Source organism: Cyclopterus lumpus, chromosome 14 (genome assembly GCF_009769545.1).
Source record: "Cyclopterus lumpus isolate fCycLum1 chromosome 14, fCycLum1.pri, whole genome shotgun sequence".
NCBI lineage: Eukaryota > Metazoa > Chordata > Actinopteri > Perciformes > Cyclopteridae > Cyclopterus > Cyclopterus lumpus.
Window position 1 is genome coordinate 14,971,118 of NC_046979.1, and position 209,172 is coordinate 15,180,289.

Here is a 209,172-nt window from a genome sequence, read left to right on the forward strand (position 1 = left end):
CAAAACAATCACCCTGTTCATTTTCTGAATGTTCACTTTTATTAGCATACATTACTGTGTTTGATGATCATGTCTGTTCTCCCTGTACATGTGGAGTGCTGAGTCAGGCAATGCAAACATATCAAACATCCCCTCCCAAAGAGCAGGTAAATGAATTGAAAGTGATGCTGTCAGGCACACAGGATGTTGCAATCCTCTGACAGCCTTATTGCACATGCATACATTGAGACATGTCAGCCACCTTGTGCACATGTTGCGCTCTGCTGGCCACAAATCCCTTTCAAGCAACATCTATTGCTTTGTGAGCTTTTACACACACTAGTTAGGGAGGGTTAGATTGATTTTGTCCTTACAACAATACAGTCACCTGAGGTAAAACCTGCTCCATAGATTTGTTTGTAATTGTTACTACAGGAGCCTTGTTTCTTGTTTTCCTCACTATCGCCTGCTCTGTGCTGCACCTCCAATCTCCTAAAAAGTGTTCATATGCTGGATATCCTCATCTGCTCAGCAGGCACAAAGGCATCGTGTGAATTAAAAATACGCAAAGAAACCAGGGAGCGGATTTTTTTGGGCACTTTGATCCTAATTAATATGTATTTCTGAAATGTGTCTGTGTTATAAGAAAATGAGATTATTCAAATAAATCCCTCATTATGCATCACTAAACCAGAAGTCACTTTTTTCATCCGTTGGGTTATGTGGGGCTCTTTACTGCTAGAGCGTTGCCTCAACTTGTCTTCATGTGCTGCTGTTGTGTGCTGAACGCTCTACAATATTGCATTGTGCAGGGAAATGCCTGTGGCTGATGAGAATGGACAGGAGGAGGAGGAGGAGGAGGAGGAGGAGGAGGAGGAGGATGTAGTAGAAACTAATGTATCTCTTCAGGGCAGAGATGGAAGGCACATGAGAGAGTTAAAGGAGTTTTGCAGAATGACTTGACCTCTTTCTGATGTTTTGGTCATGAAATTAAAAAAAGAAATAACCTCTGTATGGTCACGTGGAATAAATCAAACCTTAACGGCATGTTACACAATGTTTTGGGTATCAAAAGCCCAAATAGACTCACTTAAATATACATGCCCAAGACACTTTGCACGCATTGGATTCCTCCTCCTTAGCGTTGTACAACCTGAGTGACCGCTAAATGTTTCATGGACTGCGACCAAAAATACCGACAAAAAAGCTTTCCCTGGTTCCCCCTGCCCTGTGCTACCAAGACCCAGCCTTGAGCCACGCGCAGCGTTTGTCTCAACTTTGCACCTTTCCTGCCAACAAACAAATCTATTATTGTCGGCGTGCGTGTGCATGAGTAAACATCTGTATAATGTGTGGATCGCGAACAGTTAAAAATGTGAAAAGCTGCAATCCGCTACCAATTACATACAAAAAGATTGCAACACTCATCATTAGCTCTCTGGTCAAAAACAGACGGTTAGTGAATGACCTCTGATCCCCATTTTCCACCTCAGCTTGCCCTTGCCTTCATAGTCTTCTGCTAGAATCTGCAGTAACCAAGGTGACCCACTGCACTTAGCATACATGAACACGGCTTACAGATCCGGACGCCCTTATACACCACTGGACACGTTTTCATTGAATCTACGTCGCTTACTTTTTTTCTTTTGCACACGCATATAGGGTTCAAAACTTTGTGGAAGTACCGCAACACATCACAGAAGAAATAAGCGCCATTTGGAGAGAAACGAAAAGAAGAAATGAAGATTGATGAATTCAGAAGAAAGCCAAGCTCAGGATGTGTGCAGCATGAGCGCTCTCACTATACGCGGTGTCACTATAGAGTGCAACATCACTGTGTTCAAATGTTTCCTCAGGGTTCCTTCAAGATAATCTGCTTTTCAGAGACATTATCCAGCACTGTACAGAAGGAAACTCTCTTGTCCATCACAATACGAGAGAGGGAGAGAGAGAGAGAGAGAGAGAAGAAAGTCTTTATTTTGTTTGCTTTCTGTATTCGACTGCTGTAACCCAGTCTGTGAGGTATAGCGCTGCAGGGAAAAGAGTAAGAACTGAAAAAAACCTCCATGCTCGCGCTCGTGCACGAGGGGAAGAGCTTCACTCTGCAGCTGCACACGCTTCACTGAGCCAGCATCCCTCTCCTACCAAGATCTGACTGATTTTAGATGTGGATTACCCAGCAATATTGCCCGCATGTTTGTTTGTTTGAAGGTTTTATACATATATTGATATATTTATTAATAATACTCAGATTTAAGTAACGGTGCATGTTTAGCACAACATATTTGGTCAGTAGAGATATTCTTATCTCTTAAGGAAGTAAGAAGTGTCTTGTCCGCTCTGATGCTCTACACAACAACATGGATGATCTCTCCAAGCCAAAACAAACCTGCTTGAACCAAAGCTGAAGCTGTTTTATGATCCAGAGCAGCCAGACTTCACTACATGTGCTCCCCGACTGCTGGTTCAAACTGTTTTGAAAAGAAAGAAGCTAAAAACACCATAGACCTCAACGCTTCAGGCTGTACCTGCCCCAACAAGACAAACCTCATAAACTATTCAGCAACAATTAAGCAAAGCCCACAAGCCCAAAGCAAAACATGGATCAGCTGAACATCACCATAAACCAGACATATGATTTGCCTCCAAGCAGCTTGTAGTGGGCTTGACTCCTATCTCAAAAGATCTAGCACTTTGTAAATTGCCTTATTTTAGTCTTGTTTGTGCAGCAATATTTAAGGAGAGGCTGAGGAATAACAAATGGACAAGGAGTCTCTGGCAATTGCTATTTAAAAATCGAATCAAATAACACCGAACCTGTCCCAATAAATTATGTAGATTATAATAAACCTGCTGAACTGATTTTCTTCTGAGCAAAAGATGGAGCAGCAGCAGTAAGAACAGCGTTGGTGTGATTAGCAAAGCCTGGTATAGGCCACAAGTGGTCTTCCAACATTTGAATCATCCTACTCCTTGTGCTCACAATCCCCCGATAAGCGAGTCGTAGGTTGCGCATACACACACACACACACACACACATGCACGCCCACACAGACAGTTCTCCCACTCATTTATCTCATTACATACAAATCATGTCTCTTGTGGCCCAGTTGTTTGCACCCCACAGTGTTTACCAACATGACAGTAAGTCAGAAGAATAGATTTCGATGCACTTGTTTGAGAAGAGTTGGAGTGACTATTCGCTGGTGAAGCATACACATCTTCTTCTTTTTTTTACGTGTGAATAAAATCCCATCAGTCCCTTTTCAAAAGTTGTTGAAAATCAATAAGTCAGATATGTCTGAGAGCATTTGGAGGGTCTGCACTCAAAAGCTGAGAAGCAAGAAAGTGGTAAAAATGTACAGGCTTGTTGGCCTTACAGGTGTGATTGGCAGGTTTTCAGCTCAGGGCCTCACTTGAGCAATGCTTATTCCTGTCATTCCTGCTGTTCGCGGCACTGACAGTGATAGAATGAAAAGGCACTAACTGGGACAAATGGCAGGTGATGGTAGATGTCTGATTCAGGTGGTGTTTTCTTATATGTTCAACTCCTCAAAATAGAAAAATATCCCTGACTTTAAACTTGATTGAGTGGCGGTTGGAGAGACTTTCTTTGGCCCAAGTGGCTTCCATCCAGAAATGAGAACATAACACTTGTACAGTTTCACCTAACGACTAAAACCACGTGATTGTTTTTGCTGAACCAATGTTCTAGGCACACTGCTCTGAAACAGAAATGGTCATTTGTCTGTAATTGTGAATAAAAATGGCCATTTTGAAACAAATTTCCACTTAATTTACCCAATAATGAAACGTAATACAGAGCTTTTTTTTTTTTTTAAATTGCAATACAAATACTTGCAAAACAGAAATTGAGTAGATTGGCCATATATATAAGTATACTATACAGATGAAAGACTGATAAATCTCCCACAAATATGTTGGAGTTCCTTTTGCTGCCACCGAGCCAATCTTTTCGGGGATTCTTTTCAGTAAAAATGAAGATTGCTCTGACATTTACAACACATACTTAAGTCACCCTGCATTCAGATTTACATTTCTGAAGTCACTGTGTACGCTCACCTATTTCACACACGGGTGTAGAAACCAGAGTTTTTCTCTGGTGACCTTTACGAATGTCTCAGACAATGAATTACCGCTGTGAGATACTTCGACCATTATGCTCCACATCATGTTCACATCCATGTGTGCAGTGACATGTTAGGACAACAATGTTTGTGGAACATACATCTTTGTTGTTTGCAACACCCAACTGCCAGAAAGATGGCATGTAACTGCCACCTAATGATCGAGTGAGCATTAGTCAAGGTCTTTTGAAGGTCTTTGGCATAAATGCAGCACATTAATGAGAAAAGGGACATTCACACAAGAAACCACTTTGGATCCGCTATGAATGCTGAAAATAGAACCACAATGTGCTCCGCTAGTAATTCCATATCTTGCCAATTACTGTTTCACATAATGATGGTGAAATTACTTTGCTCAGGGCTTCTTGATAAAAAAAATATATACAAGTGGCACACAAACATATATTAACATATTGACTTTCTGTCCCAAATACTTGTGTGTATCCATGTGGAAGAAACTGGGTAGACACAGATAAATAGGTGGTGATTAACATGGCTTGAGACTGCCACCCCTGTGCCAACAAGAGAGGAGTAATCGTTGGCTTCTAACTTTATTTATTTTGCATGGTACCATGCAAATGGCTTTGAAAGGTTTAATGGGAGGAAAACGGAGGGGAAATGAACAAAGATGAGTTGCCTCAAGGAAATCATTACCACACATCGTTACTCTTGACTACACATTGCAATGAAGACTGGATGCTGTACGATGCCTACAATCCAGAAAGAAAGCATTTGGAAGGGAGCGACCACATACATCGCAGACATCCTCCGGTCAGATAAGGGACACACGCATGTAGGAGCGCCCAGCGAGCCAACAACATCCATCCCAAATAAAGAACCAAGAAGTCAGTGGGCATTTGTAGTGAGTGCAGGGGATGTCAATTTAAAAATATTGCTATGATTATTTTTCTTCAGCCCCTGTATTGAGTGCATCACGTAAACAATAGAAAGCTATCAGACAAAGAAATTACAAAAATATTTCCCAAGGAGAGCAGGCAATCCGTATGCCTTCATGATATCGGTTTAGAGAGGAGTTGAGAGAGGGAGATGTGAAGTGTAGCATCCAGTTTAACACGTGACTAAATAAGAGATATCTGCTGTTTTGAATTGCAGTCTTTTACAACCTCGTAGGTCTCATAGCTCCACTTTGACACTTTTCCACCTTTGAATGCAATATTGTCAGCTCTGTGAAATAAAAACATACCTCAGCTTTGCTAACACCCTTTCTAATTAGAAATGGTATATGTGTTGTATACAAGGACATTTAATAGCAAGATAAAATACCCCAGGAAGAAGTCTAGCACTTCATCAATAGATTAACTATAGCCTTCTGATTTAAAATAAACAACATGTTATGGCACTCAACCAACGTCTCCATAATATAGAAATCTAAGATAGAAGCCCACTTCTACACACACAAAAGGAATAATACAAACGTCACGCAGAGTCTCATCTGAACAGTTTCCCATCATCTCTGAGCAGACACAGATGTAAACAGACATGTGGAGTTACAACAATGCCAGTACACATTTCAAACACAAACCAGTCATGTTGTCAAAAAGAGGGTGCACTGGCTGGAGGGCTGAAGCTAATGACTTCAGACTTTCATTTTTTTTTATTGATTGTGTGGTTGGTCTATTCAATTTTCAAAGAAATAGAGGAAAATATGCCAGTCACAACTACACTGAGTAACCAAAGTTACGTCTTCAAATTTCTTCTAAAATGGTTGTAGATCATTTTTCTGTCAATAAACAATTCAATCAATTGACTAATCCTTTCTGCTCTACTGGGCTAGTCAATCACATTTACTGGAGTGTTATTTACTCAGCATCTCACACCGGCCAGGCTACACCGAGGGCTGAGGGCTCTGTACACAGGGCAAGTGAAGCAGAGTGATGGGACAGAACACAGGGGGCAGGATTCAATCCAAAACCACGTTATGAAGTCATCTCATAGTAAACCAAATTAATGACTTCTCAAACCGAATAACCTGAAATGTCTCCATTGACGATCATGGAAAACTGCATACGCACAAAGCCAGATCCACAGTTTATGAATCCTTCATTTTTTAAGTAATAGCGGTCACTCACAATGCTCACGTGCTGCCGTGGTAACGGTCTTCCTCCGTCATTTCTATTGCCATCCCCCTCTGACGGAGCTGAGAGAATTTAAGATGGTGAAACCACAGATGGAAGAAGCACCTGCTCACCCTTTACTGTGTATTGATTTTGAAATACCTGCACGAGTGGCCAGTAGTAGCCATTTATATTACTTTTACCAACCTATTGAGCTGCTCTGGCTCAAACGCTAGGAAAACAATCTGTTTGGGTGCTCCAAGAATCCACAGCAACAACAACATCAAAATCCATTACTGCTCATCCAGAGAGGGGTATCCACTCGACTCGAGAAACGGGCTTAAAATGTCAGCATCTGCCTCGTCTGTCATATGTCCATCAGTCCCTCTCCTCTCTGACCTCTCTGGCCTTCCTTCGCCCTCTCTGGGTCCAGTATATTTGTGTATTCAACTCCAAACTGAATTACTCATCCTTTTTGGAATCAGACATGATGTACACTGCCGATCAGAGCAACTGAATCACCCACTTTATGGGGGAAAGTTCAAATGTAGTCAGGATCCTTTCTCCTTTATTGCAAACACAGGTTTGCAGTTTTTATTCGTTCTATAAATACTTCACAAGCTCTCCCCTAAATTAATTAACTCTTAGCTAAAGTTTGTGGTGTTCTTTTTGTACACATTTTAAAAGCTCTACATTCAGATTTAGCCGGATAAATCCTCTAGGACTAAAGATTTGAAAGAAACATATTCATTTGTTCCCACACTGAGCTGCAGATAACAGTTGCTGTTTCATGATGTATGCTGGACTGAATTAGGGATCACCAAGCGAGCAACGACAGTTTAGCGAGCCCCGGTTCTCTCTCTGCATTCAAGACACACTGCACAGTATGTGTGGCTCACAGCCTGCACTCACTGACCCTGAATACACAGCTGCTCTGAAGCATCCCCGCTCTCCTCTATTCGTACCAAGACGTGCATAAACCAAACAGCACAAGAAACAGTCACATATCCCATCCTGTGTTTCTTCATCTGTTAGCCTATAAGCAAGACTTAAAGCCGTTCATCTCCAAGGTCAAGCAAGACTGAATTTTATATTTCAGCTCAATTTCAGGCAGGTGGGCAAGTAACCAACATGCCGGAGCATCCTCACTAATGAAAAAACCATCACACAATTTCGAATTTACACAGAAATGTTGGTAATATTCAGTCGGACTTGGGTTTTGGGATATTTGCACCCAATCCTTTTACAGTTTCAAAATAAAATGTAAATTCAAAATATTACATTCCAAACAACCTTCTCTGGTTCTTCCAATTAACATTGTAAGAGAGATTAAAGCCTGTAAGGTAGATAAATAACTATAATACACGTTTTCATATTAGCAGCCTAACAACTACTCTTTATTGGTATTTTTCCAAGGGGTGGAGAAGGAGAGGAAAATGCTGGTTTTGAGTGGCAGTCACGCCCTGAAAAAAAGGGGGTAAACAGTGTTGACTTAATTCCACGTTTAATTCACGACCCCCTCGACCCTTTTGGATCACAGAGCATCTTAAGGTTGGATACTGCGGCAGTTTATCGGGTACCGGTTGATGTTTTTTTTCTCCTTTAAACCACATGTGATGATCTCCGGCTCCCCTCACCCAGACGCCTGCTTCCGCACCTCAAAGACCCGCCTACACATCCTCACCTGGCTTGCGCACCAACAAACACACACACCACACACACACACACACACACACACACACACACACACACACACACATCACCAGTGGATTCACAATCACAGTGACTGCTGCCCATTCACACACGCATCACCCCACGCCGCTATACCCATATGATCCTTAAACATGCAGATGTTTTCCACCACGGCCTTGCAGGATGAGGGCTCTGTTGTGGTGCTTGATGAATACCTCCGTGCATGCTCCAGCATCACCAGTCAGCTGATGGCTTGTTTTTTTTGTGAAATATTTATAAGGTCTTGTCACGACCGAACTTAAAACGCGGGCTGTGGGTTGCGCTGCACGGAGGTGTTGTCGGTCTAGTCGTATCGTTCCACCTCTTTTGTATTTGGGGCTCAAATACAGGCCTTAATATCCACCGTCATGGGCTGTGAGCCTTCAAGGTTGAATAATGTGGCTTGTGAGGACGCAGCGGCTCGCTGTCAACCTTGTATTTGTAAAAAAAAATTTAAAAAAATAATCCACCGTAAAATGCCATCAGGCCCCGTGCGTCCCTTCCGCAATACAGCATCGTATTCCCTCCTGCTAATAATAGGCAGACAGTGCACTTAGTCTATGACAGCTGGTGATATAGGCTGAATGATGGAAGCAACTGAGTTCGGTGATTTATGGAGTAAAAGCCCACATGAACGAAGGTGTGATACCTACCTTAGTACCGGGGTATAGCCTATGGCTGGCGCAGAGGCAGACTGTGGCGATATCCAGTGGCACGGGCTCGTAAAAATCAGACAACAACAACACCACGCCGGTTGTTGATGACACAGCTGTCTTGGTAGACGGGAGGGGAGGGAAAAAAATCCTTTCCCAGATGTGTCAATTGACGTGGAAAGGAACAATCAGTTATTCAGACGCATTTCATCGGATTGACGCCGTTTCTTAAAGGTCTTCCATGTTTGTGGCAAACCCGCGCGCTGTAGCCGCTACTACCGAGGCTCGGTGTAGCCCGGCCGGTGTGAGATCTGATTGAAATCCATGATGCACTTCAATGCGACGTTACAAAATGATCCTCTGCAAACACGCAGGTGACACGCCATCTCTGTGCGCTTCAACAAGAGGCTCCAGCGTGACCTCCGAAAAAACTAACATGCTTTCAGTTGAAGGCATGAACGGCAAAAGAAGAAGAAGAAAAAACACGCCAAAACAAAAAAATGCGCAGAGATCAGCGTGCTGTGTTGGTTCACGCGCTGGGCATCCTCACTGAGTATTTGCATCCATATTAATATTCATACAGTACTTCCTGAAAGCAGACCAGTGGTTGTTTATAGAAAGAAGAAGAAGAAGAAAAAAAGCAGCATCCGAAGTGGCTTTGAGTCCAACTGCGACGAGAAGCTGTTATCTTCTGGCTGTTATCAGAGGACCGACAATTAAATGTTCCCTTCACGACTCATATTTAGCAGAAGGATTCAGCAGCAGGCTCATTAAATGTCCTGATGGATTCTTGATCAAGTATAAAGCGGACTACAATAACACTAGACTATGTTGTCGGGATGCAAAAAATAAACAATATATGTAATGTAACATATGGTAATATTATAGAAAGCGTTTTAGTCGTGTAATGGGAGATAAAATAGTGTATAGATAAAAAAGTGTAAAATAAGCTCGCCAGACATATAAAGAGACACCGACAGACATATAAAGTAGGCTAAGCTGTTGTATTAACATTGGTGTTACATTTTGTTTGGACTGCATCTATGAACAGTTTAATTAAAGCCTGGGGAGAGATAAACTAAAGGAAAAACTACTCTTAATTATGTATTTTAATCTATATTCCTTGACTTTTGGGATAGGGGAAATTGTAAATATAGACATATAAATCTGGTGTTTTTGGGGATAGGGGTGTCACATGACCAACTTGCCAACACATGGCCTGTGTGAGGCTGACACGCCCCCTGAAGTCCATGGGAGATGGTAAAGGTGAAGCACAGGCCTCTAATCGTGGAGGTTGTATATAAATAATCTTTGGACTGTCCCTGTCACAAACAAAGCTGCACAGCAATGTGCATGGGTCAAAGTTTGTCAGTGAGGGGTCGTCTCAACGAGACACTGGAGAGGGTTCACACCGAAACATTTCAGCTTGATTGATTCAACAGTCTTCAGACAGTCATTTCGAGCATATAACTAAAACCAAAGCAGTGGTGGAACAAGTACTCAGTGTGTTAGTGGGAGCAGCAACACCACCAATGTAGAAATACTGTGTTAAAGTTAAGGCCTTTCTACAAGTACAAAAAGGCATCAAAATACACTTAGATCATCAAAAAGCAACAGTACTCATTATGCAGCACGGGCCATTTCATAAAATATGTGTACTATTTTATTGAATTATAATGATGGATAAAAAACTCAAACATCGTCCTCGAATTACATGCATACATGTATAATAAGATGGTCTAAATGTATATTCTAAAAGGCATCATATTTTACTACTGTACCAGCAGATACCATTTCATTTCAAAGTTGAATTTCTTTGTTCGCATTATGCACACACGTCACACGAGGCTTTGACAGGTGGGATTAAATGTTTCAACCCCTACACATCCATAGTTCACCCACACAGGTGCTTTCACTTATCTTGCCTGATTAAGCCTCTCATAAGGGCTGTGTGGGTGTGTACAGACTCTACTTGATTGACATCTCCCTTACCCTGCTGGTGCATTTGTTGCACCTGTTAGGGCGGGACCATTTACACTGTCGCCATTCTCATTGGCTCACAAAGTGTGGCACGTCACATAACTCAGCTCCACTAACAGTAGCTTAAAGGGGACATTTAATGCTGATTTTCAGGCTCAGTTGTATTTTTGGATTTTACATGAATTAATGTAAAAAATAAAAATGAAAGTATTTATCTCATGCTGTCTGTCTGAAACACACGTTTTCAGTCTGTGAGTTGGTAGGATCTCCATATACCCAAATGTATGCCCAAAAGAACTGGGAAAAAACATAGGGAAAGCTCAAAGATTTGATATAAATGAGAAATAGCAATATCTTTGAAAAATATAAAGATGTGTTAGTTCATAAAAAGATAAATAGCTAAGTCTACTTTCATATTTGCACTTTTCTTTGTATTATTAAGTAAATAACACCATCAGAAGACATATCCTTTTTGGCCACTAGAGTGAGCAACAACAAGAGAGACACACACCACTGACATAATCATGAAATTATTACATGTCCAGGAAATGCCGTGCAGTAGCAAAAAACAGAGTATCCAACGATAAAACGCTGTCATGTTTATTTCCCACATTGCTTGCTTGTGTCAACGCATCGGGGAGTGGATTTGTTATCAGCAGCTTTACATGGTCTGGTCAAAGTACATCCTGCATGTGGAGCTTTTCCTCAACGGTTGAATCTGCATCTATTCAAATAAACTTGGGAATAAACTCGAATAAGGTAAAGTATTAAGTGTGTACGCTGAGCTGTATGGTAATAAAAGTAGTTTTATGCTGTCTTGATTAACTTTATGCTAAGTGTTTTGTGGTCTTACAAGCTTGGCTGATATGTTTTATTTGTGAACAAATTAAAACGGTACAGGTTCATCTGTCAGCTTATTCATAAGTAAGTTATTTTATTTAAGTTTTCAAACCTTTGAGTTCTCTAAAAGAAGATTAAGAGTAACATTACTGCTCATTACTGATGCAAACTGCTCTCTCCAACAACAGTGACTTTCATAAATGTCAATAGGATCTCAAATAAAGCAAAGATAAAGTATATGATTTATATTCACATGACCTTTATTGAATGAAAGCACAGTTTAAGAGTTATCGAATGCTGAACATTGATGGTATGGCCTCCAGGTTGCAGGAATGACTAAAGAGAAAACTCAGTGGAAGCAATTCTTAGAGACCGTGAGTACTCTGCAATGGGTACTGTGCTTTCTCATCTTAGGTAAGATCAACTACACTTACTCTTTTTGAGTTTGCATAACATGACACCAGAACGTATGTAAAATGATCATTTTTGCAATAGTTACATTAGCTCACCTATTAATTCACAAATGTGCAACTGGATCTGTAAAACAACACTGTATAAACATTTTTCCGTCTCTTTTCCCTTCAACATGTGGACTCTGTCCAACTGGGCACAACAAGGAGTGTCCTGTATTATCCTCATGGTGTGCCTTATGTTTACCTCGTTGTGGCCGCTCTCCACTCTGTACTTCATGTGGCTGGTTGATGGACTGGCAAAACCCCTGAGCGAGGTAAAATAAAATACGTCATTCAAGCATGATGCATTACACAAGGAAATGGAGGAGTTATTCACAGCTGGAAATCATCAAAACAGTCATGGATGATGGTAAAACAGATATTGTGAAACCCCCCCAAAAAAGAATATCGCAGATTGTATAATTTCCTGTTCATATAAAAGTTACATATTGCTGTGTCCCAATGTTATACTACATATTTATTCTATACAGTGCACAGTATATATACTATTTATAGTATACTGTTTTTGTAATATTACATGAATTACAGGAAATAATACAACACTTCAAACTACAGAATTCCTCTGCCAAATAATCTTCAACAGAAAACATAGTGCTTTTTCCAAATATTTGATATACACTGTTGACAGTTAAGTGTGTCGTATGAATGATTTCTAATGTCTCCATCAGGGGGCAGGAAAGCCACATTTGTGAGGAGGTGGAGGGTCTGGAAGCACTTCAGAGATTTCTTCCCAATCAAAGTAAGTTTGTCTTTGTATCAGTCAGATTTGCTGTTCTCATCATCCGATGTTAACACATTTGGTTGGAACACCAGGGGATAGTGATTCAATGTGGCTGGCCAGTAGCATGACTATTTTAGAAGCCTTGAAACACTTAAAATTACTCTTGCCATGATTCTTTATGAAGGTAGAATTACCTAGCAAACATCTATAAAGATTTTAAAAAACCTTTGTAAAGAGTGTGTGTTTTTAAAATCTCTCAATCAAGGACAATTCAGTGAAAATAGTTTTGGTTTCATGGTTAACAGCAGAAATTGACTGTGTTCAACTCTGTTAATCCTTAACTTTCTTGCTCAGCTGGTGAAGACGGCCGAACTGAATCCAAACCAAAACTACATCTTGGGCTGTCATCCGCATGGTATCATGAGTGCTGGAGCCTTCGCCTGCTTCAGCACAGAAAGCTGTGGCTTCGCCGAGGTGTTTCCTGGGATGCGGAACACCCTGGTGGTACTGGCAGGGCTTTTCAGGATACCAATCTTGAGAGACTACTTAATGTGTGGAGGTATTTATAGCAATGTTCAACTAAAGGATTGAACTGTTGACATCCGCCATATCAAACCTTTTTGAAATACAATTGAGACTGCAAATGGAAGACAAACAATATCTCCATGTGATTGTTACCGTCTTAATTTGTGTGATCAGGTCTTTGTCCAGTCAGCAAACCAAGCCTTGTCCACCTCCTCTCAAAGAGAGGCAAGGGAAATGCAGTGGTGATTGTGATAGGGGGCGCTGCCGAGTCTCTGGCGTCCTCTCCTGGAGTCAACGTGGTGGTAATGAGGCAGAGAAAGGGATTCGTCAGGTGGCTCTTGAGTTTGGGTGAGAGCACTCTTAAAAAACCCACAGGAAATACCAGTTATAAGTGGATGTCGTTATACTCACTGGACACACTGGTATGACCTGTGATGGTATTCCACAGGGCTGATCTGGTGCCGGTTTACTCATTCGGGGAGAATGAGCTCTTTCAGCAGGTGGTTTTCTCAGAAGGCAGTCTAGGTCGGAGGTTACAGGACCTGTTTAAAAAGATTATGGGTTTTGCCCCGTGTCTATTTGTTGGAGAGCGCTTGGCCTTCCTGCCCTACAAGACTCCAATCACCACCGTTGGTGAGTGTTTCATTATTCTGTAGCTGAGGCTTACTTCCTGCCCTCTGCCTGTTTTATTCTAACGCTCTGCTTCTTCCAGTGGGAAGTCCAATCTCAGTGCCAAAGCGCATCACACCTACTGAGGAGGAGGTCGACCGCTATCACAGGCTTTACATGGAGGGCCTGTCCAAGTTATTCCATGAACACAAGGCCAGCTGTGGGCTTTCTGAAAGTCACAAGCTTCAGATCATTTAGACATTTCCCTTCCAAATGAACTGTGTAGCTGTCTTTGTTGGCTGCTTATGAGGGAGCTCACCCAGAATGGGAATGTGGATCTGAAGGAATGATCTTCACCTTCAACAATAGATCGGTCTTGCAGGTTTCCTTGTTCATACTGTACCATCTTTCACAATATTTAACATGAACATGTGCCTTAAATAGTTAAGACATGACTCCCATTATGTGCGATTGTGTTTTCACAAGGCACTGAACATTGGTGTCTCGTTATGCTATCTTCTCATGAATTTCACAACATATTTACAAGTGTAGTGCTTTTCTAATTTGATTTCACAATCGCTGCAGATTTGTGATCAAAAGTCATGCATGAAATAAAAATCATTGCTTATGTTCAATTGGATTAGCATGTTTACTCCAAGTGGTTACCTATTAAATTGTGTAAATGAGATCCTAACAAAAAGTGAGACCGTTAGATAATATTTTCAGATAGTATGACGACAGGGCCAACTTCAGAATGAGAACTTTACCATTTCATATTATTATTGTTTTCCTCCTTAAAAAGGAATATTGAATATTCCTTGTACCACTGCAAAGCTTCTGCGTTGTTTTAGTTGGCAGCTGTCAAATGAGATGGCCAGCACACATGCACGTGTAATTCATTGGTGACCCAGTAGAGGGCGACCATTCTTTACATCTGCCAACCAGAATGGTCGAGCAAATCATGAACAAAGAAAGCACATTGTCAGAAATAAAACTAATTTACTATAAATTATATAAATACATTTTTTAAAATGAATGCATTTTCTTTCATAGAACAAAACATTATCAGCCCCTCTCAGTAAGCATTGTGTTCAATGTTGACCTGGATCGGAAGTTCTTAAAAGGCCGCCACACATTGCATCAGTATCGTGTCCTTTAAAGTGTGACTGGCTGCTTTTCTGAATCATTGTGTTGCTCTAATCCCACAGTCAACATTGTATTTGATACATCATTAAATGCAGTTTGATCACAACTTTATTGAGGAAACAATTTACAACGGAAGTTTGCACCAATATCACAAAATAAAGTATTTAAGAAAAGAGAAATTCTAACCACTACAAAAAACAAAAAAAGAACACAACACAGAAAAGATACGACGGAAAGGGCCAAGAGAACCTTCTAAAAGAAGTCCATGTCATCTGGAGCATCCAGGTCACGGTATTCAACGATGTTGCGTGGATCACCGCGCGACATTCTGAGGTGGTTGAGGGAACAAGAGGAAAAACAAAGACCAGAGAAAGAAGAAAAGAAATAATCATAAAAAAGGTTGAAAATTCTCCAAAGGCAAAGAATAGACACAGCTCTATAGCAAAATAAAGATCACACGTACAATGGTCTCACCTGAGGTTGCGTGGCTTTCCTAGGTAGCCACCTTGTCCGCGGAAGTTGTCATAGTTGCCTCTGCCTCCTCCATATTGGTTGGGAGGGTAAGGAGGTACAACTGTTGAAAAGAAGGACTCAATCAACTCAAAACTAGTGGGCTGATTGACAACACATTTCCACTGCAGTAAAACAAGACCAGGAAGAGAACATACCACCATAGCCCATCAGTGGTGGACGAGGCTGTCCAAAGCCCATTGGACCCTGAGGACCTTGAGGAGGAAATGGCATGCTGGGAGAAAGCAGACCTGCAGGAGAAAACCAGAAAAAAATAGAGTTAATATTGTTGTGGACAAAATTTACAGATTTATTTATTGAGTCAGTCTTTGTTAAAGTACTAAAGTCCTTGATGTGTTTGGATAGAAACGTTGTGTTGACCATGACCTGGGCCTGGAAGAGGAGGAAGTTTCATCTCAGGCAGCGACGGTCTCTTGGCATCCATTAGGAAATTATTGAAGAACACCACTTCCTTTTTCACTTCATCAATTTTGTCCCCGTGTTTGTTCAGGATGTGCTTTCGTACAAACTCGGGGCCCTTGAAATTAATTGAAAATGCAAAAGGTCTTAGCATCACATTAAGAATGAAGCAGCAAAACAGTAGATGACAAAGCAGTATTACAGCTAATGTAAGAAAAGAACTTCTGCAGTGATTTAGTCAGAATCAGATAACATGTTGCGCTGTCCTGAATACTTTGTTTAAAAATCACTCACCTTAAATTTCTTGCCACTTAGTGGGCAGAGCCATTTGTCCTTCCCCAGCTCTTGAGTGTTGGCATTCACAAACTTCTCAACCTCCTCCTCAGGATCCTTGCGGCCCATCTTACCGGCCTCGTCCTCAGACAGGATTTCTTTTAAACTAAACAAAGGACTCAGCTTCTCCTCCATCATCTTCTGCCATTGTTGCACTGTCGAAAGAAAGAAAAATTACAATAAAAAAAATTATGCAATGATTTCAACTCCAGCACATTAAACAGGAACGCACATTTTTGGTTTATTATTTACTTTCACTCTTCCCACACAAACAAGGGAAACACGCTGACCTTCTCCATGTGTGATGCGGTTCGGTGGGATGGGTCCACGTACATGGATCATGCCACAGCGATTGGGCATTTCGTCTTCACTGGGGTATTCACAGGTGTTGTAGTAGTCGATTGAATGCACAACACGCAGATACAAGATTAGACGATCCAAAACCTAGAACAAAGCAGATGCCAGAGAAACTTTGCTAAGACTGCATTTATAGATTTTATTCCGTAATTAGCCAGTCATCTGAATGGCTGACATACAATGCATTGTTTTGATGGAGAATTGCGCTGCATGTAAATTCATAACTGCAGTCAAACCTTGGCTAGTTTGTCATCCCTCTCCACAGTCGTCTCTGCCGGGTTTCCTTCCTTCGTGCTCTCCTCAGAACTCATCCCGCTTCCTGAGCCGAGGAGCTCCTCCTCCTCAGCGCTCACCTCCTCGATCAGGTAATCTGTGATGTTCTTCAAGATGGGGTTCTGAGCCGGCAGCTGTTTAACCACACAGAAATGTATGATTCAGTTACAGCGAGATCATTCGTGAACAATCAATTTAAAGTGTAATTGCCAATTAGTGGCGTACCTCGGTGCGCTCTCTGTGTCTCTCTTCCTGGGACTTGATGCTCCACAGGTCTCCCTTCTCATCCAAGGCATGAATGAGTTTGGCAGCCAGCTTGATGTCGTTGCGGAGCACCTGCTTGTGCTGAGTGATGCCATTAATATTACGCACCCTCCGGGCCAGGTCCCTGTTCACCCCTGGTGCCAGTTCACAGTCACGCAGCTGTTAAGGTAAGAGAGCAAAACAGAGTTTTAACAGCCTAAACTGCTTTTTAGGAGATCAGTAATACAAACAGGTGCAAAGGACTATCCAAGGCTCCATTAATGCCATCATTCTGAGATGAGTTTAGATTATTTGCTTTTAATACAACAGACAAAAATGGTCAACTTATTTTTCATCATGATAATAACGAAAAAGAGGGAAAACAACATTGCAGTCTACATTAGTGTTAACAGAAGGCCAACAACACATTCTGTTTACATATATCCAAAACCAGTAATTCACCAAAACAGGAAACGACTCGATACAACACATATATTAGTCTCTTGAAAACAGTAGCGTCAATAATTGAGCCTGGCACACTTACTCGAATATTCTGAAGGTTCCAGCAAACCTCTTTGATGTTGACGCTACGGTCAAACGTCACCCAGCAACGTCTGAAAAACCTGCAACAGCACAGGGTTCATTTGGCTATTATTGTGCACTTGTGTGTAGTCTCTCGCTACACGCACACAATGTGTGACTAAATGAATGCAAACAAACGCAATTTTCAGATCTTAAAAGAATGTGTTTTGATTTTATTTTTTAAACCAACCTGCGCTCCGGATGGGGGTCAGACAAGCACACGCGCAGAAAGCCAGGGTAACGCCGGCAAAGCTGAGCGAGAAAAAGATCAAAGCATATTGTGTTTAAACAAAGACACCAATTATTGAGTGACCTCAGTGATTCTACACGTCCCAGTCCATTAAAACCAACCATCTGCCATCTGTGTTCAACTCACCGCAATAATCTCAGCCTTTGAAATAGTGGGAGCGATGCTCCTCATGAACAGAGAGCAGGTCCTGTGGAGAGGCCGCGGTCTGGGAGAGTCATCTTTGGGTTTCTTTTCTTCTTTGTTGTCGGCTTCAGCATTCTCCTTTGGTTTCTCCTCTTCATCGTTAGATGGGAAAGAGCAAATTGGGAGGATAACATTTATTATAAATACTGGGAAAATAGACACTGTACAGTCTTCCTGGGGAGAGAACTCAGACACTATGAATTTGACTCCTCACCTTCACCCTCCTCTTCCTCTTCGTCATCCTTGTCTTGCACCTCTTCCTTCTTCACAGGTTTATCAGAGCAGTTGGAATTTGAGTCTGAATCTGACTCAGAGTCACTCTCTGAGGCACTGGCTTCATCATCGCTGTCTCCACTGCGCTTTCTCTTTCTTCTCGGCTGATGAATGAAAATGAGAACAATTAGGGCTATTTGGTTCATTTCTCGTTAGCAAATTGTTTTAAGAAATGGAAGCAACACTCACTTTCTTGGGTTCAGGCATTTCTTCTTTGGCAGCTTCTTTCTCTGCCTCCTCTTTCACACCCTCTCCTTCTACTGCAGCAGCAGCAGCAGCAGCTCTTTCTGTGCTGGCAGAGTCGCTCTCCTCCTGTTGCACAGTTTACCGTCATTACACAGAAATCTCTACTGCCTGGCGAAGACTCAGAGAACAAAACATACCTTCTCATTTTTGTCTTTCTCTACTAAAGGTTTGCGATCCCCGTCTAAGGATTTGAGGTCTTCTCTCTTGGGCGGTTCGGCTGCCCCTGCTACAGACGCCAACTTCTCCCTTTCTTCCTCCTCTTCAGATGGCAGGTCCAAGATGCGAAGATCATGATCCGTCCCTCCCTCCATCTTTATCACAGCTGAAGGCAAGCAAGAGGGTATACAGTTCAGGATAAAACTGATGATGGTGGCTTTTCATTCGATATTAGCCAGTTATTATAGTCTCACCTGCATCCATAACCTTGATGATGACCGGGGTTTGTTCAATGTCCAGGGAGACATTATCAAACCAGCTGTTTTCCATCAGGAACGTGAAGACATTCAGGCGGTTGTGCAAGGCACCCAGGGCCTCTGCCTTCAGTCGGCTGGCTTCATCTGGGTGATACTTGGACCTGAACCTGTGTCCAGAGTCAGGGTCCAAAAAAAAGTTGGGAGGGGAAGACGGGGTTGGGATGAACGGGATGCAAAAGTTAGAGAACAAAAATGCACATTATATATCTATATTGAACTGTGTCATAAGATTTCAGCAATACAATCCTTAAATATGATTTATATGCACATTACAATTGTGTTTCTTTTACCATATGTTCAACAAAAAAAGCATTTCTAACTTCAGATGGTTGTTTGATGGGAATTTAAGTATCTATACAGACCATTAAGATTATGATTTCTGTATTTTGTATAGCCTAGTGTTGGGTCATTCAGTGTATGCATGTTTGGACTTTGTGATTATAATAGCTAATTATTGTACATTTGAAGAGATTAACTCACCAAAAAATAAGGAAAAACCACAACAGAGAGATTATGAAATGAAGCATTCACATTCAGCATTTTACATTAAAATGTTGATCATTGAGTGGACCACAGTTACCTTTTTCTCTGCCAGTTTATTAACAAATAAATACTGAGAGGGGGTCTCTTCTGTGAAAATGCGCTCCACTTCACCCAATGGTGTGTCTGTATACACACAAATTCGGTTTTGGGATTCGATTTGATCCGAACAGAAAAAGAAAGTAGCGTGGAAAAAGCATAAAAGAAAAAAAATCTCGATGCGCGAAAGACTACTTGACTGTCTATCTAAAGTGCCTGGTACTGTGTGTCTAAGAGCAACTGCATTGTGCGCAGTGCGTGTCCTTGCTGTCTAAAACCGATTCTTGCGGATGAGTTCCACTTTTTCTCATCTTCAAAAAACGCCGTCAACGTAGTAGTAGGAAGGGAAGAAAAATGGGTTATGGCAAAACAGAACAATTTTGCATAATACCTGTGAAATAAGTATTAACATGCATTTTACAACTGAATTTTGAAAAGGTTAAAACACTAATAAGGAAAAAGAAAATCCACCCAAACAATGATGACTTTTAGGTCAAAGTTACATGTAACTGAACAAAATGTAGTTAAATATGTCAGTTACATGACTGAATAGCATTTAGAGAAAAGCGCCTTTATAGATTTACTGCCCAACATAATGAAGGCAGGGCTGTTACACTGCTAGATATACTTTATGCATGACGTTGTCAGCCAAAGGTTCTCTCAACAACCTTGAAACCCTGTTCAAACAATCTTACAATGCATTTATAATCAAACTAAACAATTATATGTTCACCAAGGATGCATTTGGGTTGATTTTCTTTCTTTATAAACTACAAGTGTGACAAAAGTCATCGGTAACAATCTAATGTTAGCCTGGTCCAACTATATGGGCGGAACTGTCCTTGAGTTATTTGGCAAGCAACTGAAACATGCCAAAAGGGTAATATTCTCTTGTCAGGATTGTTACATCAACAATTTGACTTGTGTCTTCAAAGGAATATAAGTACCTCAATTCCACATGATACACAAAACCCTTTGACCAGGCCCATACTATTAGATTATTATCAAAAAACAATTATATCTAATGTAACAATGACGTAAAAGCCAAAGGAGAAACTGTAAAACTTTGATTGATGATCACAAAATAAATGACTACAGGGTTGTTCATTGATAATAATGATAGTAATGCAACTACATGAAAAGCTACTAATATTCAAGATAAGTAAAGGCAACTGATTTCGTACCACTCTTCATCTTTATGAGCCAAAAAGAAGTCCTGCATCTGCTGCCGGCGGAAGTCGATCTTGTACTCATTATAGCGTTTCACTGCCTCAGTCTCCTCTACTGAATCATCCAAGGACAACAGGAACTCTTTAAAGCTCTTCATTAGGGGAGGAGGTGGACCCAAATCCATGTCATGGATGTTACCGAGCCTAATTGAAATGAGACAAAAGTCGGATGTTTTGGGCAAATAAACAAAAGTATCAGCTTTTATATTCAATGCATTGACTTTTGTGATGAGAACAAAAAACACATTGTGATTGTGCTGAATGCATGTTCTCTCTCATGTCTTTCCTTGCTTTTCATTATACCATCTGTAAAAACCATATCTTTGCATAATTCATATAGTTTGAGGAGAAAAACTTAATTTTTACTGTCAAATGTCCATTTTCCTGAGGCCATTGTGTTATGTTAAACAAATGTACATTAACATTCACGAACAGACATACATAACAGGTTGCAGGAATTATCAGAAAGTTGCTATTGAATCCCTAAAGACGTGAACACAACATTTAACTTCAAAACTCACGCTCACTCAATCCTGATTCCATTACTCACCTCGCCTGAATAGGGATGCCATGATGAGGCTGCATGAGGTGCAAGTCAGGATGACCCCAGTGCTGTGGCGGGCCATAGCTTGGCCCTCCTCCGCCACCACCGCCTCCTCCGCCGCCGCCGCCACCACCACCGCCTCCTCCTCCTCCTCCTCCTCCTCCACCTCCACCTCCTCCTACTCCTACTCCGCCACCACCTCCTCCATAACCCAAGTCGTACCCCCCACGGTAAGGCTCTCCGCCATGGTCGTCCCTACCAGAGACAGATAATAGGGCATAAGAACAGCAGATATCAATTGGAAAGATAGTTTAAAAATGGTGTTGCAGGGGATCTCACCAGTCTCTTCTCATGCGTTTCTGCTGTGGACTCATGTCGTGTCTGGGTGGAGTGAATCTCTCCCTACGACCTCTGTCATAATCCCGGTACTCTCCGCGGCTACGTCGTTCCCTACCTCTATCCCACTCTCTGGAAAATTCATTTCAGGAAAGAAACATTCAAGTTAAACAAATATTTCAAACTCGGCTTCACTCAGTGTGAGATGGCGCCAGAGAGCCACCATTTAGTGGCTTTCTGCAAGTTAGTTGGAGTTTGAGATGTCTGCATGGGCTTAATAGCTGAATCCCGCTGGACTGATCGTCCTCCGAGCATCTCTCCGTCTTACCTGTCGTTCCAGTCATCTCTGCGTCTGTCTTCTCGCTCTCTTGAACGGTCATAGTCACTTCTCTCCCGTCTGAATTTGTCCCGTCTCCTGCGATCGTACTCATCGTCACTGTCTCCCATCTCCAGGGAGAGAGGGGGGAAAAGTTAATTTAAGTTTCGGTTTGGTAGGATTGTTGTTTACATTGACTGTGAGCTTAGTCGCAAAACAAAAGCGAACACTACTTTCGACCATTCAGGGTTTGAAACAAGGATCCTGATTGTAGCCAGGAACTAGGACGCCAAGGATACTGGCCCACACAGCTAGGGTTTAAAACAAGGAGCCTGCTTGTAACCAGGCGCAAGGACACCAAGGATACTGGCCCACACAGCTAGCGTTTGTTTTAAGTCGGTGTCTTGCACAACCACATTTACTAAGAGGTTAACATCCAAATTACCAACGATTGTGAGATAGAATAAAAAATACAAAGTAGCAAAAACATAAATAAAAGGAGATAAAGTGGATTCTCAAGTCGAAACAAAGGGATAAGTTATTGTAGGCCGGGCTAGCTAACGTTAGCTAACAGGCTACGTTAGCTAGCTAGAAAACAAACATGCTCGTCTGTTTTAGAGACCATTCATTTTTCATATCTGAATAAGAGAACGATACTCTTGTGTTAGTTTATACCAACCTTGAAACAACACAAACGAGTACAGTTATACCTTACAATTACTATTGGATGATGTGCGTGTTCTTGCTCCTCTCTTCCTTGTCTTCTTCTAGACGTAAGCAAACCATCTAATGGCTCATTACACCCACCTGCTGGTATGAAGCGGAATGATATTATTTCCACCTTAAAGTAACGTTATTCCACGCTGTCTGCAAGTATTTCATCATAATTCACTGTTTTAATATGTTTACACATTTTGAACCCAATAAACACATTTTAATGGCTGCACCATTTCATCTATTGCAAATAGTATATTCATTTTAGTATTTTAGGGAAGGCCTACAGATTGTTATCAAAATTCAGCCTGACATTTGTTATTTTTGTGAAAAATATTATGTTGCACAGCGAGAGTTTCTAATATGTGACTGTGCGGTTCCCTGTTCAGCAGAAGGTCTGGGTGATAGTAGCAGGGGAACACGTACTAGGTTGAAGGCTTTCTAACAGGTCACTAGGACCTGAGGCAGAAAACGAAGGAACACTGTTGGGCAGGCAACCGGTAATTACCAAGAGGCCAACGCGAAGATGTAAAGTGATGTGCATTTCTATTGTGACGCATTGATCCTGGGAACACTCTGTGTGCTTGTACTCTGTGTGATGCAAATAAACCGACGGGGAGTGAAGACAATCCAGTCGCTCCTGAGTTCTGACCAGGGGCGTTTGTAGGATTCAAAGACAGGGGGAGACTAAGCCCCAAGGGGAGCGTCACTACACAGATTATGTTTACAATAAAAACTTTAGACGAAGTGGAGAAGAGTTTCCTTTGACTAGAATCAAGGCTGGCATTGATTGATGAGGTATTGCTCTACAGAACTAAAACATCACATCTGTCAAGCACTCAAGTAGTCGTACATGAGACTTTCAGCATTAGGCCAAAAGATGTAAAGCATTTTGATGTAAGATAAACAATTATAGCTATGACTGTAAACATGCAGGGCACATATTATGGGACCTAACATTAGTTATGTTGATGCCAACAATCTCTACATAAAGCCAAATTGTTCTGTTTTTAATAATGCATAAACATATGGAGGATATGATCCTGAATATTGGTCTTGACCAAAAGTTGAATTTGAATGGATTTATTTTTATTAAATGTATTTGACCATTCTTTTCTAGTTGCAGTGTTTTTGTGAATGTTTAATGTAATATAAAAATGTTAACAAAAAAACAAAGGGTTTGATATTTGAACAATATATTTATTAGATTAAATTCGTATACTATTTTATTTTACTTTCATAATCCAATAAACACATCCTTTTTTGTGCTTTTCTTTGTCCTCCCTCTGAACTTTAACTGATGCCTCATATAATCCAGGATTAGTTGTGCCCACGCTTGATTATCCTCCATGATAAATTCTGACTCCACTTGTTGTGAGAAGGTATGGCCATCCCTGGATCCAAATGCAAAGTCTCCTCCGGTTCCACCATTGTCTCCCAAAGGACTGGAGATAAGCTGTGGTTGATAAGAACTATCCAAAAAATCCTATGAACATGTAAACAATTATTACTTGCTCTTGTGTTTGCGCAACATATTGAAGATACATTTTAGGAATAACAAAGGGCAATACATGACCATTTAAACTGGGCACTGAGAATGTGCTTTGTCATTTGACATTAGAAAGCCAGGCCATTTTTCTAACCTTTTAATAAAGACAAATTATATCTCAGATGTTTGTCAGAAAAATTATTATGATTCAGCATTTTAAAATGATTACAAACAAGAAAAGGTCGTTGTCAAAATGGTACATTTAATAAATCACAATGATTGCATTGTCAGTGATGAGAGTCAGCTGGCAAAGGCAAATGGAAGGGATGGATCAAACTAAAAGTGCGTACCTCACCTCGTCGTGGTCTTGAGGAGCTCGTCTGGAATCAAGCAGTACGAATGAAGAGATAGTCAAGAAGAGCAAGAAAGACAATCTCAGCACCGAGTATGACGCCAGACATCCAGGCATGTTTTCTTATGACTGCATTTATCAGAGAGAGAAGTCCAAATAGTTCTAATGCTTTAAACCCAAACACGTAACACGGCAAAAGCAAACGTAAGGTTCTGTACAAATAACTCTTTATAGGTTATTTTACTTCAGTCTATTGCAATACATGTCCACATGACTGGCATCTCAGTATTAATTGCTCAGCTTACATGGAACACATTTAAAGAAATATACAAGCCTACATGCCATACTCCAGCCAATGCCTAACATATTCACATATCTGGAGAAGGTTTATTCAGCTCAAATATGAATTGTCTTTTCTTCAAAGCAGCAGGTGACATGATTAGAGGCCCATTAAAGGGGGGACATGAAAAGGCATGGAGCTTGTTAGGAGGGATTAAAAGGATTAAATTCATCAACTGTGGGAAGTCTTAATCACTGTTACAACTAAAGGCAGGCAGTACTTATAGAGCACGTCAGATGAACAGCTCTGAAAAGACAAGCGTACTCATGATATGAGCTCTTCTTTGTATTGATTGAAGACATTCTGACTTTAAACAAAAAACGTGTGAAAATGAGGAACAATGTGAAGATTTTACTGTAAACTTTAATGCCGCCATTATAAAAATCACATTTAAATGTATTCTATTAACTCAAAGCAGATATGTGGCCCATGACTCACCACCCATGGTATTACCATATTGGTTCATTTAGGAATAGGGTTAATTGTATTCACTAATCAGGGTAAAATAACCTGAAAGACTCTAAATACAGCAGGGTGCTTAAGGCTTATTAGACACATGCCAGTACGATCAAAGACTTGCAATTATTTATCAGAACATTTTCTTAGGTGAGCCATGCTTTTACAAAAGCTTAATCTTTTCATTATTACGAATAAAACCTGCTGCAACTTACATATTAGCACACTTGTGTCAGAAGGTGAATACGATAATGAAACTACATCTAAAACCAGATATTTATTTCTCTTAATCATATTTAATTCTCTAATCATAACAATTGTTATTGGAATTATACTTTATTCATTTCAACGTTTATATCTATCGATTAATATTTTAAAAAGGTAGAACATGTTCAACCAACATAGCCATTTAGAAAAATGGGCTTTACAATAAACCTAAATGATCATGTAGGCCAAGGAAAGTGTTACTTATTTTTTATTTCCCTCAACTCAACAAAAAAGTGACAACACTTCCCGTTTCAATATCATTTATTCCACAAATCACACAATAAATGCTGTTTGATTGTGTTCAGACATCCTACCCACTCTCAAACCTGCTTTATACATGAAAATCATAGTTGACTGTACATGTATTATTTAAGTGTGATACACTAGGCACATTCTAAAAGAAGAATGGAATAATAATAACTTGGGGATTATATTTTTTCATTTGTTTCAGTTCTCTCTAAAATTGAGAGAGAGGAAAAAAGAAATGCACAGTACACATCCTGCAATAAGGAGAAACAAACCTGCTCTATTTTATAACAGAGTATTGCTAACAAGTCCCAATCTAATGTTGTTTAATCAATCCTCAGAAGAATATAAAGTTGGAATGTTATGATTTCAGAGTCCTACTGATTCATCTATGGCACTAAATGCAGTTTACTGAAACAAGCAACAGAACATTTATGCAGCAGCGTTTCCTCAGTGATGCAGTTGTGATGTTCGGTCCAATGTCGTATAGATCAAGTTGAGGTTATAAATTTTTGAATTGCTAAAACAATTCCTACAAAAAAACCTTTATTTCCACTCATAGCTGCGGGTTACTCTAAATTAAAATGACTGATTTCAGATTTTGTCTGACTGATGGAGCAAAAACCCTAAAAACAAATGAACACGGAGGAAACACTGAGTGTGGGTTAATCTGTACTGTGCTTAACAATGTTCACACCCTTTAAGGTAATCAACAGTAACACAAATTACAGTTATGAATTAACAATGTTAAATCAAGGTATCAAAACTGTGCATTTATTTGCAGCAGCGAAACAGTTTGGCTTTAACATTTCTTACGGTTTCCATTTGTACTGCTCTTGATATAATTCAGCAGTTTGGACTCCATCCAGGTCATTTGATCAAATAGAGGAACAAAAAATGTCTTGGTTGACAGTCGCTGAGCTTATTCAAATATTTATGTGCAAATCAAACATGTCTGAGTTGGCTATCTGGATTATTACTGACACTAAACATCTGGAAACACAGGCTGTCTGTGTCGTCACTACAAAAAGAAAAAAGTGGAGCACATTTACAGACCAGGGAATAAAATCATAGCCTTCTAACCAGCAGTATTACATACTAGCAAGACAAGAGGAAAACAAAGGAGTGCGAAATCTTTCCCTTCAATTTCCAAACATTTAACATACACATGTACAAGGCCAATGTAAGGCAATGCTCTTTTGTCCTAAAAACACATCCAGGGTCCCCCGATTCAAAATGTTATGATTCGGTCTAAAAAAATGGAAAAATGCTGTTGAGTATTAATCAATATAACATCAATCAATTTAAAAGACCAAACTCTGTTAATTATCATGTTGTTATTAATTTACAATACGGACTGACCTTCAATTTGTTACTAAAAACCTGAGTTTGTTCAACTTGACAAACTGGATAAAGCTAAACATATTTTCCATAAACCGATCACACATAATTATTAATAACAATTTAAAAGCAGCAGAAATGTATAACATCTTTGCAATATTCTATTATAGCGTCAACTATGGAATCTGAGATAACTGACATTTCAAAGAACTGAAATATGTCAAAAGCGAGTTATGGGTTTTAAAAGATAAAATAAAGACAAACATGTTCCCTCCACGTGCACATCCTTGTCAGGAAAAGATGCAACGCTGATCAAAAGGGCTGTCCGATATAAAACTATTATGATTAAGACAAGAGTCTTCAAACTGCACTAACCTCACCGTAACCGTACATAGAGTATTTAGAAGATCCGCTTTAAGCGTGAGCACAGAATTCCTACGGTTTAGCAACACAGGCTTAACCTCACACTCGCATTTCTACAAAACTTAGATTCAAGTGGCCCACTCTTTTTGTGCAGCACTAGTGTTCAGGTCATGTGGTCAAGTTAAGGATTAAAACATGCATAAGAAAAAAAAAAGGAGGTCTACAGTCAAATATAGGAGTCCAGGAGTGTGTGTGTGTGTGTGTGTGTGTGTGTGTGTGCGTGTGTAGAAGGGAGTTGCTCAATGCTGGATTTAGGTCAAACTCATCAATGCAAGTTTTGACAGTAACAAGCAGACCCCCTCTGGTTACTGGATAAAAGATTCAGTGACAATAAATGTCTAGCTAACCACAAATATGCAAACTATTTCAAAGCATGGTGTGATACCATGCCCCCCATGACACAAAGACCCCCCCAATCATGTAAATCTAAGTAATCTCATTGCGGCTATGTTCCGGCCGTCAGATCTCCACTCCATCCCTACCAATGAGCTGAGTGGTGTCATCATCAGTGTGGAGCCTGTACTCTCCCGCGACATCACTTTCTGAGTCCGTGTCCTCCGGAGGGGAGTGGTAGCCTTCATAACCCAGGATGGGTGAGTCGCAGAGTGCAGGGGAGGCGAGGCACTGGGCAGTAGTGGTGGCTGAATAGGCCCCTGGGCTCCCTGAGGGAGACCCTGGGTTGGAGGGTCGAAGCAGAGGAGTGCGCTCCGTGTCGCCCTCCGCTCCTTCTCCTCGGCCTCGTCCTCCAATTTCCTCCTCAGACTCAGATTCGGAGTGCTCTGTGTTGTTCCGAGTGACGCGCTGTTTGCACACAGGACACGTCTTCTTGGTTTGTGTGAGCCACGGGTCCACACACTTGCAGTGGTAGGCTGACAAAGCAAAAAGAGTGGCAGTGAGAAACAAGGTCTGCAGTGCAGGAGGAAATTAGCCATTTTTAAGTTATGAGGAAAAAAGCTAAAGTTGCTTTATGAATATTTTAATTTGGGGCGCTTCACAGCAGCCCACTGCTCCTTAATTACTAAGGATGGGTCAAATGCTGAGAGGAATTTCCCCAATAAAGGGATCAATAAAGGATAGATGTTAATATTTTGATCCCTTGGCATACAATATTATACTTTTAAAAGATAAACTAGGTCGGGAACAAATGTTGACCTGCAAGAAAGGGCACATTCATGTACATTGTGTTCAAATAGTACAAAAGCTTGCAGCTGCAAGTGTGGCAGATGTACAGTACACATTGTGGGAATCAGTCGAGGTATTTTGCACTGTAACATAGTAATTTCCTAATAACATAAGACCACATCAAATATTTACCATGTGAACAAGGTAAAACTCGCAGCTTGTCTCCTTCTTCATAATCATCCAGACAGATTGCACACACATCATAGTCATCCCCTTCAATAGAGGAGAACAGGTATTAATAACTTTAATAATTCAAATTCACGGGACATATTATCTATTTTGATGAGAACGGGTTCTGTAACTAAAAAGTTCCAGATAGAGTTCCCAAAAAAAGATTTGATTGTTGCAGTTGGATCTTAATATTCCTAAAAAAATAGTAACAGTGAAAGCGCGTTACCTTTACAGAACCTGTGGGTTGGAATCCGCTTCAGTTGTTCCTTGGACAAACGATTTTTCCTTATCCTTTTTCTGTACTGGACACATCGTATAATCTGAACAAAACAAAAGGTTACTGATGACATGAGAACATCCAAGGATGATTTTTTTTTAGCTCCTGTAAGACATTACATGTCATTTAGCTGAGGCTTTTATCCAAAGCAACTTACAATAAGTGCATTAAACCATGAGTACAAAATATAAAATCACATCATGCATACTTACCAAGACGACACACATCACAAGAATGATCATGCCAACTACTCCAGTGAAGGGAATTAGGTAGTACGAGAGTGGAAAAGAAAACTCTGGCTTGAGGATCACGTAGGCCCTGCAGATACCAACATTATCATAAGGAAATTACAGTATGCATTGGTCCATGCACATTTAATGCAAAACAATAAATAAATAAGAAAATGAATTAGTTCTGAAAACGTTGAAATGGTTTTACTTACCCTTGTTCGGGAATTATGAAATTCCTGAGAATTTGAGAGGCATAGTAGCTGGTGAATACAGAGGGGATGTCAATTTCCTCTGCAATAGTGTCTGGAAAATAAAGAAAAAAACAATTTATTAGTAAGACGGTTTATGTAAGGTTTTAAAATGTGTACATTTAATAAAAAGAGAATTACCATTGCTGTAGTTCATATTGAGCAGCTTGTCTGAATACATGTTGTGAACAATCGCAGCACTGTATCCAGCTCTCTGTGCATGCAAGACCTGAAAATCAGTTCCTCACATTAGACCAGTTTGCGTTACGGACACTAAAACATACGCAAATGTCACTCAAACATTACTTGCCTTTATATCAAAATTGCATTCATAGCGTCTAATAAGAGCGATGAATTTGGTGGTGTTGGCATCAAAAGATGGTGGGAATGGAGGAGGAGGGTCTATTGGTGTGCAGCCATTCAGTGGACGGGACACCATTAAAACTCCCTTCACAAACACACACAAACAAGTCGTGTTAAGGACTATGACCTGTGTTTTCATGTATGCAATCTTTCTCCAATACTCTGTGCTCACCATTAGTCCATCTTTAGGAAGAGGGGCGCCAAACAAGGCAGGCAGGTCCTCAAACAACATGGAGGTCATATTGCTATAATGCTGCAAAAACAACATATGCATAAGGACTGACAAACTCTACGGAATCATATTTATACTTAAAGCTTGGAGATTACTTACAGCATAGATATAGGCCTGTGTGGGTGAGGGAACCAGTATGCTGCAGAAAACCACAACAAGGACACTCAATCGAGCTCCTGCGTCCCACACACCATGGTGAGCCATCCTTGGTCGCTTACAGTTGCTCTAAACTGTGACAAAGATATGAGAGAAACACATCGCAACCTGGAGTGAGTAATCCGTCATAACCAGGGGAGAATGCTTCAGGTGGAAGCTGATCTAGCAGTTTGGTTTCCGCCTAGCATTAACATACTGATGCAAATAGACAATTCATGTGGTAAAAAAAAAGGTTATGTTAAAAAGAACTATAAACTGTCTCAGTGGCACACATTAACATGTACTCTATTGTCATGGAGGAGCAGAGTAAACCTAAGCCAAGTACTTTTGGAAGTGATTGTAATTCTGTTACTTTGTGAGAATGCAAATGGTCTCTCGAGACTGATGCATTAGAATGACTTTAAACTGCCCAGGTTTGCTGACAAATTGGATTGATTATGTGCCAAGCTATACCTTTAATGTAGTTATATGCAGTTTAACAAATCACTATAGTGGTTGGTATCATGTAGAAAAGTTATTAAAGATTGTTTATCTTGGAGCTAACCTGATAAGGTTTGCTGTTAAAAAATTAAGTCTTTAACCAATCAAAGTCTCTAGATCTTTGTTGTTAACCTTGATTATTCTGTTTAGAACCAGACACAAAATAATAGTGTGTTATTAGAGTCTTAAGAAACTATTCTGTTGAGTAACACAGGACCACTCTCCTGCCGTTGAACAGATATAAGGAAAACCAGATCCAGAGATTGTCAACATAACCGAATGCTCAAAAAACTAAATAGTCGGTATCCTTGTCTGCTTTTACAATTTGATTTTGAATAAATGCAAACGATGATCAACACAATGGAGTGCAAAAAACAAAAATATTTGACTTCAGCTCTTGTTATTAATGATACGTTTGGATGTATGCAACAGTTACTTATTACAGAAAATGGGCTAAGAAGCAAACTACATTGGGATACAATACGCGCAATGGTCAGGTGACTTGCGCTGGTAAACAAGACCGTAACACAACGATGTGTTCACGTGCTCCGAGGCCTAAGAATGTAACGTTAGGCTACTTCATGACTCTAGATAGCAATCGACCCAGAGCCCTGTCTCTTGTTTGTAGTGTTACCAAGATAACACGCAGGAATCTACGGTGCGTATGTTTACCAACGCATCCGTGTTGTTGTAACCGCCTAAAGGGAGTTAGTGGAGGAACAATCTGCTGCGTTGCTTTCCCCCAAAAGCTAGTTATGTAGCATGAGCTAGCTAATGTCTCCTCTCGCTTACACGTCTTGAGAAACATCACCGGGGCTGCTGCTGGCAGAATATTACTTTACGTTAAAGTAGACTGAAGTGCTGCCATTCACATTCAGGTTAGTTAGCTATGCCCTCGAGTGTTGTAAACGTCTCATGCACAATAATAAATGACAGAAATGCAGGCCAGCGTCACAGAAGTTATCGCAGTCGTGTTATTGTGAGCTAGCTAACGTTACATACCTCAGTATCCTGATAATATCTGCTTCGTGGAGATTGTAATGCGACGTCAAACCCAGTCGTCTCACCTGCGTTTCTCACTAGTCATTGCGGGGGAAACGATTAACGTTAAATGTATTATTTAAAGCATCTCGATAACCTTATCGATCCACTCACAAACAACAAAGACGAAAGGGATTACCGGTGACGTTTTGCTCGTACAAGCAAAGAGCAGCTCCGTAACGGATTACTGCAGGTCTTCTTTGTAGTACATCATATCATACACACTTAGTGGCGACTGGCAATATGTGTATCCACCGCAATGGAAGACACTTCGCCTTTGTGATCGGTTCTTAGCTTGCTGCTAGGTTTGTTTGTTATTGCTTCTTGCTCCCTGGTCTTCTTCGTGTTGTGACGGCAGATTGACTCACCAGCATACTGACCCACTGCGCCACCAGCGGTCACAAGGCGGAACAGCAACCTTTCAGCTTTCGGGTGCATTACCGCCACCCACGAATCTGGAGTGTGCATTTAAGGAAAGTAAATATCTTATACGAAAAACAAACAAACAAAAATAAAAATAAAATGAATTCTTATATTGTATTCATTATTCTTGTTGACTCTAAATATTCTTATCACTAGACCTTTTCTTGCATTAATTATATTTCCCTCTCCCACCCATCTTATTTTTTAATGTGTCTCTCTACATGGTCCACAGTTTCTTCTTCTACTTCACATAATTCACTCTTTCCAAAGTTTCCATTATTATTTTTTCTAATAACATAGACCACTTTAGCTAATGGAACACTTATATTTAAATTAACGATATCTCTCCCACTCTTCAAAGCCCTTTTGCTGCTTTAACCGCCTTCTCATTGCCATCGACTCCAACATGGGCCGGGACCCTGTTTGCAGAGTTTAACAGGATATCCACCACTGACATGCAGAATGACTTTTTTAATGCTGTGGACCGCTACACATCACGCTTTGTCACAATCTTCAAGTCCAAGAAAGAAACACAACCATCCTTTTACAAATTAAAAGTTGAATTCATAATCGAGGAAACGCACTTTTGCTCAATTTAACACTCTCCGGTATGGTGGACATAAACTGTGGCAGGACTCTTGTCTACTTATACTGTTATACTGTTACATTGGGTTTTAGTATTTAGTATTCAACTTTCCACTTGTAGCCGCAGTTAAGGTTAGATCGTCTTGCTTTGATTTAAATGACTCCATGAAAGAAACACCTGGCCCCAGTTGGACTCCTGTGGCTTCAATGGGCCAGAACCACCGCTGAGCAGCACCAAGTCTGCAGTTGCACTTTCATGAGGAACATGTTGCAGCTTAGTCTAGTCGGTTTACACCTGGCTGCTGAGAGCAGTTCACTCGGTTCTCCAATAGAGTGTGCTACAGCTCAGTGTGTAGTTATTTTATGATTCATAGTTTCCTTTCACATTTTTTATTCAGATGGCATTGCATGTGTGTAAACTAGAGGGTGCATAGTATTCAGACGGCATGCATCAGATTACAATAGTCTGAAAGAAGCTCTCAAAACATTGGAAGATTTCTCACTTTCATCAGGGTCAAAAATAAATCAAAGCAAAACTTTATATATTTTTTTGGGAGCATTGTTTGTATTTGACAGACCCTCAGCTATCACAAAGCTGACATAACACTGGAGCAGGATGGACAGTGGGAATCTCTGTCGTGTCCATGATCACTACATGCACAACCTGGCCTCACTCCCAACTCGTCAAATAGAGACGCTCAGAGCAGCTGACGTAGAATAAAAAGAAGAGTGGTTGGTAGTGTAGGGTGGGTGGATGGGCCAAACACAAACTCAGGGCTTCCATCCAAGAGAGCACTGTTCATGTCCTGTGCAAAGTTAAAAGTCAAAGCGACATATTGTCACAAGAATCGGTAGCCACGTGAGTTGTAAAATATTCAATACAATGACGCTCTTTTCCAAACCTAACTGAGTTCTTTTGTTGCCTAAATATAACTTATTAACCAGCTACTTGGCTTCAGGAGTTATAAACCTCCTCTGAAAGTCAGTCCACTACAGCAGTTGCTGCAGACTCTTGCTTCCAAAGCTAAGTTAGTAGACCCTGGCCCATTGGGTCCCGCTGCACCTTCTCATAATCATGACGCAAGAATGAAAATGCATTGATGCAATGGAATTATGCCAAATGAATACTGATGGAACACAAACAGAAATGTCATGTGAACTTATAAAACTCATACACAATTCTTCTTCCTCCTCCTTTTTTGGACTTTTCTGCTATTCTTTTCCTTCAGCTGCCATCTTTTGCAATATGACTCAGACATGGTGGGTTTGGTTGCTTTCGTCAAACTCGCTTATCACAAATTAATTAGAGTAGCAAGTGAGTTATAATCCTAAGATTATGAACTGATGGTGATTCATAAAGATCAATCATCGGCCTGTAAAGAATGCAGCTCTAACTAGTCTCTTATTGTCTATTGTACATTCTTGAGTTCTTCTTCCAAAACAAACATGCAGCTTATTAAATTAGAGAAACAGATTACATTTGCCATACAAGTGGCAGTCTTTCTGCCCAACAATATATTAAGTGTTTAAATCACATTTATTTTCTAATATTCAGACCAAAGTTACATGTAAAAAAGACAAAACAAGCATGGACATTTTATGGACATTTTTACTCCACGTCAGCAATTTTAACTGCATTAAACGCAGCACAAACATTACAAGCAGTTAATTTAATATTCCAAAGTCCACCCTGTTACATCAGTAAAAGGCCAAATATGATCCTCGAATAAACGTCATCCGTCTGACTCATCTTGGTCCTTTACCAGTCTGCTAGGAGGGACCAGATATGCATTCCCATCTCAAGGCATTCAGCTCTCATAGAAAATGAGACACACAGCACCTGAAAATAAACAAGTAACAACTTATAACAATCAGCATTCGAAAATAAATATATTCACATTTTGCATCTAACCATCCAAACTTACAAGAAGCCTTTTCCGCAGCCCAGAGGTCCAAAGAACAGTTCTGTTGGGAGGCAAACCTTTCTGCACGCTCCACTTAGACTGGGGCAAGACCAAGGAAAGGATGCAGCCTCATTCTCCACAACTGTAATGATGGAAAACATCGTAGCTATGTTTAATATCAAATCATTTTGCAGTAAAATGATCTATAATCTCTGGAAGCGTTAACATGCGGATCAGAGCAACAAAAACGTGCAAAGATGTTTCATTAAGACTTACCGTTAAGCAGCAACACAACCAAGAGCGCCAACACAACCACGCGATAACAAGACATCCTTGCGTCTGATACTGTTGCTCCGAAATGAGGGTCAGGCCCAGGTCTGTTTGTATGTTGGTCAGTAGGGAGGAGTGAAGATAATTTGAAGCAGCATACTGGTCACTTGGTTTTATATTACTAAATTACAAGAATCCTAAAGAGAGCATGCTTTTCTTAATCACATTTTAGAAACTTGCAGCACTGTGTTAAACCTGTGACCACATGTTTGTCATGAGACAAGAGAAACAACAACCCCGAGAAGCTCATTTAAAACCTGTGCACATGTTTAACACTCATTGCTTTCTGAGATTAAAGAGGTTCCACATAAAACTTCAGTGAAGTAGAATCGATTTTTAAATTCCAGGTTTAACATTGTGAAAGAATCCCAGAAAGAATCACCATAATCAAATATGGTCAGTTTCCGTCTGTGTGTACATGTTAACACAAACATGTTAATTCAGCCTTTAATTCAGCCAATGGTTAGTTGGGCCCTCCTTTGAGGGTCATACATTTACCATAAACTAGTGACGCATTTAGTAGATTTAGTCCATTAAGTTATGATGAAGTCTGATTTTGAGCAGCAGTCACTTCTCAGTGTTGAAACCAACCAAACGCAACAAAACCACTAGAAAATGCTGGCATTTAATCGGATTATCAAACAAAATCCAGACTACCACTGATTGTAGTAATATTGTTGCTGTTTAGGGTCACCAGTGAAGTAGAGGAGCTGCATCTGAATGGAGTTGTATATCACAAGTAAAATACTAGTCAATTTACAATAATTGCCGGTACCAGGTTTGGCTACCATGTGGGTCTGCAAAAAACTGCTCATCAGGGTGTTTACAAACACACACACACACACACACACACACACACACACACACACACACACACACACTCTGGGAGCAATCGTAGGTTCAGTATTGGGTACAATATAATGCCCAAAGACAATTTGTTATGCGTCTGGAAGAACATGGGGATGCAACCGACATTTTTCCCATAAATTGACAACCCGCTCTTCCTCCTGAACCAAAGCTACCAGCATATGAAATAAATTTGTCAACACAAAATTTCATCTGTAAGTACGATCCGGTACTGATCAGATTTGAAAAGATACACAGAAATAATACACAACTATAATAAATTATTGTTGCGATTTAGATGAGCTCCAAGGTCACGACCCCTCGGACAGTTGCATCACTGTTGCATCAGTGTTCCCCCACGGGAAGCCATTAGTGTTTTTCTCTCATCCCTTGTCTTTGTTCTCAAGGTGCTGTACGAAGAGGTCTCACCTGACGGGTGGCAAAACAGTGTTATCTAATTGCTTTCTAGAGCAATGGACACAAAGTGGACTAATGATCTCTCACGAGTGTGTTTATCCTCTTATGGCTTACATCATCCCTGCTGAAAAATATATTCTGAAGGCATTTGTGGTACTTGAATTAGGCGTCCATTATTTACATATTTATTTCATTGGTAGAGATCACACAGAAAAGTTTAGAATTTTAGGGATTCTTTTTAGGGGTGGTGGGGGGGTAACTCCCACAATCCTCTGTGCGGTTCTAACCACCCGGGCCAGGTCCCTCCTGTTCTCTGCTGTGCAGCTGGAGTACCACACAGTAAAGCACTGACAGAGGATGCTTTCTATCACACTTCTGTAAAAGTTAACCAGAAGTTCAGGGGGCAGGCCAGCTTGTTTTAGCTTCCTCAGGAAGAAGAGCCTCTGCTGGGCTTTCTTCACCAGGTGCGATGTGTTCAGGGACCAAGTAAGGTCTTTAGTAATGTGGAGTCCCAGGAATTTGATGCTGTCCACCCAGGGTGTGGTCTTCCTGGATCTCCTGAAGTCCACTATGACTTCCTTGGTATTGGTCTTGGTGGCATTCAGGACCAGGTTGTTGTCCGAGCACCAGATGTTGGACCTCCTGTCTGTAGTGCGTCTCATCGTTGTTTGAGATGAGTCCCATCACAGTGGTGTCGTCGGCAAACTTCACTATTTTGTTAGCGGAATAGATGGGTGAGCAGTCCTGGGTGAAGAGGGTGAAGAGGGTGAAGAGGGCTGGCCTGAGCACACAGCCCTGAGGTGCACCAGTGTTCAGGATGGTGGTTGTCAATGTTAGGTTCCCTATCCTCACATTCTGTGGTCTATTTTGATAAAAAGTCCAGAATCCATGAACAGAGTAATGTGGAAAGTCCAAGGTTTTTGAGTTTAAGCACAAGTTTATGGGCGATGATAGTATTGAAGGCAAACCTGAAGTCAATGAAGAGCATCCTGACATATGTGTTAGGGTGCTCCAGGTGAGACAGGGCTGTATGAAGGGTGATGGAGACCACGTCCTCCGTAGACCTGTTTGCTTGGTAGGCAAACTGGTGGCTGTCTAGATCTGCTGGGAGGAAGTTCTTGATGTGTGATAGGATCATTCTCTCGAAGCACTTGGTGATGACTGGGGTCAGGGCGACTGGGCGGTAGTCGTTGAGGCAGGTGACTGCGGTCTTTTCGGGACAGGGACAATGCTGGTGGCTTTAAGGCAGGTGGGGACTGCAGCTTGTTGCAGCGAGAGGTTGAAGATGTTAGTGAACACCCCTGTCAGCTGGTCGGCACGGGTCTTCAGTGTGCGGAAGAGTGTCTGCTCCTCCTCCTCGAGCTGGGTCTTCTTAGCTGTTGCTCCGCTGTGCTGTCTATCAAAGCGGGCAAAATAGCGGTTCAGGGTGTCGGGGAGGTCACTATCCTGACTGATCCGTGTGGTGCTGCTCTTGTAGTCAGTCAAGGTTATAATTCCTCTCCACATGCTTTGGGGGTCGTTATTCTCAAAGTGTCTCTCAATGCGTTGTTTGTATCTTCGCTTGGCCTCCCTGATGCCTTTCTTCAGGTCCCTCCGGGCACTTTTGTAGGCCGGTATGTCACCAGACCTGAAAGCGGCGTCTCTTGCTCCAAGCAGTAGCCGCATGTTTCTGTCCAACCAGGGTTTTTGATTTGGAAACACTTTGAAGGTTTTGGTGGTCATCACCGTCTCAGTGCAGAAGTGTAGGTAGGCCAGGATAGCCGAGGAGTACTCCTCCAGATCAGCTCCCTGTGCAAACACTTCCCAGTCCGTGCTTTCAAAGCAGTCCTGTAGAAGTGAAGCAGCATCCTTGCTCCATACTTGAATGGTTTTGACGGCTGGTCTTGTTTTTGAATTATTGGTTTATATGATGGAGTCATTATCAGAGAGAGGTGGTCTGATAAGCCAAAGTGTGGAGATGGTGCAGCTTTGTAAGCTCCCGAGATGTTGGTATACACCTGGTAAACCAAAGTACGAGGTGCTGATATTCAGGTCTGTAATGTGCTGTTACATATAAAAGAACATATCACTTGGACACCACACTTTCACACACTGAGGCATGAATGTCCAGCAGTCATTTTTTAAACTTCTAATCTAAATCTAAAACACATTGTGACATGCTGTGTCGTGCACATCCTCACAACTGCCTTGCTCAGTCCTCTAGTTTTGGGAGGCCTTGTCTCTCCTGAATGGACAGGAAGGCCAGATGTTAGTTCTAGTGAAGCTCCTCCTAAGTGGTAGTGGAGGAATTCAGTTGTCCTGTTTAATCTTTCTGACTTCCCTCTCACAGGTGAAAATACTTGCATTGACTGTGTCTAGTAGTGTGTGTTTTGACATGTTTTGCAGAAAGCCAAGCTTTCTCACTTGGAATATGAGTGCCGCGGCCGCCATCTTTGAGTCTGCGCTGTGCCCTCATGTTTGCCTCTCGTTTTATTTACCCTTTTGGTCAGTTGACCATTTTAGGCACTGCTACTTTAGGAGACCTCAATGCCACACTCTGATTGTCTGGTAGAGATTCAGTTGTGTTTTTTAAAATGTTTCTTCAATTAAACATGGACATTGATCATTTGCCTGATGGCTGGTTAAAACATACACAAACACAGGTGACGTGGACTGCTGTACACTTTGGTAACTGTGGTAACAAACTCTGATGAATAGCACGCAACTGGTCTACCGTGAGCAATGTTTTAAGGGAGGTGCAAACCTTGAGCTGCACGCTGCACATGTTGCGTGGAGACGGTGGTCATGCAGGTAGAGAGAAGACTAACTGTGTTTCTGTACTACCAGAACCAGTTGATAATTACTAAGCAAGTACTAATTACAGTTTCCAATTAAATTGGTTTTGAAATATTTGCCTGCCCGGGTGACTTAAGGCTCAAAGTTGGTGTAAATTTGATGTTTGCTACCAACAACTTATTAATATCATGTTCAAAATATTTTCCTTTTCTATAAAATGTATGTGATACTGCATTAATGTTCTGGCAATTGAAATTGTGTTAAGATTGAATACGTCTTTCTTTTCAGGCTTGAAACATGGACAATACAACAACACTAACATTCACAATGACTGCATACACGGCCATGGAAAACTACAAACATGGGCTCTTCACTCTGTTCCTCCTGCTGTACTGTATTATTATCATTTTGAATTCTCTGCTCATTACTGTCATGCATCAAAACAAAGCGTTGCATCAACCTATGAACGTGTTTGTGTGTATGTTATCCATGAATGAAATGTATGGCAGTACTTCGTTGTTTCCTGCAATTATGTTTGTGCTCATGTCCGAGACGCATGAAATAGTTGTGAAGTGGTGTATGGCTCAAGTGTATTTCCTACACACATACGCAGCTGCAGAGTTTTTAATTTTAGCTGTTATGGGTTACGACAGATATGCTGCCATCTGTTTCCCACTACATTACCACAGCATCATGTCTAATTCAAAGATAGGCATGCTTGTTGCATTCGCAGGTCTATGTCCACTCATTGTGTTTGCATGTTTTTACTCGCTAACCTTGCAGCTAAGCTTCTGTGGAAAAGTCATGCCAAAACTATACTGTGTGAACATGGAGCTGGTCAAAAATTCATGTTCAAATAGTAGCATATTGTACATAAGTACCGTGGGACTTGTACATTTTCCTTTGTTTATTATGCCTCAGGTAGTGACGATTGCTTTCTCTTATGTGAAAATCTTAAGAGTGTGTAGGAATCTATCAAGTGAGTCCCAGAGAAATGCTCTTAAAACATGTGTGCCACATTTGTTGTCTTTGCTAAACTACACCATAGGTTCCTTTTTTGAAATTATGCAAACTAGATTTGACATGACTTATATTTCTATTGAGACAAGAATCTTCCTGTCCTTGTACTTTCTCATCATTCCACCGATTGCCAACCCGATGCTTTATGGACTCGGTAGTCAAATAGTCAGAGTTCATATCCTGAATCTGTTAGTTCGATACAAGATCCTGCCAACAAACTTAGTAAAGGTGGTGACTGTAGCTTAAATACAGACTATTATACATTGTAGTGTCATTTATCATTATTAGTGCTATAGACACTACACTGAGGGCAAAAGTCTTTCATATTCAAATGTGTATAACACAATTTCTTAGTCATGCTTTTAATGAAGTGGTTATTCTCACATGCCATATGGGTTCTCATAACCCTTTGTCTTGCCTTTGAGTCTTTACCTTTATTTGTGATGGCGCTAAAGATAAATAAAATTAAACAATAGTCGTGGTTCAAATTCGGAAGTAATAAAAAGCCATATTTTAACCACTTGAATAGATGATATACTATTGTGTTAACTCATATTTATGGTAGTAAACAGTGCTCTGTCTCAGAAATACATGAATTATGTGTTCATATAATATTTTATTGTACAGGATTGCATTTGCTTTGTCACAATTATAATGCACATTATTGACCCTCTCTTTAGTTCTAGAAAAAATGATATTGTCGAATGTTTGTTTTTTAGACCTTTAATAAGAAGAGGCAGAACATTGTCATGTCTCACAACATTTGCTTATAATTTGTTGCACCGCATTTGTGTGTTCATTTTAATTGTGCACTTTACAGGTTTATTTGATCATTAATGTCAACAGGAATAAATCTGAATATATGAACGTGTGTGTGTGTGTGTGTGTGTTTCAAGAGTAAAGACATGATCAAAACTATGTTTAGTTTGAGCATCCAGTTGTTCAACAATTAAAATGTAAGATGTCCTGTAGCAGCAGTTGAGTTAAATGAGATCTTTATTTGCCAAACAACTATTTTAATCACTGGTTTGCAGGTTTAGTGCAAAAACATTTTCACCACAAGGCTTTCATTTATTCTGTACTCGTATTTTAGTAAAATTGGACCCGTCCTAAAGTTAGAGTCTAATTTAAAATGGCATGAATCATTATGGATCAGGAAGTTTAACATATCCCTGTTGGTTTCCCAGAATGCTGCATGTTTGCCACTAAACAGTCTCCAGTATCCTTTGCAGCAGCTGTCTCAGAAAACATATCACACTGACAAACTGAAGCTCTTGTACATTTCCTGACCATTTAACTTCATTCACATAATAAAATAATGAATGAAGCAAGGATAAAATGCACAAATCCCAAACGTAATTCAGAGCGTGGAATGGCAACTGAAAATCCGACAGTATTCAATATTGTCCATCCTTATGGTTACTTTTGTATTATAAAAATAAAAGTTAGACCAGAGCATGAAGGTAAAGTAGGGGCAGTGAGTGAGTAAATTAATCCAAGATCAAGTGTAGATGAAGATTTCAGGTTTTTGGATGACTTTCTGTGCAGTATTACAGAAACAAATGGCCTTATTGACCTGTGATCAGAACCCCTGAAGAGGATTTGACCTCTCTGCGTCCAGCCTGACCCGCAGAGTCAAAGGGCATCGTTCCAAGGCTTTAATTTGAAGTGACATTACTAGCTGGGTGTGCTAGTGTGTTAACCTTTGAATGCAGGGCTCATCGCAAGTCAATAAGATAACACTGATGTTTAATCACAATAATATTGGCTGCTTCCACGCAACAACATTTTTCTTTGTACTTGTAGTACAAACTGCGGCTGCCCTTACAAAGCACATACTGCACTCCATTGGGACATAATACTTTGTCATAACATTGAACTTTGACCCTTTTCCTCATATCTGCACAGAGGACTTGAGGTCAGAATGGCCAGATGAGCGTGCTGGCTGGCATACTGCAAAATGCAACCGGATGCAATAGGACATCCTGGTATTTTTCACATACTTTATTTGACAAATTTGACACATTTTGACAAAATAATTTGAGACATACTGAATCGTTTTCTTGCATACTAAAACATTTGGTGGTAAGGGTATTAAAACACACAGATATTTATACTGCTAGATTAACAGTTTTCTTCTTTTTTTTTAGGGTTGCACTGTTTGTTTGCAAAACGATCTGATCAGTCATCATCTATGTTCCCATTTGTGTTCAGTTTGGTGGTCAGATTTGTCTGTTTACGTTTGTTCAGTTTCTGTTAAGTTGCTGTTAAAGGTGTCATGTGTTTTGTAAATTGTTTGCTTTATTTTTGAGGAAACAAAAACCCTCTTTCTGATGCGACTCCTCATGCCAGCCAGCTTGGCCATTCACAATCATCATATTTTAGTTTCATTTAAATGATCCTATCTAAATTTAGCTTGTGTTTAACCTACATTTTACAGTACATGTTACATGTCAAGATGTGTTCAGTTCAGCAATTCTTTATCTACACTTGTTTTTTACCGTTGTCTATATCATATATATCATATATCATATATATATAAGTGGAATTCTCTGTCACTGTTTTGAGAATTTGCCGGGGAACCCGGGAGGGAGCTCAACGGACTAACACACTCATTAACGGACAGTGTTACATCCCCGTGGAAGCAATTAGGAAGTGCTTTATCATGAGAGATCATCCTTGACCTGTACACAACAGAATGTGTGACGTAACTTTGGTAAAACAGGTGTAAACAAATTATCAATATCACTGACTGACACTGGCTGAAAAAAGGACAAGGACATTACAAAAGCTGCTCAGTGCAGAGAAATGAGTCCCAGGTGGAACGCATCTCATCTCATCTCAACGTAGGCCTGGAGCACAGGTTGATTTGATTCTGTTATGTTATTGTTTTTTATGAATTGTAACTTTGAACTTTTTAATTTCAAGTAAAACGCTTTAGCATTATTGTATTTGTTACACTCGTGCCAATCACGCATATTACATTGAATTGTGCAACATTGCACTGTATAGTCTGGATTACTCAGATGCTGTATGATACATCTTTTGTCAGCATGAAGAACTTCTCTGCCGTGACATACATTCATCTATCAGATTACTATGGAATGGAGGACCAGAAGCCAGTGTACTTCTGCATGTTCCTGATTATATACATAACCATAGTTGCTGAAAATATTGTGTTAATCGGAGTGGTGTATTTTGAAAAAACTCTGCATGATCCAATGTTTCTTTTGCTGTCGAACTTGGCTGTGAACGGTCTGTATGGAAGCACTGCCTTACTGCCAGCACTGCTGAGCAACTTGGTGTCCGACTCATATGAGATATCTCTAGCGTTTTGTCAGATACAGATCTATGTTGTACACACATATGCCGTCACCGAATTCACAATTCTAGCAGCTATGAGTTATGATAGGTATGTGGCTATTTGTTATCCGCTGCTTTATCATACAATCATGTCACAGAGAGTTGTTAAAATCATTGTCTTTACGTGGATTTACCCAATGCTGGCATTTCTCATTGTTTTTATTTTCACTCTTCGGCTGCGGCTTTGTGAGAGAACCATAGACAAGGTGTACTGTATGAACTACTTACTGGTCAAACTTGCCTGTACAGACACAGCTATTGTTAACATAGTTGGCCTAGTATCTGCAGCTTTATTTGTAATTCCACAACTTATCATGATCTTTTATTCATATGCACACATCCTGAGGATATGTGTATTGTCATTCAGAGAATCCAAGCTCAAGGCCCTCCGGACTTGTACCCCCCACCTGTTCGCAGTAACTAACTACTCCATCGGATGCCTTTTTGAAATAGCACAAAGTCGATTCAAAATGAGTCACCTGTCTTACCAAAGCAAGTTGTTTTTATCTCTGTACTTTTTGATATTCCCACCCATTCTGAATCCCACAATCTACGGTCTGAGTATTCAAGTCATAAGGGCAAAACTTGTTAAGCTTTTCAGCAGAAAAAGCTGGCATGTCACTCATAATGTAGCCGAGAGGTCTGTTGTTATGGTGCATTCAAAGTGTGTTCTGCATGTTGCTGTGAAGACTGAGGCCTCGGGAAACAAATTACATACAAATATCCTGTCTTTCCATGTAGCTTAATCACATTTGCTATGTTTAGATCATAAATAATACATTTGTCATCCCAACAAATACTATAGTCTTTTTGTTATATCTAAAGTTTGTAAATCTAATTTGATAGAGCAAACTAATTCTAGTGTTCTATTTGTTTATTATTTATTTTGTTCTATTTGGACTTAATTAATATAGCCCAAATATTCCACTCACCAGTCAGTGATATCCTATTATTCCATTCATTTGCCTCCTCCTGTTATTGAAAATATTTATTGGCATGATTTTCTTTTTTTTTAAATAACGGGTTGAATGTTTTTTGACATGAATCATACATTTGAATTGTGCATCGCATGTTGTCTATTTATGGGATACTGTGCACAGAGATAATAATTCAACATAATAACAATAAACTCTAGGCCAGCTTGCAATAATCAGGATACTCATATGTATGCACCTATTTTATGGGATTTCCTGTCATGCTTTGTGCAAGTCAGCTATTGTTTGTCAACAAAGGCATGTGTAAAAACATAAAAACATAAGTAACTGGAGCCCAGAGCCCTTCTTCTCCACCCACATACTCCTTTTAGCTTAGAGGCAGAGGCCATACATCATACAGGCCACGACTAGGTAGAAATGTGTCTTCTATACGTGTGTGAGACCTGTACAGTTACTATCGTGTCTGGAGTGAACCTTGCATTAAGTCACCTTTCTGCATCCTAAACCAGTTGAAGTGGAACAATTTATTCCTGTTTCACTCCAACCGGTTTATTTTTTTGGAAATATGAGATTCCATAATTGATATTTGTGTACACACTTACACGGTTTCCTCTGCTGATCCTTTTATGTTAGTCTTTGTGAATCATCATCATATCAGAATAGGAAAGCTCTGGGCTTCATATACACTGAGTGCATGTGTATTGCATTTGCATACTATTATCATCCTCTGAGTCAACCATAGTCTAAAAATAGTCATCTAAAATGTGAATATGAGACAAAACATTTAACAATGGGACTTACTTAAGTGTGCCCTTGCCATACTTTATTCAATAAAAAAGTAACGTAGCTACAATATGACACACTTGTGCAATGTCAGTCAATTTCCAATGGCATGGTAATGTGTTTTAGTTATACAAAGCATGCTTGTACATGAAACACTTAATAAATACAGTTATTCCTCTTAACACTTAAAAAAAAATCAACTTCTTGCCATTTTCAGGGGCAAATTGTAAAATAAGTCTCAAAAACACAATGCGGTGGAGGAGGGGGTCGACGCCAGTATTCTCCGGACCGAACGCACTGAGAAATACAAAACTGTTTTACAAACAATTAGGTAGACGGCATGCATACAAAAATAGACAACTATTCTGATCATTCCTTTGTAATTTACAATACTAGTCCATTATTGCCAAGCATGTATTTGTGCTCCTGTTTTGAGGAATAGCTTGCTCTCTACATCGTCTCTCGTCTCTCTTGGAAAAGTACAATGTACAATCACAATCACTGAGGCACAGCACTTGATTTACAATTTGTTTAAGTACCCCAAAACATTGTGTAGTCACTGTTGTTGCAGTAATGTAATATTAAATATGTATATATGCTTAACACCCTGTACACTCATAGAACAAACATACCCTTAAATCATACACACATGCATAACAAAATGTTGTGTACATCCAAAATAGCTTTGCATTTAATTCCTCCGTCAGGCGTTACACAGCGGCTGTACACAACTCCAGCATAGAGCTCAAAACGACTCAACAGAAGCGAGGAGAGGCAGCCATGCATGTGAGCGATGAATTACAACGCTCTCTCCGACACGTCTTTGACACAGACACAAAGTGCTAAGTCATAAACCCTGTTATTTTATCAAGCCAGACCTCTTTTTTTGCCTTTTGTAAGACTTCATCTTTGAAATTGGAGAGGGACACCAAGTCTTTGTGCTCCTGCACGGTGCACGAGGTTGAAGGAGCTGTAAAAGGAAAGGAGGTGCAGAGCCGAGCAGGTAAAGGGAGGTTTTTGGTGCCTTTTAGCTCCAGCAAAGGGATGCCAGCGGTGTGAGGCACAGGCAAAGGCGATTGGTTTGAGGTTTAATTAACACACTGATCCTCACAGTTTACCCTAAAAAACCCAATGACCGGTTTGTGTCTTGAAGAGGGACATTCTGTAATAAGGTGAAGGTATCAATTAGAAATTAGTCAATAAATCACACATGTAGGCACAAATGCTCAAAACACATTACCTTCAGGGAGCTGTGGAGGATCCGGAGGCGATGAAGTTTGTCATTGAGCAGCGGGTCATTTACTCGACGGACAAATGAGCGCTTGTACTCCAGGCGGTTGGCTGATCTGTGGTCAGCCGATGTGGACAGACTGCTCTGCTCCAGAGCCCTGTACAAGTCTCCCAGAGAGTCGGCCTGCATCCTGCAGTCCCGTCCATGGCCTGGCATCAACAAAGATAATAAACTGAAGTCAAGGGTGAGATTTAAATTTTCAAAATAAAAGTAGACCATAGAGAGAATTCTTCTGTATCATCTCCTTTTTTAAGCCAAACAATCACACTTCAGAGATACAACCTTGAACAAAATAATCTGGCACGGCCCCCACAATGTAAAGATTAACAAAAGTTATTTTTATTCATTCTATTAAAGATCCTTCTAAAATGAACAACTTTCTTTTGCATGCACTGTAGGGAATGTACATATACATACTGTATATGTCTTCTTCACAGGCTCATGGGAAGCACTGTTAAGCTCTTTTTAATAAAGCATTCTGGGAAAGTGCACAGCGTGTATATCATTCTAATAAACTATAAGGGCCCCGCTTGTGTCTGGTTTCCATACACTGTCCTCTGCTGGCATGATACAATCACTACACTAGTGTTTTGAATCAGGTAGTCATCGCTCTATTCTGTGTTGGGGAAGCAGGCTGCTGCATTCTGAAGCTTTGGGGCTGTGCTTTGAAATGCATCATGCTTTATTTTCCGCCTGTTTTGTGTTTCTTTCTTGTCTTTACAGGCAGTGGTGGAGAGAGCGAACGTTAGAGCAATAGATAAATGAGGACAGGAAGAAAGGACCCTGAGGCGCGTTTCTTTATCCTTTTCAGAATTCAACATTAACATGGGCTGAAAGGATTCCTCCTCGCTTTACCATTCAAACATTGCCGAGAGGCACAATGACATCTCGATCGAGCAAGAGAGAGAGAGAGAGAGAGAAAAAGAGCGTGTGAGAGAGGAGTGAACTGCCAAGATAAATCTCAATCAAATAGGACGATAAAATTCATCTCACTTAGACAACTGCCCTGGAGGTCTTCGAGGGACAGTGAATGGGCTGACTTCTAATCCAATCCGATAAAGTAATAATAGCGAGTATTGAACCTCTGACATTTCCCGGCTCTGACTGCCTGTTAGCTGCTTTCATAGAATAACTGACGCTTGCTCAACACTGTGCAGAAGGAAAGACTGATCTGCATGTAACAGTGAGCAGGACAGGTCCCTACAGTTCAGGGTGATCCCGGTTATATTGACACCTTGATGTCCTCTAATGGTCTACTGCAGTGGTTGCAACCTTATCTGTGAGACTGTCGGGTTAGCTCTAGCACCCCTTGATCCTGTCCCAAATGTACTGATTTTAACGTATTTTAAACTGGTTGGTATTGAACACTGTTGTTGATATAAAAAATGATATTGCTACTTATGTTTCCATGCAAGACATAGTGAAATTGTCCTTTTCAGTCAAATGTGTATTGTCCTCAGCACCTCTTGGAGTGGCTGGACATTTCAACAGTTTATCCATTACGTCTCTCGACCTCTCTGCTCACTTGCAGCGTACTCGTTTGTGCTAGAAAGTGGCTTAGCTTGGTGTCCTGCGCAGTTGGTTTATAATAAATGTCATCCAAAATATAATCCTATTTGTGTGATAAAACAATGACATGGATACATGTTTTTGCCAAATCATAATTTCAAATTGTTCTAAACAGCTGAGCACATTATTTCTATCCTTCACTACTACCCTGTGCCAACTGCAGGAGTAGTAACCCCTGAGTTACACGTACGCACAAACAAATGGTCATCGTTATCATCGTGATGTAGGTTTGCGACTAATCATTGTTTTTCTATTATTTGTCTGCTGGTTATTTTTGGCAATTAATCAATGTATCCTGATTGCAATTGCTGAAGCATTTTCATCACAGTTTCCCAAAATGTAAATGTTGGGGGGGGGGGGGGGTACATGACTTAAATGTATAATTGATGATCAAAATGCTCCATGGATCAACTAACTGGATTATTATTATTATTATAGATTAATGTAATGTATTATATTCTTAAAGGTCGATGCTTGTGGTTTATGTGAAAAGATGTAAAACAGAGATGCTGTGTGTCTGACCACTGCCTCTGGCCCGGTCCAGCTGGTAGTGAAGGGGCTCTCTCTGATCCGATGCAGCTGCGCTGGCGGCCAAGATAGCGTGGAGCCCGCTGTCCCTGGGTAGCGTGAAGCTGCGGGGTTTCCCTCCGGCATCGGAATCGAAGCTGGACCGGAGGGGCGGAGGCAGGGCTCTGTACTGTTCCTGCATCAGGCTGCGCTGTGCGGGCAGGGTGGACTGCCTGCGGTACTCCATCGCCAGTTGGTCTCTGTCCTCAGATAGCAGCGTCTCCTCCACCGGAAACGTCTGGAGGTAGTGCATCCTTGCGTTGTTTTCCATCTGGTCCTGCCATGAGTTTCGGTGGCTGCTCGTCTTCTGCCCGGAGGAGACGCCATTGTTGTTGCTGCTACCCTCCTGAGACTTAGAGTGAAAGTCGTCATGAGAGGAGCGGGACTGGAACGTGTCGGAGGAGGAGAGGTGGCCACGTTTCGGTTCCAAGTAGGGACTCACCTGGAAAAAGACAGACGGTTAGCAAGTAAAAAAAGAGCAGTTTGCCACAAAAACTACAGGCTGCCAGACTCACTGAGGATGCTCTGGGATAGGTGTCATAAGGTGGTGGCGGACTGTCCTGTTTGGGCATCGAGGGCATCTCCATATCCTCATGATCACTCTCACTCCAGTAATCTGTCATGAACAAAGATTGTGTCATGTATTTGTATCTCTATTGCAGAAACGAAAGCAAGTTCTTTAAATGCAGCGCAATGCAAATACACCTTTGTCAAAAACAAAGCGGTTACACTCACACCTGTATCAGAATCTTCACACCTGGACTTCACGAGCTAGTAGTTTAGAGAGACTGAGGTTCGCCGTGGCTTATGAGACTTTAGTACATGTTTGTAGTCGATAAAAATGATGCATAGAGTATGTACAATTTATAATGGTTTTATAAACTGCTGCGTAAGTTCATGACCCATGATTCCGTGTAGCTGCAGTGTAGGTGTTCAGGTCTAACTGTTGAGGCTGAATATATAGACGGATGAATCAAGGGCACTTCCTGTTGAGTCCTCTGGAGGTGTTGAGCGTCAAATTTAGCAACTTGTCTGGGAAGGAAGAAGCCCCCTCTTCATATAACCACCCACAAAAGCTGATCTCACCCGCCCACCGAGGCAACGCTTCTACGTAGGCTCCTCTGAATAGCACAAAGGTTGGTTACATCATTTCCTGTCCATTTCTGAGAAATAACAAATAACAGCAGAATATGGAAATAACAAGAACGCCTTCAGCTCCTAAAATTAGCATTTATATTCAGCACAAATCAGAGCTGCTTGAATCGGACATGAAGTTGAAGTGAAACCGGGCAGAGGTGTTAAAAACCCTCTGGCGATAATGTAAAAATACTACTTATATATTTAATTCTCATGTTTGCAGCATGTATTAGATGAGGCCGAAGGAGCAGATAGATACAGTATGATGGAAAATGACTGCTGTGAACATCGGATGTGGAATAAAAACCTCTCCAAGTGAAGACTGGGCAAAATGATTATCCGTGCGTGCGTCATTACTTATATAAAAACACTGTGATTGAGGAATCGCATTTCATAAGCGATGACGAGCATCCTGTAACAGCTGCACAATCACAGCAAACAGTCTGTGACTCATCTCACCTTGGTCCTGACGAACTTTCTCCTGCTCCGAGTAGCCTGCCACTGCCATACTGAGACGACTCAGCCACCTACGGGGGAGAATAACGGTTGCATGTGTCTCCCTGTTTGACCAATCGCACTTATAAAACTGCCCTGTTCAAGGAGAGCGGGCCGTCCTGGAGGGGGATTCAATTTCCGGCCAGCAGGGGTACAAATGTGGTTGCAGATGTGGGACTGGCAGAGTTTACAGCATGACTATCACAACCTCGTCAACTCACCGGGACATGTCGTCTACATTTTCCGCTGCAAAGTAGAAGGTCTTTATCTTTGGATGGCAAGCCTTGAAAGCACTGAAAGGGAACCAAGGCTATTTTTAATCATATGTAAGCACAGGACATATAGCATACATTAACATATGAATACAAAAGACAGACGCGGTAAACAGACATCAGGTCACACACACACCCACACACACACAGTCATTTAGTATGACACCAAAACGACAAGACTTTGCATCATTAGATAAACTGCTCTGCGTATTTTTGTGAGCTGTGTGTAAGTCTGAGGCCGTGTCAAATAGCGTGCATGCATGTGCATGCAAAACCATCCAGAAACTGAGTTGCATGATTAAGATAGATATACAAAAGGTAAGCCTTCTCTATAAAACATAATGTCTTTATGGTGATTTTCAAAACCTCTGAATTTTACCCATTACAAATGCATTAAATGTGTTCCCAGTTACAATATTTGTCACAAAATATACTATATAAAGAAGCACATTCATTACCTGAACTGTCTATGTGGCATTTGTAAAGAAATCTTTTGGGAGTCTTTGGAATTGTATCTTTAAAAGCAAGGTTTGGCTTCCTTAAACCAGATAGGAGTTTTTATATTTGTATTTAGTATCTCTATTAGTGCTACTCAATAGGGCATCTTTAACTCGTCTCTCTTTCTCATAGCAAATGAATTTAGGTCAAATTAACTCTTCTGCATGCACTATTATAAGCATTGTTACTGCTTAATCTATTTCAGCTTTTTATTCATGATCTCAGATTTAAATTAATATCCAATACAATATTATAATAACACCATAAATGTGTGCATACAAAAATGGTATGCAATGTGCTAGTGCACAGTCTTTGTGATTCAGGCGTCCCCTGTAAATTGTTCGTTTTGCATGGTCAATTTGCTAAATTATTCCATATATATGCCAATGTTGTTCCTGCCAAGCACCAATTTGCACAAGGTGCACTCTGCACTGATAATACATTTGTAGGATTGTATCTTAATATGCAACATGAAGCCTCTGCTGTCAGCTATGTGAGTTGTATTCAACAAATGTGGATCTAGTTTTATCCAATTTTGGGGCAAAATGGAAAAGCAATGCAAATCTAAGAAGCTTGATCTTTGGTGTCCAGGTGACAATCAGGACTCACTACTTCCGTCTGCATTCAGTGGCGCGATCAATCTTGAACTCCGGGAGGCTGACAAAGCCCTCTGCCTTCTCATCCTGTGAGGACCAAACAGAGCTAAATCAACATCACGAATAAGGGTGAAATGCTGGGAATTTATTTTTGGGGGAAATTCATCATATTCACCTCCTCGTTCATGTACCAGTACAGACATGTGTCTTTCAGGATAAACCAGTACTTCTTCCACTTCTGTGAGAAATAGGTTTTGGCGTCTTTCTTTTTCCACAGCCAGCCCTCACAGTCGCCCTGACCCAGGTCTCTGCAGGAGATCCGCCGCTTGCTGATTGAAGACATAGGACTTCCAGCTGCCGGCGCCAACACCCAGCAGAACACATGAGGGGGTCAGAAAACACTCAAGGAGAAACACCTGCTCATGCTTGGGTTTGAGTACATATGAGCACTCAAGTAAAACCCCTCGCTCTTACCTTTACTCTTCTTCTTTGACCTTGACATCAGCGAGGATCGCTCAAACACCTGCAAAGTAAACAGGAATGATGACATGCAGATCCCACGGTTGCTCAAAGCTCCCACTTCCACACTAGCTCACATCATTCAAATACATTTTCACAGACAAAAGGGACTGACATGGTAGAGGGAGGCAGAGTCAGAGCTGGATGTGGACAGGGAGACTTCCATCTGGAGGGCGGGGACGAGCGTGTACTGGGTGGGGCTGGCTCCGCGCTCAGTCTTCCTCCTGTTCTGACTCAGGCTGCGTCCCAGCAGGAAGTCCTCCCCCGGGGTTTTATCTTCACTCGCAAAACGCAGCAGGGAATTCTCTGCAAGGACACAACAGAGGCAAATTCAGTGCGGCACACAATTTATGCCATTTTACTTGCACTAAATTAACACTAAATGTCTGTAAACGTCCACTGAATGTGTCTAAATTACAAGATGCTGCACCATTTTAGAAAGTAATCTAACATTGACTATGAACTTCTGCTCAAAGACCCGTCAGTTTCCCTGTCAGCTAGATCTCTCTCTTTGAGATCAGCTAACACTGACGTTTCAAAAGGCTTTTTAAAGAGGAAGGCTGTTGTCAGGCAGGAAGGCCTCAACACTTCCAAATCATTGTCTCATGTAGATAAATATAGCATCATCTCTTCTTTTGAAAAGTCCAAAGGAGCAACATTCTGTATCGACAACGTCCCTAGAGGAAACAAACACATCGCTCAAGTCTTTCTTTGGGACTGAAATAAAGCAATTCAGTCTCCTCCCACTCCATTTACCACCTAACTCGACAGTCACCAACAAAATGTGAAAATCTCAGGATATATCTCTTCAGTTGCCAAAGCAACGGTGTACTTTTTTATATCCAAACAGAGACTAGCAGCAAAGCTGAGAGCGAGAAAGAGAGGGATGATTGGAAAAAAGGAGCAGTGATAGATCGTGAACACATGGAGGAGATCGAGGCTCAAACTGAAATCCAGCATGTTATCGGTTTTGATGGGCAAGTTCATCCTTCTACTTTTTGGCTCAGAGATCTGAGAGGGTGAGGATATTATGAGACATCCACCCACTCGGCTCAGCTCCCTGTGTCCCTCTCTGTCTCCCTCCTTTCACTGCCCCCTCTTTCTTTTTCTTTCTCCCACTGCCTCCCACTCACCTCTCCTGCTCTCTTTCTTCAGCTTGGCCAAGTCTTCGTTGTCTCCCACCCAGTTGTACTCCACCGGCATTGAGATGGGCCTAAGCCTGCCTGGAGCAAGGAGGCGCAGGGAACGTCAATATTACACAGCTGCCCACACACACACACACACACATCAAACAGCTGTGGACGTCTCAAAAACATCATACAGACGTCACATTCGCAGGGCTTTGAGCTCTTGGCTCTCACGATTACAGCAGAGTCTTCAGATGAGATCGAGGTCTTACCATAAGTGGGAGTGCTCCCCCTGCGAACTGATGACACCTCTTGGTTCTGGTCGTACTCGTAACAGTACAGTATAGCATCTTCCTCCACCAGAGGAAATTGCCGCCGACACTCCTGGTCCAGGTAGGAGTTTGGTGACTCAGAGCCCTCTGCGATATTAACGTCCAATTGAGGATCGTCACCCGACAGGCTGCTCTTGTCATCTCTGTGGTGACGGAAAGCAGGAAGTCATTTTAATGTCAGTGAGGATCTGGACTAACATTAGAGAAAAGATAAAGCAATGCCACCATCAGAATGGACTGTAGGGGGGAAAGCATGTAAAGCAACAATGTGTTAGTCCATCCCTCAATACTTTCTCACTTCTCCGGCCTGTCTGTGGCTCTCAGCCCCAAGCCCATTCGTTTCTATGTATATTTTTAAAACAAGATCACAGAAATATAATAAATGATACAAGAGAAATAAATTACATGACAACAAGACTAGAAAGGAGTCTACAGGTAGGCATTAAAACAGTGTCTCCATGTTAACAGGTGGTGCTTTGAGATAAAAACTAGCGTCAGCATGCTAACATGCTCACAGTGACAGGTACCCCATGTGGTTTTTCTCAGTTAGTTATGTTTACATTCAGTGTTTCTGGCTCACTGTGGACTGTGTGTCCATGAGACGTGACAACATGTTGAATGCATTTTCCTCCTTAAAACCACTTGCAGAGCCTTTTGTCTTTTTTTTTTTTTTTAACTCATCCGTTGTTTACATCCATGTTTTCTCGGTACAGTAGCATCGTCTTCAATGCATTTGTGAGTGCAAGGCTAGACTTCTTTGTGTGTTACCTCCACCAAGTGTCAAAAGAGTAACATGAAACCGATGGCAGGGATGTGTATGGGCTGTGCTCGTTCAGGTGCCTATAATTCCTTGTACCGGACACTAAAACAGGGTCCCACTTTTAATACCATTGATCCACAGCTCTACTAGTAGTCAAAAAAGTACTTGGATTTGGTAAAACAAGCGCTACTGGTGAACTGTGTGTGTTTTATGTGTGTTCACCTGGGGGTGTAGGGCTCTGCTGGAGGAGGAGGGATGAAGAGGTCCTGCAGAGCACAGCTGCTCCTCCTGGATGGAGTACTTAAAGTGCTGGTGGGCGTGGCGACGCTGCTGCTGGGGCTCTGAGGGAAGGTTGGCTGTGTGTGAGTGAACGTGTGTGTGTGTGTGTGTGTGTGTGTGTTTTGTGTGTGTGCAAAAGAGAGAGAGACAGGAAGACAGCGAGAGAGAGAGAGAGAGAGACAGTTACATGGATTGACACATCGAACATTTGGAGTTGACAGCAGTCCAGACAGTTAGTCAGTCAGGGACCGTTTGTTGGGTTCAGACTGTGGTGCTGAGCATCTCAACCGTGAAATGAGCAGCCGACTGTACGTTTCTGAGGCTCCAGTTCTAACTAGTGCACACAAGACGACGGGTTGGTGTGCAGTCTAGTTGTCCCTCTCATTCAGGTCAAGGAAAATCTGGTCATAGCCAACGTTGTCTGTTAAACAGTATACGTGGAGTATAGATTGCTCCTCATTTATTCATGAAGCCTGCATAACAAAATATGTAACTAATATCCTTTAAATCACCCTCTTGCCATCAACTTAACGTGAATAGTCAGAGAGAAGTAATCCAATCACAAGATGCCTTTTATGCAGTGATAAAACATGGGCTTCCAAAAAACACACTTATTAAATGAGTGAAATGATTGTCAAATGACTAACTCAAACTATGCTAATATGTTGCGTAACTCACAGCTGACAAATGGCTCTGACAGAGATGTGCTCCATCATAAGAGCATTATGTGTGTCAGTGCTACTGCAGGCCTCCACAGCACTGTGTTCTTTTCAATGACTTAACAGACCACCTTGACATTGTTCATTTTAGTCGAGACTCGGAGCAGAAAAGATTAGTTTCTAGGTTCTTTTTTTATTCCTCCTTTCTGTCCTCAAAAATGCCGGCAGGAAAGCAAATTCGATTTAGGTGGAGAAGAAGAATGAGGATGTGATGTGAAGGGGGAGGAGGCGGAGCAGGACTGTGCTTCAGGGCCTCAGGGGGAAGAAAACATTTTCTCTGGCCTCGGACTCAAAGAAAGGCTGGGCTACATTAATACACGTCCCTCTCATTTCCACCCATTCTGGCTCAGGCGCACCATCCTAAAATACGAGCTTGGTTTGGCCGAAGTACGACAACAGATGCCACTGAGGTCTGAAATGTCAACTTGTGATTGAATGATGCTGGAATCCCCAACCAATCAGTAGCAAGTTGTGGTAGATAGAGGAGGAGGACGCAATAAAAGCAATACCTGTGCAATACGTTGCAAACCCCATAGCAATAACATCTCTCTGAAAAAGAAAAGTTTTATAAAGCTTTTCAGGAATGTTTTATTAGATTGCTCCCTATTGTAAAAGCGCTAATTTAATTTAACCCCATCCTCACTGTACATGTATTTTGGTGGTTAATCTAGTGTCTAGAGTCTGAGCAGTCTTATTGTTAACAGACACACAGAGATATACACATACAAAGACATATCTACACACTAACACATCTGCAGAGGATGAACTCAGTCATCATACTTGCAGAGCCAACGGTTTCCATCTCATGTTCTTAAGCAGTGCAGGGGTTGACGTGAGCGTGCTCTGTGGGCGTTTCTTCAGCGTCAGGGTGACACCTGCAGGGTCCCCACGCAGCAAGTTCACCAAGTTCTTCAGCTGCCATCCCACCTAGCAAACAACAGTAGCATGATGAGGGTTACCTCGACACACAGGCATCCCCATGACTCAAGGCTACAGAAATAACAAGCTGATATTTCAACATGAACATCTAGTTAGTCACTAGAACAGGGATTTAAGGAACATCCAGTCAGTCCAGTTGCTCTTTTTTTATACTAAAAGTTTCTTTTCTCGCACAATTTGGAAACGCCTCGCCCACTCCTGTGCTGTCGTGGTCGTTATTTTAATAATACACGTGTGTCCTGATGGTGTGCCTCTGAGACTCATGTTGATGAAGATTTCAAAATGCAAAGTTGGATACCAAAGGGCATTTTGTACACCTCCCGTGATATTAATCCGCAGGCGCTGTCATGATGCGGTAAGCCCCGATGTTATGAACAGCTGCAAGCCTTGTAAATAGTCTTTAACCAAGTTTTGATGACATTTGGCACAAGAGAAGAGAAGCACAGTCTGCAGCTGAACCAAATATGCCAGGTCCAGTTTGAGGAGGAAATGTCCTCTCTTGCTTGGCTGACTGCACTGATTTTCTGTACATCTTGTGTTTTCCAAGCAGCCTGAGAAACCAGGCACTGACCTAGCAATCACTTTGTTCCTTTCAAGTAATGTTTCACCTTGACAGCCACTACACATAAATCCTTCATAGAAAGTGCATTAAAGAGACAGACAAGCTGAAACGGACACTTGTATACTCCAAAGCCTGCTTTATTCTATGATAAGAAGATTGTCTTGCTGTGTCTGGCCCAACAATGTTTAAAGGGTATAGTTAAAAGAATAAAACCCATGATTTTGTACTATCTTTGCTTTGCCTTGGTATAGAAATGTTCTGCTTTAAGGTGTTTTCTCATAAATTGTCTTGTCATTGGTTCCTTCTTTTTGTTTTATATCCTTGAGGAGATTTTTGTGACACTTCCCTGTGTTCAAATTTACTGTCCATTTTTATGTGTCTGAAGCCTTCCCCATTTATTTACCTGCACCAGAAATTCAATCTATTCTTGCTGCCTGTGGTTATTTATGTCTGACATGCTGCCATTATCTTTTTTACAGCTTTCAAAACTAGTGCTCGATAGCACCAAATAATTTGCCATTTCTTTCAACGTTTCACTTTCAAAGACTTCTCCCTCATTACTTTCTTTTTGTTGGTGTAACTCCTTTGCTTTTGCAGCCATGGTAAGGTCTGCTTCTCATGGAAAAGGATACTAAAATCCAGTGAACTTCGTCCTCTGTCTTTCTTCTGAACATCTCCCAGCTGCTTTAATTATAGATCCCTGAACTGTTTCAAGCATCTCTTCTCTTTATATGTTTTTTTTTTTTTTTTTAAACCTTGATGTTGGTTCTACCGCCTCTCAATCCTGAATATATATTTTTTACTGTAAAAACCTTTCCAGTACTTTTCTCTGGTTTCTCAAGTTTTTGTATAAAGAAATGGAGCAAGGAATCCTCCCACCACAGGCACATCTAGTTCAATGCGGTTTGGTTTCAGCGTGGCAAATGCCTCCTCTAATGGGATGTTCATAAACCACCGACCGCCATGGCTTTGTTCTTAACTATGGTCCACACTCAATTAAATGTATTAGCAATGTTTAAGATGGTGATGGCAGTCATTATGAGTAACAGCGCAGTTTGTTATCAGCAGACACGTCAACTGAGTTTACATATTGCCATCACCCACTTAAGCTGTCAAACTCACTCAGCTGCTGCTCACTTATGCAACAGCCGCACCAAGACATCGTTCCTCCACCAACACCTCCCCAGCATCATCCATTTTGTCCCAGTTCCATACCACATATTAATAATATACAGTAAATACAACACAATAATCTTCACTTTCTGTTTTTTTCCCAACCTTATAAATGAGAAAATAACAAACATGAATAAACATTAGATGGTACAAGACATGCCAACTGATGTCAATCACGCCGCAAATTTGAAATGCTGCTGCCAATCAATCAATCGAAGAAAGAAAATTGCTTCATGAAAATTGCTTCACGAAATGCACATGTGTAATTATTATTATTATTAGACCTTTATTTAACCAGGTAAAATCAATTGAGAACCAATTCTCATTTACAATGATGACCTGGCCAAGAGGCGGTAGCACAGTCCAGACAAGTGACCACAAACAGCACAGATACAATACAGTATGACAAACACGTGAAAAAAAGCTAAACACAACATAGGTAAATTAATAAACACTATGTACAAAAAAAAAGGCGGATTACTGGATATTCTTTGTAAAAAATGGAAGAGAGAGAGAGAAAGTACAGCAGTCAACTATGACTTGTTGCAGCTGTTAGTTTGAACATGTTGAGAGAGGTGAGAGCTGTTAGTTTGAACATGTTGAGAGCTGTTAGTTTGAGTGTGTTTTGTAGTGAGTTCCAGTCACTTGAAAGGCGTTATGACCAAACACAGTACGGACTTTTGGAATGATGAGCCTAATGAAGTCACTGGATCTTAAACAGCGATTGCTGTCAGAAATGTAATAAATAACATTAATAACGTTCTTCCTGGAATTGTGCATACATGGCCTCCTGACTCATCATTTATGTTATTAATTACACCTGCGCTCTTCCTGCTATGACAGGTTCAATTGACTGCTTATAAAAAAAGATATTTTTAGCCTTAAAGCTTTGCAGTGAGATGAAAGAGTCTTGACACCAAATTCTACTCTGTATTTGCACTTATTCTTTATTAAAAAAATGGCTGCATTCACTGAGTGAGTTGACTGACTGAAATGAACCTGACTTGAGCCGTGTAATTATCATACGTCTTGCTGTTGCATACAAAAGTAGCAATTATTGTAGACAAAGGGTGCTATATTTAAATTGTGCACCACCGGAAGTTTTTCCTTTCATTTCCACTGAATTTATACAATGCTATGTACAAAAGCAACAGATGGTTTGTGCAGTTTTATCTCTCCGGAAAAAACAGTGGAAGGCCAATTATATTGGCTGGTTAGTAGTGCTCTGATCAGGTTGAAGTTGGGTATAGCTGAGAATAATGTAAGGTCCCCAAACCCCTTCATCGAAATAAGGATAAACTCTGGGTGCCCGTTAGCGCAGGGATTTAAGGCGACAACCATGAATGGCAACATCACCAGCCAAGGACCTTTGTTGCACGTTCTTCCCCATCCTGTTATCTTTCCACGCATAAAAAAATCCCCCTCAAAACTTGGACCACACAGTTTGTAAGCTGTCCTTCTCCAACAGCTGCAACACAACTACTTGATTTGTGAAGAGGATCAGTCAAGCGCAGTCTTGTCCCGAGGAGAGGTCGAATCAATAAATAAAACACCTGTGTGGATGCATCTGGGGTGTTTAGGAGTGTAAACGCTACTAACAGAAATCACTGTGAAAATGATGTGAACAGTTTGTTAAGGGCCCTAAGCAGGAACCTCCTGATTGAGTGAAGGGCTCTTGTGAGCACGGGCTCGACAATTTCAACTGACCATACAAGTGACCCTGTGACGGGAAAAGAAGCATATCCAGTCAGAGTGAAATATCCACGTCCTGAAAAACAACCTACAAGAGGCCCTACACCCAGCCACTTAAACAAGAACAGTTCCAGCTGCGGCGGCTCACTGAGGATGTCAACACAGATATGAATGTGTAAAAAGCAACCACATACACAATCACCTGGAGAAGGTATGTACAAAACAAGCATATGAATTGAACAGACATTTGCATGAACAAAAATGCAAAATGCACATAAAAATTATTTGCAAACGGCAAATGTGAGAAAAGTGATCTCACCACTGTCTGATGATTGACCTGAATGACTTCATCGCCAGCATGGATTTTCTTACAGCGGTCCGCCAGTGACTGATGGATAGACCGAGAAGCAGAGTCAGTAACTGGAGCTGAGATACAAGTGGCACACCTCACCCTGCATATTACACCACGAGCAAATGAGCAAAGACGCCAAGCTCAACAACAGATGTCAACACAAAGAGGCTTGTACTTACTCCTTCTGTTGTCCCGGTGATTACGTGCAGACCATCATATGTTGATTTGATATACATGCCCTGTGGGGAGATAGCAGGAATGTTACATCACAAAGCGAACTTTAACATGAGGCTCTTTTAACCGAATGCATCTTGACGCATCCATACGGCCAATTGCCAAACAGACCAGGGTCATTGCATTATTGCAAATCTATGCATTTGTTTTAATCTGCTCGTAGTGCAAAATGGAGTCTGGATTTATCTCAAGACATGAAGGTTTTTAATATTGAGCTCAGATTTGCCTAATCAGACACATGTTAAAATGACAGCAGCAAGGTCCTTACATACCAAATACATGGCACGCTCTGAATTGCCGAACGTCTCTCTCAAATGCTTCTTCAAGCAGATTGAATAAAACACGGGGGAATATGTATCTACAAATACTGTTCATATGTTGCAGAAAAGCTCAAACTCAAAGTTTTCACTAAAAGTGGCCTAAAGGGCCTTACAAATATACATACACACAAACACACACCCCGACACACATTGACACACATGTGTGCATGAGTACATATGTGTACTCACACACAGATACACAGAAGCAGCATGCCAGTTTTCAAGATGAGTGTAAGAGGTTTATTTTTAGGCCACTTGGCCCACTGTTGTGTTCAGGTTTTACTGAACGGATGAGAGAACTTCCATGCCCCCTGCTAGCATTTATGTGGGGGTGGGGCTTTTATTGTGGCCCCAAGCAGGGCGCTCGTGCCTGAGTGTAGGTCAGCGCGAAGATGGAGTCCGACCGAGTGCTGATGGTTATACAGTGGCGGTAAGAATAAGGGTCTCCTTTTCACAGTATCGGTCTACCTATAGTTTGTCCCCAATGTAAGTGCATAGACAGCCATTTGTTGCATATAATCTGCAAGTTAAGCATTTTGTATTTTGTTAATTTCAACATGGACATTGTCATCTTTTTATGTTGCTTTTAATAAGCTGACTCATATACCCACAAGCTCAGCTAAACCCAGTTTTGGGGCAGCTACAATGAGCTCCATATTATACTGGACCGTACAGCAGCACACAGTGTTCGTGCTATAATATTCAAATTATTTAGAAATGTGAAATGATGCTACGACTCATGTATAAAGCCACTTGTCTTATCGGACACTGTCCCGCATATTCTGGGTAGCCAGATCTCAACCCAGAGTCAACAACACGGTCTTTGTATGAATCCCAGTTTTTACTGCAACTTTTTAATGGTGTGAGCGCCACTAATGAAATTCACCTACAATGCAATGGGGTTAAGACTTCTTATGTATCTAGATATTTTGGGTACCTCCAAATATGGGCATTAAATCCCAAACTATTTGCCTGGCTCTGGAGGTAAATATTTGTAATTTGGGTCAACCGGCCCTTTAAATAAATAGCCTGTGTGCTTGGTCCCTTTATGGTCCCAAAATACCTACAGAAGAAAGAGTTGAAAATAACTGTGATATAACTGGAAGAAACAAATCAGGCATGGTTAGTATTAGTGATTGAGCAACTGAAATAACATTATTTGCATTAAGTGAGATACATGCTGCAAGATAATTTGCACATGCTATATTTGGATCAAACAGGCGTTAATGCTGTCAGAAGTCATGCTGTTGTGATTTCGTGATTGGTTTCACCATCATCCAGCATTATTGGTAGTTTTGTACTTTACTTCCTTCGTAGATTGTTCCTGTGTTCATTTCATCAAACCTGAAAAACAATTCAACATCCTGATTTTTTCAGTATATTAAACCATACTCAAGTGTGATGTAAAAATATATTGAAAGTTAGTTTATGTGAAGAACCACATGTGCAGTGAGGTTTGGGGCTTTTGTACATATTGTTGCGTTTACGATGAGTGTGTGTGTGTCGCGTGATTCCACTGAGTCAGTTCATTATAGCTAACCTTTTAATTCATAGGCTGCTAAGTCACATCCATGATGCAAGGCCTTAAGAGGCAATATGCAATGACATTTTCTTCATAGTCTAAATTTGTTTTATAAAGACTAACAGTATATTTCAAGGAAACAAAGCACGCTACATTTTACAAGCCATGCAAAAGTGACACTGAAGTGAAATTGTTTAGCATTAACTATTTCTTAATTGTCTATGTAGAAAATACCAGTGTATTTATACAGAAAGTGGCCACTACAAATAACTGGGCATTGGAGATATTTACAATTACATTTCTTATTAGCGATTTTTTTTTCATGTGGAAACTTTAAAGTACAAATTCAGGTGAAAGTATAAATTATTCAGTAACTACCAGATTACATTAACTTCAAGTCATAACCAAGTACGTATATACAGGATATATATCACCTCAATACAGTTTCTAGCAAAACGTATTTCTTAATCCTAATTATTGACTAATTGCTCAGTTATTGCATTTCCTATTATCTCAATATTGTCGGGGGATCGATTCGTTTTTTAATTTGTAGTTGAACAGAGCATTCTGGGTAGGATGACCAATGATAAACTCACAAAAGACGAGTGTGATTCTTAAGGTGTGACAGCAGACACAGCCTTACCAGTCCTTCAGTGGATTTTATGTTGGCCAGCTGCACGACCTCCAAATGTGCAGCCTGGGACACCATGGGATCGGAGGACAGAGAGATAATGTGGTCGCACACGTCCGACAGAGTTTTACACTGGGGAGGACATATTGGGGATGAGTGCAACCTTACAGTGAGCTCATTAGAGCTTCATTTACATTGGATCCAGTGTGACAAAGTCAGCAACTCACCACATGCAGGATTTTGTTTTCTGTTTCGTACACAGAGCAGTCCTGGGGAACATTCAGAGAGAGCACGGTTACCTCAAGAGAATGTGTCAAAATGAAGTTATTATTGGCATTTCTGCTGTAGGTGGATATAAGCAAAACCGAGCAGCTTGGCACCTATAACCCCCAACACTCCCACACAGGCATGCACAAACACAAAACAAATGAATCACCAATGCGGAGGCATGTCTCTCTCTCTCTCTCTATGCCAGTCTTCCTCTCTCTGCACTCAACTCTCTCCCAATCGCCCTCTTTCACTCCCACCTTCAATTTTTCCCACTTACATTTTTCTATAAACATTATTCTCCTAAGAGACAGTCCTAAAACCTATTAAGCACCACTTCTTTCATTATTCAGTGATCTTTCAGGGTCGTAACAGGGCTGTATGCGTATGTCATTATGTACAGGCCAAACATGAATACACTGATATTAATATCTAATATGTGATACGTTTCCAACATTTCATCTGATCTGCTGTGTCTTTAGTTTTGAAAATATCTGAACATGCATTTCAACTTTAGCTGTATGAGGCGATGATTTATAAGACAGCATATATGACGGGTGAAAGAAAACAAGTATGTATTATGTATTCTTATAAGCGGTGACAGTAATTTATAAAACTAGAACTTATAATGAAGTTCTAGTTTTATATGTATATTATATATATATATATATATATATATAATATATATATATATATTATATATATAAATATATAATTTATATCTGATGTAGTTTAAACCTTTAATATATAATTGTGTTTGAGATGCTGCTTCAGTTCTTTTTTTGTATCAAGCATAACACACATTCTTACTAAAAAAAAGAATCTGGGAAATCAGGTTACTCTTGTCTATTGGAGGTATTTTAAACCAGAATTGGAGTTGGGCTAAAATACACAAATGATATACCTGTTGCACAATTGTAGTGAGCTCAAGACACAGCTGGATCACGTTGTTTCGTGTCACGGAGTAATCTGCCACTGCAGCAAATGGGGACCTGAAAAAGAAGGAGCACCTGGAATGAACCATTAGATCATTCTTCCTTTGAGACTAAGTCTTTGGTAAATCTGGGGGAACATTTACAAACACACCCGCATGTACACCAGCACCCATTAGGATTTATATGTTCTAGTTTTTGGATGTAAGGTCAGGGAATAATATTAATGTTATTTGTGTGTACAGTATAGAATTTGCGTATAAAAACATTTAAGTGAATAAACAAGGCCATCGTGAGCTGATCAGTCATTTTGCTCAATGTGAATCATTGTACTGTACAGAACCTAAACAATTTATGGTTTATTTTCTCTGTACTCCAGAAAACATGAAACCAACCGCAACCAGTAATGTTGTCAACAACGATGCATTCAAACATGAAAATTAAACATTGGATATTGAATTTTAATTTGAATAGATGCTGTGGACTATGAAAAAGAAACAGCAATTTACTTAGTTATTTCTGTTGAATGCTGTCTGCTTTGAACTTCTAAATTCTTCAAACAAACACGCACAAACAGATGGAAACACACAGACTGGCACAATCCCAGAGAGAAGCAAAGGGATAAAGCAACTTATAAATAGACTTGCTCAGTGCCTGTATTGCCACCCTGTCAAAGTCTACTTATATAAGGCCTTTACTCATCTTTTCTTGTCAGCTGATTGGTCACGGACATAACATTACAAACAAAACTGGTCTGTATGTGTTAAAAGCACACTGCATGATCAAATGCTTGAAGCCAGATACATAAAAGGGTCTCATTCCTTTTCAAAGTCAGTATTCATAGATTCTCCTGCAAGTTATTTTGTACGATGTAGAGAAAACCTAAAATTAAAATAGTCCATCATATCTAATTGAAAATGCACAAGTGGTGCACAATTTGAGACTATATTAGTCACAACTAGTGCTGCTACCGTAACCCCCCAACTCCAAGACCTCCAGGGAAAAGTTGTGCGTGAATGTGTGCACATGACCATTGCATTAACATGTGGGTTTAACTTGATTAGATGTATAATACGGGGATCTTTTTGCAAATCTCACCTGTCCAGCCACGCCAGAAGGCTTTTGGCTGCAGCGATCAGGTCCACCACGGAGGTAAGAAAGTCGTTGGGCAGCTTGTGGGTGGCTCGGCCATCGTATTGGCCGCTGCGCCGCCGGCCTGTGATGAAGTTCTGCAGGTTCTTGGCAGATGCGTTCAGCTTATGAGAAAGAGTCTTCAGATTCTCCGTCTCCAGCCCATAATTCTAGAGTAGAAAGCAAAGTAAACTCACTTTGTTTGACCAGTTTGTCAGTGTTTGTTTTAACACAAGAATTTCTCCAGTGTGGAGGCTGAAACCGAGTGTTGTCATGACATTGCTCTGTGAATAAAAAAAGACCACTGTCAGAGGAGCCCACCTTGTCAAACAAGTCAGAGGATGCTCCAAACGCAGAGTGGAATGAAACCACTGACCCCTCCGCCCTGCTCCCCTCCATCTGTCACGTTGCAAGTCGAGGGATAGCAGAACTCTCATTGCCTAATGCACGTGGAGGCCGCTGGGTGTCTGTCACGTCAGAGTTTCTCGGGAGGGGAGAGCGCGGCAGGAGGGACGCTAATCATACTCAATACAGCAGGGCCTGAGAGACTGTAAACTAAATCCCAGTTGCATAAGGAGCTTTGGGGCTGAAGCAAGGCAGGGATGCAGGATGAAGGGACTTTAGATTCAGATTGCATCTGTGACCTCAGTCCACTAAATCTCCATCCAGTCTCTCGATGTGTCTCTAGAGCCAACAAGTACTCATATTCATCTCTATTCCACCCGCTCTTCTTCATTCCTACTTCTCGTACATTCTTTACCATCTTCTCCTTTTCCAGCTCCTCTGTCTAGCTTTCCACTGTGGATGTGCATGCTGATAGAGTAGCAAATGGGTTATTAATTGTTGGTATTCACATCCATGTTTACTCTCCAATTGTACGCTCAGTGTGCAAATAAATATAAATAATATATAACAAAATATAATATAATAAAATAAGAGTCTGAATAGATTAAAATTACAGCCACTTCAGAAATGATTCAGCCGGGTACCACAGGTGGATGACACACCTACAAAATACAAAAGAGAGCTTTGCATTTGCATTTATTTTTAATTAAATTGCACTGTGTTTTTGTTCTACATTGTTCTATCAGAAACTACTGGGTTTCACTGGAGGAGGAGACTCTCCTGAACAGGAAGTTACATCGTCATTGGTTTATTTTATGTCATTGTGATACTGCTGACCTGAATCACAAGTTAACACAGGACTGCGGTCGCTGCATTGACACATGGAGAGATTGTACAAGCTGTATCAACAGCACATTACCCGATGATTACAGCAGCGGTTTATCATCAAGACAGAAATCACATCAGGAGGCTGTAATCCATGTCAGATCTTATGACAGATGTAAGGTTTGCCTGTAGGATATTTTGACCAGATTATTATCTGATGTTTGAAAATTGAGGCCTAAAGCATCTTCCCCAAACCAAATTCACCTATTCACCCATTTCTTTTGTGAACTGATAAACAGACTTTAGGGAAGATAATGTTATTCATAAATAACTATCAGCTGAAATGTTGCAGATCCAAAATGACAAACAACCTTATTCTCTATCTTGAAAACACCACATGTTTGGGGTAATTCCAGTGAATTGTAAAGTATTTGAACAGCTGAGGCACCAAATGCGCCACAGAAACTTCATCCAACATCAGAGGTCTGAAACTCTTTGAGGAGGCAGTACAGAGTAGTAGGAAGACAGCGTGGGAAGCTTGGACTCACCAGAGCACAAAGTAAGTCCACAGCTTCCAGTATGAGCTCCTGGTGGCCAATTCTGGACACTCCCAGATCCTCCAGCTCCTGGTGGGTGATACGCAGCAGCTGGTCCCCCCCTACTTTCTCTCTCTCGAAGGTCTTGATGTATTGCTGCAGGCAGTCGTCCAGACCTGAGGGATGGCAGGAAAAAATGTTCTCTACAGCTCGACAACATGAAAAAAGTATGTTTTCTGGCGGTATCAGACTTTCTGATATTATGAAACATTTATTTACCTTACGCGTTCTAATAAGGCTTGATATCGCTTTTCTTGCCAGAATATGTGCTGCAAATCCATCAAAATTGAGCACAGGTTGTATTTTGTGTCTTAAGTGTGAAACCGTTTGCGTCAAGCCAGAAATCTGACAGATTCCTCCTCCTCAACAGTCCTCAGGTGCCATTGCAGCTTTAAACTAGAAAAGGCGTTCAACTTAAAAGGGGCTTTGTGTCTGTGCTCAGCTTGTGTTGCATCTTTCACTGCTGCAGCAGGTGTGAAGTCTTTGAGTGACGCAGTCGATGAAATGCAGGAGACTAAAACAAATTGATTCTTCAGCTCCATCGACGAATTTCTTTTTATCAACAGAGGTTTAAACTGCATCAATACAGTAGGGCGTAGACATACTTTTATGAAAATAATTCAATCCAAATCAACAGCGTCACAAAACAAACTCAAGTTTTACCATAAATCCTCATCCCCATCCTCATAAATTGCACGTAATCGGCACACACGGTTATTTGGGAAGAATTGCATTGAAGAGAGTTTTGGTGGTAATGATATTGTGTCCACCCTCTTTCTTCCTACAACGAAGCTAATGATAACAAATGTATGTTGAAACCTTGTAGATTGTGTGCTGCTCCAGATAATTTAACAGCAAGAAAAATGTTGCTGTTAAATATATTTCTCTTTTATATCAAGCACACACACTATGCAGCTGAAAGAATAACTTAAGGCCAGCTTATTTTTTATTATCGATAGTTTGCTGATTATTATGAAATTAATTGATGAATTGCTTGGTCTAATATCAGAAATTAGTGAAAGATGTCCGTCCATAATTTCGTAGAGCTCAAGGTCTCCAAATTGCTTGTTTTATCCATCAGTCCAACACCCCAAAGATATTAATGTTACTACTAAGAAAAACCCAAGAGGCTGGCATTTTCACTGAAAATAAATAGTTGCCGAGTCATTGCCAAAGCAATGAATTGTGTAATAATTTCATCTGTAACTCATTTATAGACGTACATACTGTGTGTCGGCTGGATGTCAACAGAAAGTGCTCTGAATGCTAACTGGCTGTCCTTTTACCAATGGAGACAGAGAGAGTAGCCTTTGTGAGGCTTTTTCTATACACCCGGTCTGTTTCCATCTTCTCAGTGAGAGAGACACACACACACACAGACACACACACACACACAACTCTTTGCTCATCTGGTGTTTTCATCGCTGCGGACCAATCACATACATGTGTCTCAGCACTGTGCCTAAACCTGATCAAGCATTCCGATCGGGTTCAGCTGGCAGCTGAACGGTGGAGAGGAAACATAGGGAGTTTCATGGTTATGCATACAATTGAAAGGCTTAACTAATCAGCCTCGTTACCAAGTTAATTGAGACTCATTATGTCAATGAAGTATGCCCCGCATTGCCATAGAAACCATGAAGCAGGGTTTTGGCAGGGATTCCCCCTGACCGCAGGACCAAATAAAGAAATACGAAGAGGGGAGAGGACATGATGCTTTCCCAAAAAAATGATGGTAGCATGAGACAAAGCTGTCTGCTGAGTTCATTAGCAATACACTATTCTAATATGTTACATGATATTGTAAAGCATTATGTAGCACTATTTTTATGCGTATTAAAAAAAAAGGTTATTACTATAATTCAAGACACAAAAAGACTAACATGCTATTTATGGATGCTAAAGTTTCAATCTGAAATGCCGTCTTGTTTCATACGTGTCCTCTTATGACAGCAGCATCATGTAATAAAGGGAGTACACTTTGCTGATTGCACTAAGTAATCTCCGCGACATCCATTTTCCTGTCCGGGTCATCTACGGGTCAGATTATGAGGCACGCTGAGGATAAATTAAAAGCGCAGCACTGACACATCGTGATCTCCATTTGAGATAATCCACTGGTAATGTGAGGCGGGAGAAATGTTTAGGGCTGTCGGCGTTGTTAAAATGGATTTCTGTTCATCTGACTCTTCAATGATCGCTGACAGCCGCTGTCACTGTGTGCAAGACCGACTGAAAGAGAACAAATGTAAAGCTGATGTACTTCACAAAATATGAATCATGATAATGCATACTGCCAGGAAGAGTAAAGAGATTATACTAAGCCTGCTTTACAGCTGTGCCTCAAAACACACACAATCCATAAAAACAATACCGAAGATGTTCACTTGTGTTTGCACAGCATACCACGCACTCGCTTCAGAACAAATTTTCAGTCAACGCTGGATTTCTTTTCTCTTTTGTGAAGGAAATCTCTTCTTCAAAGCGGCTTTGTCACAGCTGGGAATAGGGCGTCTTGCTCACACAAAACACTACTGGGGTTGGGGGGTAGGGGGTGGAGATGGGGATTGTGGGAAGGTCACAGGGCGCCCCTATTTGGCCTCCAGTGACATCAGGGAGCGGTATGCTAATAATGGAACCTGTGAACGGCAAACGCTGCCGGTCGTCAGGAGCTGAGAATGGATGTGAAACCCCCTCTCCGTTTCCTCTCCCTCAGTGCCGCTCTGTCCCTCACTTTAAATTACCATTACTGGGCTCTGGGCACACAATCGTCTCTGCTCCACTTGTCAGATGTGGGACACTGAAGAGCCCTCTCTCATATCCAATCACTGCTTCTCGCTCCCTATATTTCTCACTCAGCTTATTTGCAGATCATCTTAGATCTCCTTTGAACTGTTGTGGTCATTCTGTCTTCGCCTTTCTCCACATCCTATCGCCGCTATGTCTGTATGAATCCTCCCTGAAGCTATACACTGTCTCTACTGAGCTCACAATAACAGCCTGTTTAAAAGGCAGCATCAGATTCAGGTATTTGTACCACACAACTCATACCAAGAGAGGCTTGATCATAATATGTCTGAGCCAGCAGAAAAAGGCTGACAGCCTTAGAATTATGACTAGGAGTGTGTGTGTGTGTGTGTGTGTGTGTGTGTGTGTATGTGTGTGTGTGTGTGTGTGTGTTAAGGCAGTAAAGATGTATGTGTATGTTTCATCTGGAGCATCTCTGTAGGCTGTGGCCTGACACGTGAGCATGTGGCTCTGCAAAACAACAAATATTACTGAAACAATTAATGCATTGAAAAACAAAACACACACGCTTGGAGAGCCTCCTCTCCCTGAGTTTACCAACTCCTCCACCTACATCTTGCACATATTAGCTACAGGCCACCAGTGGCAATTACAGTTATAGTGTAAACAGACAAAAATATGCAAATGTTGACTTAGCTGCACCCTGACACTGTGCTGGTCGTTCTTGAGCAGACAAGTGTTCTCTGGGGAACTTTTTTTATTCAACACAGCTACCAAATCGTATTTATTATGTTTTTGACAACTACATATTAAGATGTCCAACTTAGAGTGTCCAGCCCAAGCGTTCCTTATTTGAAGTTCAGTTTCTCTCTCTCTCTCTCTCTCTCGCTCTCTCTCTGGGATGACATTTGGCCTTAAGGGCTTTATTAACAAACTGGCTCCTATCTGTGCGTCATGCGTATTTGCACCTCATTTGTCAGCAGGATGTTTCCCACATTTCTAGATATTTTCGGATGTACTATAAAATGCTCTTATGCCTGAATAAATGCACAACGTGGAGTCGGAGCTAAATGGAGCATCGCCCTGAGTTTCACGGCACTATTTTAAAACTATTTCAGCTCGTCGTCCGCCGTGACTTCTTCATGAGAACATCTGTGGATCAGCATGTGGCACAGATGGCTACAAGCTCTGACTCCTTTGACTCATTGCACGTATAGGCTCAAGCTCGGCCGATAACTCGAACAGACAGCCTGACCCCAGATCCGGGGAGACGGGTTGCATTCGGGTGTAATGATGAGGATCTCCGCTATGTTTCCCAACCTCCTGCGCGAGCCCAGCAGCCCCGCGGTAATAATATCCCCCCCCCCCCCCCCCCCCCCCCTCGCCCCGACGTGACACAATAGAGGGTTTAATCCGTTTAGAGCTATGTGAACGCGTTAGGCTCTGGAGAACATGTTGGCCTGAAAGGACCAGTCGTCTCCACGTTGCGGCGGGATGGAGGAAACAAATCGATGGAATGATTCAAGGCTGTAATTAAAAGCCTCCAGCCGCCGCGTGCCGATGAGGCAACAACCCCCGAGGCTCAGCAGGTGTTTGGGTCTCCTTTGGCGGCTCGTGTGGTTTATACACGCAGCGCGACACCATCGCGGTTTTGGGGGACATCAGTCTTACCTTTCATCCAGTCAACCACTTGACTGGAGCTCCACTTGCTCACAGGCTCCATCACCAGTGCCATGGTAGAAGTTTGTTCTTGTTCACGCTTGACAAAAGAAAAACACCCACAACAAACCCACCCCCACACCCACCCTCCCGCCTCAAAAAAGAAAAATTCAAAAAAGAAAGAAAGAAAAAACAATAGAAATGAACATAAAATAAAAAGAGAGTCTGAACGCTTGGCGGCTGAGTTGTGGGTGTTTATAAACAAAACGAGGTAGGTCCAAAAGGTCCAAAATATCGCGTAGACAATGCTGAGTGCAGTCCGGCAGACCTGCACATTCCTGAGCTGTGCGCTCGCTTGAAAAGAGCTATTTTACTTGTAATTCATGTCAGGCTCAGAGGAGGTAAATGCCGCCGGGTCGCTGCTGCCCGACCCCCCCTTCCAAAAGATATCCCGGTACCATCCAGAGCAGAGGAGAACAACGCACACACTATCACTTCATACTGGTGTCTGGAAAGGTTGGGTTCGCTCTGAGCATCCTCCCTCATACACAGACATGGAGTCACATCCCTCACCGTGCGGAGTGTGTATGACGGGTGATTAGTGCCGCAGAAAAGCAGGAGAAGCCTATGCAGGAGTTGGGAAATATTAGTGACAGGCATTATAATGGATTTTGGTCAGAATAAGAGTGGAGAGTTTATGTAAAGCTGGGCTTCAAAGCTTCAGCGAGGGCTATTCGAATATGTTTGCAATGTATGCGTTACATAAATTTCATAACCAAAAGAGGCTGGCTAACGGTATCAATCTCCCTCACACAGTCAGCTCTCACCCGTCACTGCCAGTCAGGAAGAGATACAGTTAGGTCAGATATCCAGATATTTCGTGTCAGGTTGTGTCTGCTTTCTTTGCATCTTTATATATCCTTACATGTCATTACATATGCTGCTGTAATCCTGTAATTTCCCCACTGAGGGACTAATAAAGGATTATCTTATCTTATCTTATCTTATCTTATCTTATATCATTACATGTCCTGTTCTTGTTCAGTCTGGAGTGCCAAACAAAACTTTATTTAATTTGTTTCTGCCCGAGTCTCCTGAGCCCTTTAGTCATCGTGCCATCGGGCTTGAACCCGGGTAAATACATGCATATGAATGCCCGCGGGAGGAGGGCGATGATGACTATCCATATTTAATGGCCTATTCTGGATTTTTGGAGTAATGCACAGGCTATATTTGAAAAGATTAAAGGTGAGTAGACTATTTTGGCCAATTTCAGACTTGGAGCTTAACACTCTGTATCACAATCTTGTGTTCATTAAAACCCTGTGATAGTTTAGTTTGAAACCTCACTCCCATTTATACTCAAAACGCAACATTTTCATAAAAAGGAGAAAAAAAATAAACAAAAACAACTGATGCTCTGACAGCTTCAAACTGGCTTTGGCCCACTAATAAACCCCAAACAATGGCTATCCCGAGAAGGATTGCTTTCCTTCTCCTAAAATCCGTTGGGCACTAATCACCCCTCATACCCTCCTGCCGTCTTTGTCGCTGCTCAGCCTCCGTCACACAAAGCGCAGTGTAGCGGTCACTAACGAGACAAGGAAGCCGACATGCGTCTCGCTTTTTTCATGTATTGGTAACCAGCCTCAGGATCTAAGGCTATTTTCACTGCATAGACACTCGTTCAGCAGATAGTAGACCTACATTTCAACTGATTCTCGTACCAGATACAAAATAAATAGGCCTACACTGATGTGCATGCACACTTAGAGCATAGCAATACAATTCTTACACGGCACAAATACATGATGAAAAGTGGCAGAAGTAGTAAAGGCTGCATTACAATTTTAAACTATCAGAGACCAACGAAATAGCATTACGGGATCAAATTATGAAAAGACTTGCCTGTAACCAAACACCCCAACAGTGCTAGAACTGACATTCAACATAATCAATAATCATATGTTCAAGTCAATACAAGCAAATATGCAGCTCTCATAAAACACCGGCTGCTGCTTTTTGTTTTACTTTTATGAATCATATTTATGCATTTGACAGACACACAGTACCAGCCTTGCATCACAGCAGTGCCATATTAAGATGAAAATATTTGTCTTGTTGAGGGATGCAATACACATGCAATGGCTTGCATTAAAAACAAGAAACTAAAACACACCTTCTCCTCATTAGCTAATGTTGTAAAGATTTTGAGTGGTTTGATGAATTGCCACAAAGACCACCACTTCAATTATAATGAAAGTTGAAGGATAACTCCACCGGTGTTACACATTTCAGTCTGTTTACATGGGAGTGTTACTGGATATGTAATTTTGAAAAAGTGGTAAAAAGCATTTTCGTGTTGCGGGCGTTGGTTTAAGTTGAGTCAGCATTGGTGGGGGCTGAAGACTCCAAGTTTGAAAATAAAAAACATCTGGGGTGTAGAGTTAGAAAGAGGTGACCTTACCAGACCTCATGTAGCTCCTCATCTCTGCGTAAGTCTTGTGACTTGAGGATGTATAATAAACTAAAAACACATCGGCTACTGTTCTGATTATTTTACATATTTCAATTTGACAATAATTTAAAAAATGTTCTTCGTGTGTATTAGTATTACTATTAGCACATCTGGACGGGGACTTCCACTGCAAACGGTGACTTTGCCATCACAAACATAAAAGGTATCAGCCACAAGCTTTTTTCCCATAACAACTTCTACAATTATTGTATTAGATGAAACTTTCAATTCGTGGGATGTTGAACGGAAAGTGAGAAAAATAAATAAACACACATTTACACTGTTCAGCTGTGTCATTATAGACTGTATTAAGAAGATTGCATGTGTTCCCACTTCCGGCCTGTAGGTGGCAGATAGTCTGCTTTGTGATGTGTTGCTACTCACATGTCGATAGAAGAAGAAGAAGACGACTTCCTGAAACGAACTTTTACGATGGTAAGTTAAACCAGAAAGTAGCAATAATGGCTATATGTAAATACCTTTGCGTTCAGTTTAAAATGTTTGTTTATGAAAGTAATGTTATACGTTTGCGTTAAACAGTCACGTGCCGTATTCCCGAGTTGAGCCCTCCTGTTGCTTCAGTCTGACGCCGGTCTGTCGTCTTAGTTTGTTATTCCTAAATTCAAAATTAACGTTTGCCTAAAATCCTAAGTGCATCATAGAATTGACATTATTGGCGTTAATGGCGTGTAGAGGTATCACTAGTATAGTAGTCCGACACTGACGTGTCAGGTTGAAATATCCAGCTTTGACTAAAGGTCCAACTAGGCCACTTAAAGGCATAACGCGGAGACCGTTGATACTGTTAACACCAGTCAGACTGAGCAATATACAACCTCAGTTTATAACATGTTAATAATACATGAGAAATGTACTTAATCTCCAGAGCAAGCTAGAGACCTACAACAGACTGACTTTTCCTTTCAGCTTCTCAATACAGCACCTTAAGGTTCAAACGAAGAAGCACAATGATGATGTCACGTTAACTTAGGGGGAATAAATACCAGTCCAACTCTACGTAAGCCCTTCAGACCTAAAGCTAGGTTATTACAGGGTTTACCAACCTGGGGGGTAACATAATGCAGTATTATAACGTAGCGTTTGTAGGATTCAAAGAAGGGGGGGGCTAAGCCCCAAAGGGAGCCCCCCCTAAAATAGGCCTAACGACGCCCCTGTAGTGCATAAACAGACTGAAAATCTGGTTTGGTGTAAAGTTCCTGATTATACTCCAATAGAGAATTTGAGAACTGATATATTGTATTTCCCATGTGCTTCTGCAGGTACAGACAGGTTACTTCCCTGAGACCGTCCCTGGCAAGCAAATAGGGATCCCTGTATGTGCTCGTCCTGTTTTCTGATCCTTCCTATGACATGATGGACTACAGTGAATTGGAGATGATGGTCACGGCATCACGCAGCTCTTCCCTCGGGGATGCCGTGTCTGGCAGACAACAGGGTTCGTTTAATGAAGGTGACGAGCTCTACATCCCTGAGCGAAGACCTTCTCTGGACCTGGGGCCGAGTCCAATGGACACCAGCGACTGGTAGTGAGAGTTTTACAAGCCCTAAGGGCCCTGTCTTTCTCACTGTAGGGTAGTAATTTGTGGTAGTAGGTTTTATGTAGAGTAGTGAAACAACTACCCATATACTGTCATTTGCTTTCTGCAGATGGTGAAGTACAAAGTGAAAGAAATATGACTTACACCTTATGTGTAACAACACGGGTGGTGTGGCAGCTCAGCAGTTAAATATAGGGCTAATACTTTGTATTATACCTGAATTGAATGTCTTTTTTAAATCTTGTTTTAGGCATTATGCGGACCAGGTCCTTTCTCCAGCTCAGAGCTACAGATCAATGACAAGTGATGACAACTCAATCAACATAAGTCACGAAGATGGATCCCCCACAAGGTACAAACAAGTCAAAGTATTCAAAGCTTGAATCAGTCTATAGTAGTAGTATGAACTTTCTATTATACCGCACCTTGCTGTTACTTTCATTCTAAAGTTGGAAAACTGCAATTGGATCTTGTAGTTAAATTGAATATAGTTTAAGCCCTCTTGTCATCCTTCCTGGTTTTAGGGTTCAGCGAAACAGAGCAGACTCATACTCTAGCTGCTACTCATTGGACAGTGACGATTGTGAAAAGAGAATCCCCAAGTAAGAAATAAACCTATGTCATGACACCTTCACATGTTAATGTGGTTGATTACATACTGAACTGACTAAAAAGTGTTTTGATCTCTCCATTGCACAACAGGCTTGAACACAAAGATGATGCCGTTTCAGAGCTTTCTGAAACACCTGAATTAAACCAAGACCCAAATGAGATTAGGCATCCTTCCCTGACAGTGGCGTTCACTTTCAAGGTTAGTTTGCTTTTCCCTTTTGTCTTCATCAGTTTTAAAGAAACAATAAAGAAAATATTCTCTTGTTGGAATCAGGCTATTTGTAAAACCCTTGGGAGGCTGTCCGAGGAACACATTAGGGGATTCAAGATGATGCTGTGGAAGCGTTACCCAAAGTCATTCAACACTCCTCCCCAAGGCTTGGACATGGTGGACCTTGTGGACCGCATGCTTGAGTGTTTCAACTTGGAGGTTTCCTTGCAGATCACCAAAAACCTTCTTAAGGAAATCGGCCATAATAGGATCATTGATCATCTCCAGACTTTGTGCATCAGAAGTAAGTAGGCTGTTAATTATCATACTCAACAAAAGGGATTGATATATTTACACAAAGCAAAGGTAATAGTAGTCAAAGTGCAATTTAATTTAAAGGCCACCCAGTTCACTATCAGTTTGGAAGAAAAGAGATAATCTTACATATTGAGATGAACATTTTTCTTTTTTCCAGATGAAGTACGTTATAATTTGAACGAGACTCTGAAGAGGAAATACGGCGAAGTATGTGAGGAGTCTGCCATGCAGGGAGGGAGGAGACCCTTTGACGATGTCTTTACCGATCTCAACATAACCTCAACCTGTGATAATGGCCCAAATATTGAACATGAGGTCATGACCATAGAAAAGCTGGACAGCAACAAGAAAGCAGGGAAACTGCTTTCTACCAAGGATATTTTTAGCGCTGAAAGGCTGGAGCACTCACACTTAAGGTTTATGCTGATCACAGGAGTGGCAGGGTCAGGGAAGTCTATGGCAGTCAGAAGGTTAATCCTCGATTGGATTGAAGAGAGGTCTCACCAACACGTGTCCTTCTTGTTTCCGTTGCCGTTCAGAGAACTCAAAAGGTTTGAGAATTCTAAGGTCTCCCTGTTGGAAATAATACAAACACTCTACCCAGAAACCAAGAAACTACGGGATGAGGATTATAGATGCAACGACTGCATAATAATGTTTGTCTTTGACGGTCTGGACGAGTACAACGGGACGCTGGACTTTCAAAACACGTCAATTCTCAGTGACATCAAAGACCCCACCACCCTGAACGTCATCGTGGTCAACCTCCTCAGAGAGAGGCTGCTCTACCGCAGCCTCTCTCTGGTCTTTTCTCGACCGCAAGTCAATCACTGCATTCCTTGGGATACGTGTTATGACGAGGTGGATGTGCGTGGTTTCGGTGACCCTCAAAAGGACGAGTACTTCCAGAAGAGCTTTAAGGACCCAGATCAAGCAGCTCGAGTTATTGCGTACATCAACTCCTCCCAAACCCTCCGCATCATGTGCCACCTGCCCTTGTTCTGCTCACTGGTGGCCGATGAGTACAAGCACATTTTTAGGGGACAGGCAACGTGGGCAGAGCCGCCCAGAAGCATCACTTACATGTACACAAAGCTGGTGCTTGCACTCCGACAGCATCGCATATTTAGAGCTCCAGATCGTAGCCTGGAGAAAGAGAGAGACTTCCTCACACAAGTTGGAAAGTTGGCCTTCAACATGCTGGAACAAGGCCAGTATAAGATCGCAAAGCATGACTGGAAAGAGGTTGGAATCAACGACGTGGAGTTGGTGATTAACAGTGGCCTGTGCACACAATACATCACAAAGCCACATGTTTTGCATCAGGTGAAAGTCATCAGCTTTATCCACCCCACCATGCAAGAGTACCTGGCTGCCCTTTATGTGTTTCTCACCTTTACAAACCAGGGGAAGAACATTTATGAGCAGCAGCTGAAAGACAGGTTCAAGGGGATATTCAAGGCGCACACGCCGATGGATCTGTACAAGAGCGCTCTGGACAGTAGCCTGCAGTGTGTCGATGGCAAACTGGACATTTTCTTGCGTTTCCTCCTTGGAATGGCTCTTAAGATCAACTTGGAACTCCTCCAGCCATTCTGCACATGTCCTGTAAAGTGGCCAACACTCACGGAAGATGCTGCTGCCCTCATCAGGAAGAAGATCAGAGAAAACCAGCATCCCGGCAGGAATAGCAACTTGCAGCGCTGCCTAGAAGAGCTTAGTTTGTGAGCCTCATAGACGGCATCCATTTGAGCCGACTCTTTTAAACAATGATCAATGTGCAATGTTCATTTTGGTACAAAATAGCTATCAAGGCTGCCACGGAAAACTGTTTGACATGCGCCTGACGGAGACACACGTTTCTCTCCTCTTCAACCAACATATGCACTAATGGAGCTAATTACTTATAAAGTTACACCGATGGACCAAAGATGTTCAAAAATGCAGATATAATTTGTGTTAAAATGGATTTAGATAAGGGGCCTTATTTTGGGAGTTCATTTTGTTCCTGTTTTTATGCAATCAAATATTTGTTGTGGGCATTAATATTTCCTTGTGTGGCCAGCTTGTGCTTGATATGACTATTGTTTTTTAGACACTAACGTTTTGGTATGTAATGTAAATGCAGTATTCCCATCGAAGAGCTGTTAATCCTAAATTGCTAAAAAAAGTAACAATACTCAAATTACTCTGATCACTGAAAGTACTGTTTGGTAATAACCATTGAAAAAAAAGTAGTACATCGAACAATAAATCTCAAGTGAAACAACCACAGGATTCCCACATACTGTCTCATTATGGAGTATATTTATACATGTTTCAAAAGTGTACACATTTAACACAGACACTGGAATGATACACAAACATAGAAAATAGCAGAGAAATTAAATGTTACAATATTCTATATGTATTCTGCGGTCAGTAGCACTGTGTGGTAGAGTCATCTAAAAGACAGTAATTTAGGGGTCTTTCAGTTCCACATTAAATGTTTCCTCGGAAGCTGCATCAAATATATATTAGGGGACATAACAATATACTCCAGTTTGTGTTTGCGTTCACCTCAAAGTTCTTCCTTCCCAGAGGATCCCAATGAGTCACTTTTTACACTTCTGGTATCATTGATGGGAAACCATCAGAGAAACATTTTGTACTACTCTGGAACCAAATGGATCTCAAGTGTTGTACATTTCTTCATCCAACATCGCTCTCCCATCACACAATATAACAGAATATTAAATTTGAAGATACATTTGACTCTTAAGTAAATATGAGTTTGTGGGCAAGTGAAACGTGGCTCATATCATTCCACTTTTTACTGCCGTGACATGAAATGTTTTCTCCTTTTTCCTCTTGCCACCAGCAGTATGTTCTTTTGGGTCATTCCAGCGGCGTTCGTCACAACGCAGGTGAAGTTGGATTTTAAGTCCTCTGACGTGACATTTTTCAACATCAAACTCCTCTGTAGGATCGTACCATTATCTAAAGTCGATCTAAAACAAACAAACGTCATTAGAGCTCAGCTGCAGGTTGGTTTGGGGATGTTACATCAATCACTTTCTCACAGCAGAACGTTGAAGAAAATACATAAGAAAGTAATAATACTCACTCCTCTGATTCTACTATTCTGCCACTGCACAGCAGGTCTTCGGGGAAAGAGCCATTGACGAGCCAGTAGATGAGCGTCGCATCTTTAGAGTTCGCAAACGCTTCACAGTAAAGAAACAGTTGCTCGCCTGTAAGTCACAACACATCCAGACCCATCACACACACAAAAAGCTTCACAAAGCAATACCCAATAACGGATTATGTGAGCTGTAAATACCAAACACTTGGTGGTCATGTGCACAAAGTGTTACCTGGATGAGCTTTTATTTTGACGTAACGTGGCCCAAATATCTTTGGAGATTCATCCTGAGAAACTAAAGAACAACATTTAGGTTAGCACAACAGGATTACATCAAATGAAATCGTCACCCACAAAATATACTGTACCTGGAAATCCATCTGCAAGCAGCAGACACAGACATCCCAAAGCTGATGCAGAGATACAATATATTCACAATCAATCCCACAATACAGTGAAAATGACTGATGTTGGCATTACCAAATATTATTACCTTCGACAACAGAAGACGGCTTCATATCGACTCCTCCAGTGAGATCTTTCTGCCGTTGACTGCTGTCTAGTACTACTATATATATATATACACACAAACATAATTCACTTCCCTATACCCACTCAAACATGATGCATGGCCATTTGGTACGAGGGGATTTCCTCAAAACTAGTCCACACACATGTTTGGCAGTTTGTTGATACACACTGGTTACTTAAACCAAACATGCTGACTAATTCTCAGCTCTCGGTCTTGTGATTCCAATTGTCTGTATCTATATATGTATTGATAAATAGATACATCTATCTCGACATATATAAATCAATATCTCTCTCTATATATATTCAGTGGACAATAACTTAGTTTTAAGTGTTTGAAAAATAAACCTCAAGGATGCAAAGACGTCTCCAGACAATCTAAACCATGTGACATTTATTAACTGAACTTAATCAAAACATTAACAAAACAAAATGATCACGTTAGTCTCTTCTCTGTTGGAGTTGGTGGTCAAAGTGAAAGTGTTGCAAATAAAAACCACCGGCATCTTTGGACTAGAAAATACACACAAAGGAAGCTTGGCTTGAACTGATCACATGAAAATAAGACTCACTGAGTTAAAGGATCATTCTACAATAACTTGGTTTGCTGTCCTCTTCTAATCATCGGTTTGAACAGTCAAAAGTTGTAGTCACGTTACGCACTGGGATCATCGCTTTGGTTTGTGCTTCCTGGTTCACCCCAATTTCAGAACAGTTTATGTTCACCAGTATTTAATAACAAAATCTATATATTTTTTTACACTTACCTCTAGTGGTATTTGGCCAATGCAGATAGTTTGGGTTTTAGTAGGCCGAGCTTTGGGACATCTGAGATTTCTGCCCCCCAATATAAGGGGACTTAAATTTAGCTAGCATTTTACAGGAATCATTTCTTTTGTAGAAAGTAGCTTTAAAGGAAATAGCTGGCACCAAAAACCCACAACTATCTAAAAGGCAAGATACAACCACAGGTGAGATTTCTTTGTGGACATAAAATGTAAGTTCAAATAGTGAATTTTGTGAATGAAAACAGAAGAGGTTGTTTTGGTAGAGTGACATTCCCCCACTCATAGAAACGTAGTGACTGAGATATTGTACAAGAGTCAACGGTCAAAGTAAGTACGTTTTTCCTGTTGGTACAGATGAGTGTCCACGAAGACTGTGAGGACATTTTGAAATCCTGTAACATCTCATCAGCTACTGGATGAGGAATCCTGTTTAACTACAAGTAACACTTTTTTTCCCCACGATGACAATGCCTCCTGTCACATGACGCACGACTGACTGCGCTAAGAGGAACTCTCAATGATGCTACTTGAGTTCGTATGAGTGAATACATCAAATACAGCAGCAGCCAAAGCTCCCTGGGCTTGGGAGGCCCAGGGAGCAATGACTTGTGTTGATTTCCATTGAACCTTTATTACCCATATGCGAGTCATCAGACATGAAGATAAAAAACTCCAGCGTCATCCTGGAACTAAGAATAAACAAACACTTAAGACATCATTCAGTAAAAAGCACCTCTAATGATTTTTAGAACCGCTTTACTAGGCCATAAGTTGCACAAACCAATCATCAAGGTGTAACGCTGTGTGAAGCAAATCCTGGGAAATTGATAAGACATCCAAATTGAGGTTACCAATAAAATTCAAATAAACTGTAAATACAGACAGTATGTGCCTATAAATATATACAAAAAGTATAGACACTTCTAATTTGTGTTTTAGTTCAATGTTAGGCCCTCAGTCTTTAGAGCCAGTGCATATCATCTCCATATGGGGTGCGTGTCCATTTCTGAGTCGCAGGTCACTCCAGACCCAGGACGTAGTTGATGCCTTGCACAAATCCAATAATAACCGGCTGCCAGGCCACCAGGTACCGAAGCCAGTCTAAAAGTTGTCCATACATGACATGTGGCCTCTCCCAACTAAAACAAAATGGGTTAAGGAATAAAAAACAGCAATCAATACTGGTTAATAAATGTGCCAACATAATAATAATAATAGCAAGCAACTGATGGCACATTAACAAGGAGGTAGAAAGCACTTTCAGTGGTTGCACAGTTGCCTGAAGTGTAAACTCTGAGCCAAAAAAGGAACAGGAACTCAGTACACAACCTATAAACGCTTCACATCTTGTTCCAAATAGCCTACAATGATCCGCCCAAAACTCCACCTAAACTTTGTGAAACGGGTGAAAATTCCCCACTGTTACCAGAAACATCTCGTTGTCCTGTAACTTGGCATTAGTGGGTTTCCTGAACACTGGCTGGCAGTCATCTGTAAAAATACCCAATTAGAATGTGGACCTACTCTCACCCCATCCAGTCTATACGTGCACATGTATGCAATTTCTAAAAACAAGCAAACAGTGAAATAATGCAGAAACAACAAAGATGAAAAAGGATACGGGTTGCTGAACATCCTCTTCAGATCCACCTTCTCTTTGCAGTACGGGCACATCTGCTTCTTTCCCACAATACACCATCCTCTTATGCAAAACTCATGGAACCTGGATGGCGAGTTAAGGCTCGGCACTGAATTGTAGAGCATCAGTTCAAACACTGTTAAATGTCATCGTTTTGAAAAGCTTACTTTAAGCAGCATTTGAAATATGGAAATGAAATAGTGTAGCCATTGTACATCAACCTGTTTGATCAATGTAAATAATAAAGAAAGAAAACAATCACATGTATGTCCATATTTCAGGGATATAAAAAATACTAAACGTACTGTTTATCCAATAATTGTTTTTAACATTATTACAATGTTTGAGGTGACAGTAACAGTACATATCAAACAGCAAGTTGTGAACAGTTAATATGGGAAGCCCATTTATAATTAAGAATAACTACAAAAAATATCAAACCTTAAATATGAAGATTAGCTGCCAAATAACCAAACTACAATAATCGACTGAGATGTTTGTTCCCTATCGGCAACATATATCAACCTGCTGATATGATTTAGGCTCTATAATTATCTCGCAGTATGAATTTCTCTATGCTAATCTGTAAACAGTTGCATGATATTTACAGTGGACGAGCCCAGCAGAAGACTACAATGGAGGAAGTATCTAAATTCAGATGAACAGGCCCTCATAACATCAACAGTCTGACATAAAGGTCAAATTAGATAACTCTGCCAATTCCCCTTTAAGCAGCTAATTGAGTACACAATATAGTTCCGACATAAACCCGACTATGATGACTACGCATGTTGTAGACGTGACATGCAGCTCAACTTCTCCTTGGAAAAAAGATAGTATCATAAAAACATGTCTATATGTCACAGGAAAGGATACACATGGTTGCAGGATAATCTGTACGTGTTCTCAATGATCCCCTCCTCACTGACATCTACGAGGATGGGCTGCCCGCACACAGCACAGATATTGTCAGAGAGGTGCTTGGTTGGCATGCCAGATGCACTGTAGTACTAAAAAAAAAAAAGAAGAGATACAAGTCTAAATTACATTTGATCTTTTAGCCGTTACCTCCAAAGAAACATACAGTGTCTGCAATCTGTCGACTTACCCCGACCGTTGAAGCCATGAAGTCTGCACACATCTCTGCAAAGTCCCGCCCCAGGACCCCGTAGTACAGACCGTAGAATAGTAGTGAAACACCAAAGTCCATTGCATCTTCTGGTTTTATCCTGGAAAGAAAAGGCACTGTATGAAGGAATCCTGCCTCAGGTGGTGTTCAATAACAACAACAACAACAACAACGTTTACTTTGTACATAAAACAGATATGTCTGACTTATATTAGCAGGGTACAGTGAAAATTACATTTTTGGAAGACAACAATAATTTGCTTTACATTTCAGCATGTTGTCACAAAACTAAAATGTTTTGTTAACAAAAAACACCTTTTTACATATTTGTCTGTGCATACAAAAGCTACAAAAAGCAGCTGTAGTGCAAGGAAGTATTCAGGATAGGTGGCATTTCTAGGTAAATTGTTGGACGAGTTTAGGTACTTTCCTGTTGTTCTATTTCGGATTATGATCAGGAAAAGTCCTCATTTTTAATTAGCTGTGAACAATTGTGCATATGTCGCTCTTCATTTAGTTTGAAAACTGTCAATATAGAATCAGGTTGTAAACAGTGAGAAGGTGCAGCTTCACTAAGCTAATGTAACTGGAATAGCTTTTGTTGAAGGTTCTGATGACTGCCCAGTAGCTACATAACCTGTAAAAACAGAGGCTTTAGAGAGGACTACCATATTAGGAATTAGACTTGTTTTCACACTTCCTGTGTCAGCAGAAAACATAAAGCCCTTTCTAATTCCTCTGACCATTAGGAACAGAGAAAAGAGACATTTGTCATTTCCTTGTCTAAAGGGAAGTTTCTGTGATAACTACGCGTGGTTGCATGTCATTGAGAATGATAACATTTTAAAGTGACAATGCATTTACACCAGTCAGCTATGTATACTGTACACCATGAAGCCAGTCAGTCAGAGTGTCCTTTGTTCTTTGGAGTCGAATTCTATGATCCTGTTGGTTGCTGGATCATAGTAGTGCTTTCGTGCATAAAAAGATAATACTTCAAATAAAGAACGAAACGAATAGGACCTATTAATTAGGGATTCAGATAACTGGTGGGTGTTGCAGGAGCAGTGGTCATCATCAAAAAGGATATTAAAAAAGGCAAAGGACAATCTATTGGCAAATAAGTAATACATGTGGGACATAGACCAGGAAGAAACTGAACTTTGTACATCCTAAAACGGCAAGATGGAAAATATGACTACTCTCGTCGTAAACAGCTGCCTGCAGTTTTGAAGGGTTATATTTCCAATGGTGTAAGTCAATATCCACCGGAATGTTTGGTTACGGTTCATTTAGCACCACTGAAATACAATGGAACGAACGATACATACCTGAATATTAGGTTTATACCAAAAAGTGTAAACATGACGACAGTATAGCCAACTATTCCTGTGGCATAGCTGATCTTGTAGAGAAGGAGGAACCACTTATACACCAACCTGGGGGCCACCAAAGAGAAGGAAAGTGTTGCATGTCAGAATATGTCATGGGCAGTTCAATCCACAGTAATGGAGAGGCAGACCTCTTCATTTACAGCAATTGGATTGTGTGTAAACGATGGCTATACCTCGGTGTGGTGCAGGATAGTGGCTTGCGAGTGGCACGGAAAGAGATGTACGCTGTGATGACAGAGAAGATAAACCATGTGGTCAGGAACCTCCACCAGTGCAGTTTGGTAGTAAAGTAGAGAGGAACTACCCACATCTGGAACAGAGTCACCAGCTACAAGACAGCAGAGCAGACATGTTAGAACAGCAATTCGCAACCACAACATTGGTGGGCTTCAGAGCACCATCTTGTGGGTTGCGGTGGTACTGCCAAACATTTAGATTAAATTAAAACAATATATTTGGGCTAATTAACAAGGTTTAAAACTCTGTAATTGACACAACGCATTATTTAAATTAACAGTACATTTGAATATCACCATGCTAAGCAGACAAAAGTGTTTTGCCATTTATTGCTAGTCAACACTGCCTCGGCTGCAGTGCGACTAAAAGGATCAGTTTTTGAAATACAAAAAGGGACGTGGGAGACAAACTGCTCCTTATGTTATAAAATGCATGTACAGCAGGGGAAAAGTTACTTGCGTCAGACATTATGTAATCATAAAAACAGGCATTAATGATAACATTTCATATTTGGATAGCTCATCAGCCTGAAAGACAAAACACAAAGCAAACAGGACACAGACCCCTAAGGGAAGGGAGGAGTTGTCACAATTGGGACAAGGAGGAAAATAGCAGCCTTACATGAGGAAATTAGTATTGCTATCCATCCATACGATACACTGTATGTTGACTCGTAGACGGGGAATTTAAAAATGCAGACTTGTGAGGGACAAAACTGGGCTAGTGAATTTGATCTTAATTAAGTGTCTTCCCAAGTTTGCATTTCCAAACAAATCTCAAACAAGTGGAGAGTGTGTCTTACATTGTATGACTTTGGATGTCTCTGTTTCCATTGCACGAGGACTAGCTGGGCGACGACAAGTGTGACGATGAGGATCAGCACCATCTCTGCGTGCATGGCCTCATGACCTTTGTGTTTGGCATGCATTTTTGCATGCTCCACCCTGCAGAGAAAGAAGAAAATACTCAATTAATGTTATGTATCTAGGTGCAGTCTGTTTGTTTGCAGGATGGGTGTGCCCTTAAAACAGGTGTACTGAAAAGCGCGCACACACACACACACACACACACACACACACCTTGTGTAGTAATAAATGAAAATGCTTGCAAAAGTTACTAGAGTGCAAAAACTGGTGTGTGTTTTTTTTTCTCTCTATTTGAGTGGATCAATAATCATATTATAATATGTTACATTATTATATACAATAAATCCATTAACAGTGTGGATACTAACCTCCACTTCTCTTCTGGTGAAAGCTTGGACACATCAAACTAAAGAAAGGAAATAGACAACATAAGAAGCATTACTGTTGACAGAGCACACAAAACCTCATTTCAAGACAGAAACAATAATATAATAACACCAAACCACTGTGTCAAGCATCACCTCTCACCCAATGTTCTTTAAACCCCTATTTATTAAAATGCATTCCAATTACACAGCATATGAAATAACTATTTGATTTGAAACATTTAAGTTTTGAGCAGCAATACAAGATGGATAGAGAAAGTAGTGCTGTAGTAGCACTTTAGTAGCACTTAAATGGCTATTACTGATAGTACTTTGTAGTTTAACTTTATTGAAGAAATTGTACTTTCTTGATTCTTGTTGTTCCGAGTTTGGACTCATGGTTTAATGCACTTATTATAAGTCACTTTGGATAAAAGCGTCAGCTAAATGACATGTAATGTAATGTCAAAGCTGGGTGCACACAACCCTCTCAATTATCTCTATTTACCGACCGTTAAGTTATCAAATCTCGCCATGTGCCTTTAGCAGTTCGGTCCAAGTCGTTGGGCTTGTTTAGCAACTTTAACTTGAATGGAATAAATAGCTGCCAGCAATAGCTCATGCAATGTTCTCTTGGTATTACAGCTTCTAACAGGTATTCAGCTACAGGTTCACGACATCCTGCTGCTAAGTATGATGCATTTTCCTGTTGGTCATAATTTGCCCTATTTTTTTTAAATGTCAACCAAAGAAGAGTATTAGGAATAGATAGATGCACTACACTTGATTACAAAAACATGCACTACACTTGATTCAAAAATATATATATAATTTATTCACCGGATGAACACATTTTGGAGTACTTGTAGGCCCGCTAACCCCTTTACACAATAAGAGAAAATACATCAGGCCATCAAGGTTCACCAGCTACAGATGTCCATTCAAACCCATACACTTAAGTTACAAGTGATCCAAACATTAGGATCAGATGTGTAATTTGTCAGCCTATTGTGACGCCAGCCCTGCAGTTATTCTGCCTCTGTTGTTAAGTAGCTACACCTACACATGGCCAACTCGTTTCAGTTCACTTGGAGGCGTCTCTTGTCCCGTGAGCTCCTGCCTCAGTTTAACATCCAGGTTCGGTTTGACCAGAAGATTGAAGTCCCTCAGGAAGTGGTTTGATTGCTTCGCGTGGCTCGAAACCAATACACTTATTGTCTTACTGTCCAATGTTACCATCCGCCAAGACAAATTTCTTGTATGCCCAACAAATACTTGGGAATACATAGTTCTGATTCTGATACACCTCTTGGCCCTTAGCGCAGACATGGCACCGTGTGACCTTTGACCCGGGCAGCCACATCGACTATATTTGTAGGGTTCACTTCTAAGCGTAGCGGTAGATACACGGGTGTGGAAAATATTATAAATAAATACATGCTATCTGTCTTTTCAAAACTGCCTGCGCTAATTTGACCTGATTAAAGCAACGACGCTAAATTGCATGATGTTAACGTTAGCCGGCTAGCTAGCTGAGGACAGCTGACGCTCTCCGGGCGTTTCTCGCTTTCGCTGCTATTGAGTCGAACAACGCGCTATCAGTTCGCTACAATGGACCACACATTCATATCTCGACTCCACACAGCAGCTAAACAGAAGCTAGCTGCTTACGTTGGGCTAACCCCGGGACTAACGTCAGGTAGCAAACGAAGAGTCCCGGGTTGACAGCTGGAGCTCCAGTATTAAGTCACCGCTATCTCTTGTTTCGGTCGTAGTACCTCGCTGTCGCCCATTGCTCTTACCTGGTGCGGCTCATCGTGATGCTGTATCCCATGGTCGTGATGCTGTAGCCCATGGTCGTGCTCTACACCATCAACCTCCACCTCAAACACCCCGGCCATCTTCGGAGTGCTGCTTTACCATTCCGGGCCATTAGCATTAGCAAGCGAACCTAAGTGGGTCACTTCCGGTTTGCTTTGGGTTATGTTTCTTCAAAATAAAATTCAGAAATAATTGAGTAATAGTAAAGCTGTGACTTTCTGTATTTGTTAGTCTATGTGTCTAGTCAAGCTATAACTTGCAAGTTGCACTTAATGTTGGATAGTCATACAAATATAACACAGATGTGTATGTTTTTTTATATTTAGACAGAACTTTACTTTCTCAAACTGTATATACTCGCGAGGGTTTATTAGTACAACATCAGTACAATATACTACTCATTTGCTGTTTATTGTTTCATGTCATTTTCATTTCATTTGTACGTTTCTTGAATGGTGCAGGAAGTGCTACATACATTGACGATTAGAGCTGTAATGGCTGTAACACCAAGTGTACTGCTTTCATACCTTCATGGAACATTACACATGAAGTATAGTCTTGCCATTTTGCTTATATTGCAGAGTATTGATATCATCTTAAAATATATTAGTGTAGTAATTATGTAAAGGGTGAAATACACACACAGACTGTGAGTCACATCTTGTTCATAACTTGACAATCATATGACAATCATCTGTGGTTATTGTAGATTGGTATATTGCAACGCACAGCACATGAAGCACACTTAATTACAAGGTATCAATGTTTTGAAATATCCAATAACCCGCCAAATCTGCCGGGAAACTGTTACCGTAACATGTAAATATCCCTGGTTGTGACGTGATTGGTTGGAAAGCCTGAGTCTACTCTGATTGGCTGAGCCGCTGACACAATGCGGTGTAACTGGCTTGTGGGTCGTTGGCGCCCTCGGTTTAAGATTCAACCGTGTGAGCAGATCGTCCTCCGTGTGATAACCTGCTGTAATAACTCTATTACAGTCGTTGTATTTGTTTGGAGGCTGAGAATCTAACATTACAAACTGCTGTGTGAGGAAAACAGCTGCTTTGTTGACAACATGCATGTCATTAAGCGAGGTACAGTAGCTTGGCTTTAACTTTCTTGCAAATAATGTCGAGTATGCATTGTTCCAGTGCCGGGGATGTCAAGGTCCTGGAAACAATCTTTAAATGTATTTAAGATGCGATACATGTTAATACTCCAAAGAAACACTGCACAGTAGTCTTCAGCTCAGTTTCTGTCATGTTAAAGGGTGTTTGTATGTTTCTTTGTGTGGTGGGTTTCTGTCCAGACACCAATCAAAGACTTGAGTTATGAGAAGACAAAAGATGACAATTCAACTTGCTTACTTTGCAGGTTGTTTGCCTGCCTTTATTTTTAATAATAATAATAAAAACATTTTTTTAATAGAATCGAAACCGTCACATCCGAGACTTTAAACATCACAATGTGCTCTCTAGCTTTTGATGTTTGACCCCCCCTTTTTTCTAGTAAAGGCTTTGCCAACTTTCCTCTTTAATGAATGTGTTAGTAGAGCGTTATTATAATCTTGTTGGCATCTCTGGTATCGGTTTTGTTGTTATAATAACTGGTTAGACAGGTGTTGAGTGCATGCTTCATCTTAGATAATTGACCAGGGGAGGGAATCCATATATCACGGATATTTCTTGAGGGTATAACACATTTATATTTATCTATCCTAAGAAATTGCCTCAGAAATGGCCTGAATAAGTTTACATTACAACAAATAACATTGGTTTTTTTTTTGTATTTCAGATGGACGCCTGGAGGGAGTTAATTTTGATAAAATCACATCTCGCATTCAGAAGCTTTGCTATGGACTCAACTCTGACTTTGTGGACCCTGTGAGTTCAAACCACTATAAGTTACCCATCAATGTTTAAAAAAATGTATTACAAAAAAAACATCAAGTCAAGTAAATGACTCACTGTTGATACTCCAATTCAGTGATATTCTACCACATGCACTTGCCTCTTCTCTGCTTCTGTAGGCCCAGATAACCATGAAGGTGATCCAGGGTCTGTACAGCGGAGTCACCACTGTGGAGCTGGACACTCTGGCAGCAGAGACGGCCGCCACCCTCACCACCAAACATCCTGACTATGCACTCCTGGCTGCACGTATTGCAGTTTCTAATCTCCACAAAGAAACCAAGAAAGTATTCAGTGGTGAGGACAAGTTTTAAGTTTCCATAGAAAATACACTGCTCTATTGCAAGAGGTGGGATTTGTGTGTATTCATCATTTAGCCATCTTACTATAAATGATGATGCTGCTAATTGTGGTATGGCGTTTCCCGCTTTCCGAAAACCCTGACATGATTGATTGTACTTTGTAAGAGTGTTTACATTATTTATGGGTACTGATATTCTGATATTGGGTACTCTCTTTCCTTTTGCAGATGTGATGGAAGACCTCTTCAACTATGTGAACCCGTTAAATAAACGCCACTCGCCGATGATCTCCAAGGAGATGTGTGACGCTGTACTGGAAAACAAGGGTGTAAGTCGCATTTGCTGTGGTATTTTGTTCATGTCTTTTTCATTTTAAATTCATTGTAACATAAGATATCATCTGCAGCGCTTCAACTCAGCCATCATTTACGACAGAGACTTCTCCTACAACTTTTTTGGCTTTAAGGTAATTTATTTAATTTTGCTTTCAACATCTCGAGCCGATTCTTGAATCATAAATCTAATTTGTCCCTTTTGCTCTAATAGACTCTCGAGCGGTCGTATTTGTTGAAAATTAACGGCAAAGGTGAGAGTTTATTTTCCTATCGCTTCATGAGAAGCGTGTTTATGTGTCCAGAGACGTGTGTCGAGAAATGTGTTCTTTTCTGTAGTTGCTGAGAGGCCTCAGCACATGCTGATGAGAGTGGCTGTCGGGATTCATCAAGAAGACACTGAAGCAGCCATTGAAACCTACAACCTGCTGTCAGAGAAGTGGTTCACCCACGCCTCACCTACTCTGTTCAATGCTGGCACCAACAGGCCACAGCTGTCAAGGTAACTTAAGCCAAGTTGACCAAATTTGTGATGCGTTCTTTTTTCCCCTCCTTAATCTGATGCGTTTTTGCAGTTGTTTCTTGCTAACCATGAAAGAGGACAGCATCCATGGTATTTATGACACACTGAAGCAGTGTGCCCTCATCTCCAAGACCGCTGGAGGTATTGGATTGGCCGTTAGCTGTATCAGAGCAACAGGCAGCTATATTGCTGGGGTGAGTTAAATGCACACCACAGGGATTCAAATCAAGCAGAAATAGAGGAGCTTTTTTTTTTTTTTTTTTGTATTATAGTGATTCCGCTTTTTTCAGACTAATGCAATTCCAATGGGCTGGTTCCGATGCTTCGAGTCCTACAACAATACAGCACGCTATGTTGACCAGGGTGGAAACAAGGTAGAGATGTGCAGCACACACTGTAATGGAGCTTAGCGTTGCTCTGGAGAAACCTCTGGTGGTACGTTTAATCACCTCGCTCTCTGTTTGCTTGTGCAGAGACCCGGGGCCTTCGCTGTGTACCTGGAGCCCTGGCATTTCGATGTGTTTGACTTCTTAGAGTTGAAGAAGAACACTGGTAAAGAGGAGCAGAGAGCCAGAGACCTGTTCTTCGGCATGTGGATCCCTGACCTGTTTATGAAACGAGTGGAGAGCAATCAGGTGAATAGCTGAGGAAATAGCCTCCCTGACTCACATCGGTTACAGTTTGAACCAAGCTATATCTTCTGTAATCCATTGTATGTCTCATTGTTCCTCTCCTGCTCTTGAAGGACTGGTCTCTAATGTGTCCCAGTGAATGTCCTGGGTTAGAGGAATGCTGGGGAGAGGAGTTTGAGCAGCTTTACACTCAGTAAGACCAGCACTCTAAACTCTGTTTTTAACCAACGGCTCACTTCTTAGGGCTAACTAAGCTGCCCCATGTGTCTGGTGTGTCCTCAGGTATGAGAAGGAGGGCAGGGTTAAGCGAGTGGTGAAGGCTCAGCAGGTGTGGCACGTCATCATTGAGTCTCAGACAGAAACCGGGACACCATACATGCTCTACAAGGACGCCTGCAACAGGAAGAGCAACCAGCAGAATCTGGGCACCATCAAATCCAGCAATCTGTGCACAGAGATCGTAGAATACACAAGCAAAGATGAGGTGAGCAGCGGTTTCTGCAATATTCACATTAGCTGTGACGTTATTTTCTTAGTGCTCATTTGTTTTGTTCTTCCTTCAACTCAGGTTGCCGTGTGTAATCTGGCATCTATTGCCCTCAACATGTATGTCACCCCAAAAAGGACCTTTGACTTCAAAAAGCTTGCATCTGTCACCAAAGTCATCGTCAAGAACCTCAACAAGATTATTGACATCAACTATTACCCAGTGATTGAGGTATGCTCTCAATTGTTGCTTCTCTACCATGCAAACAGGTCTTATGCGTTAACAAGTGGCTCCTCTGTCCTGCTTCACAGGCTGAGAGGTCTAACAAGCGACACAGGCCGATTGGAATCGGTGTGCAGGGTCTGGCTGATGCCTTCATCCTCATGCGTTATCCCTTTGAAAGCCCAGATGCCCAGTTGCTAAACATTCAGATCTTTGAGACCATTTACTACGCTGCCCTGGAGGCCAGCTGCGTGCTGGCAGCGGAGCTCGGCCCTTACCAAACCTACGCTGGCTCTCCTGTCAGCAAGGGAGTGAGTGGTTTTCACAATGTCTCAAATCCATCCTGGGATACGGTTGAGTAGTTTGGGCTCAGTTTCTAACTCATTTTGTTTTCCAGATCCTTCAGTACGACATGTGGGATAAAACCCCAACAGATCTCTGTGACTGGAAAGCATTGAAGGCGAAAATTGCCATGTAGGTCTTCCTGAATGTCCTCCTTATTTGTAGATCTACGGTGCCGTGTGTGGAGATTGTGGATCATCTGTGCTTCCCTCTGTGTGTCCTAAGGCATGGTGTGAGGAACAGTCTGCTCTTAGCCCCAATGCCCACAGCTTCCACCGCCCAGATCCTGGGAAACAACGAGTCCATTGAGGCCTACACTAGCAACATCTACACCCGCAGGGTGCTCTCGGGAGAGTTTCAGGTCAGTACTTAATGCACTCTCTTCTTTACACGTTGTGTGTCCATAGAGGGAAATGTTGTTCAGTGTCTTCTCTGCGTCTTTGATAGATTGTGAATCCTCACCTGCTGAAGGACCTCACAGAAAGAGGACTGTGGAGTGACGAAATGAAGAACCAGCTGATTGCTCAGAACGGGTCTATCCAGGTGAGGGATCACACTTCAAGAAACTAAGTACTAAGCAAGTAAAAATTAGTGGCATCTGGTGGCGAGTTGCTGATTGCAACAACCTCAATCCCCCTCAGTTTACTTCTCCTTCTCCAAGTGTGTTTTCAGATGGACGCCTGGAGCAATGGAGCAGTTGTAAACAGCAATGTTTACAATGTTGTAAACAGCAATGTTTACAACTGCAAAGTATAAAAATATAAAGTATATTAATATCTCACTGGAAACAAATTTAAAATGTCAATAAAATATGTGACATTCCTGGATAAGTTGATAAAGCTTTGAGAACACACATATTTCATTGCACTGAAGTTGCTGTCAACTCCAGTATTCTTTACTTCACTGTAACCACGGCAGCATCTTTGCTCGTTGATGCTTTGTGTGTGTGTGTGTACTTGTGTCTATATGTGTGTGTAGTTGAAGGAGCTTAGCCCGACAGAGAGAGTAGAGGAGAAGAGTGCTGCACCTGATAAGAAATGACACCAGAACATTCAAAATAACTAATAAAAAACAGCAGTAATGTTGTTAATACTCAAATGAAGTAACTAGAATTAAGTTTGTCTGTTTTGGGCTTCTGTAGAAAGTTAACGGGCGTGAGATGGCAAAAACACGATTCTTAGTTTCAGGTGATTATACACAAACATAGTTATGAATATTATATTATATTCCACACATCTGACTTGTCCACACTCCACAGGATATTGAAGAGATCCCCGATGATCTGAAGCAGCTGTATAAAACTGTGTGGGAAATCTCCCAGAAGACTGTCCTCAAGATGGCAGCAGACCGTGGGGCCTACATTGACCAGAGCCAGTCCCTAAACATCCATATTGCCGAGCCAAGCTATGGAAAACTGACCAGCATGCACTTCTATGGTTGGAAGCTGGTAAGTTAGGACTGAGGGACTCTTGGTAGATGCTGTTTCAAAGTGACAAGAAACTATGTCCTAATGCCGGCCTTCTTTTCTCTGCAGGGCCTGAAAACCGGCATGTACTACCTGCGGACGAAGCCGGCTGCCAACCCCATCCAGTTCACCGTCAATAAGGAGACATTAAAGGACGCCCAGTCCACCAAGACCGAGGAGGAGGCCAAAGAGAGGAACACTGCTGCCATGGTGTGTTCCTTAGCGAACAAAGACGATTGCCTAATGTGTGGTTCCTAAGTGACGTGTGGCTCCCTCAGATAAGCTCACTTCCCCTTATCCACTAGCCTACCAGTCCAAGATATATATTTTAGGAAGCACCATGTTCTTTTTATTTGTATATGATGTTGTAACAACGGTTTTACATATGCCACTGTTAAGTCACACATCTTTGCTGTTTCTATTTAATGTTTTCAGGCAGTTCTGCGCTCCGCTGACTGTAGCTCAGGTCGTCCCTTAATCAAAGGTTCGGTGGTTCGATCCCCGGTTCCACTACCCCATGTCGATGTGTCCTTGGGCAAGACACTTTACCCCAAAATTGCTCTCGTAGCTGTGCATACGGTGTGTGAACGTTAGTTACTTCTGAGGGGCAGGTGGCACCTTGCATGGTAGCTCCTCCTATCAGTGTATGACTGGGTGTGAATGGGTGAATGATGTCATGTAGTGAAAAGCACTGCTAGAAAAGCGCTGTACAAGTACAGGTCCATTTACCATCATGAATTGTGCATTCTTGTATAGAATTAATAGGCTACAAAGAATGAATATTTTCCCTTTTGTGTTTTTTATCAATACGTTTTTATAATATGTGCGTCATATTAATGAACTTTATGTTTGTATTTTAGGTGTGTGGGAAATTAAACTTGTTGTATAATGGTCATAATCTCATTATTTATTATTGCTCTTATCAAAAATATGTGAAGCTTTCGTTAAAGTTCAGAACCTGAGCATATACGTTTATTATACATATTGATCCTACATTTATTGAGGCAAGAACAGTAATTCATTGTTACATTTACAAGGGTTAAATATTTGCATTCAGATAGAAAATAGTGAAGTAGTCAGCATACTGTTCTTTCTAAATGTCTTGTTTATTAGGAAATGAGGGTTTTCGGCCACCAGGGATGCTGCGATCGTGATTGGCTAGCGAGGCGACATGCCTGTGCATGTCTGTTCAACATGGATTTAAAGATCTTGGAGGCTTTTCTGTCAAATGACATAAGGTGTGTTTTAGATATATGTGGTGAAGCAGGCAGATCAAGACTCATGCACTTTTGCATGAGTGAAGTCATCACCACTTACAAAAAATGTAAATGGTGATGGCAAAAGTGCAACAAAGGGCTTCACACCGAGGTGTTTTTCTGGATGTTTCCTGGGACAGGTGATGCTGCAGGTGAGGAACTAATGAACTGGTGTGTTCATGCATGACCTCATGGGAGCAGTCTGTGTGAAGCAAGCTGACACCTGAACTGTCGCAGGTTGTTGGTCTCCTGCCGCCAACTGAAAAGAAACACTAAAGCAGCACTACTGTATAACCTCACACAGTTAATGTTCCTCTACACAACATAACATACAGAAATAAGGAAATAAATGTGATTTCTAGTGTTTTATTTGTGTTTCAAAGTAACTGTTATGCAACACGTTGATAGAACACAAGGCTACTTTCTCATGATATTTGAATGTTAAGAGAAACCAGAATGAATGTTTACCATGAAACAGTGAAGTTTGTGAGGAGGGACAAAAACACAAAACACAATGGCCCGACAAAGTTGCTAAACTCAAGCCCTACAGTGAACCTACATATATGAAAATTGCTATGCAAATGCAACACGAAGAGACACACACAAAAAAAGCCTCTTAGAGGTATATCCAAAGCCCAAAAGGAAATCAGCCATTTTATTTATTGTGCCAATTTAGCCCATTTTGCCGTTTACAGGCACTCTATTTTATTTTCAAATGTTACCATGTGATGAGAAGATTAGTAACATCATGATATTGGTCTCAGGAAATAGTAAATATGAGAATATTCATTCTGAAAATTGAGAAAACCTAATGTGTAGCCGAATAGAAATTGTTCAAGATTTTGGAAAATATAATTTGTTTGCGTTGTGGCATTAAGCTTGACGAGAAGATTGATGAACGGCTCCTCTCGTGTGTTCAGTAAATATGAAGCTACAGCTAGCAGCTGAGTCGGTTAGCTTCGCACAACTTTGATCAGGGAAAAAGCTAAACTGTCTCTGTCCAACAAAATGCACCTCTAAAGTTAGATAATTAGCACAACATGTCTTGTTTGTTTAATCCAAAGTATAACAATTAAAATGTGATGTTTTACAGGCTGGTTATGTGCAAGACTATATTTACAAAATTGTGAAAAAGTCCCTCTCCTCATATATTGAATAATGTCACTAAATGGGACATCACCAAGGCTACGGCCTCACTGAGGTCCCGTCAAGCGACCCCTGCCCTTCTTGGGACCCAAAGCCGGTGTCCTGGGAGCTGCCGCTGCCTGTTGGCGAGGGAATCGTTTTCTTGGCTCCAGGTTTCGCATCGCTCTCCCTGAAACCAGACTTCTCTGCTCCATCATGCTCACATGTTCTACCCTTCATCCATTTCGCCTCCACTTTTTTTTCTTGCAGCTCAATGTCTTTGAACTTGTTCACTACCCTCTTTGTGTCTGTCTTTCCATCGTTGACTTTGATGCGCTCAGCTTGCTGGGAGGTCGTCTCCGTTTGTTTTTCACACACCTTCCCCACTGTGAGTGTCTCTCCCTCTCTTCTTTTTTCTGCTTCATCCTGTGGGGCCTCTGTTTTTTGCTTTTCTCCTCCGTGATTAAAACTCGTTCCTGCCACCACTCCCTCTTTCACTTCATTTTTGTCTGCTTCCACCTGCTCTTTTTTCTCAGTTTCCTTCTCATCTCCTGGCTCTATTTGAGCTCTGCCTTCCTCCATTTTCAGCACATCACAGTCTGTTACCGGCTTTGATCCCCCTGCGCTACATTCGCTCGCCTCATTCTGTTGCGCGTCTGACTCTTGTTTTGTATCCGAGTCAAGCTTTTCTTTATCAACACCTTCTTCTCCATGGTGCACTGTCACTTTAAGTGATGTATTTGTGTCATCATGTCTGCTGTTAAAACCTATGAAGTTGTTCTTGGCACCAGTGATGTATTTCCCCAGAAAGGAGGAGCCATCCTTGGTCAATGCGTCGCTTGCAGGGTGTCCATCTATCAAAACCTGGTGGACCACTTTCATATCACTGTGCATCCTTGTTACCACTTTGGTCAACAAAGTGATCCGATTACCGATATCTGAGGGAAGAGAATACTCCGATCACAATACAGCATCCATTGACAAATAATGCGCAAGCAATTCACGTTTGAATATTAAATATGTTGTGGTACCATAGATCACAGTCCTAATATATTATTCCAGACTGCTGGTAAGCATAACTTTTGTATAATTTATAATGTTAAACTTCTTAATCTGAAGCCAGTAATATTGAAGTGCTGTATTTTAAATGCTACCATTCGGCAGATTAATTCCCAATCATAAGATCTCAGTACATCGTTCAGTGTCTATAAAAAAACCTGGATCCACCAATAGACTGACTTCTTTAAACAAAACTGTCTAAAGGGTATTAAATGCTAGATGTCAAATCAGCTCCTCCAAATCAATGAAGAAAAATAAAAAATATTATTATTTATGTGAGTAGATATCTTTAGACTTTAGACTTAGTCTTCTTTAAAGATTAATGCTAAAAAGTTAGGAGTTATCTTTTTTGATTTTTGATCATGTCAAGGAGGTAGTTCAGTCCTGTTTTTAACAAAATTTAAATTGTATAATTTCTATTATCTCAGACTTGGTAAAAGTAAATGTATATTTTCTCTGAGTGTTCCAGTTAACTTAAGGTTTCATTTGAAGGTGTTACTAAGGTAATTAAGGTAGTATCACTATTTTTAAAGCGCTACACCAGCCATCTGTGAACCTTTATGCCCCATCTCAGAATGTACAACAAAACAGTCCCCCCAACCTACAAAAATAAGTTAAAGGAGATTGTGTTTTGCTGTCTTTCCTTTCAGATAAAGTTGGTTAATTTCTTCTAAATCAGCAACTAAAACCAATTGTCATGCAACACGCCATGTTTGTGCGCAAACAAGACTTTCGATGCATTACTGGCTGACTGTTAAGCTGTCAAAGTCCTGGTTACCTTTCCTCTTGGTCTCCTCGAACTCCCTGCGTGCTGATTCAATGTAGCGTTGCACCAGAGCTCTGATCACCTGCTGGCGGTAAGGCAACGGGCTGTCTTCAGATCCCTTATCGTTGGTCTTAAAACACAGAACATCACACATTTCAGTACAAAGTGTGTAGAAGATTATTTATTATTTTACTAAAGTTACACTAACTCCTGCTTGTGACTGTTGAGTTGTAGTGGATTTTATATATATTTGCACATGTAGATAAGAGAAGTTTATGTTTTAAAGTAATACATAAAGAAAGATATGATAATTAATTTGGGATATTATGAGGAATATTCTGGAGGAATGTATTATGAAGCATAAGAGAGGATCACTGTTTTATTATTCTGTTTGTTAATGACAAATGTAATGATTAATTGTATGATGCATGAGAATGAATGGATGTTTTATTGTTTAGACAATAGTTAAAGGGATGCCGATTGAAACCTGAGATGTTGCTTTTATTCTGAAGGCAGGATAATAGGGTTTAATTCTGAAGAGGAACTTCCTGTCCTTGACCGGAAGTGTGAGCTTTGACCCCGCTAGCTTATTGATTGGAGGCATTCTTTGAAGTGGCCAATGGAACTAACCCTCAGGTGTGAACCTTATGTTTTATTCGCTGGTCAGCAGCATGCTGTGTCTCTGAAAGGTATTTGCATGAATACCTCCACTAACCAATGGGAGCTTAGCTCAGCGAATGGACTGCGAATAAAACTAATTGTAAGACGTGAATTTGGTCTCTTACGTGGTGACGCCAGACAGAAACTGCTGGCTACGTCAGGAGACTGTGGAAGCGAAGCCATGTGAGCGCGTCCGGGCCGGGACCATGTATGTATACAGATGACTCTTGTTTGTTATGATTAAATAATGATTATTATATATCTCTCGCTTCGGAGCTTCTTCTTCCAAGCACCAGGCAGCTCGAGATTCTCTGAACTTTTACATGACCATTCACACTTACCATAGAGGCTAGAGCGGGATATCTGTCCTCAGAATTAGAAGTGCAGCAGCAGCAGATTTTTCTAAAGATGGCCCTGGAACACAATTATTATAAATGAATAAATAAAGATATGGATACACAATGTTTATCCATATGTTTTTAGAGCTTACTTTAGGATGTAAAAAACAGCTTTGGGTGAGGGGATGATGTTGAAGGGTACAGGAATGGTGAGGCCCTCTCTGAAGTAACTGAGGTACAGCTTCGATCTGGCAAATTTCCACTCGACATCTGCATCGTCCTGAAATACACGTTGAGATGTCAGTTCCAGTCTTTGGTTTCTGTTTTTTTTGTTGTCGTTGTTGTTGCAGTCGTGACATACTAATATCTCTTTACCTCAATTTTCTGAAAGGTGTTGGTGATCATGGCAATAAGCATGTTGAGCAGGACGATGACGATGACGAGCGTGAAGATGCCATACAGAACCCTTCCGACAAACTCGGCCAACACATACTGCTGCATGTCCACGTATTCCTGGTTGGCGACGCCAAACATGGTCCAGAATAAGAAGTGGAACGTCTCATTAAACCTGCAGCAGAGCACCATGAGACTTTATCCATACCTTCTTTTTTTCCCCACCAACAACCGTTTCGTACACTGTATATTCTTATTTTCAGCAGATTCCATAATCTTACCTGCCAAGATGTGGAGAGATGACATAAGGAACATAGACATTGTTGATGCCACAGAGGAAGGCTGTTCCGATGATCATCAATATAAACATAAATCTGAAAAAGAAAAAGTAATTTGCTCCAACATGTGCTCTGAATTCTTTCCCAGGGAATGATAATACAGGAGGCCAGATGAAAAGTGCTCTTACCTCATCATGTCATCAATCATCTTCCCGATGGAGATCTGCAGAGTTCCCAGAGACTCGTGTGCTGGCAGGATGTACGCTAGCCGTGTAAAGCTCAACATACTGGTCACTGCAAACAGCACCTCCGCAATCAACTGGGGGTCCTCCTGATGCCAATCCTGGCGCTCTGTTGCACAATTTCACCCAACCAAACAGGCCCGTTCAGCATCGAGTACTTTGAGTACCACAGACAACTATTTAGTTTGAATGATCTGACCATTTTCTCACCAGTCTTAGTGAAGTAGATGCAGTCCGCCGTGCCGTTATAATCATGGCAGAGGAAGTAGCCTTTGAGCACTATAAGCACGCGTAACGCGAAGGACGCCAGGTACATGCTGAGCACCATCACATCCAAGCAGTTCCACCAGTCCAGGAAGTAACTCCGCAACCCCTCGATCCACACTTCCTTACACTCGTACCAGAAGAATCCTACATGACACAGCAGTGTTCAAACCTTGAGTTTTCGATTTGAACAATATGGAGGGGAGTCAGAAAAGAGAGGGAACCCACCGACCACCCACACCATGTGGAAGGAGCTGTGCAGGATGTCCTGCGTGCGGGAAGCGAATTTTGCCTTGATACATCTCCATTGTTATTGATTCTCCAAGTAACGTGATGAGAAACCACAGATAGGAGGCAGAGTGGAGGAGAAACTTGATCACAGGAGTCTTGAGTATCTTCCCAACCTGGTAAAAAAACACAAAAGACGAGGACCTGTCAGGGCCAGGACACAAGTGTGTGTTTATCCTATGTTCTTAATTGAATGTCTCACATGACCCCTCTCTACGTCTAGAACGGTTTCGTTTGATGTGACCTTTGACTTTGGTGCGATCCAGTAGATGAGGCAGAGGAAGGGCATGGTGAAAAAGATCCCCACAGAGATAAACAGCTTCCAGGCCGTCCTGCTGCCTCTCCAACCTGACAGATTCCCACACCAGATAGATGACAGCACCTGCTGGCAGATTGGGTGGGCCACAAACTGCACAAGAACACACACAGGAGGAAACACAAATTATCCATCAAGTGTATGTCTCCTTTTGCTTGGCAGGAGATCCTGCATCCAGCCACCTGCTTTTGGTTGTAGTTGACAGCAAGCCGCAGACGTGACAGGTTGGGGATCCCCTCCTCAAAGGCCTGCTCCTCTAAGGAGTCCTGGCTCTCGTCTCCACAGCTGTTCAGGATGGTGGTCACCTCGCTCTGGTTGCGACACATGCCCAGCAACTCAACAGCAAACTCCTGACAGAGCTCCTCCAGGCCCAGATACTGAGGCTGCAGGAAGAGAGGCACCACAGCACAGTCAACAAGGAACAACACAGAACATGAACAGTAAGTGGGCATATGGACAGATCTCACCAGACCTTGAACTCTGGCTCTTTTTTGGAGAGCTTACGGAGCTCTCTGCTGAGAGTGAAAGCTCTGAGCATGGCGTCGTCAGAGGTGACGGACAGGTAGGCGCGGCTGGCGATGCCACGATAGGTGTTGATACGAGACAAGGAGAACTTCAGAAGGTCGTACTGTCGGCCGTTACGACACTCCAGACAGGAACAGGATATCTTATGTGGCCACGGGATGATGTGACCTTTTTGGGTGAGCATGGCCACTATGTCATACAGGTCTTTCTGGCAGGCTAACGTCAAAGGAGTCACACCAGGGGCAAACTGGGAGTTGTCAATAGAGTGGTCAAAGATGGCCTGAGAGAAGGAGCGCACGTCCATCTTGTTGCCTTTCTCCTGGTCCAGGCGGTCCAGCAGGCGCTTCACCACTCTAGGCTGATTGGTGTCTACAGCGACTAGCAGGGCCTCGTGAATCTGCCGGAAGTCAAACTTAACCCCCTGCAGGAGGGCGTCCATGCAGCTCTCGTTGCCCAGGCGGATGGACAGGTTCAGGGCCTCCCTCCACTGGCGATCCTCGGACTCATCCAGCTGGCGGAGGATGCCGTCGCCGGTCTTCAACAGTCCAGACAGCAGCTCTATTTTCCCCTCCTGAATGGCACCGATGAGCTCCGGAGGGAACCGCATCTTCTTGTTCATGATCTCGCGCCATTGTTCAGGCTGAGGGACAGGGCAGGACCATCAACAGCAGTATTAGGGGTCCATTCACACTTACGGTTAAAGGTCAAAAAGGTTATTTGGCAATTTCATTCCATAATGTAAAGGGCGTACAAAAAATAAAAAGCGTGGAACATTCTTCACAAGAGTGCACGACTGGAGGCATTTTGAAGTAAAACAAATTTCATTCATAAGATATACAACTGCGTGATTAAATTAAGCAGTTAAGACAATGCCTGGAGCACAGGATCTTCAGATTGAACCTCATTACAACATTTCTTATAAAACTCAAATCTACAGAATGACAAATTCGACAAACCCCGTCTGAATAAAACGTTGCTTACCGTGAGCTTTTCCATTCCCGATAAGCAGCAGTGATCCTAAAGCCCAATCACATTCTCTGGAGACATAGATGATATTTTTGGCAGCTACTTTGAGCTTCAGAGATGAAGGTGAAATCAGTAGATTGCACTAGCAGCTCCACTAAGAGAGAACTGAGGACTTTGGTGTCCCGCAATCATGTGCTACAGGCCGACTGCTTGGAATCAGCACCCACAAACTCAATAACACACTTCCACCCCCCATGGGGCCAGGCCAATTAAAACGTAGCCACTTCAAAGTGTTTCATGCCTGGCTGCGCCCACACCAAACTGTTTCTGTGTTCAAACAGGAATTAACTCGAGTCTCCGCGTTGGAAACAGTGCCATCGCACAATTAAGGGAGCCGTTACTGAGCAGGCAGCAGCTGTCATCGTTTCCCCCAGAGGAGCTGGAGGGAGTTCACAGCTGAGGGGAAAAACAAGGAGCTGCAGGTAAAAGATAAACTGATTAGTTGCACTACTCTCTCTCTTTCTCTCTCAATTCAATTCTCTTTAAGGAAGTCCACTGTTAAAATAGTATTATTATTGAAACAGCTGCAAGGTTTGCTTTCACCTTGTTTGGGACATTTCAATATCTCACTATTCTCTCTGCTTTCGTTATCATTTTTGTTTTTGAGAAGTTTCTCTGCTTATGTTTATTGTTTCTTTGTCAGTAGATTAACTGAACTGTATGCGGTGGTGGAATGTAAAAAACTACACAAATGAGGTACTTGTACTTGGCTGATGAATCAAATAATGAATTGCAACTATAGTAGTGCCATTTTTTATGGAAAAGAGTTTCATGGTTCCAGCTTCTAAAATGTGAGGATTTGATGCTTCTCCTTTTAATTACTTGAATTTCTTTAAAATATAGTTGTAGTACTCATTGGACACAGCAGGCGTTGTAAAATTACATTTTCCATGGCGCAATCTCGGAAACAAATGTACATTTTTAGTCAACCACCATCAAAGACAGTCATGTAACTCGAGATTTAATCAAACTGTGACACAATTTTTAATCATCTGTAATCGTGTACGCAAGTGAAGCCCGGATTCTGCACAGCAGAGGGAGGAAAATGACCATTGAAGCTCTTTGTTGTGACTGCAAATCTTTTGGGAGGTACAGGAAGTGATAAAGCACAAAATCACAGCTAAAATATACAGTGATCAAACAAATAATTGTTTAGACCAACAATGAGTTGGTCTAAACTGTCCATGATCATACTTGTCATTTATAAACTGTAAAATAAATAATCTTGAAGGTTAAGATTATTTAAAAGTCAGAAGTTAATGTTATTAAGATAATCGTAACCTTTAGATGGAAAACAGCTTGACCACAAGAAATGACAAATGTGGCCCTTGAATCTTGAGAAAAGAGAACTCAACTTTGTCATGTTTCTGTTTCATAACAAACACTCAAATTGTATTTTCCTCCAAAAAAAACCTGACATCCTAACATAGTATATAAAAGCTGGAATAAAATATGACAGCTCTCTCTAAAAGCAAAACAAACAAAAAAGGAGCATAACTCCACATGATGACATCACTTTGGTCATTCAGCTGGATACTGGCATCGAAGGAAAGAGAGACAACTGATTAACATAGAAGATAATGCCCACATGTAGTTATTTCTATGCAAAGGAATACAAAAACAAAAAAATTTTCAAAAGAAATATTTACTACATTTTCAAGGAACTACTTCAATAAAGTACAATATAAACACATTTTAATTTAAAAACTCTGGTAATTGACATTTCTACCAATATATTTGACCTTGGTATACTTTTCTGGAGTGAAGTCCACATATTAATGCTCCATGTGGTGCACATTATTCTTATTCTTTTCCCCCTCTTTCTCAGCAACCTCCAGGCTCCAAAGAGAAACCAACTTATCCGTAGAAAATGTGAGAATATGAAAAATAGTCTTCTAATTGAAACACGTTAGGAAGTGTTTGCATTTGATGAACATTTTCAACCCTCAAAAGTATAACAAAAGTTACTATAAAACTATACACAAAGAGAAAATTACCCGTCAACCAAATCCTAACTACAAGAAATTGGGTTGAGTGCAAATGATATGCTATATAATTTTCCTTGATATTTCTTTTTCTTTTCTAATTCTCACTTTATGAAAAAAAACTAAACTTTTCCAAGACATTTCAAGCAAGTTCCCAAGTAAAATATCACCTTAAAAGTAAAACTGCTGCGTGGAAAGACGATTTCCCTTCTGAAGCCGACATGTAATCCAACTGAAATGTTCCATCATGATTGAAACATTGTTTTTAAATGTCACAAAAGAAAAAGGTCAACATAAGAAGGTCCAGATGGATTACTTAACAAGGGAACCAGCAATGCATCTCAAGTTGAGAACATCCGTGAGAGCAAAAAAATTATATTTCTTTAAATACCCACAAACTAATAGCACTCTTAAAACCAAACATACTAAATCTTCAATGACATCAATCATTATTCTGTTAAAACACACAGTTAAAGCATCAACAAAAAGAGAGGAGAAAGTCCTCTGTATTCACATATTACTCCTCAAAGTTAAATACAAACTAAAATCCAACACTAAATGTAAAGAGAAACTCGTGTTTCCCTTTGTGTGTGAACAAAAGCGTAGAGTTCACGGTGTGATAAACAGTGCAGGTCAGTTCAGTAGGTTTTAGAGTTACTCCTTCTTTGATTCCGCATCCTCCTTCATCTTCTGCTCCTGCATGCGACTCCGAGTGGAGCCTTCATGAAACAAATCATCAATATGTCAGAACAACATATACGTCCACAAGCCGTAGGATTGACATCAAGCAAACATGAAGAAGAAGAATTGGGAATATCGAAAGATAAAACTGGAATGTAGCATATTAAGCAGTTTTCACTTACTCATCTCTGCAAGCTTCTGTATCAGTGTAGAATCTCCTCCAGATTTGCTGTAAATAAAAACATATAAAAAGTGTGTCTAATTGAAATATAGGTATAAATGTGTAATAAATCAGAGAGAGGGCTAGTACGCTACGACAAATATAACACCGTATTTATGACCAACCTGCCATCGCCTTCATCTTGCCCGTCCACATCGAACCGTAACCTCTTCAAAGGCTTCGGAGCCGAGCCGAGATCCAGAGTCCTCTTAAAGGAGCGCTCGCTGCTGTTGACCATCTGGTTGATCTTCTGGAACCGATTGGACAACTGCAGATGAAAACAAAAGGGAAACGAGCGAGTGAATGGGGGTCATTGTAATTGTAGAGTATCCTTCAATATGCATCAAAGCAAATGCAAGAAGCTCGTACCCCGAAAGATTCACCGATGGATACCAGCATTCTGTAAAGGCAAAGAACACAAATGAGAAACAGAAATGTGCAAATATGCTTTTTCACGCATCAAAAACAATGTAAAGAATCATGCCACTTGACAGGTGAAGTTTCCGCAGAACTCACCGGGAGCGAGGAGTCATGATACCCGGGGACATGCGTGAGTTTTTCAGGGGGGGAGATGTACACGTTGTTGCTCCCGGGCACACGCAGAGGTGAATTGGGGAACTTGTAGGGGCTTCGAGGTATTTGTGGGATTGGAGAGAGGGTGGGTGGCTACAAAAACAACACAGCAGCAATGAGAGGGTTTAGTCACGCGCTCATTGATCTGATTGCGGATGTTTTAAAAAGTCAAACTGTGTCTCACCCGAGTCGACGCATACTGCAGAATGTTGGTTTTCAGCTTCTGCATGAACACTTGGTTGTAGAAGACGATGATGGAGTCATAGTGGCCCTCAGTGATCAACACGTGCTTAAAGGTCTGCAACACAAAGTGAGATACAAAGACATGTTCAAAATAATTAAACATGCAGTGCGATTACAACAGCCTGAAGGATGATGTTATAAGTCTTAAAGGGCGTCACCTCCTGGTTGGTGTTGGGCATGTTCTTGTACGCTGTGACAATGGTCTTGAAGCGCAGATCGACACTCTTTACTTTACAGATGGCGTACATGGCCGACATCATCAACTACAGGAACAATGAGAAGCATTTTGAGATTAAAAAAAACAAAAACAAACACGAGGAAAGAGATGCAGAGAGAACACGGGAGCGAGACACAAATCGAGTCAAAACAAAGAGCGAGGGAATAGGACAGCATGACAGAGCAGTGTGTTGTCAGGTTACCTGGTCGAGGTGACGGTCTCTCATCAGCTCGTGCTCATGCTGCAGCGTGTGCTGGAACAGGGTCCATATGATTGGCTCTAGTTCTGGGTGGGAGGAGAGCAGGTAGGAGCAGAGTATCTGCAGCCTGCTGTAGGCCAGGCGGTACACTACAGAGAGGGACACCACAGAAAAAACCCTGAAGGACTTCTGATCTGAAGAGAGCGAACACCATAAATACTGGTTGTCATCTATTAATACTTTCTTCAAGCCATTTCCAGTTTCCAGTCATGAAGTCAAAAAGGTGAACATTTTGTTTTGTTTAAAATATTACTTCCATTTGCAAAATGGAGCTGGCAGTGTTTAATTCACTCAAGTCGATGTTAGTGTATGCAAGTAATCCAGAGAAACCTATTGTTTTATATGTCTTCAGGAGAACTTAAATAAACCGAAATAAACAATGTGATCGGCATCTTACATTTTTTGTAGAAGAGGCTCAGCGAGTTGGACTTTGGGAGCCGTGGAGTCTGGCCGGCAGGCTGGGTCAAAGGCTGAGAGGGAGCTTGAGAGCCGGGCGTGGCCGGGGACTCAGGAGGCAAGACACGAAGACCTGGACGCATGGGGGACAGGTATCTGGAAGATACAGAGAAACCCATTGGGCCCCGTCAGTTACACCATCAACATTAACGTGAACACGCAACTGTCCATTAAATGTACAGATAATTCATTTAGAACAGGGTGGATGAACAGGTTCAAAGCTACAGAAGGGAAGACTCTTAAAGGGCCGAAGTCATGGAAATTACGCAAATACCATAATGTTGAGCAATTAGTTCATCATAGTGACAGTCTTTTACTGATGACTCAGTGGTTTCACAACAGCCGTCTCCAAACTGTCGCGTACAGAAAGACCGACAAACAGATTGTGGGATGTCGGACTCACAGGTCAGCCGCGGTGTGGTTGTGCTGCAGTGGTTGGCTGAAACTGGCCGGAGTCTCCACCTGATCTGCTGCTCCGCCTCCATGCTCCTGTTTCAGCAGCTCAAACAGCGGCGAGTCCTGCAGAGACACAAACCTGATTATTTACATTTAACCAAAAACCCAGTGCATACTAAAAATGTTGAGAATTACTTTGCACCATTTACTGGAATTGATTTAAAGTAATGAAATCAAGACAAAGGGGGCAAAATCTTCTGAAAGCTTTCCCACCTCTGTCGAGGCATAAAGAAGCAACCCAAAATACTACTTTTACTGATGCTAGTTCCAGTTGTACCAAGATGTGAGCAGTCAATACTCAAAAGCTTTGCGAATCTGAAACACCAACACGGAATTTGAATTATTCCTACTTTGAATTGCATTGAATCTGATAAACAATCACAACACGATCAGTGGAGATACTGCAGTCTGTTTGTTCGATCAATGAACTTCTGCAATCTAAAACATGAAGAACCTACAGGAGGAACCAGAACCAGGGAATTTATGAGGCAAGCGGCCACTGTATGTTAGTGTTGCACTGCAGTGAATCCTACTCAAATTATTTGTAATCATTACAGAATTATATTATGTAAATATACACAGATAATTTCCTTTGCAAAAACCTAACTGTCATATCATAACTCTGGGCTGATGATACAGCTGTTCCTCATTTTTATGTTCATCCAAGGACACTCCCTACAGTATCCTATCTGATTATAGTGATTGCCACAGAAATCCCCTTTATCTGAAATTAGTCACTAATCAACGAAAGATCCCCACCGACACAAACATTATTCTCCTCGACACTTGTGAAACCACATTCAACTCAAGACTTAAAGTGATGCAGACCAGTGGTGTACGAGAATATCAGCATGTACACAAAGGCATAAATCTGTGATGAGATCATGGAGGTAAGTGGGTGGTTTACTTCTCCGTGAAATACACATCGACCCCAGGTACGGACTTGCTGTTAGTAAATTCTGTGTGTCACACCTGCCACGCCCGGCTGACAACATGTTTGTCCCAACGGCATTCAGGACGTGTAACGGACGCCAACACTGCACCGTTTTATTAGGCATATTCCCGTTTAGCAGGTCTAAAGTTATGCAAGGTTGATCCAAAACGCGCTATATTTCTGATGATAATCAGTAATAACAATATAATTTCTGATCGAGTGTCACTATGTAATTTTCATTTCAACAAATCAGCGATAGGAGGACTTTGGCCCCGGTGGCGGCTCCTCCCTCTGTGTTTCAACAGTCCGGTGAGTTCTTTGTGTAGCCTGACTTACAGCCTGCAAAGAGTTTCGGTAAGCCAGGGGCAGAGTAAAACCTCTGGGGCATAAATGTAACAATCACCATGCTCCCCCTCCCCCCCACGGCTGCTGCAGGAACAGACAGGAAACAAAAGAAGGGAAGAACCACTCGACTTCTCACTGAGTTGTAGAGAGGCACATGACTCTTCTCTCAAAGGGATAAACATTTCAACTGGAAAAGACTGAAGACTTCATTCAAATGAGGATTATTGGATGTGCAGGACAGCTTTCTTGTATGGAAAAAAAGGACGTTGGATACTAATACAGGTATTTTGTGGAGTTGCTGTATACTTTCCAGTATATCATAAGAGCATTCAGTATTTTTTCCTCCCTGAATTAAACGCAAATTTCCCTGACTGGTTGCACCTGGAATTTTCTGACTGACACAAGTAAACGGGTGAGGAGAACCTTTTTACTCTGTACATGTTACAGACTGACCAACCCGATTCAAAAATGTCTCACAGCATGAATCAATCAATCATGAACTGCAACAAGAGTGATGACTTCAAGTACCCTCTGTATAGCTCGGTTTTCAGTCTGGTGTTTGTCGTTGGATTCTTCTTCAACATGGTGGCTGTATACATTTTTGGCTGTACACTGAAGATGCGGAATGAGACCACGACATACATGATCAACCTTGTAGTTTCAGACTGTCTCTTTGTCCTGAGCCTGCCTTTTCGGATTGTTTACTTCATTACACGTAACTGGACATTTGGAAGTGTGCTCTGCAAGATCTCTGTGGCCCTGTTCTACACCAACATGTACGGCAGCATCCTCTTCCTCACCTGCATCAGTGTTGACCGTTTCCTGGCCATTGTGCACCCGTTCAGGTCCCAAGCAATACGTACCAAGAGGAATGCCAAACTGGCCTGTTGTGCAGTTTGGATTATGGTTCTTTCCGGAAGTATACCTACTGGGTTCCTTTTGGACACCACTTCACCCAACTCCCCCACAAACTACTGCTTTGAAAACTACTCCAGAAAACAGTGGAAGGCTGAGCTGTCCAAGGTGGTGGTGTTCATTGAGACTGTTGGCTTCATCATCCCACTGATGCTCAACGTGTTCTGCTCGATCATGGTGCTACGGACACTGAGTAAACCCCAAACACTCAACCGTGGAGGGACCCTCAACAAGAGAAAGATCTTGAGGATGATCATCGTGCATCTGCTCATCTTCTGCTTCTGTTTCATTCCCTACAATGTTAATCTCATCTTCTATGCCATGGTCCGCTCCAACGTCCTAACGGGGTGTGACGCAGAATATGTGGTCAGAACCATCTACCCCATTGCTCTGTGCATAGCAGTGACCAACTGCTGTTTTGATCCAGTCATTTACTACTTCACTTCGGAGACCATTCAGAGCTCCATCAGACGCAAGTCCACAGTATGGCACAAAGGTGCCAGGCTATTCGACAGGCTACAGATGGACAGCTCACAAAGCAGTCCAATCACATCAACATCCAAAAAGCTGACCCTGATGAATCTGAGAAGCAAACCGTTTGACAGTGAGTCTACAATCTAGTGGCAGCTATGGTTGTAAAGTGTGTTGATGATTCACTGACTGCTGGGGAAACCCGATTTGAATCTGAGGACGGAGGTGGAAGAAGAGAGGCCTTGAAGATCATAACGCATAAATACAATGGTTACTAAGGAATCTCTCATCCACTTGACACTACTGAGACTGGGAGTTAAGACACTGATCTCTAGTCAGTCAACAGAAGAATGGAGTCGAAGAAGAAACATTTAAAAACACTAAAGTGTGTAAAGCCTAAAGACTCTTTATCAAGGTGCCAATTCACCACACACAAGTTTGAAAACTCTATATTTTTTGAGTTCATGATGTGTATTAGTGACGATGACAGGTGGTGCGGCAAATAAGCAAATGCCTTTGTAAGACATTGTAAATATAGTATTCCTCAGAGCAGATTCTCACTCATATTGGCAATGCTGAACCAGTATTACAACTCTGTTTCATGTACTGTACTGTGCAGTGTCTAAGTAGTTGTGGCCCCACTATGGCACTTTAGAGAGCAGCATGTTCTATAACAGCTTTACCCATTAAACTGAAAGCAAATAAAAGTTGTTAAACTAAAAGGTTTTTGAGTTTGACATTCACTACTTGTTTGATAGAGTGGGTCGTTGAGAAATGTTATCAGGGTGTGTGTTGCTACCAAATCATCTTTCTAGACTGATCCGTCATGCAGGTGCCAACACAGCTACGGCTACTGTGGTTGGTCAGTGCCATGAACGCACAATAAGTCAATGCGTTTTAAAATGTAGATTACAGGTGAGGTCAATATTTGACAAATGCATTGTTCTGACCAACACTGCACTAACACTGCCAATGGCCTTATCTGAATAAGGAGGTTAAAAACAAACATGGAGTTACAGACAACATTTTTGAAAGTTACCGAAGTTGAATGAGAATCATTGAATCGGTTTCTTATCTATAAACAGGTAAAGTGAAAACACAGGTCACAGTGTAAATGGAATATTCTGCAGCTAGTTTCTGGTTCATTCTTGTAAAAGCTGCATGCTGCAAGACCGAGCACTGCTGAATTCCTGCTGAGCGGCTCAGCCCGAGGACAGGCTCATTCCGCATCGGATTGTGAGACATGAGCAGACGAGCGACAACTTGCCTCTCGAGGGAGAAGCCCGTTTACAAAATAGAGCACATGGGGGTTGCTGCAATTTTGAGACAGAGCTGATGAATAATGCAGATTGTAAACTTAAAACTGGCCTCCTTGAGACAATTAAAACAATTAGCCATTTCTTGAATCTTATGCTGCGTTCACATCAAAAAAGTGAGTTTACCCACCCGACTATTCGCGTCATTCGCGCCTTAGAGGGGGTGTGGCTTATCCCTCTCTCTCTCTCTCTCCATGGAAACAGTTATCATTCCCGCCATCCACCATGGAAGAAATAACCCCTATTTCTGCTTTATACTTGTTGTCTAAATCCCACAAATGTCAAAACATCTAACGCCCTGGTGTTTGGGTTCATAACATCACCCGTAGGCGCACACAGCTCGGTGAGTTTCACCGACTGTCTGGATAACTGCCGCTTCCAGCGCTACGAGAGCAGCAGCAGACAGTTAGATTCACCAACGGCACGACGTCAGTGATGACGGGCGGAGCATCTCAACGATGACAGGCGGAGCATCTCAACGATGATTGGCTTTCGCAACTCAGCGGTGGGCAAATTTTTAAAATTTTTATATTTCACCCGACACTGAGGCAAATTTTTCGCATGGCTCAATTTGCGTAATTCGCACCGCCCGCCGAAAATTTGCATAATTCGCAACCAGTCGCATTGACTACTGATCTACTCGAGCGAAAAATTCACAATGCTTTTGATGTGAACGCAGTATTATCCTCCGAAATAGGCTTCCAATCAAGATGCAGCTGGACTTTCTCTACACAAATTAAATATTTGTAATGGATTCATGGAATTGAGCAGAAAATATCATCCTGACTAAACACCAACATGATAATCACACAATATTTAAGAATCTATCAATCCTAAACAATAGTAGTGATGATGAAAAGAGGGATTATTGAATTACACAGCAGCAACAAAACAAAAAGAACATCTAGTGATGATTATCATAACATGAAATTTAAGATTTACTTTTTTTTTTAAAGTCTATACAATTCCAATTTGTCTCACAAGGACCAAGTAAAGTGTAGCAAAGTTGTAATATGTATAACAAATATATATTTATTCCCAATTTGATGGTAAAAATCTGATGTGGAGAACCGGTGAATTACTCCTTTTCTCTCAGGTGCAAAGACTAACATTTTGACAGAACATATTGTTTTTCCCAGAGAGTGACAAACTCTCGGCTGGCACACAAGATACAGGATTACAGCACCTTCTTTGAATGAATTATTGCTATTCCTCTGTCTGTATGGTTAATGATCAACCCCAATCCCCTGTGTGGCTTTTTAACAAGCAGCCATAAACATCACAGTAATGAAACAATCTGTGCTCAATTGTAAGACTGATCACAAAATTAAAGATGAATGTGAAAACTAGTTGGTTAAGACCAGATAACTGTCACAAGCCAGCCTCGGGACCTCTACGCATTAAATACATAAGCTCACTAAATATTTGTGATTAAATGAGCTCAAATTTAGTCGTAAAAACAAACCACAAGAAGTGTGTGGTAGAAGTGGAGCGAGGGAGACCCTGACCTGTGTGCGAGTGTAGGCGTAACGGCTCCGACGGACAGCTTGTGCACCGTTACAGCGTCCTGATGAGTTATCCTGCTGCTGAACATCAGCCTTTTCACACCCTCGTTCATGAGAAACCCAGACTGGTGAGTGAGGATGTTTTCTGTTTCAATATTATTTTTAGTTTAGCTGATTGTGCTTGAATTTTACATGTACAGTAGGGACACGGATGAAGCCAGCAATTAACTGTATAAATCTGTCAAGGTTTATCTGAACACTAGATAAGGAATCAATATTTGAGAACGCGTTGGGGCTTTTACAATTAAGAAACCAAATGAACGTGATGACTGAATGCTTACACAGAAGTTGTTTTCAGATCACCAAAGCAGACAAAGTGTATGTTCAGAGCAAAAAAGATCACAGTTGGAAAAATAGGTGTTCAATGCCTTGTCATGTCATAGAATAGAAAGTCTTATCACATAATGTTACTCAGAATTAAAAAAAGAAAGCAAAAAGGAAAGCCTGAATGCTGACTGAAAGTAAGAGTATAGTGAGGATCAACATTTTTGTATTAAAAATCATCTCACAATTGTATTGTTTAAATAAATGTTCAAAGGCAAAGCATCTTAATAGAATTTGTGTAATAGTTGAAGCTTTCTTGTAATTCAGTGGTTTTGTTACAACTCAAAAGGTCATTTTGGGTTGTGAGTCGTTTAAATTACTTATTACATTATTAATGACATACAACAAACCGCACAAATTGGAAAATAATGCTATATACACACCTTATATATAATATACCCTCCTAAAAAATGTAAGTTGTAAAGCTAAACTGCATATTTACTCAGCTGCCACAAACTAGTCTAAAAATGCCAATCAAGTTAAATAAACCCTTCTGACTAGCTCAACGACTTAATAAACTTCACTAAATGTTAATTTACTGCAGGGGCAACAGCTTTACATGGTGAGGGATTCTTTTTCCCCACTCTGAATGTAATGAAACCAAATGTTTGCTTGTTCTATGAGAGCAGGAAGTGGCAGTTAAAACTTTATTGACAGATTGACTGTCGTCTTTCTTGCACATCAAATATGAATTGAGGTATGTTAGCCATGGTTGTGTATTATGTCACCTAAGCAAATTTACATTCCATAAAACAGCAGGGATTTTGAGTTCATTAGGTTTTTACTTGCCGCAGGTTTAACTCCAGCAGAAGCAACTGAACCTTTTCCTTCCTCTCGTCTTATTTTCCCTTCAACCAAACTAATTTCCTCCAGAGATGAGAGGGACGCAGTGATTTAAAGAAAGCTAATTATCTTGTGCCATGGAGTTGTGGAATATGACCGATGTGCTAGCCAAGCCCTTCTCTCCTCTGTCTAACTGCACTGTGGACACCAGCTACCGCTTCACCTTCTACCAAGTGTCCTACGGTGTCATCTTCCTGCTGGGGTTGGCCACCAACAGCCTGGCTCTGCGCAGACTGTGTGCATCTCCCGGCACCATGAACAGCACAGCCATTTACATGGTCAGCCTGTCAGTTGCCGACTTGTTTTTCGTAATCTCTCTGCCCCTGAGGATCTACTACTACCACCAAAAGGCCGGAGCTTTGTCCTCCAAGACAGGAGACCCGTCTAGTTGGACTCAGGGAGCGCCATACTGCCACCTCACCTTCATCCTCAAATACATCAGCCTGTATGGGGGAATCTTCTTCCTGGTGTGCATTGCTGTGGACCGTTACTTTGCTGTCGTGCACCCGATCGCCTCAACACTCCGCAGGCTGCGTGTTGCACAGCTGGTAAGTGGGGGGATCTGGTGCTTGGTGCTGGGGCTCTGTGTGAGTCTGCCTCTGCTGCACTCTGCAGCCACTCGCCAACACCAGCCCTGCCTGCTGGACCCGTCCTCGCAACGCCACCGCTCCATCATCCTGGTAGCCCTGGGCTTAGTCCTGGGGTCATTTCTGCTGCCCACTTTGCTGCTTCTCTGTAGCTACTGCAGAGTGCTGAGCGTGCTTCGCAAGCCGAGACACCGCCAACGCCGCAGCCGTCAGCACACTCTCACAATTATTTACTGGGTGCTAGGCATCTTTCTGCTGTGCTTCGTCCCCTATCACATCAACCTGCTGGGATACACGCTCACACATGTGGGGCTGCTGCACCATTGTGGCCTGGCCAAGGTGACCAAGGCTGTGCACCCCGTGGTGTTATTACTAGCAAGCTCCAATTGCTGCCTCAACCCACTTGTCTACTATTTCTCCAGCAGCCTGGTGCACAAGGAGGCACCCGGTAGTGGCAGCCAGTGACAGTTTCTTTATCATTATCTTGAGAGCACTAGACTACTTTATTGAACAAATTCCATACAATTCTATATTCGTATACAGTATCCCATAACCCATTGTGGTGGCTGGGGCATGGTTAGGCTCAGCGGCAGAGAGGAGTGGGGGAGTGGCTCAGGGAACAGGTGCCGGGAATTGGCCTAATTGGCCTCAGCTGCAGGGGATCAGATGTTGTGTGTCTCTTCCCTGTATTAGGTTCAATAGGGATGGAGGCGCGGGGCAGGAGAGCAAGAGGCACAGTCTGCCAGAGCGTACCGGTGGTAATAAAGAATATTACGATACCCTGAGTGTGCTCAAATCATTGGTTCTAGGGGGAAAACCCAGAGAATGTGACACCCAACGTGGGGCCCCTTAAGGAAAACGCACACTTCCTATTGAACCTAATACAGGGAAGAGACACACACAACAGCTGATCCCCTGCAGCTGAGGCTAATTAGGCCTCTTCTCGGCACCTGTTCCCTGAGCCACTCCCCTCCGCAACTAAGCCTAACCACACCCATACTGTGCACACTTCTTTGGAAGTTAAACTCAAGAGAATTCTGCATGTGTAAATATGTTAGCTGCATTTTTGGTAGGAATTGCAATGTAGAAGAGGATTTGTGTGTTTGTTCATTTTAGCACACCAGGCTGGGGGTACCATGCTAAGAAGAACATCGTCAGCTAAATCATTTTTTTCAGTAGAATTTAAATCAGTTTGGTTGCGTTTGTGAAATATTTAAATGCAATGGCATTTTTAATATGAAATTAATGTTGAATTTGTGTGGAACTACGCCAAACAATCAAGTTACAGTTTATATCCATGTCAGTTCAAAATGTCATCACTTCATCATTTTATCCTTAATTAGCATGTGAATTCTTGAGTCACTTGTAACTTGTTTTGTACGGTCACAGTGACCTACGACTTCCAAAAAGTAATCTTTGAGTCCTGGTGGACATTCCTGAGCTAACACGTTCACAAGAATGGACCGGACGGCCAATCTAAAAACAGAATGTCTCTGTTCACAGCGGTAGACATAGAAATGCTGATAGAACCTTATTGGAGTTGTTTATATGTTCATCTTTTATGTAATTTATGTAACTGTAATAATAATGAACACATTAAAAAAAACGGTGGATCTTCTTTCTTTTCATGGGCAGATAAATGCTATACAACGTGTGTATTTGTACAGCGTCTATGAGTTTTTAAGTTGTGTATGGATGAACCTCATTGGCCCTTACTAGCACACTGTCGTAGTGATGCGAGATCAAACTGACCGTCCTCCATGCAATTCTCTCCATGATGAGGTTCTCGCAGGTCTCCAGGTGTTTGACGATATCTTTGCTCAGAGTGGGCTCGGCCTTGATGAAACTCTCGATGACTTTGTAGAAGTCAAAGGCGGGGAGGTCGACCACATCCAGTATCCAGGGGAAACACAAGTCGGTTTCAACTGGGTCACCAGCAGCATCATGGTTGTATCCTCCAGTCTTAAAACTGCTCTCTAATCATGAGGAACGAAAATATTATATTACAACTTATTGCAAATTTACAGGAAGTGTTAACCTGTATTACTGATAACTGTAAATACAACACAGTCATTTCAGAGTTAGTTTGTCAGTGCATCTGTTATTAACTTAAAATCACAGGACCCACCTCCATACGTTGCCATCACCACCTCCAAAGCGCACGCCAACAGTGATGTGTGGAATGTGGAGTCATTGAGGAGTTTACTGCAATGGAAATCATATGACTCAGCAGGAAGACAAATAACGCTTCACTGCTACTTAATGCTACCCTTACAATTAAAACATGCACGCACAAGTAATTACGCAACACCATTGACTAACTTCTTCACTGTGATTAAGTAACAAAAAGAAGACCTACCTGAAATTTTGCACAGACAGTCGCTTCTCTTCCTACAAATTGGGAAGGAAAACAACATAACCGAGTTATTTCAGAAATGCACGTCATCTACAGTTCATGAGAGTTGCTTCCTATTCAGATGTTGTTGTTGCTCCCCACACTGGGTAAACCTGGGAACTGCTACATTTAAATGATCCTGAGCGTCTCAATAAATAAACAATAAAAATAAAACAAGTACCGATTTCAGCATAGCCTCCATGATTTTGTAATACAGTCTGACACCGAGTTTGAATCTCTGAAAGAGAAAATAAATATACATGTCAGACATAGGGAGTATCGCCATTGTTGCTCATTCTCTTCTTCAGAGTTAGTTCTCACCTGACAACCGAGTACTATACAGCGCGGGCCGACTGCCAGGCCAAACCTTTGGCTGAACGCCTGTTCGAGTGTCTCCAAACGCGACAGCACAGCCTGCATCGGGTCCACGGTGCAATTCTGATCACAGGAAAGAGGGAAAACGTCAAATCAAGGCACCAAGATGCTGTTTCGTGGGACATTATAATCAGCGGCAACAATTCTAGACACTTACTTTAAAATAAGTAGCTAGGTTTGTAGATGGCTGATCGCCACTGGAGGTGAGGTCACCTCTCAACTGCTGAATGGAAGTCATGGCAGCTCTGATGAGACAAAACAAAAGTCAGACAGTGCTGAAGGGACATAAACTCAGAACAATTCACACAATGAAATATGCCCAATGATCTACACCCCAAAACAATCTTGAATGTTTGATTTTCTATTTGTGGATACCTACAGTATACACTTTCAATGAATATTACATTTGCATTTTAAGAATGGCATAACATCTGTATAGATGATATGGTATAATTGAATGTTTTGGAAACAGTCATTTGAAGTGCAGGTTTATCTTTATATTTTCACAGCTACTGTGACAATTAGTGTACACAATGAAAAAAAGCTTAAAGTTCTTCACAAAGATCACATTTTCATCATAAACGCTGTCTATTGATTTTTCAGTCCTTAAAAACTTCAGGAACTTCCAAATGCACTGGTTGACAGCTGTGTACAGAGTCTCAGGTAGGAAGGCGAAAGCGAACACAAGTATGCAATCCTTCTCCTCCGTTGCGATTGTGAACAATGATTTGAACAATAAACAGGTGAGTAACTGCTAACCTGATCGGGGTCTGGGGAGGAATGAGTACGTCGTCATCTGGCTGGTTCTTCTTCGGGGTTCTTTCCACATGGGATCTGAAAACAGGAGCAGGTTATTAAACACTTGTCTATAAAATATTGTAACAAATTAGACCAACATCAAATTCAATTGTGAAGAAAAGAGGAAATTACATCTTGACTTTCGGAGCAAAAACGGTCTCATCTCCGTCGAAGAACAGCCGTCCATCAATGTCTCTACTCTTGAGATAGTGCTCTTCGTATTGTTGGTTGAGGTCTTTCGCCTGTGGTGAAAATGAAAGGTTACTACTCATTGTGCCTCATTGTTACAACTACATGCAAGGTTGTGACTGAGACAGATACCGATTCATTAAATTTGACCGTAATCCAAAAGTGTTAAATGCTAAAATGTACTCAAACAAAAGCATTGCATGGCTCCCTTCAGTGTTAAATAACTGCTGCACTGTACATGAGCTGTTGATGTCACCAGCACTGTTTATGAGGTACAGAAACCTTTACCTACTGTAAAAGAACAATTTCACAGTTTTCAGAGAAATGCTAACATCTTGATCTCTAACAATGCACCAAATTCACTAGATTAAAGTTTTAGCTGTGAAATCTTAATCTGAAAATTCAATCTGCAATCATAGAGATCAGACAATGTGTGTTGGATCAGACAATGATCCAACACTAGTAATCCCTGCTGATGGTTATTCTTAAAAACAGCAATACGTTGCCACATCAGACTCGAGCTCAGTGGAGTCTTTGTTGCACTAATTTGTTGCACAATTTACACTTGTCTGAAGATTGTACAATTGCAACCGTGCCAAAGCCTCAGATCTCAACCTGAAAAAGATTAACATCTCTGAAATAAGGCAAGGCTCAAACCTTCCTGGAGACCCGTCAAAACTAGTCAGAGAATAAATATAAAATAAAATATTCAGGCCCAACATCTTACTCAAAACGTAATACTCCCCCGCCCCCCCCCCCCCCCCCCCCCTCCAACTTCCCCAGGCTTATGTAAGTAATGCACAACACCTGCCCATTAATCGGGTAATGTTACAGTTATAGTAATAAATATGTCTAGTATCCTTCTTCGAAGAGTGTGTCAGTGTCAGCAAACAGTAGCATCATATGTCCCTTGTTTTCATACCTGCCTCTGCCATATACTACCCTGAGACACGACAATGAATCCCCTGCATGAGTACACATTTTCCTGACACCAAACATGCATGAGAACAACCAACAGCTGTCAGACAATCAAACACTCAAAAATGGGACTAGCAAGCAGTAAGAGATAACTAATGAAAACAGTGGGTGAAGAGCAGACAGAGAAACCAAACAGGTAGAGCAGGTGTGCACCCCTACCTGAGGAAAATCTGGAGATTTCGAAAGATCCAGTGAGTCCAGGAAAGCCGAGAAACTGGTCTGGTATACATTCTTCACCTGCAAATACAGTTTGCAAAAACAGACAAACAGAGGGCAGAAAATGTGTTTGTACGATGACTGTAAGTACTATAAAAAAAGGTGGGGTGAGTGTGTGTGTGTGTGTGGAGGGGGGAGGAGGGGGGGGGGGGGGGGGGGGGGGGGGGCTCAGACCTCTTCTGCATTGCAGTCATTCTCGTTGCACAAGGTTTTGAGGAGCTGCAAATCCACCTCTGGCTCCAGGGGTTTGGACTTGGCTTTGCTCTGGCTGCGGCGAGATGTTCGTGTCGGAGGGCTCTGAACTTTGCTGATTGCTGATTCTGAGAGGAAAACATTCAAGGACTTAGAAAATCTCTGAGAGCCATAAACAATAAAACCATTCATGACACAAAATATCGTTTAACATTTTCCATGACTGGAAAATATGACAGCTATTATACTATAGGGATGCACCGATCCAAAGAACTCAATCCCATTAGGCATGTGCTGGAGCTTTGGTTATCGGCCAATAAAGAGTGATCTGATACCAGTGTTTAACTAATAAGCTGTACGTCTGTGTGTAGTAGTGACTGGGATCATATTATTTTATGTGTAAGGCAACATCAGGCTTGGCTTAATCTTTGCTTTCCTAACTTTAGAAAACAAAATGTAATATATATATATATATATATATATATATATATATATATCTATCAAGTACATTTTTATATATATATATATATATATATATATATATATATATAAATGTACTTGATCTTTATTTCTTTTAAAACAATAAATTGTGCACCAGTAACTTTGTGAAATAAAATTTAAAAAAGAATAGGAATTGCAATTTGGGTATCAAAGTCCACAGCTAACCTGTTTGTTGTTAGCTCCCTCAGCTATGCGGTCTACCGGCGTGCTGCCGACGCATAATGTAGGTCCCGCACATCTAATCAGGCGTAAACATAGAATTGAATCAAATAAATTGGCCCCATTGTGACCGATAATCGCTCCAACTATTTGAATCAATATCAGATCGGTGTATCCCTACTGTACTATATTGTACTATACTATCCATTGTATATACCATTTAACATCCCATTAGGGTTGACAGCAAAAGAAATAAGCGTTCATGTTTTCATCCTAACTCAGAATTGAGGCGTTACACTTTCCAGACTTGAAAACCTTGTTGTACAATGAGAAGTCAGAAAGCAGGTGGAAGTAAATGACACAGAAGCTTACTGTAAAGAGGTTGCAGAAGGTCTGGAGGGCAACGCTTGATGAATAACTCCAGCGTACAAAGCAGCAACTGGAATGATATGACGAGGTCATCCTCCATCTGCAGGGCCCTTCCTGCAAGTAGCAGAGACGCAGCAGATGAGACGCAGCACATGAGAAGCAGCACATGAGAAGCAGTATCACAATACTACCGCTGCAGCATAGAAACAACAGAACTGTAACCGTTAATTTGAACTCTACAGCTGAGCACAACAGAGGAAAGAAGGATGGAAAGTAGAAGATGGAGCAACATGAAATCTATTCCATTCAATGTGTTAACAGCTTGGTCATACTTGTTGTTGTTAATAGGCTTAAAAGGCTTGACGTTTAACTTTGCTGTTTTTCAAGCTGGACCCTATTTCCAATGTGTTTGTGTCCAAGTGACTTGATGGGGAATAATGAGGGATAATGCTGCAACCAGCAGCCACAAAAAGAGGCATAAAGAGCAAGTGAGCAGCATCAATGTAACGCTACGAACACTAAAAGTGTCTCGTTTCCGCCACTGACCGGCTCAGATTGTTATTTAAAGTTCATGACGACTGGATGTAATGGACGCTACAGAGAAAATAAATGTTTTTCCTTACCTTTCATTTGCTCTGTTTATTATTGTGGCCAAGGCCCGCTCAAAGAGAAGTCTCATTGGAAAATCTCAACAGCCGTATACTCTATATATCTCCCCTTCACCAATGCATCATTGCACCTGTCAGTTGTGCCCCATATATAAACTACCTGCCACACTAATACACACTGCCACCCGTGGTCAACCTGAGATAGGCTCCACATTCAAACATATAATACACAGACATAACTAATGGCTCCTACATATGCTATTAGCGGCCATCATCCACGTTGTCGAAATAGTTAATATTAAATAGTTAATATTTAGCCATAACAATGAAAATCTTTGAAATAATTATAAGCTACACTTTTTGTACTTCAACACAACAAACACTGCCAGACTGACAGTCACGTTTCCACCTTCTGCCGGCAGCATGCCATCTCGCGAGATTTCAGAATAAGCCTTTTCCTTGAGCGAGGCTCTTTTCATAATGTTGCCATGGCAACAACAGGCACATTTAGTTGACATAAGTTACTGTGCCAGCTTGCCCCAATATGATTGAAGCCCAGGAGCATCTGAAGTGTTATTGCTAAATACTGGACCAATTTCAGAACATGTTGGCCCCATTAGTCAGTTAGACAAAGAAAAATGGATCCAGGTTGAAAATACCAAAATGACCCTTTAGCTTACCTTTCGCTAAAAGGAACATTGTCCAGCAGCTTCGCATGGTCTTCCTTTCCCTTGGAAAAAAAGACACTGAAACATTAATCATGAATCTGCATCATATCTTTTATAACAAGCACTCAATTATTCAACACAAGACCATAAATATACTTTAAAAAAGTATATTTTACAAATGTGGTGAAGAAGTATCCGACTTACTGATCATCAGAAGCCAAAGCAAAGATTGTCTTGCACGTTCTGAAAACAAAACAAACGTTATCAATTATAATTTTGCCCTAAACTGGTCGCCATGAATGAAGAACCTGTGCTGTATTAATGTGTTCACTCACTTCTCAAATCGCTGGTAGAGAGCCAGCGACACATCGTACTTCTTCTCCAGTCGCGTCAGTGCTGAATTCACCTTGGTGCTTATGGTATCTAGGTTCACATCCAACTTCCACACCAGAGCCACAAACTGCTTTACACTACAAAAACAAGTTCATTTGTGTGAGACATAGAAAATAAAAATGCATGGAATTGAACAAAAAAATGTAGGATTAAAATTTACAGCCGATCTGAACTTTTTCCCACAAACATTTCAACACATCCAAGACAGTTTGGCCACAGCTCGTATATGGACCTTGGTCCAAAGAGCAGCCGAAGGTTATCCTCTAACAGAATGTCTATTAAAATGACTCATATTACATGCATTGATGTGCATGAGTATTTGTCAATTACATGGCATCATGCATCGGCAGTACTCACTTCAGACTGACTGCTTTCAGAACCTGAGTTACGGTGAAGCAGGCGACATCTGCGTCCGTCCCCGACACAAACAGACAAGCCCCCCAGACCCTTTTCTGACTGTCCTGAAATGGAAAGAAATTAAAATACTTATGTATACATAATAACATGCTATTTGAATCACTTTTATACTGGTGGGGAATGTTAATATTATAGCTGAAACATATATCCAATAGATCTGTTATAACAAGGTAATACCAACATGTATAATTTTATTTAAATCACACTTTTGTCCACCTTTCTTATAGACTGTTTAAATTTCCTTCACCAGAAGGTAAAAAAGGAATCCGAAACCACAATTGGACTATGTGCCTAAGACAAGGTTGACTTTTCATATAAAGATTGCATGAAGAGTTTTATCCAACCACCACATGCCAAAAGCATAACACATTACCCACTATACCACACCACCTGGCATGTTGGCAGCACTAATTAATCTGACATTTTGCATTCAATCTCAAAGATGATAATAGACGACTTGTGACAGCGTCACAAGAGATTTCCATCCTCGTCTGCTCTCCTTTCACAAGGGGTGGAAAGCTAACTATATGAAAGAAATGCAATTGAGTAGCTTGCACCTTTTGAATACCTTTGAAAATCAGTGACTATAATTGCACGCAAGACAATTTCTTTATTCAGCAACTGTTGGAAAGCAAAAACTATCCAGTCGTCTACGGTTTGTGTTTTATGCCCCAATTACTGTGGATAATGCACATCATTATTGAAAATGGTTTAGCCTTGTAAGGCAACTTTGAGAACGCATCAGACATGGAGAGGTTGTGAGTGCATGTTCATTTTAATGGTTGTGGCCTTCATGCCAAAGTGCGCTTTTTATTCTGCTCAGACAGTTTAAACAGTGTGAAGTGAGAAAAGTGAGCAGTCTTCAAAAAGGGATACTTTTGTTCTCTTATTGGTAAGTTTTCAACCATTACATTCAATTTCCAGTCATGCCATTTCCTTTGTTTCCACAGGACAGTCAACAGGATCACACCAAATGTACCGACACATCACTTATAAATACGTACGGCGATTTCATCCATAGACTCTTGAACAGTTTTCCACAGCGCCCAGGCTCGATCACACACCAGGTCCGTCACATGAAGGCTCTTACACAGGGTCACAAATTCAGCATCCTTGTCTCGGTGCCTAGAGGACGGAGGCCATACATCAACGACAACACATACACGGTTTAAGGACATCACAACAACAACAACAACAACCAGTGCAGAGACCTCCCTGACCGTTAGCCAGCGTCTGTGTCGGACTCAGATGTATTTAAATGTACGCTGTGGCGGCGTTACATCTCTTTCCTAGTTAGTTGCAGTCACAGTGTGACGCGGAGACGTTACAACTCGCCGGTATTCGCTCTAAATAACGTCTCAGGCCTGACTTAGTTTGAATAAGCTAGCTAGGTTAGTCATCTTTACCAAGCTAACATTAGCCAGAGGACCAGTAACTCTAAGTAACCAAACAGAGTAAACTCTACACAGACACACGCCGACTGCGGAGACAGTAATGCAGCAAAAGATAACGTCTTACTTTTTAAAAGATAACTCTGGGCTCTCCTTCTTGTCTGCAGAGACACTTTCGGCACTTTTCGCCTCCTTGCTCTGTGCCGTCCCAGAGTTGCGCTTTTTCGGTGGCATCTTGTTGCGCGGTTACCTTAAAGGTAATATATTAATTAAAAAGAGAGCTATGTTGTGGAGGCAGTTAATTGGGTTTACTACGTTTAAAGACCACTGCACGAGTCCCGTGGCAACAATACAACAAAACTAACTGGCTTCCTGAAACCGATTTGAAGTGGATGCTCGTTTTGAATCACAGATGTGCGCGGCGGGTAATCGGCGTCGTCGCTGTCTCAAGCTTTAGACGCCCAACCGGAGTCAGTGTTTACAACTCTGTGTACACTGACCGAGCCACTGAGTTCATATGACCGATCGGATGTGTCTGTTTAAACCACGTGCTGTTGACAGTTACATTAGATGACCGGGTTATATCGTTATACTTTTCTTAAACTCCCCGTGAGTGTGCTTTCACTGGGCTCACGTGACACTCCGCAAACGAACAAACCCAAACCCACGAGATGAAAACGCGGGAAAATATCGACGCAACATCCGCTCATTAGCATCCATCCCGCCATAACCGACCGGGTCCGTGTCTGTTGTGTTCGTTTGTTTTATGGTTCATTCGAAAATACAGAAATACGGAAATACCGTGGTTTCTTCGTTTTCTGTTTGAAACCAGAAACGGGAAAACGGAAAACCACTTCTGTTTTCCGTTTTTGTCGTCTGAAACCAAAAACGGCAAAACGGAAGTGCTTAAAACGAATGTCAAAATAAAAGCCAGTGATAGATGTTCTAAATTACAGTCTTCTATGAATCAAACGCATATCAGGGTAACGTTAGGAGAACATTAATGAATCAATATAAATAAATAAACCTGGATATGTCAGCAACAGTAGTCACTACAGGCAGTTTAATATTCATTCCCATATATGTACACAGCAAGAATCAACTTTTCAATTAATCGTTGCATTGTTTAATGCAACACAGTTCCTAATATAGTTTAATCAAACTAATGTATGTGTGTAGAGTTGTTGCTGTTAGCATCATATTTATATTTCCACCTCATTGTGCTGTTTCTTGAGTAGAGCCTGTATGAGGAGACGCAGAGTAAAGGGTTTACCTTCCTACCATTAGATGGCAGTATACCATACCTCGTTGATTGATTTGTCACACCTAAATCCTGCATTGAATGGTACAGAAGAGGTCAAAGGGCCAAGATGAGAAGATATACTGTTGGTCAAATGCTGTGTACCAAATACCATTGAGATACAACAAGAGCACAAACCAGATGAATTGGTTCTATTTACTTATTTGCTACCATGTTACCTGTCTGGTGACCCCTCAGAGTGACCACTGGAGCCTTTAGGGGGATGCAGACTGGACGGGGCTGTTTAAAACTGTTAAACTGTGACCGTAATCTGAGACGAAAAAACATGTCCCTGAAATGTAGTAGAGATTGTTAAGATTGTTAAGTGACATTGGAATGACATTTTTGTGTGAGATAGGAATGTTTTCGACGGGTTATAGTGACAGAGACATCATCATCTTGAAATACAATATTAGTTTCCTCTTTTGGTGTAAATTTGATTCATTTGACCTATCATCACAAAAGGTCGAAGGTCACATTTTGCCTGAGTACACTATTTTGGCCTTCATAGGGGTTTAAATGATCAGATCCCTTCCAGGTAGCAGGTGCTTGTGATTCAGTATACAGGCAGTAGGACACGTCTCTTTTGATTAAAGTTAACAAAGTAAAATGGACTTGTTCTGGACTGTTGGGGCTTCATGACATATTTTACATCTACTTTTTTTTACATACTTGGAGAGGACTATTGGGGTCTCCAAACTAGCTAACCATAATATCCTTTTCTCTTCTTTTTTCCCCTAACATGTAAGATATCTCCAGAGCAGTTGGGGGCAACATCCCTCACTCCTTAACACCTCAGTGGAGTGGAATTTGATGTGGTGCTTATTTAGCTTTCAGGTCAATTAAGTAGTAAAGGAAAAGCTAAGTTTAACCACAAATATGAACCATACCTGATGAGATTGATCTTGTTTTGAACAATACATTCTTGAATAACACTACAGTTGAGCAGTTTCACAGGACAAAGCAGATTTGCATAATTATTTTCAGAATCAGTCCTCCAACCAGTCAGTCAGAGCTATGTGTGTTATAACAACCAGTCAGTCAGAGCTATGTGTGTTACAACAACCAGTCAGTCAGAGCTATGTGTGTTATAACAACCAGTCAGTCAGAGCTATGTGTGTTATAACAACCAGTCAGTCAGAGCTATGTGTGTTACAACAACCAGTCAGTCAGAGCTATGTGTGTTACAACAACCAGTCAGTCAGAGCTATGTGTGTTATAACAAGCAAAGTTTTGTCAGTCACAAGAATAAACAAATGACTCTAAAGTAAATGCAGGGCAAGTTATGGTCAAATAATAAACTGTTCCAAAACATGTATTGCACTTGGAACATATAAACAATAAACAAAGAACTCACATAGATCAAAAACAAAAAAACAGAACCATTTCCAAAATGTTTTTATTAATGTGCACTGTCCCTTATCAAATAAACCACAGAAAAAAAGAAGAAAAAAAAGCAGGGCAGGTGACCGGAAATAAGAGTCTGTCAAAAATAACAGCCACGACAATAGAAGGATTGTATGCAAGACATTTTTATTTACAGTCTATGATACAAACACATACCAAGGTAACATTAGAAGAAAATATATTACTCAATATAAGTAAATAAACCTGGGCCAATGGGAGCTTTAATAGTAATGTATCCATGTACACAGCAATAATCAAGTTTAAATTAATCGTTGCATTTCTTAATGCAACAAAGTTCGTAATATAGTTCAAAGTCATGTTTTGTGTGCAGAGTTGTTGCTCTTACCACTCATATTTATTTTCTATTTTCATTGGAGCTAAAACTGTTTTGGAAATATGCAGATGCAAATATGCAATGGCCAGATGACTTTGCACCCTAATCTTTGTGCAACCATTGCCCTCTTGTGGTAATAATCACTGGTGTTATCGGCAAACTAAATATAAAATAAATAAAACTGATCTTGACTTTATACGATCATCTCACAAGTCAACCGATGCCTACATTTTCAGCTGTAACTGGCAATTTGAAATGCAGATGTTTAGCCGTGGATGTATAGACGGATAGTTCATTTTATTTGACAAGTTTTATTTTAAAAGATGGATTTATATAATCTAGCACTAATTCTAGTAATCACTTGTTTTTAAAAGTAAGATGAATTCAAAGTGTTCCTGACTCGGTGCAGCATATATTCTGGCAGGCCCATGTTTTGTGGTCACCTTTCTAGGTCCACCGAGGTTGTTGAAGGTAACAGTCCAGAGGCACAGCACTTCCTGCCCCTCTTCTTTGTATATGATGTATGACGTCTGGTCCCTTCAGCTGCTGTTGACTGCGGTCAGTGAAAATGCATTGTACTACGCTAATATGATAATACATATAACCAGCAGATACTCTTGAGGACCATTACACCCAAATGGCCTGGTAGAGTCCTATTTGCCATCTAAGATAAAGATGATCCACACTTTACAGCTGTAACAGTACATTCTACACAAGGTAAAAAAAGTTTTAAAATATACAATTCCAACATACATAATAGTATAAATAAAGCAATAATCCACACTGCCCTGCAGGACAAACCGTCTGTTCAGACACGACGACCAGAAACTAGCTGGCACGAATAACAAAGGCAAAAAATAATACATTCTTCTGTCTCTTGACAACGTAGTTTGTTCATCACTGCTCTTTGTGCCATTCTGCCTGTCTTTCCCAGTTCATCGCAGTAAAGTCCATATCTGTGAGCGTGACGGTGAACGGAGCCTCCACCCTCTCGGGCTCCATTTGCTCCTCTACTCTATTGTTGCTGTTCAGGTTGTTCACCCTCCAGGAATTCAGAGGTCGGATCGATTTCTGGAAACGCTGCAAAAGAGAAGCAAGAGACCGTCATAAACCTTCCTACACAGGTCATTTCCTCTACCAGTGTTGCACTGTGTACTTAAATGAGTACAGAAAGTGTGATCAGAGGTGCAACCGGACCTCCCAGTGACACAATGACATAGTGCTGATACTGACGTCTTTCAGCGTTCCCGTTTCCTTGGCGATGGCCACAATGGCCCAGATGAGGATCTGTAGACAGCAGGTAGCGCCCATGCACACGCCCAACGCTTTGCCCCACCGTGGGTACACATAGGACCCGTAGTGGAGTGATGTGTTATACATCTCAATGAAGATGTAGGTCAGGATGAACTACAGCCGCAAGGTGAAAGGCACAGGGTGAGAAGAGGGATGTGTCATTCCGAACAACCAAAAGGCCACAATGGCAACAGAAGTGTGAACGAGAAGGCCAGCAGAAATATGCTGCGGGGGTGGGAGAGACTCGGATTGAATGTCAGTTTCTCATCTTAAATTATTCACAACTGCTGTTGTTGAGATTCCAGCACAGTTGGCTTCGATTCAAAGTAGTATGAGTAGGTAATTGAGTTATCATATTTTGTTCTCACTCAGTTTACGATAAACTCTTTAGTCATTTAATGAGATGCTTTGAACTCACTGGGACAGTTCAGTGTCTCACCCCACATCAAATTATCCTTTGACAACACAGTACATTTAAAGGTTGCATCAAGAAGGTATTTCCATATCAAGTAGCATTGCTGGAGATAGTAATCCTGCTTCTAGAGCGGCAGAAATAAAAGAGGGAGTGATGTAACATGGATTGAGCATCTGAATACTGTAAGGCTAGAATATGAACTTTAGTAAAGGTCGAGCTTTGATAGTCATAATTCTTATTTTAGCAAAACAACCTTGATTGCGAAAACGTTATATAAAACCTATCAACTTCAGTGCATTTGGATTTTAGAAATAGATATCAGATAACACAATAAGTCAATTGCATTTATAGAAGTTGAATAGATAGATTCTGAAAAGCATTTGTCATACTAATTATGAATAACCAATGTGGACGTCACATTGTTCCTGACTCTACGAACAACCAATATCAATATCAATACTCATGTGCTTACTCACCAGCAGAAGAAATGGAGTGCAGAAAACCCAGCATGCTTTGAAGTAAAGCAGCACTTTGAGGCACCAGAGAGGGCAGGGGCAGATCATATCAACGATGTCCTGACAAAACTGGTTGACTCCTATCATAAATGTTCATTAAGAGTTGTGTGTTAGGAACCCTGGAACAACCAGGATATCATCAGGACAACAGAGCATAACAGATAATGTGTTGACACTGAAACAATAAATAACTAGAAGGGCAGTCGGAGAGCATGGACCTGGGCCAAGGTCAAGTGCCCTATCTGGCATTGTTCAACAGAAGTGAAACATTATTTGGGTCTCTGCCTTGTGATTTGTATCTGTTCCAAAATGTAATGGGTTCTTCCGTGGGCTATACCCTTCCACCAAGTTTCATGAAAATTGGGGCGGTATTTTCTTTTACATAATCCTGCTGACAAACAAATCAAAAACATAACATAACCTTCTTGGCGGAGGTCATATTATGTGATATGTAGTAGATAGCAAGGAAAACTATCAAGTGAAATTTCTCAAGTCAAGTTTCTCAAGTCAAGTCTCTCAAGTCATGTCCTGGATCACTGAAACTCATATGAAGCGATGATGAGGTGTTAGAGGAGTTTGATGAGCAGGTTAGGGGTGTGTGATGGGCTACCGTAGAAGAAGGAGATGCCAATGCACATGAAGAGGGCGATGACGATGAGGCCGAAACTAGTGCTGAAGGAGTCAATGAGAGTGAACCAATAAATCCCTCCCTATGAAGACACAGACAGCACAGTGAATTTGAGTGGGATCACAGAGAAGATGCGTTTGCAGCGTCACGCATCACTTACTGAAGTGTAACACACTCACATCAGTCACCAGCAGGAGACCCATTAGGTAGAAGCAAAAACACAGAGCGCCCAAGAACAGAGACTTGTGCAGCGCGTTGGTTCTGAGGTGCGGAAACTCATCCAGCACGGCCGTAGTGATGCCCTCCATGTTGCCAAACTGTGAAGCAGCAGAGCAGAAGGTATCAAACATATAGAGACTCGTACATCTGTATTTCTGCAAAGGTCTTTGTGTGGCCTGTGGCCTTACCAGAGTGTCGATCCCCAGCATAAAGAGCATGAGGAAGAACATAATGGACCAGAACACAGAGCCTGGCAGCAGAGCAAGGGCCTCTGGGTAAGCAACGAAGGCCAACCCAGGACCTGACGGCAAATAGGAATACATCAAGGTCAAGAAGGAAATATATGCACAACACAGAGGTTTAATACAAAATGCAGTCAATTATTTTAAGTAATTAAGTAAACATTTTAAATTGCTGTCCCAGAGGGCACTTGACACAAAGAAATGAAGCCTCAGGGAGGAAGATGGGCACAAAAGTACACACATACTCCGAATGTATTCAGTCAGCCTAGACATCTAGAATAAAGATTGTTTGTTGAACAAAATGAGCGCAGTGATTACCTGAATCTGCCACTTGCTCAACAGGCACGCCCTTCTTCCAAGCCATGTGACCAAGGATTGAGAATATAGCAAATCCTGCAAAGAAGCTGGTGCCGCAGTTTCCTGCGGTGATAATTAAAGTGTCCCTGAAATCGAAAGAACCACGATGAAAAGACTGAACCCATCATGACGGCAACAACAGAGAAAATGGTACATCAGAATACAAACTCACCGGATGACATTGTTGTCAAACTTATTGTAAGAGGCCATAGAGAGCAGCCCTCCAACGCCAATACCTAAGGAGTAAAATACCTGTGAGGCCGCGTCATTCCACACCTGCAAAGCATCAGACAGAGATATGCGTTAAATAATTAAAACATCTAGTTCTTTATAAAGCGGCAGCAAATCATCGTCACAGACTGTTCAGCCTCATGTACCACCAGAAGTACCTGTGCATTGGCTAATCGGCTCCAGTTCGGTGTGAGGTAGAAGGCAATGCCCTGAAGAGAGCCCTCCAGTGTAGCACCTCTGATGATCAAAACGATGAGCACAAAGTACGGGAAGGTAGCCGTTACATAAACCACCTGAAAACACAGACACATTAGACACGATATGGCAGCAAAAGGGCAGGATCGTGTGTGGGAGCTGACAATAACAACGTTGTGTTGTGTTGAGTCACCTTGCCAGAGCTGCGGATTCCCTTGAGCATACACAGGAAGATGATGACCCAGGCAGCCAGGAGGCACAGGGCCAGGGGCCACCGGACAGGGCCCGGGTCATGGAGGCCCTCGCTGTGTACGACACCCAGCACTTGCTCGCTACAAGGCACACAAGCCAAGCACAAGCATGTCAAACAGCACACCTATTACCAAACCCATTGCTCCACATTGTAACACATTGACTGACACACAAAGAAGAGGGCACGGCCGTTAAACTGGATGGAATAAAAACTGAGAGTGAAGGCATCCGTCTGAAGTATAGGACCATTATTCATAGCACTCTACATTATCCATTACTTGGCAGTTTTACTGCAACACACTGTCATGTATTACACAATGATTTACCATATAAGTTTGCCATATATCAATAAACCCTTACTTTTACTTGAAACAGACTGTACGCTGTCATTGAGGCACTGTGGCTGCCTGAGGAGTAACTGGGATACGTAACTTGACAAGTTTTAAGATCATAAGGACGTACAACTGTTTTTAGAATGTTATATATATATATATATATATAGTGTAGGTGTTAAACTGTGTCATTACATATATTTCCAGGCATCATATAAAGTGTTGATGCAAAGTCCTGAGTAATATCAACTGAAAAGTTGAGTCTATTCATTTGAAAGAATACATGTTTGAATTGTATGTATGAAATGTATTTGACCAGGGCGTGTTTGCAGCAATCTGCAAGGGCCATTTACAAGTTTGTCAAAAAGCAGTCGGAAAATGGTGTCATATGAGCCTTCATTAACTTGTAGAGGAGGCTTTTTCACAAAGAAGAAACTTACTTCCAGAACTTTTCTGTGGGGCTGAGGCCTCGACCAACGGAGCTATTACCAGTGGTGTTGTTTCCACAGAGACCCACATTGGCCGCCGCATCACAGGACCAGGGCAGAGGGCTCTGGAACGAGCTGCCCAGGTAGTAAAACGTCCATGCTATAATTATGTTATAGTAGAGACACACCAGCGTGGACACACAGAGCATCCCAATGCCAATACCTTCAGGAAGAGACACAGCCATAGTTTAGTATCTCTGGGTATACAGTATTATGTACATGACACCGTTTTAGATAGGGGTTGGCTCCTTTCAGTATACAGGTAGCTATGAACCCACTGTTGTATAAAGTGGTAAACAATAAATACATTAAATGAACACCTGAGAGTGAATCACTACACCCAGTTTAAAAAAATACTACTTGTGACAAAAACCCTTTGGCTCTATTTCTGGCTCCAAGAGAGTTCTTTATTAGATGTTTATATTTAGCAGCTGCAGAGCTCTCAGGCATTCTTAGGGTTAGTATGACATATTTCAATGAGGTGATGTTGTGATGTGAGTCAGACAGTTTTTTTCCATGACTATAATGTTAGTCTGCACCGACTGATGACACAGCATTTAAATGTACACTTGGGATCCTGCTCACTTCAAACTGGATGATCAAGATTCCATTAATGTAGACTTGCGATGCAATATTTATTTAACAACGTCAACTTACTAATTACATTAAAGTCACCACACATAATTATCTGCAAATGGTTTTAAGGTTGTGTCATTGAATTGCAGTGGGTGGATTATGGTCACAAACGCATGATGATAAAGGAGGGATGTTACCTTTGAGCAGAGGGCAGCATTTCCACACAGTGATGGGGCCGGCTGCTCCGTACTGGCCTAAACTTAGCTCCATGAGGAACAGTGGAACACCCGTGAAAAACAGCATAATGAAGTAAGGGATGAGAAACACACCTGTGAAGAATACAAATACGCAAGGTTGAGGAATAGTGGTGCTTGGTGGGGCTTCCACTGCAATGACTTGTTCTGTGCAGCAACACGTAGACGGCCTGTAGAGGCAGGTTAACTAACACAACCGCTGTCTAGGTGGCACTTCACGGACCGATGTTATTCAGCTTTACTATTAGTCGAGCTCCAACATGTTGGAATTCAGATGGAGATGCATAGTGCATGGGCAGACCTTGTGTCTGGTGTGTAATCAAGGAAAAACGGTAGGATTAGTAAATGTGTTGCGCTCTGGCTCCCAGTACTAAAGGCCGCCATGGAGAGCTCAAGACTGAATGTGAAAAGTTTGCCAGCATGATCAGTAAGACAGTGAACACCCAAGGGCCCCTTGCCTAAATGGGCGCAACAAATCATGTTAGACGTATGGTACATCCAGGCATTTAAAGCATTTGAGACTTCAGAGGGCAGTGAACCTGCTTGTAGACTGCTCACCTCCTCCATTGCGATAACAAAGGTACGGGAAGCGCCACACGTTCCCCAGTCCCACGCTGTACCCCAAACAGGAGAGTAGGAACTCATACTTCCCCCCCCACTGCTCCCGAGGGATAATCAGAGCTGGAACAGGACTTGAGGCTATGGAGTCATACTGCGGCTGTGGGGAAGGCGTAGCTGTCGGGTTGTGGCCATTTGGAGTGACGGTATGCCCGTTCAAGTGGACTGAATTCTAAATAAAAAAAAACACATTTTACAGAGTCAGAGATGTGCAGTAATACAGAATCAATGACAATCTGGAATTTGCTAATTCCATTTGATTTTTCATTACAGAATAGTAAAGTTGTATATATGTGGATTATATAGAACAGTGCAAACCGATTAGTTGATTACTCAAGTAGTCAAGCAGCAGAACATGTACCGATGATAGCTCTAATGATTTAGTATTGTTTGAATAACTACTAAAAACACCAAACGTTCCCTGGTTACAATGAAAATACCACCTCATTACTGGATTAAAATAACACATTTATTAAGTGTGAATGGTGACCCAGTGGTAAACTTGACCAAGCACTGGGTCGGTGGTAGATTGACCCAAAATATATTAAAATTATCCCAGTATTTTATTTTTTTATGTGTAGATCGTTTATTTAAACTGCAAAACAATATTTATGTAAGGTGTTAAAACCATCAACTGGATTACTTCTTCCTCTTCCCTCCCACAGGTCGTCCATCTCTAAAGAAGAGGAACTATTTTCTCACATCAGGTCTCCGGGAGGAAGTCTGATTAAGATAACAGCAGGACTTCTGCTTTATGTACTGTTACTGTCATTGTTAAGTGTTTAAATATGAATAGGTTACCAATTACTCCAATGACACAAATATAATAACCATACAGCTTCATTAAAAGCATGCATCAAACCAATTGCAGTGACACGAGGAAACTAAGAGACTGAATATGATTCAATGAACAGCATCAAAGGCTGTGCTAAAAGAGCAAAATCTGGAAAAAGGTCATTTGTAGATAAATAATACAGGCTGCAATACTGATTTATGAATATTATATAGTCCATCAACTAATCAATAGTGATCAGGCCGATACTGACTCAAATAGCTGGATCATGTATCAACGGGGCCAATCAATTAAATTAAATTATATGTTTGAATACATGATGGATTATATACGCAACGTTTACGTCAAGCCTGATTGATGCCTTACATGTAAGAATGAGTCACTTCCACATTTAGTTGGAAAAGTCCTGGTATCGGTATCGGTATCGGGAATGGGAAAAGTCGGATTGTTGCATCCAAACCAAGTGATGAAACTCAAACCCGAGAACGCTTTAAAATGTTGAAACGATAAGCAGCAACCACGTGATCACCAGAGTCTTGAGAACAATCAGAGCAGACACCTCTGTTGACGAGTACACATTGTTTATCTGTCGAGCCTGAAAGGTGAGCGCAGAGTGGCCGGACAGGTTCGACGGCTCCATAAATACATGTCACCTGTCCTGCCCCGACCCGTAACCTTCCCCTCGGGCAGAGCCCCGGAAGGCGACATTAAACCCCCTCAAAAGAGTTAACACACGCAGAGCGGCGCGTTTCCTGTGGACCCGGCGGCGCAGAGTGAGCGCGACCTCCGCTCCTACCTGCGCGCTGCTGTCGCTGACTGCGGCGGGGCTCTCGAGCGCTGCTTTGCCGCTTTCCTCCTGCATTTCCACCACTGACCCACCCGGCACGGGCGGTGCTTCACTGGTTTAATTCGGCCCTCGTACTTAATCCATATCTGTGTCAGGGAGAGGGCTCTCAGAAGTGCACCATGATGCTGTAGCTTTAGTGGCAGTTTGGGAAGCTCGGGCGGTGTTAGCCGAGTGACACACGGGGCAGGGAGACACGATGACGAGATGAGGAAGCAGGCGGGTGGGCGGTGAATGTCAGGGAGGTATAGTGGAGCGCAGGGAGGGGGGAGGGGGGGCACCTCCTCCTTTACCTGCTTTGCTTTGTGTGAGATGACAGCAGAGCTGATTCAAAGGACATCTGGGGCAGGCCACGTCCTGATAATTCATGAATCTATCCAACCATCTTCCATTTGTATGTCTTGTATAATGTTACCATATTATTTATTTTAATATAAAGAGAATATTAGGTGTAATGTTTTGTTGTACCATACAAGTGTGTAATGGCACGACCCTGAGTCACACTGACAACCGAAGTTGTTCCTTCTGCCTTGTGGCATTGTTTCATTATTTCATTTTTGCTGCTTTAAAATGTCCCATCTGTCTATTTGTGTATTTAAAACGATTTTTGACAAGATAAATCATTATTAAATAATGGTACAGCTTTGCACTTGATGGGGTTTGGGGCGAGAAAGGATTTTTTAGGTTTCACATGGCAGGAAGCTCAAAATCTTGTGTTAATCCGCTTGTGTGTGTGTGTGTGTGTGTGTGTGTGTGTGTGTGTGTGTGTGTGTGTGTGTGTGTGTGTGTGTGTGTGTGAGAGAGAGAGAGAGAGACATTTCTGACCACACTTCTCAATATGACTTCCTTGGGTGTGATGAGTGTGTCAGGTTGGTTCACATTTGAAAACACTCAACCATAGACATTCAGCAGTAGCATTTAATATGAGAGCCACGGAAAGCTGCTGCACAGTAAACAATAGCTCCTCACATCAACGTGAACATAAACGAACATAGTCAGGGCCATAAAGAGGAGAAAACACATCTCATTCCAATTAATACTATAGAAGGAGACATTATCGGACTCAACCAAGGCTTTTGTAAATAATCTATATTGTTCATAATAGTTTCGAAGGGTGTGAAGTTGAGTGGCTCTTTTTCTTTCTTAGTAGCAACTCACGGACTCTTTAATCCACATAAGCTCCTGATGCTTCTCTAAATCCATCCAATCTGTTGGGTGTCTATACTTAACAGCCCCACTCAACAAATCTGGGTCGTGTAGCTTCACTACACTATTGCTGCTTGTGCAGAGCAGAAATTGCCATAATTGGAACTTTAAAGAATCACATTGTTGATTCTGGCAGTTTGGTCCAATTTGATCACATCTGAGTTTGGCACCAGCTAACATTCTCTCTGTGGAGGTTTGAGGGGGAATAAAAACATAACTGGACAAGAGCTTGAAGAAGTGAGAAGAGGATTTCATTGAGAAAAATGGATCTCCAACACCGACAGGCAGGCGATTGGAGCCAGTACTTTTCCAATCAGCCACCAGTGGACTTCGATACAATCGCTAACCATCACCTTCTCTGCAGTGAGTTGAGAGGCCGTCCTGTCCGGCTGGAGGGAAATTCAGATCCATACTGCCGCTTATGGAAGGACGTTGAGCAAGCAAGAGTCAGGAGTTGTAACAATCGGTCATTTGCCATGGACGCTAGAATAAGACTCAATAATTTGAAGTCAGGGTGTAATTCCCCTTTGCCTTGGTGTGCCACGGAAGGGATGTACAACTATAACTGTCAAAAAGACTGCTGGGACAGGGAAGAGTCACGCGAGGAAGAGTCTGCTTTGGACTCGGTGGAGCTCCTCGATGTAGAGGACGAGGTGCAGGATGAAGAGAGCTGGTAGGTTGCATCAGATGTACAGAAATCATTTCTGAGAGTGGGACTTCGGGCTAGAAAGAAGAATTTCTGTCTTATTTTAGTATGGGTGGGATAATGTTAAATGTGAAAATGCAGGTTTAATATATTGTCTATGTCACCATACACTTTAAAAGACACGTTACAGTTCTAGGTGTCTCTTGAAGTAGATGCTCACCAGAGGAGGCTAACTTTTCCATCTGGTATTTGACAGGAACACTCTTCTGAAAAGGTCTGTTCTTTACACAGTGCAGGAGTGAGATATGTTCATAGTGAGCGAAGTATTCCTCACAGGTTGTACGAGTCTTCGAAGCGGCAGGAGTTTGTGGAGAGAAGTGGGTCTGCTCTCAGATGGTGTCGACACGTCCTGGATGACCCCAGTCCTGAGATGAAGGCGGCATGTCGCTCACTTATAAATAGACTGGATCAAAGTGAGCAAGCAGCACAGATTCTTCTCAGAGTAATTAGTTTGCTCCCAGGTTTGCTCTGGTTAACTCCCACCTTCCGTACTGTCAGGATCACGCTGTCCTTTCTGCAGAGGTCCTGCAGGTTTACATCACAATGTGGGCTCCTTCACGGACAGAACCTCCGTCAGCACCACACACAATACCTCTGACAGTCCAGGTAACTTCCATTATAATAATAATAATAATAATAATAATACATTTAATTTATATAACGCTTTTCATAATACTCAAAGACACTTATCCAGCCTTTATGCCCCCCCCCCCAAAAAAAACATATTTAATATCAGATATTTAGTAGCACTTGTTATATATTTATCAATCTGCACAGATAACGAGATGAACATCTCCCATGACTCCATGACCACAGGCTACAGACTGCAGGACATCGCGGATGTGCACTTTATGGCTCGTATACAGGAAGCCAGTGAGTACAGAGGGATGTTTTTAATGATCCAGTGTTCACAGCATAGTGCTCAGTGAAAGTTGGATTGAGATAACCGTGCTCCATATTTTTCAGGTTTAAGGCAGGACTATGTTACAACGCCTGCCAGGAGAAGCCCTGAGTCCTCAGTGATGTTTCCCTCTTATTTTAACAACGCTGTTGAAGGTATTGGGGACTTCACTCCAGGAAGTAAAACTGAGGCTTCATCTTCCTCCTGTTGGCAGCCCGGTCTATCGTCACTGAGCTCTCCCCGTTGCCAGTCACCAACATCAGTAGCTAAGCAGGGCTGCCAAAGTCCTAAACTGGCCAGACTTCACCAGCAAGTCACCCAGTTCAAGCTGCTGAAACTCGCTCAGAATCAAGGTTCCCAGCAAACACAGTTTTTCTGCTTCATGTGTAGTTTTTGGTCTGACAGCGACATACATTGATTATTAGTTTATTTATGTTTTAGCGATATCTTATCATGTGAGGAAGCGTGAACTTTAGATTATTATATATTATTATATATATTATCATTGATCATATTTGAACAGACTGTAGTCTCACTCCTATTGAAAAAGTTCTCTTTCAACTGAAATGTAGATGTTCTCTAAATTAGGAGCACGTCAACAGTACTTGTTGAACTATACATGAGCCTGATGTGTTTTGCAGCATCACCACCAGGCCGGACCAGGTCCCCTCTGGGGACCAGCCTCCGCTCCCTGCAGGCTGTTAGGAACAGCCGAAGTCTGGACACTGACGACTGCCTATCTGCTGACCAAATCACTTACCCACCATCCGGTCTGTTTCCCAACATAAAAAAAAGATAATAGCAGGAAAATTATAATTTGAATACCTTATATTTCTGTGCAAGAAGTACAAATTTGTCCTAAATTGTTTTCTCAGGTGCATCATCCGTCAATAAGGGGTCGACTTGTTGGTCTCCATCAACCTCTGCAGCGCCCATGAACCTCAACTTGTACTCAGTGAGAGACTCCTCAGACAGGACGCCGGCCGGGCTGAGGTCTCAGTCTCTCAGCCCCCGCAGGATCCCCAACCCTGCTAAGGGGTCCCCGTCTGTTCATGGGCGCGCGTGTGCCTCACCTGACAGGTCGACCAGCGAAGCTTGGGGCAGAAATGTTCCTTTCACTCAAAGGTGAAATGTGTCACCAGGGAATTTGTGATCCTAATATAATGAGGTATAGAATTTAAACATGAACTTTTATGCCATATTCACTTGCCTGCATAATCATATCAATAGCTTTAGATTGTGATTAATGTCTTCATCAGAAAGACCTGTCCCTCTGGGTGAAGGCTGATCAGATGAAGGCTGGGATCTGAATTATTGTCTCAAACAGATTGCAGATTAAGACGCCGGCATATGTAGCTGTGAGCAACACCTGACAGATCATGCAGGGTTGGAATTTGAACACCTGCGACAGCGTTTGAACCAAAAGTCATGTTGACTGTTGTAAAAGTTGAAGAATGTAAAAATGTCAAGAGATCTTTTCCTGTTGTGCAGCTACAGTAAATCCACCCGTCTGAGATGAAACACAATGCTCTGAGCTCGGACTGTCAGTATGCACTGTGCCGCCGGGAGCTTTGCACTATTTAAGGAATTCAAAGTTTAACACTGTGGGTCACAGAAGTGACTCTTGCCAATTTCAATGCTGATTTGAACGTGGAAGTGGATTGCACAATAAGTTGTTGTCACGACAGGAAGTGCGCAGATGCCGTCAAAACAGGTTACCTCTGCACAATAGGAAGCGTACTCGTTGCCAAGAAATAGGTGTGGGTTTGATTTCTTCTTAAGACAGTCAGTGTCACGTGTGGATGTGAAATGCCGTTTACTTTGCTGGAGTCTTAAACCTTTATTTGATTCATAGCAAATCCATCAAAAGTCTGTTATGGTTCAGCTATCTTTGATCTCTAGTCTGCTTTTGGTGCCTGAATGAGATCCATTAACATGTAGCACACATTAAAGGTGCAATGACGTCATTGTACAGGTGTTTATTATGGGGAATTGGTAAAGAAAACAGAGTGGGTTAGTTCAGATGATACGTGACAACAACTTATAACTTAACCTAAAATACTGAAATGTGGTCAGTACAGAATACTATGAGAACATACATGTAATAAGTAAGTACCTTCTGCTGTTCATGTTGTTTCAAACATGTTTGAGTTTTGATTATTAATTTATTCAGTGATCCATAAAATCTCTTCAAAATGAGGAAAACACTAGAGAAGAAATATCTGATCAGTTTACACTTAGTAAAAGTGTCTATTAGTTTATAAGAAAGTGATGATACCCAGCATAGGAAAAGCATGGGAGTAACCAGTAACATTTAGGATGGCTCCATTCAGTATCCCAGTGTGAATAATTAATCTTGTAAGTATGTTTGGGTTTTGGAACAGATACATTAAAAAAATAATAATCTATAGATAAACTATGCTTATTTTGACTTGATTTGACACTCATTACATTATTACTTACACCTGTGCTTTTTCCTGTGATGCCATGTCAGAATATCTGCTATGATTTTCAACCACAAACCAAACTCAATAAAATCCTTATATCCAACCCAGTCATGTTTTAACCTCTAATCTTGAATCGTATAATTGTGGTTTGTTGCATCACCTGCAGACAAAGCATCCCTTACAATTCTTTCATGTTTAATAAACTAATCTCCTCACCAGTGGTAAATCAGAGAGAAAAAACACATGTATTATGCCACAAAATGTCTATAAATATATGATTTGATGTTTTTTTTGTTAAATAAAGAGCTGTCTGTTAACCTTCAGCGTGTTTATTCTATTTTTCAATCAAGAAGTGGGATAGAAAAAGCAGAGTTGCTGAACGACTTATGCAGGATATGTACGAGTTAAAACAGTACAAAACATCTGTACACATACTTCCTTGTCAAGAACCATCACAGTACATAATTCCTACATATAAAAAGGCAAACAGAGATTTACAATGTGCTGTGTCCATATACTGTTGGTACAACAGAGCTTTAAACATGAACCATCATTTACAAAATAAGTATGTACAATTTGTTTTTCTTTTCCATTTAAAAACTAACTATAAACAATGTTTTATTTAGTACTGTTGAAGAAAAAAGAAAATGTAACTAGTTGTCAGAGTCCATGTCGCTGTCTCCCCCTATAGATCTGAATTCTTCGCTCTCCTCGTCTTCACTAAGCTGGACCTTGGAGAGAACCGCTGGGCCTCTCCTCCGTGCTTCATCTTCCTCATCTTCCTCCTCTTCTTCGCTGACAGCGTAGTCTTCTCCGTTTCCCATGCTAATGGGCTGCAACTGACTCCGGCTCTCTGTCTCCTCATAGCTACCGTAACTGAGACAGAAGAGAAGGAAGTCAAACAGGAAGATCAGCTGTGGTTTAAGTTATAAAAACAAACCATTTACGGTTAGCATCATAGCACAGTGGTGGAGTCTGCAATTAAAACGCTGGATTCAAAATGACCCACCAACACATTTGGGATTCATAGGAAACAATAATTGCAATCTGGCCTCACGGTTTGTGTTTTTACCTCATTGATGCAGCCTCACCGTTTACTGTTCACACTCTTAACGTCGTGTTGAGGCTCCATCAAGTTACTGTTAATACAATCTGAGCATTTCCTACTGCTGCGGCTTCACAATGAATACGATCAACTGATGAAACACGGGGTGGCTCTTCACAGGAAACAATGGATCTGTGCAGCTGCTCAAGGAGTGTTTGCTTTTTTATTTAACTGCATTTCCTTGTACCGCCTGGACTGAAATCTTCTTTCAAACTCTTCAACCAGAGTTGGTGATTGTTAGAACATTTGTAAGACTTTTATACTGTTTCTGTTTTCTTTTTTGTAATTCCTGTTGATTTTATATATATATATATATATTTTATTTTTTTTACTTGAAAAGTAGCAGATCCCATGTTTCCATTACTGCTGATCAAAGCTGGAGCCGATTAACAGCCATAACTACTGCAGGGTCATTTGTTCCGGGTATGAATGCCGATTGTAATCTTTCCAGCTGAAGACAAAAGCCAGGTGTTTGTGGATGTTAATAGGTGTGAGTATTATTGGCTCCCGGGCCAGTTGTACCTGACGTTGCTGTCTTCCATGTGAGGCTCATCAGGCCCCTCCGCTTCATATGACATCATGCTCTCGTCTTGCTCCATGCCCATGCGGGCCGTCTCTTGCACCCTCTGTGGAGGTGCAGGTCGTACATCCAGTTCTCTGTCAGAGTCGCTTCCACTCTCGGACAGGTGTATGGCTAGAGGAGACAAATCAGGACACACAAAAGACTAATGATTCATGTTTGTTCACTGTCGGTTCTATAGAAAGAACATCAGATTCACACATTTTACAATGTTTTTGCCACTAAGTGAATGTTTGCAGCACAATAATTCATGCATTCTTCTTAACATCTTCTTGTGTTGATGTGAATAATTGTGCATATTTTTGGTAGATACTGCTTTATTCTTATGTATAGCTATGACCATTTTCTACTGCCGTTGTGGTCCTGCAGGTGGACTTACAGGAGAAAGGGTTGTCGCCCTCCTCTTCACTGGCATCATCCTCTCCGTCAGACATGAGCAGGTCCTGGTACAGGACGCTAGCTTGGGGTGGGCGGTTAGATATTCCGTCCTCTTCCTCTTCCTCCTCCTCGTGGTCGTGCATCCGTCTGCGAGGCGGTAGCAACATGTCTTCATCATCATCGTCATCCTCTAGGTCTCCATCTCCATCCTCTGCCTAAAAAGACAGGACAGACAAATTTGTCATAGATAAATTAGTAAGAAGTACACAGATGCATAACATTACGAATAAAGAACAATAGAAATATTGTACAATCAAGTAGTACAAGAGAAGGTTTGGGAAGATAAAAGAGTGGAAAGAAATAGATTTTTACATCCGTTTCTTCTAAAAGAGTGTGAGAATTAAATAAATACACAATTACAATGAAAGAATACCCCACTTCAACACAACCAGGCCATCCAACTAAAATCATGAAAAAAGGAGAATCGTATCGAATTTTAAGATCACACAATGGCTCGACCTGAAATTGGTCATACCGTTGTGTTGGCTAGTTGGTACGTTTTAATTTGTGCATAAATGCACAGCCGCAGCGACCTCATATCAACTAATAATCTTTTCATAAATCTGTCTTTCTTACAGGAGCAGGAGTTTTGGGTTTGCCATCATCATCCTCCTCCTCCTCCTCCTCCTCCTCCTCCTCCTCCTCCTCAAAGCCTTCAATGTCCACATCTGACTCTTCCTCCCAGGGTCTTCTGCCGTGACGACCCTGAGGGGCAGTACGATAAAAGTCTGACATCTCTTGCCAAAAGACGGAGCCAAGAAGCAAAATAACTACGCTCACTTTATGCTGTCATGTTATCTGTGATCTGGTGCGAGGGACAACTTTAACTTGAGTAGGTACAACTGAAGCCTGTAGTCTAGCTGGGTGCCCTGCGGGTCGCTTGAGGAGAGGTGGCATGTGGTTGCGAGCCTTATTTCTGTCTCTCTCCGTACCTGCCCCCCTCTCTTCTCTGGAGCAACCACTAGAGGCCCCTCAGAGAAAAGGCTGCTGGGCTCTCTGGGCAGACTCCCTGAGGCCCCGCTGTCAAACAGAGCAGCAGGCTGGCCAACGCCGCACAGTGCGGCACACACAAAGGGAGAGGCGGGACAAGACGGCAGGAACGAAGGAGAAAAACAGGGTGGGAGAAAAGAGACACTACGGTGAAGAAACTAGATTATAAAGATGAAACGTGAAAGTCTGGAAACGAGAGTTAGTGCAGAGAACGAGTGAAGAAACACCAAAGGGCTAGGAGAACCACAAGGAGTGGAGTGGAGAAGTGGCCCTTTAAACATAGCTGGAGGCCTGACGTCTTTCGTCGATGTAACAAGATACCCAGGAAACCAGCATTGACCAAGCTATTGAAACAAAACTGGGCCCCAGCTGCTCTCCTACCTGCGGTGTGTATGGCCCAGGCGTCATTGGGTCCAGACACTCCAAGTCCGCTGCATCCAGAGCTGCCTCTTTAGCAGTAGAGATGTCCTTCTCCAACTGGGTCAAGTGCTCGTCATACTGGAGGCACAACAACGGGCACATAATACAGTTTAACAGTAATTAAATAAAAGATGTACAGTCCAGTACAACACTGTGACAATATTAAACATCATTTAACTGTTTTCTACAATAATAGGGTGTTAGTGAAAAATGGGAGGGTAAACTGTTAGAAGGTTTATTATAAATCAAAAACATTTTTTAATCCTTTGACATTGTTTCATTGCTTTGCAGTTGTTCTGACAATATGGTAACTCACTGCTGTGACCCTTCCCTTAAAGAAGGGCAAAGTAAAAGGCAAAGACTCAACATACCTCTGCCAAGGTCTGCTTGCACACATTGACAATATCCAGGGCCGTCTTGGTGTAAGGACTTTCTGGGCCTGTGGAGGACGCGGAGAGATGTGTGTGATGGTGCTTCAAGCAACATCTTAGCTAAACTAGCGGCAAACCTCGAAGGCCACAATAACAGCGGCGTTAACATAATTACCATTGTACTTGATACTATTAGCGTGGATGTAACTGATGTCTGTCAGGAACACATCTCGATTCTGGTATTTGTGTTTGGAGATGTTCTGTTGAACAATGAAATATAAAACACACAGAAGAGGCTCAGGGCTAAGTTTCTGTTAAATTATTTTCTATTGCTGATATTCAAATGATTAAAAGGAGTGTGGTTTGTATGACTCTCACCTTGCGAATGCTCTCAAGATCCATGGGGCATACAATCACCTTATAATAATCAGGGACAAACTTTTTGTTGACAGGATGGTGGAACGGCCATGACTATAGTGGAGGGAAGAGTTAAGGGATGAGATCATTCCATTTTTCTGCATGCGAGCTGATCAGTGCTCTCATATTGATAATGGTAAGAAAATGATAAGCGGATGTGACTCACGTCAAGAACCACCATCATTTTCTGGGTCACAATGTTGTCGAGGATGAAGGAGAAGGCCACCTGATCATCATCATCCAGCAAGGGGTTGATGGCCTTCTCCAGCCTCACCAGCCTGTCTTCCTTCTACACACACACACACACACACACACACACACACTGGTTAGGTGAAACTGAACAAAAGGGCAGGAAGATGATTAAATAGGACAACATATTTACATTAACACTCACCTCTTTTAGTTTAGCATCACACAGGTCCAGCATGGACTGTGCTACCTGTGTTATTGGATGTTTTGCCCCTGGTGCAACAAAAACAGAGAGCCGCCTTATAACACTTTGATGTGGATATAAATTGAAAGTCCAACTGAAACCAGAGTAAGACTTAAGTCTGTTTTCAAGAGAAGAGGTTAAACACGTTCTGATAATTTACCATTGTAGGTGGCGCTGTTTTTGACGATAACTTCCACTGCTTCCCGGAACTCGTCCCTCGACGGGTACAGTCGCTTACGTACGTTCTCCCTCAGCGTCTGCAGGTCCATGGGCCGAGTTATGATCTTATAGTAGTCCTTCACAACCTTGGCATTCACTGGTGTGTGGAATGGATATGTCTGCACAGAAGAAGCAGAAGAAGTTTTTAAAAATGGGACAGTACAGCACTAAAGAAGGTGACCAGAAGCAATGAAATGTTGTTCAGTTGGATGCCTGCCGATCTTACGTTGGGGTGATCCCGCATGTCATTGATGACGCTCTCTAGCACGGAGGACAAGGTCACCATGGGGTCCGTGCGCCTGCGGTGGATGGCCTTGTGTGGTTTCTGTGAACGTTGCAAAACAAAAACAGTGTGAAAGATCAGCTAAAGGGACTCTGAGTTCAAAATGTTTTAAGACAAGCTGTGGAACATTACATACATTGAGGTAGTCGCAGTGCACAGCGTTGCCTACGCGTCTCTTCTTCTTTGGTGGGAGCTGCTGCTTGGGGAACTTGAGCACTAAAGATTTTCTGCGCACCTCATCAGCACTGCAGGAGAAAAGAAATGTTAGGAACTGCAGGGGTAGAAGATACAGACCATTCATTCATCAACACGGTCTCTTGATGCACATGGACACAAATTTAGAAAATATTGCGGCTGATTGTAATTGGAAGCGTTTTACAGCACATGCAAAAATGATTATTTTCAGTGGTATGAGAGTGGGGACGAGGACAATCAATTACCTCTCAATGAGCTGTTTGCCCAGTACGATCTTGGTGCCCTCCACCTTGATCAGTTCCTCGTTGTCGTTGTGGATGACGGTCTTTTCCAGCTCCTCCTCCTGCTCCTCTGTCATAGCAACTGGGTTAGAAGGTGGGGCGTTGGTCTGATAGTACAGCGGGCAGAACTTGTTGGTTCTCATGTGTCCAATGGCTCCACATGCGCCACACTTTAACTAGGAAAAAGAGGTAGACAATAAGGAACACGACAAATGATTAGCCTGTGTTATACGATAGCAATACTGAAATATCCACTTATCTACACCAATGGAAAGCCACTGGTTTGCATTTAGCTGGTGAGGAAAAGGAAAGTAAAAGAGAGTACTGAATCGGTAACTTACTTTAACCTTGAGGTCCGGTCTCTCTTTCACCTTCTTGGCCTTTTTCTCTGGGGGTCCCTTGATCTTATCTTTCTCTTGGTTTCTCTTGAGCCTCCTCAGCTGCTCCTGAATACGCCGGCGCTCCTTCCTCATCTCTTCTCTGTGCTGCTCATCGAAGAGGGCAAACTTTTTTCTACAACCACAAAGATACACATTGTTTTAGTCGCTGGTTCAGTTGTGATGATGGCAGTGGCCTAATGAAGTGTTTCTATGACATAAGCTCTTAGGCTTTCCCCTTAATGAGCTACATTAATCTCCAGTATGGAGAATACAGCAACATTAGCCTGAGATGCTGGTTAACTGTATGATTCGATATAAATATAGGACACAATGAAAACGTATGCTTTCAAATGTAAGTAGTTTACAGCTGCATCAAAGCCAATTCGTTTACAAATTATGAAAGTGTTGTTAAAAGCTGGAGAGCTATCATGTGCGGACATTATTAATGCTTCTTTTTTAATTAATCACACGCTGCTCAATAAAGAGCAGACTTTTCAAAATAGCTTTCTGAACTACAACATTGGCATAACACCAAGCTATACAGATGTGAATTATCGTAGCCTGGCACGGTTATTGAGCAGTATGATTGGTTACTCCTGTGCAAGAACACAATTTGATGAGTGAGACCCACATGAAATCGTCATCCTTGGTGGATCTGATCCTGGTGTAGGCATCAATGACGGATGCCTTGCGTACTGTCTCACATCGGACATATTCCTTGCCGTCCTCATCCCTGAAGGTGCGATAGATCTTGAGACGCCGCCCCGTTGCCGAGGAGTTTAGGCTGGTGACGGAGGACGTGTCATCGTCCTTGTGGGAGCCGGTGGATAAGGAGCTGGCTGTAGAGTGAAGGGAAGTTAAGCTTACAGTCAGAGACACAAATGTTTTTCAACCTTGTACTGCTAATGCAGATATGTCCTCAGTGCACCACAACGATATCTGACTTTCAGAAACACAAGACTCACACAAGCCTTTGCGTGCCTTGCGTCCCTTATGGTCACGATCGTTCTCCTCGCCCATCAGCATCCTGTGCAGATCTTTCCTCTCCTGCTCCTCTCTCTCGCGGGAAAGCTGGGAGCTGGTCTTCTTGTTCTGCAGCATGTTCTCAATGTTCTTCCCCATCTCCTCAAAGTCACTGTCCTCCGCTGAGCTGCTGTCTGTGTCAGTGGAGAGCACCTCTGTGGACTCCAACACTCTGTGACGAGGGTGCAACAAGGAAAAGGACTCACGGTGTGCTCAGACGGAATCCTGAAGAACGCATATAACCCTGAGTAAGAGTCTCACTTGTTCTGCAGGTCAAAGATCCTCTGGCACTCTTCCTTGTAGCGCTCCTGGTGTTCCGCAACGGAGAAACGAGAGCCTCGGGCAAACTTGCTCATGGGTCCCTCGCCTGAACGCGCCTGCTCCGTGGACATGGTTCTCACCACGTCAATCACCTCCCAGCGCGAGAGCTTCTTGATCTAACACACATACAGACATGCAATGACTTTAACAAGCCTGAAAGATAAGCTGGAAAAAGAAACACCCGAGCAGAGTTTCTGCACGTTTTACAGTGAGAGTGAATAACAGATAAGAGCATTGACATCTTTTAACTTTTCCAGTGCTGTGGTAAACAAATGGTCATTAGAGGAAGATCTCTTTAACCACGAGGCCGTCCTACGTGAGTTTCATGTGCATGTTGCATATAACCGCGGTCTTACCTCTTCCTCTGGAACACCAAACTTGCGCAGCAGCTGCTTGGCATTCTTCAGTGAGAGTCTCCTCAGGTCAGCGTCTGTCCCCGTCACTGTCTTCTTGGCAGGCTGAGGCTCTTTGTCATCCTGAAGGAACAGGGCAGCACAGGATCAAAGTTCTCACCCTCTGTATTTACACAATGCAGAACGTGGGGTGGCAAACATTTTGCTTTGAAAAGTCAGACCTTCTGTTGAGTGGGCTTGTTGGGCACTTTGACGTAGGAGAAACCCTCTCCGCAGCCGGTAGGATCAGCCACGCCTGTAACCTCCAACAGGCATTTCCCCTTCATGGCAGAAATGAAGGCTCTTGTTGTGTTCCAAGGAGCTGTCCGCACCTAAGAAGTGTTACACGGGATAAGCATGGTGTACATTTTGAAAAGTCTTTTGTTTTCTAAATTCATACACACTCAACTCGATTATGAGCAGGCCCTTACCTCATCGTCAATCTTCATTTGAAAGTCCTCTTCGTTTTCCTCCTCGGGAGCGAAGAAGGACTTCTCACCATATCCAGCATCCTAAAGGGATGAAAATAGCTCGTAGTGAAGACACGCCACACCATTCACTTGTGTTAAAAAGGGATAGATTAGATGTTTGAGCTGCGTATCAACAGTCAGTGTATCGCCGAGAGCAGTTTGGAAAAGCAGACAGATATACAAGCTCGGAAGAAAAGTAATGTGGACGCAGGCAGCAGCAAAACGCGTTTTAGCAACTGACAACTTTAACATGCGCGCTACATTTAGAATAGTTTGTTTGTCTTTTAGCGGATAGTTCTCTGTCGGAAAGGGCTGTCTGACGGAGAAAGGAAAACATGAACATATTTAAACAAAGTGTACAAAAATAAAGTGGGCTTTTTTTCTGTGGTTACTGTATGCTGCTGCTCCCGTCCACAGCAGTACTTTGCTTTGCTTCCATGCCGGTAATTCTGTCTGTTTTTCCAAGCTGGGGGCGTGCTGACAACCATCTACTGTAGCTAATGTACCTGATACAATAACCCAAACTATCCCGCTAACCATCTGAAGTTATTTAGAGGCAGATACTGTTACCTTGAGTCTCTGCTCTGCCACCAGCATGCTATAGTAAGCGCAGCACTGCTCTGGAGACACCATGGCCCTGATCTCCTCCTCTGTGGGCAATCTGAAGTCAGGCTTCAGCACCCACCAGTTAGAGTCCATACCTGACATGAGGGCAAGACACTGTTGAACATTTTGTTGAACACAGGAGGCAGTATCATAAGCAAAATCCATGTCCATGTCAGAGTTTCCATTATAGATATGAGTTAGACATTGTAGAAAACCATGACTTGCTGATTGTAAATACTAAGCGTTTGTACCCTGTGTCCTTAACTACATCTTACCTCCAGAGTAAACTCCATAGTTGGTGTAAAAACCTCTTTTCCTGCCCAAATTCCTGTCTGTCAATTCAAGGCACATGCACACTCCTGAGCTCACGCACAGTACTTCTGCATAACTTCAACATTGCCCTGACATAACACACCGGGTTAGTCCAACAAATGGAAGTGATCACTGTATGGCGTACAGGGTTAATGAAAGAGCGTGGTCTACCTGTGCGTTTGAAGTCCGCACAGAGTTTTAGTCGTTTCCGGATGCTACTCTCAGAGTGTGAGGGAAAAGCTTTCTTTATATCCTCCATGCGGATTCTCCGGGGCCGGTCCTTGCTCTTCCAGAACAAGCGGTAAATGAACACCTACAGAATACAGATGTGACAGTTCAGCATTCGCAACAACAGCAGCTCACGTTTCTGGGAGAGTTCAAGCAAGTCAATATACCTGTAGGAAGTCTCTGATGTGAGTATTGGCTCGTTTGGAGTTGGGCCCTGGAACCTCAAACAAGGGGCACTGCTGACCAACTACGAACATGTCCACTATCTCTCTGATGTAGTAGCCGTGTCGCGTTCGTAGAACCAAGAAATCCGTCTCCGGCATCTTGTGCATGTAGATTGGCGCGCGGAAGAGGTTGTTTTCAAATGCCTACAAGAAAAAAAAAAACACCATCATATTGTTTGGCATGATAACAGACCAGTGATGCTTCATATATTTACTTAATCTGAACACTGAATAATTGACTGGGGCGGTGCTGACCGGGAGCAGCTGTCCAGGATGAAGAGAACCCAGGAAAGGGGACGTGTGGCAGTATACGGTCTCTCCATATTTACAGTCGGGTGCTCCAGGATCCTTTCCAGGTTTCTGAAGAACAAGAATATATTTTAACAACTACTATCCAACCAAGTAGAAAATATATAGTCCTCCATTATCATTAACTTGATTTTGATTCTCTGAAATTAACATCATAAGGAAATACAAAACAATTCTGCCAATTGAAATGAATATGACAATCAAAATTACATCTACGTGTATACGTGCAAAAATACAAAGCTACGAGTGGAAAACAAAGGCTGGACTCACTCTTTTGTAGTAGTTTTTGATCTTAGTGGCCAAGCCAACTTGCATGATGAGAGGGGCGTATTCTTCACTGTACTCTGCCAGGATCAGATCTCCATCTTTACCGGTCAAGTCCTGTGGGGTTCGCATGAAGAACATGTCTCCTCCCCCTGATGCCTGCCGCTCCTGCTCTCGCATCTATACAAAAAAATATCAACATATGCACTCAAACATGTACATGTACAAAAATGGCAAAACACTAAAAGGTTACGTGAATGTTGTATTGAGTAGTGCTTGTTTTGAACAGGGCTTCACCTTGGCCTTCTTCTTAATGTGTTTGAGCAGTGGCTGGACAGCATGGGGACCGGGCTGAGCCAACGCTCCAAATGAATACTTCTTCAGGGTCGGTCGGTGGAACTGGCGTAATTTCATGGGCCCCATGTGAGTGGGGTAGAAAGGCTGCCTCAGCTCCAGTGCCGGGATGGAGTGCTGTTAAAAGACACAAAACGCACTTCATCAAATCACAAGAGTTCTACATTTCAGATGTTTTGAGCTTATTTCACAGGTTGTGAGTCTACTTTATATGATTCTGTCACGATATTGAGTATAACATGTCATTTAAAGCATATAATAATAATAATAATAATAATGCATTATTATTTATGCATAATTTATATAGCGCTTTTCATATTACTCAAAGACGCTTCACATAATTAAAACATCCTAAAAGCTAAAAATAAATAAATAAGAATAGCTAAAATATCATTTAAAGCATATCCATGTTGCTCAAGTCCAGTGAGCTTTATCTGTATCTTTGTGTGCTGCCGCTTACCTGGATGATGTTGCCACCGAACGTCCCCCTCAGGCCCTGCTGTTTAGGATAGTAGAACTCATCATTGGAGAGGTTCCAGGGGTCCTTCACTTCAGGCTGCGACATGTTCTGAGTTGAGAGAAACCACATTGCCCGCTCAAAGCGACGTCCTATAAATATTTTCCATTTCTTTTTTTTACTGAAATATTGGCACACCATTATCATCATCACTTTGTAGCCTTGATCCTTCTTATTTTACCAAATGACTCACATCTCCACTCTAGAAGCAGACCATGTAATTGTTCATGTCATATCATAAAATGTGTGCCTTTGCCTGCACTGAAGAGGCAGCTTACCTGCTGTGGCTCATCTTTTATCACCCCAGTCTTGCCCAGCAGGATGCGGCTCTTTTTGATTGCCGTTTCCTTCTTATTCTCTTTTGATGGGGAGTGGGAAGTCATCTCCTCCTTTTCATTTGGGATTTCTACAAGAGACAGCGGATTGTCCAAATAAGCAGACGATCTGCATCAGTGCACCGACCACATTGGATAAAGGTTTTCAGGGTTTACTGACAAACTAATATTAGATGCTCTGTTAAGATGAAATTAATGACACACACAATCACATAAATGTATGAAACATGTATGTAGATTGTAGTCCTTGTTAATGGGATTATTTAGCTTTCAAAAACATTGACCTCTGCCGATAAGTACATTTACGAACTTTAGAAAAGTGACACTGTATATTTTACATCAGGTAGTTCATTTTGAAAAAAGCAAAAAGGTGATTATCAAGCCTAATCCAATGGGAATTGTGAATATACCTAGGATGATATTTTCATCATTGGGATCCAGTGTAAGAACAGGTGGCATGAGCATGCGATCCATCTCCTGGTCATCCCAGATAATGTTATCTTCCCAGCGTCCATACACTAACTCCTCGCTGTCAATTGGGAAAATGGAGAACCAAGGAGAGTCGTCTTCCTGAAAGGCTGCGGAGGAACAAGAACAAATGAGGACAATAGAGAAAATGAGTGGGAAGCCTGTGATAAAAAGAAATATCTGGTGAATCAATTATTTGTATTGTGACCTAAAAATGAACTCACCTTGATTATCATGGATGTTTTTTTCCCGCTTAGAGCCAGAGATTGAAGAAACTTTGGGCATGGGTGGAGGTGGAGGTGGCACCAACTGAGAGTTACTTCTTGTGAGACCTGTAAAATTAAAAATACTATTATATTTCTTTTACACGCATTAAATAATACAGCCTTTGTGTTTCGCGGCTAAAATGTCTTTCAAGTTTTGTTAACACCACCCGGGTATCGTCTGCATCAAGTATTGTAAGAGTTACTTCTGCATTTTTCCCCAGGCGTCTTACCCTGCTGTGCGTTGTACGCATTGGCATTGCGGGTCATGCTCGAGGGCAGCCATCCTGCTAGGCTGGCTCGCTGAGTCTTTGTGCCCTTGTGTTTTACGTCCTCCCCATTCCAGATAATATCGTCCTCCCATTTCAGCTGAGTGACCATCAGGAAGAGCTCATTCTCAAGTGCTGATTGTTCCTTATCTCCATCATCGTTGTCATCATTGTCGCCGTCGCCGCGCCGCCTCAGAAACTAGAGATATATCAAAAACGATATAAGTAAGTAACGCAATCAGAATAATGTTCATGTTAAGGCTACAGCTATCCACTGCCTACCTCACGAGCAGTATCTCTTATTTCTTCAAGCGTGTCCTGCTCACTGGTCTGCTCTTCTTTCAGCTTGAAGCCGTAGTTGAAGTTGCTTCCATCCTCTGAGACGCCGAGCATGTCGTACCAGAGCTGGGCGGGACCATATCTCCATTCTGCTACTTTAGGGCGAGACTCTGCCTCCTTGTCCCCATCGCCACAAGTTTGCGAGAACTTGGATTCTACTGGAGCCATCATAGTTATCTGGGCGGTGGCACAGAAAAGCATGTTCAGTTCTGGATACAATGACAAAATTGCCAGGGCACTATCTGCTGGCATTTGCGCATACAGTAACCCTGCAACACTGGAAGATTTACCTCATCATCAGAGAGACACTGCTCTGGAGGAGGAGGGGGTGCATACTCATAAATCCATCCAGACTTCTTCTCCAGGCTTTGCTCCGTTGGCTCTCCTTCTGGAGGAGGTGTCCCAGGCTGATGGTCGCGGTGCTTCCGCTTTTTCTTCCTGCGGGCACTCCTCCAAACTGATGGCATGTTCTTTCCAGGACCGAACAGCCGTAAGAATCTAAGCACCTGGTAGTAAATCCGACAGAGAGCAGGTGTCAGTGCACTACTTTTTTTTTTAAATCATGATTGTAAAATGAACCTTTTGGATGGCTGTAAAGCTTTACCCTTCCAGGCCTGAACTCAGTGAAGAGCTCTGTAACATCTGGCAGTGCTTTGGCAGCATCTTTCTGCATGATGCCAGCAAGAGGGAGGTTGAGCATATCTGGGGTGCCTTCAGCCCCCAAGTCCTGGCAGGGACGGTCAGTTTCTGACTCTGAGTCTGAGGAGCTGCTGAAGTCAACCTTGTCAGCCGTAGAGGACGGCGCAATGATGGAGGGCAGGATGATGCCATCACCCTCTTCCCCAACTGTGAGGAGAGATAGCGGCAGGTCACAGCATTATCAGAGACAATCAAACTTATTTTTCTGAATTTCTATCGAGTTTATTTTATGATCAAGTGCAGCATATTTTCTTCCGACAATCTAACTAACTAACTAACATCCACCCTGAGCAAATTCCTTACCATTTGGGCTCTGAGAGGAGGGTTCCTCTTTCTTAGCAGCTGTAGGAAGACTTGGTGGTGGCGGAGGAGGCATAAGCTTTGAATCAATATCCTCGCAGTCAGCATCATAGTCATCCTCATCATCTAAGACTAAAGAATTTGAAAATGATGAAAAATATTTATCATTTCACGGTCCAACAACAATTTGAAATTCTTTCTAGGGTTGAATGAAATTGTGGTTAACGCTATATGCTGGAAAAAAAAAATAGTATATGCAAGTGAAAATAGGTGTTTTATAAAATAATTTGAATAACGTTTTTCTTTTGAAAGGTATACCTAAATTGAGAAAGATGAGATCAATGTTATACATCTTAAGGAACGATTAACATAAAGTAATAAAAAACAAAGTTAGACTCGTAATTTGTACTTATTACAAAGTCTAAGTAGTCTAACAACAATCAAACACTAATATGACTCAAAGGCGCTGTTAATTGGTCACCTGTTTTCCTGTTCGGCTGCAAAGACCCCATGGCCTGACGGTACTTTTTTGTTTCATCCTCAGCAACCTCATTGATGTCAGAATAATCAACTGCATCCTCTGTACTTTTTACCCAACCTGGAAGAGGAGAGATTTTGAAAATGTCATTCCATCCTGTTTACTGGCTAAATTAATAATAATAAAAGTTCCCTTTTCTAGTGAAACCAACCGTCTGCGTCCACACTAGCAGTGTCTCTGCTTTCCTCTTGATCATCCTCCTCCTCATCGGCAGTGATCTCTGTAATAAGTGAGCCCAGACCGAGTGTACCCAAACCAGCCAAATGCTTTTTGGACTCCTGGGTGAGGAGAAACCGCAGAAATGCCACAGAAAGTTGCAATAAACAGTAAGAAAAAATACAAAACAACTAAGATCTAAAAGTTAAAATGATATGCATGAGGATATTATGTAAATTATACTCTTAAACATGAATTGAAGATAATCTTTGAAACACTCACACTGTCCAGAACGCTGTCATCCTCCAGCTGTCCATCTTCGTTGATGTTTCCAAAGAGGAAGCCAGTCAGAGAGAAAGGGCGATCTTGGTCCTCGTCACTGTCTGAGTCCGACATACTAAATGGAGAACGTTTACAGTGACCTGCCACAATAGTGTACTGTAGATAATTCACAGTAGCTTTCATTTAATGCGAGATATGCATATTTTGAAATGCATTTGTAAACATGTTGCTACGTCATTTGTTTTCTTTATAGTAGGCGTGTGCCCAACATGGTGTGGCGTTATCTGTAGCTACGTGACGTTAGATCGCCTTTAGTTACGTTCTTTAACGTGATATATGTCCCAAGAAATATAAAGAAAACTAAAATCCAGAAATGCCAGATATGCACTTACCTCTCGTTACCCAACCTCAGATTTGGTGGAAGTGGGTTTCTGTATCTGCTGAATGCTAGATGCTAACCTGCTGCAGTCCAGTCAAAGTAAAGCTAATGTGAGCTCGAGAGCATAACTTGTAACGTAACAGTTAATAGGTTAGCTCATATCGACGTGAAGAGCATTTCTACGTGTGCCTGCTTCAGCATTGTGAAGTCGAAGGGAAACATCACAAACAATACATTTAATTCAGTCTTCACACAGCCAGTTGAAGCAGAAACGTTTGTATATATTTGTGGATCAGTTTCCTGCAGCGAGCACCGCCAGCTAAGCTAGCGCTTTACTTAGCGCAAAGTTCAAGTCACCCGGATGGACAAGATGAGGCGTTCAGGGCCTCCCCATAACGTGGTTAACTGTTGTCGAAGCGGAATCTTCATGATCCAGAAAGTATTATTTGGCAGTATCTATTCAAGTGTGCATAACAGAGCAGCCGCCGTTCTGTGGGACTGTTAGTGGGTTGAATGATCTCAAATAGCTACTCCTCATATTTCCCCAACTATCATTACTGCTGTATGCCTTCATTTTGTTTTAGCGAGCAAACCCTCGCTAAAACAAATGTGCCAATGTTCATTGGTTATTACCGCACACATTGTTCACATTCTGTTTCTTATGCTGGCCTCCCTTTGTTTGCCAAGGCTAAAGGATTCTATTATGGAGCCTGCAAAAGTATGTCTCAGTGCAGGCTTCATCCCATCCGCTCCAGTTCCCCGTCGTCCACTGACTTTAAGTGTGAATACCAAAACCAGGGTGGATTTTGTTTTGCACTTTTCAAACAAATATCATTCATGACAGGATGGATTGTATAATACCAATAATGTAAAGTGCAGTACATAGTAGTAAACCAGACAAACATTATTTCACCTCACGGATGATGTCATCAGTTTTCCAAGATCGGGCTCAGGGATCTAGCTGACTTTATAAAAGTTAAAACACTAGTATGGTCAATACAAGAAAACACACAAACAGTTTAGCCAGTTTAATAGGTTTAAAACACTTGGTTTGGAAAAAGTACAAAAGTGATCCTGGACGCCACAGTATGAAACCAGCCCAATAATGCAAGATGATAGCATCTTCTACAGACATGTTAATTTTAACTGGCCTTACCATACACATACTGTACTCACTAAAACAGATACAAGCAATAGTTTAAATACAATGGCTGACCCCAGTAATACATATACAAGTGATTCTTAAAAAACTAATAAAAAAGGAGGGGAAAAAAAGAAGTCTGACCACAATGCCACCCGGTGTCTGGCAGTAAAATCATGCAGTATTACAATCGTTCCACTAAAGAGAAACAGCAAAGCACTACAGCTGTCACACAGTGAGAAAGAGGGCAGCCAAGAGGTGTCTCTCCATCAGACAGACCGTTTAAGTGTTCATTGGTTGTTTTATGAATCGTTACTGAGAGGGTTCTCTACTGTGGAGCAGCAGCTCAGTGGTCACCCTTCCCAAGTTTGCATACATTGTAAAGTTTTGCAGCATCTCCATTGAGGAGAACTTTTCTTCCACAATCGCATAAATTTAGAAAAATATAACTAATTGCTATTGAAGAAAATAACCCAAAATGTGGGATATTCTCTTAGTATGTTGTGAGTAAATAAAAAAGCTAAGAAATACAGTTGAATAAATAAATTGCATTACATCCATAAAAAGTAAGTGGATCCATTTGAGTTGACAGAATGCTATCCACATATGCACACCATGCTTTTTGTTTTGGCCCGGCAGTGTTGAAGACGAGGGCTCCGTCCTCCATCCAAAGTCACATCCTATGAACCAGTGGAAAAGTCGCCAGAAAATATCTAAAATATGCTGACATTTAGAGAAGGGATTCTTCGATTCAACAATTGATCTCCATGTACAACATGGTCTCTGGCTTTACCAGTTAAGAAGTATTTGATGTTAATGGCAATGAGGGAACACAGGAGGAGTTACAACAATGAAGCCGCTCTGTGTTGTTACCCGAGGGCCGGCCTATTGTTAGGGTAACAGCAGCGAACTCCCTGTCCGATCAAACTTTTTTCCTTTAGAGAGGGCTGCCACTTGTTTCATCAACTCCCTGTTCTTGCCCTGTGGAAACAAATGATAAACAATGAGAGAAATAAGATGCATAGTTCTGATCTTTTTAACACCTTAGTGGAGGCATTTGAAGAAAAACAATGCACGTCAGCCAGTCACACTTACAAAACGGCAACCGTAAAATAAATTTAAAATAACACCACCAGAGTTTGACAGGACATGTCTATGTAATGTCATGTACGCCTATACAACTACAATGCTATTGTATGAAACTATTGAGATGGAACTCATGTGCAGGACAGTGCGTTGAACAAATTGTGATGTTCAATTGCTTCCAACAATATTACTGAGAACAGATTGGTTGGCAAAATTACAAAACAATGATGTGTTTTTTACGCATTGTTCTGTCAAGTATGAGAGAGACTTTAACATGTCCAATAGTGATGTAAAATAATTCAAACAATAAGAATAAAATAGGTTTAAGAACAAATGAAAGACTTGAAACAATAATAATCTCAGGAATGTAAATTTAGTTGAGACTGGTTTTGCGTGGTTATTTCTACTTGGCCTTTAGAGGGAGATAAACAAAGCTGAGAGTGAATGTCAATGACGGACAGGACAAAAATACAAGACACGCTTTAGTAACGATTATGTTATCACACCTCCTTGGAGCCTGCAAATAAAAACATTGAAACCTCTTCACACCCCAATGGCCTCTTTCGATGCAAAACAATATAAAGTATATACAAAATATATATAAATATATTTATAAACACACCAAAGTGCCATTACAAACTGATATAATGAATACAGACTTCAGGTTTTTGAGGAGGATAGCTAGATTTATGGTGGTGTAAATATAAATAAGATTAAACTAAACAACACAAGAACCGTCTTACAAAATATTCCATAGAAAAAAGCGAATAAGACCAAGTGTGGCATTGACACTGAAGTATGGGCTCACTTTGGTGACTGTTTGTGTGACATGTCACTTGTGCATCTATAGTTTCCCACCTGCTGTTGCTCCATGGACTCTTTGTGCGATTTCTCCATTTGGTTCATCTTAACTCTCATGTTGGATTCCTGGTACTGAAAGTCTGCTTTGATCTCTGTGAGCTGGAGCGGAAATTAATAATCATTACGTGAAACAAACACAAGCAATCAACAGTGATGTGACTCATTTTGGGCGAGGCTCATGGCCTACCTTTCGGTCCTTCTCGAGTATGGTTTGATCCTTTTGCTGCAGAAGTCTCTTCAGTGACATTACTTCCTCTTTCAGCTGGCTGATGAGAATGAAGTTGTCTGTTCCTCCTGAATCCATCGACTTGGTGAGGGAACTACTGCTGGGAGAAAGGAAAGAGCACGAGGCCAGTACTGGTTAACATGTGGAAGGAAAAACATATGCAGGATATTCGTTTAGATGAGCCTTCTTTTAGGTGGCTAAAATACATATTGTTGCTTCCCCCGTCCAGAACAGTACATGGCTTTGCTCCTTTCTCGGGCACTCTACTGTAGGCAATATACTGACGTCGTACAAATACTTAATAAAACCCCACTTCAAATCCCTTTAATGCTTTCCCAAACACTTATCATACCTATCCCCATTGGATGGCTTAAGCTCAAGTTTTGGTTTCTTCTTTGGAGTCTCCTTCTGGATTGAAGAAGATTTATGGCTGCAAAGAAAATCAAAATGACAATGTACAATTTGGGCCTAAAAACTAAAATTGATACATTGTTTTCTGTTATATATATATTATGCAGTTCAAATGAGACGGAAAGTTTCACCTCTGCTTCCACAGTCCCTGCTCCTGCTCAGGACTCAAACTCCCACTCAGTCTGGAAAAGATAAGTTAGCTGTCAGTCGGCTAGACCCAATTTTCTTCTTTTCCTTGCCTCATGTAAACAACCATGTAGTGGCATAGACAAGACTTGTTGTTGTTTCACAACATAGGACATACTTGTGATGAGAGCTGCTGTGTCGGTGGTGATGATGGTGAGGTCTGGAGTGGTGGTCTTTCTCGTTCAGGGAGGAGGAGTTGGAGGAACCGAAGCCTTTCCTCTGCTCCTTGGTCTTCTGCAGGACACGGCGGTAGGACAGAGTACAGAGCCAGCACAGCAGTTTCCCATCCACCTGTGAGGCAAGTCGGAGTCAGTAGTTTATAAGAAATTCTGGTACACATTAATTGTCAATGCAGACTGCATGTATATACGGTTTATACCTTTCTCCTGCCCTCCTCCTTACGGTCAAAGGCGCATTGCTGTTTGCACTGCTCACAGGTCTGTGGAGATCCATATTTCTTCTCCGAGTTAGTACAACGCTGGCACTTTGTCCCGATAAAGGCTGCTATGATGTTACAGTACTGACAAGGTTTGGGCTGTAAAGACAGACAAAAACAATGTTAAAAGTGTATTTACACGTCGGACACACACACTCAGTGCAACTTAATGAACACAAAACTGGAAAAACGTGTTACTCACTGTTCCAAACTGTTTCACGTTCTGAGCACACTTCTTGCAGATTGTATTGGTTTTACTGTAAAGAATAAACATGGGTTTACGTACAAAACAAATGCATCAATAAGCAAAGACATTCACTAAGAAAAACCGCTAACAACACTGAAATTCAGCAGACGGAGCACATATCTCACCTTTCCTGCTGAAACTCAGATCTGCAGAATGTGCACTTCACTATTGGATGTGCGATGCGACACTCCTACGGCAACACATCAAAATAATGTTCGCATGAGTGTGATAATTCAATTGTGCTCTTACATGGAACACATACTAGACATCCACAACTCGCTGTGTTTGGCAACACACCTTGATGTTTGTTACAGAACATCTCTTGGAAAGAACATCTGTAAAAATACCCCAACATCGGACGATGGGGGTGTTAGGATTAGGCTGTTGCAGTACACTAACCTGTACTTTTGTATTGGAACTTTGTTTAGTTAACCCAACACATTATTGCAGCAGGGCACCGTTTACCAGAGCCATTGTTGGATACCTTCAGGTGGCATTCTTAAATATTTATATTTTTTTAGATAGTGAAATCTAACTAATTGTATTATAGTTTTCTGACGTTGACCGTGTGCTATAACTACCCTGTGCGAATATGCAGGGAAACCCCTTTACGAAGTGATAACACTGTCCATTGTGCGCATTTCTGCTTCAAAATAAATATGTATCAATGCACAGAAGTGTGAACAGAAGGCCACAACAACACATTCCTGACAGGAAAAAAAGATGTCTGCGAGAGCAACAAGTACATACACACACGGTAATTACCTGACTATCAGGTAAAGATGTGCTATGAATGCGTTACACATTTCATAAACAGGACTGTCGTATAGGAATGATCCAAGTCCCTGTGTTAGCGCTTCCAGGTTGGACACATACATGCTGTTACGTAATCTGAGCTAACTTGTCATAGCACCATCACACCCAGTCGGCAATAACAACCCGCAAACATCCACACTCTGCACGCTCGGGACAGTTGTTGTGTCTCGTGCCCTCGATCTCACACACACACACACACACACAGTCCGGTACCTTGCACAGCTGCTGGCCCTGCGACAGCTCCTCGAAGGGGTACCGCTGGTTGCACTTCGTACAGGCGTACAGAGCCGACGTTGCCATTCTCGCCCAACTGATGTCACCGCGCTAGAAGAGGTTCGCGTGAGTCCAGCTGCAAACGGAGCGGATTACCGGGGGCGCCGTTTCCGTTGGAGCCGTTCGCGAGTTCAGGACCGGGAGCGCAGAGACTGCGCTGGCGTCCGGTGCTAGCTACCGCGAGCTAGCTCCACACAGAAATAGCTTAGCTAGAGGGAGCAGGCGAAGAACAATAAACTCTCAGTGTTTGTGATCTCTCGCCGCTCGCACGTCGTCCCGCCGCACTAACTTGACGTCAAGCTTTTGTTGCGTCGCCGCATAAACAACCCGTTCACGTGTATGCGGCTATTTAAATGAAGCGTCCGCTGTTCTCGCCAAGAAAGGTATTTTTTCCTGTTTTCCTTCTCTCTTTTTTTTTTTTGTATCAATGCCGTCGTCGTCATGTAACCGGAAGAGGTCGACCGCTCCAGCGCAAGAAGAAAGGAAACCTATCGCTACACAACATCCGTCCGCGGGATTCACATTTTGAAAATGCGCAGAGCCAATCACATGCCTGGATTCAGCCCACTGTAGCGCTCCACGTCGTGTATCGATCATTGATTTGAGCAGTTTATAACTAGTTTATATGCCTCACGTCACAGTAGCTCTGGGCATCATTGCTATGATTCCACCTTGAGAAGATGTTTCAAGTGTCACTGTTGACACATTAGTCAGGTTACATCAACAGAAATGGAAAAACATTCCTACTCGTTTGAAGTCTGCTAATTATACATTTACCACAAATGTTTATAAATGGCTACAAACTGAACTCATGCCAGCTCAGTCAACCACGCTGCAGTGGTGTGACTATGAAGGTCCCGGGGCCCCATAGCTGTCTGGAGCTCTAGAAAGTCACAAGATAATCACAAGTCAAGATACATCTGCAACATCTCTCGAAATAAAAGAAAATATCACCATGCGGGTAAATGATCATCAGGGCTCTGAAACAAACAGTCAATGAAACGCTTACATCGTTTCAAGGGTACTTATATTGAATCAGTGTACGGAAGAGCATCTGTAAATATCAGTTTAACCCAACAGGATATCAAACTATATGATATTCAGCATCATCCTAACAAAGGTCACGTGTGACTCAGTGCTTGTTCCAACTGATTATATCTCAGGTCTGAACATGTGTTCAATCAACAATGTTAGAATAAGGTTATTTGCAGGTTGAGTATAATTTATATCAGGTCCAATTGTTTTCTGTAATGTATCCATTGAGGGGGTCCTGGATAACCTTGTTAATTACCAAACACACCCAGGAATAGAAATAGGAATATCCTTGCTGCATCACAATAAAAAACCTGTATGAATGTGCAAATAGTGTTTCTTCCAAAAACAAATGTGTTACACTTTGACGTGTGTTGTTGCCTGCAGTGTATCAATTCCCAGAACACGTTTTGAAGCAGTGAAGTGCATACAGCACAGCAGCCTCGCTTCAATCATACTTTATTAACTATACGTCTTTAAAGAGGAAGTCATGCGAGTGGCAATATAAATTCATTTTAAGTGATGGGCATGAATAAAATAAATAAAAAACTGAAATCAAGGGAACAATAAGCCAGTTAATAAGTAGAGGGTGCCTTAAAGCTAACTCATGGCTAGTCATCGAATATTTAGGTATGAGAGTAAAACAGCTTGATTATGAATACTGTTTTCGGAGCCTCTGCAGTTTAATATTACCCTCAAGCACATTCACAGTGTAAATGTCAGACTTAATTCATTATAAAAGTCGATTTTTTTCTTCCATTTTATGGAAAGGTCATAATCATAACAAGAGATAATTAATGCGATTGGGGCTCTGCTATGATTTGAAACACTAATGGGTAAAGGCATGAAATACACGAGAGGGTCTTGTGTTCATGACACACTCATGGAACAAACCATACTGGCTCCTTGAAATTGAGTCTTGTGTTTATTGCAAGTATTCACATACAAACTGGAAAGGCTGACTAACACTGAATTTACCGTTTCCTCTTGGCAACTAAAAAATTGTGCACAATTTTCTCTTTTTACTCTCCCATTCAGTCATTCAGAGCAAGGCACAGATATTCATTAAACTAGAAAAACCTCCAACGCAAATGATTAGTTGTTACACATTGGGCTACCTTTAAGAAAAAAAAAAAAAAAAGAAAGTCTTATACTAGCTTTAAAAAGCATCAGTAATAAATGTTCACACATTACCATTTTAGTAAGTAGTCGACTATTAACTGGGACAAATGAACTGATCTGCGTAGCTTATTAATATTGCATGGAAACGTCTCTAATCAATCTATGACATGAGACAGTGTGTGTCTGTGAACCATTAATACAGTCTGGACTTAAGGATAATAAATATCTAGTTAGAAAAGCAAAACTGAGAGGAATGTCATTCATGACACATTATGTATTAATTTAAAAGGGATATTTGGTCATAATAATCTAAAAGCATTGATTTGAGAAGACAACCAGACACCTTGTTTAATGCGCTTGGTCTATATTTTCTTTAACATTAGAAGAAGCTAACATTACAGCCCTTAAGCTACATTTGGAATAATTAACAACTCCGAGCCATTTAGTCGTTTCTTTTAGTACTAGAGCTCAGTTAGTACTTGCAGCGATGTACATCTTCAGACTGCTTTCAATATATACACATTTACAGTTTAGAGGAATGAAGTGAGTGTTCCGATGAAGTGCATAAGGCATTAATATTTTACCCAAGTAATATTTTAGTGTACTTCAAAAATGATCAACACTGATTGTAGATGGACTGACACGCTTATGTTCTCACTACTCTGGTTACATGTCCTGTCAACCCTGGAGGAAGAGTACAATATGGCTGTAGTAAAGCAGTCTGAGACAGACACTCTTCTGTTGCAAGCAGACTCTACACATGACCTGTGAGAGGTGGAAACGCATCAGACCTTTGGTTGTAGTGTATGAATGCCCGTTTGGCACACAGGTCCTGTGTTGTGGCGCCAGGTGTGGCCAACTGATGACTACTGTACGGCAACGTCTCTCAGGTGGGATTCAGCCTCCGTGACCGTCTGCGAGGTCAAAGTTGTGTCAGACAAAGGTCTGCACTGGGGTGATGGAGCGCGTGGGAGAGCCCGCATGCTCAGACAAAGAGGAGGCTGAGCGATTCGTCACCTCGCGCTGTAACTCGTCCACTCTCTTTTGCAGCTCCGCCCGCTTCGCCAGCAGCTCCTTGTGGCGCTGATGAACAGGTTCCTGGCAACAACAACAACAACAAAGACAGAGAAAACAATGTGTGAAGTTCAACACTCAAACGGAGCATGCATGGCGTGCAAATAACTACCCTTGGATACACCGAAGACAGGTCTTACACCAAAGACAGGTTTCTCAACATACCTGAGGCCTCATGCGAGGGTTCCAGCGAATGTAGTAGCCAACCCAAAGCTCCAGGTGACGTAAGCTGACTACAGGGAACAGCACATGGTTGGAGTAGTTCACATACAGAGGATTGGTAAACTCCTCCAGTTGGCTATTTATATATGACCACACCGACACTGTCCTCTTGGGAATCTCCTGTAAAATAAAAAAAGTGTGGCTGTCATGACACTGAATGCACAACGAACCTCCAAACCAGTAGCAAATGTTCTACTCCTCTGTCCCATGCCTGGCTTTAAAACCGTAAAATAAAATGCTGTGAGAAACTAAATGCTCTTACCTCCTTTAACCTCTGCTGTTCGCTGTTGCACAAGAAGGTTCCAAACAGGCAGCTGTAGAGGTGGTCCAGGATGGTTACCAGGAAGTATTCGTTAAACTCAAACGCCGCGGGAAACTTGAACAAAAACAGTTTCATTATTGTCCTTGAAACACCAACTTATTCGGAGGATTTTGCCCCCCGCATATCAGCAGCAGTCATTGCCTACCTGTCGAGTCAACTGCCAGACGCAGTCGATGAACTGGATAAAAACTGGTGAGCGGTCTGCGTCCGTGTGGTTCTTATCGCCATGACCGATGCGCTTAAAGAAGAAGAAGATTAACAATCGGTGATGGAACAGGGAAGGCCACTCACGCCCAAATGTGCTGAGTGTATGAAAACGTCTTTACCAGCTGGAAGCGGTGACCAAAGCTTAGCCACTCTTTCTCAAGCAGCACCTCAAAGCCGTAGATGGTGCGGTAGTAACCGTCCAACATGAGCATGGCCAGGGAGGTGAGCTGGCCTGTGCGGTCCCAGCCATCGCTACAGTGCACCACCACTGATGTTTTCCCAGACTCCACCTTGTCTGCAATCCGCAGCGCTCCTGCCAGGATCAGCTGCAAACACACACACACACACACACACACACACACACACACACAAACACAAACAACTTGGTCAAGAGCCTGGGAGTTGGCTCATCTTCCAATTAAAAAGAAATTCCTTCGCCAGTTTGCAATCACAGTGACGCGACAGTATGCTCACCTTGATGTGCTCGAGCCAATGAGTGGACTCCAGATTGGAGAGCCAGTGGGAGTCCTCAATGTTGGGGTAGACCACGTCCTTCAGCTTACGGAGTGACTCTCTCATCACGTGGATATTGTGAATATCCAAGAACACCAGCTCAGCATTCTGATACGCATCCTCACTTTCATAACCACCGCCTTTCATCTGAAAAGAGACAAATAAAGCAGAGCCAGTGTTGGTGATGAGCTGGTTCAACCATTAAGCAAAGAGAGCCCGAGTTTCCTTTTTAAAACACATGTGATGAACCTTGTTTGCAGCAGCGTTGACACTAGGTCTTGCATCAAAGATGAAGAGTTTATGTGACTGAGCATTGGCGTCCATGATCGCCTGGAGGTATTTCTCATCCTCTTTGCTGCGCTTCCCGTTTACCCCGACCATGGGCTGACTGCAGCGCGTCACTGTCGCCTGGCTCTCCGGATGGATCCATGACAACACCTACACACAACATGCAACCGAATAAGACCACAGACAGTCCAACAATCCAGCTGCACAGGAGACAACTGTTAGATTCGTGCTGAAGACCGGTCACTCACAGGCATCCTTCCCTTCGCTCGAAAGGCCGCTACTCTCTTCAGCTCTTCGTCTGGTATGTTGACAGGCACCGCCAGAGTTGATGGGTAAGTGTCACAAACCTCGTAGTGATCGTTTACTTTTGTTATCCTCCAGCTTTCATTAGGTATACCCTTTACAAAACACACAAGCAACCGATGTAATAGGCCTCCTGTAACACTGAGCTAAGCATCGGACTCTGTTCTTTTTTAAATACCTGTCTTTTGTATTCAGAGAGAGCGTCATACACCTTCCATCCGTTCTCGGGGAAGACTTGCCCATATTCAAAGGCGAATATTTGCTGTGGAGAGTGGGAGAGAAGTTCATCCAACAATAGACAGTGCATAGCAACAGCGGCAGTGTGGCTGACAATCACTCACCAGCCCATTGGAAACAGGAAACGCAAATTTGACCAGCACTTCAAAAATGGACTTCCTAAGTGTGTCCTCCATTTGCTTGTGTGCAAATCGTAGATTACGTATATCCTGCAGAAAGACAGAGAAGCAGGTCATGGTCAAACCACGGGGTCAACAGCTGTATGTTTAAATTATATTGTGGCCATAAAGCATGTTCATTCCCTCACTCTTAATGACTAGGATTTCTGATGAGAGGAGGTTCATCCTCTATGCCTGGGCCTGTGCACTGTACAACTTGTATAACTTGTATAACTGTCAACCACCGGGATGTCTCAGATCTGCAACCTGTAAACATCTGAAATGCCATGTGAAACAGGTTATTCCAGAACATTTTCCCCTTGCTCACCTTACAAACCAGCCCATAGGACACATCACCACGGTTTGATGCACTCCCAATTTTTTCCACACGACTCACCACCCCAAGGGGCATATCCAACACGAATGGTAGCTCCTAGAAACCAAACACACATCAACAAAAGCAGAAGGATTCTTCAAAAATGCTGTGCTTTAAGTGCTTTTGTAAAAAATAATGATAATCATGAAGCATACCCTGTCCATAGATCTGAAGAAAAGTCTGTAGTTGGTAACTATCACTGTCCCCCTCAGTGCTCCAATAAAAGGACAGAAATAGGTCACATCTTGGGCTGTAAAATAAAACAAGATGTAGCCATTATATCGAATATATTACATATTGCTTTAAAGTGTGGGAAATAAACGTTCCCTTTATGCATGCAAGCTATTGTGATTGCAGCAAAGAGAGAACGTACCATAGTCCTGCACAGTTTCATTTGGAAGTAACTGCGGCTCTTTGTCTGAATCTCTAAGCACCTGCTGGAAAAAGATTCCATAGAGATGAGCAGTCTCTTCACCTGAACCCATGATCTTTACTAAGTAATCACACTAATTATTATTGTGGGTGGTATGCAACGCATGAGGTGGCATACCTTGGCAGTGGGTTTGGGCTTAACCTGAAGGGTGCAGAAAAGAGGAGTGTCATGCGTCGGTCTTTGTCATCCGAACACAATGAAGCAGCAGGATGACAGTGAACTATGTGCAGGCCACTCACCCTGAACTCTGGGGAGAGCTCTGCAGAGGCGGCCACAGAGTCGGAGGACATCGCAAAGGGTGGCTTGGCCTGGGCAGACCGGTCCGAGCGAGAGGTGGAAGTACTGGCGAGAGACAAAATGACAAGTGATGAACGGAAATACTTTCAGTCCCAGTGTGGCGTAACCACGGCCTCATCTCCCTTCATGTGTGTGCTGACACCTTTATTTGATTAAATAATTGGCCAGCTAACAAACAGGCTTGAACAAAGATTATGAATGTTGTGTTTTCAACTTGGGAAATTTTTGGTTGTGAGTTAGTGTGAGAAACAAGAAACTTGAAGACATCACCATTTTTTTTCATAATTTTCAGATGTTTTGTAGCCCTAAGAAATGAATTAAAAACACACTGGACCCCTCAGTCAGTAATGTAACCGATGTCACTGTCGGGGTCAGACTGAGTATGTGTAACATGTGACATTACTCTGGACTCTGATGTCTTCTGATGAACATTTTCTTCTTACATTTGAACGTCTCACAGAACAAATGACTGTTTCTGATTTAAAGGGATCGCAATGGAGCCCGGATCACGGTCACCGGGAGTCGTTTCATGGCAGTGTGTTCGCCACATCGTGGTGTAACGCTCACGTCTGAAGGGTCCACGCTACATGTTAACCTACGTTTTAACCTACGTTTTAACACACATACAAACGCCTTCTGTCAGTTTCAAAACTTTGAGCTAACGTTAGCTTAAGAGCCGCCGCGTCGTGGTGGGTTTAGCTACCTGGACAATGAATCAACACTTGGCTGTCGGGAGGAGGAGCGCTTCGAGCCCAAACTGTCGACGCTCCCACTCTTCTCCATGTTCCTCCTGCTTCAAGTGTTTGGACGAGCGGCAGTGTGAACCCCGAGGATAAGATGGAGAATGTGTTTAAACCCCCCCTCGGAGAACAGTAAATCCCCACCTACAAAAGGAAGCTGCCATGTTTTCCCAGCAGTCTCCCAATCTCTGTCACAAGGAAGCGATTGTTGAACGGGGCGCCCCCTGGCGGCGGGCTGCATGCACTGCACTGCTCTCTGCACAGCCGGACAACTTGTTCTGAAATAGCTGTCACAGCGATTTTGGTGGGCAATATTTCAAAAGGAAAACCACACATTGCTGTGCATTTAAAAAGTGGATAATATATTTTTATATTTATAGAGGGAAAACATCATACGTGCATTGCTTTGGGCAAGTTTCCTGTGCTTTAAATGCCACTTCGCATTCTTTTTTTTTCTTTCTATTTGTAGCTGCTGAAATCCTTTTAATTTGAGCAATTAAACATTGTAAACTACTATTGAATGATATTTGCTTCAAGACAAAAACACAAGAAATCAAAAATTGACCCTCAGATGACATTGGAGCAATTATAAATGTGATTCTAATTTTGTGGATATGTAGCTTAATTTGTATTGCATAAGAAGTTAACAAAATGATTCTAAACTAAGGTCCTGAAAAACATAATATTGTACCATGCTCAGGTAATTTAATTTTCTACAGTTCATAAGTTTGGATAAATATAAAACTCTTTCTGTTAGCGATGTACCAAAACAAAATATAGAGAACAAAAAGGTAGTACAACTTCAAAAACTGATTTATTATTCTCCACAATAACATAAATTCTTCTAAAATAAATCCCTGCAAGCCATTTAAAACACATTCTGAAAGTTTGTTTATTGAAATCTATAAAAAAAAATACAGAAAGACATTGAATCACATCTAACAATTTTCAACTTTTTATGAGCTTTATTCAGAGGACGACATCATCATCATCAACTCATTTATATACAACATTGTATCTGTTGACTGTACTCGAATACTAATGTTTTTGAGTACAGGATGTATCTATATGCCATCTATCATTCCAGGGACAGAGGGCAACAGTAGGGCAGAGACCAAAGAAATGAGATGACAAAAAACAACATTAAGAGACAGTCCTTTACTTTACATATTTCTCCATAAATTTCTTGTGGAACTCAGAGCGAAGTGTGTCATTGATAAAGCGTTTCTCCTTCCGTGCATCGTCTACTCCTTTGGCGCAATTCTTGAAAACAACATCATCATCCCACCTAGAAAGATATGGACACATTAAATATTGATGGTTAGAGGAACGTAAAGGGAACTTCTATCTTCAAATATATGCATATCTGTGTTTGTACGATACCTTCTCTTTACTCTGAAGGTATTCTGACTCTGGGTAATCTGCTGCTGCTGCTGCTGTTGTTGTTGTTGCTGCTGCTGCTGCCCTGCCAAATTGATCAATGGATTGCCACTCAAGATATTCTCCATGCGAATCCTCTCCTCCTCTGCCTTCTGCTCCCGCTCCTAAGATGGGAGAAGACACAAAGTCACTAAATGAGACATTTGCCTCCTCTCAAACATAAAACATGTCTTCATTTGCAGATTGTGCCGTCAGCCTGGTTCAAACCCGCCAGTCTGTAGTTATAGTTTACTTTGCGTTCTTGCTCTTCAGCCCGCTCCTTCTTGATCTTCTCAAGTTCTGCCAGAAGAGCTGCAGTGTCGTCATCATCACTGTCCTCCTCAGAGTCCTCGTCCTCATTATCCTATAAACAACCAAGCAACATTGGTGAGGGACCGACATCTCTCAGTGGATGTCCGCACACCACCTGAAAATTAACCCGGACAAGACTGAACTTCTCCTCCTTCCAGGAAAAGGCTCTCCCACCCACGACCTATCTATTAACTTCAACAACTCAGTGCTGGTTCCGACTCCGACTGCCAGGAACCTCGGAGTGACGCTCGACAGTCAACTCTCCCTGACTGCCAACATTGCCGCAATAACACGCTCCTGTAGGTACATGCTGTACAACATCAGGAGAATCCGACCCCTTCTCACTCAGAAGGCGGCACAGGTTCTGGTCCAGGCTCTGGTCATCTCACGGCTGGACTATTGCAACTCCCTCTTGGCAGGTCTTCCTGCTAATGCCATTCGACCTCTACAGCTCATCCAGAATGCAGCTGCTCGACTGGTCTTCAACCGACCGAAATTTACCCACACTACTCCGCTCCTCCACGACCTTCACTGGTTACCGGTGGCCGCCCGCATTCGCTTCAAAACATTGGTACTTGCGTACCGTGCTGCGAACAGATCGGGTCCAGTCTACATCCAGGACATGGTCAAACCGTACACCCCAGCCCGTTCACTTCGCTCGGCTTCTGCCAAACTGCTTGTAGCTCCTTCACTTCGAGCTAAATCACGACTGTTTGCTGTGCTGGCTCCTCATTGGTGGAACGAGCTCCCCATTGACATCAGGACAGCAGAAAGTCTCTACATCTTCCGGCGCAAACTAAAAACACATCTCTTTCGACTATACCTTGAATAGGTAGCACTTAAATGCCGTAGTAGCACTTAAATGTCCCTTACCGATAGCACTTCAGTAGCACTTAAATGGCACTTACGGATAGTACTTTGTAGTTTGACTTTATTGAAGAAATTGTACTTGCTTGATTCTTGTTGTTCTGAGTTTGGACTCATGGTTTAATGCACTTATTGTAAGTCGCTTTGGATAAAAGCGTCAGCTAAATGACATGTAATGTAATGTAATGTAATGAGGGACTTTAATGAGTGCTAATCATCCCCAAGTGTGCAGTGCCAGCACTTACATCAGTGAGAGGGTCGTCAGCATCAAGGTTGGCTGCTGGGATCTGATCCAGTCTGGGCCTCTTTGAAGATGATGATGAAGATGATGATGACGTGGTGTGCTCTGGAAAATTAGGGTAAAAGCGGGATTTTTAATATTTGTTTTAATGGGTATAAAGATAAATGAGGATTTTGGTCAGAAATAACAACAAAAAACATGTTTAACAAGTCCCTAAAGATAGACAAACCTCTTGGTCCTCTTTCTCTGGTCTTTTCACGTGCAGCTACACGTTCCTTCTCCTCCAGCTCCCTGCGGAAGTCACGGGCACGCACCTCCTCTGGTGCATCCTGGGTAGGTTGTCTTATGAAGGGAGAACATTTTATGAAGAAAAGATTTAATACAAATATTTGGATTTCAGAATACGTCCACCTTCAGAGTGAGTGGATAGAAGGTGAAGCAGGAACAGTTCAGAAAGTCTCATACTGGATGTAAATCTGTGCCCGTCAAGCCAGCCAGCAGTACACGCAGCAACACACCGATTACAACCCAAGACTCAATTCCACTCATGCCTGTTAAACTGACCTGTACTTGATCTTGGTGTGACCTGGAAGATCTCGACTGGAATACTGCTTAGACAGGGCACTCAAATCACCCCCACCTTCTCCTTTACCTCTGCCTCCTCTCGCTGGCTCAAATGTTGGTCTTGCAGCTGTAGTCATCTTGGATGGCTCTGCTGTAGTTGCACATGAAATGAGAACAAACATAAACTTAAAACCAAGTGATGTTCAGAACCGTGCACAACAACATCTGTTATACTAACCTAAAAGTGGGTCAATATATTGTCAACTAGCTACAAATCAACAACCCACAACTGTATGCAAAGGAAATGTAAAATCTCTGATAAATGAGCGTTACATGTAATATGGTTGTGTGGTAATGTAACTAGTTACATTAGTATCAGCATTAATGATTCATTATGGTGAAGAAACACAGAATGAGCTCCTGAAATGATCAATTTCTCAACTGTGCCTCAGTTGTGACATTGGTCATTTCACGAGTTCATTCTCCAGTCAAACTGATTTGTTCATTCAAATTAAAAAGGTTAACATCGAGGCTGTTGTCTTTGTGAATCATATACTCTGTTTTTCAGGCAAATAGGCTGTTTGATAAAGTACAGAAGACAAGCTAGCCAGTTAGCCAGTACAGCTAACTAATAAGTTGCTAGCATGCTAGCCTGCTCTGACAACGCTGTTGAGGAGGAAAACAATCATCTTCCGTCTCACCGGTCTACCGTGAACCGGAAGACACGAACATTGTTTTAGAAAGTTTTATTTAAGTAAAACTAGAATTCTAATTAACGGCATTTTAGTAAGTATTTCTAGAGAAATAACACTTACGTTGCTGCTACCACACGACAAAAAGGAGAATCGACACGAGTGACGTCACTTCCTGTAGAAACCTGCGTGTGGAAGAGATGCATTCAGGAGCACGCGGGAATTAGAAGACGATTAGAATTATTTTGTAATAATTGTAGTTCAAACAAAACTGCAGCTGTGATCAGAGAATGAGTCTTACTGAACAAATATTCAACCGTTTCTAAATGTGTTTCATGTACACGACCCAAGTAAAGGGCCTTCATACATGTGCAGTGTTGCTGTGAGAAAGACAGGAGGCAGAACACGTTAAATGATCAAAATTCAACTTGCCTTTGATTTGTAGTAATGTGAAAGCCTTGAAAGTCACATACCATGTGTTTCAAGATTGCATATATTTCATCATAATGTGAAAGCTATACAATGCTGAAGTAGTAGGCATACTATATATAATATACATTCTTGAAGGCCATATTTTGAAAACTAAAATGGAAATACATGACAATTGAAGCAGCTAAACCAAAATGACCAAAGAAAAACAAGGCCATCAGTAACTTTCAACTTAAACTCTGTTGTCCCCAAGGTGATATTTGTCTTGCAGCCCTGTGAAACACAGAACACACACATACTTGAACACAAAAGACAAAGCACACACACCATGATACATTTACATTTGTATTCTGCTGTGTAGTCACAATACTCATAGAACAGTCTTCAATTTGATTGCCACAAAAGATACATTTTGGTTTTAAAACTTACTGAAATTCCTCTTTTCACTTCGTCCCTTCTATTGTATATGGAATGTGTTTTACGAAAATGCAATTAAGGACAGAATGTACCATCCTGCTCCCCCAACACAATTGTCATTGATTAATACACCTACACTTATCTTGTTTTGATCATGTGCAGTAGGAATTTGTACTCAACATTATTTTGGCTGAGGTTCTAAAAAAATAAAACTAACCAACAGAGGCTCTGCTGGATTCCTCAAATAGTATGTCTCTCAAAGATCTTATGTAACATTGTCAAGTGTAAATGTTTCAACAGGAAATAAAAAACCCAGAAAAGGAATGACACAATACTGATTTTAGATACAATTCCATGTAGCTTCAGAGCAGGTCTTTCGTGATTGTTAGCACCCAACTGGAACGGCATGTGTGTGAAGGAATATCTTTCTTTGGAACCAAGTGAAAACAACACTGAAAGGTTTCTGATGAATATTCTTCAGTTAATGAGCTGCAGGGTTTCATCTCTGGCCACATATACAGTATAGTGCTGTAAGCATATTGAACAAGGCGAAAGTCAGTGAAAAAGAGAAACACCAAAAAGCGCCAAACTGTTGGTTTAAATGTTGTAAGGATGTCTCACACCTTATACATTGTATCTGAATGTGGGGATCTGGCAACTCTGCAATGTAACATTTCAAGAAACACAAAACTATAAAACAATGTCACCTGTCAGCCCACTATTTGCATAGCGACATCCAGATGCAGCACTTCACACTGACAATGAGTGTAATCTGAAACAACAAGAAGGGAGGGGGGGGGGGGGTCAGGTTGAAATATCTCCATACCTGCTCGCCTGCATAAGACAGAGACCAAGAGGAAGCTCGACACCACTCTGCTCTGACAGCGCGGACACAGCTGACCTCAACAGGTGAGAGCACAATACGGTGCAAGAAATGGACCGCACACTAGTTCTGGTTTTATGTTCACTGGCTATGCAGGGGGAAGGGCTCATTACGGAGCCAGAGATGCTTTGATTTTCTATGCATAATGGATCTGACCTGGTTAATTGGTGCTGGCACATCTCCTGTGCGATTCATCACAGGAGATTAAAACACTAAGTGCGGGTCAAAATGTTAAGTGGGGCTCAAAGAGAATAGAGACCAGATGCAGTGTGACAGGATGTGCACTGTAAACACAGGGTGGGTTCAGATCCTTAGCAAATATGGAGACTAATATGTCCAATAACATTATTACACTCGGTCAGGTTGACTTTCTTTATTCCAGCATATTTTTTCAACCGGTTTCATTTGAACACATGTGGTGAGCTTTAGTGTAACTTTGTAATTTCAATGTTTATCAATGCTCCTCGATTCAGATTCAAAGGACCATAGTTGTTCAGAATGGTTAGTACTGTAATAAATAATAAATACTTGGATGTCATGTTTACATCTTCAGTGAGTTATGGTGCAGAATGCAGTATAACGGGTTGTGTATGAGATGCGGGTTACATAAAAAGGTCTGAAGTCAGTGGTGAGAGTATAAGAGAAAAGGCTGAACAGGCAGATATCAGAGATTACAGTGTTATTACTGCTATTAGTTTTGTTCTATTGATATGGAAACATAAAAATAAACCTGGAAAAAATGTGAACCTTTTATCTTAAAATATTTCCATCAGGTTGAACATCTGAAAAAAAACATCAGCATCATGTCAAAGGGTAAGTCACACTTGAATCAAATATTTAAACTTTTTAAAAGATTAACTGTGTTATGCACGTATTCTTGGTTCCTCAATTTTAACAGGAAATGTGTGTGTGTGTGTGTGTGTGTGCGTTGTAGAGGTTGACAGACACACGGTGTTTCAAACCACCAGGGTGCGGACTCCATTGAAAAACGATGTCTGTTGGATTCACAAATCAAAGCAGGAGCAAGAAGCATCAAGGTATTCTCGGAAATGAAGACGCAACATTCAAAACAAAGGCATAATTTTAAGTACTGATGTGATCTAGGGTAGCAATTGTTACTATATTACAAGCACCGACTGTCTGAGAGAAAAATGATGCTACAAAGATGCTGCAAATGTACAACTTCTTCTGTCTCGCAGGACAGACCATGCTGTGGAGACCCGGCCCGCTTCAGTCAAGCGCTATTCATACGTCCTGTCCACAGCCAAGAAATTTGAGTGAGTATCAGGGAAGGGTGTATGTAGCACATCCAAAAAACGTCATCAGGAACTGGGTAAAAAAAATCAAACTACGGCGGGAATCAAACAAAAGTATCAAAAGTTGCCAGCAATTTGAATTGTGCAACTCTTCGATCTTCGAGCAACACACCCGACGAACATCTTTGATCAAAACGTTGCACAATTCAAATAGCTCGGGGCTTTTAACGCAGTGTGCTCTCCTGTTTGATTCTACAATACAAATCTCATTGTTTTGCTGAGCATAAAAAAGTCAGGATCATTTTCTGTAACGTGACATTCAATAATCATAATCATATCAATTTAGCCCAAAATATGTTGTGCAACATTTTACACATCAGAATTCTTAATACATGCAGTAGTGTTCCCCACCTGTGTATTGTTGCCAGCTGTACCTATTGCATTGATATTACATCACCTGACTTGAACACGTACATGAGACACACACACACGCAGGTGCGTGCACGCTCACTCAACACACACACACACACGCACACACACAGAGGTTTAATGGTTAGGAGAACATGGACACAAGGACGATGATTACATCTAAAACCCCCCTTTAGTAACCTGTTAAGCTTATGGACAGATTTGTGATGCAAAAATAATTTTAAAAACATTTATTTTCTCCCTGAGTTTACCTGAGACACCCCTCCTCAAAATAAAAAAGGGCCCACCTTTCCTCAATAGTTCGTTAATTAGACAGTACATTACTTAAATAACTACTTAATGGGCCAAGTACATTCAGAATACTCAAAGAATATGATTCACAAATGAATTGCGTAAGACACGATTCCCTTCTATCAGTATTTGTCCGTTTCGCAGCAAGCGTGAACATCAGAAGGAGGAAATCACTTCGGAACACGTTTTTATGGGGACATCTTTTTTCCGCATGGATACTGGACAATAATCAATATTGCCAGATCTCAACAGCTTATTAAGCTTCCACAATGGCCTACTTCCTGTAAATACGTCTCAAACAAGATAACATTTGACAGATTTTAAAGATTTAAATCTGTTCTTTTAAGACGTTAAGAACAATGAGATGAATGTTCTCATGCTTTAATATGTTAGCTGAATACACATTAAGCAATTAAACCCCCTCGATCAGAACAGTCAGCCATCTAGCTCACAGCACTCACCACGCTGACTAATACACTGCATACTCCACTAAAATAGAAGCATAACTTACTGTATGTATTCATACTGCTTAATATTAGTAAGCTTGACTAACTGGCTGGCCATCAATGACGAGACAAAATGACAAAGCTTACGTTAATTGGTTGTACAGCAGTAGTTCTTTTGGCTCGTGAAGAAACGGCCTTGATCTTAAATACAATAAAACCTAATTGTGTCTTTCTCATTCCATGAGAAAACGTTTAACTCCTTTAGATTTATCTTGGGGACCCCCATGGTGCGCGATCCTCAATCTGGAGTGTACCCCCAGTCAGTGTTTCCAATGACAGAACTACACAGGTTTTGTTAAATTATGCAGCCCCTCTCCTTCCTCAAAGGTACACGTGAGTCATGAGGAGGATCCAGCAGCTGTGAGGTCTCCTTCATTGTGCACTTCCTGTGCCGATGCGGACAAGGAGGATCCAGCTGCTGTGAGGTCTCCTTCATTGTGCACTCCCTGTGCCGATGCGGACAAGGAGGGTCCAGTTGCTGGGCACATGCTGTGCAATGGCATTAAATGACCCTCGTTGATGGCAAAGTGGTTCAGCGGGTAGATGCCACATTTCCTATAGCCTTCCTTCACAATACTGACACCCTCCTCTTCCTTTGCTACCTGATACGTCCCTTTAAATACACCTGAGAACTCCTTCTTGCTAACTGCAAAGTGAGTATCAGTAGCACAACCATCACCTATGAGGGCTGCAAACCGCTGCTTCAGGAGGACAAAGAGACCCGCGTCGAGTGGCTGCAGGATGTGAGAGCAATGCGGTGGAAGGCACAGAAGGATGACGTCCTCGTTACGAGCTGTTTCCACCACCTCAAGGTTTATGGGAGACTTGTGACCATCGAAAATCAGGAGCAGCGGACGCTCCTTTGGTGCGTGAAGGAGGAAGTGCTTGAGGAACCATTTCTTGAAAAGGTCTGAGTTGATATAACCAGAGTCTGACCATCCATAGAGGGCATTTGGAGGCCCTTGAGTCTTGTAACATACTCCCCCTGGGTATGCCTTTGAGTAGATAATAAATGGGTGAATTTCCTCTCCAGCTGCGCTAAAGCAAGCCAGGACGGAGATGTGGTCCCTCGATCCTGGCGTTGCTTTGTGGCCCAGACTGGCAGATTTGGGGAGAATCACTCTCTTCCTGCCCAGCTGAAATCCTGTCTCATTGCAGTTGAAGATTTGATGAGGCTTGTCTCTGAGCCCTCGAGCGTCCATGACCGTACTCAGTAAATGTAAAAACTGATCCACTGCTTCTTTTCTCACACATGTTGTCCTTCCACGGACAGCATTGTCTGCTGGCTGAATGGTGATATTCTTTTCTTGGCGTTTTCTGAAATTGAGCCACCAGGTCTGGCCTAGTTTAGAAAATGCCACCCTCCGATGCTGCCGCTTATAAATGGATGAGGCAAAGGACACCAGCTGTTGCTTCGTCAGTGGGAAACCATGCTTGGACATGTATATAGAGAACTCCACCAACAGCTCCTCGTCTGCAGATGTTATAAGTTGAGCTGGCCCGCTGCGACTCCCTGGTGTCACCCGTCCACTGACTCTGTCCCCCAGTGAAGATTTAGGGACTCCAAACTCTTTGGCAGCCTGTCTCACTGTACACCTTCCTGACTTCACCTCGATCAGTGCACGTTCCATGGCCTCCTCGGTCCATTTCTTCTTCTTCTTCCTACCGACTTTGTCAAGATGATTTCTCGATGGCATTTCTTTCTAGGACAACACAGGAAATACAAGCATGAATAGCACATCAAACTAATTTGATACACACACACATTATTTTAAATAACCTTAATGGTCAAGGGGATTACATTCCTTCCTTATTTTTGAGCCATGTATAATTTACAAGATCGCGGTTTCAACTGTTCACAAGTACAATGCTCAAGAACCAGGACAACATAATCTCCATCCAACATTCATGTTCACCTAGATGGATGAACATGATTGAAGTGGTATTCGGCTTCAATAATTAAAGGGGAATATGACTGAAACTTAAGAGATACGATTCCTCAGCAGATTCTCTGTTGTAACAGTACATCACTTAGAATAGTCGTGCATTAACAGTCTTGTAATGGGCTCTTCATTATAGACCTCTAGTCAACCCATGGAGGCAGAATATGGGTCACGGTGCTCCTCTTCGTCCATCCAGAATACACGACCCATCTCTAGTTAAACCAGTATTACATCCTGTTCATATGCAAACACAATGCACTTCATTGCTGCACACTCTACATCCAGACCACACAAGTCACGGTCTAGATGTAATATATAAACATGAAGGCGTTTTAAGATCCTGTTTACCTTGTGACACCTGGTGGTTTTTAAACTGTCTTTACGCTTTCTACGCCAATCTACTTCAGACTGAGAAAGCATTTTAATCGGAAAATGAATTTAGTGGCGTAACAACGTAACACCAGCTATGATGACGTAGTTATCCTTCACGTGAAAGTAGCTAACTTCTCTCAGTTAACTAACTTCAGGTCCGTGATGGTTCATTTGACGTAGCTAGTTAAGTAGCTACTGACTAAGTACTAATGTCGGTGAACTTTCTGTCGCAAAGCACCTCCTCCGTATGTAACTAGTTAAACGTGTTGGAATACCAACTAACTTACTGGTCTCGCAGCGTCGTCGTACTGTTAAGTTAGTGGGGACTGGTCCTGTGCTGGTTGTGTGACGTCGCGAACCGTTACGTAGCTTACGTTACAATGATGTGATGCCTGGTGGTTTTTGAGACACAATTGAGCCGACAAAAACAAACCCAGGCGGTGTTTAGACGACAGACGACCTACATGTCTGTCGCATTGAGAAAGTTCAAATGAGGCGGTTATGAGTAGAAAGAAGCGCACACGTCCCTTCCTAGCATGAAACGGCTAGCATCACAAACCTGTGGAAGACAACCGGAAGTTAAACGACAGTGTTTTCAAAATAAAAGTACGAAGTTCCGGTTCCAAAAATAAGCTTCCAATTTTACAGGTATTCAGATACAATCAATAAATTGCATTACATTGCAGATACATAAAAAAAAAAACAGCAATCAAATAAAGAACCACACAAATAAAGCTACTTTTTTCCACAAAATAAACATTTTTGTATTTTTTTTTAGATATAGAGCATTTTGTATTGATATATCTGTGTACTTATCCAAGATTGAGAGACATCTTTATCTATTGCCATTTCCAAGGAAAACACCATGGCACATGCATTTGAATAATTAGTTCCACTCACTTAATAATAAATTACACGGTCCACATACTTTATTTCAAGTGTGTTCAGGTAGACCATGACCTTACAATCTATCAAGAGTTACATCATTATCAACATGTTTTGCTATCACAAAGATAATTGACCCAGTTCAATGTTGTGTGCCTCTAGCCTATTACCAGCAATATTAATAGATGAGATACACAAACTAGGACCAAATACTCATGGATTGCATTCCTTGTTCAAGAAAACCACCCCATCTCCTCACTTCTGTACAACATGTTTGGTGATATTTACATGATTAGGAAACATTATGTTGACATTTAAGGCTCTATTCGTCAGTTTTGCTTCATCAATCAATGTAGCTTCCCCCTATCACTCAACTCATATACTGGTGTCCTGTATGTGTGATTTGTTGTGGCCATCAGGTCAGACCTTCTGCACAACATTTTCTTATGCAAAGGTTATAGATGAACCTTTTACTTATAAAAAAGAAGAATGAGTAATATTCTATAACTGCCACACCTCCTACATCTTCCCTCACTGATACAGTTTTATCTTTTGACACTATATTCATAAGAAAGTGTACGTTACCTGACTTTTTATTGTACATTTAAATTACCCCTTGTTTTCACCATCGAAATATGGAGCATTTAGCTTTGAAAGTAGTTTAATGTTGATGAAATGTTTCATTGATTGTGGAGCATTAATTACGAAGATATCATCTGCTACTGTTTTGTTTTCTGCTTTAAGGTTATAAATGCCATGGTTCTTTTTAAAGTGTTTCATAATTTCACCCTAGATCAATAGATTCTTCACTGAGCCCTCCTCTCGAAAATACACAGTTTTCTTCATCTGATGGGTATGGGTGTTCTACATTTTAATTGAAAATAAACTGTGAAAAAATGAGAAACCACAAATGTAAACATTTCAGGTTTGCATTATTATTTTAAGTTAAGTCTGAACATTTAAAACCAAAAATATTGAATGTTTGTGCCTTATATGTTTGTTATTTGTTGCTCTATGTTTTAGCGATTCATCTAATCAGGCAAATTTTGAAGTTATTCCTCCCCAAGAAGATGCTCAGCCTGAGGGGTCAACAGTGGAGACCACAGATGATGCAAAGTTAGTATGAGAGTATCTCAACATTGAGTGTAACTACTGCTGAGTCAAGGGATTTTTGTTCATATGTCTTTTCTGCATAGCTGGGAATAAGTAACTCCCTCTGTTACAGGCCCCAAGCACCCATAGAAGAACTTATCCAAAAGGATGAGGCACATCCAGAAAAAACTGTTGCCAACACAACTGCAGAAATCAAGGAAGAATATGCTGCAGTTTACCAGTCAAATGTTGAACAAAATGGCGTGGCTGCTGAGGTCTCAGCAGATGCTCATGTAGAAGATCCTGTTGTAGAAACCTCTGCGGTTCCTGTAGTTGAACTGAAACCTAAAGAGAAACCTACAACCAAAACAGAGCCAGCAAATGCGACACAATTGGAACATGCAGGAGCACAATCGATTGTGCATCCTGCAGAGGGAAGTTGTGAGAAAGGTCCTTCAGAACAGGCTACAGAAGAAATTGTGGAAGCTGTAGCTGAGGTTGCTGTGGAGTCATCAGCTGACACGAGTGACGTGGTTAATGTAACACTTATAAAAGAGGTTGCTTTCCAAGAGAGTGTTGGAGCTGTAGCTGAGGCTGTGACAAAGCCTTCATCTGGCATGAGTGACGTGGTTAATGCAACACCTGGAAAAGAAGCTGCTCTGCAAGACAGTGTTGACGCTGTAGATGAGGTTGCTGTGGAGTCATCACCTGAGACACCTGCTGTGACTGATGCAGCAGGAGAGAATGCTGCTCTCCAAGTCACATGCCCTGACTTAGTGGAAAATACTGCGTCCGAAACATCTACCCAAGCTGCTGCTGAAGAGCCTGAAGAGTTTATAGTCGAGTCTGCAGCCTCAGCAGAGCCAGTTTTAAAGACTGGAGCTGAAGAGGTAGTTCAGTGTGAAGTCCAGCCTGTTTATAAGCCGGTTGTCGAGCAAAGTGTTGAGCCTGAGCGAGCAGCAGATCATGTGGTGGAGCGGACCATCAAGGATGCTGTTGAGCCTGTAACATATTCGGATGCTGAAGCTCAGGATGAGTTCTCTGACCAACTTATTCAACTTTCGGAAGCATTAGATGTGGAGCCACCAACAACTGAAGCTGCTCCTGAGCCTCTGAAGGATCCAAAGCGATCCCACACTGAGGAGAACAAGCTGAACCAACACTCTGATAGCAACATGTGAGTAAGCTCTTATAAAAAAGGAACCACAGACAGATGTTCTGGTTTTCACGTTTTCACTTGTGCAATACAATGCATTTTTATTGTTTGCTTATGACTATTTTGTGTAGCTCTGACATGTCCCAAAGGTCCAAGGAGGATCGACAATCCACGCAAACTCAGGATGAGACCAGGTAATGTTTAGCAATTGCAATTTAGAAATTCAGACAATGTCTAAGTTATAATATATACGCAAAGCTTAACATTTGTGATAATCTGTTTTTAATACATTCTCTCCACTGCAGAAATAGCAATGTTTGTTCATTCTGTGAGAAAATAATTGATGGAAAGGTCAAGATCTACATCAGCGAACCTGTGGTGACCTGCCACCCTGACTGTCTAAAGGTTTGTTCTGCCACTCAAAAACATACGGTTCATAAGGTCTATTATTGAATAACAGGCCCTTGTCATGGCATCATGTTAATATTAAGTATGTTTTTGCAGTGTGGTGTGTGTGCAAAGCCCCTGGGAGATATGATGACCCCCATGTTCTTGCACGATCAAATGGTCCAATGTGGTGGCTGCTTTGCAGACGCTTTTAAGACCAGAACCTAACTGGGACGAATATGCCTATACGAGTTGCCCTTGAAGACTTAAAGCATACTGCAATCAACCTGCTGTTTGGACAGAGGACCTCACTGATTTTCCCCTAACTCTGTACTCTGTCTCCAAAGTCTTTTTTTTAACATTATGTATTGTAAGAATTCTGTTAAAGATGTGGCGGCATGCTATATCTAGGAGTAATTGCCTAAGATGCCAAATATGAGATGCAATCACCACGAAAGATGTATATCGTGATATACTGTATATGTTTGAATAAACACTAATTACTGGCTCAGATTTAAATGGTTTATTCAGCCATAATTAAAAATGAGCATACACACAACCAAGCTCAGTCAGTAGCATCAAACATGAGTAACCTGGAGGCACGTTATTGAAGCATCAACAGCTTGTTTTAAGCAGTAACCCAAAAACATCCAGAAAAACAGATCCACGTCTTTCTTTGCCTCCGACACAGTGGCATTTAAACGAAGCAAAAATGCAGTGTGAGTGAATGCAAAGTACATGTTTTGTAAGTGAAAGCACGGGAAGAGATGAGAGGATACACCAAACCCATGCAGGTACATTCAGCCTCCCTTGCTTTAGTTCACACAATGTTGCTACACAGGATGGTGATAATGAGGCAGCAGCTAAATCATAGTCAGAACCATATGTGCATCACTAAACACTGAATGGCGAGCATGCAGTTATGATTTGCAAGGCGAGCTGTCATTGCTCTTAATTATTTATGAAACATCATACATCACAATCTGACAACAGCATCAGCACCAATGAAGCTTTGCAGTAAACAATGCATTGAGAGATGCAACCTGCGAGAGGAGAATGAACAACAAAGCTAGGAGAATCATCTGAGAGGAGGATTTGAGGAGGAGGATGCTGGGTGTGAATTATCTTCATCTCTCTGTCTGTTGTTCATACAAATCAGCGACGAGAAACATGTGTCTGTTATTGGACATGTCTAAATAAATACTGTAGCAGGTGATCCATGTTTGGAGGATGCTGTTTCCCAGAGGATGAATGGACGTCCAGTGTTGACTGTCTCCGTTTCATAGCCAGAGGATGGGGTTGACTGGGACGGAGGTGTTGCACTTAGCGGACACCTTTCCTGCCCAGGAACCGCAAGACTGCGTAGTTGTATGTGGTGGCAGCCAGATACACAAACTGCAAAGGAAGACATTGAGATGAGTAACAATAGAAAGGAACAATATTTTAACATATGGGTCCCTTTTTAAAAGGTCGATTCACCCAAAAAAATCTAACAAACGTATTTTCTTGCCTCAAAAGGGTATCAAGCCATACATGGCTTGGAGTTAAAATAAAATGTAAAATAAGAAAGTATTTCCACTGAAAACTGCTCATAGCAAGGCCCAGAAGGAGATGTTGCAGCTGAACATAACTTACCACAAAATAAAAGATTAATTTAAATTGTATTGGATCTTCCATAATCTAAGAGACACAAATCTTTAAACCTAACCAACTAAAAATGTGGGTAAACTGACCCTTTCCATGTGATTCAACTGTTAATATTAACAAGAGCAATTTTATAGACGAAATATTGAATCCGACCAGAAAGCATGCAAATTGCCAAAACAATTGCTCACCAGTGCCAACAGAGTGATCCCAGCACCAGCAAATGCGGCTATGTACAAATCATAGGTGACGTAGAACTGTAAGACATATCAAACACAGGTTAGTTTTTATTCAGAGAACTGAATCTTTACATTAAAACATTTGCTAACACACCACACGATATATGCATTCATATTATATATATATATATATATATATATATATATATATATATATATATATATATATAGAGTAGATTTACACTAATTCTGCACATTGATTTTGACATGAGGATGCTGACACAATACTGAACTGTGGGGAATCGTGTATTCAGCTACTCACTTCGCTGGTTTTGCAAATAGATGCCAAGGTCATTCCACAAACCTTGCCCGGCATCGCATTCCAAGGAAGCAGACCTTAAATAAAGACGTGACGTAAGTGTCTCTTGAAATTGCTGAATCATGATGAGTTATGATGCATTTAAATTCCTGCTTGCATACAGCATGTCAGGGACACAGACGTGAAGAAATGAAGATAAAGCTGCAGTTATCTCCATTATTTCATAACTTATTCAACGAGCAGTTTTGCATCCATTCCCCAATGATTAATTTGTTGCTTTCACGGACACATTAACATTCTCGTCAGGTGGAGAATTAGCCAGTCAGTCATTATAAGGACAACGCACCATACTGCCTGGCATCCATGCAAATCCAGCCGTGCTGATTAATGCTGGGGGTTGTTTCAGCCAGGAGGTTTATGTTGTGGCAGGTCTGCTCCATGTTGAACAAGAAGAAGACTGGGATAGCAGTGAAGGCAAACACCGCCAGCCAAATGAAAGCAAAGATGTAAGTCACGATGACAAACTGTGGAAATAAGAAAGTGCAGGATGTCAGGTCACAGAGATCTGCCGTCGGAGCCCAGGTTTCAGTGTGATGAATGTGGTGTCATTAAATTCAACTATTAAGCGTAACTCATGATTCTGTATAGATATTACTGAAATAAAGAACAATTCATTGAACATAGGAGCAAGAATAAAACCAGCATTTAGAATGTTAACGATGATGTCATATTTCCCCTCCCTCTTTACTCCCCCTCCCGTCCCTTCTCCTTGTTCTCACCGTCAAGCTGAGGCAGCGGCCACAGTGGGTGCTCCTGAATTCCCCAAACGTCTGCTTGACCGCGCTCGTGGTGTAGAAACCCTCAGCCAGCAGCAGGATACCATAGAGGAAGAAAAACGATGCCAGGCCATAGATCACGTACTGGAAGTATTTGATACTGAGACCGTCACAGGAAGAGAAGTCAGGTCAGACAGTAAAAAGAAACCACTCTTGAGAGGCCAAAAGTCACAATTCAGAGAATTCATTGAAGCATCACTCACAAGGAGGCCATGACCACAAAGTCCTGGACGTTGCGGGCGAAGTAAGTCTCGACGAGAACTTCGGTCTGGGACAACGCTTCATGCCCGCAGCCACAAAATAAGGCCATGCCGGCATAGCACAGCAGGGTGGCCACCAGGGATGTGTAGGGCACTGCCCCAATGCACCGGATACAGCAATCATAACAACCTGAGGGGGCATAATATATCAGCACACAGGCGGCACACACCGCACATATAACCACACAACACATCTACGCCACGGTGGTGAAACTCTTTCACCCTGTGGGGGAGTTATGAAAAAGTTCTCGCTCTGTCTGCAAATCCATGAGCATACACCAAAACACCACCAAGAGGCAAGAAAGCAACAGAAAAATTAAAAAAATTAGTGACAACCAAGAGTTCAAGCAGCGATTCCCAATAAAGCGTCCAAACAAAAGCAGCCTCCACTGACTTCACGAGAACCTCATGCACTTCTTCCTGTGTAAGCTGCGCTGTTGAAGCAGGTAGCAAATATCCACAGTGTTAATAAATGCATTGGCAAAAATGGGATAGAGGGAAGCACCTAAGGCTTTGCAAAGCCAAGGCTGCCTGACCGGAAACATTTGCTGCTTCTGATCCTGTACTCCACAACAAGAGAGATTCCAGTGCCAACCAGTGATGTACAGTACTTTCTGCAAGCTGTTGCTACAGTAAAATAAGTCTCTGCGCTGAATTCATCTGTATGTTGAAGCCCCTCTGCTGGTACCAACACCTCACAGCTCAGCCCCTACGCACTGAGGTCCTGCCCTCTTTGTCCAGCGGTCACAGGCGTCACCAGGCGAGAGAGAGGGATGGTGGTGAAACACTGGCCTCAGGGGCCTGAAGAAGAAGCTTCTCTTTGTGGCTGGAGATACAATATCCATTGTCTTTACCATTATCACGGAGGAACAAAGGGCAGCGATGTTAAATAAACAAAGACCATGGTGCCACAAAACACACACGCGCACAGGCACACACACAGGCACACACACAGGCACACACATACACACACACACACACACACACACACACACACACACACACACACACACAGTATGCTGGGGTGGCAGAAGTCTCTACACCACAGTCACTATCACTACTCAGGCCATCCTCCCTCCACAGCTGGCTGAGACTGGTACCATGGCACTGCGTGTCAATGCCGGCGGGGGCTGAGTTCAAGTGTTCAAAGAGTGGGTAGAAGCATAAAGAATGAGAGGGGCAATTTGAATATCTGAAACAACAACAACTACTACTACCCCACTAAGTTTTGTCGCTGGACATTTTGAAATTCTTTGGTGGCCAAACTATTTCAGCGCCATAAAACATTCTGATAATTTCTGGTCATTGTTACTTTATTGTCTCTCTTGGTTTTAGAGAAATAGTTGCATCAAAACCACAATAACATCACAATAAAACACATTAAATAAGAGCACACATGAGATAGACTGGCGTCCTCTCTCATGCCAATTTGACAAATTATTGGATTTTATCTGGAAGGAACCGATACTGTGACTTCAACAAACTGCTACAAAAGTATAAATAGTAATGGCAGGAGTGCCGCTAGAGTCCCAAAAATGATAGTGCTTGCAGACGCCCACGCTTCAGCTGTGCCCTGCTCCAACAGTGATATAGTGATATAGGCCATCATGGCCTTTATTTCAACTCAGTGCAAAAGGCAATAACAGATGTCAGATCACTAATCACGATGTAAAAATCTGCCAAAAAACGTATGAGCTTTAACAATAGTTGAGCAATAGTAGAGAAATAAATGGTCAGCAGAGGTTATTTGGGTCCACAGCTCTCATGGAAATCTGCTAATTTATACCCATGACAAATGTGGGAGTTTCTGACCTCTTTTCACCTCTTTGACCGAGCATGGCCTTGCCATGTTGAGAGTCAATGCCCATCTCTGTCAGCCACTCTGATTACACTCATTGTTGGTTAAAAGGTTAGAAGAGGTAACGAGGAGTTCTGTCTTTATTTAACAGCCTTCCTGTTCTGTTTTCTGAAATCCTCACTGTGTGTTAAATTACAGGACATGGCATACAAGGGTGAATCAATGCTAAATCACTGATCCATCTGTGGAAAATCTGAATACTTTTGTTAAATGAAAAAACTGAATTAAATTGCAGTAAATCTCGCCCACAGTGCACAAGGGCAACATGATGTCTAAGGACAGAAAGGATATATTAAAGGCAACATTAGTAAGTTATTGAAATTCACATTTTCGAATCACATTAATAATAGATGATAAGAGTTATTAAAGATTCTGTGCACTCACCCATGTCCAGAGAGAAGTGCGGGGGTTATTGAAGTTTTGCTGGGTCGCTTTGTGAGTGTGATATGAGGATATGAGAAGTTATTCCCCGCCACTCCTATATGAATCTGACTCGCGCTTTTGTGTCATCAACAATAGATAGACCACATCTCCCCGACTCACATCTTAAAGTCACAAAGTCCCATTTCAGCTGCCAATCATTATTTATGGAGCCATGGGTTGAGAACTGAGGACCGAGAGTGGGTTATAAATTCCTTTAAACATAGTTTCCTTTTTCTTGGTATTTGGTGGTACTGCTTGAATCCCAAATTTGGCTAATTTTGTAGGAATTATACTTTTTGCATGCACGCAAAGAATACAGAGATACCAGTTGATACATCCAATCTATTTTAAGGGCAAAGTTGAACAGCTTTCTTTCATTTATACAATGCAAATGATCTACCACAACTGTCTTACATTTGTACATGTCTTAACCTCAGAGGTGTTTAATTATTGCACATGTTGATTTGAAGGCTGCATTTCATTAACCTTTAATGGCTCATCTGTTTATCGTCAACATGTGATGTCTGCACACGCACATGCTAGACGTCAGCAAGATACAACAAGCAGGTCTGAGGGCCCTCGGAGCTGTATCCTGAGAAACACACAAAGATAAGAGGTACGCACAGACAAAAGAGGGAAATAAATCGAAACGCCAGTGACTGACATCGATGAAGTTGACTAACAAGGGTGACATTGACGGTCGGGTCCAGCTGCTGCCCTCCTTCCCTCCCTCCCTCATGTTTGACCCAGTTGATGTCAAAGCTGGGTTCGGTACAAAGGAGCCAGTGTGGAGGAGAAGAAAACACCATTTTTTTTTAGGAGAAGTCCCTCATCCTATTTTTGCTTCCCCCATTTTAAACCCATGACAAAATGGACATACATTAATGTTAAAAACACAAGGGAGCTACAAACAACCATTTTCCTGGTCCTTTTGCAAATCAGCACATTTGAGAGACCGATCTGTTGTTGAACATAGATTCACTTCTCTAAAGATGGTATCAACATTGAACCAATGGGCAAAAGGACTCAGAGCAGACTCAGGGGACGGGTCAGTAAGTAAAAATACTTTACTGAAGCAGGGTTCAGTACACAGGGGATAAGTCAGGATAAGACCAAAGTACCAAATCATCAGGCTGAGGCTAAATCCCAAAACAGATCAAACACTAGACAAACCGTTATGACTCACGCTAAGTCTCTGAGGGTTTAGTTCTGTCCCTCTATCACAGCGCAGAGTGTTTGAGGGCTCTCTGGCAGACATTTTGAGCCCTTTATGAAGACCTTTCCGTAAGTCAGCATTAGATGCAGACTTTGCCCAAGGGAATTACCCACAATTCATAGCAGTGTGACGTTAAACACACAGTTACCGATGGAAGCATGGAGACGCAAGAAAAAAGGTAAACAAAGAGGACGGCATGTGCGTGTTCAGCCCGATAAATTACATTTACACAACAACATTAAGGATTAAAGATGGAACATAACAACACATGAAATCAGAGGAATGCAAGAAGAGATTATATATATATATATATATATATATATATATATATATATATATATATATATATATATATATATAGCTGTTTTGACATAAACAAGTAAATAGATAATTTGAAATGACGTGTCATCTCGTGAGGAAAGAGCCTGGAAGACATTCAAATCAGGGAGTAAAAAGTATAAAATAAATACCCACAATTGTACACAATATTTTTTTTCTGTTTGCAAGTTGACGTGGTATGCTGCAGAAAAGTGCTGTCCCATTGATATTGACACAATTTCAAGCCCTTCCAGCGTCAGTAAGTCCCTGAGGGTTTAGTGTTTGAGGGCTTAGGGGGGACATTGGGATTGGGCCTAACACTTGGACGGAGAACAGAACTGCTGGAATGCTAACCACGAGGATCATAGAAACTGGCACAGATAAAGGGGAGAACAGACTAAATACACATGGGAGTAAAGGTAATCAGGAGCAGGTGAAGCCTTGCACACAAGGGCAGGAAGCGAAGACACTGAAACAAGAGACAACAAGTAGGTGACGAAATAAAACATAAATGAGACAAATACTGAAGAAATAAGAAAACGTAATTACACAGTCGGCCGGGATGTGACAGTTGATGTGTTCACAAAATAATAGCCTTGTGGATTGGTGTAATGTGATTTTACAGTCTGTATGGCCTTTTGTCTACTAAACAACAGAGTAATGACACATTAAGTAATTACTATGTAGAAAGGAGTAATGACATCAGGAAGTGAGAGAGCGAAGAGGAAGGATGCCTTTGAAATCTCAGAGAAAACCATGTGAGAGAGAGAAAAAAGAGGCGGGTAGCATTAATTAGCCTCGGTACAGTACATGAGACTGTAGAAGGGCTGTCGGCTTTACTTTTGAGATGTGAAATAGCAATGATTTTGACAATCAAAGGACAGGATTAGGAGGACTAAGTTTAGGAGACTTGGTGGCTTAGGTTCCATGAAGAGAGCAATTTCTAAATTCATGAATGAACTATCTTCCACAAAAGCTGATGCAGATGGTGGTCGGGGATGAGAACGGCTCAGCTGATGAATTATTGGGTAACTCTTAATAAGACTGTCGAACAGTTATTAGTTAATGCATGACCTGATTTTGAACTAGCACATTACTCTCCGAGCACGTAGCAAATGCTATTAGGGTGCATATATCAATATATGTTTAGCATAATCTCATATAAAATGTGTACCTATATCATGATCAGCACCATGGACAGCAGTGAAAACATTGTGAGTGAACTATACATCAATTTATGTGACTGTGTGTGCAGTATGTATATGTAATGTGGCACAGTGCTCTATCTTTGAGTCATTTTTATAATTGTTTGCTGTGTGATAGACGCCAATATTTACGCACTGCAAGGGGCTAATGTGTGGATATTTGAACCACCTTCTATCCCTGTTACAATAATGTGTGTTATCGTGTGACTAACCGAACAAACAAGGCGTCAAACAAACAAGAACTTGGAGGACATGTCAGGCTCAGTCAGAAGTGAATTCAGTGGCGATGACCTCCCGCAGTGAGTGCCTGAATTATTTGTTTTACGGCAGGATGAAGCAAAGGGAGGACTGAACTGTGTTCTCTGACAGGGTGTTTATTTGCTCGCGGGTTTGATTGATTTCATGCTTATCTCAGTCTCTGCTGGCTGTGTGTTTGAAGCCTGGGGAAACTGCAAACAAGGCGCTGCGTGTGCTCCGACATTTTTTAAAGATTTTCCCTAAAACTGCAGGAGGAGCAGAGCAGCAGCAGTTAAAGGCACAAGTGGAACATTAAGGAGAGATGGGGAAAAAAGCACCGTGGCATTACTGGAGGTAGATAAACATAAGATTGTAACTGATGAGCAATTATGGCTGAGAAACTCAATGAAAACATCCAAAGAAAGAGTGTGGTTCTGTTATAAAACAAGGCTGTTTACATTTTAGTTCCACTACATGGAGTAATGATAAATGGTAAAACGTAGTGTCACAATAACGTTATAAAAGTAGAGAATAGTCAGGATGTTGTTAGCCAATTGACTGGTAATATTAGAAACATAACATTATACTTTGAAAAGGGAGCTAACATTAGCAAACATAAGCTACTTGTCATACCAGACCAAGTATGGCCGTAGTGATAAAACCCTTAAGGTATGTTATTGATCAATTGACATTAACCCAGAAACTAAACTAAAGCTGATCCAACTCCACTTTATTGCCCCCAAAAAACCCAACCTCATTCTATGTTTGACATTAAAAGAGTCCTCCGCTTATTGAGCCTTGAGTCACTGCTGGTCCCGTGCAGAGACGAGGAGCAGGCTACAGAGGTCTGCTAAGCTCCCTTCCAACCTTCCAACCACAATTTTTTATTTTATTTTCAAATTTGTAGTCTTCAGCTCAGAATTGCAATGCTTCGTTCACAATACGAGCGACAAAAAGCGACGTCCAACAAGTCATTTAATGGAAGTCAGTGAAAATGAAGCTACAAACTCGTGCCCGACACAACGGGAACCGCTACAAGCCGAGCTGGTCTCAATGTGTTTCAGCTTTCCAATGAAGCGGCAACCAATCATGGGTTTTTGTTTCACCCTGCTCTGTTCAATAACAAATATGTTGGCCAGTACCCAGTGCCTGCTGTGACTATTTATAACAACGTTGATATGTCAAAGAGCACTTGATGGCGCACTTCAATGGCGACTCACCGACAATGTAGCCGGCAACGCCTGGCCGTTGTGTTGCTTTTGTTGCTTTTGTTGCTTATGGTGTGAACCTAGCATGAGATTTATTTTTTCGATCCACAGACAGCTTGATGCAACATATTTTACATATTCAGTCATACTCTCCATGAACTGTATACGGTCTTTGATGTTTAACTCTCATGCAATAGCATACATGAGAGGCATAGAGGGCAGGGAGGGGTTAATTTAACCATCGACCCAGACACTGTAAGGCTACATTTGACACGGTTATGAGTATTCCTTTAAACTTTGGATACTTTTAAGGACACATTATTATTCCAACTCAAGACTCATCTTTAGTTCCAAAAATCTTTTAATAGTCTTCTCATTTAGATTAAACAACATTATGATAGGTTGAAAGAAATCAAATCTCAAAGCTTGATGTCAATCATGTCCATTCAGTAAAGAGTGACCCCTGGATATATCTTGGTACGCACGGGGTCCAAACCACTTGGAGTTACAGGAAACTCCTTTTTAAATGTGAATAATTGAGTTGGTATACATACAATTACAATGTAATTACAATTATCTTTCTGAAGATCTTACAGTATTCATAAACAAACGACGAATGAAATGTTGGTCTATGTTTATTCTGTACAAAGAAGCCAAGCCAAAAGAACCATGAGTTGGTTGAAGTGGGAAAACACATTATAAGTAATTCTCTTTTCGTAAAGCAGAAGTTATATTCCTACAATGCATTAAGCAAAATTGTAGACACATGAAATAAAACTATAGCAAGGATACTCAAATAGACTACAATAGATTACACAACACTACAAACTGAATGGTTAATTTCAAACAATGCCTAATTTACATTTTTGTAGCGCACTTCTCAGCACACACCCACACAGCCACAGGAGTGTTGAACTACAAGATAGAAATATTTTTTGAATAAACTGGACGTTTTTTCCACGTGTGACCTGTATTTGAGTAAAATTTCCATCCATTATTCTTATGATTCCACAGTAATGTGAGCGAGTTACAAGGCATTTTAAAGTAATTACAGTAAAAATACATTTCCATAATAAGCAATGTACCATGAGAAATATGTATAAAATAGCTTAATAATAATAATAATAATAATAATAATAATAATAATAATAATAATAATAACAGATATCATCTCTGTCCACCACGAGTTATAATGTCACTTCGTTCCACGAGATCAAAATAGATATCTCCGAGTAGGAAAAAGCTTCCCATACAAATCCAACTGTATAAACATTATACTAAGTTCTTGCTAGGTAAAGTTCCAAAAAAGCTAAAGTGGAAAATGAAATGCGCTTTTTCTTTTTGTCTGCCTTTGGAAATGATTATTATAAAATGACTCTGCAGTTAGATTTCCTATTATGAGAGAGCAAAGGCAGAATGTTGGCGGTTCTACACCTTTGGAAAAGACAGAACAAACATATTCAAACCTATTTTACCTACACATCCTAAATATAGCTTTACATTTCCATGTTTTATGTACGTCACGCTTCTCCCCCCCATCTTCCCTCAACTCTTGCCAGGCTATACCCGAGTGGTAGAGTGGGTGCTGGGTAGCCCTGCAGAGCTGTAGCCAGCAGGGAAGGTGCTGTATGGACTCATGTTGGAGAGGCCCATCAGGGAGTTGGGGATCATGGTGATGTTATTGGGGGTCATCAGAGGGATGTCGTCAGGGGAGCGGCGTTGGCTCAGTGAGTAGTCCATGCTGGGCGAGATGTGGAGAGGATTGTGAAGGGCTTCACACTGGTTCCTTTGCTGGGACAGGCTCTCGTCTATAGTGGTGGTGTGGCTCACATTGTTGCCTTTGCTATCACACTGGGGACTGGGCTGCTGGGACAAGTCCTGCCGACTGCGCTTGTCCTTGCGGTAGTACAGAGCGGCGAAGGCCAGGACGTTGAGGAAGAGCAGTGAAGCTCCCACAGCAATGGTGACGCTGAGCTCTGTGGAGTAATCTCTCGGGTTCGGCATGATCAGAGGGCCCATCTCCCTCCCCCCTTCGCCGTCGTTGTGGGCAGTGGATACAGGGGGACGACCGGTGCTGCCCGACTTCTTACCGTTGGACTGGGTGGGATCCAGTGGGGTGACCTTGGTGGTGGTGGAGGAGTAATGGAACATGTCATGGAGGTTGTAGAGATGGGGCACCAGGTGTTTCCAGAAGGCCACCTTGGTGGCGCGGTAGTGGTCACGGATACGAGGCTTCAAGCCAATGTGCAAGTACAGCTGGTCATAGGGGTCGTACTTAGACCAGGCCACCTCCTCGAAACGATTGGCCTTGGTGTGGATGAACTTGGTGTCCTGTGGCACTGGTTTGTTAGGATCCCTGCAGACACATGATAGACAGAACACTTGAGTCATAGGAAATACATTTGATGGAAGAAAGCTAAATGGTACTATCAGTGATAATTCAGTATTATCAATTTTCATATTGTAATGGCAAGATATCGATCTGGAAACGTTTTTGTCCAAATGAACAGAACAGAAGATGTTTTTGTTTTACACACAGTTGTTTGCTTTGAGCATTATTTTGGTTATTTAACATATTGCTTACATTTGCCAGACAATAATGTATAACATTATTGGAAAATATCCTCAGTCAAGCCCTTGGTAAATGCAATGTTTCCACTACAAAGGCAAATCAAAACGAAAGGCCTGTTTGTTATATTGTATAAAAGAAGAACTTCATTAACTTAAGTCAACACAATGTAATATCACCGTCTCTCCTCAAGGGCTCAGCATTCCCTCATTCCTACACACTAAAAACAGCAGCCTATGGTGACCTGTGCTGTGCTTCCTCCTACTGCTAGTCGTCATCCATTAAGACTCATTGCATTCAATATGCAGGAAGACTCCAGTAGGGCCGCAGCAGTAGAGTCCTCCACCACAGTGCAACTCACTTAGGTGTCTCTTATCTTCACAGACACACACACCTGTGCCTCTGTATGACACATTGTAAAATAAGCTGTCAGAAGGTTCAGAAGCTGCACTTTCAATAGCATGTTTTTGAAGTGCTGAGTCACTTATGGTGCAGGTAAACTGCTGGAAACTGGACAACTTTCATAAGCTGAAAATGTCTCCTTTCATCCTGGGAATACTTTTAAATGCCACTGCTTCGTAACCTTTTTGTAAAATATAGAGTGACTGCTATAAACCTTTATGTGAATTAAGCTGTACATTTTAAGATCCGTCACCTTGAGGAAGTCTACCTAAACAGATGAAACTTTGTTATGTGTGTATAGAGAAGTTATAAGGAAGCTTTAAAACAGTGACAACAACGAGTGTAGACCAAGAAAGGAGTGTACAATGGGATACTGAATGCACTGCAACTATATGTAAATAAGTTATATTAATGTTAACATGTGCTTTGGTTTGTCCCTGGACTTGCTGTTACTCACCCACTCTTGGCGAAGTTGGTCCAATAAGTCATAACCACAGCACTGAGCATGATGTCGTTCCTGGAGAAGTTACAGGGGAACAGGTCGGTTGGGCCCACCATGGGGATGCCAAACACATAAGGGACCTCATCTCCGTGCGCTGAGTCTGACCACACTGGCTTCATGAGGCTCTGGCAGTGGTGGTAGAAGGCGTAGAAGTATGTAGGCGAGCCATAGCGGGCGTGTAGGTCAGCCGTCACCACTGAGGGCTCCACCCACTGGTGGTCTGTGAAGAGGGCCACCAAGGTCTTCCTCCTGGTCTCCGGGTTGTCTTTGTCGGCCCAGTCTGTGTACATGAATTTAATTGTCTCCCTCAGTGTGTCCTTCCCTTCCGGGTAGCCATACAGACTGTCCACAAAGTCTGACACTGCAAAGTCAAAGTCGTTGCCAGACACGCCGTCTTCCAGATCCATCACGTTCTCCACAAAGCGCAGCCCTTCACCCTGATTGACCCCCAGCATTATATCATAGTTAAGGAACTCGCCCTGCTCCATCAGGATCTCCGGGTCATCCGGGATGACGTCTCCGTCGATGACAGGACCGAAAGCCACGCGGTATCGGGCAGGCTGGATGTCTTGCTCCACCAGCTCCCTTGCACTCTTCTTCTGCAGGCAGGAGACCATGTCCACAGTGTCCAGCACGTTGCAGCCGACCCTCTCGGCCAGCATACGAGTGTACTTGACTGGTTGGTAGTTGACAGCCCAGCTGGACAGGGCTGAGCCGCTTTGGATGATGGCTCTGTGGAACAAACCTTGGGACACACAATTCAGAACAAAAAGACACAGAAGACAACAGAAGCCCAGAGAACAGTGGTTAGTATTAGTATTCTTTTTTAGCACAAACCTCCACGGCGTTTTGACATGATTCATTTTGCACTCATGCACAACTAGATATCACACTAAATCCAAGGTTTATTGACGCACAACATTTAGGTAGATACAAGCAAACAAGCCCACTTTGAATATTAGGGAGATAAAGAGAGTGAAAAGGCAAGATTGAGCCTTGCTGATGAGAAGCTGCACTGTAAAGCAGCTGGTGGAAGAAATTAGCTTCTAATAGGATGTTGTCCAATTCAATTGTTATTATATTGATAGAAAAAATACTTGCTTCTCTCTGTTGAGCCCCTTATTTGGTTCTTGTGCTGTCATTACTATATGCGGATGACAGTCAAATTAATGATCAACTTGCAGCATTCTTTCAATGAGGAGGTTTTTCGATGCCAGTTATTTGCACACATACTGCAATTGTAGAAATTGTTAATACTTTGTGTCTAACAAGCTGCATGGCTTCGTATAGACTTGTGATGCCAAGTGTTCAGTGGAGGGACTGTGCGGGGATATGAATATTCAGTAACCCTGATCCTCCAATGTTGATACAGTAAACACAATGCTCTGTTGAATTGTTTATATGCAGTGCGTCACCTCTGTCTCTGGGGATTTTGTATCTACCGCCTAAAAATGACAAGTGATATGTATCAAGTCAAGAAATACTCTGCTGAGGTTATGGCATAGCAGTCGCTTGAAAAAGAGTGCGGGACAGTGTCACTTTCTCTTGCCTTGCTGTCATTTATTTAAATTTGTTCAGGGCAGCAGCTAGTCTACTTCAAAGACAGCCGGAGGTCTTTGTGCAGTCGCTGCAGCCAAGCGAGGGCATCAAATACAAAGCTCACAAAGGACAGTTGCCGCAGCCTCCCTGGCATTGACAAAACACAGTTTGTGCCCTTGTGTTTCTGTCCAGCATCAATGCGACGGCCAGGGCAATAATACGGCAAAGATAAGAGGTTCAATTCCCTGTGGACCACCCAAATATAAATATTCACCTTTGATTGTTGCAAGGAGCTTTGGTGAAGTTATATTGTCATTAAAAAAATAATAGATAGATAGATAGATAGATAGATAGATAGATAGATAGATAGATAGATAGATAGATAGATAGATAGATAGATAGATAGTTACTTTATTAATCCCGCAAGACCATGGATTTGCAGTTGAAGCTGGACTAGAATGTGAGATTTTCAATTAAAGTATTGTCCATAAATATGGGGGGAAAAAATCAACGGTGAATTTTGAAAATATCTAAAGAATTTTGTCTCTTTTTTTGGTCCTTCTTTATTCTCACACAGCTTTGTCTTTGGTAAACAGTGTCTTCAATCAAGGCTTTAAAAATACAAATTGCTAATGAAAAGGAAGATGGTGGACCATACACACTGTATGTGAGTAAATGAGGGTAAACAAATCGGACGCTGATAGATGTAAATATTAGTCAGATCGAATGGTAAAAACTGATGGACACAGGTGAACGTGATGGCGTGGTGAAAACTTTATAATGCTAATAGGCTTCTTTAAGAGCTTCCCATTTTAAGAGGCAAAGCTTTTAGGCTGATTAGATTGAGTAGAGGGGAACAAAAGCAATCACTTACTTAACAAATACCCTCTTTACCCTACACTACCATGCCACAACACTTCATCTCCCTGACAGACCATTTAGAGTTGCATTTGAAACAAAGAACGAAATGATTAAAATTATAAGATAAGAAATTAACATGATTGCAATGTGGATTTTGACTTTGCTTTTTAAGTGATGGCATTAATAACAGAGCAAACCTGTATTGATCAAAGTCAGAGACAACTGAGACGGTTGTTCTTACCTTCTGAGTGATGGGACAGAGTAAGCAGACTGACACAGGAAGCACCGATTCCAGATCCAAAAACTGTGATGCGACCCGGGTCTCCTCCAAAGTAACCAATGTTCTTACTGATCCAACGGAGAGCTTGAATCTGGTCCAGGAGTCCATAGTTTCCTTTTGCTGCCTGGTCACCAGTACTGAGGAAGCCTGAAGTCCACAGAAAGACATCAGAGCCAGTGCTGACGTAGAGAGCTACAGTGTGTGTCACAGCTTTGATCTAACGTTGTAGCCCAGCAGGGCCTCAGACTGAGCCGACACCGTTTCCCCTCAGGTGCAAATCTCTCTCCCAAGAGTGTCTTGACTACTTTAGACAACTCCTCGTAATAGTCTCTCAAGCAGCGGCGTCCCTCAGGAAGTGATCAGGCTCTGCGAATCTGAATTCTCTCCTTGCTTAGGACTTCATAAAATTCAATGTGCATAAATATTTTGGCGAGTTCTCTAATTTCCTAAAACCACACAGAGGTCACCATGCTGTTACAATTGATCCTATTACTTATTCCCTTGTCTATTCTCATTTAAACAACGTACTGTTTTGAATGTTAAACGCAGGGGAAACTCTTGACCTTGTGAATGCTTGTGAACGCCGCATTGCTCCATACTGTATTTTAATCTTTTTTCCTTCAAGAATGGCAAAGGCTGATGATCTTGTACAGATTAGATACATCCTTCTAAAACGAAAAAAAATTGTGTTTTCAGAACTAAACAGAACTAAACAGCTTGTGCGAATCAAGGACAGACCCTGATAAGTATTTGCAACACTTTTCCTCTGAGGACAACATATTTATGCAAATCAAGCTACAGAGATCCCCTTTGCCTAAATTCTCTTCAACTGTTTCATATTTTTCTCTAATTTCTTCTTTTTATAGGTTATAACAGCAACACAAGTGGGAATTAATGACCATTATGTTTATTCTCCCACATTACACTAAATGCCCCATTTGAACGACCATTAAAAGTTATCACAGACACGTTGTCATCACCTAATATTCCGATTCTGTAGTTGAGCGTGACGACAACAACATTCCCATAACTGGCCAGCACGCTGCCGTCCATCATGTTCCCGGTGCCCTCCATATAGGAGCCTCCATGGATGTAAACCATCACAGGTCGAGCTTCTGAGTCCCTTATATCTGTAACGTCAACACACACACACACACACACACACACACACACACACACACACACACGCACACACACACACACACACACACACACACACAGGCTGAGCAAACAACGACCGAGGCAATAGTAATGAAACACTGTTATTAAAACGTTATAACAGCTTTGCAGTATGAGTGAAGACAGCTTAGAAAAGGTGCATATGGAAGCAGTGGTATGCTTGTGGTTTGGAAGCTGTAATGACATTTAGAAAATGCATGGTAAATACACACTGACAAGGGGTGTGTATGAATCAAAGACTAAAATGTAATTAACAACGGATTTGACAGTGCATGTAAGCGCACAATCGAGCTTACTTTGCCTCTGTAACGTATCTGAATATGTTGATGAGAGGAAGAAAGAGAAGAAAAACCAGTGATTTGTAGTTCGATGTCAGTGGAGAAGAATATTCTGTAAAGGTGTAATTTTACAGTTCCACATATAATATGCATGCACAAGCAAAAGAAAACATGCTGTGGATTTGAAAGTACCACACTGCACCGAGCTCTTGTTATCTACTAATATGAGCTAAAATATCTATTTTTTCAAATAATAATATAAAATCTATGCTTCATGCTTGGACACCCATTTGTGACATTGCCCAATGACTTTCAGACAGATAAGTAATGCAAACAATGTGCATGGCAGCAGAGATGTAGCTCTTGCTTCTGTTGTTCTTCAGGAAAGAGAAACTAAGAATTGTAACTTCATCCAGCAAACGTGAGCTAAAAGAATCCATGCATCAAGACTTTGAGCTCATAAAAATACCTTCAGATATATGAGTCTCGGCATGTGAGAAAGCCGCCCCCTTTTTCTTGTGTTGGCTTCCTGGGATTCACATGAGGAAAAAGAAGTAGAAAATTCAAAACATCATGGTTGGCTGTGCCTCTTATTTTATATATGGTCCAATCAAAATGACAGAATCAGGAGACAAAAGATCCATAAATTATAGGCAAAGGGAAGATTATCCCATTTACATCCAGCATGTTGCACTTTTACCTGCGATTGCTTTCTGAGAAAATGTGGATGACAGATCTCGAGATGTATGACACTATATTATCTGTCGTTATATTGATCCAGCTGCCTCAGCTTTGACCGGATTAATACATCTTTCTTGGTTTATTGTATCTCGCTGCACAATTATTTCATACAAATTGTCACGTCAATTCTTCAGGTTAACCACTGCAGGATAGTTACTGAAGATATGAGCTAGAGGGTTTATTACATAAGAACCTATACACTCTGACTGAGCAGGTAACAAGCCACAAAAACAAAAAATGAAATAGTGGAAATCTTAATGAAACACTTTTTAGTTTGGCGTGGCACAACAACTGCTTTTGAGATAAGTAAAAAAGCAAAGGTGTCACATCAGTGAAACAAATAATAAAGCAACAGAATAACCGAGGTGCATTTTAAATAAACAATGACATAAATAAAGAATTCATTTTTTCAAAGAAATAAAAAATGTATAGAATCGATGGGTTATGTTGTTTCCTTTTTGAAATGTGAATGTGAGATTTAATTAACCTGTTTGTGTGCCGGGTGAGGAGGCCTTTCGGCAGCAGCACTCAGACCAGGAGCTTCATAAAACATTGGCTGCACCATTTTGGACAGCTCCATCTCAAGCAGGCTGTTTATCCGTCAGCCAAAGAGTGGCACGTTACATACAAAAGCTGAACCCGGTCCAACTTTGAATGCTGAATGTTTTGTGTTACACTGAATGCTTGTGAGGAAGGTACTGTATTCTCAATATATTATATTAGAAGTTGTCTTTTTTCTTTTACAAACATGGAAAGCCAGCATTGCTAGCTTTACTAGATCTGCGTCGTGATTCTTCAGGATTACCTTTGATGCTCAGTTGTGACAAATATGCTACAGGCTCAGCCTTTTTAAATGCAGAAAATAATTTATTTGGTTAGGTGAGCCAGTATGTATTCCTACACATTCAGTGACATAAGGGTATCTCCAGTTGCCACAACTATCAATATATGAATACATTCCTGCTTATTAATGAGGACATATATTATTTCATATGGAATATGACTGCAACAAGGGAAAGAACAATGACATTGCTTTGAAATGAATGCAATGAAACGAGCAGTGGTCGCACACACGCTTCATGAGGATAACAGGACGACATGGATAATAATGATTGGTAGAAATGGATAGTTATTGTTGTCCATTTTTACCGCACCAACTCACCGTCCTCTGTCGGAGCGTAGATGTTTAGATATAAACAATCCTCGCTCTGATCCTGAATGTACGTGGCTACTGTGTCCAGGTTGTAGGTGAACCATATGGGCATCATAATCTCTGGTACGGTGTTGTGGATGTTCTGAGGGCACACAGGCATGAAGTGGGTAGCATTCTTGACACCTGACCAAGAGGAGGGCTGGTCGGGGGGCATGAAGCGTTTCTCGCCCACGGGCGGGGCAGCATAGGGGACCCCCAGATACTGATCAACGGGCCGGAGCACCTCGCTGGGCACAGGAACCCGGAGGCCTCGCAGTTTGCCAAACTGGGTGGTCACGGTCGGATAGAATTTCTGGCTTGTTGCCTTGGTGAATGACCAGCAGGAACAAAATATCCACCAAAGAAGAGCACAGTGGGTGATGGTTACAGGCCCTTGATGATGTAGCAGGTGTGCAGGCAACAGATGGTCTCTAAATGTAGCCAGCCACATGGTCTGGGCAGGACAGTGCCCTTGCACAGCACAAATGCACAATGGAGTGTCCGCTCAGTCCCTCTGCACTGACCCTCTCAAACAGACATCACTCACTGGGCCTTTGGCTGCGACGGTTATCAAATCCAAATACACGACAGCCAGGTATGGACCGCCCCCACTCCCGTTTTTCATTGCTGTGCACACAAATCTGTAAACAAGATGATCAGAAAGATGACATGTGAAAACATCAAAGCTATGTGAAAATAGTCAAAAATATCCGTATAATTGGCTACGTTTTGATGAAACAAGTTTTCTTCCTGTACCTTGTGGCTCTAGATACATACTTTTATACAAGCTTAATCAACATGCAACATCCACTGTAACGCTTCGATGCTAATAACCTTTAGGGACAAATTGCTGTCTTAAAGGAGCCAATGTATGCGTTGACATGTACAAATCACTGAATACTGATCTCTGTGTATCAGGAGGGGGAGGAGATGGGAGGAATCTGAAGAACATCTATCTGCTGTAATGTTGGATTAATGCTGCAAAAACATCTCCAGATAAAAGGTGTTAAGCTCCCATTTTCTAATGTAAAAACAGCAAAGTGAACAGCAGAGAAAGATGAATAACTGGGAAAGGAATATCTGGCTTCTGATGTTTCAGTGTTTAATATATTTCTCAAACACCAAATATCTCCCATCACAAATATTTGTATTTTTTTTGTCTTACATCTGAGTTACACTGTCAACCACTAACTTGAAGATGAATAATGGAAGTGTACCAGAACAAACATGTCTAATGAGACCGAAAGACCCAACCCCTCCTCATAGAGCAAGGAATTGCAGTTTAAGTGAAGGACTTGAGGAAGGCTTATAGGCAGCAAATAATATCAGAGGAAAAGGATCCTTTGACGTCGTATTGATTTGCCTTCATCTTCGGCAAACCATTTTCTTTTTACCCACTTTCGACCAACACTAATGGTTAGTCTTTTAATAAAATGTAGGGTTTTTAATCCGTTTGAAGGCATAAATAAATTTCTGTTGATTCTACATTGATTTCTCTTGTTTCTAAGTGAAACATTCCTTGATCTTGGATATGTTACTTACTCCAGTAATGTTCATTTAGATACAAACATAGAAACTGTTTTCTAACCCGATTGCACTCAGAGCTTCTGTGTGATGATAGTTTGTCTTGTTAGTGGTTCACAAGTATGAATGTCTCAGTAAACAGGGGAATACCGATTCCCCCCTAATCACATGGGCATACTGTATTCAAATAAGGTCTCAAAATCTAAGCCCACCCATGGAGAACTAGAGCAAATTGTGCTATGTGTCTTCCAATTAACTACTTTGTTATCCAAAATGCATCCCGTCTTATCCTGATAGTCTGGGATAGCAGTCAGCATAATATGCTCGACATCAGGTTCTCACTGGCTCGTCAATGAGCAAGGCAAAAGCAAGCTTGTTAACCTAATCAACTCTATTGATGAGCGCTGCCTCGAGTATTGCAAAAGACTGCAGCTAAACCGCTCTGTCAGTCTCATGGACATATCTATTAACACAGAGGAACAATTTCTTCTTCCTAATATGAGAAACTAATTAGGCACAGATGTGGTGCATTGGCTTTTTTTTCTTTCCCTACAACATTTTCTTTACAGCACCAGGAAAGTACACACAAATAAAGGCTGCTCATCCTCTCTTTCCCAGGTGTAATACATTTCCTGCTATGGAAGACTGAGAAACATTAAAGTAAGATCACACTGGTTTATTTAAGACATATTGTACATTGCTGCCCTAGGCCAGGTTTGTCTGTATTAATGAACACTTATTAATGTTCCTCATAGCCAGAAAAAGTACAAGACGTGTTCAAACCCTGTTATGTGACATTCAAATGAAAAAAATATATAACCTGATTTCTTATCTTTTTCAATTGGAGCACATCTCCTAGTTTGGAACTGACAATGATAATACATAATTTGCAGGTATAAATCCTCACTTTTCACCAAACCTGCTGTGAAATCGTCAATGATAATATTAGCAGTTATTACAGTGGGCAACACCAATCAGACTTTGTTATTCGTCTGTAGCTTACGAAGCAGCCCTGTCACTGCTGGGCATAGATCAAAGGGAATTAATTCATAAAATGAGCGCCATTTCCTTTTAAATTTCACATGTATTCATGACATCAGTATCAATAGATGTGTTTTCTTTTGTTGCTATTTGACACAATCAGAACAAAGATATGTTATCGGCTTCAGATATACTTTTTGTTTTACTGCAGGCTGCCAAAGCAGCTGAACACTGCCTTCAACTGGGCTGCAGAGTATTCTTCTTCCAACTTGTGGTCTGCGATGGGACAGATGTGGATAAAAGCTTTATAGCTCACACCAAATGGGCCACATAATAAAAATGAGCCATCACTCAGTCGAGTTTGATACACTGCAAGTTTTTTGAGCAATTTACACTGGCAACAGGCCCAGCAACAGGAAAGGAAAGAAACATGGGTGCAATATGTCTTGCCAATTAAGCGCTTGCAATAACTCAGTAAGTGAGTGATACGTTCAAAAATAAAGATGTTTTACGATCATAACATATTATAATAATAGACCATTTAGACAGTTGTTTACGCATCACAGAGGTGGTTTGGGTCAACCGTATTTATTTTTTTCACAGACCAAATCCTTTAATTGGTATAGTTACAGACCTATTATAATGATTATATAATCATGTTTCTCTCCGACCATTGCCATCATCGACAGGCACACAATTTAACACCAATTCAACACTAATAAAATGTCAAGGACAACATCTTATCGATTAGGTTGGTAGCCTGGGGGCCTTAACATGAACGCATTTGAGAAGAACCCTAGTATGTGAGACAACAGTGGGCTACATGGGCTCCCAATGCCCTTGTAATTCGACTGGTGTGGATCCAAACCGTTTCAGTGGATTCCCCAAATCCCCCTAATTAAGCAGTGCAATAAAAAAGGAGCAGGGATTGACGGAGAGGAGACTATACCTTATAGGGAACCTGCAGGTTGCACTCAACATAATGGTTAGTCCTTTATAAATGAATGCAAGGACCCAGACCCACAGAAAAAAAACAAGCCACAGCCCAGATAGAACCGACAAAGTGCTGTAGCGTGTGTGTGTGTGTGTGCGTGTGTGCGTGTGTGTGTGTGTGTGTGTGTGTGTGTGTGCGTGTGTGTGTGTGTGTGTGAGTGTGAGTGTGCGTGTGTGTGTACGTGTGCGTGTGTGCTTTTGTACGTGTGTGTGTGTGTACTGCCTCACGTTGTGACTGGGACGCGTATTTAATCTGGGTCTAGGACGGTGTAATATTAGATCAAAAACGAAAAACATTATAATAGCGAGCCATCACATTCTGCACCACATTCTATCGCCGAGCAATAGCCTTTAGCTTTAAATGAACCCATTAGCTGAGATGTAAGTGATCACTCTGAACAAAGATTCGTCCCACGGAAAAAACCGACAGCATCGTTAGGTTAACTCACCTGCTTTTACAGAGGCTGCTGCGCGCTCCGTCTCGAGATTTCCTGCATACCATGCCCGTCGGTTTCGCTGTAAGACAATGGGGCTGCTGAGTGTGAATATATATCTTCCCCGGCTTCAGTATCAAACACACGGATCTTTACTCGTATCTCCTGCTTTGCACAGTCTGTGTGCTTTGCGCATATCCGACGCCAAGGTCAGGAGCGCCACCGGTTTTAATGGAGCGCCCACCACAGAGCTCTCTACGGCGCCCACTGCCAGCGCGTTACTAGGCAACCGGCGAGTTACGCCAGTGCATTAAATTCACCCTCCAACAACCGACACAATCCCAATTTAGAAACCATTAAGTAACCACCCGAACCCCGGACAGCACTCAGGTACTTACACGCGTTGCGCCCGAGTAAAAACATCCATACCTTTGACCAGATACGCAAATGAGGCTAAGAAGTGTGCAGGCCTGCACGGATACAACATGTCCTGCATTTAATTGGCATGAGCATCTTAGCACATTCTGACAACCATAAGAAAAATTGCAAACCTTCCTCCAATGTGTTTTCCCCCAGGCAGTGAAATGTCTTTTAAATTAGATTCATAATCAACTCATCTCCTTGTAGCAAGGTCTAAACAATGAGAATTTACTAATGAAACGTCTGTTCTCTAATCACTGTGGGAATAAAAACGCACTGCTAAGAGCCTGACAATGACAGCTCTGAAGCATCGGACCCACACTTATTTAACAAGCAGATTTTACTGGTGCTATATGGAAAGCACTTCCCTACTAAATCACAAAATGGAACTGCTTTGAGGAAAAAATTATCACAAGTGGCAGGAAATTATAGTCCAGTGCAGGAAATAGAAAGTTGCTTCTCTCTCTATTAAACATACTATCTGTCTTAGAATCGGAAAAGCATTGGAATGATTGGGTTGTTGCTGTTGCTTCTCGTGCTTCTTCTGCTCCTTTCTATAGATTACTAGATGCTAATATAACATGTCTTTATTTAGGGATTTGAGCTCATCTGTTGCATTCTTAAGTTGAACTGGAAAGTCCCACTGAAATTGTGCCCCAACCAGACACTATCTACTAACATATACTCTACGAGGTGAAGTCCAGACAGTTGCTGACAGAGCAAATATTTCTCATATATTTTTGTATAATGCCCAGTGGCGATAGCTACAATGCTGTGATTTGAGCTGATGCATCGTCTTTATGGGAGAGATGCTGCCTCTGTTTCAAGCTGGGTTACCAAAGCAAGGAACGATTTAACAGAGAAAAATAGCCCACATGTGTTGTCTCATGACGCTCATTGCAGGAAACAAGCTCTGTTTTGTTTTCTAAAACATACATTGCTCCTGTAAATGCGTGGAGATTATTAGCTTCCTTAAAGCAAGTTAGTCTTATAATGCGTTGCAGGTCACCTGTGGTTTCAGCAGGGCCTTTATGATTCCACTACGTTTTTAATGAGGGCATATTTCTGCGTGTGTACTGCACTTACCAGTATTACCCTTGTGGCATGTGAAGAGTTCAACAAGTACATTTCGAAAGGAAGACATTTTAATTAAAGACACAATTTCCAGTCCAGATATCTGCAGTCATGGACAGTTTCCCCACTTGAACCCCACAAGTGTGGGCTGAGTCAGCTTGATTAGGGACAAAGACGTTGCAGTTTCTGTGGCCACGGTGCGCCAGGATATCCATTGTTCTAAGAGAAATGT

The 209,172-nt window shown here is 41.7% G+C and overlaps 23 protein-coding genes across 36 annotated transcripts; 9 read left to right on the top strand and 14 right to left on the bottom strand.

Annotated features, from left to right (window-relative positions):
* Positions 1–9,843: 9,843 nt before the first annotated feature.
* mogat3b (monoacylglycerol O-acyltransferase 3b) lies at positions 9,844–13,992 on the top strand. Its single transcript, XM_034550520.1, is given in 10 exon segments — positions 9,844–9,852; positions 11,730–11,820; positions 12,024–12,104; positions 12,107–12,133; positions 12,548–12,618; positions 12,955–13,159; positions 13,300–13,455; positions 13,458–13,473; positions 13,574–13,758; positions 13,838–13,992. Coding segments are annotated over 10 exon segments (996 nt in total).
* Positions 13,993–14,965: 973 nt separating this feature from the next.
* On the bottom strand, positions 14,966–22,829 carry srrt (serrate RNA effector molecule homolog (Arabidopsis)). Its single transcript, XM_034549909.1, has 20 exons — positions 22,743–22,829; positions 22,040–22,158; positions 21,715–21,843; positions 21,382–21,630; positions 20,787–20,975; positions 18,961–19,130; positions 18,688–18,872; positions 18,494–18,616; positions 18,246–18,408; positions 17,975–18,123; positions 17,789–17,850; positions 17,561–17,639; positions 16,999–17,196; positions 16,737–16,907; positions 16,434–16,587; positions 16,105–16,298; positions 15,778–15,928; positions 15,549–15,641; positions 15,355–15,454; positions 14,966–15,208 (listed from the first exon to the last, which is right to left on the bottom strand). The coding sequence occupies exons 2-20, from the start codon at positions 22,156–22,158 to the stop codon at positions 15,133–15,135; spliced, it is 2,754 nt and encodes a 917-aa protein (XP_034405800.1). The 5' UTR covers positions 22,743–22,829; the 3' UTR covers positions 14,966–15,132.
* A 3,038-nt stretch (positions 22,830–25,867) lies between these two features.
* rnf167 (ring finger protein 167) lies at positions 25,868–32,394 on the bottom strand. Its single transcript, XM_034550540.1, has 11 exons — positions 32,175–32,394; positions 31,997–32,073; positions 30,458–30,588; positions 30,299–30,379; positions 30,074–30,211; positions 29,905–29,992; positions 29,728–29,818; positions 29,498–29,603; positions 29,235–29,328; positions 28,970–29,050; positions 25,868–28,524 (listed from the first exon to the last, which is right to left on the bottom strand). The coding sequence occupies exons 3-11, from the start codon at positions 30,560–30,562 to the stop codon at positions 28,115–28,117; spliced, it is 1,194 nt and encodes a 397-aa protein (XP_034406431.1). The 5' UTR covers positions 30,563–30,588; positions 31,997–32,073; positions 32,175–32,394; the 3' UTR covers positions 25,868–28,114.
* Positions 32,395–39,612: 7,218 nt separating this feature from the next.
* LOC117742872 (olfactory receptor 52D1-like) lies at positions 39,613–40,581 on the top strand. Its single transcript, XM_034550522.1, has one exon. It carries the CDS (start codon positions 39,613–39,615, stop codon positions 40,579–40,581), a length of 969 nt encoding a protein of 322 aa, XP_034406413.1.
* A 2,807-nt stretch (positions 40,582–43,388) lies between these two features.
* Positions 43,389–44,444, top strand: LOC117742873 (olfactory receptor 2A12-like). The gene has a single exon (XM_034550523.1). It carries the CDS (start codon positions 43,389–43,391, stop codon positions 44,442–44,444), a length of 1,056 nt encoding a protein of 351 aa, XP_034406414.1.
* A 990-nt stretch (positions 44,445–45,434) lies between these two features.
* Positions 45,435–71,620, bottom strand: LOC117742540 (connector enhancer of kinase suppressor of ras 2-like). 2 transcript variants are annotated; one of them, XM_034550026.1, is made up of 22 exons: positions 71,518–71,620; positions 67,051–67,214; positions 65,300–65,502; positions 64,174–64,261; positions 63,230–63,271; positions 63,015–63,134; positions 60,475–60,534; positions 60,263–60,331; positions 56,358–56,504; positions 54,802–54,935; positions 53,760–53,962; positions 53,494–53,583; positions 52,476–52,666; positions 52,316–52,364; positions 52,017–52,195; positions 51,855–51,928; positions 50,697–50,768; positions 50,440–50,507; positions 49,359–49,459; positions 48,799–49,285; positions 46,657–46,856; positions 45,435–46,578 (listed from the first exon to the last, which is right to left on the bottom strand). In XM_034550026.1, the coding sequence occupies exons 1-22, from the start codon at positions 71,579–71,581 to the stop codon at positions 46,531–46,533; spliced, it is 2,853 nt and encodes a 950-aa protein (XP_034405917.1). In that variant the 5' UTR covers positions 71,582–71,620; the 3' UTR covers positions 45,435–46,530. The 2 variants fall into 2 exon arrangements, with proteins under 2 accessions (XP_034405917.1, XP_034405916.1); XM_034550025.1 differs by having other exon boundaries at positions 64,174–64,279.
* Positions 71,621–74,390: 2,770 nt separating this feature from the next.
* Positions 74,391–78,995, top strand: nlrc3l1 (NLR family, CARD domain containing 3-like 1). 3 transcript variants are annotated; one of them, XM_034549797.1, is made up of 8 exons: positions 74,391–74,458; positions 75,304–75,567; positions 75,833–75,934; positions 76,107–76,184; positions 76,258–76,393; positions 76,469–76,709; positions 76,881–77,487; positions 77,518–78,995. In XM_034549797.1, exons 2-8 carry the CDS (start codon positions 75,395–75,397, stop codon positions 78,449–78,451), a joined length of 2,271 nt encoding a protein of 756 aa, XP_034405688.1. In that variant the 5' UTR covers positions 74,391–74,458; positions 75,304–75,394; the 3' UTR covers positions 78,452–78,995. The 3 variants fall into 3 exon arrangements, with proteins under 3 accessions (XP_034405688.1, XP_034405686.1, XP_034405687.1); XM_034549795.1 differs by having other exon boundaries at positions 76,881–78,995; XM_034549796.1 differs by having other exon boundaries at positions 76,285–76,393; positions 76,881–78,995.
* Positions 78,996–79,008: 13 nt separating this feature from the next.
* On the bottom strand, positions 79,009–88,769 carry rnf121 (ring finger protein 121). Of its 2 annotated transcripts, XM_034549798.1 has the most exons (13): positions 88,599–88,769; positions 86,800–86,837; positions 86,368–86,509; positions 85,502–85,656; positions 85,266–85,373; positions 83,914–84,034; positions 83,682–83,815; positions 82,788–82,889; positions 80,341–82,305; positions 80,216–80,257; positions 80,080–80,142; positions 79,830–79,956; positions 79,009–79,713 (listed from the first exon to the last, which is right to left on the bottom strand). In XM_034549798.1, the coding sequence occupies exons 1-9, from the start codon at positions 88,695–88,697 to the stop codon at positions 82,185–82,187; spliced, it is 1,020 nt and encodes a 339-aa protein (XP_034405689.1). In that variant the 5' UTR covers positions 88,698–88,769; the 3' UTR covers positions 79,009–79,713; positions 79,830–79,956; positions 80,080–80,142; positions 80,216–80,257; positions 80,341–82,184. The 2 variants fall into 2 exon arrangements, with proteins under 2 accessions (XP_034405689.1, XP_034405691.1); XM_034549800.1 differs by lacking the exon at positions 80,216–80,257.
* A 771-nt stretch (positions 88,770–89,540) lies between these two features.
* On the top strand, positions 89,541–95,725 carry LOC117742476 (ribonucleoside-diphosphate reductase large subunit-like). The gene is given in 20 exon segments (XM_034549875.1): positions 89,541–89,711; positions 90,412–90,500; positions 90,647–90,824; positions 91,057–91,157; positions 91,236–91,295; positions 91,376–91,415; positions 91,501–91,663; positions 91,737–91,882; positions 91,975–92,015; positions 92,017–92,058; positions 92,158–92,319; positions 92,430–92,509; positions 92,599–92,800; positions 92,885–93,034; positions 93,115–93,336; positions 93,423–93,499; positions 93,593–93,728; positions 93,815–93,910; positions 94,626–94,814; positions 94,902–95,725. Coding segments are annotated over 20 exon segments (2,382 nt in total). The 5' UTR covers positions 89,541–89,692; the 3' UTR covers positions 95,091–95,725.
* Positions 95,726–96,511: 786 nt separating this feature from the next.
* LOC117742700 (short transient receptor potential channel 2-like) lies at positions 96,512–103,354 on the bottom strand. Its single transcript, XM_034550281.1, is given in 15 exon segments — positions 96,512–97,462; positions 97,541–98,151; positions 99,051–99,168; positions 100,040–100,112; positions 100,189–100,316; positions 100,412–100,604; positions 100,711–100,803; positions 100,896–101,058; positions 101,160–101,360; positions 101,442–101,508; positions 101,510–101,617; positions 101,746–101,910; positions 102,000–102,200; positions 102,290–102,982; positions 103,324–103,354. Coding segments are annotated over 15 exon segments (3,018 nt in total). The 5' UTR covers positions 103,339–103,354; the 3' UTR covers positions 96,512–97,273.
* Positions 103,355–104,333: 979 nt separating this feature from the next.
* rb1 (retinoblastoma 1) lies at positions 104,334–126,022 on the bottom strand. Its single transcript, XM_034550027.1, is given in 28 exon segments — positions 104,334–106,072; positions 106,217–106,263; positions 106,380–106,522; positions 106,624–106,654; positions 106,771–106,820; positions 106,822–106,920; positions 107,012–107,125; positions 107,229–107,333; positions 107,490–107,635; positions 107,944–108,098; positions 108,406–108,521; positions 117,511–117,734; positions 117,887–117,963; positions 118,118–118,149; positions 118,335–118,391; positions 118,475–118,591; positions 118,686–118,773; positions 119,288–119,362; positions 119,459–119,568; positions 120,653–120,730; positions 120,884–121,029; positions 121,934–122,044; positions 123,219–123,268; positions 123,411–123,449; positions 123,542–123,676; positions 123,957–124,060; positions 125,021–125,141; positions 125,535–126,022. Coding segments are annotated over 28 exon segments (2,742 nt in total). The 5' UTR covers positions 125,642–126,022; the 3' UTR covers positions 104,334–106,007.
* On the top strand, positions 109,569–111,839 carry LOC117742542 (lysophosphatidic acid receptor 6-like). The gene has a single exon (XM_034550028.1). The coding sequence runs from the start codon at positions 110,176–110,178 to the stop codon at positions 111,271–111,273; it is 1,098 nt and encodes a 365-aa protein (XP_034405919.1). The 5' UTR covers positions 109,569–110,175; the 3' UTR covers positions 111,274–111,839.
* Positions 115,249–116,223, top strand: LOC117742543 (lysophosphatidic acid receptor 6-like). The gene has a single exon (XM_034550029.1). It carries the CDS (start codon positions 115,249–115,251, stop codon positions 116,221–116,223), a length of 975 nt encoding a protein of 324 aa, XP_034405920.1.
* Positions 126,023–128,257: 2,235 nt separating the features above from the next.
* Positions 128,258–136,901, bottom strand: slc6a7 (solute carrier family 6 member 7). The gene is made up of 14 exons (XM_034550722.1): positions 136,653–136,901; positions 135,004–135,235; positions 134,389–134,520; positions 133,568–133,778; positions 132,737–132,875; positions 132,507–132,641; positions 132,290–132,393; positions 132,079–132,203; positions 131,707–131,819; positions 131,479–131,616; positions 131,282–131,381; positions 130,633–130,751; positions 129,682–129,855; positions 128,258–129,528 (listed from the first exon to the last, which is right to left on the bottom strand). Exons 1-14 carry the CDS (start codon positions 136,716–136,718, stop codon positions 129,346–129,348), a joined length of 1,971 nt encoding a protein of 656 aa, XP_034406613.1. The 5' UTR covers positions 136,719–136,901; the 3' UTR covers positions 128,258–129,345.
* A 1,268-nt stretch (positions 136,902–138,169) lies between these two features.
* LOC117742874 (SLAIN motif-containing protein-like) lies at positions 138,170–140,642 on the top strand. The gene is made up of 8 exons (XM_034550524.1): positions 138,170–138,579; positions 138,877–139,025; positions 139,111–139,218; positions 139,429–139,485; positions 139,579–139,631; positions 139,728–139,866; positions 140,155–140,283; positions 140,443–140,642. Exons 1-8 carry the CDS (start codon positions 138,170–138,172, stop codon positions 140,640–140,642), a joined length of 1,245 nt encoding a protein of 414 aa, XP_034406415.1.
* Positions 140,643–141,477: 835 nt separating this feature from the next.
* Positions 141,478–157,497, bottom strand: taf1 (TAF1 RNA polymerase II, TATA box binding protein (TBP)-associated factor). Of its 3 annotated transcripts, XM_034550023.1 has the most exons (41): positions 157,134–157,497; positions 156,742–156,856; positions 156,455–156,581; positions 156,247–156,363; positions 155,769–155,897; positions 155,371–155,612; positions 155,057–155,272; positions 154,710–154,943; positions 154,392–154,626; positions 154,120–154,227; positions 153,838–154,005; positions 153,371–153,498; positions 153,036–153,143; positions 152,519–152,692; positions 152,228–152,401; positions 151,904–152,008; positions 151,592–151,792; positions 151,368–151,509; positions 150,849–150,979; positions 150,240–150,320; positions 149,991–150,140; positions 149,773–149,892; positions 149,357–149,532; positions 149,038–149,267; positions 148,704–148,911; positions 148,034–148,205; positions 147,657–147,868; positions 147,353–147,461; positions 147,160–147,258; positions 146,875–147,052; positions 146,676–146,743; positions 146,448–146,570; positions 146,243–146,335; positions 146,040–146,124; positions 145,865–145,932; positions 145,455–145,571; positions 145,016–145,123; positions 144,660–144,788; positions 144,025–144,238; positions 143,588–143,759; positions 141,478–142,836 (listed from the first exon to the last, which is right to left on the bottom strand). In XM_034550023.1, exons 2-41 carry the CDS (start codon positions 156,853–156,855, stop codon positions 142,614–142,616), a joined length of 5,988 nt encoding a protein of 1,995 aa, XP_034405914.1. In that variant the 5' UTR covers position 156,856; positions 157,134–157,497; the 3' UTR covers positions 141,478–142,613. The 3 variants fall into 3 exon arrangements, with proteins under 3 accessions (XP_034405914.1, XP_034405912.1, XP_034405913.1); XM_034550021.1 differs by lacking the exon at positions 145,016–145,123; XM_034550022.1 differs by lacking the exons at positions 144,660–144,788; positions 145,016–145,123 and having other exon boundaries at positions 142,276–142,836; positions 157,134–157,466.
* A 636-nt stretch (positions 157,498–158,133) lies between these two features.
* fam76b (family with sequence similarity 76 member B) lies at positions 158,134–163,296 on the bottom strand. Of its 2 annotated transcripts, none has more exons than XM_034550703.1 (10): positions 162,744–163,296; positions 161,840–161,904; positions 161,670–161,724; positions 161,411–161,566; positions 161,150–161,322; positions 160,977–161,027; positions 160,787–160,864; positions 160,396–160,531; positions 160,206–160,307; positions 158,134–159,242 (listed from the first exon to the last, which is right to left on the bottom strand). In XM_034550703.1, the coding sequence occupies exons 1-10, from the start codon at positions 162,828–162,830 to the stop codon at positions 159,153–159,155; spliced, it is 993 nt and encodes a 330-aa protein (XP_034406594.1). In that variant the 5' UTR covers positions 162,831–163,296; the 3' UTR covers positions 158,134–159,152. The 2 variants fall into 2 exon arrangements, with proteins under 2 accessions (XP_034406594.1, XP_034406593.1); XM_034550702.1 differs by having other exon boundaries at positions 160,396–160,534.
* Positions 163,297–164,747: 1,451 nt separating this feature from the next.
* On the bottom strand, positions 164,748–170,322 carry mtmr2 (myotubularin related protein 2). Of its 2 annotated transcripts, none has more exons than XM_034550933.1 (16): positions 170,091–170,322; positions 169,330–169,432; positions 169,208–169,231; positions 169,031–169,094; positions 168,813–168,907; positions 168,610–168,714; positions 168,228–168,332; positions 168,065–168,148; positions 167,832–167,981; positions 167,545–167,733; positions 167,257–167,442; positions 166,902–167,108; positions 166,721–166,813; positions 166,516–166,629; positions 166,197–166,373; positions 164,748–166,055 (listed from the first exon to the last, which is right to left on the bottom strand). In XM_034550933.1, exons 1-16 carry the CDS (start codon positions 170,168–170,170, stop codon positions 165,891–165,893), a joined length of 1,941 nt encoding a protein of 646 aa, XP_034406824.1. In that variant the 5' UTR covers positions 170,171–170,322; the 3' UTR covers positions 164,748–165,890. The 2 variants fall into 2 exon arrangements, with proteins under 2 accessions (XP_034406824.1, XP_034406825.1); XM_034550934.1 differs by having other exon boundaries at positions 169,031–169,091; positions 170,091–170,308.
* A 600-nt stretch (positions 170,323–170,922) lies between these two features.
* On the bottom strand, positions 170,923–174,442 carry cwc15 (CWC15 spliceosome associated protein homolog). The gene is made up of 7 exons (XM_034550070.1): positions 174,346–174,442; positions 173,531–173,681; positions 173,196–173,308; positions 172,971–173,071; positions 171,800–171,910; positions 171,511–171,671; positions 170,923–171,415 (listed from the first exon to the last, which is right to left on the bottom strand). The coding sequence occupies exons 2-7, from the start codon at positions 173,665–173,667 to the stop codon at positions 171,286–171,288; spliced, it is 753 nt and encodes a 250-aa protein (XP_034405961.1). The 5' UTR covers positions 173,668–173,681; positions 174,346–174,442; the 3' UTR covers positions 170,923–171,285.
* Positions 174,443–175,927: 1,485 nt separating this feature from the next.
* Positions 175,928–184,770, top strand: si:dkey-125i10.3. Of its 2 annotated transcripts, XM_034550201.1 has the most exons (10): positions 175,928–175,977; positions 176,725–176,764; positions 176,886–176,988; positions 177,151–177,228; positions 182,427–182,486; positions 182,657–182,749; positions 182,859–183,902; positions 184,013–184,075; positions 184,187–184,286; positions 184,386–184,770. In XM_034550201.1, exons 2-10 carry the CDS (start codon positions 176,755–176,757, stop codon positions 184,494–184,496), a joined length of 1,662 nt encoding a protein of 553 aa, XP_034406092.1. In that variant the 5' UTR covers positions 175,928–175,977; positions 176,725–176,754; the 3' UTR covers positions 184,497–184,770. The 2 variants fall into 2 exon arrangements, with proteins under 2 accessions (XP_034406092.1, XP_034406094.1); XM_034550203.1 differs by lacking the exon at positions 182,427–182,486.
* On the bottom strand, positions 177,741–181,458 carry LOC117742646 (tigger transposable element-derived protein 6-like). Of its 3 annotated transcripts, none has more exons than XM_034550206.1 (2): positions 181,036–181,458; positions 177,741–180,132 (listed from the first exon to the last, which is right to left on the bottom strand). In XM_034550206.1, the coding sequence occupies exon 2, from the start codon at positions 180,128–180,130 to the stop codon at positions 178,772–178,774; it is 1,359 nt and encodes a 452-aa protein (XP_034406097.1). In that variant the 5' UTR covers positions 180,131–180,132; positions 181,036–181,458; the 3' UTR covers positions 177,741–178,771. The 3 variants fall into 3 exon arrangements, with proteins under 3 accessions (XP_034406097.1, XP_034406096.1, XP_034406095.1); XM_034550205.1 differs by having other exon boundaries at positions 177,741–180,136; XM_034550204.1 differs by lacking the exon at positions 181,036–181,458 and adding an exon at positions 180,725–181,029 and having other exon boundaries at positions 177,741–180,136.
* A 17-nt stretch (positions 184,771–184,787) lies between the features above and the next one.
* plp1b (proteolipid protein 1b) lies at positions 184,788–189,858 on the bottom strand. Its single transcript, XM_034550207.1, has 7 exons — positions 189,749–189,858; positions 187,450–187,636; positions 187,190–187,346; positions 186,757–186,934; positions 186,414–186,487; positions 186,104–186,169; positions 184,788–185,663 (listed from the first exon to the last, which is right to left on the bottom strand). Exons 1-7 carry the CDS (start codon positions 189,750–189,752, stop codon positions 185,592–185,594), a joined length of 738 nt encoding a protein of 245 aa, XP_034406098.1. The 5' UTR covers positions 189,753–189,858; the 3' UTR covers positions 184,788–185,591.
* A 5,673-nt stretch (positions 189,859–195,531) lies between these two features.
* nlgn3b (neuroligin 3b) lies at positions 195,532–203,965 on the bottom strand. Of its 3 annotated transcripts, XM_034550144.1 has the most exons (6): positions 203,485–203,965; positions 202,051–202,110; positions 201,105–201,254; positions 200,086–200,271; positions 197,400–198,189; positions 195,532–196,327 (listed from the first exon to the last, which is right to left on the bottom strand). In XM_034550144.1, the coding sequence occupies exons 1-6, from the start codon at positions 203,963–203,965 to the stop codon at positions 195,532–195,534; spliced, it is 2,463 nt and encodes an 820-aa protein (XP_034406035.1). The 3 variants fall into 3 exon arrangements, with proteins under 3 accessions (XP_034406035.1, XP_034406036.1, XP_034406037.1); XM_034550145.1 differs by lacking the exon at positions 202,051–202,110; XM_034550146.1 differs by lacking the exon at positions 202,051–202,110 and having other exon boundaries at positions 200,068–200,271; positions 203,485–203,848.
* Between the last annotated feature and the right edge of the window lie 5,207 nt (positions 203,966–209,172).

What these genes read in the sequence shown, in the direction of transcription:
- srrt (XM_034549909.1), bottom strand. Translation starts at nt 22,158, where the DNA reads ATGGGAGACAGTGACGATGAGTACGATCGCAGGAGACGGGACAAATTC. An exon ending in CAAAGGCTGAGATTATTGCG is followed by an intron (nt 17,851 to 17,974) that starts GTGAGTTGAACA and finishes TTTCTCGCTCAG; the next exon opens with CTTTGCCGGCGTTACCCTGG. An exon ending in TAAGTGGCAAGAAATTTAAG is followed by an intron (nt 15,929 to 16,104) that starts GTGAGTGATTTT and finishes ATTAATTTCAAG; the next exon opens with GGCCCCGAGTTTGTACGAAA.
- rnf167 (XM_034550540.1), bottom strand. Translation starts at nt 30,562, where the DNA reads ATGGCTCACCATGGTGTGTGGGACGCAGGAGCTCGATTGAGTGTCCTT. An exon ending in TTCCTAAAGATGGACTAATG is followed by an intron (nt 30,212 to 30,298) that starts GTGAGCACAGAG and finishes GTGTTTGTGAAG; the next exon opens with GGAGTTTTAATGGTGTCCCG. An exon ending in AACCCACAGGTTCTGTAAAG is followed by an intron (nt 29,051 to 29,234) that starts GTAACGCGCTTT and finishes CCTCTATTGAAG; the next exon opens with GGGATGACTATGATGTGTGT.
- LOC117742872 (XM_034550522.1), top strand. Translation starts at nt 39,613, where the DNA reads ATGGACAATACAACAACACTAACATTCACAATGACTGCATACACGGCC.
- LOC117742873 (XM_034550523.1), top strand. Translation starts at nt 43,389, where the DNA reads ATGAAGAACTTCTCTGCCGTGACATACATTCATCTATCAGATTACTAT.
- LOC117742540 (XM_034550025.1), bottom strand. Translation starts at nt 71,581, where the DNA reads ATGGCACTGGTGATGGAGCCTGTGAGCAAGTGGAGCTCCAGTCAAGTG. An exon ending in CTTCTGGCGTGGCTGGACAG is followed by an intron (nt 64,280 to 65,299) that starts GTGAGATTTGCA and finishes GGTTCATTCCAG; the next exon opens with GTGCTCCTTCTTTTTCAGGT. An exon ending in AAAACAAAATCCTGCATGTG is followed by an intron (nt 63,135 to 63,229) that starts GTGAGTTGCTGA and finishes TGTCCTCCCCAG; the next exon opens with TGTAAAACTCTGTCGGACGT.
- nlrc3l1 (XM_034549795.1), top strand. Translation starts at nt 75,395, where the DNA reads ATGATGGACTACAGTGAATTGGAGATGATGGTCACGGCATCACGCAGC. An exon ending in CCAATGGACACCAGCGACTG is followed by an intron (nt 75,568 to 75,832) that starts GTAGTGAGAGTT and finishes ATCTTGTTTTAG; the next exon opens with GCATTATGCGGACCAGGTCC. An exon ending in TGTGAAAAGAGAATCCCCAA is followed by an intron (nt 76,185 to 76,257) that starts GTAAGAAATAAA and finishes CTGACTAAAAAG; the next exon opens with TGTTTTGATCTCTCCATTGC.
- rnf121 (XM_034549800.1), bottom strand. Translation starts at nt 88,697, where the DNA reads ATGGCCGGGGTGTTTGAGGTGGAGGTTGATGGTGTAGAGCACGACCAT. An exon ending in TCACCAGAAGAGAAGTGGAG is followed by an intron (nt 86,510 to 86,799) that starts GTTAGTATCCAC and finishes CTTTCTCTGCAG; the next exon opens with GGTGGAGCATGCAAAAATGC. An exon ending in GGTATAAACCTAATATTCAG is followed by an intron (nt 84,035 to 85,265) that starts GTATGTATCGTT and finishes TTTTCTTTCCAG; the next exon opens with GATAAAACCAGAAGATGCAA.
- LOC117742542 (XM_034550028.1), top strand. Translation starts at nt 110,176, where the DNA reads ATGTTACAGACTGACCAACCCGATTCAAAAATGTCTCACAGCATGAAT.
- LOC117742543 (XM_034550029.1), top strand. Translation starts at nt 115,249, where the DNA reads ATGGAGTTGTGGAATATGACCGATGTGCTAGCCAAGCCCTTCTCTCCT.
- slc6a7 (XM_034550722.1), bottom strand. Translation starts at nt 136,718, where the DNA reads ATGCAGGAGGAAAGCGGCAAAGCAGCGCTCGAGAGCCCCGCCGCAGTC. An exon ending in GCACTCCATTTCTTCTGCTG is followed by an intron (nt 129,856 to 130,632) that starts GTGAGTAAGCAC and finishes TTGCGGCTGTAG; the next exon opens with TTCATCCTGACCTACATCTT. An exon ending in AAACGGGAACGCTGAAAGAC is followed by an intron (nt 129,529 to 129,681) that starts GTCAGTATCAGC and finishes TCTCTTTTGCAG; the next exon opens with CGTTTCCAGAAATCGATCCG.
- LOC117742874 (XM_034550524.1), top strand. Translation starts at nt 138,170, where the DNA reads ATGGATCTCCAACACCGACAGGCAGGCGATTGGAGCCAGTACTTTTCC. An exon ending in GAAACTCGCTCAGAATCAAG is followed by an intron (nt 139,867 to 140,154) that starts GTTCCCAGCAAA and finishes TGTGTTTTGCAG; the next exon opens with CATCACCACCAGGCCGGACC. An exon ending in AATCACTTACCCACCATCCG is followed by an intron (nt 140,284 to 140,442) that starts GTCTGTTTCCCA and finishes CAACCTCTGCAG; the next exon opens with CGCCCATGAACCTCAACTTG.
- taf1 (XM_034550023.1), bottom strand. Translation starts at nt 156,855, where the DNA reads ATGTCGGACTCAGACAGTGACGAGGACCAAGATCGCCCTTTCTCTCTG. An exon ending in TGATGAAAATATCATCCTAG is followed by an intron (nt 153,499 to 153,837) that starts GTATATTCACAA and finishes TGTCTCTTGTAG; the next exon opens with AAATCCCAAATGAAAAGGAG. An exon ending in AAATGAAGATTGACGATGAG is followed by an intron (nt 150,141 to 150,239) that starts GTAAGGGCCTGC and finishes AACACTTCTTAG; the next exon opens with GTGCGGACAGCTCCTTGGAA.
- fam76b (XM_034550702.1), bottom strand. Translation starts at nt 162,830, where the DNA reads ATGGCAACGTCGGCTCTGTACGCCTGTACGAAGTGCAACCAGCGGTAC. An exon ending in AGGGCCAGCAGCTGTGCAAG is followed by an intron (nt 161,905 to 162,743) that starts GTACCGGACTGT and finishes GTGTTGCCGTAG; the next exon opens with GAGTGTCGCATCGCACATCC. An exon ending in CAGGGACTGTGGAAGCAGAG is followed by an intron (nt 160,865 to 160,976) that starts GTGAAACTTTCC and finishes TTTTCTTTGCAG; the next exon opens with CCATAAATCTTCTTCAATCC.
- mtmr2 (XM_034550933.1), bottom strand. Translation starts at nt 170,170, where the DNA reads ATGGAGAAGAGTGGGAGCGTCGACAGTTTGGGCTCGAAGCGCTCCTCC. An exon ending in CCTATGGGCTGGTTTGTAAG is followed by an intron (nt 168,333 to 168,609) that starts GTGAGCAAGGGG and finishes GTCTTTCTGCAG; the next exon opens with GATATACGTAATCTACGATT. An exon ending in TCTCTGAATACAAAAGACAG is followed by an intron (nt 167,982 to 168,064) that starts GTATTTAAAAAA and finishes TGTTTTGTAAAG; the next exon opens with GGTATACCTAATGAAAGCTG.
- cwc15 (XM_034550070.1), bottom strand. Translation starts at nt 173,667, where the DNA reads ATGACTACAGCTGCAAGACCAACATTTGAGCCAGCGAGAGGAGGCAGA. An exon ending in CACACCAAGATCAAGTACAG is followed by an intron (nt 173,309 to 173,530) that starts GTCAGTTTAACA and finishes TCCCTTCATAAG; the next exon opens with ACAACCTACCCAGGATGCAC. An exon ending in CAGAGAAAGAGGACCAAGAG is followed by an intron (nt 173,072 to 173,195) that starts GTTTGTCTATCT and finishes CTAATTTTCCAG; the next exon opens with AGCACACCACGTCATCATCA.
- si:dkey-125i10.3 (XM_034550201.1), top strand. An exon ending in CAGGAGCAAGAAGCATCAAG is followed by an intron (nt 176,989 to 177,150) that starts GTATTCTCGGAA and finishes TCTGTCTCGCAG; the next exon opens with GACAGACCATGCTGTGGAGA. An exon ending in CAAACTCAGGATGAGACCAG is followed by an intron (nt 184,076 to 184,186) that starts GTAATGTTTAGC and finishes TCTCCACTGCAG; the next exon opens with AAATAGCAATGTTTGTTCAT.
- LOC117742646 (XM_034550204.1), bottom strand. Translation starts at nt 180,796, where the DNA reads ATGCTTTCTCAGTCTGAAGTAGATTGGCGTAGAAAGCGTAAAGACAGT. An exon ending in AAACCACCAGGTGTCACAAG is followed by an intron (nt 180,137 to 180,724) that starts GTAAACAGGATC and finishes GTGTTGTCCTAG; the next exon opens with AAAGAAATGCCATCGAGAAA.
- plp1b (XM_034550207.1), bottom strand. An exon ending in TTTGTGGTCATGGCCTCCTT is followed by an intron (nt 187,347 to 187,449) that starts GTGAGTGATGCT and finishes TGACGGTCTCAG; the next exon opens with TATCAAATACTTCCAGTACG. An exon ending in CATGGATGCCAGGCAGTATG is followed by an intron (nt 186,488 to 186,756) that starts GTGCGTTGTCCT and finishes TCTTTATTTAAG; the next exon opens with GTCTGCTTCCTTGGAATGCG.
- nlgn3b (XM_034550144.1), bottom strand. Translation starts at nt 203,965, where the DNA reads ATGTGGCTGGCTACATTTAGAGACCATCTGTTGCCTGCACACCTGCTA. An exon ending in CTACGCTCCGACAGAGGACG is followed by an intron (nt 202,111 to 203,484) that starts GTGAGTTGGTGC and finishes TGTGAATCCCAG; the next exon opens with GAAGCCAACACAAGAAAAAG. An exon ending in ACCAACTTCGCCAAGAGTGG is followed by an intron (nt 196,328 to 197,399) that starts GTGAGTAACAGC and finishes ATGTGTCTGCAG; the next exon opens with GGATCCTAACAAACCAGTGC.